Source organism: Lissotriton helveticus, chromosome 3_1 (assembly GCF_964261635.1).
Source record: "Lissotriton helveticus chromosome 3_1, aLisHel1.1, whole genome shotgun sequence".
In the NCBI taxonomy this organism is placed as follows: domain Eukaryota; kingdom Metazoa; phylum Chordata; class Amphibia; order Caudata; family Salamandridae; genus Lissotriton; species Lissotriton helveticus.
In genome coordinates, this window is record NC_136061.1 from 1,533,290,380 (window position 1) to 1,533,551,721 (window position 261,342).

Sequence of the window (261,342 nt, forward strand, 5' to 3'; positions counted from 1 at the left end):
CCGCGGCTGCCCCTACCTCCAGAAGGCAAAGAAGGAAGGCCAGCGCCAACCCCCACAACCACAAACGACTTCCCCACACTCGACAACGACGGGTCAGGGGCCAAGGAATACTCACAGACCCGCAATGGCACACAGGATCCCAAATGGAAATCCAACCAACAGCCATAGCAGCGCGCGTGTGGATGGAAGATCATACGCAGACACAACTAAACCCAAGCAGGACAGCCCAGCGCCACCTACCGCCCCAGCATCACCTACCGCCCCAGCATCAGCGACCACCCCAGCACCATCCTGTGAGTTAGGCTCAGCCATCAACTGGCAAGAACTCATCGCGAAGATTGCAAAAACAGTCGCAGACCTGAACATCCACCCAATGGTGACAATGGTGGCGAACCTTATCGCCGGACTTTTCCAGGGCGAAGAAAACACCAGCAATGGCAGCAAAATCTAAAAGAAACTCTCTCTTCGTGATGTGGAATGCTAATGGCATTCAGAAGAAAACTGCAGAACTCCTGCACCTGATGGAAACCATGGACATGGATATAGCGCTTATTTCCGAGACCCACCTCCAAGGAAGCCAGAAGCTCAACATAGCAAACCACAGGGTATACCGCACAGATCGCACCACCGGAGCCAAGGGCGGAGGAACAGCGGTGATAGTCAGCACAAAAGTGAAGCACCACGAGATCTCCCTACCACCAGTCGGGAGCATTGAAGCAACTGGCATACAGATCCAGACATCTGCAGGCCCGCTGCGGCTGATTGCTGCCTACTCACCCCCAGGCAAGCTAGCCCCAAAGGACCTGGATGCTTTATTGGACCCCAGCATCCCAACACTAATTGGAGGTGACCTCAATGCTAAGCACAAATGCTGGAACTCTCGGACGGGAAACAGCAAAGGACACGCCCTACTTGCCCACTCAAAGAAGGAGGACTTCGTAGTGGCCGGCCCAACTCAACCAACACACTATCCAGGATCTGCACTGCACAAACCGGATGTTCTGGACATTGTGGTCATGAAGAATCTCTCCCAGTCTATGGAGCTTGAAACCCTAACAGCGCTGACATCCGACCACAACCCAGTGTTGATCACAGTTGGAGACGTACTTGAAGACCAGCAACAGGGCACCAGGCACAACTTCAAGAAGGCGGACTGGTGCCTATACAAGAGATGCCTGGAGGAGACACTGGTCCCTGGTCCCCTACGCAGCATTGAAGACATTGACCAGGCAGTCCACCACCTCACAGCCTCAATCCACACAGCTATTGCGCGCAGCACTCCAGAGCAGAAACTCCAACGATGCTCTATCTACGATCTCCCAAAGGGCATCAAGCAGTCAATAGCTGAAAAGAACAGAGCCCGCAGAGAGTGGCAGAGGAACCGCACCCCCGACCTGCTGAAGAAGTATAATGAGCTGACAAGGCAGCTGAAGATACAAATAAGCCAGCACAGAGGTGAAAAATGGGAAGCAGCTACAGCTAACCTAAAGGACTCAGACAACTCTCTCTGGAGAATGACCCGACGCCTGACTGGGAAGAAGGAACCAAACCCACCGATCCAAGGGAAGACTCACCTGGCATGCAGCAACAGGGATAAGGCTGAGGTCTTCGCTGACACGCTGGAGGAATCCTTCAGGCCCAACCAGGCAAGCAAACTGGCAACAGAAGTTGAGCAAGAGGTCGCCATGCATCACCAGGAGCACCCACCGGAAACAGAAACTGCACACATTGAGGAATGCTCAATGGGCGAATTACTGGCCCTGGCAAAAACACTGAAAAACGGCAAGGCACCAGGGAAGGACGGAATAGTCAACCAAGCCATCAAGATGCTCCCAGATAACGCAGTGGATCACCTTGCTGAGATATTTAACGCGTGCATGCAGCACCAGTATTTCCCAAACGCCTGGAAAGAAGCAAGAGTCGTCGTATTCCCCAAGGCTGGGAAACCACTGCGAGACCCTGCAAACTACCGCCCCATAAGTCTGCTATCTGGCCTATCAAAACTCTTCGAAAAAGTTATCCTTGCCCGTCTCGTTGACTTCGCGACAAGCAACAACCTACTTGCCAAAGAACAGTTTGGGTTCCGGAAAGACCACTCAACAAATCACCAACTCCTCAGAGTGGTGGACATCATCAGCCACGGATTCAACATCAACAAGTCTACTGGAGTAGTCTTTCTGGATGTAGCCAAAGCATTTGACCGAGTATGGCATGAGGGCCTGCTCTACAAACTTATCAAGCTCAAGTTTCCCAGCTACCTGGTCAAGTTGCTGACCAGCTACCTGACAGAACGGACCTTTCACGTGGCGGTGCGAGAAGAATGTTCATCACCGCGCCCAATTCTAGCTGGAGTGCCTCAGGGGTCAATCCTAGGACCATTCCTCTTCAACATATTCACAAACGACATACCCACTGACCTAAAGAAGACTGATCTTGCCCTTTACGCGGATGATGTTGCAGTCATCTCCCAATCCTTCAGTGACAAAGAAGTGGCGAAGAACCTGGAGGCATCGCTTTGCAGACTCTCCGAATGGTACAGCGACTGGCAGATCACCCTGAACACAAGCAAAACCACAGCAACCTTATTTACCAGGAAGCTGAACAGGAAACACCCACAGATCCTCCTCAATGGGGATGAGGTCAAATGGGAAAACAGCAGCTCCTACCTGGGGGTGACTCTGGACTCTAAACTCAGCTGGAGAAACCACATAGAGAAGACCTGCCAGAAAGCAGCATCCAAACTGGCTGCATTATACCCACTCCTGAAGTCTAAGTCGATGCCCATGCAGAGCAAGGTGCGAGTAATCACCGCAATAATTCGACCAACTATGACATACGCTTCACCAGTTTGGAGTGGCTGCCGCCCACAGCTGCGGAAGGACCTACAAATACTTCAGAGCAAGGCCTTACGGATTGCAGCAGGTGCTCCCATGTTCACACGAACAGCAGACCTCCACAGAGACCTAGGCATCGAGATGCTGGACGACCATCTCCTCAAACTCAACAGGACATTCTACAAAGGACTGGATCAAAAAGAAAACCCACTGATCCGGAAACTTGCAGATATCGCTACAAACCCATTTGACCGCTATCCGCGTCCCATTGAAGCGCTAACCTTGCGAAGCTGAAACAGCAACGCAGCATCCAAAAACTCATTACTGCCTGAAGGCAAACGCCGGCAGATACGCAAAACTCACCGCTGCCCTGATGGCATAACAGCCTCGGCAAGCACCTAAAACCCGCTCACTGCCGGCTGGCATTAGCCGCGGCAGGCACCCAAACCTCAACACTAACAGAAGGATCTACACGGACAAAGACGAGACTCTCGAAGGAAACATGCTGACAATTCTGCAAACACTACTGACCGCTACCCGCGGCCCATCACTGAGCTGACCATGTGATGCAACCTCAACTGTGACAAAGCGTCACACACCAATAAGACAACCTAAACAGCGACTACAAAATTCCAAACGAATATGGAGTAATGAGGCTATTGCCTCGGTATCCAAAAACTCACCACTGTCAGAAGGTATCTGACAGGAGAAGACAAGAAACAGGCTGGTAAAAAAAAAAGCTCCATTTTCAGTCGGTTTCTTCAGTTTCGTAGCCTCGCCCCAGAATCGTCATCATGTCCGGACGCGGCAAGACCAGTGGCAAGGCCCGCGCCAAGTCCAAGACCCGCTCCTCCCGCGCTGGCCTGCAGTTTCCCGTTGGCCGTGTTCATCGCTTGCTCCGCAAGGGCAACTACGCCGAGCGCGTGGGCGCCGGCGCGCCCGTCTACCTGGCCGCCGTCCTCGAGTACCTAACGGCTGAGATCCTGGAGCTGGCCGGTAACGCGGCGCGCGACAACAAGAAAACCCGCATCATCCCCCGCCACCTGCAGCTGGCCGTGCGCAACGACGAGGAGCTCAACAAGCTGCTGGGCGGCGTCACCATCGCACAGGGCGGTGTACTGCCCAACATCCAGGCCGTGCTGCTGCCCAAGAAGACCGCAGCGGCGGCTGCACCCTCTCCGAGCAAGGGCAAAGGCAAGAAGAGCTCCCAGCAGAGCCAAGAGTACTAAAGACCCCGCGGAGAAAAACGGCTAAAACAAAGACCCAAAGGCCCTTTTAAGGGCCACCCAACTCTTCACGAAAGAGCTAACTTACTAGCGTGAGAGGAATTAAAAGTTACGAGAATATAGTGTCATTTAATGTGTCTTGTGTCCATGCGCTGCGACTTTTATGACATGTTTTTTAATATGCAATTTCCTAATGTATTGCTTAATTTTATCAGACACGCATTGTATGGTACACTATTTTCTATTGTAGCTCATTTTCGCTGCACCGCTTTGTCTCAATCGGTTTCTTTTCTACCACCATGTCTCGTTTGTCGCCTTTATATTCCATCACTTTTCACCAGATACCTTTGTGTTGTACCCTGACCATTCTGATTTTGTTTGCCTGTTTCACGTTCTGATTTTCTCTTGGGTCTGCCCAACGCTGCCGTATTATTTTTGGGGGCATCTTTCCTTATATCGCGTACTCTTCATAACCTACTATCGCGCCTTTATACATTTCACGCCCCCCTTCCCTCATGAGATAGTATTTGCTTCACTCTAAAAAGCACCTTAAATTGCTTTCTCGACATATCCTTTATTTCCGTTTCTGTACTCCTTTCTCTAATTTCTCCTCTTCGCCCGCACCCCCACCACCCCCTTTGGTTTAAGCGTGCTTCCCGCATTTCTGCTTTGGTCTCTTCTGTACTCTACTCACTCGGGTTGTTGTAGTTCCGATTACTGCATCGACTGGGCGTTTCTCTCCCACCAATCCTATTGCGCGTAACTTTCTCCGTGTTGCTGCAATCTACTGCCTCTTATCGCCACCCCCCAGTCTTGCTTTAGTGTTAGCTACACTGATTCGGCTTACTCGTGCTGCCCGTCACCATCTACACCCGGTTACGACTATGCATCTTATCCAATTGATGCCCTCCATACACTTTTCTTTCTTTTACTTTACCCTCTATCTGCAATTTTCTGTCCATCTGCATTGTGTATTCTGTATCGAGCTACATTTGGCATCCTGCCATTATTTGGAGAAAAAAAGGTACTAGTGTGTAAATAGCGCCGTCCTGCCATGCCTCAGGTCTGCGGGGTAGACACATTGGGGCTCTCTGTTCTATTTTGCGGTGGGTGAGGAATTGAGGGTTCAAAGCTTTTTTCCCCCCCCAAAACAAGTATTGGCAAAATCCATATGCAGTGCTCTGGTAAGCTTTACACTAGTAAATTATGTATATATTGCAAGCGAATGCTACAAAAAGGAAAGACCAAAACGAGTTTGCACGAAAAATATTAAACTCTAACATTCAAAGACGTGACCATTTCATTGCTTATTTTTTTTCTTTCTATCGCTGTATAAGCGGACACTCAAAATTGCAGACCACTATAGGTCAGGAAGGTGTCTGATGCAGACACTAACGAATTGCTTGTTCCTTATCCACAAGTAACAAGATACTGAAAGTTGAGGATGCAACTGGGTTTAGTACCACAACCCTGTTGGCACAAGAAAAAAGCATGATGGGGATATGCCACCCTCCTTCCCTACTTGTAGCACCTTTATTTTTCTCAACATCTGCAGCATACCGAGTAGAGTAGGATTCTGCTTAACTGGAAGAAGCGTGTTCGAACATGCCTTGGATTGGATCTATTCACACAAACTAGTCGCCCATCCATGACCATTCTCTCACAAATTCAGGACACACCACTTTACATTTAGAAGAATTGAAGCCACAATTTATTTCGCTGTTTATAACTCAAGACATCCTTGCCTTTTACCGACCTTTCCAAGCTTTGTCTTACCATACCACAACCGTACATTGAAGAGTTTGTTACGTTCTTCTCGCCATCTTTTCCACTATCTACGGGTAAGTGTCTGCTTGCAGCCCAGCTGGATGACCTTGCACCTCTGATGTAATCATTTAGGGGGAGATTTACGAAAAATTCACGCACCGCAGCCCCCGACATGGAGGAAGCAGGAGAGTGCCATGTTTTCAAAGAGATTGCTCTTTTCATCTTGCGCCACCCAGACACCTTAGCGCCAGGGTGAGTGATTGAAGCATAGATTTTGTACAGGAAGGGTATCCTTCTGTACAAAATTCAATGCCTAGACATGAGGGAAAGCTTTTCCGACTTGTATGCGTGCTGCACAGTGCAGCATGCATGCAACGTCGGAAAGAAAGGAGAAATGAAAGCATTTCTCCCGCTGAACCCAATCTACTGTGTTTAGTAAAGTGGGTTTAGCTTGAGAAACCTTGAGTGGTTGCATGGGAACGTTCGTGCACTGCCCTTGGCACGCACGCCCCCACCCCACCCATGGCGCAAAGTAACGCGAAGTAGTGAAATGCGCTGCTTCACGTTACTTTTCTGTTATGAAAGTAAATTAGGGTAAAATAGATTGTGCTGCTTTGAGTCACTTTAGTGATACAATCACGGCTCAAAAACGTAGTAAATAACCCCCTTAGTGTTTACATCTGGGAAAGCATTTGTTTCCAATAGCCCCAATCGAACCCTTCCTGTCGAATCACATCTGGAGCTTCCCACTCAAGAAATTAGGTAAGGCATACTTTGAACAATTTTCGCTCCCTCAATTTTACATGTAACATTGCCACACTTACAGTGCATAGACCTGTACAACACATGTAAGTATAAACCCTACATATACATAAGTAAAGGGTTTATATTTTCCTGTAAAAGTCATGTGATAAAAACATGCATGGTAAAGGCACATCCTTGCCAAAAAAAGTTCAGTACAAACACCTTTCTTGAATACATCTGTTTCAATATATGCATATATTTTGTTTATTTTCACACAAATATTTAGAAGTGTGTGTGTGTGTATATATATATATATATATATATATATATATATATATATATATTATAAATACACATCGCCTTCCTACGACCCCATACCGCCCCCTAATTTACCCATGCCACCCAGAAATCCATATGCACCCAAAACCCTAGAATTACCCTAAACCCTTTATAAAAATATTTTCTCTATTATATATTCGCTTACCTTTACAACACATATGGCTCTACTATTCATGCCTTTACAACAAAATTCATGGTAAAGGCATATGCACGGTAAAAGTTATGCATGGTAAGGGGCACATTGTAATGGCTGTTTCCCCATTCAGTGACCGTTCAGTATTTCTTGGTTTGTCGCTTGCTGCGGGCCTGTTCCCCTTCACCTTGTTTCCAGAAACTAACATGGATTGCCTTCCAAATCCCATATAATTACGCTGCATAAGGGACATGTCCCACACATGTACATTTAAAAACTTGTTAATGAGAATCCAATTGGTACCATGCACCAGCAATGCAAAATGGTGCAAGAGATACTTTTGGCATCGAATCCCAACTGCACTACTTGAGACATGGAACATACTTTAGGGTGGATCAAAGCGATTCAGCAATATGGGTGAAACTACCAGGATAAAAGGTTTTCGATGTGATAAAAAAAAAAAAAAAGCACACAACAGAAGATTAATGTGGGTGAGAATAGTAGCAAAATCATGGTTAGGAATGACAGGTGTGGAAGTTTGGGATACATACTAAATAGTGCAACATGCTTTGCTAACAACTGCAGGAAGTATGGTAAACAGCCATTATGTGATTCGGCATAGAAATGGATGAAGTGATTTAAGGTATGAATGACATTGGTTTTCAAGCCATTGAGGTGAAAGTCGATATGAAAAGGTTGTTTTGCCGGAGGGTGACGGTGGGGTGGAAAGTCGGGACTACCAACAGTTTCAAGAGCACCTTTATTGGCAATAAAATGAGGAGAACGATATTTGTGGATGAGGCAAACTACTGGAACTAGACATAATTCCAGGCAGCTAGGGTAATACCTAGATTGGCTTTAGATGGATAAAAACGATGTCCAAACGTTGATACAGTAGGTAAAGTAAGTGGCCAAAACATGCATCAATTTGTTGGGAGGGAGACATTATAGCACAATGCTTAATCCCAATGTTGCGCAGCAAGTAATACTGGTTCGCCATTAGGGGGTTGACGACGATAACACTAAGAAGTTTCCAGAGGGTGATTGAGGAGAGACTTGAAGTGCTGGAAAGCTTTTAACATCAGTACTGAAAACAAGCATTTACAATGCAATGGTTTCGCCTTTGGAAAAGTTAGAGCTATTGGCATTGTAAATGACAAAATTTGTATTTATGTGTTGGTTTTGAAAACAGATAAATAAATGGCATTGTCATTTACATTGCCATTAGGTTAATCTCGGCAGCCACTCTGCACTCCCTAGCATTCTGCAGTCACTCTGCACTCCCTAGCACTCCCTAGCAGTCTCTCTGCAGTCCCTAGCACTCACTAGTCACTCTGCATTCTCTAGCACTCCCTAGTCACTCTGCACTCTCTAGCACTCCCTAGTCACTCTGCACTCTCTAGCACTCACTAGCACTCACTAGCACTCACTAGTCACTCTGCACTCTCTAGCACTCCCTAGTCACTCTGCGCGCTCTAGCACTCCCTAGGCACTCTGCACTCTCTAGCACTCCCTAGGCACTCTCTAGCACTCCATAGCACTGCAGCCAGCCTTCCCGCCCCAGACTGATAGCCACTGAAGCGACGAGGAGGTCCGGGCACTCCCTGGGACGCTCCGTGCCAGGGGCTGAGGGTGGCGATTAGCGAACGTGCATTCCACCGGAAATCTTTGAAATAAATCCAGTTTAAAGAAAACGGAGGGTCGGTGGCAGTCAGAATAGAAATTCTATTAAAAAAATATATAACCTGCAACCCACGGGCTGGTCCAAGCTACGAGGGGAGATACGCAGCAGCGCGCGTCACCCGAAATAAACCCACGCAGAGAATAAAGTATCTAAGAGAAGAACTGGGCAAAAGCAAGACAAGCTGGTTAAATACAGTAAGACTTGTGGCAATCGGAGGTTTGAAGCCTGGCAACAATGTGATGCAGCCTAGATGAACAAGGCTTTGAGGCGCCTTCGGACCCGGGAGAGCAGGTGGGAAGCCGGGCACAGCGCTCGAGCCACATCCGGGGAGCCCGACTGGCAGGTCGGTGCCGGGGCTAAGGGGCGTGTGCACTGCCGCGGAGCCGGTGGGGCGGGCCAGAAGTCACCTTGAGGGTCCGCTCCGATAGAAGACAAGCGAAAGGACACCATGAAAACTTTCAGGGAGCCGAGCCTTCCAGCTGGCAGGACGAGCAATTCATTCCAACCTCCCCTGTCTGTCTCCCTCTCGTGGCCTCCTCCTCTCCCCTTCTTTCTGCCCTCCTCCTTCCTTCTTTCCCTCCCCTGCACTGCCCTGCCGCCCCCTTTCTGCCCTTTCTGAGCTATTGGCATTGTTAATGACAACATTTTTATTTGAGTTGGTTTTGAAAACAGATAAATAAATGGCATTTTGTCATTTACAATGCCAATAGCTTACTCTCGCAGCCTACACAATGGATACGCTCTACGTACATCCTCCAGATGTGTCTGCAATGCATGCCTTCACACCACCCAGTACCACCTTAATACCCAAATCAAATCAACAGGTGAGCAACACGCCATCCAGAACTCTCTGCAAAGCCTCCTCACACCATCTAAAGCCATGTGCACACCCTCCCCATCACCAGAGGAGGAGTACAGCCCCCCAGAAGCTTGTGTACAGCCCCTCACATCTTCCAGTACCCTGTGCACACCCTCTTACATACCCAACAAGGGATACAGCCTTCAAAACCCCATACGTGCCCAGTTCACAATAGCCAGTGCACTTTGCGCGCACACTAGACCTGGGGTACAGCCCTCATAACCCTTTCATTGACCTACTCCATCTAGTGACCTGCGCACACACACACCAGACGAGGGGCAAAGCCTCAAAAACTCACCATAGGGCACCCTGTGCACACCCTCTCACGCGCCAGATGAGGGATAGACGGTGCTAAATTTGTTAAATAAGTAAGTGCCAGGGCCTTCATCAGGAGGCCACTGCAGCTTGCACCTCCCATTGCCCCTGCCTGCTCTTTCAGTGACAGTACCAACGCAATTACTAACCACCACGCTCTTACAAGTGAGACAATTAGGACTATTCCGGGTCTCCACAACTGTAAGAGTGGCTTGGGTGGCAGGTATTAGTTATTTCTAAGGTCTGCTCTATTGAAATAAGAAACAACGTGTGCTCATCTCTAAATTAGACAATGAGCGCTGCCATGTTGCAGACTGTCAGATGTGCCGGTGTTGATAAATTAAGTGCCCATGTCAAGCACTGGAAACCACTGGATCAAATTAAGCACTGGGTATAGAGCCTCCAGAACCAGCTGCATGTCCTACTCACTCCAACCAGTGCTGTGTGAAACATCCTCTAATACATCAAATAAGTGATACAACCCCAACAACACTTTGCACGCTTCCTCACACCGTCTAGTGCCATGTGCACACCCTCTCACATAGCACACAACAGATGCAACCCTCATAACCCTTTGCACGTCCTACTCACACAGTCAGGTGCCATGTGCGCACCCTCACATATACACACACTAAACAAGGGACAATGCCACAAGTATCCATGCCATCCAATACCTTGTGCATAGCCTTCTCACACACGGGGTCACACACACACACACACACAAGTGCATCTACCAGACGTCCCTAAAGTAAACATTAAACGTGCCTACTCTGAATGGAGAACATATGACACCTTCCTGCAATGCACCAGCATGTTACACAAGGCGGGCAATGCACTAGTATTGCATTAAATTTGTTTGGGAAAGTAATAGCCAGAGCCATAAGAATACAGCGTGTGAAAACTAACACTGATGTGGCCCGTGAGAGGCGGTGAAAAAAGTTAGAATACAGGATCGATTCCATCTTAAATGGATTGTGTTTGTGGTAATTTTGTGTGAGGGACATAAGACTTAAACCTGAACCAAACAGCAGATTCCCATACATGCAAGTACAGCGATGCAAATGTTTCACAGTGCAGAGGATGCACAGACAGCAGTGACTTGCGAACTGAGACTGGTAACACCACCGCCACCCACACGCTCATCCTACAGCAACAACAGTGAATTGTAAATCTGTAGACTTAGTATACCCAAAAAAAGTGACTTAGTAAAGCGGCCGGAGCTACTAACAAAGAAATGGGTTGTGGACAAAAGGCAAGTATATCCACCAATCAATCTTCTGTTCCATGTTTGAGCAACAGCCTATGTTGTGCAAAATGAAATTGAGAAACCGTGTACTCCAGGAACACAAGCAAGTAACAAATATGGCCAGACCCCACTATTCAATGAACTTTATCAAGCAAACTGATACTTTGCAAATAACAATGTAGAAACATACAGAATGTTGAGATCTTAGTCTCCAGCTCTGCTGTGTCCTGTCACAGAGGCGCATATGGAAGGGGTTAGGTCCAAAGTGGGGAAAGAGAGCTGGTACTAGATGCCCCGGCACCTGACATTCCAGGGATTCCCAGGTATAATTTACACCGCAGCCTCCAGTCTCCAGACTGCAGGAGCTGCACGGAAAGAGAGTACCAGTACCTCAGTGCAATTGAGAGCTGAACCCACTCACCTTACTCTTCACCTCCACGGTGCTGTTACTCTCCAGGAAGCGCAGGTTCTGCGACCTGCTGAAGCTGCGGTTTATGGCCACTGCTGCTTCGGACGCCTTGGCTGCGCTGGCTGGGGATGCAGGTGCCCCTACCGGGCGCGGAAGGCTATATGCAACTGCTTGTATCCGGGGGCTGTGCGCACTCCGGTGGGTAAATTCACTACCTCTCCCTGGACGCTAAGGATACTCTCCCACACCTTGTTCCCGCAGTTGCTCCAGACTCCTGGGATTGCTCACTCCTTTAGGTAGGGGAGGGGCCGCTTGCTGCTCTGGGGCAGTTGCCACTTCCTGACTGGGTGCAGCTTGGGCACGGACCTGGAGCGGCCTGCACCCAGGGAGTAGGCCGGACTGAGGTCTCCGATCTGCATGTACCTTTAATGCAGCGCAGCTGGCTTCTAGCGTTCCTCCTTGCAGGCCGCATGCAGGACGCCACACCTGTGCCGGCGACACCGGTGGGGGAATATCAGCAGTGTTTTTTTCTGGGTTTTTTTATTTCCTTTTTTTATGCGTTTTTATATAGCGCGGACTTTACCCGAAGGTGTCCGAGCGCTTCACAATAGCAACAGTAGTGATACATGAGGAGAAAATTACAAGTGAACAAATTACAAAAGCAAACGTTGACTCCATCTCCTATCCCATCAGTGATCGCCGTGCAAAAGAGATGCAAAGTTTCACGTGTAAAGGCAACACCGCTCTGTTTCAGACCCTGTCGTGGCCTGCCACCTCGCCTCCTCCCACCCAAAAGACACAGGAAGCGGGGAGGCAATATCAAAGACCCGAACTGCCTCGGAGAACCAGGACTGACCGCTGGACCCTCATGGGGCCTCTTCTAGGGAGCCCGCCCGAGCCTGGCACCCGCACAATAAGGGAAGCACGAAATCTTGAAAACTGGCACAACATGCCCCTTTCTCGAGTTCCATTGGTCCGAGTGACCCCCCGCCACCAAACGGATCTAACGCACAGAGACGATCATTCTGGGCACACACTGAAGTCTCCTGGAAGTGGAACATCACTCCCTCCATCAAACAACTTAACAGCAGAAATGCTGCATTTTAGGAACATTCTGACCTCCCCAATCCATATATACCCCCCTAAGCCCGGATACAATTCCCCCAACAACAGATCTGTAAATAAGTGACTTGGGTGTCAGACACGTTGCTGCTCCTACCCCCTCCTCTAGGCTCTAAACACACTCTCAGCGCACTGAAGGCGGCCCCAAGCGATGTGCGCCCAGACATCGGTGTGAACTTCTGTGGCTGTCTCAGCTCGTATCTAACACCGAGCACATGATGCGGGGCACTTCTAGTGGAAACACAGGAACTCAGAGACCACAGGCTCTCTCCCCACACTCCATACCCCCCCCTTTACCGGGGGCACCCACTGCCTTTTCTACCCCCAGCCGGGCAGCGGGGACGTCGCCCAGACTCGAGCACAAAGCACAGCCCCGCACAAAAGATGGCAGAAGTTCAGGTCCTACCTTGAGACAGAGTGTCCGAGAGAGTCAAAATCCAGAAGAGCAAGATCAGCATGCTCCCTACTGCGGCCCCCAGGCGGCGGCTGAGTGTCGGGGGGCTTGACAAGGGGGGTGTCCGTTCCTTGGCGTCGCCGTCCTTTCTTCCTCCTCAATGTTCCTCCAGATAAATCATCCCCCACTGAAACGAGCTGCCAGACCGTCCGCCCCCTTGCCTCTCACACACTCTCGCGCACACAAAAAAGTCTTGTGTTAAGAGTCATGAAGTGAACACAGGCAGTGACGGCAGGTGGCTACACTGCTTCAGTCCCACTTGCAGTGCGAATTCGCTGCTCTCACCCTGCCTTGGCGCTTCAAGCCAATGTGCACCGGAACCAGCCAGGACTCTGAGCTGTACTGGGGGGGGCGGAAAGGCACAGGGAGAGGACACGGACGGCCGGAAACGGCCGGAAACATTGCCAGGACAGCGAGGGGGGGCGGAAAGGCACAGGGAGGGGGCGGGAGAGGACACGGACGGCCGGAAACGGCCGGAAACATTGCCAGGACAGCGAGGGGGGGCGGAAAGGCACAGGGAGGGGGCGGGAGAGGACACGGACGGCCGGAAACGGCCGGAAACATTGCCAGGACAGCGAGGGGGGGCGGAAAGGCACAGGGAGGAGGCGGGAGAGGACACGGACGGCCGGAAACGGCCGGAAACATTGCCAGGACAGCGAGGGGGGGCGGAAAGGCACAGGGAGGGGGCGGGAGAGGACACGGACGGCCGGAAACGGCCGGAAACATTGCCAGGACAGCGAGGGGGGGCGGAAAGGCACAGGGAGGGAGCGGGACGGACGGCGGGAGGGGGCGGGAGAGGACAGCGCTTCTGAATTCACTTTCAGTGAAAGGGGAGGGAACGGGAAAAAACGTAACTCCGCCCTGGGAAAAAATCTCCGGAACGCCCCCGAATCTGGTCCAGCCTTGATGGACAGATCCGGCACTCAATGGCTAGCCTCCATTTATGGAGCTAGCCAATGAGAGCCGGGGGACGTTCCAGGAGTCCTTATTGACGACATAGGATTTCACCTGCGCTGAAGAGCTGCGCAGAGCGCAGCCTTCGGCAGGCGAAACCCAAAAAGGGGCAAACATGGTGGTCCATAACTGTTCGACCTTAATGTTAGAACTATGAAATGAAGCGCTGGAAAGAGTGGAATAATCTCGAAGCTGCTCAAATCTGGGATAAAAGTACTAAGATGCGCGTGGATCTCCAGAACTGAAAATGTAGGTATACAGCCAAGTATATCAGACACAATGGCAGTTTGGGGTAAAGCACAGGGTCTTCCGTTTGATGGATTTTTTCACTGCATCAGTAAATTTTATTTCACAAATATTCCACTGACTGCCTTTGTGGCAGCTGCTAACCAATTCGTCAGGAGTACTTGATTAGTAAACCAATGCTTCCAAATTGAGGTCAGACAAAAAATTGAGACTCTGGACTACATCTGCAACCATGGGATACAAGTCTCGTTGTACACACCAGCTCATCCAAGCCATTCTATACCGCTTGACAGTGTTGTCTGCCCAGGCTTTGGACAAGAGGTTCTCAATGTATCTCAAAAGGACCGGGATGTGTCATTGTTGCCTGTAATCCGCCATGCCAACAGGCATTGGGAGCTGTCAGTCACCAACCGGTGAGGTGTGTGATTGGGGTCGAGAAGAAGCGATTGAAACCGGGGCAGAAGGATTGGAGAATACGAAGAACGTTCCATCAGAACTGAGGACCAAACTTGAGATCTCCAGAAAAGAGTGACCAGGACCACCTCAAATGAGTACCTGTAGGCAGGCATATGCCACAGCACGTTTAGGAAGAGCGATGATAAAAGTGCTGGAATAAGTTATTGTTAGTTATAGTATTATTCTTTGTTATTATTGTGAACCAAGATACCTAGTAAGAACATTGCTTGTTTAACGTAGTCCAGCACCTTTGTCATCGCTCTTCCTAAATGTGCTGTGGCATATACCTGCCCACAGGTACTCACTTGAGCTGAGACCCTGGTTATCATTGAAAACGGGAAACGCATAGCCCCTCAGGTGTCCAATCTTGAAGGAAGGTATCTGTTGAGAAAGCCATGGGGTCCAGTTGAAATGGTCCACACAGGAGTCCAACAGGCCCACTGAGAAGGGGCCATACCTGCCAGACAACCTGGAGAAGACCCCCCGGATCCAGCTTCTAGAGACTTGCATCAAGGAGATGACAGTAGTGCCAATCTGCCACCCAATGTGCTTTACAGGGAAGATACTAGACCAGAGGTCTTCAAACGTTTGTAGACTGAGCCTCCCCAGCTGATTTTTTTTAAATGTTGGCCCCCCGCCACCTGATGACACAAATTTCTGGAATCTCGTCCACCACATAACCGACCGCCACCGTCATATCCCGGGCACTATCCGGCAAATAATGTCCAACACAGTAAGTGTGTTAGGCTAATTGCAGGTTTGTGAGTGGGTGTGGTTGTATGACAGAGGCTTATTACACATCTCAAAACTCAATCTTCCAGCAGGTACATTAGTCGCCAGACCCTGGTGAACCACACCTGAATATTTGATGCCACTTTTATTGGTGCCTAAAGAATGCTGGATATATAAGGAACTTTGCAGTATCAGACCCCAGTAACAAACCTGCCCCCACCTTTCCAGCCTCTCAGAAAAACGCCTGATACTCGGTGCGGCCAGTCCGCCTTGCTACCACCCTCCAATGGTGCCCCTCATCTTCGCATAGACCGTCCCTCATGTGTATTTTATTTCTTTTATAGTGCTACTCATCTCAAGTATGTACGGCAGGGTGTTGGAGTGCTTTACATCTCACACATATATAAAGATAATGACTCATATAAATGTGAAAGTCAATGTTCTGAAGATAATGGGGCTACAAGGTGTAATCATTCTTTCATCCATCATTCAGTCTTTCACCATTCATTCATTTCACCATGTCCTTCCATCTGTTGGCCACACATATTCAACCATTTGCAAACCTATCCATCATATATCCTTCAATCCATCGTTTCACTCATCCATCCATCCCTCCATCCACCCTCTAACCCTATCCATCTGTATACTCATCCATCCTTCCAGCCATTTACCCTTTCACCCATCCAGCCATTCTTTCACTTACTCATCCATCCATCCAGTCGCTCACCCATTCACCCTTTTAGTCATCCATCCATCCTCCCTTTCTCTCTCCATCCCCCTTTCTCTTTGGCATCATCCACCCACCCAACCATCTACTCATCCACTCATGACCCTATCACTCATCCAGACTCTCTCATCCATCCACCCTTTCACTCCTTCACTCATCTACCCTCCCTTTCACTCACTCATCCATCCTTACGTCCACCCTTTCATTCGTCCATCCACCCTTTCACTCATCCATCATTTCACTCATCCATCATTTCACTCATCCATCCATCTATTTATCTTTTCTCTCCTCCATCCATCCTTTCTCTCATCCATCCATTCACCCTTTCAGTAAACCACTCTGACATCCACCCATCCCTTCACTTATCAATCAATCAATCATCGCATTTATATAGCGCACTACTTACCCAGTGGGTCTCAAGGCGCTGGGGGAGGGGGATCTGCTACTGCTCGAACAGCCAGGTCTTGAGTTGCTTCCTGAAGGCGAGGTGGTCCTGGGTCAGGCGGAGGTGGGTGGGGAGGGAGTTCCATGTCTTGGCGGCGAGGTAGGAGAAGGACTTACTCACTCACCATCGAAAACTGGGCAGCACTAAATGGCTCAGCAGTATATTAGGGTGAAATTCCATTACAAAAGCCCACTCCACTTACCTGTTGGTGATCTTCCAAGGCGCCAAGAGACCCGAAAACTTCTTTCCTGCGTGAAATGAAGTGCTTCTTGCCAAAATAAAGAAGATCCAGCGAAGCAGGTTTGAAGATAATTTGATGATTTATTTAAGTATAATGAAGTTACCACTGGAGTGCGTCATTCCTCCTTGAAGTCCAAACGGGATCTGTAAGTTGAGACCGTTCATACTTCAAGGAGGAGGTTGGAAGCACGAGAATGCTTTTTCAACAATTGCTTGTTTAAATAATAATTACACAGCATGCACATATAAAAACTATTGCGCACATGCCAATAACAGAATGAACACACAGAGCTCATGAAGATAAGGCAAGCTTAAACAATAACTAAGTACAGAAAGTGTGTACAATATATATTACACTGCGCTGCGGTAAAATCACGAAACAAACAGCAGGAATGAAGGAACAAGTTGGTGTATGAAGCAGTTACTTGCAAGCAAATTTCGAGGCACTTCCTGCCATCTATGCTGCTGCAGCCTTATTAGTGGAACGTCAGTGGTGACGTTCCTATGTGTTAATTGGGCTGCTGTTCCGGAGCAGGCCAACCTAAAATTACCATTTGAAATGGGTACCGAAATACCGGAAAGAAAACGACTTGCGACGTGGGAAACAATGGTAAGAGTTTAGGATGGTGTCGTGCCCCCCATGGGATGGCATCGCGCCCACCACATATTGAAGAACACTGTACTAGACTGTAACGGACACATGGTGGTACAGCAAGTGCTGCCAAACGTCTTTTGTCAGGTTTAACAGGGCTTTGGATCTGGTCACCCCCAAAATGGTTGATGTACCGCACTGCTGATACACTGTCCATCTTGGGTGAGACGCAAGACTGAATCCTGTCTTTGGTATTATTTTAAGCAATGGCACAAGGGGAAGTGGTTGGGTGTAGAGTAGCAAAAAAGATGTCCTGAAAGCTCTTAGTCATTATGTAACACACATAGTCTTCCTATCCCAGTCCCAAGTGTAAGGCATTCTCCCTGTGCCAATGTCACTGTAATCTTTGCACTATTGGTCAGGTCATCTTATAACTGTATTTGCATCTTCAGATTTTTTTTTTATCTTCCTATCCCTGTATTCTGGTTATCCAAGTATGTGTCAAGTTAGTGCTTGGAACCTGGATTTAGCAACTAACCATAGGTATACTCAGTGTTGGGGTCAGGGTCAGTATAGATGCATGGGCATGGTTTCAAGGGGAAGGCAAGCATAAGTAATGTGAATGAGACAAAGGAAGGAGTAGTTTCTTACCTGTAACTCTAGTTCTGTAGTAGGGGTATCTCTGTTATAGTCATAATCTAGTGAATAGTCCCGCCCATGTGCGTGGACCCCGGAGCAATCAAAAATGATCTCTTAAGCTGTCTTCTTTGCAGTCCTGCATAGACACTTAAGAGAAAATTAAGACAAACAATGCAGCCTAACATATACAAGGCTACAAAGGCCACCACTTCATCTAAACCATGAAAAAGGATAGCCTGCCATGTCCGTTTTTACATTATTTACCAAGTTTTCCTCACAGGGAAAACTCCCCTTCACCCAAAATCCTTGAAATGATAGAGAGGAAGGGTTGGACAGACAAGCCCCCATAGGCTGCCATTATGTGTCTTGAAAAGGGATACCGTGCCTTTAAGGAACTCTCCAGAGACCCTCGGTATCCCAGGATGCACAGCCAAAGTCCTTTCACTTTCAGTTCTTTTTGAAGGTGTATAAAGCAAGGCCTGTAGCATACAAAACAGTACCATTTTCTCCACCGGGGAGGAGGGCGGGCGCTTATGACTATAACAGAGATACCCCTACTACAGAACTGGAGTTACAAGTAAGAAACTACTCCTTCTGTAGTAGGGGATCTCTGTGTATAGTCATAATCTAGTGAATAGAATAGCAAGCCCATCCCAACAACCAATCCAGCGGCAGAGGAAAAAGACAACACCACTACGGTGCAAACAGATTTCTCAACGAAGCCTGCCCAACCTGAGCATCTGCTCTGGCATCAGAGTCCAGACAGTAATGCTTAGCAAAGATATGGACCGACTTCCAAGTGGCAGCCCTGCAGATCTCTGCAATGGGAACATTACAAAGCAAAGCTGTTGTAGCTGCTTTGCCTCTGGTAGAATGAGCCTTAGGCATACCCCCCAAGGTCTTGTTAGCCTTCTGGTAACATAACTGGATACAGGACACAATCCACCTAGAGATGGACTGTTTTAAGGTGGCAAGACCAGTCCTGACTGACCCATATTTGACAAACAATTGGTCTGACCTACGAATGTCCTTGGTCTTATCCAAGTAGAATTTCAACATCCTTCTGACATCCAGGGAATTGAGAGACCTTTCCGCTGGAGTGGAAGGATTCTGGAAAAAAGTAGGTAAAGTTATGGTCCTGTAGTGTAGTTCCTATTATCCCAATAGGCTCTGCGCATTGGAATAATACCTCCAATAGTATAGACCTAGACCAGACGTTAACTAGGTCTTCTACTGTCGATATTAGACTTAAAGTTTTGGGTTTGCCAGCTAGCTCAGAGTTCACTAGAAACTTTCTCGAATAGGCAAGGAGGAGTTGAACCTCCCTGGATAGACAAGAAGGGATTTAGTTTCTGACAACCATAGAACATGACAACTTTGCTCTCCCCTAATCAAGAGTGTATCTCTAGAGTCGTGTGAAAACAAAAGACAACTTATTTTACTCAGTCAGTACGTGCATTCTTAGTTTCACAAGATTGTAGAGAAAAGGAAGAGACGGGCGTGTTCAATAAAAGATGTTATTTATTGATCAGTCTCTTTTCTCGTACAAGAGAAATGAATCGATATTATTGCAATACTTATGGTTAAGTAAAGTGCATACAATAAAAGCAGAATTATGAAATAATACTGTAAAAGCATTGATATGGTTTCTAAGCCATATGCTATTTAAAATGGATAAAATATATACATACACATATACATTCGACTAATCGTACTCAACTGGTGCTTCTAACCACGCCTACCCCGGTGTACCTGACCTAAGCCTAATACGTGGGCTGGAGTAGAAAGTAGCAGTTTGAGTTAAGTTTGTTTTGCCAAGTGACTGACTCAAGAATTCTCTGCAAGGGGTTATTCAGTTCTGTACCTGAGATCTAGGATGGTTGAGGGATGGTATCTCTCGTCTGTGGTCTCGATATTCCAAGCTGCCTGCAAGGGCTGCTCGGAAGCGCCGGAGCTGGATTTCTCGGCAGGAGAAAGGCAGCGTCTCGTTCTCAGCGCGTCAGGAAGGCGGGGCAGCGCCAGTGGGCTTCGCTCTCTGCTGGGCTTCGGCAAGTCTCGCTGCTCCGATCTCGTCACCACCGCGTGTGTTTGCTTAAGGCAATGTCGGTAATATTTATACCTGTAAGGTGCCGAGATTGACGTAAGGATGGACATAGATACGTCAATAAGGATGTCATACGAGCTGGTCGTTAGCACATTCTTTTACTGAAGTTCTTTGAGAAATCAAAACAATGGCCGCAGGGATTTTCCCAGGTTGTCATAGGTTTGATTTGTTTTGAGAACTCCGTATGCCTTATCAGGGGCTGGAGGAATATTGCTTGCCTAATTAGATGGCAACCGTTATGACCTAATCAGATAACGCGCTCCTGTGCCGTGGTCTGGCTTAATCAGATAACGGTTTCTGCATCATGGGATGGCTGCTAGTTAGTTTGTTAACCAGAATAGGGTAAGGAATAGGGGGATCGATACAGAACCTATAGGAATACATCACACCCACTCCACGCTAACTATGGCCATATTTACGAATCTAGGCATAGTAAAACATACTGTAGAGTATCGTGTATACCTTACCACCCCAAAATACACATAATGCATTTTGAAATTATGTAACATACGGGAAAAAAATAGTCACATGTACTATATGCACTCAAGCAGTAGAATAATGTTAAAATAATCACGAATATGTATACATTATTAGTAATTGAATATGAGAATTACACATGAAATGGCTCTTAATACAGAAGAAAAGTTCGAGACCACTTCATCACAGTTCAAAAATATTTATGAACATACCAGCGGGCAGCTAATGTCTATGAAGTTTCTAAAAATAGAAATTAGTTCTCTAAGAATAGTTCTTACTTTAAGCAGAAGATAAGTGTCCCGAAAAAATTATAAAAATATTTTGGGGCTGCTAAAAAAATTGCTGTCCGTGAACTGGAGGAAAAAATTGTTCTTGCTACTTTATTATTAAAGTTGAAGGCCAAATTCAAGGTGTCGGGAACGCCGTGTGCTAGCTTGCTCAAGAGTCGTTATTTCTGCTCTGGTGAGAACATCATATCATTGAGACTGCCGAAAAAGCTGTCAACAGCTTCCTGTGAGAGTTCCACTAACTCGGAATAAGATGTAACCATGCATTCATGTGCATGATTGTCTCCATTGACGTTTTGATTAGTATTGTTGACAGAAGGTCGTACCTGATCGATGCTGCTTTCATCTTGAACTTCACTACCCCTCAATCGTAGTGGTAAAGTTTCCACGAATGCCGTCATCAGGATTGGCAGCCGTTGAGGGCAGCACAATGCATGAGCCGTTACCGGACCCAACAATGTTTCTGCATCCATTGGCGCATCCGATTGTAGCGTCAGACAGGTGTCCAACACGCATTCTTCTCCGCACAGCATGCACCTTAATACAGGTAAAACACACCTTTGCCATATCGGTCGAAATGAAAGAAACCAAGTCATGTTCAGGTCTCTAAGCCGGGTTAGTCCCAGGATTTTTTATATCCGGTCCCGGTATCCAATGGCTCGGATTGTTTCTTCCCTTGTCGCAGGTGTTTTGTCTGTGACATGGTTTGCCATAACGAAATATAAGGACCAAGAATAGGATTCCTGCAATTAGTCCCAAAATGAGGGGAACTCCTCCAAAAATCGAATGGACGAGGTCTGGAAAAATACCCAGTATGGCTTTGAATGGTGTTAATGCCCCTGAAAACAATGTCTTAAATACATTTGAGACTCCACTGGTATCAGAAATATTTAAGATTTCATTCAGGATTTCTGCGAAATGTATGGGGGAATTAGTTGATAACAATGAGTGAATCTCTGCAGTCGTCCTTGCGACTAGGAGATCATATGTTTCTTTTGATGACGTGAGCCTGGTCGGCGTCTGAAGAAGCACTGTTTTCATTCTGCTTAAAGTATCAATTCGAATAGAAGTAATTTTCAAGTTAGGCCATGTCCTTGCCTCCCTGTCTGGAAAGGAGCTGGGGAACAATAAGCGTCCACAGCACATGACCTTCGCAGTCGTACTTATGAGATAAGGAACCCCGGGCTGTAGACTACAACATCTGCGATCCACAATTAGGATGTAACTCCCGTTATAGAGTCTTTTAAAGAATGGTTCTATCTGTGATGCAGGTGTGCCTAGCTGGTGACATGAAAGGTTATTTGAGTTCCCTTCACAGGCTCCATGCAAATTAATTCCATTACACAGAAGTGTACCGCTTAGTGACATTGCACAATTATTGCCACTAAGAAACACTTTCTGCCCTTTTTTACTGACACATGCATGTGAATAGGGCAAGTTCCATGTTGACTTAATGTACCCTTTTCCTAATTTTTCGTACATGCCAGCCTGTATATATTTTTGGCAGTATTGAAACCTGAAAGCAGATATCGGAATATTAATTATCCCATGTATTATCCATTCAATGACAGGTCGTTCTGACATTGTCAATGGTAATCTCTCGAGTTTCTCAATGCTCAGGATTGTATAATCAGCACCCTTTTGTGCCATACTGATTTGTTTATCAGTAAGGTTAAAGATATTGAATAGTGACGTTGTGTTGATTAAACGCCACGGCACATAGCCTGAACGCAGATTTTGTAACGTCCATCCAAGCTGTACAATAGAACGCAATTGCGACTGGCCGTGTTGTAACAACAGTAAGTCTTGCCATATTATGTCGATTGCTGAAGACACAATGCTGTCCAATGAAAAAATTCTGGAGGACAGAGTCATTAACCCATTGTTCACTACAGAAAGCGATTTTTCCAAATTAATACGGTCAATTTCCCGTATACTTTCTGCTGTCTCAATTTGAGTTATCTTCCAGGCCTCGTTGTAAGCTGCATATATAGAGGCTGCTATGAAGCGTTTTTTGACGCTGTTTGCGCGGTCCCATAATGAAATCACGCAAGTCAGCACCATCAGTAAGTGAAGTTAGGTGTTGCTTAATTTCTGTCAGTGTGGAAGTTTGTAGCCATTGAAGGCAGAGTTTGCCCACACTGTAGGTGGTGATTATCCCTGGGTGTTGTCTTTGGGAATATCTAGGGTCTGGCCTGGTCAATGTGAACCCCTGTGTTTTGTTCAGGAATCTGTCTTGACAGTTATTAGTATCTGTGGGCCAGATTAACCATTGTTTCCAATCAGGATTTGTTCTGTTTTGGTTTAATACATAGTTTACGTCTATCTCTTCATCTGCAGAGCTATTGCTGTTCATTGTTGGTTTTGGAATAGACGGTTTATTTAAGTCTTTGATTTTGGCTAATCCAAGACAGGTAGTTTGTTGAATAGTGTCATTCAAGATTATAATTTGTTCTGAGATCATGCAGGCTCGAAACAATGATTCTACACCCTGAACTTGCCATTCTCTTGTACCCCAAACACTTTTCACTTCCACATTTTTGTCCCAATAATCAAAACCAAATGTATTCATTTGTTCAAAAAATGAGTCCGAATATATCAATTTTGTGTTTGTAAGCATGGTTTTTGTTCCTGTCTTATTTGACAATTTAAAATAAAATGTTTCAGCTTTACTTGTATTGAACCCTGAAAAATATGAATATTTGTCATAAAAGGTTCTTGAGCTTCCTTTTGGAGGGGTTGCACAATGTTCCCATTGATTATAATTTAAAACATTTCTAGGTTGTGCAGATTTATGGAGAAAATGGTTACCATAGTGGTTGTAGCAGTACATATTATCATAATTAGACGAACCCTGCAAATAACCATATTTGGTAAATTTAGCAGACATCACTAGGTCAGACATCATGTCATTAATATTTTCAAAGTCCCAATCATCAGCAAATGAGTTTGGTTTTACAAAGTCACTCAACGAGATCTTGATTTGGTGTGGATATTTGAGGATTTCAACCGGACCATAAATTTCATAGTCAGTATTGTCCCATGCTACCCCACCCGGTATAGGATTGGCTGTGAAGTTGACTGAAGAAAGTTCTCTTTTCTCGACGTGTGAAGACGTGTGTGGCTTGAGGATCAAGTTGATTTTCTGGCTTGCTGTGTCCATTTTTGCATATTTTCCCTCAATGAAGCGTCCCAAGCATAGTACCATGATGAGCCAAAGTATGAGGATAAATACACCAAAGGACACCCAAAATTCAATCCATGGAGAAATCAGATAGGTTTCTTTCAGTTGTTTCAAAAGTTCCTTAGCTTTGTCTTTAAGGGTTTTTGTTGATGGCTGTGTCTTTGATTCACTGAGGTCTTCAGAGGAATCATTGAAGTTTATGAAGTAGCCGGATGCTGTTCTATCAATTGTTCCAATTGTTTCAGGATTACTGTTTCTTGCATATTCATTTGTTACTTCATTGTAGGTTGGTGTGTCTCTACTAAACGTTTTTATTTGGGTTTTCAGAGGTGTGAGTTCCATTGCATTGTTGCATAGTCCTTGTTGTTGTTCTGTAGGCGTTTCGAATGTGATTAGCCTTTTAGTTAGCACCTCTGTACTTGTAGCAAACCTCGGTGTTCTACTACTTATCGGGAGTCCACTTGGCCTACTGTTTGTTATCGGCCACATGATTGTGGTTTTACCAGGTCTATGGATACAACTCGGTTCTCCTTTTTACCAGCAAGCGGCGGTAGTACAACTGATCTTGTCCCGTTGATGGACAAGACAGGAACTGCTTTTCTGTAAGAAGGCCCAAATTCCTTCTTTACCGCGATCTTTTCTCTGACTAGATCCCCGATTTTTGGAATCCAGACAGGTCTTGCTTGGACAGGTGGTGTTTCTTCAGTGGTTGTTGGCTGTTGTTTCAACTTTATGTTACTCAGGTCTTTTCTTGTTTCGATTAAGTCCTGCAAAATAGCCAAACGATCTTTGATATCAAAGCTTTTTTCTTTCACCACTGAAGTCTGACTGTCAAGATCTAAGACTAACATCCTAGTCCCAAACAATAATTCGTACGGACTGAATCCCTTCAGAGAATTTCTTGGCAGGTTGTTTAGACTACGTTGGACACTTATTAGATGTTTGACCCACCCAGCTCCCGAACCTAATACCTTTGCTGTTATAGATTGCTCTCTGCCTTTGGTTTTTTCTTTACACCATCCCGTATCCCTCAGGAAAGAAGTGAGAAGATTCCCGCAAATGCAATGCTCATTCTGGCCAAGCACTCCCCACAAACCCGAGAGGCAATGGAAAGATATTGGTCAGTACGTAGCATGCTTCTAGCGTATATGCCATTATAGACTTGCAAATCTTGATATAACAGTTCTGGCGTCAGCCGAAAGTTGGGGTCTACATTATAAGTGAAAACTAGTCTCTGTATGTTAATACGATGCATTTTTCATATTGGGATTATTTTTTATTGTTGATCCTTTCTGGTGTGAAACGCCAAGGTAATATACCGTTTCTTTCACCACTGCGATTTCTGTTACAGTTTGGGCAGTTTTTTACAAAAATGGTATGATGCAGGCCCATGCCTGGCCACCAGTACACTGATTGTAATTCTTCCAGAGAATCTTTTGATTTGAGGTGTCTGAGACCCTCGCCCATATGTGCGTCTGCTATTAACAAGCCTCTCCTGTCCATGTTTGGAATTACTCTATCCCCCACTCCAGGGATTCGAGCAAAAGGAACGGAGTTTGCATCGATTATGTATGTATATTTGAGTGGGTAACTGATCGGTAACGCTGAGCAGTCGCCTTTTGATGACGTTTTCACCGCCAGCATTGTTTCACCGTCAATGTATCTTACTGCACGCTTTTTTCTAGCTACGGAAGCCGATTCAGTTGCTACCGTTGTGGCTTTCTCAGCCAATGAATTCCCTGCAACGTGAACGCCATCACGCTGATGACTCAGTGTATGTATCACGTGAGTCTTTGGTAGTTCCTTTTGTAAAAGAACTACTTGTTCCCAAAGCATTTTATGCTTGATTGTGCCTCCTTTTGCATCCTTAAAACCATTCTGAAGCCAGATCTGTAAGTATTCATTGTAAGACTGAACGCAATAATACGAATCACACACTATGAGTGTGGGGAATTCCCGATCGGTATTTTCAAGCGCCATCTTGAATGCCAGTAGTTCTGCTCGCTGAGCTGTACAATCTCCTAGAGATTGTGTTTTAGTGACCGCTGGTTTGAATTTCCCATCGTGCCAGCGACCTTTTACAATCGCACATGCAGCACTGTAAGCTTGTTTACCCCCTACTGCGGGTTGTGCTGATCCGTCTGTATATATTATACAGCCGTAATGTTCTAGAGGCAGAATTTCGGTCGGCGGCGGACATTCGAATTCATATTGGAGAAACTCTTGTGTTTTTAAGTTAGGATCAAATTCGTATGCCACGTCTGTTGCAGCAAGAGAATTAGCCCATTGTATCCATCTCGGATGGAGCGTTTTAGCATTCGGTATGCTTGCTTTTGTTACAGCCTCTAGGGCTGGTATCGGTGTAACGATTATTATTCGTTTACCTTGTGACAGGGCTCGTTCTTTTGCTATAGCTGTCAGTGTTGTAGTAAGAATTTTTTCCGTTGGGCTAAATTTCATTTCAGCTTTAGTGTACAAGTGTGATTTGAATGCAATTGGTACCTTTTCTCCCTCGTTAGAGGTCAGGTAAGTGAATCCGCATCTTCCTGGGATGACTCGAATCACAAGGTTGCGTGTGTTATCACGTGTTTCTAATTTTGTTTTAATTAACATATCTGTTTGTAAGGATCTCAGAATTTCTGTGTGTATTTGAGTCCAATTGTTTTTTTAAAAATCTGGTTTTATTAGATCATAAAGGGGTTTGACCCTTTCTGCATAATTTGCAATGTATGTTCTTCCGAAATTTAGGAAGCCTAGAATTGACTGTAGGTTTTTTAGTGTTCTAGGTGCTTGGAGTACGGCACATTTCTCTAGGAAATTGTCAGCCAGGCTTTTGCCTTCACTTGATAATTCATATCCTAAGAACAGGACTGTTAGATGGGCAATTCTAGATTTTTTAAAGTTGAATTTGTAACCCTCTGCTGCGAACCCAAGTATTATGGTGTTCACTCTCTACAAGTGAGTATCCAAGTCATCATCTGTTAGGTATATGTCATCGACATAAGATAATGCTTCGTCATCATATGTTTGTAGTAACTCTGTTACTCTCGCTGAGAATAATCCTGGGCTGTTCTTGTACCCCTGGGGTAACCGACAGAATTCCTTTTGAGCGCCATTTATTGAGAACGCTGACAAGTATCTGCTCTCTGGTGCTATATTTTGACAAAAGAATCCATTAGAGATGTCTAATGTTGTTTTATATTTTTTGCGCACTATGTTATTCATTAGTGCAGCACTATGCGAGTTTTGCACTGCAAAAGTTTTGCAACATGAGTTAAGGTGTCTGTAATCTAAAACTAGACTATATGAATTGTCTGGTTTGGAGACAGGAAACAAAGGGTTGTTCATTTGTGAGGTGCAAGTTTCAATCACCCCCTGGTATTCTAGTTGATCTAGAATTTCTTTTACCTGTTTTTTAGCTTCTTGCTTGATCGGATACTGCCTTTGTGCAGTAGGTTGTGATTTTAACTGGATTTTGTGTGGAGGAGATTCCTCATCCCATCCCACATGATTTTTATATAAAGCAGGAGCTTGAGCTACTGCCCACTTTCTTGCAAGTGTATATTTTTTATGAATTGGAATATGATTTGAGAAGGCAGGCATAATTATTTCTTCGCCATGTGGGCACTCCCTGACAAACTCTGGTGGTCAATCTTTTTCAGCTAGAAGGATGTCATAGCCCTTGGAGAGATTATCCCAAAAAAGGCCCCTTATTTTTCTAGTCTTATCCCCTTCTATACGTAAAGTTATTTCATATATTTTGTGAGGTTTGCTAACTCTGGTGTCTGCAGTTTCCACTTGAATGTATTCATTCGTGTCCACTGTCCCCAGATGATTCATAAGGACTTTGCGTGCTATGCTCACTTCTGCTGCGCTGTCTAGCATTGTCTGAGCCCACTCTCCGTTTTTCAGCTGTGTCCTCAGTATTCTCGGCATTGTTGAATACTTTAATACTGGCTACCTTCTTCTTTGGAAACTGTAATTTTTTATTTGGATGAGCAGGTTCCTTGTCTTTGGACTTGACGTGCCCTTCCCTGGGTTCCGATCGTCCTCTTCTTTCCGATTTCTGCGAGGAAGTCTGAAAAGATTGAGAGGGACGTGTATCAAAATCTTGATATCTATCAGGTTTCTTTATGTTATCCCTATTTCTAAGGTTGTATCTTTTCACAGAGGGCTCCCTTTGGGGAGACTTGGGTCCTTGGTCCGGAGATCTTTCTCTCCGCCGAGGAGACCTTCCTCTGGACTGGAATCTTTTTTCTTTTGGATTGGATTGTTTGTTTCCATCCCAGTTCTTCTTTTGACTGTTTAGATTATTTTTAATAAATATTTTTTCAGGACTTTCAATTAGTTGGGGCTTCACTGGTATTCCACCCAAACTATCTCTACCTAGTTCTTCATAGGATTTTTCTATAATTCTGGCAATTTCAGCTGGTTGGTCTGCTATATCTGTCTCTTTTAACCTCTGGCGGATCGCCACATTCGCTGCTTCTCCTTTTATGTTGGCTAGTAATATTGCCGAGACCTGCTTGAAGTCTTTTAGTAATTTCATACCGAGAGTTAAAGCGGGTTCTGGACCGTATTCGTCTTGAATTTGTTTTAGCACATCTGGTATTACTGACATGGATGGAACTCCATGTGTTCTTGTGTAAATGGAAGCAAAGACTGTACCCCAAGTGTCACAGTCCTCCACGTGTGGTGCGATTCCCATTGGAAGACAGATAGTCAGAATCCTGTGTTTTTCTACCGGGGTGGTATCTGGAAATACCGCCTCTATTTGGGTGATTTTTTGTGCTAACCAGAATGGTATTTGTTCCCGTTTAGCTGGTACTTCACCTAGGCAGGACTGTATGTTCTGTGGTGTAATTTTATTTGTGTTCCCCTGATGAGGGGTCAGCTGTGGAATTTTAATTGCTGGTTGGATTGTTGAAGTCCGCATTACATATTGGACTAATTGTCTATATATTTTGATTAATTGTTTTAGTTGTACTAAAAGTTCTGGTGCAGGCATTTCTTCAATGTCTGGATGTGGTGTGTATCCGGCTAGGACCGGCCACGTTGCTCCTGGTCTACCTAGTGGACCGAGCCTGGTGATGTGTTTGTTGTGTTTTAGGGCGCCATTGAACAAGAGCAGGTGCTCTTGAAATTTTAGTGGTACTTCCACCTCCTCGAAAGGAGTGTACTCATTAGGAGGTTCCTCTATTTTATAATAGTGGAAGTCCTTTGTTACAGCATTTGCTGCTGGAAAGTTTATCCATGAATAGAATACCTCTGTCTGCCGATATTCGTGTGCCTCTATTACGAATATGACTGTACCACCTCTTGGTGTCAGTCCATTTTCTATAAGTTTTAACGTTATAGATCTTCTTATGTTGACCGGGATGAGTTTTATATCCGGGTCATTTTCCTGCAGAGTATTATCAGCTTCTATTAGTTCAGCTGCTAATCTAACCCTCTCTCTTTCATCATCACTTTCTGACATTTTACTGTCAGGAAGGTTATTCTGTTTGTTTGCAGATCAGGTTTCTTATGGAAACAAAGATTAGATGCACAATATTTTGGAACAGTGTATCCTTCAACGTTGATTGAACCAAGAACCATACATAGGAGTTCCCTCCTGCGAGGTTTGGCGGATTTTACCTCTCACCCACTCCAGACGTCTTTGGAGTATTATGGGAAAAAAGGGTCTGAGTGAAAGAGCACGACTGAGTTACTCTAAAGTCTTGCGTTAGTTTTATCGCCTTTCCAAACGTTGGGCGCCATGTAGTGTAGTTCCTATTATCCCAATAGGCTCTGCGCATTGGAATAATACCTCCAATAGTATAGACCTAGACCAGACGTTAACTAGGTCTTCTACTGTCGATATTAGACTTAAAGTTTTGGGTTTGCCAGCTAGCTCAGAGTTCACTAGAAACTTTCTCGAATAGGCAAGGAGGAGTTGAACCTCCCTGGATAGACAAGAAGGGATTTAGTTTCTGACAACCATAGAACATGACAACTTTGCTCTCCCCTAATCAAGAGTGTATCTCTAGAGTCGTGTGAAAACAAAAGACAACTTATTTTACTCAGTCAGTACGTGCATTCTTAGTTTCACCAGATTGTAGAGAAAAGGAAGAGACGGGCGTGTTCAATAAAAGATGTTATTTATTGATCAGTCTCTTTTCTCATACAAGAGAAATGAATCGATATTATTGCAATACTTATGGTTAAGTAAAGTGCATACAATAAAAGCAGAATTATGAAATAATACTGTAAAAGCATTGATATGGTTTCTAAGCCATATGCTATTTAAAATGGATAACATATATACATACACATATACATTCGACTAATTGTACTCAACTGGTGCTTCTAACCACGCCTGCCCCGGTGTACCTGACCTAAGCCTAATACGTGGGCTGGAGTAGAAAGTAGCAGTTTGAGTTAAGTTTGTTTTGCCAAGTGACTGACTCAAGAATTCTCTGCAAGGGGTTATTCAGTTCTGTACCTGAGATCTAGGATGGTTGAGGAATGGTATCTCTCGTCTGTGGTCTCGATATTCCAAGCTGCCTGCAAGGGCTGCTCGGAAGCGCCGGAGCTGGATTTCTCGGCAGGAGAAAGGCAGCGTCTCGTTCTCAGCGCGTCAGGAAGGCGGGGCAGCGCCAGTGGGCTTCGCTCTCTGCTGGGCTTCGGCAAGTCTCGCTGCTCCGATCTCGTCACCACCGCGTGTGTTTGCTTAAGGCAATGTCGGTAATATTTATACCTGTAAGGTGCCGAGATTGACGTAAGGATGGACATAGATACGTCAATAAGGATGTCATACGAGCTGGTCGTTAGCACATTCTTTTACTGAAGTTCTTTGAGAAATCAAAACAATGGCCGCAGGGATTTTCCCAGGTTGTCATAGGTTTGATTTGTTTTGAGAACTTCGTATGCCTTATCAGGGGCTGGAGGAATATTGCTTGCCTAATTAGATGGCAAGCGTTATGACCTAATCAGATAACGCGCTCCTGTGCCGTGGTCTGGCTTAATCAGATAACGGTTTCTGCATCATGGGATGGCTGCTAGTTAGTTTGTTAACCAGAATAGGGTCAGGAATAGGGGGATTGATACAGAACCTATAGGAATACATCACAGTCCGATTGACATGGAAATCAGAAATCACCTTAGGAAGGAACTTAGGGTGAGTACGCATCACAACCTTAGCAGCATGAAATTCAGTATAAGGTTCTTGGCAACACAACGCCTGAATTTCACTCACCCTGTGGGCCGATGTAATGGCCACAAGGAAGGCGGCCTTCCATGACAAGTGCTGCAGAGAAGCCTTATGGATGGGTTCAAAAGGCTCCTTCATCAACCTGGACAGCACCACATTCAGCTCCCATGATGGCGAAGGACGCCGGACAGGAGGAAACACTTTCTTCAATCCTTCCAAAAAATCTTTAATCACAGGGATCTGGAAGAAGGATGTCTGTGAAGGGCATTTCCTATACGCAGTCAATGCTGCTAGGTGAACGTTAATAGAATGAAAATTAAGGCCAGACTGAGCCAAATGCAAAAGGTATGGAAGGATGACATCTTCCTTGCAGGTTGTCGGATCATAATGCTTGAAGTGCACCAGATGCAGAACTTCTTCCACTTGTAGGCATAGGAAGTCCTGGTGGAGGGTCTCTTAGCTTCCTTAAGTATAGTCATGCAATCTTCAGGGAGATTCAAGTGTCCATATTGCAATATCTCAGGAGCCATGCCGCCAAACTCAACAATGAGAGGTTGGGGTGCACCATCTGCCCCCCCGAACTTCGTGAGAAGGTCCGGCCGACATGGCAGCCGCATGTGGGGTAGGAGAGACCGGTGAAGCAGGTCCGTGAACCACCACTGTTGGGGCCACTCCGGAGCAATGAGGATCATCCATGCTCTGGATTGAGACAGCTTGATGAGCACCGCCGGAATCACGGGAATGGGTGGAAAAGCGTACAGAAAGCTGTTCGACCAGCTGATCCATAGCGCGTTCCCCAGGGTCCCCGGTTGGCAATACCTGGAGGCAAAGTCTCGGCATTTTCTGGTTTCGGCGGTGGCGAACAGATCTACGTCCGGAGTGCCCCACCTGTCGAAGATATCTCCTAGCACTTCGTCGTTTAGAACCCACGCGTGGTTTTCTTGCACCAGCCTGCTGAGTGCATCCGCCTGAGCATTCTGCACACCTGGCAGATGGGTAGCCGTTATCGTCAGTCCTCTGGCTAGTAGCCAGTGCCAGATCGCCTGCGCTTCCTGTGACAGTGTGCGCGATCTCGAGCCCCCCTGCTTGTTGAGGTAATACATAGTGGTCGTATTGTCCGTCTGCACAAGCAAGGAGTTGGTCTGGAAGGACAGATGAAAGGCCTTCAGTGCCAAGTGCACAGATCTGAGTTCCAGGAAATTGATGCGATACATGGATTCCGCTGGGGACCACATTCCCTGGATCTGTAGATGGTCTGAATGCGCTCCCCAGCCGTGGAGAGAAGCATCCGTGACGACAGTCTGAATGGGAATGTCCTTGTGGAATGGAACCCCCTTGAGGAGATTCTCGGCGGAGCACCACCATCTCAGGGACTTTTGAGCATGGAGGGACAGCTTGATCCTGTCGTCCCAGCTCCCCCGCTTCTGGTCCCACTGATCCTCCAGACATTCCTGCAACGGCCTCATGTGTAGGCGTGCGTGTGGCGTGCGGAAGATGCAAGAGGCCATCGACCCCAGTAGAGAAGACACCGTCCTCACTGTTGTAGATGGAACAGCTATGAGAGCCTGAGCCTTCCGAAGGATCGATAAGCGCCTCTCCTCCGAAGGAGACACACTTGCTGACAGAGTATTGATGGAGGCTCCCAAGTACTGTAGGCACTGGACAGGCGTCGGAACAGACTTGGACATGTTTATGTGCAACCCCAGCGGGGTCAACAGAACGGCCGTCCTGTTGAAGTGCAGTTGCGCTTCCTGGAAGGTGGAGGCTTTGATCAACCAGTCGTCCAGGTACGGGTAGACAAACACCTTGTTCTTTCTCAGGTGCGCTGCCACCACTGCCATGCATTTTGAAAACGTCCTGGGTGCAGACTTCAGTCCAAACAGTAGTACGGTGTACTGATAGTGATTGGTGCCGATTAGAAATCGCAGGAACTTCCGGTGTTTCCGTGCAATGGGCACATGGAAGTACGCATCTTGCAGATCTATTACGCAAAGCCACTCTCCCCTTTGCAGTTGAGGATAAATCTGGTGCAAAGACAGCATGCAAAACTTTTCCCTGCGAATCCATTTGTTTGCTTGTCGCAAATCCAGAATGGGCCTGAACTTGTTCTTGTCCTTCTTGCGCACCAGAAAGAACCTTGAGTAAAGACCCTTTCCCCTTTGAGACAGAGGGACGTCTTCTATCTCCCTTTTTCTTAACAGGGTATCGGCCTCCACCTGAAGCTTGCGCAGTTGGAACTGCGAGCAAACCAGTGGAATCGCTGGAGGCGGGCTGACGAAACGAAGACTGTATCCATTGCAAACAATATTCAGCACCCACTTGTCCGGAGTAATTTTCCTCCACTCTACTAAGTAATTTTGTATGCTTCCCCCACCGGAGCGGGTAAAGGACGAGGAGGTAGTAAGCCCTCAGGGCCTAGACCCGGGCGGGCCTTTGGGCGTCGAGGAGGACTGTTGGCCGCCTCTGGCGCTTCTGGAAAGGCCGCCGCTGGTACTGCTGCTGCTGTTGGTGCTGCTGGCCAGCTTGACGACCTTGCCCTCTTCCCTGGGCACCAAAACGTCTCTGGAAGGGACAGAGGTCTTCTTCTGCTCTTTCGGCTTCTCTAACCCGACAGCCATCAGGGTTTCTGCCTCCGCCTTCATGCGGGTCATCTCCTCATCCGCATGTTTACCAAAGAGCGTCGACCCAGAGAACGGCAAGTTGGTGACTCTGCGCGCCTCTGGTTTCAGCGATGTCAGGCGCAACCAGGCATGGCGTCTCAGATTAATCCCATGGCAGTATCCATGAGCCGCCAAGAGAGAGGAATCTGCAGCTGAGCTGATAACCTGATTGGGTACCATCATGCCCTCATTGATGATTTCCTGGAAGACTTCCCTCTTGTCCCTAGGAAGGTGCTCCAGAAACTGCTGCAGGGACTCCCACAAAGACCGGTCATACCGACCCAAGAGAGCCGCGGCACTAGCGGCTTTCATGGAAGTAGCAGCCGTACCGCAGACTTTTCGTCCCGCTGAGTCCATCTGACAGCTCTCCTTATCCGGAGGCACCGTAGAAGACGGGGCAGTAGCGTGCTGCTTCCTGGCTGCAGTGACGATCACCGAATCCGGCACCGGGTCTGATGGAAGGAACGCTGGATCGGAGTCAGGGGGCCTGTACTTTTTCTGCAGCCGGGAAGGAGCGGATTTCGTTGACGCCGGAGTCAAGAAGAGCTCCATAGCCGGTTCCTCCAGCCCTGGTACCAAGGGCAACAAGGGTCGAGACAACTGCTGTTTGTGTAAGGTCTAGAAAATTACCGATGTAGAAGGTCTGGGTACCGTTAGAGTAATCCCCAGCTTCGCTGCCCCTCTCAATAACACCTCCTGAAACAATACGATGTCATCCACCGGTGACACTCTCGTATGGGGTGAATCCGATAAGGTGGGCGAATATCCCTGGGCACTGGAAAAGTCCGTATGACGGGACCTTGACCTGTCCCTCTGGTGACGATGCCGGGACCGTGTCGAAGACCGACGGTCACTCCTTGATCGGTGCCTCATTCTGGACCATGACCTAGACCTCCTAGGCCTCGGGCGATCCACTGGCCGTACAGGAGGCGGATTCTGCAGAGGCAGAACCGGAATCCTAAGCTGAGGAGGCCCCGTAGGCGGCAACGGAAAGCGCGGCAGAGATAGAGACCGTGGAGAAAGCCGCGGTGGATGGAGGAGGAGGAGGAGGAGGAAGATGAGGAGGAGGTGGAGGCAGAGGCAAAGGAGGAGGCTGAGGACGAGGAGGAGTAGGAGGATTCTCCTTACGTGATGGAGGAGGCGTAGGCGTCGTGGGCCTAGAAGGCGAATAGGTCTGAGAATATTCAGAGTCCGAAGACCTACCACTCTCCTCTTCTTCTTCTGCGCAGGCCTTGACAAGGATGTACTCGAGGCCGCCCTCCTTTCAGACGAGTGCCGGCGCCGTTGCGACCGGGGGCTCGTGGCTGCCGAAGACAGGCTGACCACAGAGGCAGAGGACACCGTCCTGGCCCTTGATCGCCTCGACGTCGATTTCTCCTTCCTCGACGTAGAACGTCTCGACGCCGATACATCCCTCGACGTCTACTTTCTTCTCCTCGACGTCTACTTTCTTCTCTGTGACATCTATACTCTTCTCCTCGACGTCAAGAGCGCCGGTGCCTCCTGGACTCATCCTGACATCGACGGTGTCTCAACGCCGATAAAGCCTTCGACGTCAGTCCCCTCGACGTCAAAAGGCGACGTCTCTTCAACCCAGTTCCCTGGGTCGACGGGGAGCAGATGGTGGACATCCCTCTCGACACAGACGTCGAGGCTATCGACGTCGACGGAGATCTGTGCCTTTTCCTGGCCTTATCTTGACTGGGGAGCCCCACAGAGGCCGAAGCACGGGCAGAGGACGAGGTTCCTCCATGCCCAGACCCACCTTGTTCCTGATGTTTCCTCGAATCTTCTCCCTATCACGCAGGGTCCTCCTGGAGAAAGATTGGCAGATCTCAGAGGCTTCTGGGTCATGGGAGGAAGGGAGACAGAGTATGCATACTCTGTGGGGGTCCGATTTGGCCTTCTTCCTGGCACACTCGGGGCACTTATCGAATAAAGCAGGCATATTCGACAGAAAGAATGTGCAAAACTGCCTAAAGCACAAGTTACTACTTGTGTAACGATATATCTGTAAGAGACATTAGTTAGTGATAGATTCCTTACCTTAGAATATCCCCAGGCGTCAGACTGGATCCAGAAATTTACCCTTGCACTTCGGTAGGCGTCGTCTGCGGCTCCGCGTCCGTCGTCAGCGCCGTGATGACGTCGTCGGAGTACTTAGACGCCGCCTCTGCGTGCCGACGTCAGTTCTTAGACACAGCTTTTCCGCGCCAGAAGCGCTGAGCCATGTTAAAAACCAACACTGGAGGGGCGTGTCTAAGATGGCGGCGTGATCGGACGCAGGTCTCCGGAGCTCCCTGCCCGATCCCGCCATTCCGCCGTTTATTGCTGCAGTCTCCCCCATATCTGCACTTGGGGGCGAGGAGAAATTGCCTGCTTTAGTGCCCCCGCCACGGCTTTGCGATTCCTAGGGGCGGCGGGGGCGGAATCGCCGAGGACTCCGTTTGGCGCCCAGCAACAGCGGCCGCGCCGGCAAGTGAGGGTCCCCTTGGCGCCTCCGGGCGGACTGTGGCCCACCCCCGGGGGGGTGTCTCAACACACCGGCGAACGCCCGGTTGCCTCCCGAAGCTGCCGACACCCCCACGAGGGCTCCCGGACACCGCCAGCATCTCCGGCGCTCTGCCCGGAACCGGGACACTCCGGACCGGCTGCGCTGCCACGCGAGGCCCCGGCTTCGAGCCTAGACCTGGACCATCGGCGCCCTCTCCAGCAGCCATCCGGCGCACTCGGCGGCAAGTCGGGTCCCCTCCCGCACTGCGGGGCATGCTGCGAGCCCCCCCCTTGCCGCCATACCCTCTGGGGAGAGTAGCAGTCGCCGCCCAAAGCCTCGGTAGCTGCCGGGGGACCTGGACCGGCGGAGAAGAAATCGAGGCCCCGGCTTGGGCCTATCACTCGTCCGGCCCGAGCTCACTTCGGAGGGGCCGGCCCGACCCGCCGGAAAGGTCCTGCATGCGGCGTGCTCCAGCACCGACCCCCCACGTCTGCTGGTGGTCCCCGACAGCCCGGACTTGATCCTGTGGCCCTCCTGCATCACTGGGCAGCCTTCCTGACGCCGGACCGGCCTGGTACACGGTGACTCTCATGCGCGCCCGGCTCTACAGGTGAGAAGAGCGAGAGGGGGAGCGGGGAGAACTCGGGGGGCACGATCGAGCCTCCGGTGTGGGGATAACTGTGTGTGCTCCTGCTGCCTGTTCTGGACCGACTCGGGGAGAGCCTCCCTAGCATCGGGGTGCAGCAGAACTCCTTGCGCCTGGGCTCCACACAGAACTGGGTGCCTGCAGACCTAGACGGGCGCCTTCCCTTTGCCCCCCTAGTCGAAGGGGGACTGAGCCCTAGCACCAGCCTTTGCCCACACGCCAGCCGGGGGACTGCCAAAGCGCTCTCACATTTGCCTCCCCATTCATCACTGCATTGTCCCTACCTACACGATTGCCCATCGGGCCCTCGCGCCCCCGCGCCATGGCAGGGCACCGCAGTAGGAAGGGGTCGCAAACTCTCCCGGAACTGTTAGCTAAATCGCAACCCAGAACTAGCAAAGACCCTCCATCCCCAGTGACGGGGAAGGCGCCACTTGCGGCTGTGGATGACCAGGTGCCTATCACCAAATCTTTTCTGGAGACATTATTCAACTCCCTCCGCGAAGACTTTAAGTCCCTGAAACAGGAGGTTGCAGGAGAAGTTAAGGAGCTCCGACGCGACGTAGAAGACCTAGGCGAACGGGTGGTCGCAGTTGAAGAGGCAGACCAAGCTAGAAGTGCCGAAATTGAACACCTCCAGCAAGAGGTCCTGCGGCTCACTGACCAGCAACTGGATCTCCAGGCCCACGCCGAGGACTTGGAAAACCGCTCCCGTCGCAACAACGTACGGGTCCGGGGGGTCCCTCAGAAAGACGAGGGGGCTGATGTCACTGCGTACCTGCAAGCCCTCTTCAGGAGCATTCTGGGGGAGGCAGAAGATTTCCACATCCGCATTGACAGGGCGCATCGCGTAGGACTGCCACGCAGAGCCCCAGCCCCACCGCCGGACATATTGGCCTTCCTTCCAGACTTCCCGCTCAAAGAGAGGATCCTCCGGGAAGCCCGGAGAGCTCAGCCCGTCCAGTTTCGCGGCCATCCCATTGCCCTGTACCAAGATCTTTCCGCCACGACTCTACAGAAAAGGAAGGACTTCAAGCCGGTCACGGACTTCCTGCGGGGTAAAGAAATCTCATATTCTTGGGGGCACCCCTTTCGAATCATATTCAAATGGAACGGACGGCTACAGCAGCTCCGATCTCTTAAGGATGCTTGTGGTCTCCTGGGTCTTGACCACGTGGATGATGAACCGGTTTTCAAGAGCTCGCAGGGCTCCTCCAGAGGGGGCTGGCAGACTGTAGGCCACAGACGATCCCCTCCTCGGCGCTTCAGGCCCGATGCCTCTGCCATCTCCCGGGAGCGTGAGACTGCGGTGGCGGAGGTGATCAGAGAGACTTCTCCCCCAGAGTGATACTACCTCTTGCTTTGGAGACTGTGTATCGCACCTGCTCAGCCCTGACGGCTGGCGGTTCGGGCGGGGAGCCCGGTGAAGCTGCCATCGGAGATGACCCCTTCATTGTTCTTAACCACGATCCTGTGTGCCTTGACAGGATTGGGACTACAATTTTTCCTTTTGTTGGGTTTGGGTGGGGGGGAACTGGGTTTGGGGTTTTGTTATTATGCCGCGGCCTACTACTGTCCTTATTTGCCTGTGCTGAGTTGCATACTTTGGTGGCTGCCGGCTGTTTCTGGGAGGGATGTTGGGTTAGGGAGGGATCCGGGGTGGGGACCAGTGTGCCTCGTTACTTCAGCTTTCGCGCGTAGAGGCCCCTCACCAGGGTGCATGTGCCGACTTGGAGTCTTCGCCCACACGTTCGGCTTATACCTAGCCACAAACAGGGACCATACCATACACTACTCACCGAGAACTGCCATGTGCTCCCTTGACGTGCCTATGGCCCCCTCAGCGCTGCATCACACACCCACTGCGCGATGACAGACAACTCCCTTAAGATTATAACGCTTAATGTGAAGGGGCTCAACAACCCGATCAAGAGGAGAGCTGTTCTCTCTTACTTGGAAAACTCTGAAGCCACTATTTGCCTGCTACAAGAGACGCGTCTCCTCCAAAAGGACTGGCACAGAATGCGCTCGCGAGCCTTCCCGCAACAATTCTTTTCCTCCCTCCCAACAAAGAATGCTGGGGTTGCGATCCTAATCTCTAGCTCATTTAGGGGGAGGGTGGGTAATAAGGTGGGGGAAATCAAAGGCCGCCTCCTTGCATACACTCTCACCGTGGGTGACACAACGCTCACGATCGGCACCCTTTACGCTCCAAACACAGGTCAAGAGGCCTTCTTAAAAGGCGCCATTTCCGAAGCCCTCCAGACACCACACACACCCCTACTCCTGGGTGGGGACTTTAACATTGTTATGGATACACATGCCGATCGATCTGGCCACCGCTATGGGGATGTTGGGGCCCTGTCACCTGCCGGGCATGCTTGGCTATCCGAAAGGGGCTTGGTAGACCTCTGGAGGACACGTCATCCGACGGCCTCACGATTCACGTTCTACTCGCATGTGCACCACACCTACGCCAGACTCGATCATTTCCTGGGTTCTTCAGATCTCCTTACGACCATTGAGGACATTGCCATCACACCCGCAGCCCTCAGTGACCATGACGCGGTGGAACTTTCCCTCGCTCTCCGAGCACCTCGACGCCCTCGAGGCCCATGGCGCCTCCGCGAACCCTTGCTACAGCGCCCTGATGTCACCAAACGTATTGGGGAATGCATAGACACTTACCTATCTACCAACGACACACCGGGCATCTCAGCGACAGCTCTTTGGGGGGCTCTGAAATCGGTCGTGCGGGGCGAGCTCATAGCTATCTCGGCTGCGGAGGCTAAAGACCGCAAAAGCAAGAGGGAGGAACTTACGGCGCGGGTGGCGGAGCTGGAACGGGTGCATAGCCGCACATGTGCCCCTCGGGTGTGGAAACAGCTGAAAGCTGCTCGGGCCCAACTTGCCAGTCTGGACACGGACAGGGCGGAGTTTGCGGCTCTTCGCCTACGGCATACTTATTATGTTGGAGGGAACAAAACTGGGCGACTACTGGCCAGTGCTCTACGGGCTAAGACCCAACGGGCTAAACTCACCTCTTTGGTTGGCACCAATGGTGAAGTGCTCACAGACGATGCCCAAGTGGCTGAGGCGTTTCGTTCCTACTACGCTTCCCTGTACGGGGGGGAGGATGTCTCGCCCGGGGATATTGAAGCGTACCTCAATACTGTGGCTATCACAAAGATCCCTGAGTCCACCGCGGAAGCTCTTGATGCCCCCATAAGCCAGGAAGAAATCTTAGCTGCCATCTCTCGACTGCGCCCCCTTAAATCCCCGGGCCCGGACGGCTTCTCGGCGGGCTTCTATAAGCTCTTCAATCGACGTTTGGCCCCGGTGCTCGCTCGCCTCTTCAACTCTTTCGAAGGGGCGGCTTCCATACCTCCGGACATGCTAGCCGCTGAAGTGGTAGTGCTTCCTAAACCCGGGAAGGAACCCACGCACTGCTCTGCGTTCCGCCCAATCTCGTTACTGAACCTGGACCTGAAACTTTTTACGGGCATCCTCGCTGCCCGCCTTGGTCCGTGCCTTCCTGGTCTTTTGGAACCGGACCAATCTGGCTTTGTTCCAGGCCGCCAGTGTGCAGACAATACCAAACGGGTGCTCCACCTTATTGACAAAACGCATTCTCGAGCTTCGGACTCTGCGCTTCTGGCCATCGACGCGGAGAAAGCGTTCGATCGCGTGAACTGGGATTATATGCAACTTGTACTCCGCCGGTTCGGTCTCAGTGACCGTTTTTGCTCGCGCATAGCGGGCTGCTATCATCATCCACAGGCCACGGTTCGCCTGGGGAGCCTGCGCTCGCCCCCGTTCGAGATCCAACGGGGTACCAGGCAGGGGTGCCCCCTCTCCCCCCTCCTATTCGCGATGTATATCGAGCCTCTAGCACAGAGAGTCCGCGACAATCCGAGGGTGGAGGGCATCGACTTCGGGCGCGAACCCCATCCTATCAGTTTATACGCGGACGATGTCATAGCCACTGTACATAGCCCTGCTACTTCGGTGCCTGCCTTCATGGAGGCACTTGACTCGTTTGGGGCTGTTTCAGGCTTCCGCATTAATGTCGCAAAATCCCTCATCTTACCTCTAGGTAAATATGCGCGCCCGCAGGCCCCGACATTGGGTCACCTCAGCGGCCTACTGGTGGTCGACCGGGTACCATACCTAGGCATCACCCTGACTCCCTCAACTGACCTCACGGTCTCCACTAATTACGCAGCTCTTGTCACCCGGATCCGCTCAGACCTGGCTAGATGGTCCAAACAACCTCTTTCTCTGCTGGGGAGAGTGGCGGCTATAAAAATGTCAGTCCTGCCGCGGATTTTATATTTATTTCAAACGATTCCCATTGTGCCTCCTGCGGGCACGTTGAAAACCTTACAAGAATTACTGTCTGGCTTTATTTGGGAGGGGAGGAGAGCCCGACTTCACAAATCGCTCGCATACAAGAGCATGGATGAGGGCGGTCTCGGAATCCCGGACTTGACGCGGTACTTCCAGGCATCCCAACTCCGATACCTGGTGGAGTGGTACAGGCCTGAATCAGAAAAGAGATGGCTTTTCCAAGATAGAGCTATGGCTCAGACGCCGCTGTGGCGGATTCCATTCCTGGCCAAACGCCACAGGCCCAGTTATATGTCACGGTCCCCGATCACTCGCACGACCCTGCAGGTGTGGAACCGGGTAGCGCTCAAATGCGGACTGACTACTTTCCCTTCCCCTTTCACTCCCCTTCTGGACAACCCTGACTTCCCCCCAGGTGAGGGCCCAGGTGCATTTTCTCAATGGCGGGGCTCGGCGTGCCGAGCTGCGGGACATCTTTTTGACATGAACGGATTCCTTTCTTTCGACGACATTAAACAAGGATACGGGATAGAACACCCCCACTTCTTCCAATACCTCCAGCTCCGACACTGGCTCACAGACCCGAACGTCATTGCCCTGGTGGGACGCCCCATGACGGACTTCGAGAGGTGGCTGCTTACTAAGTCCACAGATAAGCGCCTCGTCTCCGAACTCTATAAAATGCTTGCCCCTTCACCCTCTCAGGCTAAATCACCTGGTCAAAGGCGCTGGGAGGCTGAACTTGGGAGGACCTTGTCATCCAAAGAATGGGGATACATCTACCATAGAGCCTCACACACTACACGAAACACCAAAGCAAGGGACACTGCAGTCAAACTCGCCATATATTGGCACCTTACCCCGGTCCGATTACACCAGGGAAACCCGGGGCGCAGCGACCTTTGCTGGAGAGGGTGCGGGGAACGTGGTACCTTGACTCACATCCTCTGGGGGTGCCCCGAGCTGGGAGATTTTTGGAAACAGGTCCTAGATGACATAGACTCCACTTTCGAGACTGAAGTCCCGAGATTCCCAGCATACACCGTGTTGGGTCTGCCCAATGCTTTAATGTTTCCCCTCAAATCACTACGCGGCCGGCAGATGGGCGTTGCTATGCAGGCAGCCACACAGCACATCTTGTCACTATGGGGCACTACAACCAAACCTACGCACACGGGATGGCTCCACAAACTGTGGTTCACCCTTGGGATGGAGCGTATCCATGCCACTCTCACCAGCTCCACAGACGCCTTTCGCAAGACATGGCTCCCCTTGCTGACCCTCTTATCCAAGGAGTTCAATGAAATCACCTGCCCCAGGTATCTTAGGATTTTACGTCTCACTGACACCACCGGTGACTCCCGGTGACTCTACTAATTATGGCCTCGTCTTGCTCCCGCGACTCCATGCAGGTGTCACTGACCTTCGTGGGCACACTGGTCGGGGCGGGGGGAGGGGGGTTTTTGTGGGGGAGGGGGGGGGGGGGGGGTTTGGTTCGTGTTTTCTTCCTTATGTCGATCTTTTGTTCTTCCATGCGTGACATTGCATCGCTACTTGGGCGTACCTTCCTTGCTCCATCTGATACACAAGGGAAGACATGCTTGTCTGTCCCGCCCGCACTGTACGCTCTGAGTTTACTTCTCTCACAAGAACTGTCTTATTATATGCCTGTTACGAATTTCAATAAAAACACTTTTGAAACTAAAAACCAACACTGGTGCCATTGAAACTAGCGCCCTGAAAGGGGATGACCTTAACCCTAGATATCGGTTCGCAGAACGGGGAGGATGGGTGGGTCGGTAAGGAATCTATCACTAAATAATGTCTCTTACAGATATATCGTTACACAAGTAGTAACTTGTGCATCTGAAAGAGACCCGTTAGTGATACATTCCTTACCTAAGAATAGATACCCCAGCAATACCAACCCCGGTGGTGGGTCTGCGAACCAATAATCACACCAGAAAGTCCTGGAGGACGGAACGGCCAAAGAAGCCATCCCTCCGGACTTGACTGTCCAGGCAGTAATGTCTTGCAAACGTGTGCAGCGAGGCCCACGTAGCTGCCTGACAGATGTCTTGTAAGGGCACTCACCGGCCCAGGGCAGTTGTAGTCGCCGTGGTCAGAGTGGAATGAGCCCGCAATCCAACAGGGGGCTCCTTTCTAGCCAAGGAGTAACATGCCTGGATACACAAGATGATCCACCGAAGGATGGTCCGCTTGTGCACCGCTTTCCCCTTAGCGCCCACGTAACCAACAAAGAGTTGGTCATCCACCCGGAACTGGCGTGTGCGATCCAAGTAGAATGAGAGCGCACGTTTTGGGTCCAGACGGTGGAGCCGCTCTTCCTCCTTAGAAGGATGCAGTGGCGGAAAGAAGGTGGGCAAGGTGATAGACTGCCCGATGTGGAAGGCCGTGACAACCTTGGGCAGGAAAGATGGCTTAGTACGCAACACAACCTTGTCCGGATGGACAGAAAGGAAAGGAAGAGTACATGACAAAGCCTGGAGCTCACTCACTCTCCTGGCAGAGGTGATGGCAACCAGGAAAGCAGTCTTCAAAGTGAGAAGGCGGAGAGGACAGTTGTGAAGTGGCTCAAAGGGAGCACACATCAGAAATGTAAGAACAAGGTTCAAGTCCCACTGAGGCATCACAAACGGAACAGGGGGAAACGTGTGTGTGATGCCCTTCAGAAAACGATTTACAATAGGGGACTTGGAACAAAGAAGGTAGATCAGGCAGCCTTAGACAGGCTGAAAGAGCAGAGAGGTAGCCCTTGATAGTGCCCAGAGCAGAGCCCTGCTGGGCAAGAGAAAGAAGGAAGAGAAGAACCTTGAGGTTCCGAAAGAGGGGCAGACAGTGGATCCACAGCCTTTGCTGTGCACCATGCCACAAATCTGTTCCACCTGCAGGCGTATAGTGACTTTGTGGAGGGACGCCTGGCTGCCAGAATGACATTACAGACTTCAGGAGGTAAGTTAAATGGCCTCAACTGTCGCTGCTCAATCTCCAAGCATGGAGGGGGAGACTGACAGGTTCGGGTGGAGGACCGTCCCCTGCTGCTGCGACAGAAGGTCCTCCTGAAGAGGCAGACGAACCGGGGGATCGACTGACATACTGAGTAGCTCTGGATACCAGTACCTTCGTGCCCAGTCCGGAGCCACAAGGATGACTTGGGCCCGGTCGCGCTTGATCTTCTTCAGCACTCTGGGCAGAAGTGGTATAGGCGGAAAGGAGTACAATAGACCGCAAATCCACTCGCGACGAAAAGCTTCTCCGAGCGAGTGCCGCCTTGGAAATTCCAACGCGCAGAACAGATGACATTGCGCGTTCTCTTCTGTGGCGAACAGATCTAACCAAGGCTCTCCCCACTGCTGAAAGAGGCCTTGCGCCACGTCCGAGTTCAGACGCCATTCGTGATCCATCATGCACCGACGGCTGAGCTCGTCCGCCCTGGCGTTCAGAGAACCTGCCAGGTGTTGAGCCACCAGGGTCACGCCCTGATGTTCCAGCCACTGCCAGAGGTCCACGACCCCACCCCGCCCTGTTTGTTGCAGTACCACATGGCGGTGGTGTTGTCCGTGAACACCTGCACTACACTCCCCCGGACAGAGGGGAGGAATGCCTTCAGTGCTAGACGAATCGCCCGCAGCTCCAAAAGGTTGATATGGAGCTGGGACTCCGCCGGACACCAGAGGCCTCTGATCTCCGCCTCTCCCATGTGGCCTCCCCAGCCCTGGAGGGACGCGTCCGTCACAACTACGTGCTCCGGTTGGGGAAGGGAGAGGGATCTGCCGCTGACCCAATCGCGGTCCGTGAGCCACCACTGCAGCTGTCTCGCAGTGCCCTCCGAGATCAGGACATGGTCGGACAGGTTGCCCTGATGCTGGGCCCACTGAAACTTCAGGTCCCACTGCAGAGCCCGCATCCGCCACCTGGCGTGATGCACCAGAAGGATGCAGGAGGCCATCAGCTCCAGAAGCCGCAGCGTCAACCTGACCGAGACCCGGGAGAAAGGCTGAAAGAGTGGAATCAGAGCCTGAATATCCCGGACCCGCTGTTCGGGAGGATACACCCGAAACTGCGCCGAGTCGAGAACCGCTCCGATGAAGAGGAGGTTCTGAGAGGGACACAGGTGTGACTTCGGCACATTGATGGAAAACCCCAGCTGGTGCAGGAGGTCTTCCGTCGTCTGGAGGTGGTTGACTGCTGTCTGGGGCGAGCCCGCCTTCAACAACCAGTCGTCTAGGTAGGGGAAGACTGAAACCCCTAACCTGCGCAGATGAGCTGCGACCACCGCCATCACCTTCGTGAACACCCGTGGGGCGCTGGTAAGGCCGAAGGGGAGCACGGTAAACTGAAAGTGCTCCTGGCCTACCGTGAACCGCAGGTAGCGCCGGCAGGACGGGGATGTGAAAATAAGCGTCCTGCAAGTCCAACGCTACCATCCAGTCTCCAGGGTCCAGGGCAGCTAAGACCTGAGCCAGTGTCAGCATTTTGAACTTCTCCTTCCGGAGGAAGCCGTTGACGTTCCTTAGGTCCAAGATAGGGCGTAGGCCCCCTTTGCCCTTCTTGGGTACCAGAAAGTAGTGGGAGTAGCGACCACACCCTACTTCTGGCCCAGGAACGCGCTCAATGGCCCCCTTGGCCAAGAGGGCCATAACTTCCTCCGCCAGAAGTCGCAAATGATCCCCCGATACACGGTGGTTCTGCGGTGGCATGGCTGGAGGGGTCGCCTCGAAGGGGAGGGAGTAGCCCCTTCAGACGATTTGCAGCACCCACCTGTCCAACGTGACAGTGCGCCAGTGGAAGAGGTGATGGCGAACCCTGCCCCCCCACTGGAGTCACATAGGCCTGAAAGCACGGACTAGGAGGGTTTTGAGGCAGATACTTCAGGGGAAGGTGTGGATTGACCTCGCCGGTGTCCCCGACAGCCTCCACGGCGATTTCCACAGCCACCACCGCGTTGGATGTTAGTCTGCGGTGCGTGGCTTGCGGCACGTGTGGGGGCGCCCCTTCCTTGGCCACGAAAGGAGTGAAAGGCATCCGTTTGCTGGCGCGGGGCAGAGAGGCCCAAGGACCTGGCCGTAGCCCTGGAGTCCTTAAAGCGCATGGTCTGCCTTGTCGCCAAAGAGGCGACGGCCATCAAACGGCATGTCCATGAATGTGTTCTGGACATCGGCCGAAAAGTTGGCGGACCTCAACCAGGCGTGGCGACGAATCGCCACCGTCGTTGCCATCGCTCTGCCCAGAGAGTCGGTGGTGTCCAATCCACACCGGATAGAGTAATGTGCCGTATCCTGGCCCTCCACAAGGGCCTGGCCGAGTTTAGCCCGGACCTCCACCGGGCATTCTGGCAGCACGTCCGCGACCGTGTCCCACAGAGAGTGGGTGTAACGGCCCAAGAGGCACGCGGTGTAGGAAGACCGCAGTCCCAGACTTAGGGATGAGAATAACTTCTTGCTGTATTGCTCGTACCTCTTGGATTCCCTGTCAGGCGGAGCCGACGGGAATGCGGTCTGGGAATTGGAGGCCTGGATGACCAGGCTCTCAGGGGTGGGGTGGGTGGACAGGAAACAAGGGTCGCCCGGGGCCGGGCGGTGGTGTCTGGCCATGTTCCTATCTACAGGCGAACCGGTAGCGGGCCTGGACCAAGTGCCCAAAAAGAACGTCGGTCAAGGCCTCATTAAACGGCAGCAGAGGCTCAGCCGAGCTCGACTGCGGTTTAAGGACCTCAGTGAGGAGGTTAGTCCTCACGGCCGCGACGGGGAGCTCAAGGCTCAGGGCCTTGGCTGCCCTCGTCAACACCACACTCTAGGTTGCCCCCTCCTCCGTAGCCACGGTAGGAGGCGAGACAAAGCCAGTGTCGGGCGAAGTGTCCAGACCACTGGCATCCCCAAGTTCACCTGCCCAGTCCTCATGAGACTGGCATTCACGTGCCAGAGGGTCCTCAGACCCCTCCCAATACTCCTCATCACCCATATCCTGGTAGACAGGTTCAACCAAGGATGGGTTCGGTTCATGGAAAGTAAACTCTCCGAACTGCGTCATAAATCGGTGCCGGGCGGCGCCGCTTCGGCGCCGGGTCGAGGGAGGTATCGGGGACGGCGCCGCCCTAGGACGGCGCCGGCGGTGACACCAGAGGAGACGGCACCAGGGAGGTCGTCAAATCCACCGGTGGCGACCCGGATCAGGAACCGGATCCAGCAGGGCCCTGCGGCGCCGGGCCCGAAGAACCCGACAGCGTCGGGGCCGGAGCCGCCGACCCGCTAGGACCCCCAGACGGGACTGCTGGGCCCGAAGGCGCCGCGGAGCCCGTCGGAGGAGAGAGGGACCTCATGGCCATGAGGAACCGCTCGATCTCCTCCAGCGTCGCGTTAGGCCCAGGGACCGAAGGGTATGAAGCCGGACGCGGTGCCTGCGACTCTGACGGAGCCGCGTGGGCGGTGCCACCTGAACCCCCGGCCGCGTCGTGCGAGCGTCGGGGGGAGTCGGAAGAGTGATGACGTCTCTTCGACCTCCTATGCTTACCTGACGACTTCGACCCGGAGGAGTGATGTCTACTCCCGGAGCTCCCCTGGCTCCTCTCCCGCGACCGGTCCCTCGACCTCCGTCCGGACCGGGACCTTTCTCTGCGCGGGACCGACTGCCGGAGTTCGAGTCGCTTGCGGGACCGCTCCCGCCTAGCTTTCGAAGTCAGGGCCCGACAGTCGGAGCAGGTCTTGTCGTCGTGATCGACGCCGAGGCAGTGGAGACACGGACGGTGAGGGTCGGTGCGATACAAAAGGGGATGATGGACGGAGCGTTTGAGCAAATCAAAAACTCACCCCCACTCAACTGATCTGGGTTTAATCCATCACCATTCTTTAGCCCACTCAGCCACCCCATTTCAGACATGGCCATATGCAAATCAGTCTGACCCTTTGCCTCATGGGAAAAGTCCAGCCCGAACTGCCAAGCCATGTCTTCCATGGACCGGAAACAAGCATCCTGGGACCGGTTTCGGATTCATAATCCTCATCAGCCAGGCTATCTTGAATCCAGTGGCCAAGTGAGCAAGGGACTCACGTCTGAGCATACCCTGCCACACTTAGGGCGAACAAAGCGATACAAAAGGGGGATCATGGACGGAGCGTTTGAGCAAATCAAAAACTCACCCCCACTCAACTGATCTGGGTTTAATCCATCACCATTCTTTAGCCCACTCAGCCACCCCATTTCAGACATGGCCATATGCAAATCAGTCTGACCCTTTGCCTCATGGGAAAAGTCCAGCCCAAACTGCCAAGCCATGTCTTCCATGGACCGGAAACAAGCATCCTGGGACCGGTTTCGGATTCATAATCCTCATCAGCCAGGCTATCTTGAATCCAGTGGCCAAGTGAGCAAGGGACTCACGTCTGAGCATACCCTGCCACACTTAGGGCGAACAAAGCGATACAAAAGGGGGAGGGTCGGTGACCGACATCAGTCGGTCGCAATCCTCACAAGGCTTGAAACCTGGCATCCCTACCGGCACCGATTGGAGTCGAAGACTCGAAAAAGGATGATCAAAAGATAGTTAGTCAAAAAGTGACTAAGGTACCACTTTTTCCGGATCTGCGCTGCTGGCGCAAAAAAAAAAAAAAAAAAAAAAAAAAAAAAAAGAAGAACTGACGTCAGCACGCGGAGGCGGTGTCTAAGTACTCCGACGACGTCATCACGGCGCCCACGACGCCGACGACGGACGCGGAGCCGCAGACGACGCCTACCGACGCGCAAGGGTACTGCTACGCAAAAATTTCCGGATCCAGTCTGACGCCTGGGTATATTCTAAGGTAAGGAATCTAATACTAACGTGTCTCTTTCAGATACAGATATCGCCTACTACAGAAAGTGTGTAACAATCAAATGGACACTAAATCCAACAAAGCTGTGATATTACACAGAGCAACGTCACAGTCTAGTAGTGTCATATCAGGAATGTAAGCGTGAGATGTTCATGGATGCTTAGATCAAAACATTCTTACAACATGATTCAAAAATAGCAATCACTGGCGAGCACACCTTTGGTCCTGGAGCACCGGATCACCTTTCAGAAGCATTGCAGGCATTGCTAGCAAGGATAATTAATCTAAATCTTGGTACATACATACTGAGCATCCAATAATCATTCCTCAAAAATAGTAGCCATTGCACATTTGATGTGTACTAGTAACAGTGCCCCCACGCAATGACAACTCACACAACCATACAAGTTCAAAATATTTTAATTTGGCCACAGTATTGAGAGGTTAGATTGTAAAACGGCAGCGTACAGGAGGCAGTTGCAGCATATGTTGAAAACCTTTCACAGTATGTTTCCCCCCCTCCAGTGCTATGGGCGTACAACATCTAATGTCAACTCTTACAGTTGTTCTGGCAGTAACAAACCTCCCATGAGCACTGTGCATCTTCAATAAATCAACAAATGCCGAACAACATACCTAGGGCTCTACTAATCATGCCACATGTATAATGAACATACCAGTTATCAATGTACACTATTCTCCAATAGGTCAGGTGATTCTACTGTAATAGGCAAACAAGGTCAAGAGAGAGTACAGCCATGATCACCAGTTCCGCCACGCACAGGGACGAGCTATTAAACTGCCCGCCAAGGCAAGTATGTTTCCACTGGATAAATTCACAGGACATTTAGTGGTTTCAAAACGAACCTTCAATATTTTGACTGTTCACAATACATATATAATTAGGCATCTTTTTAAAAATATATAATTCTCCTATTAAATAATGTGTCTGCTGCCTTACCCTATCCCCCTTCCCCACCCAACCCCCAGCTTACACATGGTCCCCATTTGCCATCCATGAACAGACTTTCAGGGCTCTTCTTTTGGGAAGAATTGTTACAACAGCTCTTCCTTATGTTGACCATGCACCTCTATCCAGCAACATGGTCTTCCAGTGTTGAATTTTCAGACAGCAGGTTACCGGGAGTCATTCAGCTGTCTGGCGACAGTCAATATTTGCTTCGCTCCTTGGCTCAGAAGTAGATTGGCCAGATTCATGCCAAGGGCCTCTGCAGCAGCCAGTGCATTGTGAGGCACATTCTTAGCAGTGATGCCCACATGCTGTATGTCATCTTCTGGGCCATCTTCATCCTAAAAAAGAGACACCATGAGCGCACAATGTTTGCATGGAACTTACCCCAATAGTGGACATAGACTACAGTGAGACTGAGGGCCCCTTGGTTCCAGATACAAAACAGGCAGTCTCTATGTTACAATGGGGTTAATGTACATTAGTATGGCTTAAACTGCCGAAGCTTTTTGAGTTTTATAGCAATAACAATAACCCAGCATGGGTAAGAGCAAAGAAGGGTACAACATTTATTCAATCAACAAATTCATGCTGGAATCAGTTAGCTTTATCAAGGAAAGAGTAGAAAAATGGGTGCAGCTATTGAGCTCAAGTTCACAGATTGTACGCCTACCTGCTGCAGCTTCAGATCCACCCCTGTTTGCATGGTCTCCTTTAGGCTGTCTGAGCCATCAAGACTGTACACAGCTCCAGTTAGATAGAGCTGGGGAAAAAGGGAAAATATATAAGCCACAGACCAACTCTGATTCAGTCCAAGACTACATTTCCAATACAGTGCTTTTAGTAACAAACTGAACACATTCACTGACAAAGGCCTGTGACTGATGGATTTTTTTTAAAATATCATCTTTTGGAAGGGGGCAGTGGACTCTAAAACACTTGGTTCCGGAATGCATATGGCATTGTGACATACACATAATAATCAGAACGCCCTTATGTTGCATACACCAGAATTATGTTAGCACTACAGAATATATTATTTGGTAGAATTTGGTTATGTTCACCAATATGAAGGTTCGCCATTGAATGGCAGCAACTAACTGATCCGGTCTTGATACAGAGAGGTGTTGTTCACTGTAATGTATTTGTTCGACTTACTTTATGTGGTGTTTCACAATCTATTAACAAGTTTACTGCGGCGGACATGCCGCCGCAGTGCGGGCGTTCTAATGGGTGGGGTGGGCGGGGCTACGTCGGTCAACTGTCGTTCACAGCACCAGGGAGGAAGTGCTCCCGTCAGCCAAAGGATGGGTTGGGTGGGCGGGGCTGCATCGACCAACTGTCGTTCACAGCACCAGGGAGGAAGTGCTTCCGTCGGCCGTTGGCAGACGAGAGCATGCAACGGGTTAGTGGCCATGGGCCCGATTTAGATCTGGGTGGAGAGGAATACCCTGTCACAAATGTGACGGATATTCTGTCCGCCGTATTACTATCATATTATCTGCTATGGGGATTGGGATACGGCGGACGGGATATCAGTCACGTCTGTGACAGAGTATTCCCTCTGCCCAGTTCTAAATCAGGCCCCATGTCTTTTGGAACATTTTGCAATATTCCCCCCAAATCCATCCATGTTTTATTGTCCCAAAGCAGATTAACTACTGAGAATTGTTGGGCCACTAATAAGGCAAAAATTGGAGAATGATCATTGAACCTATGATAGCAAATGGAGGTGTTGCTCAGTGTTAGTATAGTGGCCTCAGTTAGTATTATGGTGAACTTATATGGACTGCTACAGGTCTTCTGAAAGAAAGGTATTCCATGCTCTGGGCTATACCATAAAATGTACCAGAATATCAGGTATATCAGAGAAGTTCATGAAAAGGAATAAATCATATAACTTATAGCATGTCTTGCTCCATCTTTTAAAGATGTTTATTGCTATTCAATCATCACGAAAGATTCATCTAGCTCTAATGTTGCAGTTTGTCATTGTATGAATTGTCACCAATCTGCAGCGAGCAGTCACTAAAGGTTCAACCTAGCGACATTAATACGGACTGATGTCTATAACTGTGTATGCTTGATCACTTATTTAGGGGACTGTTCAATGTTGAAGAAAAAAAAACGTTTTTCAACCGATTTAAAAAGTGCTTTTGAGAAGCATTTTGAGCAATCACTCCTTGGCTGGTCTACAGCATATATAAAGTGACAAGGCCTTTAAGTAGCGACATTTGGAGCTTTTGCTAATCGAATTTCAAAAGGTACAATCTGTAACCATGACTTTTGCTTATGCCTTGATTCTGAGGTACAATTCCTCAATAAATGACCTTGGCACACTGTGCAATTAGCAGATCACCACAAGGACACAAAAGCTACTTGCCTGTAACACTCTGCAGATTTGTGTCAGCTGTATATTCATTGCACTACACACGGGGGATTTCTATAGTGTGAAATTAGTTACAAAGCAATAGAGTTTTGTAGTTGTGAGAGGGCCATAAGCTGGTAGCAATGTGAGGGGGCTGGAATGTAAAAAGGGTACAGGGCTAAAGTGGTGGGTGGGAGATAATGGGCTGGCGCAATATAGAGAGGATGGAAGCAATGGTGTAAAGTGGCCAGTGTAGAGTTTATAACAGGGATACTGTTCAGTGCTAGGAAATAAAAATGGAACAGAGGAGTTGGCAAGGGGCAAGGAGAGTGAGTTGTGGGGTCAGCAAGAGGTAAGCAGGACCATAGAGATCAGTAGGTATAGAATTTGGGGGGCACCATTCAGGAGAGTATACAGGCTGAGACATTAACCAAGCAGAGAGGTTTTGCTTTAAGAATAGGGTATTACGTTTTTTTTTTTAAGTTTGAGGAATTAATAATTTTATTGTCAAGCAATTGGGACGGTAACTACCACTTGTTTAGGTCTCAACCCTTAGAGAGTTTTAGCAGCCTCTTGCGGAAGACCTACTGTCTACAATTAAATATACATAGTGTGGACTTTGGAGAAGTACCTTGCTCATGACTTGATAGCTTTGACGTCTATTTTTGAGGACTATTCTCACTATTCTTGCTTTTCTCGTCCCTGTACTTTTTGGTTGACTTATATCCTACAAATGAAGTGGGGGGGGGGGGCTACTAGGCCTTATATATCATACATCTTTTAGCTGTGTTTGCAAAAGCCTACTGTGGACCAAACAACATTGTTACAGTGAGCTTAGAGTCTGCCAATTACTTACCATTGATTGGCCTTTCTAGGAAATAACCGTCTTTTGCATAACGTACACACATAAGTTTGCCCCATCTATTTTTTGCTACCTGGGCAACACTGTGCCCTTTACCCCAGCTAAACAGTAGTAAGGTGCATGTGTTCTGCCGTATAAATATGATAGCATTAGCATAACCCTAATTGAAATATGAGGTTCCAGGGTCTGCAAGTTAAATGTCAGTAGTGCACGGCCGCACCTAATGTGCCATCCACTACAGTGGCAGTGCAAATATGGCTTTAGGCTTACCACTGCAGCCTGACTGTAGTGGTGTAAAAACGGCAAGTCACCTATATGTAGGTCTAGTAGCCCACAAGGAAGAGTGCATTATATTTAAAAGTAGGAAATGTCCTTACAGTGAATAGCACTCAAAAGCTCACTGTGGCAGGCCTAGCTGTCCTATGTAAAAAAAACGAGAAAAAAAAAAAACACAATACAGATTAAAAACCGTTATTAAAATATCCAATTCAGGGGGAGTGGCCAAGATGGCGCCTGCCATAAAGCTTTGTTTCTCGCCCTACCTGGTGCCCATCCACGCTGCCAACGGGGTACACGGGAATCCCCTGAATGTCCTGACTCCAGCGGTGCCACTCTCATGGTGCGGGCTGACAGCGACCCGCCTTCCTGCAGAGACGCGGCCTCAGAGTCCCCGGAGCCTGACCGGCCACGTGTGGAGCGGAGCGGGGGTCCCCTGAGAAGGAATGGTGCATCCCGGGCTGTGTGGCCAGACCTAGGGCGGACGAGTTGTGTGAGACGCGGCGGCGGGACCTGTGAGGATCCGGGCGCCCGCGCTGGGCTGAGTCCGGCTGCCAGAGGGCTTGATCCTGCCGGGGCGCTCCCGCTGTGGCAGTGGCGGTTGAGCGGCCCAGGCGCTAATAGCCGGAGCCCGCTGGTGGTGGTGACAGAGCAGCGGCCTACCAGCCTACGCAGCGGTCCGGCAGACGCAACGAGGCCTACACCTGCCCCTGCAGCGGTAAACAGTGAGCGCGGGCCCCCCCCTTGTGATGACAGCCGGCGGGGAGCAGCATCGGCCCGCGGCTCGGCGGGCGGCATTGTGGGCCCTCTGGAGAACTCTGCCCTTCCCCCAAATATTGCGGCTGCGACCTAGTCTGGGCCCGGTCTGGGCCCGTGAGCGGGCAGTGGTGTGGGGGCCCCTGCGTTTACTGGCAGAGGCGGGCCCCAGCGGCAACGTGGAGAGCGCCCCCCCCCCCCCCATCCCCTGGGGCCTTGGCTGCAGTGCTCGATTACCTGAGCCCGGACCCCGGGGGCACGTGATTTCGGCCCATAGGCCGGCGGGCACAAAGGGCGCCGGGGCACAGAGACACTTGTGAGGCCTGCTCCTCGGCTACTGCGGCAGCTCAGAGGGTTTTGCAACGTGAAGGCTCGGCATCGCCCCGCGCCTCGGCGGGCAGCGGTCCTGTGCAGCATTGAGGTGAGGAGAGTGGGGGCGACCTCCAGTGGGACACGGCGGCTCGGTCCGTGCTCCGGCGGACGTTGTAGGAGTGGCCTAGAGACGGGAGCGGCGGCCTTCGGGCCAGAGGCTGGGCCTGCGACATTGAAGCTCGGCCCCTCCGCCTGAGATAGGGTTGTGATTCCCTGCCTTGCCCCTGCACTTGCCGATCTGCTCCTTGCGGTGGGGACCGAGGCCGGTGCAGGGGCAGTTACCTGGCGGCGCTGGTGGGAGGTGGTGCGCCCCCCTTCTGAGTGGTCGTCTCCGGCCTTGCGCACGTGGAGCACAGCTGCCCTTAAGCCTCTCAGCCCCATATGGCATAGCCTACTGGGGCCACACATCCGGAGGAGACTGTGGGAAACTGCGTAAGATAGTATAATTTAAGCAAGATTAGTGCCTGCATAGGCCTGACTGTAGTTCCGTTGTCTGCGGCTGGGGCAGGATGGCGGAAAGCAGAAACAGGAAGGATAAGCCCCCGAAGGACACGCCTGCGTTGCTGGTGGGGCAAGCCACCCCGAAAACTGCTGAGAAGTCACCGCGGCCGGAGGACGGCGATGCGCCAGCTACCAAGGCCTTCATGGTGGAGTTGTTTACGGCCATTAAGGAGGACATTTCAGAGATACGCTCCCAGTTGGCCTCTAATTTGCGGGAAGTACGGCATGATGTGGATGCGATAGGGGAGAGAGTGGCTACGCTGGAGGAGCATGACTTGGAAACGGCGGGTGACATACATCGCCTCCAACAGGATGTGATTAGGCTGACTGAGCAGAATCTAGACCTCCAGACGCAAGCTGAGGACCTAGAGAACAGGTCACGAAGAAACAACATTCGGATTCGGGCAGTGCGTTGGAAAGGTGAGGGGTCCGACCTACGGGAGTATGTGGGAGCCCTCTTCAGACAGGTGCTGGATGAGGAAGACCTGCCGGACATCCAAATGGACAGAGTTCACCGGGTGGGCCTACCGAGGGGGCCTAAAGCCCCCCCTCCTGATATCTTGGTGTGCGTCCACGATTTCCAGCTCAAGGAGCGGATTCTACGGAAGGCTCGAGATCTTAGTCCCCTCCAATTCCGGGAGCACCGTCCGCTGCTCTTCCAGGACCTGGCGGCATCCACGTTGACCAAGCGAAGGGAGTTCAAGCCTGTCACTACTTACCTGAAGGAGCAAGGCATCCCCTACTTGTGGGTGCACCCGTTCAGGCTAATCTTCAAGCTTAACGGAAAGCTGATTCAGGTTCGCTCCCTGACGTCGGCCCTCGACCTTTTGGGACTGGAGCAGTCCACTCCCTCACCAGACGATGCGGGGTCTCCCGCCAGACGACGCAGGCGATCGACGGAATGGCAACGGGTCAGCAAAGCCAGACTTGTCCACGAGCCGCCTCGAGAGGGGAGCAGCGGTCGCGTCGGTGGCACTGGTGACAGAGGCGTCTGGGGGCTCCTGAGAGGAGAAATCTAGGACTGGCACTACTGGGGCTAGCTGATGGCGCCAGAGGGAACTGTCCACTGGTATTTGTTGTGGCTCTTCTTATGTCCTCTGTGAGAAGTTGGCCTGATATATGATGCTCACTAGTTCTAGTGATCACCTTGTATCAGTCCAAACAACCCTTATGGTGATTGGTTGTAAATCAACCTTATAGACCAGCTATCCTAATGGTAGCATGGACAAAGCAGTCTTAGGCTAAACTCTTTTGGCATGTGAAGCCAGCTGTTTTACCACATATAACCCCTTGAATACCAGATGAAAGGACACCACACAGGTTGTTATGAAAATAAACAATATATTTATAAATAACAAAACACCTCTAAACTCTTTATGAGGTCAGAGGGCTAAGCACATGACAATCTCTTAGGAAAAATACGATAAGTTGCACAAAATTACAATGGTGCCCTAGGGGCACGGCAAACCATATACTAAGTAAATGGTATAAGGAAATCGATAGAAGGAATGGAGCTGTCCAGAGGCTGTAGGATCGCTGGGACTACACTATCCTGACTTTAGGCAAGTAATAGGAGGCCCACGGGACGCGTGTGCAGAGTGTGAACTCACACGCGAGATGCGCAACAACGTCTCTGGACAGTACAGTTCAAGAAAAAGGTGAGTACGGACAATCCTGACTGGTTAGGACTAAAACGACTGTGAATCTGGACACTAGGAGAGTCAAGCTACCCTTGAGCACCGAAATGCTCTGGTTACCTCACCCACGGCCTGCGGGGGCATAGGTGCGAAGTCGTGTCGGGTTTGTGCGTTGAAGTCTATGGAGCCTGGAAGAAAAGATGCTGCAGGCGACCAGGAGGAAGATGTCCGGTGCGATCCAAGGGTGGATCGAGGAAGAAGAGGTCCTGAAAGCAGAGGGGACAATGTTCAAAGTCACTAGCTAGTGACCGGTGTGGAACCAGGAAGGAACCAGGTGCTGTCGTCGCGATCAGGTGAAGAGTGGACGCTTGTCTCTGCAGCCACGTGGACCAGGAGGTGTCTTCGACGACCAGGATGGAGGCACGAGCTGTCGCTGTCGGCAATGTTGGATCCTGATTTGGGGTCAACAGGCCTTGGCAAAGGCAACCCACGCGGTGAGTGGAAACGGCGTCTGGAGTGGACCAGGAGGGTCCAGGGTGCTCCTCTTTTGGAAGGGAGCAAGGGCCAGTCTGGAGCAACCAGACTAGCAGTGAAAATTTCAAAGTTCGTCGTCTAGGAGGGCACTAGCCAGCCGGCAAGGGACTAGACAACGCGTCGAGCAGCAAACAGGCAGAAGGGCCCCACGCAGATCTTGTGGAGGCTGGAGGGCTGATCTTCGGTGCAGGGGCTGCTCGGGGCTGGGGCTTCTCAATCCTCAAAGCACTTGGTCGAGTTTACCTCGGGAGTCGTGCTGGAAGCAAAGTGCAGTTTCTTTCAAGATGGCTGGTCCCACGTGTCTCGTCGCACCCACGATCTCAGCTGTGCTGCAGATGTGAGTTGAGGTCAGAGAGGTATGGGAATCCGGGTCTCGTCGGGCTCTGAAGTCTGGATCCTCGAGGGAAGACGACAAAGTGAAGCCGCTGGACGCTTGATGGTGCCTGCTTGTGCAGGGTGGACACTCCTTTCCCACAAGGGAGATTTCTTCAGTCTTCTGTGGAGCAGAACGTCGAAGTCCAGAGTTTCTTCTTCTAGAGTAGTTCAGGATTAATCTTATTTGGAATGGGACCAGCTCCTACCTTTATCCTGCTAAAGGGGGCTGTACTGGTGACTAGGTCCCTCCCCTGGGTGGGATCAGGAAGGGGGGTGGTTACACCCCCTATCCTTTGTCCGGTTTCGCGCCAGAGCTGGGGCTGGAGTGCCCCAGCAACTGGTTTGGACCGGTGTATGCACAGGGCACCTTGTGTGCCCCAGGCATGTCTCATTCCTTTCAGGCCTCCCTACCTCAATACACAAAATCCTGTCTGGGGTGGTGCTAGCACCTCCCAAGGCAGGAAACCCTTTGTCCAGGCCTCCCTCGCTGGAAGGACTCCCAGCAGCAGGAGGTCAGACTTGTGTCTGTGGTGGCAGCATGCATTTTGTGATGCTGAGGCTTCGTTTAACTTTAACCGGGGTTCACAGTTACATACATGTTGTGTCCCTCTAGAAGGGTGGAATGCTACCCCCGTCGCCAGAATTGGCGAGGGGGTAGTATTCCAATTCGTATGACACCTTACTCGACATGTTTTGATAATGCTATACCAAAGTTAGCATTCAACCGCGAGGATTATAATGCACTTAAGAGTATATGGTATAGCGTTATCATGGAACAGCTATAAGGACTTGGTTCCGCAAGCTGCAGACAGGCTCAGCTCAGGCCAGAGCACCACCTCACATAATTCCAAGCACTCTGCCTTCAGGATTGATAAGGCCTGCCATAGGAGTGACTGATAGGAGTATATGTGTCCATTTTGGGGTTAGATATAGATAAATATATATTCAGCAAAGGGTGATTACACCACCTTGCCCCAGCTGTCTTACCAGTCAGTTGTGTCTGTTTAGATGGCCATACAAAAACAAGAAAAGAGAGGTCAGATCAAACACTTGATCAGTCTAAGCGTAAACTACACAGACCACAATTCAAGGAGTCAACATAAGATTAGATTCTCACATCCGATTTGGGTGATAAAGAAAGCCCTCACACACTGACCTAGTCAGTGTCATGCTTCATCATCGGGCCCCACCGACAGAGGCCGAATGCCTCTGTGGTGTGCTACGACGCCAGAAAGACTGCGGAGCAGGTTTTTTGTGTGTGGAGGGCGTGCTCTTGTTTACAGTGAAATATTAAAAGTGCCTAAAGCAAGGGTATCGGAAAAAATATATTTAATAAATGATCCCTGAGGCACAAAAATAAGGAGTATTACGTGTCTGTATTTATATGCCAAGGTTCAAGGTTGGTGAAATACAGAATATACTCAGTTCATTCCAGTCAACATGTTTCAGCCATAAGGGTGGTATATTACCGTGGCATTCATCAGGACTATACCCCGGCGGTATGGGCTCTCTAATCACCCACCCTAACCTGGGGACGTGAAAGTGAAAAGTAAAGAGTGAAAAAAGTGCATAAAAATTGTGGAAGAGTAAAAATACTCAATTCCAAAAATACTCCGTAATTTTGGAGTGTAACTGCACCTGTAAAATAAGAAAAACACATAGACAGACAGAAGACAAACATAAACAATGTTAATATGAGCCTTCCTGGCTAGTCACAGTGCTCCATGAAGTGTGACTCAAGTGGTAAATCCCAAGGTAAACATAGATTTTATGCACCATCCAGATAGCCCCTAAGGATGATAGCAGATATCTCTGGGAAGTGATGTGCTAGAAAAGTGCTATTTACAAGAAAAACGATTAAAATGGGGGATTTAAAAACGCAATTGCGTGTACTCCTTATGAAGGGATAAATGGACCTAAAAGGTCTGTGCCCCTTCAAGTAGGTATTAAAAGGTTCGTGTCTCACTTTCAAAAGGGGCGCTACTCGCACCATGGGTCTCGGGAGGGGGTCGGAGCGACCTGGCACATCCTAAGGACAGACAAAAAATATATATACATATGGTACAATGGCGACGCCCAAACAAGTACTTAGCTCTGGTGACAGAAGGCGTAGCAGTATGTGTGTCATCGTAACTCACGCCCTCAGCGCTTCCGACCCGCTGATCAACCTAGTAGTGACCTCCAAACCGGACCACGAAGATAGACAACCGGGGCCGGTAGACTGGTTTTTAAGCACAGCGGTCGCGTGTGCGCCCTGTTTCCGGGAGGGCGTGTCAGGCCGAAAGAGAGGCTAGAAACGCACACGCCCACCTACGCTTTCCACGTCTCGCTCAAAGCGAGGCTTGGGACTCGGATGACAGTTCGAGGCTTGGTAGTCGGCTAGGTCCTAAAGGACCGGTCGCGTAGTAGCGCTAATGTTAATTATAATGCCTAACAGCACGTAGTGCATTATATGCGGACCTTTACTACAATGTACATAACTTTCAGAATGTACTTAACCCCTTTAGAGCTTGTAAATAAACCTCCCCAGTGCTGCGCTGTCCATTGGAACTAGTGCTGAATGGACGTCCAACGGTCGTGCGCAGCACTGGGGAGGTAGTGGCCGTGACGACCGTTGGCCGACGGCAGCAATTAAGGGGTTAAATTACCAGAAAAGGCAGTGAAAATTAGGCAATTGGCTGCACACCAGAGCCTTAGTGTATGAAAAAACCATTTTCACCCGTAGTGCATACACTGCCTAACAATCTTACTGCATAAATGAAAATGAATACATCTATGTTGGAGGCAATGCATTGTACATAGGAAAAAAATCCTATAGGTAGGGACTAATCTGTGTGTGCACAGATAGTCCATGGAGTGAATCATCATGGCTAATTACAAATATGCAAACAAAACCGGTTGGTTGAGGTAGATGTGTAGGGAATATTCTTATCAAGACAATACTGAGCTCCACGGAATGTCATCGTTGAGCCCATTGACATGGGTGCCCAGACGATACACCCAACGTTGCTCCTTTTCAAAAAGTCTACTGGTAATGTTCGTTGTGCCCTTCACTTCCTCGATTACCGTCCACCTCATGTCATTGGTAGTGTGGTTGCTGTCCAAAAAGTGGCGGCTCAGCTTGGTAGTTAGTTTTTTACATCGGACGTTGCTCCGATGTTCGCAGATGCGTTGTTTTATTCTGCGCGTTGTCATACCAACATACCGTAGCTGGCACGGGCACGTGATCAGATATACCACATTCATGGTGTTGCAATTAGTATGTTCCCTTTGGGTCCATACCTTGCCCGCTTCCAATGAAAGGGTTTTGGTTGCCTCTGTCAAATGACAGACACTACAATTAGAGCACGGAAAATGCCCTACAACTTTGGGCATCCCCCATGAGCTGGTGACTGTAGGTGTAGGTTCTGAGACTTTTTCTTTGGGACGGGTGTGCACAAGAGAGTCCTTGAGGCTACGACCCCTTTTGAAAGAAAATAGCGGTTTCTCCCAATTCTCTCTAAAAGAGGTCAGAATACTCCAATGTTTGTTGATGGTTTTCTTCATCAGGTTAGACAAACTGTTATATGTTGTAACACACGTGAGGGGTACTGTATTCTGGTTGATGACTTTCTCCTCTAAGAGTGCCTCCCTTGGTTGGTTCCTCGCTCTCTTGAAACCTTTGTTCAGGATTTGTGTTGGATACCCTCGGTCTTTTAATTTCTCAGTGAGGCTCAAGGACTGTTCTTTGAAGTCCGAGATGGAGGTGCAATTACGCCTCAATCTAAGAAATTGCCCATAGGGGAGGTTTTCCTTCAAGGGGCGTGGGTGGAAGCTACTGAACTCGAGGAGGTTGTTTTTTGCGGTAGGCTTGTGATGTGTCTTGGTCACAAGGCCTGTTCCTTGCACAGAAATCTCAACATCCAGGAAGACAATCTCCGACCTACTCTTGGTGTTTGTGAACCGTAGATTCCGGTCTAGAGTGTTGATCCAGTTGAGAAATAGATCGAGATCAGTGTCATTCCCAGTCCATAGTAACAGAATGTCATCTATGTAGCGCTTCCACAGAAGCATTGAAGATGAGAAGGGTTGGGAGGTGGGTAGGATGTGTCTAGCTTCAAAATCAGCTACATACAATCCCGCCACGCTTGGAGCAAAAATGCTGCCCATGCTGGTACCCGAGCATTGAAGGTAAAGTTTGTCTTTAAAGGAGAAATAATTCTCTTTCAGGGCAATTGTTGCACATTCAATGATGAAGGTTTTTGGAGTTTGGAAATCCCATTCCGTGGAGTCAAGTGATTCACCCAGGACTCTGATCGTATCGTCCTGGGGGATACTGGTATACAGGCTTTCGACGTCCAGTGTCACGAGAGTAACTGAGTTTTCAGGGAAAGTGACATCAGATAGTAGACGTAGGAGACTCTTTGTATCCTTCAGATAAGTTGGAGTCGACTGCACTAAGGGTTTTAGGAAGTAATCACAGAATCCGGATAAGGGTTCAAGGAGGGAACCGATACCAGAGACAATGGGGCGCCCAGGTGGTGGGAGCCTGTTTTTGTGCATTTTTGGTAGCGTGTAAAAATAAGGAATTACATGTTTAGAATTCGTCAAAAAAGCCGCCTCGTTTTTTGACACATGACCCTCCTCCTCTGCATGTTGGACAAGATTTTTGATCTTGCTTGAAAGGGGTGCGGTGGGGTCTGTTGTTAGTGGAGTATAGTTCCGGATGTCCCCCAGCAGTTCGTAGCATGTTTTCTCGTAGTCAGCTGTGTTTTGGATCACAATACCCCCACCTTTATCAGCCGGCTTGATGGTGATCGTACTGTCATTCTGCAGTTGTTGTAACGCTTGGTATTCAGCAGTGCTGAAGTTCCCAAAAATCACGGGATTTTCACAGGACTCTAGGTCTTTATACACAGCCTGTTCAAAAGTGGTAATCGCTGCGGGTGTGGTATGAGGAGGAGAGGTGAAGGTTGAACTTGGTCTCAAACCTGTATCCCCTTTTCTCATTGCTTCGTTCGGGTCATCCTTTCCTTCGAAAAAAGCTTTGAGTTTCAGTTTTCTGAAGAAACTAGCGAGTTCGCAGTGAAGCTTAAATTTATCAGGTCTGGCTTTAGGGACAAAACCCAGGCCTCTCTCAAGCACCTGCACTTCAGTGGGTGTCAGTACTCTGGTGGAGAGGTTGGTCACTAGGCTTACATCCCGCTTGTTCCTGGTTGTTGGTTGCTGCGGGTGTGACTCGCTACAGGGTCCTCTTCCTCCCAGGTTACTCGGCTGTTGCCTCTCCGCTTCCCTCTCCCTCTCCGGCCGCTCTCTAAAAAAGGCTGCCTCTGTTGGTTCTGGAAGTTAGGTGGGGGCATAAACCCTGGATTCCAGCCCATGAAAGGGAACTGTGGTTGGGGGAAAGCAAAAGGGTTATGGCCCATCATCATTTGGGGTGGTTGCCATTGCTGATGTTGGCCCTGGTATCCTTGTCTACCCCTTGCATTTCTGTTCCCACGATTCCCTCTCCCTCTCGTTTGCTTGAAGGAGCTATTACTTGATCCACTGCTGTTAGAGGATTCATCGTCCGATTGGTCAGTTTTGTTATTGTTACGAGTAGGAGGAGTGAAAGTTGGGGCTGAATAAGGATACACCTTTTCAAAATCAAATTTCTTTTGATCTTTCTGTAATTTGGTTGCTTTCGACTGCATCAAATTATCTTTGTACTCGTTCAATTCCTTATTAAGTTCATCCAGCCGTTTTTTAAAACCCGTGATTGTAGTTTTAAAGTTTCTTTCAGTTTCTGTAATCTCCACCATCAGTGCTTCAGAAAGATGTTTAGATGGCCAGCCAGGGGTGGCATAATACATGCTTCAGCCCCTGGTAGGCCTTGGGTTCACCTATGCCCTGGGTACCTAAGGTACACTGTACAGGGGCTGATAAGGTGTCCCAATACCAATTGGTAAATGCACCTGAAGTACATGGATGTCAATTTAGAGAGAGAACAGCTAGGCCGTGGGTCTGATTAGCAGGCCCACAGCCAGGGAAAGTCATAAACCAGTGAAGCAAAAAGCAAAAATCTGGGGTGACCATAGGCTTGCAGACCCCACTCTCCTACATCCTCGACGAGAGTTGAGTCCTGCATCAGGAACTGGTTCCTTGGATGGTTTGTGCCATGTTCCCCAGCTCTTGGGGCCTGTCTGACGAACTGTCGTTTGTTTTTCTTTGCTTTCTTTATTGCTGAAGTTGGACTGGATGGGGGATGTGTGAGTGAAGGGAGGGGATGGGGGGCTGGAGTTTGGGGGGATGGGGGGATGGGGGGATGGGGGGTCTCCGCGTCAGCTGGGGGGGAGGGGGTGGGGGGGGGAGGACGGGGAAGGTGTCCGGGGGGGGGGGGGTAGGGCAGGGAGGACCTTTAGGATCCACAGCGCTGGAAGGTGCACAGCGAGTTTACTCTACCTACCCGCATGCAATACAGGGAACTGAAAATAGTGAGCCTGAATGTCCGTGGCCTCAACAGCCCGATAAAACGGGCCGCCATTTTATCCCTTCTAGAGAGCTCGGAGGGGGCTATTTGTCTGTTACAGGAGACCCATCTCCTTTCTAAAGATACGCGGCGCTTGACAGATAAGCGCTTCCCGCTGCAGCTTTGGTCTTCAGGGCTTACCAAGAAGAATGGGGTGGCGATTCTCTTTAGCGCGCGTGCGCAGGTCAAAATTATATCCCAGGTGGTAGATATTAAAGGAAGACTCCTGGCTGTGCAAGTGCAATGGGGACACACACAGTTCACTATAGGGTCCATATATGTGCCGAACGCTTGTCAGGAGCCTTTTCTGCAGTCGGCGCTTGCGCAGGTTTTAGCTACTCCGGATGCCCAGATCCTGGTGGGAGGTGATTTAAACATTGTGATGGAGGCGGAGATTGATAGGAAAGAACAGCGGATGTACCAAACAGGGGCCTTATCCCAGGGAGGGAAACAGTGGCTGGTAGGCGGAGGATTGCATGATGTGTGGCGCGTTCACCATCCCCAGCAGTGCGATTACACCTATTACTCGGCGGCCCACAAGACCTTTGCACGCTTGGACCACTTTTGGGCCTCGACCTCCATCTTCCCTCACTTGGCAGAGTCAGACATTATGCCGTGTTCCTTGTCGGACCACGCACTTCTCAGTGACTTTCATTTCTAGTGGAGCTCGGCCGCCGTCGGCGGAATGGCGCCTTAGAGACTCCCTGCTCCACTCAGAGTCGGTGATTGCGAAGGTCAGAGAGATGATAGTCCATTACCTGGCCGAGAACAAGGTGGAGGGCACTCCCCTGGTGGCGGTATGGGAGGCCCTAAAATTAATGACGCGAGGCGAATTTATTGCTCTGGCTGCGACGCACTCCCGCCTGCGTAAGGAAAAATGAACGGAGTTAGAAAGGGACATTAGTGGCCTCGAGGCGATCCATAAGCGGACTGGGGCACCGAGGATTTGGCGGAAACTGGAGTCGAAGAGGCCCATGTTGAAACATTTGGATACGGACAGAGCTATGCATGCCCTCCTGCGTCTGCGACACAAGTTCTATCTCTGTGGAGATAAGGCGGGACGGATGTTGGCCCACAGGCTGCGGGCGCGTTCTCACATGCACACTATACAGGCAGTTCGAGACCGGGACGCAGCAGAACTACAGATGTCGCCATTTTTTACACCTTCCGGCGGTTCTATCAAGACTTATATCGAAAAGAGGGCACGCCTTCCAACGGGATAGCAGAGTATCTGGAGTCCTGTGGCATTACACCCCTCCTGCAGAGCTACTCGGAGACTCTCGACATGCCTATTCGCATCGAAGAAGTAATCTCGGCTATTTCATGGCTGAAAGTGGCCAAATCGTCGGGTCCGGATGGCTTTTCGGCAATTTTTTATAAAGCTTTCTGCAGGGAATTAGCTCCACTCCTGACTCGCCTTTTTAATTCTTTTTTGGACACCGGGGTTGTGGCGCCGTCTATGTCGGAGGCGGCCATCACGGTTATTCTCAAGCCCTGTAAGGAGCCCAAGGAGTGCAGATCATATAGACCGATCTCGCTACTCAACATCGATGCGAAGTTGTTTGCAGGGGTGCTCGCGGCTCGACTCAGCCCCTTGATGGACAGACTCATCGAGCCCGACCAAGCGGGAATCATTCCTACGCGGCAAGGAGGAGATAATACCAAACGCTTGCTCTACCTCATGGACTTGGTCCACCGCTCGCGGGCCTTCCTGCTCTCTATAGACGCAGAGAAGGCCTTTGACCGCGTAGATTGGGACTATTTGTTTGCCATGTTACGGAAGTTCGTCCTGGGGAAGAATTACATCCAGTGGATTCGGTGCCTCTATGCGGCCCCAAAGGCGGCGGGGCGTGTCAATGGCTGCAAGTCAGCTCTCTTCTCAATCGCAAGAGGAACGCGGCAGGGTTGCCCCCGGTCCCCGTTACTCTTCGCGCTCTATATGGGGCCTTTTGCTCAACAGGTCCGGTCCAATGTCAATATATCTGGGATCAAGTTTGGGGCGGACATGCATAAGATTAGTCTGTACGCAGCCGTGTCATCCTCTCACTCACTCACCCGCACTCTTCCCTGCGGGGCCTCTCCCAAGAACTAACGGGGTCCCAGAAAGTGGCGGAATTCAAGGTCAATTTCACTAAATCGCATATCCTCAACCTGTCTGTACCGGTGGAGGAAGTCCTGGATTTGAAGCAGGACTTTGAATTCCAATGGGCGCACACCGATATCCAGTATCTGGGAATTCGCTTAGCACCATCAATTACTAAAACTGTGTCCCTGAACTACAAGATCTTGGTTGAGCAGGTCAGTAAGGCCCTCTCTGACTGGTCCCGCCTCAAGCTGTCCTGGTTTGGGATATTGGCAGCCCTGAAGATGACTGTTCTCCCCCGCATACTGTATCTGTTTCAAATGCTGCCACGGACCCCACCGCCGAGCACTCTCGGAGACTGCAGGGGTCCCTTAACAAATTCCTATGGGACAATAAAAAGGCCGAGACAGGCGCTGTCCGTGGTGGCTGGAGGATTAGGCTTTCCCCTGCTCTCTGCCTATTTCCAGGCGTCCGTCCTGAGCTATATAGTGGAATGGAATAGACCCATGTCCAGTAAGCACTGGAATTTCATGGACCAGACAGTGGCGGGTTGCAACATTTGGCGGGAGCTTTGGTTGCCTCGCAAGCATAGGGCATGGGGCCTCTACTCGTCTCCGGTGACTACACCGACCCTCAAGGCATGGGACCAGCTGGCGTCCCAAAAGGGATGGACTACGTTCCCCTCACCGATGACACCCATTGTTGACAATCCAGACTCCCCCCCCCGGGCCGCGAGTCCCCAGTCTTCCATCGCTGGCGAGAGAAAGGCTGTAAGAGAGTGGGTTCCCTCTTCGACCTGGATGGACTGATTCAGTTTCCCCTGCTGCGAACGGAGTTCTTCCGACTGCCGGCGGCAGATGCTTTCTCCTACACACAGGTGGCACACTGGGTTACCCAACCCACTAACGTGGCTGCTATGTCGCGACCGTTGACCAAGTTCGAAAAATGTCTGGTCTGTAAGAAAGACGACAGGCGACTCATCTCGGAGTGGTATGCTATGATTCTAAGTCACCCCAAGAAGCAACGCACCCCCGCGCAGGTCCGGTGGGAGACGGAGCTGGGACGCCCGCTTTCGCAAAAAGAGTGGGAACATGTGTTTTACTGCGCAGGGTCCGAATCAGCATATAAGGTGGCGACCTATTGGTATTACACCCCGGCGCACGTCCGAGCCTGGGACGTCACTAAATCTGGTCTCTGCTGGAGGGGATGTGGACTAACCGGGACCTTGGCACACTGGTTATGGCACTGCCCGAAAGTGGGGAGGTACTGGCCCACGATTCTAGATGAGATAGATGAGGCGTTTCACATAACATTCCCCCATTTGCCGGAGCATACTTTATTGGGGCTTCCTCATTCCAAGTGCTTCCCTCTGCGCTCGCTGAAGGGTAAACAGATTGCGCTGGCGCAGTTGGCTGCAAGACAGGTATTACTGGCTAACTGGGGCTTGCAGATGGTGCTTGACCCTCGAGATTGGTTTCAGAGGTTATGGCATATTTTGGCGATGGAAAGGCTCTCGATGGGAATAGACGGGAAAGGCACAGAGTATGCTAAACTGTGGGGCCCGTTCTTGCATCTTCTGTCCAAAGACCTGCGAGAAGTAACTTGCCCGAAATACCTGCAGATTCTACAACTCATCCCCTTAGAATCAGTTGGAGCTGACCCTGTGGTTTGAACCTTCCCTTCGAGCTTTGGTAGTCTCAGCGATAACCCTGCAGTCAGCTGACGCGGAGGGGGGTGTGTTGGGGAGGGGGTTGGGCTTGGGTGTGGGTGTGTGCGTAGAGGCGGGGAGGGTGTTTGCTGTTGTTTCCTTTGTTCAGTTTTGGAAAAGGCGGTGGCCACTGCGTTGGCGGGGCGACAATTTTCGACTTATAACACTTCGCGGGCCGACCTCCGGGATGTGGGCCCAGGCGCTGTGTTGATGCTTTACGTTTACGCCCTGCCCGAAAGTTGATGTAGGCAGCTGGGTTGTGTACAGTATTTCTTCCCGCATAATAAACATGATGGATTCTAAAATATCCAATTCATTGGTGAAGTCTGATTTTAATAGATATTAACCCCTTCGATGCTGATGACGGCCCCCAGCCGTCATGCATCACGGGGCAAGTGTGCTGATGACGGCTGGGGGCTGTCATAAACCCGCCCACTCGCGATTCTGCCGCACAGGCGTAGAATCGCGGCCGCGCCCAAGGGGTTAAGGAAAGGTCACTTTTAGAAAGTTACCTCATCTCGGTCTGAACTTCTAATGGCTAATTTGCATTGGCTCGCCAGCTTCTCTCAACCAGTAGTTAGCCTTGAAAAGGCTGACCTGAATGGGCACAGAGGACTCCTTCGAACTTTGCAGAATATGCAGGGTGGGGGCTGTGAGCATCTTTTTTGATACTTCAGTATCAAATCCTGCTTGATAGGTATGCTGGGTTTTCATACAACTTTTGGGGCACATTTGAAAGGGGAGAGTACAGGATGCCAAGACAATTCTTGTGGATCCATTGTGCGATTGCTGTTTTTGTCCTACCAGATCTCTCTAGCTGGGTGTATTGAGAGTACAGTGGCTGCCTCTAACTGGATTTTAATGTTAGATGTGGGAGTACACCACACCACACTACACACAGACACGCAAACACTTCAGCCCTCAAAGCCCAAGTTTAGTGCAGTCAAACAGTTTGCCATCTTGAAAATGCCCAAAGTGGATAGGGTTGGCTCTGACAGCATTGGTTAGTGCATGCCCAGAAACAATTTCCACCCCCTAGCTAGTGCCAGGCATGAATGTTGCACCTCTAGGCACCCGCTTTAGAACAGATCCAGAACCTGCAGAAGATCATAAGCCGACTGGACCTGCTGTCTGTCACCTGAATGGATTCCTAAAGGACTAGGCCTATTCGCTTTTGTACACAGAACAAGGAAGTAGACTCCAAGGGTCATACGGTTGGCCTCCTGTTCAAGCTACAGGGATACAACAAGTTACAAGAGTCGTTTTCCTGGAAATACCCAGCTGACCAGTGGCAACTGGGACTGGACTGGACCCTGCTGCTGTTCTTTGCCCGACATCCTGTGAATCTCTAACTGCCTCCCCTGATGTTCTGGGGCCTTTAAAAGTGTACTCTTGTGATGGAGTGGTACTTCAAGAACTAAGTCAGAAGGTAAAATCTTTGACCTGAACATACCTGGTTGATGTATCCAACCCACAGTCCATCGCAATCCGCCTAAAATGGGGGACTAAATGACCATTGACTATCATTGGTGCTTTGTTGCTTTTTAGCACTATTTCTACTTAAAACTTAAACAAGTCATATCCATGAGTTTGTATTATCAGTTGGACCATTGGATGTAGTAATGGGAAGCTCATTGTGAAATGTATACTGAACAAGTGGGACTAACGCGCAGTTAAACAAGGTTATAAACTGTATTACACGTATTACTATGGGCAGATACATGAGAAATTGGCTAACTCAAATGTTACTAAAAATATATTAGAAAACAGTCATATCACGTTTCCTTAATTGAATTTGTAAATTTTTAATATCAAATTTTACTAATTTCGTTTGAGATTTTTAATGTTTTGCAGTTTGACTATTTTAGAATTTGACATTATTGTTTTGACACTTCATAACATTCCTTCATAATCTGCTTTCTTTAAATCATTGGCCACTTTTATTGCTCATTTTATTATTGTACAAAAGTGTGACAGTTTTAGTTGACTATACACTTTTGAAATAAATTAGAATAATTGGCTATTATTGTTTTGGTACTACATTAATATTTCACACATTCCCTTAAGCCTAAGGTATGCCTTCCTGCCCTGTGCCATAGCTAACTAGGGACTGAGTTCAGGTTAATTTATTGACTTTGAGGGTTGACACTGACCTGGGTTGTGACTGCTCTCTGAGGGAGGTAGACACCCACCCCAGATAACCCAATTTCTCACTGCATTACAGTTACTCTCATGTGATTGCTTCTCCTTCATTGGATTGCCTTCCCCTTCCTGTGTTCGTCCCTCCCCCTAGATCAACCTTTTGATTAGCTGCCTTGTGGTCTTCCACTGCTCACATTTAGGCAACCTATTTTTTCGTTTTTGTTAAGCACTTAATGATATGGACAGTAAGGAAATATGCACTCTTTCCTGTGCTGATTATCTCCTCAATTGTCCCTCCCTGCCCATTTGCATCGCTTTCACCCACCTGCTCATTCAATGCTTGCTACACCTCAGTCCTTGAAATACATAAATGCCATTTTTTTACAGGCCTGGCAGCTGCCATTTTCTACCAGGACCTAACAAATTCTTCTGCACATTTCTGTTGCACCTTCACCCTCCACCCGCTGCTCTTTGCTTAACCCCATACTCTCCCCAACTGCTGCTCTGTTGCTCCCCTCATCCAATATTATATATTTGACTAATATAAAAAAAAGTGTAAAGTAAAAATACTAAGTATGCTTGTGATATCTGAAATATTTATATACACTTTTTTTTTGCCGGGTGGGGTGGCCCTTGCTGAGGGGTCCTGATAGATATATATAGATTATATTTATTGATATCTATGGACATAGCCGCTCTATATATGAGTATAAGCCACAGGGATGGTATGAGGGCAATTGAACACTACTTGGGACAAAGACCAACTGTGCATAAACATCACAGTAAAATGATCATGGACATGATTGATTTCTGTTTAAATAACATTTTTTTTTATTTCAACATGTACTATACCAGCAGTTACGGGGTGTTGCTATGGGGGCCAGTTTCTCCCCCTGTTATGCCTGTCTTCACATGGGCTGGTGGGGGGGAACTGGTCCTCCATAGAGACGTTGCTAACACCCTTAACCAACATGTGAAATGCTGGTGGCGTTACATAGAAGATCGGATTCTAATTTGGCATGGTTTCGAAATCTGAGGCATCAGATTTTATTCATCAGTTAAACCGAAATTACATAAACCTGCAATTCACTTCTGAAATCAGTGTGGAGCGTGTCCTCTTCTTGGACGTAGAAGTCTATATAGAGGAAGGGAAGATTGAAACCAAAATGCATAGAAAACCTAGTGCAGTCAATGCAGTATTACATACGCAGAGTAATCATCCAAAGCATTTGGTTCAAAGCATTCCCTATGGGGAAATGCTGCGTATAAAACAGATTTGCAGCACTGAAAGTGAATTACTGAAAGCCCAATCTGAATGAAAAAAGAGATTTTTGGCCCGAGGGTACAATGCAAAATGCATAGATGTCGCGATTTAAAAAAGTCAAAAAGCAGACAGAATAAACTTCTAAAACTATCAGGCCCGGACACTAATGCTGATGTGAACGTTGCTGTACAAACAACAGAAACCATATATCAACCTACAAAAGAATTTAGGATGATTGTAGGCTACAGCAAGCAGCACAAGGAGATCAATCGCATAATACAGAGAAACTGGCCATTAGTTAAAACTGATTCTGTCTTAGGACCTACTTTACCATCTAGACCATCTGTCACGATTAGACGGGCCCCCAATATGAGAGATAAACTGATAGTTAACAATCCAATTGAGTAATCCATATCAAACTGGCTAAGCCAAAGGAAGGGCTTTTTCAGGTGTAAAACCTACAAAGCAAGCCTAAATGGAGTTAACACCACTAGCATTCGAAATGCATTTGGAGAAGGGGACCACAAAATTACAAAATCTGTCATGCAAATCAGAATATGTTGTTTATGTTCTCGAGTGCTCCTGCGGGTTTAGGTACGTGGGAAGTACCAAGCTGCAGGGGCATAAGAGAATCTTATAACATATTAGAGCAATCAAAAATCGTGATCCAGTGTACCCTGTTGCCCGCCATTTTAATGACACTCACCAAGCAGACCCCAAGTTTGTAAAATACTATATTATTGACAGTGTACCTTTTAACAAGAGAGGGGGCAACAGAGAGGGAAACCTGCGCAATCTAGAAACCAGATACATTTTAGAACTGGATTCTAAATACCCAAATGGCCTCAACATTACAGAGGACTTATACACTTGTCTATAAACATTAACTAAATCTAAACAAGATAAGATCAGGTTTTACTCAAGGTGAGTTCCTTATTGGTTAAAAATTCAATATTGAAATGTCAAAATAACAGGGTTACCAACAACATGTCAAGTGAAAATGTTGCGATTTCAAAACATGAAAATTAAACTAGATGCAAATATTAGAACTTACTTATATTTTTGGATAAGATCTTAGTAACTAATTGAATGTTAAATGGCTTTTATCGTGTGTTTATATAGATTTTTTTTTTTAACGCACTAACTTTCAATTCACGTAAAATGCACATAACTGAGTATAGAGGTTTCTGCCGCTCAGCAATCTTTATTGCATGAATAGAAGGCCATGAACAACCAATATCCTTGACTACAGGGACCTTACACAACCATACCCAATATGCAGTAATATGAGGGGAAAGGCACTATACAAACTAATACAGTTGAATTGAACTAACATATGAGGCGGATGGACTCTCAGGACCAAATGGATAGTAGTGTCCCAAATAGCAGTAGAAAAGAAGTCCATAACGACGTATAAAATAATTTTAAATAGAATTTTATATATGAATTTTGTATGGACTGTAATTTTCCAATAAGGGTATTTACACCCAATATTGCACAGCTCTGAAACATTTGAGGTTCGATTTATGAGAAATGTGTAAATAGATATTAAAAACAAATTTTTTAGATTTATGTATTTATATTTTTATCTGCAAAACGGTATGTATATACATAGGTCGTACTGTGTTGCACTTTGTTGAACATTGCGTAATTTTCACAAGTATTGGTTGTAGACACATAATATCAATGAGCCAATTGGTATTTATACAGTGACTGTTAAAGAAATCATACGGCTAAAAGTTGCAATTTGGTAAAGATCAAATGTATTATTCATGCAACAACATATAGAATCACAAAATGCACTGTCACTTTAAATGGTGTAAAAAAATCACTGAAAGAAAAAAAGTGTGGGTATAAAAGAAGTCAGGTGACTGACTCACGTGTCATGTGATCAAGGCACTTCGGTGCTGAAACGCGTAATGGCTGACAGAGCACAATCCAAATAAAGGAGATTCTGTGCACTTAATGGTGGTCCGTGCTCTTACTTTGTGTGATTTGCAAAAGCCGGCTGGCAGTGGAGTTTCCAATATGGAATATGCTACTTACCAGTAAGCATCTGTTCTTGGCATGTAGAGCTGCAGAGTTGTACACTTAGCAATAGATCGCCACCTGGTGTTGGGCTCGCATGATTGCAGGTTGTTGTCTTCTTGGAAGAAGTCTTTCTAGTCACGAGATAGGTGACTCCTCCCTTGGACAATACTGCGCATGGTCATTGACTCCATCCTCAGATTGGTTTTCGCCATGATGGGAAATGTTGGAGTTACTAGAAGTAACGAGAAAGGATGTCCATGCGTGTGCATCTAAGTAAGAGGAGTACTGGAACGGATACAAGTCCCGGGGAGGCGGGAGGGCGTGTACAACTCTTCAGCTCTACATGCCAAGAACAGATGCATACTGGTAAGTAGCATATTCCGTTCGAGGCATATGAGCTGCAGATTGTACACTTAGCAACGATTGTGCAGCAGTGTCTCCCCTAGCGGTGGCTGCTTATATCCGTTGCAGCATACTTAAATAGTGTTTTAAGGACAGCTTGGCCTACTGCAGCTTGCTGCTTGGCTTGCACATCAACACAATAGTGTTTAGTGAAGGTGTGTATTGTAGACCATGTTGCTGCCTTGCATACGTCCTCTAGTGGTATGTTTCCTAAGAAAGCCATAGAGGCTCCTAGTTTGTGAGTGGAGTGCGCTCTAGGAGGAACCGTTAGTGTACGTTTAGCTTTTTGATAGCATATCTGAATACACTTTACAATCCATCTGGCAATTCCTCCTTTAGAGATGGGATTGCCTTTGTGTGGGGGAGAGAAAGATACAAATAATTGTTTTGTCTTTCTGAAGGATTTAGTTCTGTCTGTGTAGTATAATAGAGCTCTTCTAACATCTAAGGTGTGTAAAGCCCTTTCTGCAACAGAGTCCGGTTTTTGAAAAAACACTGGTAACTCTACTGATTGGTTAAGGTGAAAAGGATGTCTACTCAATTGGAGTCTCAGGGGGAAAGAAAAGGGTTACAGGCCGCCCCCCACTCAAATCATAATACACAACTGAAGGCCTGTCACCACAAGACACTCTTAGTTTAATTTAAATATAAAGCTGGTCAAGTGATATGAAAAAATTCTTATTCATCACCGGCCAAGTAATCTTTGGCTATTCATAACCATACGAGTGTCAAAGATAATATGGTACTCACGTAACAAGACAGTCGCTCTACCATCACCCATCAACAAGTGTTCATAGGAAAAAAGTGTGGAAAAGAGAGTGAGCCCCTCACGGAAGAACCGCCAATCGGGTTTACCTGACTAGCAATTGTCAGTAATCCCAATTATCATCATCGGTGACTCACTCTCGTAACAGTGGGAAAAGGAAACGAACAACAGAAAAAGACCAACAACATGTAACAGTGCTTTTTCTCAACATCAGCCCCACAATCTGCTGATTGTTGTTGTAGCCACGGGTTGACGTTTTTACCTTCGCTCCGCTCATGTGCACAATTAACACAGAAACAACACACACCCCCAGTGAGAACAAAAAACGTGAATCTCGCACAGTTAAAAACGGAAGGATTCACTGGCCACTCTGAATTTATTCTGGGCTGTGTATACTGCCAAGTTAAAAATGACTCACACCATATGCAATCTCAGGTGGGTCATCACTGCCAACATGTTTCGTTGCCAATACTTTCTGCAACTTCTTCAGGGCAGGGGGTTGCCCACTGTATATTAACAATTTTTACACACACCTAAGATGATAGAAACGACATACATTTAAGATGAGCCCAGGGTTAATAGCCCCAATTATTCACACATGCCAACTATAATCCATGGTAGTGGTATTCAAAACAAAACAAAACACATAATCACCTGGGGTTAGCGACTTTCTCGCATACCTGCTACCCCTTTAAATGCCAGTATATTTGTGTCCAACAGGATCACGTAATTAATTCTGGAAACCCGCTGTCGTCAGGTTTTCTGCACAGAGAGGCAAGAACAAGAACAATGCCCAAGTTCAGTTAATATACTGAGGTCGGTAAAATGCAGCAACTGCTGTTTCCACTTAAGACGTCTCGCAGCACTTTCAGCAACGTGGTGCGGTTGTGGCCCGCCTATAACTCAGAAAGCGCCCCAGCAGGATCCCCTTGGCGGGCGCCCAGTTATAAAAGCTGATTTCCCCAATTACCAGAGGGACCCCGACTAAACCGAAAATCAGAGCGCTTACCCGTATACCATCACCGGCACTGCGTGACTTCAACCGCGTCTGACTGAGCCCGGAAAGCCGGATATCAGTGGGCGCGTCAGATCGCACAGGGCATTGCAAAACACGTGACCGCGGGCGTCCCACATGGCGGCCATCTTACAGTGTGTTGTGTTAGTCACACATGTTGCATAGTACTGCTGTAATGACACCCTCTTTATATATACACAACAGATATTCTCACATATAGATATTCATTTGTTAGTACATATTCAATGAGAACTCTAAACAAGCATTTACAATGCAATGGTTTCGCCTTTGGAAAAGTTTGAGCTATTGGCATTGCTCATGAAATTCCTTTTTTTTTTTACTTATAAATAAATGGCATTGTTATTTACATTGCCAACAGCTCTGAGAGAGAAACATTGAACATAGGGGGGGGGTGGAAATTTTGTGGGGATCACACTCGGGACAGAAGAAAAGAGCTGATAAACCTATGCACTCTCACGGAGTACAATCCGAGACAAAAAAAAGTCATCGAATAAGAAGCAAATAAATGAGATTGACAAAAAACACAACCAATGGTAAGCAATGGACAGGTTGTAGGCACACAGTAGGCCTTTTGCAATCAGACGCCTTCTCTTCCTTCCTTCTTTTCTCGCTCCACTTTCCTCTTTCTATCTGCCCATCATTTGTCTCATCCATACATTTCTTTTTAACCTCTCTCATGCTCACTCCCCTCCTCCCTCCCCCCACCCCCCTAGTGTGACCCTCTGTTCCACCATTCATCCTCTCTCATTCTCTGTTCCTTTGCTGTGCTCGCCAGCCCCCCTCCCACCCCCTCTCTCGTGAGCTTCCCTCACATTGTTATTTGTAACATTGCGTCTGCAGCCAGAAGAGGCCCAGCAGCAACACCTAATCCATGGTATAGCGGGAGGTCACCTCTCCATATCTTCGGGCCAGTGTCACCGCTGAAGTGGGGGGATCAATGTTTGAATCAACCGTGAACATAGCTGTCATATAAAAAGTGTATTATTTGAAGAAGTGGTAAACGTCTGGGGGAAAATAATATGAAGCCCAAAGGGAACTTTTTGGCAAAATGAATGTAGAACACAGACAAAAAAATATATATAGTTTCAAGGTGTTATGTAAATAGTGCGAGGCGATGCACAACTTGTTGTGAACGAATGATGGGTGAAAAACAAATGAACAAAAACAACACTGGGGGTCTGGCTGTTTAGACATGAAATACTTCAGACAGCACAACAAATTATATTGTCTACTCTCTGGAAAAATCCAATTATGGAAAATCAGCCCAAAACAAATATTACATTGATGTTTCGACCCCTTGGGGCAATGTACACAGGTTCTTCCTCAGGACAAGAGTCAGTCGGACGCTTAGCAGTACCACCATATGCCAATTTATATTAAAGTGTATGAAATCCCTGGATTAGTCAATGGCTAGTCTGAATTAAAGTAGAAAAGAGCCGTACAAGGTGTCACTGCCGAAGCAGGCACAATGATACCCCAAGATGGCGCTCAGTGCTGCAGCTGCCAACACCTCAGTCAGTGGATTTGTGTGGGCCACACGCACACCTCAAGGGCACGTGTGCCTTCGGTCGAACTTCACATCCTTCCTTTGCTTTTGAACAGTCTGTGCGTTAAAACCACTCCAGAAGCTGTTGGCGCACTACGCATAACACAGCACAACCCAGCATAACATAACATGTGGCTGGAAGGTAGTTTCTGCAACATATTTTTCTATTTTAAGTTCAGGAGCTTTGGGTAACTCAGTGGGTGATATAGAGGGACACATCTATAGGTTTGGTAGCTCGGTAGGTTAATGCACTGGTTGTACGGATCTTTTCTTTGTTAATAACAGCAGGTATTTAAAACACCAGTACATAGCTGCGGTGCCAGATAAATTGTAAAGTTTGCGTAATGTTTTTGCAGAATTGTAACGGCCTGTCTGTCCAGTGTGAGTGCGCTCACTGACTGCTTGACCCCTGACCCTTCTCGCCCTGTGACCTGCCTTCACTCTGTCCGGACTCTGAGTTTCTAGTAATATAAACGTGCTGTGTGCATAGCGCTCGCTGTCACCATCGAGCAACTTCTTGGCGCTATCAACAAAGGTGTATTATCGACCTCAGCTTCTAGTGTCTATTTCCAAGTGTATAAAAGTCAAAGCCAATGTCGGTTTCTGGGATTCAGTTGCGCACACACCTCGGCTGGCCGTGCACCAGCCCACCGGCCCTTTCTAGTGCTATCCTCCTCTCTGCTGGGCAGACATCCCTCGGATGCTTGACCTCTGGGTTCAGCTGGCCCAGGAGCATCACTCTTGTCGCATCACAGCGCCGACTTTGAGACTATAAGAACTTTGCCCACTAGTTTCCAACTTGCCGCACCGTGTGATTTCGCGCAAATCGCTATAACACCTGCGACAAACCAAGCCCCCGCGCCCATCCCATACATAGCCCCTTGAGACAGTACGGGCTGAAGGAAACCGGCAAGAGAAACCCGAGGAGGAGGCGAGGCTTCACTTAAAAAAAACACATCTCATAACAGAAAAGACTTCAGAGGCTAGGCTACCATGTAAGCAAATAATAATTCAGTTTTAAAATTAATCACTAGAACTGTGTGTGCGAGAGAGAGAGAGAGAAAGAGAGCGAGGGGGAGGGGTGTCCTTGTAGCTGGTTGGAAGGCAGGGAGTTTTCAGAGGTCTTTCAGGCTTGCTTACCTTGCACATTAAAACAACTCACACCCCCAGATAGCTCTAGCCAGGAGACGAGACCCCTGGGCACCAGCATTTTCATAGGTAATGTTTTATAGTCGGTGCTTGATGCAGGAAACGAACTGGGAGCGCTAAAACTTAACAGTTTGGACCGTGTACAGGCAGAAGGGTCTCTGCCAGGAGACGGTGTGTTATCTGCAAATCGCTGACATTCCAAAGGGGAAACGTTAGAAATGTGTTTGCTTTGTTTTTTTCAAAAAAGGCGAGTACGGGAAACAGCAGTTGGCTCTCCGAGCCCACGGAAAGGGTAATTCACAGAGGGTGGCGAGCACAGGTCTGCCGGGAGAGGAAGCAGGAAAAAAATAAAGCGCCCCCGGGAGGGGGAGGGAGTCACGGGGAGAAGGGAGGTGGGGAAAGAGCCAACCGACGACGGCAGCGAAACCACCGCCAACCCAACCACCCTCCCCATGGGTGGGCGAAAAACTTTCAAACCGCTCCCCACACGCACACACAGACGCACAACCGACAAAACCGCATCGGACACGCTGCGAACGGCGGCTGAGAAGGGCCGGAAAACCGACGGAAACAAAACACACACGCAGCACAAACGGAGAGCCCAGGATGGCGGGAGGGGAGTAGAAAGGAAACACAGATGCAGGAAGATGCACGCGTTTTTCTCAAGACTCCCCACTCCTGTCCCACCCCCCATCGCTTAAAGTCCACAAATATCCGTACACGGTTTAAGAGACTTCACCAAAACAGGGCCTCTTGAAACATTGCTTGTTATCATTTTTGCGGCTCACCTCAGCTGCTGGGGGAGGCTTCCCCTTCCTCTCCTACGGACACCGAAGTGAACGCGGCTGTAAATGTGTCAGGCTCTCTCGGGCCGCACGAACATAAAGGGAACAAGCACCTACGAGGACACAGGGGGCGGGAGAGGACACGGACGGCGGGAGGGGGCGGGAGAGGACACGGACGGCGGGAGGGGGCGGGAGAGGACACGGACGGCGGGAGAGGACACGGACGGCGGGAAACGTGCACAGGACAGCGAGGGGGGGGCGGAAAGGCACACGGAGGGGGCGGGAATGGACAGACTTTCAGTGAAAGGGGAGGGAACGCGAAAAAACGTAACTCCGCCCTGGGAAAAAATCTCGGGAACGCCCCCGAATCTGGTCCGGCCTTGACGGACAGATCCGGCACTCAATGGCTAGCCTCCATTTATGGAGCTAGCCAATGAGAGCCGGGGGACGTTCCCGAAGTCCTTATGGTCAACATAGGATTTCACCTGCGCCGAAAAGCTGCGCAGAGCGCAGCCTTCGGCAGGCGAAACCCAAAAACGGGGAATTTTTAAAAAACGGGGAATTTTTAAAAAAACAGACAGTGTTTCAAGTACAGACTCATAGTCCCGTGGTCCCACGTAAATATAGATATGCTGGTGTGTATTGTCAGTGTAATCGCCAAAGATACGTGGTCAATCCGTATCCCGAACAATATTAACCCTTCAGAGTCAGTGTATTAAAATTCTCTCCAGACCTGTCGGGGCAGTAATGGGTGTCGTCTAATGGGGATCCATTGATTCAAAAAGAAAGAGAGTACCCTAATAGTCTACACCCACAGGAACAGGGTAATAAATGCGAAAAAGAGAAGAATGTTCCCTGGGTTCTTGGTTCTAGCGGGGGAAGTTAAATCATTCACTCATTCTCACTTGTTTACTCTCATACTTTTCACCACTGAATACTATAATGGAACCACAAAAGTAGGATCTATTTTCTGTGCAAAAACATCAACATTTTATTTTAAAATTATTTCCTTAAAAAGGTTGTTCAATACATAAAAAACATGAATTCATTGTTCAAAGGTTAAAAGCAATATCCATCACATCAGTGGTATTTCAGTTTCAACGCTTTTTTGATCAAATCACTGAGTGCTAAAATACACAAATCAACATACTAATGAAAACATCAGTTGTAGTGATACATAATTATAAAATTATACACAAACATCCCCCACGGGGTAGTCGACGCGTTTCGGTGGCTTTTGGCAATGTGCCCCACCTTCCTCAGGACAATTTTGGTATACACACTTATCTTAAAATTTATCCCTTGTAACTTGGGATATTTGCTTGAAGAACTTCTGGGCGGCTAGTTATAGTCTCGCTCTTATGTTATTCAGCGTTATCTTTGTTCTTTTCACACTTATTCTGGCAATTTTTTATCAATTTCTTATCAATTTCACTCTTATTTCGGATAATCTGCTCTTTGCATCGGTGTAAATTCCACTGTGATGATCGCAGCGTTTTCAAAATAACGATTAATCTTATTTGTTTTCAGGTATATTCAGTTCCAGCTAGTAGCTCCACTTTCAGGGTTTCTTTCAAATTTACCTTTTAGTTCTGATTTCCAGGGGTTGATAAATCCTGGTAGCTCCCGTGATAATAAGGCGCTTCCTTCGCTCGTCGTTCTGAGCTCAGGGTTCTATTTGGCGGTCGTTTGGCTCCTTCACCGATGCAGTTCCAAATTCCGAGTGTGGGAAGCCACAAATTTGAAGGACAAATTGGTCCATACTCGGACCTCCCAATCTGTGTATACAGATAAATTACCACCAGGCCATCACCCTTGTACTAGCTGCTCAGTGTGTAATCTAACAAAATCCACGAAGTCAGTTATTTTGAGAGATGGCAGAGTCTGGCACCTCACCAGATTTAGTAATTGCAACACTGTAAATGTAATCTACAGACTGACGTGTAAATGTGGGCTTCACTACATTGGACTCACGTCCAGGAAGGTGAAAGTCCGCATTCAAGAACATCTTAGCACCTTGAGAGCAAGAAAATTGACCACGAAATTGGTACAACACTTCAATGAAATGGGACATGATCCCAAGGATCTGGAGTGGGTGGTTCTTGAGAGGGTGATGTGTGAGAGTCACAATGTGGAAAACATTCTGGCAAAAAAGGAAGCCCGTTGGATATATCAGGAACATGCAGACCGCGAGGGGCTGAACGATTTTATCGAGTGGAATAAAATCACCAAACGTTGAGTGGCCATCTGGATGGAAATCTCCGGACTGCAGTTAATTGTTGTGTCCCTACTAATACATGGCACAGAGCGTAGAACTTCTGTAGCACATGAATACACTTAGGCAATCCCATTTATATCTATAGTATGGTGCCGATCCCCATTAGACGACACCCATTACTGCCCCGACAGGTCTGGAGAGAATTTTAATACACTGACTCTGAAGGGTTAATATTGTTCGGGATACGGATTGACCACGTATCTTTGGCGATTACACTGACAATACACACCAGCATATCTATATTTACGTGGGACCACGGGACTATGAGTCTGTACTTGAAACACTGTCTGGTTTTTTAAAAATTCCCCGTTTTTTAAAAATTCCCCGTTTTTTAGAGTTCTCATTGAATATGTACTAACAATTGAATATCTATATGTGAGAATATCTGTTGTGTATATATAAAGAGGGTGTCATTACAGCAGTACTATGCAACATGTGTGACTAACACAACACACTGTAAGATGGCCGCCATGTGGGACGCCCGCGGTCACGTGTTTTGCAATGCCCTGTGCGCTCTGACGCGCCCACTGATATCCGGCTTTCCGGGCTCAGTCAGACGCGGTTGAAGTCACGCAGTGCCGGTGATGGTATACGGGTAAGCGCTCTGATTTTCGGTTTAGTCGGGGTCCCTCTGGTAATTGGGGAAATCAGCTTTTATAACTGGGCGCCCGCCAAGGGGATCCTGCTGGGGCGCTTTCTGAGTTATAGGCGGGCCACAACCGCACCACGTTGCTGAAAGTGCTGCGAGACGTCTTAAGTGGAAACAGCAGTTGCTGCATTTTACCGACCTCAGTATATTAACTGAACTTGGGCATTGTTCTTGTTCTTGCCTCTCTGTGCAGAAAACCTGACGACAGCGGGTTTCCAGAATTAATTACGTGATCCTGTTGGACACAAATATTCTGGCATTTAAAGGGGTAGCAGGTATGCGAGAAAGTCGCTAACCCCAGGTGATTATGTGTTTTGTTTTGTTTTGAATACCACTACCATGGATTATAGTTGGCATGTGTGAATAATTGGGGCTGTTAACCCTGGGCTCATCTTAAATGTATGTCGTTTCTATCATCTTAGGTGTGTGTAAAAATTGTTAATATACAGTGGGCAACCCCCTGCCCTGAAGAAGTTGCAGAAAGTATTGGCAACGAAACATGTTGGCAGTGATGACCCACCTGAGATTGCATATGGTGTGAGTCATTTTTAACTTGGCAGGATACACAGCCCAGAATAAATTCAGAGTGGCCAGTGAATCCTTCTGTTTTTAACTGTGTGAGATTCACGTTTTTTGTTCTCACTGGGGGTGTGTGTTGTTTCTGTGTTAATTGTGCACATGAGCGGAGCGAAGGTAAAAACGTCAACCCGTGGCTACAACAACAATCAGCAGATTGTGGGGCTGATGTTGAGAAAAAGCACTGTTACATGTTGTTGGTCTTTTTCTGTTGTTCGTTTCCTTTTCCCACTGTTACGAGAGTGAGTCACCGATGATGATAATTGGGATTACTGACAATTGCTAGTCAGGTAAACCCGATTGGCGGTTCTTCCGTGAGGGGCTCACTCTCTTTTCCACACTTTTTTCCTATGAACACTTGTTGATGGGTGATGGTAGAGCGACTGTCTTGTTACGTGAGTACCATATTATCTTTGACACTCGTATGGTTATGAATAGCCAAAGATTACTTGGCCGGTGATGAATAAGAATTTTTTCATATCACTTGACCAGCTTTATATTTAAATTAAACTAAGAGTGTCTTGTGGTGACAGGCCTTCAGTTGTGTATTAAGGTGAAAAGGAGTAATAACTTTTGGCAGGAATTTTGGATTGGGTCTAAGAACCACTTTGTTAGGGTGTATTGAAAAAATGGTTCTTCTATTGTGAATGCTTGTATTTCACTAACTCTTCTGAGAGAGGTGATGGCAACAAGGAAGGCAGTTTTCCATGTTAGGAATTGCAGTTCACACTTATGTAAAGGCTCAAAAGGGGGACCCATAATTCTTGTAAGGACCACGTTTAGGTTCCATACTGGTGCAGGTGGTAACCTAGGTGGGATTATTCGTTTTAATCCTTCCATAAATGCTTTTAATGCAGGTACTCTAAAGAGAGATAGATGCTGTCTATTTTGTAAATAGGCTGCTATTGCTGCTAGATGCAGGCGTATGGAAGAATAAGCCAAATTGGACCTTTGTAGGTGTAGAAGGTAGCAAATAATATTTTGGATGGAAACATCCAGTGGATCAATGTGATTGTTGTTACAGTATATTGCAAATCTTTTCCACTTAGCAGCATAACATGCTCTGGTAGTGGGTCTTCTAGCTTCTTTAATTATGTTCATACAGTCTGGTGGTAAGTTTAAGTAGCCAGACTCTAAGACCTCAGGAGCCAGATCGGCAAATTCAATTGGTTTGGTTCTGGGTGCCTTATTTCTCCATGGTTCTGTGTTAACAGGGATGGCGTGAGCCGTAATTTCTGATGTGGAACCAGTGAGAGATTTAGTAGCGTGGTGAACCACGGCTGACGTGCCCATGTGGGGGCCACTAGTATTAGTTCGAGAGACTGTTGTCTGAGCTTGCGTACTACTAGTGGAATGAGTGGGAGAGGGGGAAAAGCGTACGCAAATCGGCCTGACCAGTTCATCCATATCGCATTCCCCTCCGACCGTGGGTGTGGAAACCTGGCGGCGAAGGTTGGACATTTTGCATTTTCGTGGGTGGCAAACAGATCTATCTGTGGATGCCCCCACTTTTGGAAGAATGGTTGGAGAACTTGTGGGTGCAGCTCCCATTCGTGAATCTGTTGTGACTGACGACTCAACAGATCCGCTATCTGATTGTGAATTCCTTGAAGGTGTTCTACTGTCAGTTGTATGTTTTGAGGGATGGCCCATCTCCAAATGTTCTGTGCAAGCTGGGACAGTTGCAGAGAGTGTGTCCCCCCCCTGTTTTTGTATATAATACATGGCTGTCATATTGTCCGTCCGGATTAGAACAGCTTTGTTTTGTACTTGAAAAGTCTTGAGTGCTAGGAAAATTGCTAGCAACTCTAAATGGTTGATGTGGAACTGTTTCTGTTGGTTGTTCCATTGGCCTTGTGTGGTATAATGCAAGAGATGGGCTCCCCATCCTGTGAGGGATGCATCTATCGTGAGCACTATTTGTGGAACAGGGTCTAGGAACGGCCGTCCCTTTGTCAAGTTTTTGGTGTTCCACCATTGCCGAGAGCGATATGTACAGCTGTCTACCAACACCAGGTCTGTGAGCTGACCTTGAGCTGATTCCACTGTTGTGCTAGACATTCTTGTAGTGGGCACATTTGCAGTCTTGCGTGAGGAACTATGAAGATGCAAGACGCCATCATGCCTATTAGTTTCATGAACACCCTGGTTTGAAGAGAGTGTTGGCATTGAAAAAGGGAGACGAAGTTCTGAATGCTTTGAATCCTGGCTTGACTGGGATACGCTAGAGCTGCCGATGTGTCTATGGTAGCGCCTAGATATTGAGGAGCGTGCGAAGGCTCTAGGTGCGACTTGGTGTAGTTTATTGTAAACCCTAAGCCGTGTAATGTTTGAATCGTTTGTTTTGTGTGTTGTACACACTGGTTGAACGATCTTGCTTTTATGAGCCAGTCGTCGAGGTAAGGGAAGACATGTATCTGTTGTCTTCTGAGATGTGCTGCTACTACTGCTAAGCACTTTGTAAACACTTGTGGTGCTGTTGTGAACCCGAATGGAAGGACTTTGAACTGATCGTGTTGTCCTTGTATGACAAACCTTAGATACTTCCTGTGCGCAGGATGTATAGGAACATGAAAATAGGCGTCCTTTAGGTCTAGTGTCAAAAGAAATTCTCCCTGTTGTAGTAATAGGAGTACTTGTTGTAAAGTGATCATGTGAAAATGATCTGATTGTATGTAGTGGTTGAGGGGCCTGAGGTCGAGAATTGGTCTTAATGTCCCGTCCTTCTTGGGGATTAGGAAGTACAGGGAGTAAACTCCTGTTCCTTGTTCCTGTAAAGGGACCACTTGAATAGCATCTTTTTCTAGAAGTGCTAGAACTTCCTGTTGAAGCAGAGTTATGTGTTCTGCGGACATTGGACGCTGCCTGGGTGGTATGTTTGGGGGGGTTGCTGTGAATTCTAGGCAGTAGCCATGTTGGATAATCTGTCTTACCCACTTGTCTGTTGTGATGGAATTCCAGACAGGTAGGAACTGTGATAGTCTGCCCCCCACAGGAGTTGAATGCTGTAGGGGAGGCAGAGGAAAGTCACTGTTTGGGAGGGAGTAGAAGAGGAGCGGTTATTATTACCTCTACCTCTTCCCTTATTGTTGTTGCCTCTGTATCCTCCTCTAAAGTAGCCTTTATTAGAGGAGGTTTGTGTGTTTGTCTTAAAAGATGATGTGGCATCTGTGCCGGTCTGCTTGGAGCCTCCTCTATAAAAGGAGCGGCGAAAAGAACTTCTAGTCTGGGTGGATTGTAATGCACTCATAGACTTAGCAGTGTCCGTGTCTTTCTTCATCTTCTCTAGTGTGTTGTCTACTTCCGGCCCGAACAACTGGTTCTGATTGAAGGGCTGGTTCAGGATGGTAGTTTGTACTTCTGGTTTGAAACCTGAAATGCGTAACCATGCAGGACGTCTGAGAAGAACACTAGTATTAACTGCTCTGGATGCAGTGTCAGCTACATCTAGTGCGCATTTAATTGAGGCATTAGATATTAATTTGCCTTCTTGTAAGAGCTCTGCTGCCTGATCTTTGTATGGATCTGGTAGGTCTTCCATTAATTTTTCTAGTTGGTCGTAGTGAGCCCTATTGTAGCGTGAGAGTAAGGCTTGTGTGTTTGCTATGCGCCATATGTTTTTTGCTTGCGCCGCAATCCGTTTCCCTGACGCATCAATAATTTTAGATTCTTGGTCAGGCAGGTGTGAGTCACCAGAAGTTTGGGAATTGGCTCTTTTACGTGCATTTGACACTACCAAAGAGTCTAGTGGCAGATGTCCCTTAATGTAGACTGGATCAGCTGGTGCTGGTCTATACTTTTTTTCTATTCTGGGATTTAGCACCCTACATTGTACTGGATCTTTAAAAATGTCTGGAGCATGTTTAATGACTCCTTTGATCATGGGTAATAGTTGAGTAGACCTTTGTGACTGCTCAAATGTGTCTAATAAGAAATCCTCCTCAATGGCATCAGAGTGCATTGAAACTCCATGGTAAAGGGCAGCTCTGTTTAATAGATGATTAAACCCAATACTATCCTCTGGAGGGGAAGGTTTTGTTGGGTAGTACAGAGGATCAGGGATGTCTGACACATTGTTTGGTGGAAAATTATATGCATCGTCATCTTTGGGATATTCTGGATTGACATCCTCATCTAAAGGGTATGTATGTGGCTCTAGTACGTCATCCCCCCACCTAAATCATACTCCTCGTCAGTGTGGTGTGATGATGCAGGAGATTGAACAGGAGAAGTTATAGGTTCAATATAAGGAGGGATAGGAGAGGAAGAAGGTGAAAGAGAGGAAGGGTGCATTGGAGAAGTTGCACAATCCTTTTTGGCAGGAACTACAGGTGGAAGTGGTGTGTCTGCTGGTCTTTTCTTATACGGAATTGCTTCCACATGTCCAGTTTTTGGATTAATATGGACTTTTTTCTGTCTATGATCTGGTCTAAACAGTTCTTCCTCTTCTATAATCTTCTTCGGCGTCTATTTTTTCGGTGCCGATAGGGGTTGCTTAGTGTTCTTTGCCTTAGGAGGAGTGATTGAGTCCTGTGGCAATTTTTTCGGTGCCGGAGGTGGTTTAGGCTTGGTAGGCTTGTCAGAGGGTTTAGGCGTGTCTGTATCAGGCATTGGAGTCTTTGGTACCGATATTGGAGATTTTGGCGTGGAGACAGGTTTTGTTGGGCCTGCGGCGCCGGAATCTAGCTTCCCTTCCTTATTTTTGGAACCAGAGGGTTTCGGAGTCGAAGCTTTCGGGTCCGGTACGGTTCCTGGCTTCGGCACCGTTGTCTTTCGGTTCGGGTGCCGAAGGGTGTTTTGGCTTCGGTGTCGAAGAGTCCTTCGGTGTCGAAGGATGTTTCGGTGCCAATGGAGGAGGTGGAATTGGCACATGTGGTTTTTTCGGCGCCGAGGCACCAGAAGGCGTAGTCTTTTTCCTCGGAGCCGATCCCGAAGGCGGGGCGTCGGAGGGTAAATTTCGGTCTTGACTGGGCCCCATGGGCGGAGTGCTGACCGTTGCCTCTTGTTTGGGTAGTGTCTGTTGTGCAGGGGCAGAGGTACTCACGGGTTGTCGAGATGGAATCAAATCGTCCGTGTCCTCTGCTCCCGATATGATCTGGAGATCAGGCGAGTCTTCCTCAGCGACGAGTGGAGCCTCGTCCTCGGAGATATCTTCGAGTGGGTTCTCGTCCTCGGAGACGTCTTCTTCGACGATCTCCTCCTCAAAGATGGCCTCCGGTGCTGGCGCTGATCTTATCTCGTGTCGACGGGCCCTCCGATCCCGAATGGTCTTCTTCGATCGGAAGGAGGCACAGGCTGTGCAGGTCGACTCGTCGTGTTCTGGCGAGAGACAGAGGTTGCAAACCTCGTGATGGTCGCTATGAGGGAATTTTGCTCGACATACCGGGCATCTCTTGAATGGAGTTCTGTCCATGAGGAGTAGGCCGTACGGCGCCGATATGCCGAACGGCCCGCGTCGACGTACCGGGATGTAGCTGGTGATGTCGAAAAGTCTATTCGATGTTGAAAAAAGTAGTTTCACGCTTTGAAAATGCAGAAAAAGTATTTTCTAGCCGGAGCGGCAAACTTTCATCCGAACCCAGTGGCGGAAAAAAAACAATCTAGGATGGAGTCGATGACCATGCGCAGTATTGTCCAAGGGAGGAGTCACCTATCTCGTGACTACAAAGACTTCTTCCAAGAAGACAACAACCTGCAATCATCCGAGCCCAACACCAGGTGGCGATCTATTGCTAAGTGTACAATCTGCTGCTCATATGCCTCGAATATATATACACATTATATATATATATATATATATATATATATATATATATATATATATATATATATATATATATATATATATATATATTGCAAACCACAACTCCGGTGTCTGGCCAGTACCGGCTCGCGAGCGGGTCGTCGTTAGGGTCCCGGCGGCCCAAATATCCAAAAGAGATTTCCCATATGCAAGGAAACGTTACGACAACACTCCAGAAGTTGCTGTGCTTGAAAATTTATTGGCAGCAAAACAAACAACGCGTTTCACCAAACAGGCTTGATCAAGCCTGTTTGGAGAAACGCGTTGTTTGTTTTGCTGCCAATAAATTTTCAAGCACAGCAACTTCTGGAGTGTTGTCGTAACGTTTCCTTGCATATGGGAAATCTCTTTTGGATATATATATATATATATATATATATATATATATATATATATATATATATTTTTTTTTATACTGATCTAAGGAGGTGTTTGCCATCTTATATTGATAATTAAAAATAAAATGGCACTGCATTATTATGTAGGATCACACATACGTGATGAAACATTCATGTACCTACAGAATGGCATGGCCGGAAACAGCAGCAGTCATTGCGCCTTTTTTTCCCCGGTTGTTGCACTGCATCGGAAAAATACACTGGCATAGCCAAAAGGTCAGCAAAGAGACCTACTGGCTTTGGCAGTGTGTGTTTTATTTAGCTGTCAGAACTCCATGGGACTTTCTCACTTTCCTGACTTGCTTTAAGGGCCCGCACAATTATTAGAAAGGTTATTTTTCCTTCTCAGCATAGGCTCGACAGATGTATACGGCTAAAAGGCCGCTCACCTTTGGATGAATGCTTAACGTCCACTCCCCACGCATACCCGGACACACACATTTCTAATACCATCACTTTTACTGCCTGTAGGGTCTTAGGCCCTAGGCTCACATGAAGACAACTTAGGGACACAGACACATAGTTGGGGTACTGTAACTAGCCCAGGGCACATGCACCCGGCCACTTTTAGTGACAGGGTTATCTGACCGGTGACACCTGTGATGGATGGGTGTGGGGTGAGTACGACAGGTCAGCCCACGGGGAGTGCCTGGCAAACCAGAATAATGCCAAACACTAAAACGTGTCCAGAAGGGCATTACATCACTCCCAAACTTTATTGAAAAAGAAACAAACAAGTCCAACGTGTCAGGCCACTGGATGTGAATCACTTACTCTGCCAGTTGCAAGGCCAATGCACCGCCACTAGGTGGTACTTCAGGCACTACAGGAGGCCACGGCAGCTTCATGTCAGTTGCACTCAGGGCTGGTGCGGCCTCGGGTCCTGCCGTGCACTTCACACCTGAAGGGATGCCACGTCTAAATGCAGGCATCAGGATCACACCGCCGTATGTCTCTCGCCAGCCTACAGCCCTTCTTCGAGGCGGCAGACGACTCCGATCCTAGGTGCACGACATTGTGGACAGGGAAACATTTGCAGCAGCACTGCAACTTTGCATTCTCTCTACCCTCAGAATGCTCACATGGGTGGTACTGTTCTGGGCCTCCTGCCCACAACAAACTAGAAAACTGCTGCCAGCTTAGACACAGAGTCAGATCCACTCTTCGCCATTGTATGGTCTTGGGCTCTAGGCCCATATGCAGAAAAATTAGGGACAAAGACACATAGTTGGGATGCCGTTAATTGGCCTAGGGCACGTGTGCCCGGCCGCTTTTATGGACAGGGTCACCTGACCGGTGATGAATGGGTGTGGAAAGAGAAGGAGAGGCCAGCCCTCGAGAAGTGGCTGGCAAACCAGTATAATGCCAAACACTAGAACGTCCCCAGCAGGACACTGCACTGCCCATGCCTTCTACCAACTGGTCTTTTTCTTACTTTATTTTTTTGTTACAGAAGTCGGGCATCAGCACCCTCCTGATGGCCGCTTGTCATCTTGGTAGAGTAAACTAAGATGGACACTGCAAAAAAAAACTTCCAAGAGGGGCTGGAACATCTGTGGGGCCCCGATGAAGCCATGGGTTCAGCACTTCAAAATCGGGCCTTTCATCGAAATAATACTCACCACACCCTGAACATTGGGACAGTTGTGTCGTCTCCCCACGCACTGCCTCTACCAGCATAAAGAACTACGGGAACTGTAGGCGATATTTTTAAACTACAGGAGGCGTGCACTCGATACCTGTGGGGTAGAGCTCTCCGTCCAATAGGAGGGCAGCAGGAGCAGTAAAATGTGGAGATGAAATTGTGCAGCGTTTTTGGACAGGCATCTGTTGGAAGGCGAAAGGGTCGCCGAAATGCATATGCCCGTTGTCCTCAATAAAAGCTTCAAAAGGATTCCCCTGTGTGGCTTCTTTCTTCCCGGTGTGGAAGAGTTGCTGGATATTTTGCACCCTGGCCAGTAGCGTGTTTAAAGGGGCCCGTTCCGTCAAGTGGCCGGAGTGTATGCTGGTGCAGCTGCTGCTGAAATCTTCATACCAAGGGATTGGTGAACTCCGGCCCGCCTCAGCTTGTGGGGAAAAGGGACAGGGCTGCTACCAGGAGCAGCTCGCCACTGTGCGAGGAGAAGGGAATCATTTATCCCGACTCGCGGCCCGCCTGGCTCTTCCAAGAGGGGCTGGAACGTCATTGGGGACCCGATGAAGCAAAGGGTTAAGCACTTCAAAATCGGGCCTTTCATCGAAATAATACTCACCTCACCCTGAACATTGGGACATTTGTGTCATCTCCCCACGCACTGCCTCTACCAGCATAAAGAACTATGGGAACTATAGGTGATATTTTTAAACTACAGGAGGCGTGCTCTTGATACCTGTGGGGTAGAGCTCTCCGTCCAATAGGATGGCAACAGGAGCATATAAGGTGGAGATGAAATTGTGCTGAGTTTTTGGACAGGCATCGGAGGAAGGCGAAAGGGTCACCAAATGCATTATGCCCGTTGTCCTCAATAAAAGCTTCAAAAGGATTCCCCTGTGTGGCTTCTTTCTTCCCGGTGTGGAAGAGTTGCTGGATATTTTGCACCCTGGCCAGTAGCGTGTTTAAAGGGGCCCGTTCCGTCAAGTGGCCGGAGTGTATGCTGGTGCAGCTGCTGCTGAAATCTTCATACCAAGGGATTGGTGAACTCCGGCCCGCCTCAGCTTGTGGGGAAAAGGGACAGGGCTGCTACCAGGAGCAGCTCGCCACTGTGCGAGGAGAAGGGAATCATTTATCCCGACTCGCGGCCCGCCTGGCTCTTCCAAGAGGGGCTGGAACGTCATTGGGGACCCGATGAAGCAAAGGGTTAAGCACTTCAAAATCGGGCCTTTCATCGAAATAATACTCACCTCACCCTGAACATTGGGACATTTGTGTCATCTCCCCACGCACTGCCTCTACCAGCATAAAGAACTATGGGAACTGTAGGTGATATTTTTAAACTACAGGAGGCGTGCTCTTGATACCTGTGGGTTAGAGCTCTCCGTCCAATAGGATGGCAACAGGAGCATATAAGGTGGAGATGAAATTGTGCTGAGTTTTTGGACAGGCATCGGAGGAAGGCGAAAGGGTCACCAAATGCATTATGCCTGTTGTCCTCAATAAAAGCTTCAAAAGGATTCCCTTGTGTGGCCTCTTTCTTCCCGGTGTGGAGGAGTTGCTGGATTCTATATCTTTAGGAAGGTTGCTGTATAGTTATGACTTGTTGGACCCGGCCTCATGGCGTGGTCCTACCCCTCCCGCATGGCGGGCCCCGGACGACATCGGCCCTCCACCGAGCCCCGGGCGGCCCCTTCCGCCCGATCCTGCACGCACCAACACTATCGGTCCGGTTACCACCACGGGCCACCACACCGGCCTGACTCCATCATGGGCCCATCACGTCCTGAGCACGAGGCCTCGCCCGACTCCATCTTGGGACCACCACGTCACGAACACGCGGCCCTGGCCCAGGCCCAGCGAAGCCCAGACATCGAGGCGCCCAGATCTACCCAGGTGGTCGAGTGGCCACTCGACAGATCCCGGAGGAGGGGAGTTTCGATGGCCCTCCAACCGTCCCCGGACGCCTGGTATCGATCGCCTCCGGCATCCCTGGGTGCTGGCCCCACCCCCCTGCTGGGTGTCTGGACACCATCTTCCCGGCCCCTCTGACACCCAGGCGCGAGGGTCCGGACATCAAAGGACTCCAGTCCTATATCTGGGCCAGCCCCGGAGTAGGACGGCAGTTGTATCCTGGACTGGAAGCCCTGCTGACGCTGTCACGGCCGACACCAGAAGAACTCACTTGCCTGTAACCTGAAGCTACCCTGGGAGCCTGCTGGCGCTGCCGCAGCCCACCTTTGCTGAACCATCTTGGGAGCCTGCTGGCGCTGCCGCGGCCCACCTTTGCCGAACCCTCTTGAGAGCCTGCTGGCGCTGCCGCGGCCCACCTTTGCTGAACCATCTTGGGAGCCTGCTGGCGCTGCCGCGGCCCACCTTTGCTGAACCCTCTTGGGAGCCTGCTGGCGCTGCCGCGGCCCACCTTTGCCGAACCATCTTGAGAGCCTGCTGGCGCTGCCGCGGCTCCACCTCTCGGAACCCCCGGCTCGAGGATTGAGAGCTGTGCGCAGGGTATCCCTTCATACACCCTAACCGAGACTGTCCCGCTACCCTGACCCCCTTGTTCGAGACTTTACAGACCCCCTCGGTCTACTTGTACATATCGCTGGGAACCAGCGGCCTTTATTTCCTGATAAAGCTTACGAACTCAACCTCTGGTGTGGTGTCCGTTTGTAGTGTGTGGTTCCTCTGCTGTACGATCCTAGGAGAGGGCCCTCACCCAGGAGGCCTCTCAGTAACACTCGGCTACTTCTTGACGGAGAGGTGGACCTAGGGGTGGTTAGTCAGACATCTTCTGCCGCCCCCGGGGTCGCCTTTCCAACATTGGTGGCAGCGGTGGGATCCGAGCCGACGCAGATCGTACAGAGAGTAATTCGCTCACTACCGAGAAAAACACACCGCGACCATGACTACTCAGGAAACCAGACCGACGGCGGAATTCCAGAAAGAAAAGATGGAAGATTACAGCCACAAGGAATTAAAACAATTCTGCAAGGACCTAGGCATCGCTACCACGGGCCTCAACACCAAAGAGGACTTTAAATCAGCCCTGCAAGCCTGGGCGGACGCCGATAACGCGCCGCCCCAGAATGAAGATAACCCGGGCCCACACGGGCGCCCGGAGACCGACGCGAACCCAGCGGGGGAAAGACCCACCAACCTGGACACGGGCCTCCCCCACGGAGACGCCCGAGAACAAGAGAAGAACCGGCTCCACGAGTTGGAGCTCGCCCGACTCCGACAAGAAGGAGAGATACAGCTGGCAGAAAGGAAATTAGCCCTCGAGCAACTACGGCTAGAAGGAGACCTAGAGGAAAGGCGAAGACAACGAGACCTCGAAGAAAAGAAACTCATGCTCGAGCATGAGTGCGGCCTCAAAGAACTGGAAATCAAGGCCAAGACAACAGAAACCGGCACCGCCGGGGGTAAGACCTCATCCCCGCCGGTGGACACGAAGGTGCACATACCCAAGGAGGTCGTCAAAGAATACTATAAGAACGACGACATCCAACAGTGGTTCAAAGCCTACGAGGTCGCCATGACCGCTCATCGAGTACCCCTCAAAGACTGGGGCGCCGGCTTATGGGGAAAGTTCATCAACGAGGGGAGAGACGCCCTGCTAGAGCTCCCCGACGCCGAGATGACCTCGTACGAACACATGAAGACCGCCCTCCTCACTCGCTACGGACTCACCCCCGAAATGTACCGGCAGCGATTTCGAGACTGTAAAAAAATCCCCGGTACCACTTGGGTGGAGTACGTGAACTTTTACAGCAGAGCCTTCGAAGGGTGGATCAGAGGCTGCCAGGTCACCACCTACCAGCAGTTGGTCGACCTCATCCTATGGGAGCACCTTTCCAATAATTGCTTCGTCGAACTCCGGCAGCACCTCCTCGACAGCAAATTGACAGAGCCACGAAAACTCGCTGTCGAGGCGGATAGATGGGTGAGCAACCGAGTTCCCCGGAGTCCGATGGGAGACTACGGCCGGGGATCCCTGGGGAACCACCGACCACGGGGCGGCGGAGGAGGCCAGAGCAGGGGCCGAGACACCCCCACAGGGCCATCCCCTACCTCCCCGTCGCCATCCATGGGTTGGAGGGGGGGCCCCCCAGCAAGACCCGGGCCCCGCCCGAATGTTACGTGCCACAGATGCCAGCGACAGGGCCATTATGCGAACGACCCTCTCTGCCCGATGAACCAGCGACCCGGCACCACCGGTCCCCCGAGCCGCCAGATCGCGGCCGCCGCCTTGAGCGCAGAGGGAGGCGAAGAAGAGGGCGACGACACCGAGCAGGCCGAGTGGGAGCCCGCAGCCATGATCTTAGCCTGCCTGGGTGATCGAGACATGATCCCCCGAGACCCGATACCAGGTAACACCCAGAAATACCGCCAATGGGTCACCATCAATGGACGCCGGGCCGAAGCCCTCCGGGATACTGGAGCCAGCGTGACGGCGGTCCGCTGCCACTTGGTGACCCCCGAACAAATTCTCCCCAACGTCTTGTGCCCTGTGCGGTCGGCGGACAACTCTGAAAGTTTGTGCCAGATGGCCCGCATCCCCTTCGAGTGGGGAGGGGTGTCGGGCATGCTGAAAGTGACTGTCCGAGATGATGCCCCCGTGGACTGCCTCCTCGGGAACGACCTGGAAAGTTCCCTCTGGGCCGGCGTAGAGCGGAGAGAGCATCTGGGGATGCTAGGCCTTCCCGAGTGGGTTTGTGCGACCACCCGCTCCATGTCCGCCCGGGCCTCCCCCCCAACGGAGGAAGCCCCGATCGAGGAGCCAGAGTGGCCCGCACCTCCACCGCCCGCCGTCCCCGAGGACACCGACCCTGAACCCGGCCCCCAGGGGCCCAGCCATGAAGAAATCACCGAGCTCGGCCACCTTCCAGAACTAGCTCAGTGGCGCCAAGAAGGTGGCCCCACCCGCGAACAATTCCGACAAGAACAGAGCACCTGTCCCTCCCTCGAGGGACTTCGACGACAAGCCGCCACTCAAGCCGCTGGAGACCCTGCGGGGTCCCACTGGGTCTATTGGGACAACGACCTTCTTTACAGTGAACAGAAGATTGCCGAACTAGGGGCCAGCCGGGTGCTGGTTGTTCCCCTCCGATTTCGAGACTTCCTCTTGAACTTAGCACATGATGTGCCCCTCGCCGGGCACCTGGGGCAGGACAAAACTTACAGCCGCCTGGTGACTCATTTCTACTGGCCGAAAATGCGCAACGATGTGCACAATCACTGCAGATCCTGCCCGACCTGTCAAGCCAGCGGGAAGAGCGGGTAGAAAGTCAAAGCCCCGCTCCAGCCGTTTCCAATGGTCACCACCCCCTTCGAGCGAGTGGGGATAGACATTGTGGGGCCCCTGGACCTCCGCACCTCTCAAGGGCACCGCTTCATCCTCGTGCTGGTGGACCATGCCACCCGCTATCCGGAAGCCATCCCCCTCCGAACCATCACGGCCCCAGTAGTAGGCCGAGCCCTAATGGGGATCTTCTCCAGAGTCGGCTTCCCCCGAGAAGTCGTGAGTGATCGGGGCACAAACTTTATTTCCAAATATATGCGATCCCTGTGGCAACAGTGCGGGGTCACATATAAGTTCACCACCCCGTATCACCCCCAAGGGAATGGACTTGTGAAGCGGTTTAACCGAACACTGAAAGGGATGATCAAGGGCCTAGAGGAGCCGCTACGACGCAAATGGGATGTTCTGCTGCCTTGCCTCCTGTTTGCATATCGCGAAGTACCCCAGAAGTCCCTGGGGTTCAGCCCCTTCGAACTATTGTATGGGCACCCGGTCCGAGGCCCCCTCAGCCTGGTCAAAGAAGGCTGGGAGACGGCTGTCCGAGGTGCTCCACCAGATGTCTACCAGTACCTCCTGACCCTCCGCAACCAGACTCGGAAGTTCCGGGAACTTGCCGAAGCCAACCTTGAAGCCAGTCAGGAGGAGATGAAACGCTGGTATGACCAGAACGCCTCGTCCATCGAATTTGAACCGGGCCAGCAGGTCTGGGTCATGTCCCCGGTTGAACCTTGTGCCCTCCAAGACAAGTGGACGGGGCCCTTCAAAGTGGTGGAGCGCAAGAGCCCCGTCACCTATCTGGTGGACATGGAGTCCCCCAGGAACCCCCTCCGAGGTTCTACACGCTAACCGGCTCAAGCCGCACTTTGCCCGCACTGAACTAAGTCTGCTATTAGCGACCGATGACGGAGCGGAAGACGACTCCGAACCCTTGCCAGATCTCATGAGCACCACTGATAAGGACGGCTCCATCGAAGGGGTCATGCTCTCCTCCACCCTGACCCCGGAGCAGCACCATGACTGCCGGCAGCTGCTGGGGCAGTTTGCAGATCTGTTTTCCCTCACCCCCGGAATCACCCGGTGGTGTGTCCACGATGTAGACACCGGAGACAGCCCGCCTGTAAGACACCGAGCTTTCCGAGTGCCCGACCGAGTGCGGGCCTGCATCCAGTCCGAGGTGGCCAAGATGCTAGCGCTGGGGGTAGTCGAACCCTCCGACAGTCCGTGGGCCAGCCCCGTTGTCCTGGTCCCTAAAGCCGCCGCCCACGGCACGCCCCCGGAGCTCTGGTTCTGTGTTGACTACCGGGGGCTGAATGCCGTCACCAGGACCGACGCCCATCCCATCCCCCGGGCGGATTAACTGATCGATCGCCTGGGGGCTGCAAAGTATCTCAGCACCTTCGATCTCACGGCCGGGTATTGGCAGATCGGCCTCACACCTGGAGCGCAAGAGCGATCAGCCTTCTCGACCCCTGATGGCCACTACCATTTCAAGGTGATGCCCTTCGGCATGAAAAACGCCCCGGCCACCTTCCAGAGACTCGTGAATAGAGTGCTGGCCGGGCTAGAAGAGTTCAGCGCCGCCTACCTAGACGACATTGCGGTGTACAGCCTCCGCTGGGATGCACACCTGACCCACCTCCGGGAGGTCCTGTCGGCCCTCCGACGGGCCGGACTAACAATAAAGGCCAGCAAGTGCCAGATCGGCCAAGGGTCCGTGACTTATCTGGGACACCAGGTGGGGAGCGGCCTGGTGGCTCCCCTCCAGCCACAGATTGACGCCATCCGGGCCTGGGAGCCCCCAATCACCCAAACAGCCGTCCGAGCCTTCCTGGGGCTCACAGGATACTATCGGCGCTTCATCAAAGACTATGGAAGCATTGTGGGACCCCTCACAGAACTGACCTCCAAGAAGCTACCCCAGAAGGTGTGCTGGACCCCAGAGTGCCAAGCAGCCTTCGAGACCCTAAAGACTGCCATGTGCACCGCCCCTGTGCTCCAGGCCCCCGACTACAGCCGAGAGTTTGTGGTCCAAACCGACGCCTCGGAACACGGCATTGGGGCGGTCCATTCCCAAGTGAACTCTGAGGGAATCGACCTTCCCGTTGCCTTCATCAGCCGGCGGCTGCTCGCCAGAGAACAGCGCTGGAGCCCCATCGAGAGGGAAGCCTTCGCCGTCGTGTGGGCTCTAAAGAAGCTCCGGCCCTACCTCTTCGGCACCCACTTCCGGGTCCAGACCGACCACCGGCCCCTGCGGTGGTTGATGCAGATGCGGGGAGAAAACCCGAAACTGTTGCGATGGTCCATCTCCCTCCAAGGGATGGACTTCACTGTGGAGCATCGCCCCGGCAACGACCACGCCAATGCTGACGGCCTCTCCAGATTCTTCCGCCTCGGCGAGGAGAATCCCCAAGAAGATGGGTGACTCTCCCCTGTCTTCAGCTGGGGGGGGACGCGTGTTGGACCCGGCCTCATGGCGTGGTCCTACCCCTCCCGCATGGCGGGCCCCGGACGACATCGGCCCTCCACCGAGCCCCGGGCGGCCCCTTTCGCCCGATCCTGCACGCACCAACACTATCGGTCCGGTTACCACCACGGGCCACCACACCGGCCTGACTCCATCATGGGCCCATCACGTCCTGAGCACGAGGCCTCGCCCGACTCCATCTTGGGACCACCACGTCACGAACACGCGGCCCCGGCCCAGGCCCAGCGAAGCCCAGACATCGAGGCGCCCAGATCTACCCAGGTGGTCGAGTGGCCACTCGACAGATCCCGGAGGAGGGGAGTTTCGATGGCCCTCCAACCGTCCCCGGACGCCTGGTATCGATCGCCCCCGGCATCCCTGGGTGCTGGCCCCACCCCCCTGCTGGGTGTCTGGACACCTTCTTCCCGGCCCCTCTGACCCCTAGGCGCGAGGGTCCGGACATCAAAGGACTCCAGTCCTATATCTGGGCCAGCCCCGGAGTAGGACGGCAGTTGTATCCTGGACTGGAAGCCCTGCTGACGCTGTCACGGCCGACACCAGAAGAACTCACTTGCCTGTAACCTGAAGCTACCCTGGGAGCCTGCTGGCGCTGCCGCGGCCCACCTTTGCTGAACCATCTTGGGAGCCTGCTGGCGCTGCCGCGGCCCACCTTTGCCGAACCCTCTTGAGAGCCTGCTGGCGCTGCCGCGGCCCACCTTTGCTGAACCCTCTTGGGAGCCTGCTGGCGCTGCCGCGGCCCACCTTTGCCGAACCATCTTGAGAGCCTGCTGGCGCTGCCGCGGCTCCACCTCTCGGAACCCCCGGCTCGAGGATTGAGAGCTGTGCGCAGGGTATCCCTTCATACACCCTAACCGAGACTGTCCCGCTACCCTGACCCCCCTTGTTCGAGACTTTACAGACCCCCTCGGTCTACTTGTACATATCGCTGGGAACCAGCGGCCTTTATTTCCTGATAAAGCTTACGAACTCAACCTCTGGTGTGGTGTCCGTTTGTAGTGTGTGGTTCCTCTGCTGTACGATCCTAGGAGAGGGCCCTCACCCAGGAGGCCTCTCAGTAACGCTCGGCTACTTCTTGACGGAGAGGTGGACCTAGGGGTGGTTAGTCAGACATCTTCTGCCGCCCCTGGGGTCGCCTTTCCAACATGACTTTTCTTAAAGAAAAATCATTCAGAGATGGTTACCACTTGTGCACAAGAATAAGCACCAACCATGTCTGAATGACTTTCACACCAGCTATCTATAGGGGAAAAAAGCATTGGCAAAGACAACAGGCTTCATGGGCAAAACCTATTGTCTTTGCCAATGCTTATTTTCATAAAGTGTTGGAGTGTTGACCAAGCCAATGTGCAAAATCAGAAATTTTGCAGCCCACGTGTCAGTCTATTGTTCTATATTATTGTTTGAAAAATTGCCATGTCAACAAATAAGAGGGGGAACCAGGAGCTTGTTCAGGTCCAGTGTCCGTGCTCCACAAATGACCATTAAATCATAAGGGACACTATTCCACGTTGAGTGTGCAATGTGTCACCCAGTCAATAAAAAGAAAGATTGAGAGTAGAAAAGAAGAGGAGAGGAGGAGGAAAAAGAGAGAAGCAAAAGATCATGCTTCATCATTGGGCTTTTGCGAAAGCCTGATGAAGCATGACATCCTTCGGGGTGTGTGAGGGCAACTAAGAGGCCAAACTTGGCCCTCCCCTTCGGGATAAGATCCTGGATGCTGGGGATGAATTTTTTCCTCTCACTTTTTCCTCCTCCTCTCCTCTGCTTTTCTACTCTCAATCTTTCCTTTTATTGGCTGGGTGACGCATTGCACCCTCAACGTTAAAAATTGCCATTCCCTTTATTTGTTTATACCAATTTTCTTAGGGTTGGCCAATAAAGGGATTCAGTACGTTGGGCGCCAGAATTCACCTTTACAAAGACTTTAATCAAGTCATAATAATAATACTGAGATTTATTAAGCGCGACAGCTACCCCCAACACAGGGGTGTCCCGGCACTATCTGTGATTAATCACCCTATGTCGAAGTGGGCTTAGTACTGGGTGTAAACAAAGAGAAGCACTATACCTGGGAGTCGTTCAATGTGGAGTTCACTGCTACCGGTACGCTACAGCCACCTTCCTATAAGAGATAAAGATTTTGGTGAGCAGTGAGGTTAGCCAAGACAGCAATATCTACCTCTATTTACACAAGTCAGTGGCGATTCATTCAACCATGGAAAGTTACAGGTGATGTTCCCCGGTAAAGGAGACGATAGATCGAGAAAGAAATAAGAAGAGGCTGGGTGTACTCTTCGACTATTCGAGTAAATCTCGGGCTTCATCCATCAGCTGCAGGGGTCCCTACACCCAACCTACTTAGTCTAGACTCTTGGGGGTAACTAGAAGAGCCGTTAGCAGGCAAGTATGGCTGAAGTGGAATAAACTGCATCCCTGGGTACGCAACATACTCAACCACAACAGTACAAGCCTGTGAACGAGTTCACATTTCCCAGGAAGCAGCAAGCCTCTAGTTGTGTCTGAAGGGAGCTTGAGCTTTCCAGTTCTAAGCATTCAATTCTTCAAACCATCATAGTTTGGTATTGTGGGACTACTGATTCTATTGACGTCAAACAAAAACATGTCTCCCAGAAAGTATTAGGCTATTAAACAAAGCCTAGGAATAGAATCATGGAATAAATCAATCTTCTTTATTCGACTTGAAGAAATAAAATCATAAAAGTAAAACGCAAAACAATACATTTCACTAAAAATATAAATCATAAAATACCAGTAGGTTGACTTTAATATGCCAGAAAGATGGCGAGATAAAAAATAGCACACTGAGGGAGTGGTTAAGAACTGAAGAAACAGTAAAGCAGGTCTCACTTAGTTAAAATTCATTGTCTTCAAGAGTGGAAGTATATAATTAAAACGCAAATAGTTGCGTTTCAAGCAGCCCACAACTATGTGCAAGGTATCATTAATGGAAACATTGTCGCAATCACACACACAGAGAGCCTAGAGTCATTAAAAGGCACAAGCTGCGGGAATAGATTAAGCCTAGAAAAAAAAAGAAAACATCAGCAGCATTTACTGGTGAGGTGGAATGTCCAAGAGTAATTCAGTACACCCACATATGTTGTGTAGCAGGGGCATGACAGAGCAATTGGTTACCTACCAGCTGTTTCATGAAAGCTCTCTCTGCGATGCACTGCAGGACAGTCTCTGGATCATGAAGAGCAGATGCCATGTTCAGGATGTCTTGGTCATTGACCCTCACCTCAACTGCCAACGCGCCCTGAGGGACGAGGGATAGGACACAGGCTCAGTGAGATCTTACATTGCAGGATGCATAAAAACGGTGACATATCATTTCCAGCGCACCAATGTTGCTGACTAAAATGAGGTGGACACACTTTAACCTTAGCTCTCAATACCTTGTAAGAGACTTGCAGAAAACCGAAGACTACAGGAACTGTAACCACAACATGAGAATGGGGGACCCTGCAGGACTCATGGGCTATTTCTGTCCAGACATCCTCTACTACAGATTACACATTAGTTTCCATCAGACATGAAGATGGTTGTTTCACAGCAATGCCCTCCCCACTTTAGCAGATAACCTTTAGGGCGAAGATACTGAAGGTAAATGGACAACCAGGGCTGCCATGTCCTTGGACCTCTCCTTACACTCTAGCTCGGCTCACGTTCCTTATTGATCTCACACCACGATTGCTCTAAATCATTTGCTACAGAATAAAAAAAGGCTTTGAACACATTTTGCCCTTGCTAGCCTTGATTTAACGAAGGTTCATACAGTTGACACTCTTTCTATGAAAGAAACTTGTTTAGGTGAAACCAGGCAAAAATGATCATAAGCTCTTGTTTTAAAAACAACCAGCTTGGCGCCGAAATAGTACTTTAATGCCCCTCTCCTATCTTCCTTCTCTCAACTCGCCATGATATACCAAAGAAGGCTGTCAAACAAGCAGGGACGAGTGCAGCCCAACCATTAGCTGCCAAATTGTGAGAACATTCATGCTTAAAAAGAAGTAAAACCACATTCAACTCCTCCTGCCCTTTGCCACCAAGACACAGTTCTACATACCTGTCCCACGGCATACATGCAGTCTTCAGGGTGCAATACCTGCAGAAAACACAAAATTAATCTACTTACTTACAGTGACAATGCCAGGTACGCATAAGTGTCCACGTACCTGCCACCACGATCAACCTATTCCTCGAATTCCAACACAACTGGCAGTATTTGGGGGCCTGAGGAAGAGCTAAACCTAGAAATGTGTTGGGCAGACTATTGGTAACAGAAAGAAAAAGTAATCAGACCTATAATAACTATGCTAGTAGAACAAAGTAAAAAGTGATACCCGTTTGTGAAAAACAGTTACCCGATCATTCTCAGTGTGTTGAAATACTGCAACCTAGTGCAACACGCGGTGTGCTCTGTGCCCCCAGTGTGCGCAGTGCATCTTTCCAATGCCTCCCTGGCAGAGATCACAAGTTATTAGGCTGTCAGAATCCAAAGCAATGTAAACTATAAACCTAGGACTAGACATGCATTTCACACTTAACATGGGACAACTTGATAACTTTGCCCTGGATTCTGCTGTCGTATTGACCAAGTCGTTTAGGTCCTTCCATTCTACCTATCAGATACGTTGAGCACTCTTCCACTAGCTCTCTTTATTTCTGCAGGTACCAAGACTTTTTACTGACCCACCAGCCGCTCTTGGCTCAGCTGCATAGATACAAGAGCAGCTGAGGAGCTGGGATATGGACATATCAAAGAGAACCCTACTGAATTATACCTTTTCAAACTGCCAATTGCTGTGCTAAGACCATGGTTGGTTTTGGAGAGTGGGTGCGGAAGAAGACACCACCCCTTGCCACAGCTACCGCTCATAAGTAACAATTCCCTTAGACTTCCTCTTGCCTTCCCATTGCCTCACAATATCTTACCGTCTGCACCTACGTTCCATCTCATGGCTGTGTCCCACAACTATTTACCTGCCCGATGCGGCTTTCCCACCCCATCCTCCGGAGCCCAGCGGCAGCCAGGATGATGGCACTGAACTCATTGTTTTCATCGAGTTTCCTCAGCCGCGTATTCAAGTTGCCTCGCTGAAGGGTCGCGTCAAGGGTCAATCAGCAACATTGGAAATACACCAGATCATATTAAAAAGGCAATATGGCAGCTAACCCCCACCCAGCTCGAACAATTTAATAAAGGATACAATGTCCCTGAATTCGAGGTGAGAGAACTTCTTTTTGAGCTGGGCGGCACGGCGTAGGGAACTGGTCCCAATCACACTAGGGAAAGAAGTAGTGTCAGTGATGAGACGATTGACAAGTGTGATACACCCCAAAGCGCACATGGGCAGAAGCTTGCACCCTTTCCCCAAGGTTATTACTTTACCTCTTCTCCGGAAGAGAGCTTAGCGTCCTTCCAGCATTGCTTGGGTGAAAAACAACAGCATCGTGAGGGTTTTCACGTCTACAATGAAGAGTAATATGGCATGATAAATAATTAAAATATGTGAACACTCATTCCACTTACCCAGAACTTCCAAACCAGCAACATTAGCAACATGCAGAATACATGTATACCCACTCATAAGTGAAATATTCATAAATCATATGCAGACATCAACTTGACTGTAACAATGGTTCTTTAACATTGGGCCACTTCTCAGATTAACATACTTTGAATCTTTCCCATGGCTAATAAGGGCCCCCTCACCTGCAGAGTGTAGTTAAAGAATGAGGTCTAAGAAGGATCCCACATTAAACATATGCAAGTTACTTGCTTTTGCCAAGAATTCTTCAGTATAGCTTTACTAGAATTCCCATATTCTTTAGCATGGAATAATCCCAGCGATTGGGTTGAATCTTGGTTTGACTTCAACAATGAATAACACTTAAAGTGTGAGAGTCCCTAAAAGATACGCAGGCTGGAAATTTGACCTTTACTTATGTATAGAAATAGCTTGATAGCACAGTATCTCCAAACTCGAGCTTTGAATATTTGTCGCTGCTTAGGGCCAAGAACTTCTCATACTTGAGGCTGATAGGGTGCCCATGCTAGAGAAGTAGTTACAAAAGTGTAGCAAGACGTAGTTATCAAGTTGTTTTAGTAAATTTGACATCTAATTTAATTTGTTATTGCGGTCATAAAAAAACAAAAAGGTATGGATAAATTCTATGCAAACCAGAACGTGAAGTGTCCGGATTTCAACAACCAAAAACATGCTGCCATGAAGACTACATAAACATTGAGTGTCTTAAAAAGGTTTTATAGCAAACTGTGTCTTAAAGTAGTTTGACTCGTGCGAGTTGGATCTTACAGTGCATCTGTTGCCTGAATAAGGGTTGTGGATAGGCACACCGTGGCTTCTGCCTGTTTTTTTTTTTAGTTAAGAAAGTATCAAAATAGGACATCAGCCTATACAACTTATTAACAATACTTTGAAATACTACAAGCTCCAGCATACGTTCTGAACCAACAAACAAATACTAAAAGTAAGCTACCCTTGTCATACATATAGGAACATAACTAAATTATGAAGTCAATAAACAATTAAATAAATTACTTACAATACCAATCATCAATTACTAGATCATATCCTGATAGCCAGGAGTGTGTACGGTCAGTCATTCATGAAGAGGTGCCCAGATTTTTCTAAACTTTCTATATCTTAGATTATTGCTAATAATCGCTATTTTTAAAGCCATAAAAAAAATCAGCTCCTCCCAACATACGTTACAATCCGGAGTTTTCCTTTGAAGCCATAAGCATGCAACATCCAGTCTAGCAACAGTGACAGCAAAAAATATAATCCTTAAAGATGGGATAGTCTACCAGTAGCATATCCCAAAATAATAGCTATGGAATCTAGACGAATACTATTTTAAACACTCTTAACAAGTTGCTCAGAACATTTCATCCAAGACACTACTACAACTAGACAGGAATAAAAAATGTGTAGTATCTGCGGCAACAGTTCAAAGTCTTCCTCAAGCCCCATTTGTGCAGACTATACAGTGTATTATAAAAATTATACAGGGTTTTAAAAAAAAAAAGTGAACCTTAAGTTTTGAGACATCAAGGGGCGGATTACGATGTTGTGCGGTTTCTGCCCAACACCATCTTGGATTCGGGACCGACCGATTACGATGCGACCGAACACGGTTCAGTCGGAGTCCCATTGTTTCCTATGGGAGCCTGTGTTCGACCGACAACACAGGCTCCTATGGGGAAATGGTGTGTGTGTGTATGGCAAACCCTGCACCCTGTTGCGGACACCCTATGGGGCCTGCCACACAGTGCAGGGTTTTATGGGGGGGTCCCTTAGGCACCCCCTCGGCCCACAACCGGAGGCCTCAGGATGAAGGAAAGCCTGCTAGGGGCCCCAAAGTCTCTTTCCGACAGCCTTTCCGTGTTGGACAGGCCAACTCGGAAAGGCTATTGGAAATCGGCATCGTAATTGCACGGTCAGAAATGCTGTCCATAGAGGTGTATGATGCGTTTCCAACCAACACAAAACCTTCGAGAGCCAGTCGGAAACGATTCGGAATGATTGGGCGGTTTATATTCCGACCGAGAACATCATACATTGGTTGGGCGGATTGTAAACCGACCGAGTCGGGAGGAGGCTTTCCACCCGACATCATAATGAGCCCCTAAGTGTAGCTAGTGCTAGCATATAAAAAAATACGAACAGAGCCACGACTAGGTGTCTTAACAAAATTCTAAAAAGGAATTTTGATCCACCACTACCACCTCCATCCGTTGGTGTTGAAAAAAAGCCCCTTAATTGTAGGTATCTAGACATACCACAAGTGTTACATAATTCATATTATGCTTTCATTATTCCATGCCTTCTATTTCCGTTTCACGGGTTAGTGTACGAAGCCACGCAGCCCTGGCCAAGTTTTCTAGCAAGAGCAGTTTATTTAAGGTGGACTTGCTACGAGCTGGGTCTGATTTATGTAGGCAGGATTTCCAACAGTGAACTATTATGCACACAAATCTAGAGAAGGAAGGCTGGCTTCTTATGAAGAGTCAGGACTTCTAGAGTTTACACCAAAGCAGGAGCTTAGCACAGGCTCCTGCGGCACAGAGGGGCTCACAATCCTTAAGGGGTCCCTAACCATTGAAGTGGTGCCCCATTTAGCCCAAGGCAAATTAATATCAGCGAGATATGGTGGCCCCTCAACACATTCTGCAAGGATTTCCATCTTTTGCCTTACACCACTTCACCAGAGATTACAAAAGATACATTTAGCCTTGTCCAAAATACACAAGGGATCCCTTGGACGCAAACTAAAAAAAGATCAAGTTGGTAGATCTGCCTCCTCAATCTACTGTGCTCTTCCCAGCTCTCTCAAGGTTCACACTAAAGTGCACTTACTTGCAGATGGCTCCAATGGTAAACCCGAGAGGGAGGGTTGTTGGCAAATCCTTCAAGGAGTGAACAACCAGGTCAACCCTGAAGATGTGAAAGGAAAAAAGGTCAGAGGGAGGGAACACAAGCCATATACAGAGGGAACAATGGATCAGCAGATGGAGGGAATAAAGGAGAACGAAGAGGAATAAAGTGCTAGAGAGAGAACAGGAGAGAGAAAGAAAGAATGAACCAACCAGTGAGTAGAGTTAGCGAGAACTACAGATCACAGAGAGTGGTCACGGGGCAGATGCAAAATGCCCGGGTTAGAAGGAGGATCTGTGAAAGAGAGGTGACAGTTTGCATCTGCATGGGAGGTGCCTCATTGAACAGGCAATGAGCAGGAGAAATTAGGTTGTTGTATAGGAAATGTGTGTTCCTCCTGTATAGTTGAATCCTGGGAGTTTGATCTGTTACACAGTCAGACGCTGTCTGTTTGGTATGGTCTTTTACTCTGGTGCAGTGCCTAGGTCGGCCATTTTGTGGGTGATGAGCAATGGCTGTGCTTGTGTATGCATCTTAATTCACAAGAATGAAAGTGTGGCGCACATGCCATCTCCAACCACACCCTACACTGTTCAGAAACTTATTGGCAAGGACATCCTACTGTAACGCATTTACTGTTCAAATGAGCTCTGTGTCGTTGTGGGACATGTAATATAAGCTGTTCTTCACTTTTCTAAAGCTCCACGCATAATTTTGTACTAAACACTCTTAATCAACTAATAAAAGACTACGGTGACCAGGATAGTCATGTTCATTCATTATTTTTAGTAACCAAGCTACAGGGACTACTTTGTTTTAATTTTTGTTGATCTCAAAGTACCGATGACCGATGGCTAAAGCTGCATTGTTACGCGTCTGGAGAGAGGAACCCACTCACAGAGATATCGGAAGATTGTTTGTGAACTTGGGCTACTTGCGGCCAGTCATAATATAGGTAAACTGTAGGGAAAACCGGTAATCCAGAGATCTGACGCTCAGGGAGAAAATATGGAGCAGTAAATGTTAGCCCACAAATTTGTTTATACTAGAGAAGGTTGCCCTCGTAAATTTATCAAGATCTGGAGGCAAATGTGCAGCTGTTATGGGCAAGAATGAGTCCGTGAAAAACAACCTTGGCTCATAAGACATTTATTGTTTAACAATGCAGTTATGTTGGTGATCTTCCTATATTTTTGTTATTCAGCGATGCAACAATAAGGTTAAACATTTGTTTTCTCAATGTTGTCTTGGACTCCAATAACACAAAGTGGTGTACTCCATGAACTGCTCTGAAAGTTACTTGACTGCTGATGCCGCTTTGTTTACACTTTTTCAGTTTCAGCTCAAAACAATCAAAATTGTCAAATTTTTAACTCCTTTCTTACAAAAGCCAGGGAAGCCCGGCACTGAATGACCATGGTTGTTAAACTTATTTGAGGTTTACGTTTAAGTATTGGAAGGTTTTGAAAGTGAACCACAGGGAAATGTTAGTTTCTTGAACTACATTTGGCCGCAAAAGGTATAGAGGAGTTCAAACGTTTAACTCCATTTTATTAACAGCACTGGGATTTCGATACGTATGCTGTCCAACAAATGCAAGGCAGACATGGTTTAAAAAAATAATAAAAAATAATAAAATACATCAATTCCCTTTTAGAACAAAGACATTTTTTTATCCCACAGCAAAGAAGAGGAAGAAAGTATACATAAATGTGTTGCCATTCTAAGAATGTTGGCTGTGTCCTCTAACTTAAAAAAAATAACATATAAACAAAGTTATTAGACATCAAATTCTAATGAAGACTAAGTAAAAAAATGTTGAGAGGTGTGAACTGATTTTAGCAAGTTATTTTAAATATGGCTTGAAGAAATAGAACAAGATAAAATTACTAACTGGCAGGAGGTATTGAAGGAAGAAAGTTTGCCATCACTGTGGTATTCAATCCAATTAGTCAAAAGCTACAGATTTTTTTCATGTGATTGATAAGTTATTTAAGAAGTGTGGGCGTGAAGGCCATTTTGGCACTTTATAAAGATCCTTGTGTCACGAAACTGGTGCTCATGTAAAGCGCACCGATACCCTATATATTTGGGTCTAGTTTGTGCTATATAAAACTCTAAAAAATAAAATAAAATAAATAAAATCCTAATACAATGAGCGTCAGTTCCATTTCAGGGTTAACTGACAAGGACAATGCTGATTGTTCGACTACAATATGGTTTATGCGTCGCAGGTATGAGAAATTCCAGAAGACTTTTACCATAATGAAATATTAGGATTGGTTTGCACTGAAGTGAATGCTGTGGTTGTACACAATCATAGAAACATAGTTAATATATGTTGCATCGTGTTGACATAAAGCACTGAATCTAATTTGATACTTAAAGTAAATATATCAGTTCAGAAAAGAAGGACAAGAAGGAGGAAATCCTATGTTGTACAGAAAGGAGAAGCAGTGTTGGGATGGCCTCCACAGAAGAGATGGGAAGTGCATTACACAAATGAATCCTACAATGAAAAGTGTGTGTTGAGTGCGGACACTGGTCATAAGTTGAGCCACAAGGAAGTGTATAGGTTAAGTACAAAATATAAAGATGTTTTCAGTGAGAGACTGAGGCAATCTGAAATGTTTCATCATCATAAAGTATTAATGAAAAATGGTGGCTAGCTCTAGGTGTGAAGTCTCTCAAATCATGAGAAGATTTAGACGTTCCATTCTTTTGTTACGCTTAAATGAGCATGTATGGATGGCTAGCCAGCGCCTGCCTAATATCAATGAATTAGCATAACTACAAAGAAGACCTTATTCTACATTAGATTTAACTTCTTCGTACCACCAAATGGAAATGGAGGAAAAAGTCAGGAATTTTCATGACACCTAAAGGATCATAAAAGTTTGAACACCTCCAAATTAGTTTAACCAGTACTGCATCGGCCCTACAGACAATTATCTACACATCATTTAACGCTCATGATGTGGCACGAGCTCTCGCAGATCATACTGGAATGGAAAGGCCTTGCCCTGAAATTGAAAATGTGTAAACTAAGTTTAAAGTCTGTTGAGAATTTGGGTCATACCATTTTATCTGAAGGTACTGAACCAAAGAACAGTCTAGTAGATGCCAATGTTAGAGCACTGGATCCAGTCTCCGAAGAACAAGTGGATGGGTAGAATCCGAAGGAACCAAAGTGGAACCGTTCAGACGAAGATGCAAGAAAAGAGCATGGTATTGTTGGGGAGTAGAGCAGAAAAAGACATATGATATCTTCTAAATGAAACTGTAAATGCTCAGACTCTTAAAGTGATACATTGTTGATGAAATGCATTGAGTCAGCTGATGCCAGCAACTATGGTTTGGGTGTAGTGTGGTATCAAAAAACAAGGGGACAAAAATTGGGAGGTGGCACGGGATTGGAAAAGACTGAATGCATATGAAGGATACTATTCTGTATTAGAGAAAGAATTGTTAACTTGCTACAAGCTTGCTGAATGTTTAGATACATTTTTATGAAGTACCAAGTACACTATGCCGACTACAAAACATCGTTCAATAGGCTGTCTCAAGAAGGAAGGGCATTCATTGCTAAGCTTGTACTGCAGGCACCCTAAATTTAAGACTTCTGATTTTGGAAAAAAATATACAGAATCGGATTTTAAATCACACCTTCTGCAGGTTTCTTGTTAGAGCATCAGTCTGAAATTGCGGACAGGAGATTGGGATGTGATAAGACCGGTGTTAATCAATTGCGTTCTAAAATGAAGCTGAAATATTTCTGCACGATAACAAGGCTGTTTCGCCTTGCAATTTATGCAAAATTATTAAGGACTAAGGGAATGAAGAAGTTGTGGTGAATGTCAAGTAGCTAACGTAGAACAAGGCAATATGGCCTCGTTTGGATGCTGAAGTTGATAAGAGTAATAAGAGAATGCAGTAATTTTCTAAACGTTTTAAGTCCCATGGAGTCTTGCAAGATTATAACATCAACTATAGAATTTACACAGGGTTATTGTACCAAATGGTCTGAAAATTCTAGGGACAGTTGCAGCTTCAAATCAAAAGGACCTTATGTGTTATGCTTAGTTGCCTACTACTCAGAATGGCCGGAAGTTCAGGTGGCAAGAAGTGCGACTCCTTGCATGGTCAGTGCTTATTTTGGGAAAGAAAGAGTGCTGGTGCCCAAAGCTCTAATCAGGAGCTCACAGCTTGTGTAATTAAAGGTTGCCGAATTGAATACCAAAGTTGCATAGTCCGGAATTCACTTTAGGCCTCTTTAATCCAGTATTTGACACTGCTGCCACATTATCTCGCCCTTGCCGGTCCCTGCTTTCTCCCTTTGTGTTCATTTGGTCGTCTTCATCTTCCCCTTCATTGCCGTTTGGTGTTTTTCCCTCTCTTGCAGGTGGTCATTATCTGAGGAGTAAAAATAATGCTGGTCCTCAAAACTAAATGCCAGTGGGCCACGCCAGCTCATATAAAACTCTGCACATTGCAATTTTAATTTGCAAATAAATACAGAAAGTGAAAAAATATAATTAAAAGGAAAAAAACGAACTTTTAATTTAATGTGAGTGTTGAAGCTTTTCTAAATGTGTTTTTTTAATTCTAAAAGACAAAACACTATACTAAACTCTAGCATATCACTGTCTTTTTTTGTGCTCTGAATGCATGCTCTCCATTTGTCGGTGCTTCAATGAGGCCCCTCACTATACATTTTATATTCGGTTTACTATACAGGAGCTGCTCCCACAAATCCAGCTAAGCATTTTCCAAAACAGTCGAGGGCCTCCTGACTAGGAGTCCACTGATCACATGTTAAGAACAACTGCTCTAGGGGAACTGATGATTCGAGTTGTTAAAGAAGTTATTCCACGAGCCATTAATCCACACTGTGTTGGCACAAGTCACTCCAGTCTTCTTGTGTCAGCAGACAACCAAACCCCAATTCTCTAACAAGGAAATGACATGGGGGGGGGGGGTCGTTTGGCAGCTACAATATTATGTTTAAGATGGTCGTCTGACACGAGCCGCACAAGATTTTTATTCGAGAACAAGGAGATATTGTTCAAATGAAAAATAAACGAGTACGTGAATTGTAGAAAGAGAGAAGATGATAGGGAAAGAAGTCAATAAAGATAAAGGAGAGACACAGAGTGTGCATGTCACAGAACAAGAATGAGAAAACAAGAGAGCCTTCAAGCAGAGAGAGGTGCCAAGGGATTGCGGTAGATAATCGATAGACCAAGACAGGGAGATAGTTATGGTCACAGGGTACAAAACATGAGTAGCGGAAGAGGACCACGGGTCAGAGAGTAAGGCCAGTAGAGATTAGAGAAGAAACAGTTCAGTGAGGGAGGAACCACGCACCACAGCAACCCCACAGATCTCATGGAAGGATGATGGGCCAGAGAACCCACAGCGGCATACATGGTCACCTGAACCAGGGGCAGGAGTTGTAGGCACAGGAGTAGCAGGGCATGATAGATTTTAGGACACCCGTATAAAATAAATGCCCATGAAATTAATCTAAAAGGAAGGGATTTACAGGACGTTTATTATTTCAATCTGGCATGGTTAAGCCCTGATGGACCTCTCGCATCATCTGCCCTTCAGCAGCACAGCCGAGCATCACATCGAAGCAACATCTTACTCATTCTTCTCCAGGGCAGTCTCCAGCTCCTTCGTGAACAGGCTCTTCTCTCCAATCTGAATACACAGACAAGCAGAGTTACTACAGGACATCTGCAGAATGCATATTAAAAATGGAATAGTAATTGCACTATTAACACCACAACATGACTAATGGAAACTGTAGGTGAACATATTCCACAGCAGGAGCACAAACCCACTAAGCTATGTTAATCAGATCGGTATTTGGGCCTGCAGGTCGCATACGGATATCTGAATGAGGCTTGTTAGAGTAATGAGCTATCTTGGACTGGAACCTGTATAATATATATATATATATATATATATATATATATATATATATATATATATACACACACACACACACATACATATATACATATATATACACACATATACATACACACACACACACACACATACTGCACACAGGTCTGTGCAACAGGCACATCAACACACACCGCTACCTAAATGGTACTGGAATCTAGCGCCTGGTTACAATTGAAGGATTGCGACATCTGTATGACCCACTCAGTCACCCTAATGTGAGTGTACGGCCCTTCAACTGGCCACAAGTCAAGAGGGTGGCTTTCTATCAGCACTAAGCTTGCTGCAACCTGCAGGCCCATACTTATGGCTGAAAGAACAGAAACCATGAATACAGAATACTCAGTGCACTTGGGTGGGAATCCAGGACTGACTCTCATAGCTGTCCGTTTCCTTTCATAAGAGTGAAAGGCCCCCGGGACATAGGTGTCCCACCAATATGCCACAGGTGTATAAGCCCCATGAGCTATCGAACTGGGACTGGATGCAGTGATCTCTAGGTAACTCTAGTGTTGTAGATGCTGGAACAACGCCTCATTTTCACTGCCTGAACGGATTATAATAGGACACACCCCCTCACAGACTGCATTAAGCTGCTGAAGTCTATCTCTCTCTCTCTTACACACACACACACACACACACACACACGCACGCACGCACACACGCACGCACACGCACACGCACACACACGCACACGCACACACACACACCTGGTTACCTTGGACAGGGCTGTATCCAGGATCTTGTCTCCTGTGGTGGACATGGCGACTGTTGAGAGAAGAGAGAGTCAAGAGGGTGAAATACTATAACTTCCGGGGTGCATTTCTGCCCACCAGTTATCTGCCGCGATGTAGCCCACCCTCGGGCCCAGACATCACACTCACCGATCTCAAACTTCGCTTCAGGGAACCGCTGGCTGAGCATTTCCACCACGCTGTCCGTCTGGATCCGCGCCAGCTGCAGTAGGAAAGAACAAACCATTTAAACACAGCATCCACGAGGTGAGTGAAGATCATCTGATGACGGCCAGCAATAGACACGACCCGCCGCAACAGCTTGACCAAGATGCAGAGTGTGAGAGCAGAGCAAGGACTCGGAGACCACTTACCTTATCAAACGGACACAACTACCCAGGAACTGACTGCGGCCACATCGCACAGTGATCTTGGGTGGAACAGAAGTTTGCACCTACATTTTCGTGCCTGGGGCCACTTCGGTATTACAGAAGGGGATGCTTAGTCCACTCATTCTGCAATATGGATGGCCTCAATGCACAAGTTTGCGCTGGCGCAATCCCTATAGGGCATTTCCATATATGCACGCAGACTCTAACCCATGAAAATGAAGGAAGGCCTCCGCCAATGCACCGGTGGCTTATTGTAAAGGGCGCTCAAGTACAAACAAGCATTGAAAATGCAATAGGTCTCGCCTTTGATTAAGTTAAAGCCATTTGCTTTGCTAACGGTATTGTATAGCAAAGCAAATGGCTTTAAGTTAATGAAAGGCGAGTGAGAAGGATAGCGGAGGGATAAAAGGGGAAGGAAGGTTTGCATTCATATAGCACTTGTTACCCCTGATGGATGTTGAAGCGCTTTTCTGGCGAGTAGCACAGTACTCCGGAACTCAAAGGATTAGTGTTGAAAATTAGTATAGTAAAATATGAAGTAATTTGAGTAGTGGATATGTTATTCAGTTATTTGGGTAGAGAAGGGTAGGTGGCGGCATAGTGAAGGGAAAGAGGTTTGTATTTATATAGCGCTTGCTACCCCTGACGGGGTTTTAAAGCGCAAGTAGCACGCTACTCTGGAACCCATCAGGATTAGTGTTGAATTAATATGGTGAAACATGAAAGTAATTTTAGTGGTGGATACGGTAGTCAGTTATTTGAATTGAGAAGGGTTGGGGAGGGGTAGAAAAGAGGGAAGAGTTTAGAAAGGTTTGTTTGGGGATCGGTATAGTAAAAGATGTGTAAGATGATGCAAGGAGGGGTAGAGTAGGAGAGAGTCTAGAAAGGGTTCTTTTGGGGCTCATAGTAGTGGTATGGGGTTAAATGAGAGAGCGGATGTAGAAGATATATTGAGCAAAGTATAGGCTGAGAAGTAGGGAAGTGCATTGGAAATGCTAAATTAGAAGAAAGTGATAAATAAATAGATCCATAAGTACATTGAAAGTATACAGATGCATAATGGAGGTATGTATATTGAGCAGCATTTCTGGCCCTGGCCCTGGTCAGTCTCGAACAGGTTCAAACAGGCAACTGCCCTTATCCTCCCCGCCCTTAACAGGCAACTGCCCTTGTCCTCCCCGCCCTTAACAGGCTCAAACAGGCAACTGCCCTTGTCCTCTCCGCCCTTAGCCTTGACGCCCACAGCTGAAATCAGTCACTATTGTCTTATTGCTAACTCCAGTCTCCAGAGAAAGTCACAGAGTGAAGTATCTGAGCGGGCTGCAGCATCTGCCTTACATTTAAGCCAGAACCTATTGTGTATATTCCATAACATGCGTTGTTCCCAAGTGAGTCTGAAATTAGTAAAACATGCACTGCATCACATGGAAAGTAGTTAGAAAATGACATTACTGTTTACATAGTTTTCCTTTATAATCTTTTGACTACATTCATACACACCTCCCGGGCTCAATTGCTTCATAGTTCTTTAAATGTCTGCAATAGGATAATTCACGAGAATCCCTTCCGTTCCTCATTCCGACATTCGTATCAATGGCCGATTCATTAAAAAAAAAAATTAAAAAACGAAAGCATGGTCTTCTTTCAAAGGCCCTAATGTTTGTTAATCTTCGACAGTCTACATTATCACGATTGGACCGGCGACAATATCAGCGCACATTTCCCCGCTGACAGACAGATGTCCTGATAAAAATAAACAGATTTTGGAATACCCATTAGAGTTTGAAAGGATTGAAAATTGTACAACGGGTTTCTTCTTGCCCTGAGTTGCAGGCTGGTCTGGTCTGTGGGCAGGGCCGCAGACATTCTTTGTAGGGGAAGCAGCCAGTCGAACAATGCCCGCGTGCCACTGATTTTATTAGCGGAGACAGACGCGTGTGAGCTCTGAGGGTCAGAAACACGCCAAGGGACGCTTAGGAAGGGGCTCATCTGCTCTTTCACCAGCAGGTGGTGTTGGAGGGTGGGGGCTATTCTTCTGGGGAAATGCAGCCTGTTATACAAATACACATTTTGTCTTCTTTTATCCGCAGCGAAAGCTTTCCAGGGTTATGTTATGTGTTTGTGTAAAGACGACACAGAGAAACCTCTTCCCCTGCACTAACATGAAATTTGGTGTGCACCATTACCCTTCCCCACCTAGAAAGGAAACTACTCCAGCCCTTTACTGGAGTAAATCCCTGACCACTTGCAGTGTAAGAAAAGGGATCGTGAGAGGAGCTTGCAAACACCAACAAATTACCGAGCTTGTGGGTGTTCACAAACTCTCACGGTAAACCACATAGTGATGCTCTAACTATCCACCCCTTCCATGGTGTTTACTACTAAGTATGCAATTGTGGCGTATAATTACGCAATAGTAAATACATTGATGCCACGCAGGTGATTTTTTTGTGGATGGCGGTCAGCCGTAAATGGTGCACTGCTTGTGAATCGGGTTCATAGGCCGTCTGCAGGTCTCGGTGTGATCCTTGGAGTACGATTGTTATATGTTGAGACGCCAGAGCTCCCTGCGTCAAAGCCTGAACCCAAAAGGTTTTCAATCTTCAGTACTGCCTACGGATTCAGTGGGACAGAAGATGTGCAGCGGGGACTGGCTTTACGGGCAGCGAGAAAAAAAAGTCCACAGAGTATCACGCCGCCAGTAAAGGGGCCAATACCCGCGTGCCAATCTTTTGCTTCGTTTGTCTCCTCGCGTGCACGCTGGAATCGTATCGATTCCAAAAGTCCTCTGCATGGCAGAGCAGCGCATGCGCTGCTTTTTGCCTGGCTGAGACCTAAAAATAGGTTGGGAAGCATACGGATTGTAACAAAAGAGGTGATGCACAATCTGTGCGGCCCCACCCCTGCTGCGGCCAATCCCTGTAGTTATGAGCAGCGTCTGCCCGTCATACAGCTCTGCCTTTAAAACTGAAAGCCAGGCTGGCGGTTTCAAACCACCGGGCTGCCTTTTAATGCTAGCTCTCTGCAGTGCGGGCACCAGTTCACACCAATACTGGGGACAGTAGGGTGCTTGTAATATGGCATACTACATGTGTGAGGCACATTCTCGTGAAGGTGCACCAGGCACGGACTAGGCCAAATGCATACTTTTAAGGAATGAATCCACGTGAGCGAATGAGCTGCAGGCGCACAGCTCAGTAGCAGCTTTGTTTCCAAGCTGTGACACCTGCAGCTCACGCACTTTAGAAGCTGCATTTGCATAAAGGCTGGCACACTGCTGTGCCATGCAGAGCATGCATGTCCAGGACAGGACCCCCGGTGTACAAAAATGCCAGGGTCTCTAGTACTGCTCCAATTCAGGGGAGGTCTGGCCTGTTTATCTCCTAAAATTTATCTAATACTCCTACCAAATATATTAGGGAGAAACAATACTCTCAACAAACAAAATAGTCTTCGAATGCTTCCTCTCACAAGGACCTGCTGATGCCACCATGTGGCGCCCTGTCTAACTTCAAAAGACCTTAAGCGGTAAAACGCTGTGTGCTTGTTTGAAATGTTAAACTACGAAGAAATCAGGGATTATAATTAAATTACAGAGTTTAAAAATACATCCTTATCCGCTTTAAGAGATTGCCACAGGACATTAAAGTTACCTCTTCACTCATCGAAATAGGATTTTACTCCAAAGTTCCGAATGTAGGGGGTAAAATGGCGTTCATTCAGAATGTAATCAGCAATATATATGGTTTGACTATGCCTTTCGTGTTTAGTGCGTGTATTATAAAGCTCAGTAAAAGGCCAGGCTTGCAGATACGATTTTTTGTAACATCCACGTCTAGTTCTCCTGCAGTGTGTGCCTAGGTGGATAGCTGCTTATCACAGAAGAAAGACCTTCACCTACCTAGACCCATCAAGGCCAACCTTACCTGTCCACTCCCCTTCGCCCGCGTTACTGCATGTGGGATGCCTCGCTGATACATTCTCACAACAGGGTCTCTTCCATGCTGCGCCTAAGGCCTGGCATGGAGTTGTAAATGGTGGACAGTGAAGGGTCTTAATTTTAGACACCTTTTGCACGTCAATGTGATCAAATCTTCAATATCATATTGTCAAAATGAAAAGTCACACAAAGACAGGTCTCAGGACTGTAGGGGTCCATGTGGGCATCAGTACAAGTACACGAAAGGGCACCGTGGACCAGAATTAAGACACACAAGTGGGGCTTCGGTCTCAGCACTGAACTAATGTGAGGCACCATTAGCCGGGAAGGAGGTACACTGGCCGCACTGTTTCAGGACGGGACCAGTGCATGGGTACTACCAATCAGAACCGGTGTGCATTGGCATGGTGTACACTATACATTTTGTGAGTATCAGAAATGGAACAATACAATTAAGACTGGTGGCATTTGTTGAGCTGTGTGTTGGTCTTAGCTGTCAGCCAGTACAGAGGTACATTGGCCGAGCTGTGTGTGGGACTCAGTACTAGAATAGAAGGCCTGCTTCTGGGAGCTGTAGTATGTGGCTCTTAAAAGTGGAATATTAAGAGGAGTTTACAGAATGAATTGAGGTGCACTGTGAGAGCCGTATGCTGATCTCGGTATAGGAACAGTACAGGCCAATGAAGTATGGGTTGAGGTGCATTGGCAGAGCTCTTACGGCTAGAGTAGCACAGCGCAGAGAGTTCTGCCAGTCAGGACTGCCGTAGAGATGACAAAACCAAGAGGAGAGAGTGAGACCCGGAGGGGCGAAGGGAGACAAAGTAAAGGATGGTGATAGATTTGTGAATGGGTAAATTGGAGGCAGAACGCCAGATATGTGGGTGTGTCTATAGGCAGAGGCGCTGAAGGACACCCCACCCATGAATGAAAGAACAAATATGTGTAATTATACAGCGCCCACCGTGTTGCTGACCGGCTCTGAGGAGTCCCACTAGACTGATGGACTCTAGGACACCCTAGCACTGAGATCACCCACCCAGAGACTGTGTTTGTTCCCTAAATCCAAACAAATAAGCAATAATATACAGAGACTGACACATAAAGCACTCCATCTAATGGGGGTGGGGGGTCAGGTGGCCTTTGGATTCCAGTACAGGGCTTGTTTTTTAGAAACCACTGTAATAATGTTCTTTGCTCATTTTGGTTCATCCAAAGTGATCCAGGACTATAATTTCCAGAATGTATTAGATTGTTAAAAAAAAGTCCAGAAGAAGACAGACGATAACCCTGGGGTTGGAGTCAGTGGGTAACTGTTAAAAAAATTGTCATTTTGCAGTAAAGGTTACAGGGCATCAGGGAGATTCAGTCACTCTACAGAGCTCCATAAATCGAGCTACCAAAAATGGCACTCTCTGACTGGACTAAACACCCAGCTAAAAGGAGGTAACATTATCAATTTACGCACACCTGGAGTAGGTGACAGGGACTAGGGTTTTCTGCTTTGTGTTCTGGTCCTTGTAACATAAAGGGGGGGGGGGGGGTGCACACTGCCTCTCATCCCAGCACAGTTCATCCCATTGCCTTCCGGTAAACGAAGTACGCTTACTTCAAAGTTGCTGTAGTTTCTCACCAAATTTGATGCAGGTAGTGCTATTATCTCTAGACACATGTTTCTGGGTTTAGTCCTTCATTAGTAAAGAGCAGAAATACTAGAGAACAGAGAAAAGTAATCTGGGGTTGTTGAAATGTTGCCCAAGTTTTCACAGGTCACAGTACCACTCCACAGGCACACAGGTGCACCCCAGGCATTTGTCAACTTAAGGGACCCTCTTAAACACGGGGGGGAGGTTTACATACCTCAGGTTACCCCAACAAGGGTGAAAAAGTAAAGACTACTACTGAAGCAAGTGTTAACATGCACTGCATTTACCATGAGGCACTGGGGCACATCGAGTGCTGGGGTGATAGGCACTGAGCTCCCACCCTGTTTGAAAAGGCCCCCTTGAGGAACTGAGCCGACGAGCTTGTGTTGATGCGCCTGCGCCCAGCGAGTGGTACAAAGACCAGAAAAGACTTTGTGCAGCATTTTCAGCACCCCAAAACGACTTGCTGCTGTCTACTGATAAAGGAATTAACCCAGAAACATGTGTATAATTACACAGCACAGTTTGCACCAACAAGGGTGAAAAAGTAAAGACTACTACGGAAGTAAGTGTTAACATGCACTGCATTTACCGTGATGCATTGGGGCAAATGGAGTACTGGGCTGCGAGGCAGTGTGCTCCTACCCTCTTTCTGTTTCCTCACATAAACTGTTCATTCGTATAGCATTTTACGCTACTCAAAGGTCGTCTCAAAGTGGTGAAAGCAAACATTGAAAACAAGGAGTAGGATAGAAGAACGGCGCAAAGGAGATAGGAGAGGGAATGATCACTGTGGGAGTGAGCTTCCTCAAAAGCGAATTTCTCACAGGAAGGAGTGAAAGAGCTTTGTGGGTGAGAAGCAGGGCCTCAGAATTATGAGCAACCGGGATACAGAAAGATTATGGGGCAGGTAGGAAACCAAGATTATGAGTGAAAGTATCAGTAACCAAGGAGCTGATCACAGTCTAAAGCTTGAGAGCTCAGGCGGGTGAAAAAGTCGAAAAAAGCAAGAGATGGAGGGGCAGATCGAAAGAGGGAGTGAAAGTGTGAGTAGACAGAAAGGGTGTCAGAGTTCAACAGAGGGAGAGGACGAAAAAAAGTGACAGGTCGAGAGAGCGTGGGATAGATAAAAATCGAAGAGAGGAAGAGGGGAATCGGCGATGAGATACAAACAGAATAGGGATGGACAGAGAAAAATGTCGGATATGGGGAGAGAAAGCTAAAAAGAAAGGCTTGGAGGTGGGTTAACAGAGCAAACGAAATCAATGGGAAAAGAAAGGAGACGAGCAAAAAGGAACCACAGAGTGAGATTTGCTTGTGAAATGAGTTTTGGCTCATTATAAATGGTCGACCAACCTCCAGTCACCCCAACCCCACTTGCAGTCAGACACCCACTTTACAGGTAATTTAGGTGTGAATGTCAACGCAAAACATTAGGGGTGATGAACTAACCTATTGGCGGATGGTATATACTCGATTTGCATCCGCCTGGATATGGTCTGCTGAGACTAAGCACCTGGAAAGCCTATATTACTCGCAGGGAGTGTTCCACGACTGTTGCAAAGCTATTGGCTGACAGCAGTAAAACCAGAAAAGTGGGTGTTAGTCACCGAACATCATCCTGATTGCAGCTGGAAACATGTTTTCAGATATAACCAATAATTAAACGCAGCCGACATTACTTCATTTTAGCCACCTCTCTGAAAGCCAAATAACATGATCTGGGGCGGCCCTCAATTGTTCGCCGTTCATTTCTTCCCCGTGTTTACAATCCCCAGTCACCACTGGTGCTGGTGTGGAGGCTATAAAAATGATTTAAGGCACAGAGCTCACCTGAAATATGTATTTAACTTAAACAAATGTCAGACAACGCGGATCGGCATGGCACAATAACCCAAAAACTCACCTGGCTCTTCCTGGTCCCCACGCGGATAATGCGATTTTGGGAGACTGCGGCATCCTGCAAAGATAGAAACCAGGGGTTAGCAAACTGAATAGCAAGTACTGAATCCCACCCGCCAAGCCACCACACCAGACCACGCCCAAGTATCCTGGGCGGGAAAATATTGAGGGCCCCTCTTCCTCCAAATAAGTTTCTTCATTTTTTGGGGATAGCCAGTGTAGGCTGAAATATACCCGGGCCAAGTTCCAGGTCTACTGCGCATGAGAAATATTGTAACTTCTCACAAAGTGAAGCAAACCCCTCACTTTACCTGGCCGTTCCTTAGCGGTTGCTCCTCCATCTGTAAACGCGGAAATCCGACCTATGTGGGGCAAAAGTGAGCGTGAAAAGCTCCGGCCGCCTCGGATGGAAGACAGGCTGGTGTGTGGAAGAGCTGAGCGCGAGGAGCGGGCAGGCAGCGACTTGAACCCTCCTCTGCCGCTCATCGAACAGACCATGCGCTTTGAAGCCCCATCTCCCAGAGCCACAGCCCTTCCTGGCTAAGGTGGGCAGAGCGATAAGAGGCCGCGGGAGCCGGGCCGGGAGGGCTGTGCCGGGAGATTGCACAGGGTGTAGCCGGCAGCAGGCTCCATGGCGGGAAACCGCAGAGTGGCGCAGCAGGTGTGGGCCGCAGACCTTCGAATCCGCAGACGCGACATCAAGGCGGGCTTTAATGCCCGGTTAGGGCCTTAGGATGGCGTGCCTGACTGCAGCGCCAGACGCAGGGCCGCGGCCCCTCCAAGACAGTGCACGTGCGAGAGGTTGGATACTTCAGGCTTTACCGCAGGGTAACGAGGGGCACGCACGACTCCCGTGGGCCACAGTTCATTTATGTATTTATTTATTTATTATTTATTTAATGCGATTTTCTACAGCACGAACATTACCCGAAGGTGCCAGAGCGCTTTACCAAAGAACCAGTTGCGATACATAAGGACTTAGGATTACATGAGTTACATAAAATATACAAGCAGGAAAAAAAATGCAAATGTACAAGTTGTGAAGTCACAGAGGGAAGAGATACAAATAGAAACAAGCATTTGCAATGCAATAGGTCTCGCATTAGGAAAGTTTGAGCTATTGGTATTGTAAATGGCAAAGTTTTTATTTATGTTTTTTTTTTTAAATAGCTAAATTAATAGCTTCGTCATTTACAATGCCAATAGTTATAACTTTCGCAAATGTGATACCTATAGCATTTGTAATGCAATATGTTTTGTATTTACAAACCGCGAGAGGACAAAAAAAAGCTCCGGACCACCGCCTCCTCCCAGGCCTTCAAAAGGGACCTCAAAGTTCTCCTCCTCCAGAGAAACCTCCAAAAGTAATTCACGTCCTCTTGCTATTTGTGAGGAAGACTTCCCACTACTGATAATTTCTACTTTCCATGACCATGGAAGTGCCTTCCCAGTGTATGCCTGTGATTGGAGGGTCTGCCTTTTTGCAGTATTTTCCATGTACTGGTGTTCGGTGCCCTTTTGTAACATGCACACACCACTCTGCCCTTGCAACACACGGCTACTACCTCTCACATGTCTTTACCTTTGATACTTGCACAAGTGCCACCTTGCCCATGTAACGCTTGTTCCTGAGCCTGAGTGTCTAGCACTTATTGCAGGACTATACCTCTAATTATACTCTGTTTTCTCTTATAACTGCACACTTGTCACTTTCATTTCCTCTTGTGCACTTTTGACTACCTCATGTATTTTGGTTGCTCACAATTTTTACTCAAGTATTTTGTTTGCTCACGATTGTCACTATTAGCTTTACTACCTCATGTACTTTGGTTGCTCACAATTTTTAGTCAAGTATTTTGTTTGCTCACGATTGTCACTATTACCTTTACTACCTCATGTATTTTTGGTTGTTCATAGTTTTTACTACCTCATGTATTTTGTTTGCTCACAATTGTCACTATTACCTTATGTAAGTAACGTATGTTTTTGCAACCTGTTCTTTTGTAATGTTTCACATTATGTTTCATTTCTGTTCCTAATGTGAAGCGCTCTGACGCCTTCGGGTAAAGTCCGCGCTATATAAAAATGCATAAATACAAAAATAAATAAATACCGCCTTCGGGTAAAGTCCGCGCTATATAAAAATGCATAAATACATAAATAAATAAATACCGCCTTCGGGTAAAGTCCGCGCTATATAAAAATGCATAAATAAATAAATACCGCAAATCAAACATCCTCGTCACTCTGCCGCCCTGCGACCAGGAAGTCAGGCAGGCCGGCGCGACAACCGGAAACAGGAAGTAGGAGGGCGGGAGCCTACCCCGCCTCCCACGGAAGAGCCGCGATTGGAGCCGTGTTTGGAGCACCGGATCAGGCAGGAGCCTACCCTGCGCCCCGGTGCCGAAGGAGGGAAGAAGAGTCCAACTGCCGGGCCCTGCAGCTGAGGAGAGCCGCCGCACGAAGGAAGCCGGTGAGTGGGTTGCTGAGCTGCGGGGGGAGCATGTGTGTGTGCGCGCGCGGGGGGGGGCGGGCATGTGTGTGTGCGTGCGTGTGTATGTGTATGTGTCTTGGAGTGCGTGTGTCTGACTGTGGGGGAGGGGGTGTGTGTGTGAGCGAGTGTCTGTATGTGCGTGCGTGCATGCAGAGGGGTGCAGTAAGAGAGGGGGGGGGTCTGTTGGGCGATGGCAGCTGAAAGCAGGAGCGAAGCGGAAGGAAAAAAATGAATATTGCTATGAAAAGGAAATTTGTAGCGATTAGGTGCGGTAGCTGGGGGAGGAGGGAGGGTACAGACGGGAGAGAGCTAGGCGATAGCATGTTAAAGGAGAGAGCGAGTTAGTTGGAAGCAAAGAAGGAAAAGCATGAAAAGTTGTATATAATCATGTGCTTGTAAATATGGGCAGGACAGCGTTAGTCATAGATATGCGCAGTTGGCATTTAGAAATGCGAGGTAAAGTAAAGAGATGCGTGTTTGTTATGTTGAAATATGGAGCATAGAAAAGAAAAGAAGTGTAAGAAACACACTGCACAACTGAGAGGGGAGGGGGACTAAGCGATGGGCACTGTAATCATAGAGCGAAGCGCAAGAAAAGAAGGATATAATCGTATGCAAGTAATTTTAACAGCGGATAGGAGAAAGGGCTCTTTTATTGAAGATATAGTATCTATTTGTGTAAATAGAAGCAAAAGCATCGGGGAGTTTAAAAAAAGCATAAAAAAGCATCGCGCACAGAGCTAATTTATTTATTAAGGAAGCGCGGCAACTGAAAAATATTGTTTTTTCGAAGCAGTGCAATAAGTAACAGTTGGTATATATAAGAGGTCAAGTAACATGTGTTTTGCATGAGAACAAGGTTTCTGTTTAAGTACCTTGTTTACCATGAGATAGGAAAGTTTGGTGTAATAAAATGCCACGTGAGCAGAGGAACGAAATGCATTGTGTTAGTGTGAAAATGGCCACAAGGGTTAAAAGAACTTGTCTGGTAAGCGTCAATGTCAAGGAAAGGTTAAAGGTGGCCTATAAAATGTAAGGAGTTTCGTTTCTTTAAAGTCTTCCCAGTTACTGGGTAAAAAAGGTGGCCTATAAAATGTAAGGAGTTTCGTTTCTTTAAAATCTACCCTGTTACTGGGGAAATTTAGGCACATTTCTTGAAAATCGAAACAAAGAGTGTTTTTTTGATGTTTGCGACATGTCCCTTTAGAATAATTTTATTTTAGTGTTTAAAAGCATACCAATTTCACTTTGTAATTCTAAATGACATGCACCAAAAGTATTGCGTGAAAACGACTTGTATTTAAACTTTAATGAGAAAAGGTTGAAGGCAAGCTCCTAAATAAAGTATTTTCCTTTCTTACAATGTACGCAATTACTGCGAAATGTACACACGTTTAAGAGAAATAAAACGTAACGTTTGTAATTGTAAAAACATGCACTTAATATATTTAACGTGTCATATTTAGAAGAAGATATATTTTACTGGCTGCCTATAGTTGTAGTTGCGGGATGTTAGTTTCTACAAAGCAATAATTTGCATGATGCCACATTTTGCTTTGAAATCGAAAACAGCAGACAAGACGGCGGCAAGTTAACTTATCGTTTAGCACCAGTTAGACATCACGCTGTTCTAAGCCTACTGCAAAGTTTCCCACTATAGTGGAAATTGCTCCTAAAGCACACCTTTTTAAGATGGCAGCACTATTTAAAGCAGTCACTGTGATGCTCTTAATACGAAATAAAATATATTAAATGTGACTTTACTGTAAAAGCCTAGCAGCCTACTTCATAATGATAACCACACGCAGTGCACGCAAATGGGGATAACATTATTTAAATGAGTGGCTCCAATTAAGTATAAGAAAAGATTATCGGACTAGCAAGTGCGAAATAAAAAACGTTAAATGTGCCTTTACTGTAAAAGCCTACCAGCGTACTTCAAAATGATAACACACACTGCACGCAAAAAGGGATAACATTATTTAAATGAGTTGCGCCAACTGAGTCTAACAAAAGATTACGTTAAATGTGCCTTTACTGTAAAAGCCTACCACCCTACTTCATAAGAATAGCACACACGCACTGCACGCAAACGGGAATAACATCATTTAAATGAGTGGCGCCAAAGGAGTATAACAAAAGATTATCCGACTTGCAAGTCCTTAGGACGCAAAGGCATTGCACAGAAAGAGGCATGACATTATTTAAAATAGTCACTGTCATGCTCTTAATACGGAATAAAAAAACGCTAAATGTGCCTTTACTGTAAAGGATACCCGCCTACTTCCTAATGAAAACACACACGCAGTGCACGCAAACATGGACAACATTATTTAAATGTAAGCATTGCATTGACAGCTAACGCTGCCGTCACAGCAAGCCTGCAAAGTTTACCACTATAGTGGAAATTGCTCCTAAAGCACACCTTTTTAAGATGGCAGCACTATTTTTTTTAAAGAAACCAATCTCTGCATTTGCATGGCGCCTACTACATCAAATACACAAACGGCAAAGAAAAGAAAGTAACACCTCTTAGAGAGCTACATCCAAAGTGCTCGATATTTGCATGGCGCCATAACAAAAGATTACCCGACTAGCAAGTGCTAAAGACGCATACGCATTGCTAGTAGAGGCATGACATTATTTAAAGCAGTCACTGTGATGCTCTTAATACGAAATAAAATATATTAAATGTGACTTTACTGTAAAAGCCTAGCAGCCTACTTCATAATGATAACCACACGCAGTGCACGCAAATGGGGATAACATTATTTAAATGAGTGGCTCCAATTAAGTATAAGAAAAGATTATCGGACTAGCAAGTGCGAAATAAAAAACGTTAAATGTGCCTTTACTGTAAAAGCCTACCAGCGTACTTCAAAATGATAACACACACTGCACGCAAAAAGGGATAACATTATTTAAATGAGTTGCGCCAACTGAGTCTAACAAAAGATTACGTTAAATGTGCCTTTACTGTAAAAGCCTACCACCCTACTTCATAAGAATAGCACACACGCACTGCACGCAAACGGGAATAACATCATTTAAATGAGTGGCGCCAAAGGAGTATAACAAAAGATTATCCGACTTGCAAGTCCTTAGGACGCAAAGGCATTGCACAGAAAGAGGCATGACATTATTTAAAATAGTCACTGTCATGCTCTTAATACGGAATAAAAAAACGCTAAATGTGCCTTTACTGTAAAGGATACCTGCCTACTTCCTAATGAAAACACACACGCAGTGCACGCAAACATGGACAACATTATTTAAATGTAAGCATTGCATTGACAGCTAACGCTGCCGTCACAGCAAGCCTGCTCATTCCAAGGTAGCCTCGGAGAAACACAAGCCTGCTCATTCCAAGGTAGCCTCGGAGAAACGAACAGCAAAAAATATGACGCCAAAATAATAAATAAATAAACCAGCAGCTTGACCCATTTATTCACTGTGATGCTTCCGATAATTAAAAATGTGCCTTTACAAAGAAGTGTTTTAAAAAGAATACCAGCGTGCATGTTCATTACAAGACTAATTACTCATGATATTCAAAGCAAGCCTGTTCATTTCAAGCTACCCTCAGCCAGCCTCGGAAAAAACGAAAGTAATACAAAAGCGAAACTGACACTGCCACTGCAGACAATGCTGCGCGCTCCCGAGGTGAAATCCGGCTCTGAAAACGCTCGTAACACTTTGGTGTCCACTCTCCTAAAAACGGATCACATTAGTTGTCGAGCTGACAGCATTCATGCTTCGCATGAATGCTAACGTCAGCTCGACCTAAAAATGCAAATGTACACGTTGTAAAGTCACTCAAGGAAGCGATACAAATGGATAAACTCTTAGAATCACATAGGAATGGTAGTGAGTACAAAGATCTCCCCCATTACACAAAGACTCTGGCATCTCGCAAGCATGTTCTCTCACAGTCTGCGGCGTTTTCCATAAAGACTATACCCCGCCGCAGCACTACACACACGGTTGTAGCATCACACTCTCCCTCTCGAGTTCGATGGACAGGCAGCGGCAACCAACAGCATTCAGTGTGTACAGAAGCCAACTATCTGGAGCACGTCTCACTCTCAAACAAAACCGCAAATGCTACTGCTGTAGCATCATACACAGACGCCTCACAGTTGCATTATCACACAAGGTCAAAGGCACAGACACACACGCAGAAGGTCCCATCGGCATTGCAAAGTACACCGTATAACATGGGGCATCAAACACAGCGCTCGCACTCGGACGAACACATGCGGCATCTGGCACTAAGTCCATTGCATATCTCTCGCTCTACTCACTCACATAGTCCTTGTGTGTTATCATACCAGATCATAGAAAACTCAATGACAATTGACGCACAGGCTGTGGAATGAGACACCCTTCAGCGCCCATCTCAGTGCCACTGCCAAGCAGTGTGCAGTGTTACAAAATGTGCTGCATCACATGCAATCCAAGACACTAGACAACCAGTCTAAGGCATGACACACATACACTCAAGCAATATCTGCCGCATCTCATGCATGCAATATCATACAGTATGTGTAGAGTCACACCATTTCTCAGATGTGGATCAACAAGTGCACACAAGAGTTTAGATGTAGCCAACAGAACTGAGAACATTATGGCATGTGGCGGAGTCTCCTCAGCTCTGCTGGTCTTTAAAGGCACAGGCCTGCTTTCCCGTTTGACTCAATTTATAAGCTAAAGGGGGCTCAATTGGCAATCAACGGGCCTAAAACTGGTATAAATAAAGAAGCATAGAATGTGGAAGGAACCCCCAAACACGTGCAGTGTGTAGAAAAAGCCCAAACACTGTGTGAGTGTGCTAGGCCTAGCATGACTGTCTGTACGCTAGATGTCGTTGCTAAGCACCTATTCATGTAGACTGTAGCTTTGCTCGCCAATGTCTGCACATTGTACATGGCCTCCGCTCTGGACATCAGCCTGCACGGAGTATATGAATTTTCGCCTATGCATGCACAGGGTCTAACTACTGGTCAGCGAAGCTTGCACAGTAAAAAATTATCACCTATGCAAGGCCGTTTTATTTATTCACGATTTGGATCACAAACTAGGTCCACAGTAAATGTCCGCAATTTTCCATCACAAAATAGGAACAATTTACAAATAACTTATTTATGGGAAAAAAATACATTTCATAACAGATCTAGAGTAACAATTACCATCCAAGCGATATGACCGTTAAAACTGCTGGTTTCAAAAAGTCCTGTACTTAAAGTGGAAAGCAGTGCAGGAACGAGACAGCAAAATGTAATAAGCACAATTCCAATTAAACACAATGGAATGTTTCCAGGGGATTCCTTCATCAATAGCTTGTGATTCCTAGGTTTTACAGCTTAGTAATTAATTAGGGGACTAGGCCTATAGAAACTCATACCAGCAATTTACCAACAATAAAATATTTGAGACCTTCTAAAATATCTTTAACAAACATTTAAAAAAAATGTTTATTCCATCTAAAACATTTTCATTTACTGGCGTGGTGATCAGAGTGCACACTTCCACTAACAAACGAACATTATGCTTACAAAAAAAAAAAAAAAAAAAAAAAGGAAGGTCTCACCTATGCCTGTAAATAGTCACTGTTTAGGTGTTCAGCACCTCTACCACCTCCCTGTAGGTTTGCTCTGCATCTTCACTTCTTACCCCCGACAAGGCACTGAAGCACTTTGCGGACAGATAACACGCTATTCAGTGAGAATGCCTTGCACACAAGCATGTGGCATATATGATGACCAGTTAGGTGTCTCGCGTAAGGACCAGAGTTGTTCTCTTATTTCAATTATGGTGCTACATCTATGCATGAACCTGAAGCAAAAAAGTGTGAGGCACAAGATGCTAAGGCATAAAATATGTTATCACGCAAGTAGTCCCAGAAGTAGTAAGCCAAGCAAATACCTACTATTTGATATTATAATGTAGGATCAGTGATAACGGTAAATGCTATAAACCGCCAAGAAAAGTTACAGAGTCAGCACTGGGGCAACACAAACTCAACCCATGGAGACACTGCTAAGCAACCAAGGGATACTATATGGAGTCAGCCCTGCCCCTTCCTCCTGGAACACAGCCATTGGAAAATGTACCCTTAAAGAGACCCAGTAACAGATGGCAACCCCCTGAAGACAACTGTTAAGCCAAATGGATATGCTATATGGAGTTATTCCATGTGTGACAGAAAGGTTAACCCCCTGAAGAGAGAGTAAAACAACGAGGGAAACTGTACGGCGCGCTCCCCAAATCTCTGAGCGACAGAAATCGCCTCAGTCTTCTTCCTTCTGGGACCAATCCCTTTTCCAACTCTAAACTCCATCACATCCATGTATTCAGGCCCCCAGCATCCATCCTGTAATATCCACCCATCCGGCTAGCCCTTCACCATGCATCCATTCCTCTCCCGATTCAGCCAACTATTCAAAACCCGTCCTTCACTCACATTCAGTCACACATCTAACGAACTGTTCTCCACCTATCCCTCAACCATCAATCAATATAAAAATCCCTCCAAGACCCGTCTCCTCCACCATACGTTCCACCACATCTCTCCCATCCACCCCTGTGCATCAATCCATTCCTCTCCCGCGATCTACAATACTAAAACACTGCCACTTCACACTAAAATGATCACTTTGAGATCTCAAACTACCAGACTGTGCCCTATCATTCTCTAGTACCCACATCTCCTGATTTAAAAACTAATTTTGCATCTAAACCTGTACCTGCACTGAACCCGCTCCTAAAATGTAATTAAGACAATGAGCTTCCTCTCCTCAACATTTGACTTCACAACTGGAAGTCAGAAACCATACCGTAGATACAGACACTGAGCTTACATTTCCCGGATCTCATCAACGCACCCAAACAGTCATTACCAAAGTCGCAACCAGGTCTTCTCACTCAATAATACCACTTAATTTAAACTACTACTATGAACGATCGCTACCTTTGGTTCTCATGACAATCAAGATCTTTCTTTGCGTAGTTCTACAGGACAGCCAACCATCATATTAGGAACACAAAATGTCATGCACCAAACTCAGCTCAGAAAAATTACTAGCCAGTGCCTGCCAGGGGCACCCAGTACAAAATCATCCTCCAGCAAAACACATTAGATAGAAATCTGTACAGATAGCATTGAGTCACCACAGACTTATGTAACGCATATACACCTTAAGGATTTTGGGGGCCCCTGTTCAGAACAGCTTTAAGATTATGATCTAATTTCGGCTTTTTCATGTCCTCTTTGGCCAGGTCACAGACAGTGCCAAGGAGCACTTGTCCACATTCTAAATGTGTCATCTAATATTCAGGAACAGTGATGAGTTTTTAATATTGTAACACAGCAGCAGCTCACTACTAGGACTGGAAATATTCTCTGTGATAGCCCCCTGTTTCTATATGTAAGGTCCTGTGCTGATCCAAAAGAAACTTATTTTTTATGGCTGTTGCATGAAACAAACATTTCTCTGCAAAATGCCTGTAACAGACTCTCACACATCACCCACATTAAAAATAAAAGAAAACAGTATTTAAAACAATCCGTTTAAGAATTATTCAAAGTCATCACTGCACAGTTCCAGAGTACCAAATAGGCAAAGTAAGTACCGGCCTATGGGCCCCACTCCTTTTAGGGGCCCTACATTGACAGATCAAAACACAACTTAAAGTACATAAACCAGAAACATCAGATTCACATAACAGTTTGTCTCTTAAAAGCTCATCTTCTGGCAACTTTAATAAAAAAAAAAAAAAAAAAAAAAAAAAAAAAAAAAAGAATTAGCTGTATTGGGTATTGGGAGATAATTTGCGAGGGGCCCCAAAATTTCGACAGAGTTTAATCCTGCACGGTCAGGGCTAGACTCTCTGCAGAACAGATCTGCCTCTATCAGGGGGCGCCTGAAAGACTGGGGCCCTGGGCCAGAGCCCACTTTGCCCATGCCTTAAAATATCTCTGATGTAACGTTGTACTCATAAGACTACTTACAGCTAAAGCGCACACACAAAACATCCAGGACAACATATTATACAAAACAACGTACGCACAGGGCTGGACTAGCTGTAGCGGGCACCGGGCATTTCCCCGGTGAGCCGGGTTTGTGCCTGTGGGGGCCGGTTTTGTGACTGGGGCTGGTTTTGCAGCAGCGCTGCAATATCGGTCCCCTGTAGCAAAACTTCAGTTAAAATACAATGTCCAAACTGAGCTCGTAACAACCAGCCAACACAATGCAGCTAAACTAGCAGAAATTATATGTGTTCAGCAACACAACCCACTACCTCGAGTTAATGCACTATCGAGAGAGTGCGGCTGGAAAACCAACCAGGCAAAGCTATTACTTGCGAGCTACCACCCCTCAACGAGATCTGTCAGCAAAAGCCCAATAGCAGTACCCTCCATCGGCACTCAGTTGTCAGGAGTACAGACTGAGGAACACAGTAGAAGATATGGTGCAGCAACATTCTTCAACAGAACACGGTTACAGTTGATCGGAATGATTGAACTAGATAGAGACACACATTTATATTCACTGAAGACAGCAAAAGGTTAAAGTGATGTTATAATTAGCTGTACATGTCAGTTAAAATGGAATGTTTGAGACCCAGAAAACCACTGAAATTCACCAGATATCATTAACTGAAGAAACTACAACTCGCGCCTCCACCATGCAGTGTTATCAATGAGGTCATTGCAGATGTCATCAGTATTATCAATGATTTCATAGAACGTGTCATGAGTGAAGTAATTTGTGAGGTCATAAGCAGTGCAAATAGATATGCTTTAAAGAATGAAGCAGCACTGCAACTGCAGCAACCCCGCTCCCTTTTATTGTGCAGACCAGTAACAACGCCATTCGCAAGTTAAAAACAAAGAAAAATATATATTCACACCTTCATTTTCATAGAAGAATTACATACATATATATTTAAATGATATATATTCTCATAGAGCTGTTGGATGTAAACATTTGCAACAGGCAACGCATCACTGCAGAAGAGAGTCTCGTAATAATCACAGAATTTCAATTCAGATTGAAATTTCATCACACACAAATTATTGAACATTAAATAATTACTATCATCTTTCGAGCCTCTCCATTCCATTCTTAAAGAAACCTGCTCAACATTTTAAACCTTGCAATTGAAACTTAGTAGTGTGGTAAAACAGATAAGACAATGTTAAACATTGTTAAGAAAGTACAATCACCTAGACCTGTAATTGTGAAATAATGCAAGAAAGAAAATATAAGTACATACACAACACAATAGAACTTATGTGACCAACATAACTCCATGCTAGTAGATGTCCCTATATATAGTGTGCTATCATTTGGTTAATTCGGGAGAGTGTCCTAATTTACCACTGCCCAAAATTGCACAGTAATTTACATATGCTGTGGTGCACCGAAAGTTGGTTCATTCCGGTTTCATGCTGGCAGGTTCCCCTACAGTGTACTGTCAAATAGTCCAACTGGGCCAGTGTCTTAATCAATCATGCACATATCAGGACAGTAAACCAACTATGTGGGTTTTACTGGTCTGCACAATAAACTGGTATGCTGCAGTTAGAGAGCTTCTTCCTTCTTTAAAATATTTCTATTTTCATTATTGGCGGGCGACATATCCCGCTGATATGTGGATCTAATCGACATAGCTGTGGCAGAAAAATATATAGCCACACAAACAAATATATACATTTATATACTACAATTGATTTAAGGTGGCATTTTTATTTATCTAGTGTTTACTGAATATAGTGCACACATTTTTCTCAGGTAAGTACTGAGCATTGGTTGTTAAATGGAAGATCGAAACTCAGAAGCCGAAAACTCAATTTGTAACCCAGAAACTTGTGCTCAATATTGATCTTCCTCACCTGACCTAAGTGGGTGATCCTAAGCAAATCTTTTTAGATCACAGACCTTGGTAGCACCTTTTCTGATAATAAAATCATACTATTTTGTAATTTGTACAGATGTTAACCTTTTCTGGGCATAGATTTCACTTCTTTGGTGCCAATATTACAGCTAAATATAGCAATAAGCAGCAGAAAGGTGACTAGTCAACCTTTACAAAGGGACTTCAGCAATGCAGCAACACGTTGATGGGTTTTTAGTATCTTTTAACTGTTTGAGCTAGAAAGAAAATCTTTTTTTGTTAAAATCTGGAGATTATAAAGCACATGATGAATGGTGTGGCAAATGAGCAAAACCATAATTATGTGAAAAGCACTGCAGCCCCACAATCACATATTTCCAGTGGCACGGTTGATAAGACAGGAAGCACAGGCTTATAAGAAGCTGGGATAGAACTGGGGATGCTGCCCCTGCTGCACTTTGTGGCTTTTCATTGGCTTCAGGTGCGCACTTATGTGCGCCCTGACTACCCCATTTTAGCAGGTATACTGTGCTGCTTGAGGCATGTGCTGTAGTATCAACAAAAGGGGATAGCCCTATTACTCTGCATGCATCTGGGCATATATAAACTTATAAAAAGGTAATGCATCGGAATCAATACTTTAGCCGCCGTTCTGATTAGAGATCGCCCCTTCTTATCTTTGGAAAGTACATCAATGGACAACAATTCATGAGTCCTTCTTAACTTATTAGTACTTGTCACACATTTTTTTATGCATATTTGAATTTATATAGGGCTTCTCCAGAAAAGGTTGACGCGTTTCAGCCCGACATTTCTTGGACCTCATCAGGACTGGGGTGAAAAAACAGGACACCTGATTAATGATCCTCGCTGTGCCTGGTACGGTGTAGTCAAAATAGTGTCCATTGATGTACTTTCCAAAGATAAGAAGGTGCGATCTCTAATCAGAATGCTTTTGAGTACATATGAGTAGCATCTGTAGTAGTGAGTAGGGTAATAAGGGATGTTTTTTTAGTTGAAATTATGTATAGAGGATGTACCTTTTCTAATTATATGTGTATATAAAACAAGCATTTGCAATGCAATAGGTCTCGCATTAGAAAAGTGTGAGCTATTGGTATTGTAAATTACACATTTTTAGGTCGAGGACCGGAAATGCTGGCTTGCCAGCTTCCGGTCGTAGATTTAATAATTTTGAGTACGGGGCTTGAACCTGCCTCTGTACTCCACCTCTCCTCCATTGGCTGGCTTCCTAAACGGAGGCCAGCCATTGGAGGAGAAGGGAGTCACTCGAAACAAGCCCCGTTTCTTTCGGATTCGGGGGCGTGTTTTGGGCGTTCTTTCGCCCTGTGATGTCAGCCGTCACTCAGAACGCCTAAACACGCCCCCGAAAATTTCAGAAGCTTGTGGCGGCCATTTTTTTTTTGTGAGGAACAGCTTCGAGGGCTCGCGGGATTCGGCTCACAGACATGGGCTAAATGACCTTGGATATCGGTGAAAGATTGAAGACCCCAAGTGCCAACCAAGGCTTCAAATCCCCCAAGAACCAATTGGTATAATAGTTAGTCGCTGTGTCTCCCTGTGCCTCGCTGCCGTTATCTGCAGATGTGTTTACAAACAGGCATAGCTAACCGGAACCGGACGTGCACACTGCTCAGCCTTCAGAGGTCGGAATGAGGTGAAAGGCAGAGGAGACGACCTGCCCTATTGAAGGCATAACGTGTGCTCCGGAGAGGCCGTGTCAACTCTCTTTCCCATGTGTGTCTGTCATCTGTTGCACCCACTGTCGGTGCCCTTCCGCTGCCTCAGAGTCTTCGCCAGACAAGCCCCGCTGAGGAGGGCTCCCAAGAGCAGCACACGCACCAGGAACAGCGCCGGAAAAGGGGAGTCCCCGCAACAGTCCGTTCCCGCAGTACTCCGTTGATCAGCGGAGAAGGAGCGACTGTTTGCACCCCTGGGGAAGTAAGGGGAGCTCCGCAACATGCCTGCAGATCAGAAGGTGTCTCCACAGCTGAGGAGAGGCTGGACCGGTCAATGTTCACTGTCGGTGCCCTTCCGCTGCCTCAGATTCTTTGCCAGAGAAGCCCCGCTGAGGAGGGCTCCCACGAGCAGCACACGCACCAGGAGCAGCGCCGGAAAAGGGGAGTCCCCGCAACAGTCCGTTCCCGCAGTGCTCCGTGGATCAGCTGAGAAGGAGCGACTGTTTGCACCCCATGGGAAGTAAGGGGAGCTCCGCGACATGCCTGCTGATCAGAAGGTGTCTCCACAGCTAAGGAGAGGCGGGACCGGTGAGGATCGTCTTTTTTTTGGTTTGAGAATGACTGCTTTGAAATGGGTGTCAAGGACGCTGGCTAGATCGCTTTAGTGGGAATGTACGGATCATTGCAGCAGACTTTTAAGATCTGCATTTGGGATCAGTGATGTAGGCCCTACTTCCTGATTCTAGCACGTAGTCAGGCGGAGTTATACAATGTAGATTTTGGAGGAAGTGAATATGAATGCTGTAAGCAAGTGAAATCTAAAACCAGTGAGATACATTCATTGAATTTGAAAGTTTGTCAGCAATGACGTGATGGTGTTTAGTGAAAGATGAGCAGTGGATGATGTAGAAGATAAACTGCCTTTACTCGGTCAGTCTTCTTGGATCAACACAGGAAAGACATGTTGCATTGATTTGGAAAATGTCTAGACCTCAGATTCTCATTGGTGCAGTTAGTGGATCTCGTCTCATATTGGTGGGCTGGTGGTAGGCCAGAGTCCGTGTTTGTCTTAGGGGTTTGTTAATCTGAACGGTTCTTACTCTGTAATCTTTTGAGCAGACCGGAAGTAAAGCTGGGATTTTAAAAAGCATGTGCACCACACTTTTGACTCATGTTAGTTATTCACTACTATCCGAGGCCCGGAAAGTCAAACAGTTTAAACATGTCGGTGGTTTGACTCTTTACCTTCTTTTAGCCCCCTATCGACTTGCACATCTCCGCGTGTAATTTTGTTGTACTACTGTATGTATCAGTGATGCTCCAAGTCTTAATGTGTACGTTTGGATGCTTGAGAATTGGAGCGGAGTGATCAAACTAGACCTTGGCGATTAGGCAGTGTACTGCACTTTCTGCCTCACATGGGCTCGTTAGGCTGTTATAAAATACTTAATTCAGAAAGTTTTCTCCTTCCTCGCCAATTTGCAAAGCAGGAGCCCGGCCTTGGCTGCCAGCTGACTGGCGTTGGCAGTTTTTTTTTTATTGGAAAAAAAGGTTTGTAAACCTTTTTTGCCAAAATATCAATTATGAATGCCCATATACACTCAGTCATTGATTTCATAATGAAGGTGTGCAGAAACATTACAAGTTTGCCATCTGAACATGCACCTGCATATTCGCCGGCAGTCCTGTTTGAATGTTGCACTGCCAGCCATTTTGGAATGGGTTTCATGCTCTTTCAGAAATGAATAGCACTTGCGCTGCACTGCAGTCTACGGTAGAGACCCGGAAAGCAGCCATGCATTCAGAGGGGGGGTCCTTTTATAATCGCCACGGTTCACTTCTCCTGGATTCCTGGTAGGACCTCTTTGGCATCAGGCACTCACTCCTTAGTTCACACAGTCACTCGTATGGGGAGCTTATTAGTGCCTCATAGACGGACCCATTTGTCCACGCTGTTTGCTGAGGTGGGTGAATGCAAAACGTGAATGACACTGCAGTAGACCAATGGGTGAAGATGGCTGTTTAAAAACCCCTTCAAGTATATTGAATATATACGTTTTTATCAAACCATATTGGTTGGCTGGCTTTAAACCTAGAAACAGGTCGACAGCGATGCCTGTAGTATCAGCTGTCTTCCTTTGGCAGTGTGTGGCTACCAAAAGTACTGTCCCATCTTTCAGTAGTATTGAAGTATTTTCCCCCACTAGGCTTCACTTTTGCTTTTGTTAATTCTTTTCCAGTTATGCCTCTATCTTTTTGTACATTTCCCTGCTACCTTATTCTTCCTCTATTTCTCAGGTTTGTGCTAAAATGTGCATAAAGTTGCAAATGCTAACATATGCACACATTTCTTCCCATTCGGCTTAAAACTTGTTTTAAATTGATCACGGCAGTTTCCTATTCCATTCCTGCCTTTCGGCAAATACATAGCTTGCAGTTTATCCTGAAAACGTTACATAGACCTGCCCTACGTTGGACACCGCTATTGTGATTTTTTTTAGGATGCTAGATTAAATTTGGCCGCTGACGCTTTTTAATTCACTAGCATCATATATATGTTACAGGCCTCATTTCTGTGTGTTTTGGGAATCGAATGATGCAAGACTGTTTATTAGATGCAAGTGTCCCTTTGTTTTCATATCTGGGTATCTGAGATGTAGGCGTCTGACCTTCCTACTACAAACCGTTTGTGGGCGTGAAAGCATGAACTGGCTCTGCTGATGGAGCTCCCTCATAAATATGAGTATCTAGGTAGATATTGGAGAATTATCTCTGGCAGGATATTTTGCAGAGTTACCGCGGTGGGGTTGGTTGGGTGTAGTCCTCTTAGATGCGCCGCAATGGAAAACTAATTCATGTGCAGCCAGCGCATTTCAAGCGTAGACCATTGAAACATTGCCCCCTTTCAGCCACCGAAGAATCTGGCAAATGTCGGATTTTGGCACCTTCGGCGCGTCTTTTGTTAAAGCTGGAGTCTTGGTTACGGTTTGATGTTTTGTGGCATGCTAAGGCCTACATGTGAACGAATCTGCTGGGTTGAATGCAATGCCTTCTCTCGGTAATGCTTTGGACCTTGGCAAATCTCCCTGTACCCCTATCCCGAGTGGTACTTTGATTTTGTGAAGTTGTGTTTGAAGTCGCCGCCTGGCCTTTTCTCGTTAAACTGGATGTGCTAGACGCCAAGGAGAATTCATTATGAAATACGGTCGTTACCCACCCTTTCCTGCAGCGTTTTTAGGTCGAGGACCGAGAAGGCTGCGCAGTCTCCGGGAGGAGATTTAATGTCCTTTAGTACGATGTTTGACCCGCCTCTCTCCTCCGTCTCTCTTCTATTGGCTGGCTTCCTAAACGGAGGCCAGCCATTGAAGGAGAGGGGCGTCACTCTAATAAAGCCCCGTCTCTTTCGGATTCGGGGGCGTACGTTTTGCTGTTCTTTCGACAGTGACGTCATCCGTCACTCAGAACGCCAAAACACGCCCCCGAATCCGAAAATCTTCAGAGTTGCGGCCGCCATTTTTTTTTTATTTTTTTTTTGCATCGTGGATCCTGCTGCCGCTCCAGAGTCTCTGCGTCTGTGCCGTTTTTCTTGACTCTGCCACCCTGTTTGTGCATCCAGATCTCTTGCCCCCCTTCCGCCCGCAGCTCTCCTTCCTCCCGCTCTCGCCTCCCCCCCCCCTTCGAGGCTTAATGAGGAGGGCCTAGCCATATGGTCATTACATATATCTATCAGTGATGGCATTATGCCTTTTAGTTAGCAGAAGCTTGGATCATGTGTGGCGCTGTCTGTGCGTGGCGCTGTCTGTGCGTGGCGCTGTCTGTGTGTGTGTGTGGCTCTGTGTGGATAGCTTTTTTGTAGGTGGCTCTATGTGTGGGTGGCTCGGTCTATGTGAGGGTGGCTGTGTAGGTGGCTCTATGTGAATGACTCTGTGTGGGTGGCTCTTTATGCGTGTGTGGGTGGCTTTGTGCGTGTGGGTGTAAATGCAATAGGTCATGCATTTGCGAGCAATTAAGCTATTGGCATTGTAAATGACAATGCCATTTATTTATGATTAAAAAAAAAATCATGAGCAATGCCAATAGCTCTACCTTTAATAATGCCAAGACCATTGCATTTTAAAATGCTTGTTTCTTTATGTGTTGGTTTTGAAAATAGCTAAATTAATAGCTTGGTCATTTACAATGCAATAGTTTTAACTTTCGTAAATGTGACACCTATAGCATTAGTAATGCAATATGTGTTTTATTTATGTGACTTAGATGTATTGATATTACAAATAACAATGGCTTTTTTTATAATTAATACTTAAATAAAAACTATTGTAATTTATAATGGCAATAGCTTAAAAACTTTTGTAAATAACTTTTGTTAAGATTATGTTCAGTGTATTTTATTGTGACGAAAATCCAAGAACAGAAGTGAAATATTAACATCTGTTTGTGACATTTGTAATAAAGCTTGAAACATTGAGAGAACATATTTGAACCAGTTGTTGTTAAATGGTTGCATAGATTGATGCTGTGGTGGCGCCGAGTGATGTGGTGGCGACGAGTGATGCTGTGGTGTTCAGTGATGCTGTGGTAGCGCATAGTGATGTTGTAGTGCCCCTGAGTGATGCTGTGGTGGTGCCGAGTGATGCGATAGATAGAAGAGTGAGGGTTTTAGATAGAAGAGTGAGGGCGATAGATAGATAGAGTGAGGGCGATAGATAGATAGAGTGAGGGCGATAGATAGATAGAGTGAGGGCGATAGATAGATAGAGTGAGGGCGATAGATAGATAGAGTGAGGGCGATAGATAGATAGAGTGAGGGCGATAGATAGATAGAGTGAGGGCGATAGATAGATAGAGTGAGGGCGATAGATAGATAGAGTGAGGGCGATAGATAGATAGAGTGAGGGCGATAGATAGATAGAGTGAGGGCGATAGATAGATAGAGTGAGGGCGATAGATAGATGGTGGTGGTGGTGGACTTGGTGGTGGTGGAGGACTTGGTGGTGGAGGACTTGGTGGTGGAGGACTTGGTGGTGGTTGTGGAGGACGTGGTGGCGGTTGTGGAGGACGTGGTGGAAGTGGTGGTGGTGGTAGTGGACATGAGGGTGGTGGTGGTGGAGGTGGACATGAGGGTGGACATGGTGGTGGATGTGGACGTGGTGGTGGTGGACTTGGTGGTGGAGGACTTGGTGGTGGTTGTGGAGGACTTGGTGGTGGATGTGGTGGAAGTGGTGGTGGTGGTAGTGGACATGAGGGTGGTGGTGGAGGTGGACATGAGGGTGGACATGGTGGTGGTGGTGGACGTGGACGTGGTGGTGGTGGACTTGGTGGTGGTGGAGGACTTGGTGGTGGTGGTGGAGGACTTGGTGGTGGTGGTGGTGGTGGATGTGATGGACATGGTGGTGGTGGACGTGGTGGACATGGTGGTGGTGGGTGTGGTGTTGGTGGTAGTGGACATGAGGGTGGTGGACGTGGTGATGGAGGAAGGTGTGGTGGTGGACTTGGTGGTGGACGTGGTGGTGGAGGAAGTGGAAGTGGTGGGTGTGGTGTATGTGGTGGTGGTGGTAGTGGACATGTGGGTGGTGGTGGTGGAGGTGGAGGTGGATGTAGTGGTGGAGGTGGACATGGTGGTGGACATGGTGGTGGTGGACGACGACTTGGTGGTGGACGTGGTGGTGGATGTGATGGACATGGTGGATGTGGGTGTGGTGTTGGTGGATGTGGTGGTGGTGGTGGTAGTGGACATGAGGGTGGTGGTGGTGGACGTGGTGATGGAGGTGGGTGTGGTGGTGGTGGACTTGGTGGTGGTGGTGGATGTGGTGGACGTGGTGGTGGAGGAAGTGGTGGTGGTGGGTGTGGTGTATGTGGTGGTGGTGGTAGTGGACATGAGGGTGGTGGTGGTGGAGGTGGGTGTGGTGCTGGTGGATGTAGTGGTGGTGGATGTAGTGGTGGTGGATGTAGTGGTGGAGGTGGATGTAGTGGTGGAGGTGGACATGGTGGTGGACGACGACTTGGTGGAGGACTTGGTGGTGGACGTGGTGGTGGATGTGATGGACATGGTGGTGGTGGAAGTGGTGGTGGTGGGTGTGGTGTTGGTGGATGTGGATGTGGAGGTGGTGGTGGTGGTAGTGGATGTAGTGGTGGTGGATGTAGTGATTGTGGACGTGGTGGTGTTGGACGTTGCTTTTCTGCTCAGACCCACTCTTTCCTTCCCATTGCTAAAGTGTAGTTTAACTTTTATTGCATTGCCCATAGGTAGTTAACTAGACCTCATCACTGTTCATCCTGCCCTATGTCTCTCTTGACCCTCTCTTCACATGTCGCTGCCTTCTCTTCCATTCCTAGTCATCCTCCATTTTTCTCAACATGCCCCTTTCCACCCCATACATTTCACTTTTGCCTTATTCCATAAGTAACATGGTCTCCTTGGCACATCCTGATCATCCCTGCTCTTTCTAAATGTCCTGATTACAAATGAAGACCAAAAGAGCATACTAAAATGACGTAAAAGCAATGAACATCAAGAAGATGTTCACAACAAATTTCACTCTGGGAATGAGGAGAGTGTGAGATAGAGAGGGGATAAGAAAAAAGGATAAATAGAGATTAGCACCATGTGTCCAAACTCTTGCAGCGCAAAGTCAATACACTAAATTAAAAAAAACAACCATTCAAAATGGTGAAGTATGCTCGCTATCAAGGATCTCATTTCAGTGCCTATTGTAATAAAGAGAGGTAGTTTGTTGTTCTTCTGGAGATGGGCTGAACACTTAGAAGACACACATTCCACAGAGAAAAGTAGGTTTTTGTGCATACAGAGTGGTGCTCTGCCACAAACATAATGTATCATCTTGTAGAGCTGAACTCCCTCCTGTGCAGATAGAGCTGCGCTCCAGCACAGTTGCAGCTATACTCCTGCATACATAGTGCTGAAACCAATGCACAGACAGAGCATAGACTGTGTACCCAAAAGTAATTTCTTCCATTGAGCTTGAGCCGAGTTCCTGCTTACATATTACTGCGAACCTGGGTAGACAGAGCTGAGCGCTTCCAAGTATGCAGCTGAGCTCCACTGCAGACAGTGGTGAGCCACTGTGCAGACAGTTTGTGGTGAGCCAGTTCACAGCCAGAGTTGAGCTCTTTCAGCATTCATTCCTAGAATGTAAAACCAGAGGTTCTGTGGGAATTGAGAAAGCAGGCCCAGCTAATATTTTCTGTCAGTATCACACATCTCTCATCCAGGTTAATCTTCCTGATAGGAAGTGAGGAGAAGATGGTTGGGGGGGGTGGGGGGGAGGGAGAGAAAGAAAGCGAGAGAGAAAGCGAGAGAGAAAGCGAGAGAGAAAGCGAAAGAGGGAGAGAGAAAGAGGGAGAGAGAAAGAGGGAGAGAGAGAGAGAAAAAAGAGAGAAAAAAAATGAATATAGTAGTGAACGAATGTGCAAATATGGACAAAGGTGAGAAAGAAAGGAGAACGTGACAGAGATGGAAAAAAAACAGATGGTGTGTGAAACAAGAGACATCAGATTGAGATAAGTATGCACAACATGGATGGAGGAGTAAAGCATAAAGATTGTGAGGGCAGATCAGCTTCAGAGATGCAATAAGGATTTCTTGCAGGAGCCTGTTAATGCAGCTGCACTAATCGTTAATGTATGGCTTGGTGGTACCAAAAACAATGGGAAGGATTCCAATCATGGTGCCTTCAAATCATGGTCCCCTCAGTGGATACAAACTCTGTATACTCCCCTATTCTCATATCTGTACTTTCCATGTGCTCTGCTCTGACTGAGAGGGCTGGCTTTGTGCACTGGCTGGAGCTACTGGGACCCTTTGAGAGCTGTGCAGCAGGGTTATGGGCACACACACACACACTTTCCTACACGCACGTATCTACTCCCAGGTCTCCTTCTGGCTATCTCAATGTAATCATGCAAAAGTGCCTGATGCTGTCGATGCTCACCGTAACAAGAATGAATGTAATTTTTACTTGAATTCAGCTCCTTTACTAATAAGGCTGCCAACACTACTTGACATGATTAATTTTTATTGCAGCATGCACATATTTAAATCTGTGCATCTTTATTTAACCTTATATCATTTGGAGAGAAAGAAACAGTGAATGAGTGCAAGTTGGGCTTAGGTGTAAGTGTGTATTTCACTAAATTAATTTAGAAGTAACAAATTGGGAACTGCCTGTATAGTAGTAATTTACAATATAGCCTTATTGCTCTCAAAGCAGTGTTTAGCCATTTAAAAAAAGAATTGCAGGGCCAACAACTGAAAAAAGATTCATCAACCCTTTGAACACTACCTTAGATGACAGAAAATACCACATTAAAAAAAAAAGATACCTCATTCTCACCACAATCTTTGTTCACACTGATGGGTACAATGGAGATTATTGAGAAGCCATTAAATCTTCGAATAAAAATGCCTGTATTACATGTTTTGGAGTGCAAAAAGCAGTGGTGTTAAACCCAGATATTTCGAAGGAACCATGAAATATGGAAAATATTTCAAGGTTATGTGTGAAATACAGATTTTGTTGCCACTGTGCAAAGTTTTTACATTTTCCAGGATACAAGTATTATGCAGCTTGGAGGACCAAGGTTATTGAAATTATGCAACAAAAATGGCAAATAATGGGGCACTTTGTCTGGTGGTATTATTTTCATCTGTTTGAGCAGGAAACAACAGTGTGGGTGAAATCTGCATATTCAACAAATCCATATTTATGCTATAAACTCAGCAGCTACAGAATCACATAGATCCACTGAGCTCACCATTGTCTATTGTTTTATCAAGAATGTATTAATGATAGGTAACCAATACCTCAACATTTTAACTCCAGTTAATAGCCATTGTTGGCTGTACTTTCAATAAAACTGCTTGTGATATCAAAAACATGAGTGCCTTGTCATTGCCACCTCAGACTTCTGGTGACATTTACAAACTAAAAGGCCAAAGATATCACCATAACCCCTCAATGGTAATATTGGGCCAGATTACACAGTAAACGATTATGCATGATCTGCATGTACTTAGCTTTAAACCATTGTGTATATGCAATATATAAACCTCAACCTTAAAGAAGAGACAACTCATTCAGATGTTAACCATGTATAAAACATAAATACCAAAATAATTTGCAATCGGTCAACTCACTAGACAGCATGAGGAATGAGGCTTAATGGCTACGTGAAACCATCAACAGAATAGGAGTGTTCAAAAGGAATGATGAAATTGAATGTTTGAAGCTTTTTTTTTTTTTTTTTACAAAGTCCCAGTCATCAACCAAGGAAGAAAATATGATCGAGTGGCTAAGCTGTCGATCGGAGGACCTCAATTTGAATCCAGCTTGGCATGGACTGAAAATTGGGATATCACTTAGTCACAATGTACCTGAAATTTAAATGTGTGAGATTCTAGTGGAAGTGTTTGTTCAAGAAGATATAAGCTACTACTTTATGAACACAATCTTGTATAATTTTCCATCACCTCCCACAACGGGCATCCCTCTGTTGCCCTCAGATTAGGTCCAGGCTATAGAAATGCCAACAAATGCATGAGTTTACATTGTGAATAGGTACCCTGCTTATTATTATCTGTGGGTACCCCCTTCCTTTTAAACTGCTGGTCAGCCCACCTCATTTTGTGACAGCTAGAAAGAAGCTCCCATGATTTACTTTATTCCAGTTTTTTTCTTCACATCTCAAGTTTACTTCTCAATGTCTGTGAAAGCACTTTATTGGGCACATTGGGAGATTCACCTACACACATCATCTTGTTCCCTGGAAGCATGTTAACATCATGCATTTCATGCTACTTTTAATCAGAAAATACACTTCTCCAGTAAGACTTCAGTGCTTTCATTTCTGACATGCACAGTTCTTACCCAACTAGACCAGGCAAAGAACAGACCTAGAGAACTCTACAACATTATAAAAAGTCAAACAAACGTCACACCCCCACAAGAAATAATAGCCACCAAGGATCGATGCGAAGAAATCGCCAGCTTCTTCACAGATAAAGTAAAAAAAAAAAAGCAATCCTTCATCCAAACCCCAAAGCCTCCCTCCCCCGCAACCTGCCCCTTTTTAACCACTCCCGACCAAACAGATCAAAATTATACCACGGACAACGAGGCCTGCTTCCAACTGAAGAATGGCGCTAATTGGTTGAACTTCGAACTCATGTCTGAAATCGAAGTCTTCAATATAACTGCCAGCTTAAAGCTCAATTCCCACACTTCGGACCCCCTCCCATCCACAATAGTAAAAAATCTCAAACACATCATTGCCCCTTTCTCGAAAAAAATCATCAACACCTCTATTGCATCAGGTTGCGTCCCAGACTCCCTACAACTAGGCCAAATCACCCCTATACTCTTGAAACCAGGGGCCGACCCCAACAAGCGTAACAACCCCAGACCTATCTCCAACTTTCCGTTCCTAGCTAAAAAACATTAGAGAAATTTGTTCTCCAACAACTCAACAAACCTATTGACGACTTCAACCTGCTGGACACCTTTCAATCGGGTTTCAGGAAAGGTTGTAGCACAAACAGCGATGCTCAATATCTCAGATGATATCCACAGACCCTTAGTTGAAGGTGAGGCCCGTCTCCTCATCCTTATTGACTTATTAGCGGCATTGGACACAATAAACCATCCAGCTTTACTTGTGACTCTGAAGAGGCGCTCCAGCATTAATGGCACAGTACTAGAATGGTTCACTTCCTTCAGCACCGTTCACAACAAATTAAAATCAACTCCTGCCTCTCTGCACCAACACGTGTCAAACTTGGAGTCCTGCAAGGATCGATCCTCTCACCATCCCTCTTCAATCTCCTCATGGAACCCCTTGCAATTATTCTGAAGCAAGCAGGGGGTTCAATACCACCTCTATGCAGAGGACACTCAGATATACCACACAATCAAATCACCCAAGGATGTCCAACACCTCAATGCCACACTAACCAAGATCCAAACCTGGTTTAACGCAAACCATTTAAAGCTGATCCCAGACAAAAGGAAATTAATGCTGTTCTCTCCGAAAAATAATCACCGACCTATCCAAGGCTGGCTCAAGAATCTTGATGCTCTAAACTGCCCCCTTGTCCTATCTGACTCTGTAAAATCACTAGGCATTACCCTTGATAAGAACCTGTCAATGAAAGACCACATCAAGAACTCTGCAAAAGGTGCACTTTACTCTTTAAAACACCTCATGAAAATTAAACCTTTAATTCCCCAGGATGATTTTAAGACAATTGTACAATCCCTAGTCCTTTCTAAACTGGACTACGGGAAAGCCATCCTAACAGGTGCACCAAAAGCTCACCCTTGCCCCACTAAGGTCAGTCCTTAATATGGCGGCTCAACTCATAACTGGTGGAAAAAGATTTGAACACATCACACCTAACCTCAAATCACTCAACTGTCTTCCCATGGAAGGCACATGTATTTACAAACTGGCCTGCATTACACACAAGGTCCACCACGCCCGATTCCCCAATTACCTGAACAACAAACTGGTTAAAGCATGAAAATCAAGAACTCTGAGAAGCACCAACTCACTTCTTCTCATCCCCCCCCGAAATTGAAAAGGAAAGCAACCCAAAGCTGATCCTTCTCTGGTAATGTTCCCAGGATATGGAACACACTTCCTACTGACCTCAGATGCAACCCTCCTTGTCTTGCTTAAAAAAGGACCTGAAACTACTGCTCCTCAACCAATACTTCTCTGACCCAGTCAACCAACCTAGGCATCAATAGACTAACGGTCTCCCCTCTCACTCTGACTTTCAAGGATGGGGATTATCTGACTGTTTCAACCACCTGCGTTTTTCACTCCTTCAATGTATACTTAAGTGTAATATCCTTGCTTATATATTTTATGCATCCATATATCCTACGATGTAGTGCAACTTTTTATTTTCCTTTGTGTATGTAAAGCGCTCTAATACCCCCGGGTCTAGCTAGTGCTATATAAAACTTTATAAATAAATAAAATCTTGCAGACATCCGATGCTTGAAGGTCTGGTGGACGCTCTCTGAGCTCCAGCAGTACTCAGTGTCTAAGGGGAATGCATTGGTGAAGACAAAAGATCTGGCTTTAACGTGCTAGAGCAGAAAGAACAGCAATGGACATGTCATGTCCCCTGTAGGGGTAAGCTCTCAGAAAAAGGCACATGGAGGCAGATTGGTGGGTGTCACGCTTCTTTATTCCTTGGTGCAGGTGCTTCTTTATTCCTTAATGCAGGTATCGGCAGCGAGAGCACTTGTTTGTCCTTCCTCAGCATTTGTGTATGCTGCAATGCTTGCAGGTTTCCTGCTCCTCCTTCCCGCTGCCCAGAAGTGGTAGTCATTTGTCCACTGCGAGAGGACATATGTCTTTTCCATGCTTTAGCGCACAGCTTTCCAAACTGTGTGGCGCGACACATTACTGTGTCGCGCCCCATATGTAGGTGTGTTGCGCGATGAGCGGACGTCTGCCGGCAATCGGCAGAGTCGAGCTGCAGGGGCTCTTAAAAGGGGTGAAACAACAAAGCCCTATTAACATGCACAAGATCTTTTAAAGACCTGTGAAGTGCTCGGGTGCGACTGTGAGCAGTCCCGGGCTGCCACACACACGACAGGGGAGGGACTGAAGCCCTTTGATGCCAATGGGTGTTGCGCGCCTGATACAGTGTATCAACTATAACGTAACGCGAAAGCAGCTGGTCTGACAGACTTTTTCATGCCGTGGTTTCATCCTTACTTGCTATTTCAGATGTTTTAACCCCTGATGGACTGCAGGGAATAAAAGATTCCTTAAAAGAGGCTGATGAGGGGTGGTCCTCAAGGAGTAATTCTAAGAAAGCAATTATGTTGATAAATAATGGTAGAAAACATCCTTTACGCTTTACCATGCAGCTTTTGCCAAACTTTTTTTGTTGCGCAAACTAGAGCCAAAAGGTATCTGAGCGCTTTACATGAGCACCAGTTGTGTTACAGACGGACACTTGCATTTTTGTGTGTGTGGAGGGTTGTGTGTGTGTGTGTGTGTGTGTGTGGGGGGTGGTGTGTGTGGGGTGTTGTGTGGGTGGGTTGTGTGGGTGTGGGTGGGTTGGGTGGGGGGGTTCGGGCTCCCTCGCTGCGCTTCCTCGCGTTACCGTGTCCCTGAAATTTTTTTCACAAAAAGGTGTGTCACCAACATGAAAAGTTTGGAAAGCTGTGCTTTAGCGCATTAAATTTGAACCTATTGGCCTTCCAAGCGTGTATTCTAAGGTCATCTCGGTTCCCAGTGTGCAAAATGGTAGCCCCACCAACACTGTTTAGTTGCGCCACGGCACCCAGAACTGAACCCTGGCTCCCCAGTTCCATAGTCAGCAGCTCCAACCGAAGTCTACATAGGTCTGCATTGTGTATGTCCGGGGCGGGGGTGTCAAAGAAAATTGTGATAGATTTAAATAATAACTTTTACCCTATGTCACAAAGGCTCATCTCCAGATCAGAGTAGTTGAGAGTTGCAGTTTTACTAAGTCACATTCACTTAACTTGATTAAAAACGAATGAATTAAGATGCGCAAGCCAAGTACTATCGTCACGTGGCCCTATGTAGGCATCCCTATGGAGTGGGCTCCGTACCTGAACTAAAAGGATGGAACTCAACTGGGGTGCAGAACTTAAGAGGCCTACAACCAACCCCAAAAGTTCTCCTCTAAACCACCCTTTTCAGACAGAAACTTGCAGCTGCCAAGGCACCGCCCCTCTGTTGACAGACAACTACTTTTGAGCAATAGAGTTCTATGTGAGCCATCAATTGCCCAATCAGGAATCAGAAGGTGGGCCCAATCACAGAGTGGGGGTTGGTGGCTTTGCGCAATCGCGTGTGACGCGTATGACCTTGCCTGGGAGTGGGCGGGGCTTGAGATGCAACTAACCTCGCAGCCGTCTGCGTTGCTCCCGGGCATGGCGACTAATACCCTCAAAGGTTCCCGTGATCTGGGGTCATTCGGCATCCTTCGGTGGCACCTGTGGGCTCAGGCAAATCCCGTTTCTCCTCCCGCTCTGCACAGCACGTGAAGCGCACTGCTTCCGGCTCCATTTCCTGGTGCCCGGAGTCGTATTTCCTCACTTCCGCCGGGTGCGTCTTAAAAAGACAGTGGTTATTAAAAAAAAAAAAAAAACTTTCAATTTCTCTACTCGAAGGCCACGATTCTTCTGTGACCAGGAGAGATTAACGTAGTATAGACGTTTCAAGGAAAGGCACCAGTTGGAATCCTTCAATAATATTCTGACAATCGATCCGCAGGTCTTATGTGGCCAGAAAGCCAGTCAGTGGCGCCCATGACTGACTAGGATGTCGATGAGTGACTCTAACCCTAGGCAAGATGGTCATCAACCAAACTTCGGCCGCCGAGCCAGATCAAGCTATCGTATTGACCCAAAACAAACCGTATTCTCACTGACCGACCCTGAACAGGACTTCAATTCACTGACTGACACCGAGCTTGAGGACCCTGATTGATGTAGAGCAAGGCTGGAACTTAGTTTATTGTGCAGGCTCACACATAGCTGTCAAGGTTTCTGGTTCCATGTTTGACGGTTCTTCTTTGCGACATTTCATCGTCTTTTTATTTCAAACTTTGTGTGACACTTCCTAGTAAGTAGGAACCAGAGAAACACTCCTCATGTGGACTGCAATGATCTGGAAAACTGCCTTAAACGGTTGCAATACTTCTGCAGTGGTTATGCTATGGTACATAATGTTCTATCCACTGTGTTCCCCTGGGCCCAGTGTTGGTAGAAAATTTAGGACCAGGAATCCTAGTGTCAGTTGTATCCAGTCACAAATAAACACGGGCATCCTTTGCAGATGATGACCGGAATTAGCACTTTTATTGTCTTGTGCTTTGAGTACCTCCAGCTCCACGCACTTCCAGAGGCCATCCGTGGAAAAGAAGGGTCTTGTTTTGCCTTTGGCAGTGGGCAGGATTAGGACCTGATTTAGAGCTGAAGAACAACAGAAAAACTTGAGGAGGTGCTAAAACCAATGGAGAATCCACACATGGCATTCGCCTCACCATAGTATCCTTAAGATGAAGGACATTGTGACCAGTGTGCCCCCCTTCCACCAAATAAGCTCTCCCTCCAGGAGGTAGAGGATCACCCACCTCCAAACCAGATCTAGCCTTCTGGAGCTCTAGGGACCTCAGATACTACTCTGATGTGAGCATGTGACCAAGGTGGCATCTCAGCACTATATAAAACTTAGTAGAAATATATTAACAAAATTGTGCTGGCAAAGTCCTAGCCAGCCTTTGCTTGTTGTTACAGATCAGGTAACTCATGACACCCTCTTGCCCTCCTTTGCCTTTTCAACCTTTTACTTTACCATACACTCCTTCTCATCCTTTTTTATCTCTCAGTAAAGAAAAAATGGGAAATGATGTGGCCAACATTGATCACGTTGTATTGCTTTTTTCTTGACTTTAAGCAATGTTGCACAGCAGCACATTTAGTTAGTCAAAAAAATAACTCATTTGGCCACAAAATAATATGAAAAAATATGGTTTAGTCATCTTTCATACTAGTTATTGAAACTTTAAAAAAGCACTGCGCTAACCTTGAATGTTGCTTGTTAAGTATATGAATAAAATTGGCCAAACCTGTCTTTTGTGCACAGAATGGTGGTGCTGGTTACTGTTGCAGCACAAGTCATTTTTCAGAAAATGCAACATTGTGCTCTGACCAGGGTTGGATTGGGATTAAAAATCGGCCCGGGCGTGGCTGAAAAAAGTGGCCCACATTTGCATATTGCTTTCCGCAAAACAGTGCTTCGGCGAAGTTTTATAAAAAAAAGAAGGGGGGGGGCAGGTGTCTCTGACAGAAACATGTTTTCATAATTTTACTTAGATTAAAAAAAATGAATTTATTAGTTCACACTGGTGAAACACACCTGAAAACAAGTGAGGCCACTTCTGCTCAGGTCCCCTGGCCCCGCTCACTATGCATATATTAATGGGCCGGCCCAGCGAGAGAAAGGGAATGACACCTCTGCCCATTGATAAAAGGGAGGTAATGGACGCCCTTCTCCCTCCAGAAAGGCCACTCAGGCACCCACTGGGCCGCTGGTGACATCTGAATAACAGACACCGCCCAAATCAGCCCCCCAGGCTGCCCAAAACAGCCCACAGCTGGAACTCGGATACTGGCCACTCTGCCACTGGCCGAGTGCCCGCCTTACCAACATTGGCAGCTCGCACAAGTAACGGTGAGGGGAGGGGGCGGGCTGGGTGGGGGGTAGTGGATTGTGACATACGACGGGAAAGTCACAATCCACTACCCAGCCCCGCCCCACAACGTTACCTGTGCGATCCGCCACTGCTTACCAATCCGACCCTGGCTGTAAATATCCTGCTTTGTTTTTCTTACTTTTACCACTGGCAAAGTTTGGGTGAGGAGTTATCTAGGGCAAGCAATCTCAGTTTCCATGTAATAGCTCCACTTTCTCCAAACAGTGTACAGCCTGCACAATAAAGCACTGCTTACCCTCATGATACCTTAAATTATTTCTGACCAGCTCAGTCATGATTTCAACAAACTGGTGTATCCATGCAATATCACCCCTTCTCGACCCAAGCTTCTGCCTGGGCATTTGGAAGCAGCAGACCTGCAACTAGTTCAGGTAATCAATACACACAACTGCACTGAGCACGTCGAGCAATAGTAATGGAGACGTAACATGGAGTGCTAATTGCATTTCTGTGCAGTGAAATCCATTTATTTAATCATGATGCATGGTACTTGACAGGGTTGCTCACAGATGTAAGCACACAGATTGACCTTGGACCCGACCAGAGCTGACTCGTACTATGCTAGAATTAAACTCACAAACCAAGAGAAAGACCTGAGTTTACTGAATGATACTGATAACCACTAGATGTGACAGGTACTGTGGGCGAGATCTCCGCTCACTTGACGACTAGGAGTCAGACCAGAGCTCTCTGATCAACACTGCAAAAGGCCTGAGTTTACCAAATGACCCTGACCTATGACTACTTACTGATCTTAAGGTCCTCAGGATACCAGCTCATTCAGAGCCAGAGGGAACTGAGCACTAGCCATAGTGCTAGCACCGAATGAGGCACTGTCATTGGTGACTGCTTTGCCTACTCTTGCCTTTTTAATCACACCGTGTTGCATTATGGGAGTTGCAGTTTCACTTTCAACATTGAAAATATTGGAGGGAGGGGGTCCCAGCAGGCAGACTACTGTAGGCCTAGAATGGAATAAATGTGTCACACATGATATGGGTGTCATGTGACCGGACTGAGCTAACTACTTGACCATAACCATACCAACTAAGCAAATTGACTGACCAAAGGTAAACCCTGAGTTTAGTGACTAACCACGAGCCAGACCTCAAATCACCGATGGGCTCGTACCAGAGCTCACTGACTGAACCTACGATGCAATATCTACCTTACTACCTAGGAAAGAAACAGAGAGATTTTAGGGGGTTGAGCACTTTCTCCAAGTTATACATTCCAATTCCTGGAAGGTAACTCAGATGGTTAATGAACCCTCTGAAGAGATCTGTACCTGGATTACAAATCATCGGAGTAAATACTGACAGTGACAACTAAGACTTTCCTCTTGGCAGGCTTTATGAAACAAGAGTTGACTAAATCGACTGCTATTTTAGCAGAAGTGTCATGTAGTCTTATCTCAAATGAGACTAGTTCAACCATTATGCTACTTTTAGGGGGTGCTTAATAAATTATAAAGCCAATCTGTGAGTGCGAAAATTCAATGAAAAAATTAGACCTGACATGGAACGGTTTGAGCTTTAGCAAAACCAAGACTGGATGTGCTGGCCACACCTGACAGAGGTCAGCTTTCGATCTAGGGCAGCTGTGACTGCAGGAGGCCTCGGTTAACGTTCAGCTCAATCTCCCAGGAATCCATGGGACTGCAGTTTCTGTTCCCTGAGCACACAGCGGGTAAAGTTTGGAGAGATGTTTTTGCGTTTCCACAACCGGGCTACTTTCGAGAAACTTCACTTACGGTTTGGACTCGAAGACTGGGACATGGAGGAGGAATTGAAACTGACTGCCACTACTGACCAGTACTTCCCAGGTTAGATTCTCGAATTTTTAAACAGAATTTTTATATTAGCGTTATCTCTATTCAGATTGTTTCCCCTCTATTGGAAATTAATTGAGAAACTAAAAAGCCCCCCCCCCCTCCACCCCCGATTTCCTTTGTTTAACTCCGCCAAACATTTCTCTTAACTATTCCTAAATGTAGGCATGTACAGGTTATGAGACATAGAGATATCTCGGTGATCTATGTCGTTGTGAGTAGTTGACTCAGCCTTATTTATCTCTTCATTTTGATGTTTGCCGTTTTGTTTTGTTATCGTAAGTGCAGGATTCCGATGTCCCAAAATGCAAAGACAAATGTGATTTAGACTGAGCTATTAGCCTGACGTTTAATAAATTGTAACAGAAACATTGACTGTGGGGGGCATATCACATGCAACACCTTGTAACGCTCGTGGTTTTTCAACAACTGCACCGGGAGTGCTTGGAATTTTTAGATAAAACGCTCAGTGTTAAAGGCAAAACTCCAATTGGTAGTGATTCTTGAACCAAACGTGTAAAAACCCAAGTCCCAGAATGCAACATTCCGGAGACTACAGAAAAAGACAGATAGGACACTTGGGGCCACTTAACAGGTTTGGTTTCCAAAATGCAACATGTAATTTATTAAAAAGCAAGACTGGGCTTAAGATAACATCCATGTGCACTGGGATTCTTGGCTACTGTACCAAGCTTCATACAAACTGCTCTTCAATTTCATTCCCTTTGTGCCAGTCCTGCTGCTGTCTCCTGTCCTTTAGGTCTCAACTTTTCCCATGTCCTTTGTGATTAGCTCATCCTACACTACATTTTTTTTTCCTGTGATAATTTCAGTTTCTCTTTGATGTTATAATTATAGGATAGCAACGACCCGACTGCTAAAAAAAAAAAAACACAACTCGCACGTAGCTGCTGTAGGAAGAGAGTAGTTTCTTATATACTCCACATATCTCTGCTCTTTCAGTACTATTTTGTTTGGGGAATACTGGCCTTTCTTTGGTGACATGCCCAAATGGTGGTCTCCAAAGTAAGGTGGCAGGACAACCCTCCATTGTGCTTTTTCGTAAAGCATTAAAAACGTGGTTTTTCGTAGAGGCTTACCGGTAACTATGCACTAGGAGAATTGCAGACTGTATGACCTGTTTGGCGCCTTGATGCCCTTGGGCTAAGTTGCGCGGTATAAGTTTCCCTTCATTCATTCATTCATTCAGGTGAAAACTTGTTCTGGTATCAAAGATGTTAAAAATAATACATTTGGTAAAATGTATGAATTGGGTGAATAAACATCAGTGAATCATGCAGATTTAGGTTCCAAGCGACCTGAATGTAATAACAAGGGGAAGAACCTAGGTGACAGGTGCCTGTGAAAATTGAGACCATGCAGCCTGCCACCATCATATACACCCCCCACTCTACATGTGCCCCTTTCTTTCAAGTTAGCTTTTATGCCCTTCAACATATCATTCGTTTGTGTCAAAACTTTATAAACCACTAATTTTATTTCAAAACTCCTGCCGTAGTCCATAATTGTGGTGTGTGTTGGGGGCGGGGGAGTAGTGCATGTTGTGTGTTGCATTTATAGACAGTCCTGGCATTTGAGCCAGCAGAGCACTGCAGTTGGAAATAGCAATATCCTCTACTCTCCTCAGTAAAATCTAAAAACACCAGCACCCAAAATGCTGTAGACTAAAAGACTAGGACTGGTGGAAAATATCACACGTGACATGGGCCCTCTTGGCATCTATGTAGTCCGTACTCAAGGAATGTCATGAATCCTTCACTCTTTACAAACTTCAACGTGTATATGGCTTCACGATTATAATAAAACAGTAGACAGATTTTTATCAATAATGAGGCACTTTTTGAAAACCACCAACGATGAATAGGCTTGGAAAAGCAGATGAAGCTTCTAATTATTTTCTGTTTCTCATTCATTGTCATCAGGACCCGGATCTGACTTCAGATTAATTTTAAGTAAATGTCTTCTGAAGAGCTGGCATGGCGCCAATCCTTGTGGAACCATGTTGCCAAGCGTGCAAATCCGGACGCTTCACTTGTCCAGCTCGACTTCCTGGGCAGCGGCAATTTTTCCCACCTGCCCCTTGATTCATTCTCCTCTACTTTGGATAGCGTCACTCCAGCACCCAAGTCCATCCTGCCTCCTGAAATCAAATGAACACCACCAGGACTACTGCAATCCACGTATTCAGGCCCTGTTACCTGGATATTTACAACCTCCGAACATCATTCCCCCCCCCCGTCGGAGTGCTCACAGTTGCCCCAATTTGCCTGATTCTCACGGCCTTCACCCTTGTTGTCTGGATCACTGCAGCATTATCCTTCCAGCACTATATGTGATTTAGTAACCATCGTCCTGAAGATGACTTGGAATTGAACAGGTAAAAACGCCGTCGACTACTCGGCGCAAACCGTGGCGTCTGTGGGGGTCAATCAATTCAGTCTAAATCATAAACTTGACTTATGTTGATCTGTCTTGTATCATTGACCTCATAACTACTTGTTTTTACAGTTTTTTTCGCTGTTCACAAACACTAGCACGTTCAGTGAACACTCGGTTGTTATGGTTACTTTAAGTAAAATTGTACTGTAGTGCTGATACAACTACTTACAAATAACACCTTGTATTGCACGAAACTTGCTGGTCTCCCTTTCTTTTCTTCTCCTCCCGCAAGTGATTTATACACTTTTTTAATTGCCCTTGCAAACGACTACCTGTTGAGACACTGTTCTTTTTGTTATATACTCCACCGGACTCAACTGGGTTAACAGGTTTACTCCTGTACTTTGTATTCTTGGGATCACGTGATGTCAGCATGAAGGGACTCGGTCACCATTTAATATCAGTACCTATGGGCCCAAATCCAGACTAACTCATAGTCCTTTAACTGCCCTCCTAACCTTCCATCGAGACAAACAAATTAGCAACGCAGAACACAAAACAGAACTCTCTGAGGAGTCGTGGTAACAGGTCATGACCTTTTCGTTCTCTCACTCACACATGTCCACAACAAAAAGAAAGGGACACATAGCAAGTTTACAATATTTGTTGAAACTAATTTGCTCTGTCATGAAGAAACTGTGCTGTAATTAGGAGACAGATACAAATCAATAATGCTATTAGCACAGTTAATAAACTGTACACAATGAAAGGGCCTGTCATACAGAATGACAAATCAACCTAAGGTTTGTGTTCAACAAGAAGTGTATCTCACTGGATGTCCTTGCAACGTGTAATTCAAAAGTTTCTCGAGCAGATGTTAGTGGTACTTCTTTTTGAAACAATAGTGTGTTGAGTCTGCTTAGCTTGTTGAAATATGCCTTCAAAATTGGAATGGAAGACCAGAACGAGCTCACCAGCACCCCTGGCGTGAGGGAGAGGGGGGGAGGGGGAGTAGGACATTATTACAACAGGTGATGAGTTGGGAAACTGATAAAATGTAAGGGATCCCAGCTCATATTCTGCAACAGTCCTGATCACTAAGCCTTAAATAACTTCCATTTGAGAGGACTGTAACAAGTGGGAGTATTGCAGGGGCTGGTTTTCTGTTTAGATAGCAGCTCAAATTCGCTACTCATCCTTTACATGCGCCGTGAATGGTCACATGTTTGCATACAAGGGACTGTCAGATAGAAGAGTCTTATTTCTTTCCAGTAAGGAAGGCCTCCTCTTTGGCACGTTCACAATGACACGAAAATAGAAGTGACCATAATTCATGAATGAAGCTGCCTCCTAGGGGTTTATATCTTCTGACTGGGAAATGTTTTTTGTTTTTTTATATATATATATATATATAGTTTTTTTATTCAAGCTTGAATATGTATCCACAGAATAACAGACAAAATAATTTGTGGCGCCCGATTATACATTAAAGACAGTTCACAACTCAAATCATAAGAGCAAAGAAGAAGGGGAGTAAGAGGGGAACATATGAGATCTTAAGAGGTCAAAATAATCACAATTAAAACATAAGGGATTATAAAGCAAAACCAAAAAGCATAAACAGATCCTGCACAGCATACCCGACCCAGACACTGCACGGCAGAGGAGAAGCAGAGCCCTCGCTATCTAGTGCCTAAGCCACTCCACCACGGGAGCCCAAATCTTCTGACCCAGCTCCGCCTCCGTCTTCCCCACCTAAGAAAAACGGCTGACCCTAGATTATGGAGGGCCAGGATCCTTGCTCTCCAGTTTACAAAAGTTGGGGCACATGGACTGATCCATTCGGAAGTGATGCAAAGCCGCACTAGGGACATAGCAATAAACAGGAGGGCGGAAGCAGGTCTTGATCGCTCCAACAAACCGTTGCTTTCACATCCAAATATGACAACCTCTGGTGATAGAACAACAGGAATATTAAGCCTAGAATTGATAAATAGCTCAACATCTTGAAGAAACAGTGCAAGTTTGGGGCAGCCAAAAAACATATGTACATTGTTGGCGGCTAAGAGACCACATCTCAGACAACAGTGACCACCTCTACTGCCCCATTTGAAGATTTTGGCCGGGGTATAAAGATCGAATAAGGCCATGTAGCTTTGAGAATGCAAACTACCTGATACCAAAACACTGCTTGCTAATTTGAGAGCCTGGGAAATGTCCAACCCTGTCGTGCTCAACTTAGCCTCCCACTTAGCGTTTTGGAAAGAGAGATCATATGGAAGACCAGAAAGCAAATACTGGTATACTACCCCAATTATTGACCTCCACAAGATCAGTTCCCAAAAGCATGTTCCTATTAAACAAAGTGGCAACGTGATCCTTCATTTTATCTACATAACTTCGTAGCTGTAAATATTTTTAAAAACTCATGCGTATTAAGGTGGAACTTATCCTTTAAAAAAAAAAGGAGGCCATTTTCCCTTCATACCCTAAATCCCCCAGAGATCCTAACCCCTGTGATACCCACCTAAATGTGGTCTTGTGAATCTTGAAAGATGGAGGGTAGTAGTCTGGCTGCGGTAAAGGGTGTATAATAGTTAATATTAGGGATCAACCATTTGCGCCGGATCTTGCGCCAGACTGAAAACAACGATACAATGAACTTAAACTTGGTCTTCTTATAATAACTGGGTTCTAAAACCCGCAGCAGGATCCCCTTCGCATCCTCTCCTAACCCTATTTAAAAAATTGAGGGTCTACAGGACGGTGGCAACACCGCCTTGTCGCCAAACAATGGTAAAGCAAAGTGTTGAAGGAGTGCTGACCAGCGATAGAGCACCAGATTCGGCACCGACCAGCCCCCTCGGTCCCTCGGGAGGTGCATCCACTTAGCTGCCCTTCGAGGGTGATGGTACCCCCACAGAAATCAGTTGCAACTCCTTTCAGTTCGAGCGAGGCTTGATTGTGTAAATTCAAGTGGGATGGTTCTGAATAGATATATAAACTTTGGTAAAACCAACATTTTAAGGACATTGCCCCTACCATACAGAGAAAGATGTAAATTATCTAATCCAACTAAAGTGGAATTGACTGAATCGATAAACTGGAATTGACTGAATCAACAATCGGCCAAATATTTAGGTCTGGAATGTTCTCAACTAGGGCAGTGATTTTGACTCCTAGGTATGTTGCGATTTGAACCACGGGTGCTCCGGAAGGGCCCATGGTGGCTGACTGAACCACCTGAGTTTTGGAGACATTGAGTTTGTAACCAGAGAGCTGCCCAAACTGTTCTGCTAGGTTTTTAATTGCCGGAAAAGCTGATGCTGCATCGATGGTCAAAACTATAATGTCGTCCGCGTAGGCCAACAGCTTATACCCTGGGGCATTGACCCTAACCGAGAGAATATTTGAAGATCCCTCGATTTTGCTTAAAAAGGGGTCAATATAGAGGGCAAACAACAGGGGCGAGCAGGGGCAACCCAGCCTGGTGCCCCTGCTGATGCCGAACGAGCTTGATACAAGACCAGAGACATTGAGAGTAGCCTCTGGAGCAATGTAGAGTGATTGCACCGCCTGAATAAACTCAGAGCTAAACCCCTTCCACCGAAGGACTGCCCAGAGGAACCCCCAGGCGACCCTGTTGAACGCCTTCTCAGCATCCAACAGGATCACTCCGAGGGGGGATTTAGTAACCTGGGCCCAATCCAGACGTGCGATGACGCGGCGGACATGTTCAGCCGTGTCCCTACCTGGAATAAAGCCGTGCTGGCGTAATGAAACTAGTGGAGAAATCGCCGCGGCCAGTCTAGTAGATAACATTTTTTTAATATATTTTACTATCTGTATTGATTAAGGATATCGGGCGATATGAGGCAGTATCAAATTCCGGTTTATCTTTCTTTTTAAAAAGAATTATGGTTGTTTGGCGGCAAGAATCGGGTATACAACCAAGCTGTGCCCCTCTAAAAGTTATAACAAGGTTCACCCGGATCGCTCATCGAAACACACTATAGAATTCCAGGGGAATGGCGTCTCGGCCAGCAGCTTTACCATTAGCTAGTGAGTTGATTGCTTGCTCGACCTCATCCCATTCTATAGGGGCAGAAAGAACTTCGTTCTGTTGGGCCGTTACTTGGAGGGTATTGAGATCCTGTAAAAAGGACCCGGCCTCAGATTCTAAATTCAGCCCGTTTACTTCCTCTGTATATAGTGAACAATAAAACTGCCATTACGCCCTCCGATGTATCCTGAACATGGCCTTGGGAATCCTGAATCCTAGTGATACGATTGGCTAGACCCCTCTGCTGGAGTCGCTTGGCCAGGACCCTGACAGATTTTTCACCAAACTCAAACATCACAGTGCGGAACTGTAAGAACTTCGCGGCGAGGTCATCGCCAAAGTACTCCAGTAGGGAGGCCCTGATTTTGGCAACCAATAACTGACTTTGAGCTGTGTCCCGGCCCTCCTTGATGGCACATATTAATTGGACCTCTGCACCCTCAGATCCTCAATACGTCTATTAGTTTGATCTTTAATTGTCCTCTGCCGAAAGGCCGAAAAGCTCTTTGTTTCCCCCCGGACTGCAGCTTTTAGCGTATCCCAAACAGTAGAGCAGGTGGCAGTCCCTCTATTAATATCTAGAAATTCCGATATCCAATTCGTCATATGTTCTACGTACGAATGTTCTAATAATAACTTTCTTTCAAATGTCCACGCTCTTGGACTACTGGGCCTGCTGGTGAGGACACACTCAATAATCAAAGGGTTATGGTCTGACATGCTTTTCGAGGGGACAGAGATGGAAGTAGACTCAGCAAGCTGATCAGACATAAAGAAATAATCTAATCGAGCCATTTTATTGTGGGGAGCAGAGAAATATGTGTAGCCATCATGATGTTTATTATGATGAAACCAAAGATCAATCAGACAGTGCTCTTGAACCAGAGCTTGAAGTGCCCGAAAGACTCTAGGTTTCTTACCTACATATCTTTTACCCCCAGCTAAATTAAAATCGGCGGACAGATTAATATTCATATCCCAACAGAACCCAATAGGATGAGACCAAAGAGCCAATTGTACGTTCAATTGATGCAGGACTACTGGGTCGTCCAGGTTTCAACAATAAACAGTACACATAGTTAAAGGACTACCTTTGATTACCAGCTCGGTATTTACCCATCTCCCACTACTATCTTGAGTGGTTTTTCTACATGTCCCTAACCCCCGTCTTAGTAAGACTGCCACCCCTCTAATCATGGAGGTTTGGCGGGAACACCCAATTAGGTCAAACCCAGGGATTTTCAAATAGTTGCGTTTACTCCAGGGGACATGGGTTTCTTGCAAGCACAATACATCTATACGCATGGCCTGGACAACTCTCGAAAACAAGGCCCTTTTCTTGCCATCATTCAGCCCACATATATTCCAAGATCCTATCCGAAGTTTACCCTGCGCCTATTTCTTTCAGAAAACAAGAAGCCTATGCTGGCTAATAGAAATAAAGCAGTTTTGAACCACACGTCACAAAATAAACATATCCTAAAACTACCTAAGTTGGTCAGAGTGCCACAATTGTGGTGTGAACAATTCTCAAAAATAAGTTAATCAAAGCACCACGATTATACAGTAAATTCAAGCTTTTTTTAATTTTTGAACTCCCCAACCTTGAGCCCACCCACCTGCGACCGCCTTATCCCACCACCCCCCCATGCAAGGCAACAGGACCTAGGTCCTTGTGATCGAAGAGCTGGTTTGACGCAAGCACCCCCGGTGTCATCACCCTACCAATAATACCAATGGGGGATACGCCCATGGAGAAAGAAACAAAACAGAAAGCCAATAAAAACATATGACATTTCCCCAACAAAAGAGCAGTACCCCCCTTGAGGGAAAAAAGGGGTTCCCGAAGAAAAAAATCAACATCAGAGAGCAAAGCTCGAGAGCCTAAAGTGAATCCAAAAATGCTTTAGCCTGGACTTCAGAGACAAAAAAACTGGTCTGGCCCTGAAAAATAATTTTAAGTTTAGAAGGGAAAAGCAAAAATACTTGAGCTCCCTTCGATTGAAAGGGTGCTATTAACTGCCGGAGCTGCCACCTCCGTTCGACAGTTGCTGGGCAAAAGTCGGGCCTTTGCCGGCCCGTCTCCTATCTGGCCTAGCTGAATCATATAGCTTTTCCCTGGCTAAAAAGCTACTCGGACATATTAAAATGGCACGAGGCCTATCATCCATTTGACCAGACCGCTGCTTCTGCTTAAACGGAAATCGATGAGCTCGCTAAATTTCAAGTTGCCAGTCCCACTGTTTGATGTCCAGGAAGGCTTCCGTGAACAATTCGGCCACAAACTGCCTGACGTCCAACCCTTCAATCCCTTCCGGAACTCCCAGGATTCTCAGATTGTTCCTCCGTGCCCTGTTTTCAAGAACGGTTAGTTTCCACTGGATATTGTCCCTTTGAGATTTGTTAAGATCTGTGACACCTCTTTGAGTAGCCATGTCATCTTCTAGGGTGGAAATCCTTTCTTCTGCCTCCCCATTTCTGGAAGCAATGTCCGCACATGATTTAGCTACTCTTCGAATAGAGTTTTGCACCCTGCGGCATGCTCCCTGGGTTCGGGCACTCTCCTGCCGGGTTTCTTCGCGATGTGCCATAATTGTCTGATTACCGCAAGAGTCATCTCACCTGGGGGTGGATGGGAGGAATTTACCCCGTTCCCACTCCCTGGATCAGTAGTGTTGCCATCTAGACCAGACTGCGTGGAAAATGAGTAGTCCCAGACTAGAGAGCCAGTATTCGAACCGGATGCTGAGGGCCCCTGATCTTTAGGTGCCTTACAAACTGTACAAAGTTCGTTAGATAGTGCATCTGAGTTAAGTCCCTCGCTAATTCGCCAATCGCCCAGCTCGCTGTCTTCATCACCAGTCCATTCCTTATCCACTTATCCACCCCACCATCATCCTCGGAGGACCCAGTATGATCTGATAAAAAATAAAATGTATCGCCTTCTGTGTCACCATTGGAGTTCACCAAGACATCCTGTAAAGCAGCTTGAAGTGTATCGCCATGGATAGTCATATTTTGCTGTGAGGTCTCCGTAACCTTTTGAGCAGGGGGGGTAACTGAAATTTCTGTAATTCCTGTAGTTTCCGTAGAGCCAGTCGGGACTACAACTCCCAGCAGGCCACTGGGATGAGCCTTATTGTCTGACTGGCCTACACTGTTAACGGAGGCTCCAGATTTAGTGTTACAGCTGACCCCCCCCCCCCGACGTCCAGCTCATCAGCCTTGCCTACTAAGCCCCCCCTTGCTAGCATCCACAACTGGTGGCCCCAGAGAAGATAAAGAAACATCTGCATCCGCCTTACCAGCAAGAGAGAGTGTCAGAGCTTTAGTAGAAACAATTGCAGGTTGGCCCCGTTTATTTTTAATAACCTGTTGTGGTGTCTTGGGTACTTGTGGAGTCTTGTTCTTATCCGCCTGGGATTTGAACATCGCCGGTAGAGTCTGCCTGGCCTTTACCATTGATGGAGCCGATGTCTCGTGGGCGTCTGTAGGCTCACCTCCGCGCTCTCGCTGGCTCCAGGTCCCGCTCCCAATGTCAAAGCTGCAGGGGATTGCACCGCCGCACCGGGCTTCACAGATCCAGCACCCCGGGGCGCCGTGACACGTCCAGTAGATACTGTATTCTTCCCCTGTCCTATCGGCGGCATTGCTGGACGTGAAAGTTAAGCTGCTGAGACGCCAATAAACACCCGGAGCAGCAGGCAGCCGAGCGCGTCCTCGGAGACAAAATCCAGCAGGTAAGTCGGCTTCTGTACGCAAGGTGCCAACACAGCATTACGTGTTTTTTTTCAATTCTAAAAGTATAGCTGCTGACGACTGAAAGGCATGAACTAATGGAATCCCATCACTTTTTTTTCGGAAACCATGAAACAACAGGGTTTGGCGAGTCGACCAGGGGAGAATGCTCTGACCAGCTCACTCGGCCGAGTGACCGGCCGCCATCTTGCCAGGGAAATGTTTCATGCAAGCTGTTAATTGAAATGTTGATCTTAGTAATGATTTTACGCCTTGTTTTAACCAGACAGCAGAAGGAGTTTCTGCTGTTGTAAATGGGAGCTGTTTTAACTTCTGTAAGTGCAACATTGTGTACATGGCATCATTTTCCCCCATCAATTATTGTGTGTAAACTTAAAGGGCAAAAATAGGTGACTGGAATTTTGGTAACGCCAGGCTACGTGCCCATTTGTGAGGGTTGGTAGTGTCCAGCTGAACTGCATAATACATCTAAGCTGACGTTGCCCATGATTAGGGCTCCCGGTTTTATGGTAATTTTTTTTTGTTGCCATTTCCGTCTGTATTTATCCATCTTTATTTTTTGGGCATTTTTTCTGTATTTATCCACATTTATTTTTGTCACAAGCAAAAGACAATGCTACAGCTAGTATTTTTCCACATTTATTTAAATTGTGAATGCACACATGCGCTCGGTTGTTATTCGTCAACACTATACATAAATACCAACAAAGGAGTGACTAAATGGAAATAAAAATGGTGCTACAAAAATTAAATTGTGATGTCTGTTTTTTCTCCGTACTATGAATGTGGTCATTACACCCACATGCACATGTACAAGGTATTTTCTATCTATCTCCCTGTGAGTACCCAACAGGCTCCCCTCTTAGGAGGATACCTCCTGTGTGCAATTATACCTCTAGACTATCATAAGGGGAAGGGGAAGATCATTTCTTTTATTGAAGGACCCTCACTCACCACTAGTTGGTGACATGCTTCATCATTGGGTCCCCGCTGGGGTGACCGAATGTCCCCCCAGCGTGCTACAACGCCTGGTTACAGCGGAGCGGGTTGTGGTGAGTGTAACAGTGCCCACATTAGAAAGTGACTATAAATGAGTGTGCAAGTATATTAAAAAATGCAGAAGTTGGGACCTTTACAAAAATCTTTAATAATGGCCAACCTGCATTGGGTTAAAAACAAAGTGGACGGACTGCACTAGGTTCTGAGTTAAGGAACCGGAGTCCTGTTAGATATCAAAAATGGTCAACATGTTTCTGCTGCTTTGGTTGCAATTTGCTCAGCATTCGTCAGGACCTACCAAAAAGTCCTCCGGTGGTGTGCGCGCAATAAGGCGTACCCTCCCGTGAGGCTTTACGTGTAAAAAATTGTTTTTCTAATGTGGTAATTCACCAGTCAGTTTCCGTAGTTATCCACTACCATTTGTAGGAATAAACCAAAAACTTAACAAGAGGCATAAACACGCCCCTTCGATGAGGACAGCGTGGGTTCCCTTCACGCGGTGTCTATTTTGGCTCCCCGTGGTATACCTGCTCTCTCGGCTGCTGTCTCCCGGAAGACAGCAGCCGAGAGAGCAGGTATACCATTTTTGATATCTAACAGGACTCCGGTTCCTTAACTCAGAACCTAGTGCAGTCCGTCCACTTTGTTTTTAACCCAATGCAGGTTGGCCATTATTAAAGATTTTTGTAAAGGTCACAACTTCTGCATTTTTTAATACACTTGCACACTCATTTATAGTCACTTTCTAATTTGGGCACTGTTACACTCACCACATCCCGCTCCGCTGTAACCAGGCGTTGTAGCACGCTGGGGGGACATTAGGTCACCCCAGCGGGGACCCAATGATGAAGCATGTCACCAACTAGTGGTGAGTGAGGGTCCTTCAATAAAAGAAATGATCTTCCCCTTCCCCTTATGATAGTCTAGAGGTATAATTGCACACGGGAGGTATCCTCCTAAGAGGGGAGCCTGTTGGGTACTCACAGGGAGATAGATAGAAAATACCTTGTACATGTGCATGTGGGTGTAATGACCACATTCATAGTACGGAGAAAAACAGACTTCACTTTGTAGCACCATTTTTATTTCCATTTAGTCACTCTGTTGGTATTTATGAATCTGATTGGGGCACAGGAGTGTCAACTCATGCCCTCTCTCTTTTGTTGGTATTGACATTCGTCAACACTATACATTTATCTGAAAACGTTGCCATTTGCAGAATGTCCAAAATATGCTTAAAAGTGCTATCACAAGCCATTTGTCTCAGAGCCTAGCAGTTTCTGCCATCAGCAGAGTGCCACATCCTCTTCCCCACTGAACACCTTACTGCCCCACTGAGAGAAACTCACACTGCCTTCAGCTGCAACCCAATTGTGCCCCGCTATAAATACCTGAAAGCAATTCAATTCAAATTTCCTCTGAAAGAGTCCTTAAAGTCCATCTCTTCAGATTTAAAAGCTTTAAATGTGGGAACCCCTGAGCCAGCATCCCTCCTTGCATAGCTGGGTATTGTGGAGTGTAAAGGTGCAGGGGAGAGACTAGAGCAATTTAAACTGGCTCACTTGAGCTTGTCAAAAATATAATTTCAGCCAAACTCAAGAAGCCTTAACCAAGCAGAGTGCAAAGGACTTTGTGTAAAGTCGACGCTTTAATATTGTAATAAAGTATTTATTTAGATCAGCACAGTACAACCAGTACGCTGGGTCCCACGTTCCCGGCCGCAGCATGGAGGGGCACCTCTTTTGTAGCCCAAAAGGGGTGAAAAGCCCCCTCCCCCCAGGAATGCAGGGGATTAAGAGAAGTTTTAGATTAAAAAAAAAAACCCGAGAAACAAACAGAGAGCTTTATTGTGCGTGCGCTGAGAAATGAGACAAGAGGTTGAAGCACCACAATGAAATGGACCCAAAAAAAGAAGAAAGACTTTTATTGCATATGTGTTTGTGGCTGTGTTCCAACTTTTTCGACAAACAGGATACGAGGCATGCTGTTCCCGCCAGGGCTCCATATAGTCGTTGTGGTGATTGCAAGGCACTGCCTTACTGTTTCTCCCTCGTTATACACCACAATCCTCACAATTCCTAATTATACAGAATCCTACACACATTTGAAAGTTAGGTGCAAACCGGGCACTCCAACACAGAATCTGCTCTTGTAAAACCCAGTCTGCGAGGAAAGGACGGGTGCTGGAGCAATCGACAGAGTGAAGAGGCAGGGGCTGAGGGGTGAACAATAAAGCCTCATTAATGGTTTTTCAAAGACCTGTGAAGTACTTGGGTGCGGCTGTGTGTGCGAGCGCCGGGAAGCTGTCTCAACCGGGCTGACACCTCTTAACCCTCTAAGGAGGGGGAGACACCAGATGGTTGGGGTGTGATTCTTTTGAAGTCAATGAAAAAATATACTAGTATTTTCCCGTTTTTATATATAAATACAGATAAAGGAAAACTTGTTTTCCGTCTGTATTTATATGTAAAAATCCGTTTAAACGGAAAACCGGGAGCCCTACCCATGATACAATGTCGGCATGTCACTTTGCATTATAACAAGGAGGACACAATGTTATTCAAATTATAAATATGAGAAGACTGCTTGTTAATACTGTTAACAACAGCAAGCACTTTATCCAAATTATCTTAATCAGTTTATCTTAAATGTGCAGCAGCTTCCTTTTGTTACAATTTCCAAATTTCATTATATGTAGCATAAATAAATATTTTAGAACGTGGAGGCTTAGGGCCTAATAAAAAAAATCAGATACAATCCATATCTTCAGACAGCAGAGAGAGAAAACTGCACACAGTGTGGAATGTTCCAGCCATTGTTAACACAATTTCCCCAAATAATCGGTTGTAACCATACCTGAATTTTGGAATAGGAGTAAGGGGGGTCTGGCCTGCTTGCCTTAAACCCTGGTGTAGAATTCAGAAAATGAGCATGACAAGCATTTGTGTCCACTGGCCACAATAATCGCCCTTGAGCATTTGTAAGTGAGGAATTAAATGTACCATTCTGCAACATACTGTTCAGTTGTTCTTCAGTGAAATTTGTAATGATTTTGCCAATTTTCAAAGCAGGCAATTGAGGTAACATTTGGGGCATTCATGTCTTTAATTTTAGCTAGTCCCAGACATGTAGTTTGTTGAACAGTATCATTCAGGAAGATCATTTGTGTTGGAATTAAACATGCTCATAACAATGTTTGCGTCCTCTGAACTTGCCATGGTTTGGTACCCCCAAATCAATTTCATGTCATTCATACCTTTCCAATAATCATAAACCCGTAACAGCGAATTGTGTGACAATCAAAGCAGTATATATGAGCATGGTTTGTGTAAGCATATATTTGTTTGGAGCAGTAGGGACTAACTTAAAGTAATATGAAGTTGGATCTGATGCATCATATCCTAAAAAATATGTACATTTGCCCATGTGTGTTTTAGAACTCCCTTGCGGGGGAGTGTGGCAGTTTAATTACAAATGGTGCGCTGGACAGTAGCGCGATGCAGATACTGATGTCTAAAATGTATGAAAAAATAAAAATTCTCGATAATTCGCAGAATTCATGTACAAATCCTCTGACTCAAAAACAGTATAATATTCCAGCTGCAAGAGCATGGAGTTTACAGTTTCAACATCCCAGTCATCAGAATGTAACCCAGGTACTATTCATCACCCATAGAAACCCTAAACACACGTGGTATCCATAAGACCGAATATATCAAAGGGAACTTTATCCCAAACAACTGAAATGTTTATGAGGGGCAAGTCTCTTTTTAGTTTATGTGAAGAATGTGGGGCCAGCGCCCTATCAACCAGTTCTGTAGCAGAGCATTCTGTAAGATAGTTGCCCTTAATTAATAAAAAACAAATCACAAATCCAATCCAAAAAAATAGTAAAACCAAGGAAAGTGTAATCCAAACATTTTATCCAAGGTCGAACCAGGTAAGTGCGATTCAGCCTTGAAATAAAAATACAGATCTGTAAAAGAGGAGTGTCTAAAACAGAACAACTGTCAGAATAAAAATTAACTTGATTCATATAATATCCAGAAACCGTTAGTTGAAAAACTGGTGGAGCAGGTGCTGCATCTGGACTAGAAGAATCTGGAAGGAATTAATCCAAATAATGTGGATCTGTATACACAAAATCGCTGCAGAACACTTTGCAGCTATGGCAGTACTCCTTTGTCACATCTCTGGATGCGGATGCATAGATTAATTGTAGTGCATGATTCACCCCCCAGCTAGCGGGGAAACGGTTTCAGTGTTAGTCATTTGCTGCAGAGGAATTTCCTGCATGGTAGCCAGAATAGAGTGGGAACTACCAAGGGCTCCTCATGGCCATATGGCATAGTTTGATATGATCAAGGGAGACCAATCAATTGTCTTTAGAACCAGGAAGTGGTGGCAAGATAACTGTTCTTATACCTTGAACGCCAAGGACTGACACTGGTGCTCGGTATGAAGGGCCAAACTCCTTCTCCACCGCCACCTTCTCTAGCCCGAGATCATCTTCAATTTTCAGAATCCAACCAGAAGGTCCAGGTTTCTCCTAGATACTTTTAGAGACCGAAGCTTTCAACTGCTCGTTGGATTGGGTGTTACGGAATTCTTGTAGATCCTGTAAGGTAGCACAACGATTATCTACGTCAGAGGGTGTGGCTGCCGCCCCAATATCTGGAATTTCAAGGTCTGAAATTTACATTTTGAGGCTAAAAAGGACTTTGTTTGGGGTTCAAACACCGAGAGATCTTTCCAGGAGGTTATTTAATGCCCTTTGAACCCCATAAACATGATGGCTTCAACTACACCCAGTGCCTAATACTCTAGCTGTTAAGGACTGATTTAAGTCATGGTTCATCCTTTCCACAGCAGAATTGCCCTCGAGCCGGTATGGAGAAGCATAATGCATCTGTACACGCAGGGTAGCCATAGAATATCAATAAGCTTTAGAAGCATAGGCATGGCCATTGCCAGAGTGGAGTGTACTGCATGCATTTGTCCAGATAAAGGCTTGCATGTCTTTAATACCAGTTTGACCGTCAGTCGAGCGATGTCGCCAAACCCAGAGAAACTTGGAGCAAGAGCCAACTGCAACTAAAATACATTTTAATGCAGTATCTGAAATTAGTGGACCACAATTCTCCAGGTAAACAGCATGGCTTATTAGAGATTAACAGGTGAGTCTGTAGTGGACGAGCCACTGAGGAAGCCTTAATTTGTTGAAAAATGTCACAACACAGTACATATTTGTTTAGCCTGTTGGTATAAACCATGCCACTAGTAATGTTGCTGTAGCAGTAAAATAGTGGCTGCCACACCAACATGTGCAGAAAAAACAGTTATGCACACCGATCACTAAATCAAGCCTGCTGTCTTGGTTTGGTATCAAACTATCGCCATCCTTTGGAATAGTTACAAAGGGAATATTGTGTTCACTTAAGTGGTGGGTATATTTAGAAGGAAACCCTTTAAGTAAAGGTGTGCCATCTTTATTTGCGTTCGCGGCAGCCAAGATATCACCATCTATCCTCGTTTTTAGAATGAATAATTGCTGCAACAGTAGCAGTTGAAACTGCAGATTTGGCAGCTTCATCTGCCAGAGAATTCACTACAACGTGTGTTCCCACACGCTGATGACTCAAAGTATATATAACATGAGTCTTTGGCAACCTGTCTTTGTGTTCTGCCACTTTAACCCAAAGCGTTTTATGGTTGATTGTGTTGCCTTCTAGAATCTTTGAATCCATTCTGCCACCAGAAATGTAAATTATCATTAAAGGACTACGCCCAGTAATTCCAATCACACACAATAAGTGTGGGGTATTTATGATCTGTATGTTCAGTGCAAGAATCAAAGCTTTAAGTTCAGCCAACTGCGCAGTGCAGTCCTCCAGGGACTGCATGCAAGTTTTTTGTGGTTGGATGTTTCCGTCCAACATCACTCCAACAACAGTGGTGCATGATGCTGAGTATTGCTATTTAGAACCTATAGCAAGTAACCATCCGTGTAAACAACATATTTATACTGTTCAAGCTGTAGGAGAGAATTGGGCATGGGGTAGACATTCTCATACTGGAGTAATTCTTGTGTCGGTAAAGACGGAAAGAAGATGCAGTCTACATCAACAGCTTTTAAGGATGTTGCCCACTATATCTATCTAGGTTGCAGGACTTTAGGGTTAGAAACACTTGCTTTTGTTATAGCCTCTGAGGCTGGCATAGGAGTGACAACAATAATGCGTTTACCTTGTGCAGGAGGCCGTTCTTTAAGGATATCCATCTGCACTGCAATCAGTATTTTTTCAGTGGAAGTTAAATGCATTTCCGCACTGGAATATAAATGCAATTTATATACCATCGGCACTATTTCACCTTCTTTAAAAGTGACCTAAATAAATTAAAGTGCACCTGGATTACTAGGTTTGTCGTATTTACATGTGTATGTAAGGGACGTGTGGCAAGTAAGTCGGATTGTAAGGATCTTCCTGTGTTAGGATGTTCTGATGTCCAAAGTGAATTGGAAAAATCTGGATAAATTAATTCATTGCGATTTTACTCGTTGTGCATAATCCGGAATGTATGTTCTGCCAAAATTAAGAAATTCTAATAAAGATTGTAATTTCTTTAATGTATTTGGAGGTTGCGGTTGTGCACACTTCTCCAAGAAAAGAGGCGCAACACTCTTTCCCTTCATGTGTAAGTTCATATCCTAGAAAAAGAACACTTAGAAAAGCTATATTAGATTTCTTAAATATGAACTTATAGCCTAGTGTAGCAAATCCCAATGTAATGCGATCCACTTTTGGCAAATGTGGGTTCAAGTCGTTGTAAGGTAGAGGTCATCTACATAGGACAATGCATCTGGGTCCATGTTGTGTAGAACTGACATTATGCATGCAGCAAATAGTCCAGCGCTATTCTTATTGCCCATAGGGAGTCTTGCATATCTCATTTGAAAGCCAAGTGCTGAGAAGGCTGCCCAATCTTTGCTTTCAAGCGCTAAATTGTGACTGGAAAAAAACATTGGAAATATTGCTTTAATGGTGCACTGTATGTCGCCCTCAATTTGGATATCTAGATCATATCTATTAGGAGGGCCTACGCTCCTGTCTGGGGGTCCCAATTGGAATAAAAGTATCGGTTGCTCTGGCTTCCAGAAACTCCTGGATATTCTGGTACACTATGGTGACTTCTGCTGCACTGTCAAGGCGAGTCACCGCCTCACTCCTGTTCAGAAGGAGGGTTCTCAGTGTCTGTGGCATATTTAATGGCTATGGCCAGTACTTTCTTTTGTTTGAAAAGGGGCTTTATATTGAGGAGGTCTTTCCTCCTTCTCTTTTTATTTTCTTGTCGGACAAGCGTTGTCTGCTTTCGGTCTCACGTACTCTTCTTGTCTGCGTTCAGATCGTTCTCCTCTGTCATACTGCTTGTCAGACGATTCTTTAAAGGAATCAAGGAGAATGTGTATCTGGAACCTGATACACATTCTCCTTGATTCCTTTAAACCTGATACCTGTTCGGAATCTTGAGCTTAGAGCTACTGCTTGACTTCCTTGTCAGTACTAGGTTTTCAAAAAAGGTGGTTTTACCAGATTGTTGAATCCTACGGATGTATACACATGAGCAATAATGATAGGCAGCTCGCGTTCACGGTCGACTCATGCAACCACTGTGAGCGCTAGACGTTTAGCCAGAGATGCTGCTTCACCTTTAATGTTGTACAGAATCATTGCAGCAACTACAAGAATGTTTCTCATTAGTTTCATCCCCAAATCCAAGGCAACAGCTGCCCCGTGTTCGCTCTGATTTTGTTTTCATACGTCTGGCAAGACTGACATTGAGGGAGTGTTGTGACTGATCATATAGACAGTGGTGAACACTGTCTCCCAAGTGTTGCAGTCTCCTATAGTGGGAATCATCCAATGGGATAAGCACCTAGTTAAGATTCTGTGCTCCTCATGTGTTCCCATAAGGGGAAACGCAGCTTCAATCTGGTCAGCTTTATGGGCGATCCAAAATGGAATTTACTCCTGATTAGTGGGAGCTTTGTCCATAACAGAATGAACAATTACAAGACTAATTGTAGACACTGGTAGCACCTGGGCATGCCCTGGCAGGCCAATTTGTGCTAGCTGCGCCAACAAGGTGCACTACACGGATTGAGTCCAGCGTCTAAATAGTGTTACTAGAGCAATGTGCAATGCTTGTGTTTGTATAAGATTTTGATTGGCTAGATCGGGATACAGTGTATATCCAACTAAGACTGGCTAGGCCACCCCATCATTACTGAGGGGACCCATGCGTACAGGTGTAGCGACGTGTGGGAGGGCACCGAGGAACCAAGTATGGTGTTCCCAATAAGACAGAGGTATTTCCAGAAGCACAGACGGTCTATGTACATTTGGCACTGTTATAGTATTCCCATCCACAGCTGGAAAATCGACCCAAGAATAAAAGGCTTCAAAGCAGAAATCATCATCTGCTTCCAACTACAAAGATAAATGCACAACCCACATTAGTATGTTCATATCGCATTACGTGTGCATGGACAGCAGGTCTGCAATTTACAGGAATAACAGGCTGTGACACAGCCATAATACAGTAGTATGGAAAACAAAGTGCAATACAAAAATAGGTCTAGTCCTTTTAAACGTTCGAGCTGGAGAAAAACCAACAGAATTAGGTGCTTCCTCAACACTTTGGGGGATTAATCCCAAACACCACAGACATCTCCGTTAAGAGGTGTAAGGGTATTGTGGACAAGCACTACGTAGGAGACCCGTGAATAAGTACCAGACCAAATGTTGGTGTTGGCATGTTGCAGGAATTCTGCTCAGAAACAGAACTATGCCTGGGATCACGGGACTCAGTCACCATACTACATCAGTTCCTAGAGGCCCAAATCCAGACTAACTTGTAGTGCTTTACCTGCCCTCCTTCCAGAGAGCCAGATAAGTTAGCACCCTAAACACAACACTCTGAACTCTCTCCGGAGTGCCGGTAACAGGTCATCAACTTACGTTCTCTCGCTCACACTTGTTCACAATAAAAGCAAAGAGACGCAAAAAAGGTTTACAATATTTTTGTAAACTAATGTGCTCTGTCATGAAGAAAATGTCCTGCAATTAGGAGACGTATCAAGTCAATAATGTGAGGAGCACAATTAATAAACTGTATACGATGAAAGCCCTGTCATAGCAAATGACAAATCAACCTAGGCCTACCCTTACTATGAAAGCACAGTTAAGGTCTCTGGGATTAGTGCCGGACCCCATACCTGAGAGTCCTAATCAGTTGATCTACATCTCTGGTGCGCAGCTCTTTCGTCTTGGACTTTTTCTCTGAAAGCCTCGTTTCTTTCTGTTTTTGGAAATGCCAAGTCTCTGCTTATATGATAATACTTGTTCTATTTGAACAACAGTATCAGGATCTCTCTGTTATGTCTAGGTGTTAATGTCCGCCACAGAGAAAAACAAACCACAATGTTGTTTGGCCTTGTACGATGTACAGACAAATCTCAGCAGAAAAACTAAATAACAAAACATGTGCAACCTATTTAGAAAATACATGTGGCAAAAACGAGCTTCTTGCTGTGTAACGTATGCAAAGCAAAAACTGCCTATTATATGTGTAGTTAGGCTAACATAGGGGAGAACTACAGTGGGCCCTATAGGGGACTCAAAACACTTAAATCCAGAGTTAGATGTCTTTGACTCCTTACTTTCACTGAAAGAATAGATATGAGAACAAGCATTTGCAATGCAATATGTTTCGCATTTACGAAACTTTAAGCTATTGGCATTGTAAATGACAATGCCTTTTATTTACGTTTTAAAAACCAAAACAAAAAAGGCATGGTCATTTACAATGCGAATAGCTGAAACTCACGTAAATGCGAGACCTATTGCATTGTACAAAAAGCATTTCCAGGGCTCGAAAAATCATAAAAATTATACTAGACCTGCAGGTCTAATAATTTTAATAATCTACTCGACCTAACTGTAATGTACTTGACCCGTGATCTGGTCTCAAATTGTGTAATCCTAGGCAAATATTTTGTCTTATGGAGCTGCCTTTTTCTTTATTATCACATAAGATAGCACCTTCAAATATGCAAGTTCATTATATCTGCTGTACAAAAAAATTATTTTTATTTACTAGACTAAATGTTTGTTCCATGTATAACAAGAATCAAGCCCATATATAGGGTACACATGATTCCTGGCTTGCCTCTTAGTTCACTAATAGCCTTACCATCTGGGCACCAGCAGTAAGAATTCCCAGTTCCTGTTTGAAAACTCACTTTTCATAAATAGATTACCAAAGAATGATGTGGTAGTGCCCTGTCTATTACAGTTAGCATATTCTCCATTGAAATGGCCACAAAACTGTCCCACTAACCTGTAGTTTTACTGTTAATAGCGCATAAACATTTTTGGGAAATTTGGTTCCAGCAGAAATATGTAAAATATGCACATCACCAGGTAAAGTGTTCTAATTTGTTTTGATCCTATAAAAATATTTTTTCACCACAGATTTACAAAAATAGGTCTTCATAACTAGTGAAATATATTTGAAATGTTTGAACAGTTCACTTAGCTATTTTAGTGTTGTGTTAGAAAAAAGCCTGACATCTTACAGCCTTTCATTTAACATGCTTTGCACAGTTCATTTGTCACACAGTTTACTTTACAAACTCCTCGATCTTAAGTCACAGAAAGAAAAATTCATGTAATAAAATAAGCTGTCTTTTGACCTCTGTCTCTGAAAGCCAGAAAATGTGACAAAATTGCAAGATTTAATAGCATTGTTATTGCTCTTTCACTTTGTGAGCAATAAAGATGCCTTTAAGTCTTGTTATCTTGTCACATTTGCTCTGCTTTGAGAGACAGAGGTCAAAAGTCAGTTTGTGTTCCCTGAAGTTAGTGGGGTTTCAACTTGCCAGAAAGGGTGAGTAGTCACTAAAAATAGCTTGTCCTGAATAAATCTTGCTTGACAGTGCGAGTGGGCAAGTGGATTTTCCAGCCCTGATTTCTACTTACCCATAGAAGTGAAATCTGACTCTGAACGTGACTGCTTGCAGCTGCTGGTTGCCAGGGAGGTGCCTTCTTCTGGTTTTGACGGCTATTGGGGGCCTGGGGGTTGTTGTTGAAAAAAAGGTGTGGGCCGTCATTGGCTGTTTCTCCAGGGGAAAATAAGGTGCGCGGCTACTACTATAATAAAAATGTGCTGTGCTTGCAAAATAAATAAGTAAATAATACATATAAGAAGGGGCAAGTTCAAAAGAATATTAAGGCGCGTGGCTGCCTGAAAGAGGACCGCGCCGTAAATTAAATAAAGAAGCGGAGCCACTATAGTTGAAGCAGACCACACTTTAAAATAAATACATTCATAACATAAAAGTGGGCGGGTGCTGTGATGTCATGGGTGGAATAGGGAAAGAGCATTAAAGAAAATAGTGCTCAACAACTTATAGAGCAGACCGTGTAACACTACCACTGTAAGATCCAATTGTTATGGGTGGTAACAAATGCAGACAAGGCGGTACCAAGGAGGGACTAACAAGCCTGTTTGCGAATCAGAAACTAGCATTTTCGTAGGACAATGACACAAGCCAACAACAAATATGGGTGGAGAGTGGGCTGGGCTTCCAGTACATACTCTTATTCAGCATGCCTTGCAGAGTGGGCAGTGCATGCGTGCTGCCGCTAGCCTCGACCTAAAAATGGTCGAACCAGTTAGCTTTCGGAAAAGTGGTGGCCTAACTAGACATGGTATCCTCCGTCAGGAAGTGATGATTTGCACCTCTCCAGAATGCTGCAGGGTCATAAAAAATGCTAGTGCATACTAATTGATCCCAAATGTCGACCATAAGGGAGTCTTTCCTCTCCTTCAATACCAACTTATAGTTTGGTCTAGCACTCTGTATCTCCGACGTGACTCTTGGACAGCGCTTAAGAGCTATTTTCAGTATGCAGTCTGCTTTTGAGCATGCCTTGTTAAACCACCGAGGTCTAGTAAAGACAGGATGGCCACGACTAGGAGCAGCAAGGGCAGGCATAACCCCAGAGCAAAGTGCTGAAAATGCAATGAGAACATTCCTGGGACAGAGATCCGGATCAAACAACATTCAACCTTTTGGCTAAAAAGAGTCCCACCGAGTTCCTCTGGGTTGAATTTAGACCACCTTAAACTTCTACCTTGGTCGTTAGGGGACAAGTGTTGCAAACAAGGAGTAGGTGAGGAAAACCCCTGATTCTGGTATTTTAGCACCAGACTCAAAGGGCTATGATTGCTCCACCCTGTCCATTTGATCTGGTAGTTCCCCAGTGAACAAGAGAGTGACAATGAGATCATGATATGATCTACAATTGATTCAGCCCCTCTGCCAACATACGTGAGAGCTGCCTGGACTCTGGGGATAATCAGGTTCTGAGAGTTGTTTAGACAGTGTAACTGCTCTCCTTGAGAAGAGTTTTCAAAATGGGGGAGTAGAGACTCTTCAGCCAAAGGGTCCTGATATTCAAAGCAAGGCCATGAGCAGGGATGGATATTAAAGTCACCTGTGACCATTATCAACATCATTCTCGCCAAAGCAGCTCCACAAGGGGCCAAAGACTTCTTACATTTCTCTAGAACCATACCGGTCTTAGGAATAGCTTCAGAATGAGGGGAATGACCATAAGCATTGTAAACCTTCACAATTGGCACCAGTGACTTGTCAGGAAAAGTAAGTAAGGCGGCACCTGCATAGGGGCTGTCCGTCTCCACCTTGGTAGCCTCACGGGTTAATGCTAGAAAGACTAAAATGCACAACCCGGCCTTGGCTCGCCCAGAGGGAGAAGGTATCGCTGACCAAAGGAAGTGAACAAAACTATCTTAAAAAATGAGCGGTATTAAGGGACCATGTTTATTGAATAGCTAAGATTTGGTAGGATACAATAAAATGTAGCCAATTTGGGTCCCTAATCTTAGCATCTAACACTGCTCTGTTCCACGATGGGAATACCAGCTGGTCACTCCTGAGAAACTGATGGGCTGCTTCCCACCTCTGTTTCCATTGATTTTTCTCGTCCACCCTGCGTGTAATACTAGGTAGTCAATCTGCCCCCTCCAGGGTTTCAAATCTGTTAGAGACAGGAAGTGAGCAAGATTCTCCGTAAGATGAGAGAGGACAAAGAGGTGACTCAGGGTGTTGGTAACGATTTGCCCCTGAAGCAGAAAAAGCAGGGCAAGCGTGTTGCCCCCAAAAAGGTCTGCATGGATCAGTGAAAAGGATGCCTGTATTGAAGGCAAAGGAAATTTGTGAACTCAGTTTTTCATGCTACCCTATGACTTTATTCGTTCACTGGCTGGACTTACTGAGCGTGGCTGGGAAGTTCTGGGGCACCCGGGCAAAGTGGGGGGGGGGGGATTCTTTACAGGGTCTGGCTTGTAAAAAAAATTTAGCAGATGCACCCCAATACCCGAGCCCTCTAAGTACTGATAGAAGGACAGGATACTGGCGCAGCCTGCCTATTGTTGAAATTTACGACCACGCAGTCCCCTTTACTCCACTTAGGGCCACTTACTTTGATCTCACCCTACTCTACATACCATGTTTATCTGGGTATGAAAACCATTGTCAGCCCCTTCCTTCATGGACAACCAGTGGGACACCTTATTCTTAAGTTGAAAAAAACCCTCTGGGGTACTAGGAGTAATTGGAGGCACATCCACTAGGGTTATTATATAAGAAGTTCAATCGGGTGGGGAATCTAAAGAATCACTCCTACTAAGAGGAACCCCAGGGACATTCTCCGTTGGGGAGGGGGGCGCGGGTGAGGCAGAAGGAACCTCAGAATAAGCCCCTGGGTGGGAAGCTCTAATGGTACCACGTCCTGAAGCTACTGTATGAGGGGCCCTGGAATCAGTAGAAATACCTGTATGAGCATTATCATGGCTGGGGTTTAAGCTTTGTTGGAGGGCCTCTTGTCTTACTGAGGTTGGGCGGAAACAGGACCCATAGCAGCTGTAGAAACTGCACAGATAAGGGGAATGAAGAGGCAGGCAGTACCCGTTTGTGGAGGCTGCCATCATAACCACACTAGCACCAGGAGGAGACATTATGTGGGGGGAGATGTATTAGCTCTTGTGGGGTTTATACAGGGATCCCTATCCATAAGTTTTGCTAGTAAACCATTGTTAATGCTCCTTAGGTGTGTAACCCCATTGAACTGAAGGCAACAGCAGCACCTTTAACAAACTTAAGTTCAGATCTAAGTAGCACAACCAGGCTTTTAAAACCCTCTGGACAAACCTAGTCCTCTACGGGAGGGACTAACTCTACATCCTGCTGCCTAGTGTTACTAATTGCACTACATCAATGGGACATGAGCTGATAAAGATAATGGCACTGCCTGAGGGTCATGAGTGGGTGATGCCTCAGTGGGCAGGGGACCCAGGCCAGTGGTAGACGGAGAAGGTGGGAAGGTCATAGCTCCATCCGTCGAACCTACCTCTAACACCAAATTAAACCCAGAATCAGCAAGGACTTTATCCCAAGAGCAGTTGGTTGAAACAGTATCTTTCCATTTATAAAACTGGGTGATCTTAGATTTTGCTTTCTGGGGGCAGGCATAATGGGGACAGTACTACCGCCACTAATCATGCCATCAACTTCCACAATCGATTCCTCAATTACTTGAAAGATGCAGTTCGCAGCTGCATGGCGCCTTGCCGATTTGGCGATTTCTCAGCTCCCAAGAAATTGCCTTGCACTTTTTGTTTAGCAAGGCAGGTGGTGTTTGAGACTAGTGTGAATATCTGGGCATTGAGAGGAAAGGCTTACCAAACAAAAGATAACCAGTATCACCAAAATCAGGACCAAGCAGGGGGGCCCTGCCCTGCCTGTTCCCGGCGCTGATGGGTGCAGGACGGGCCTGCCGGGCCCATTCTGTGCTGCCGGAGTACAGGGAGCGCTTTTTAGTGCGTAGCTGGCCCTGCCCCCTTTCAGCGGCACACAGCAGCAACGCCTCCTGGCTTGTTTCAAAGTGGGGGATGGATTACCCATCCACAGGTAAGGTCCTAGGAGGTTGGATGCTCCCTTACTATGGTCCAAAAAGTCTAGCGCTGCACGAGTGCTTTTCAGCATGTGGCTGGCCCCGCCCCCTTTCTGCGACACACAGCAGCAGCACCTCCTGGCGTATTTCAGAGTGGGGGGTTGAGTCCCCTTGCACAGGTGAGATCCCTGGAGGTTGAATACCCTTCACTATAGCCCCAAAAGTCCTGCGCTGTGGGACTGCTTTTCAGCGTGTAGCTGCCCCCGCCCCCTTTCAGCGGAGCACAGCAGCAGTGCTATCTTGCGCATTTCAAACTGGGGGATGGAGTCCATCCCATTGCACAGGTGAGGTCTCAGGAAATTGGAAACCCCCTCACTATGGCCCCAAAGAGTCCTGCATGGAGTAGTGAAAGGGATGCCTGTATTTAAGACAAAGGAAATGTGTGAATGCAGCTTTTCAATAGGCCTGGGCATAATTTGCAAAGTTTTGCTACGTGGAACTCCGCGAAGTTCCAAAAAAAGTCCACGAAGTTCCGCGAGTGGCGGAGTGCAGTGCAAATTGCTGTTTGTGCTAGTATTCCTGCCGCTCGGGTAGAAACTCTACCCGAGCAGCAGCTCGCGCTCGGGAACTTACCGCTCGCGATCGCAAACTTACCGTTTGCGATCGCGAGCGGGGAAAAAACTCCACTGCACATCGCGAAGTGGAGATTTCTGCGCTCCGCGGAGTGCAGAAAACTCTTCGAATGGAGTTAAGTTCACTGCCCAGCCTTCTTGTCACGCTGCCATATCACTTTATTTGTTCACTAGTCATAGACTCCAAGTAAAATCCATGAACTGCTTTGACTACCCAGGAATCTGCATGTTTCTACAATAGGCATTCTAAATTGGGCGTTCTTCAGCACTTTCTAGGGCTGTTTAAGTACAGCCTTAACATGGCAGGTCAGTGGGTGCTGCACTGTTGATTTTTTTTAAGACTCCAATTGCAAATAATTAATGGAAGAACAGAACAGTCAAGCTCCTTCTGCAGAAATTCGCTTCAGAAATGGCTTTTGCCTTCTGGAGATATCTGCTCATCACCTGCCAACAGATAGGTTGGAGCACTAAAGAGGAGATGTTCCGAGCAGAGAGGGAAATGGTATAACTCTTGCCCTTCTCCATTGTATGCAGGTTGCGATGAGAAGCTGGAGTGGTCCATGCTACGAAGGCAAAACCATTCACTTCATGCGCCATGGATTTCAGCTCACAGCGGTGAGGCTCAAAAGTCACCAGGCGCTGGTTACCTTGGTATGTACCTGGCAAAGGGTGGGATGAAGACCGTAAGTATGAGTGAGACCTCCTAAAAATGTAGAAGGCTAGTGAAGGTGATTGAATGGTACTTAGTTGAACTCTATGTGGAAAGTGGTGGGTAATAGGAGAGGCTCCTTTGATCTGAGCAATGCTAACAAAGTTATTGAAATGTAGTACCAGACTCCAGAAGTTGGACAATGAAGTGGGCATAAAGCAAGCCATGTGGTGTAACCCCTGCTGTGTAAAGTAAAGGCCTGCTTCAAAAGAAAGAAATTCAGTTGATTCTATGATTAGGTGACTCATAGGAATCATCCTCCCCCTTGGATTTTTAACTTCCTTTTCTGTTGCTGCTAGAATCACTTCTCTGCCTAGATAAAGTCCCCAATGTCTCTGCACTTGGGTTAGCCTTCCAATGCCCTTTGTTCTTGTACCCCAGGAAGATGCAAATAATTTTCATTCCTAGAATATATATGCACTCGATGAGATAGCACCCATAGCAATTAATCATTCTTAGGGTTGTTGTGGATGACTTCTGCGTGATGTTGGATAAGGATCATACTACCAACATCTGACATTGCCTCTGGCCCAAGACTTATCTTCTACGTTTGACAATGTCTGTCACTCTGCCCTTCTTTAATGCCTTTTTGAGAGGAGGTAGGGGTGGGAGCCAGTTTCCTAGGCTGGTTAGACTTTTTTTCTGACCGGTCGCACACTAGAGTCCTCCAACTTTCGTTTTATATCTTCCTCCAGACGATTTGTGTGGAGCACCTGAGGGATCCTCATTTGTCCCAACCCTTTTAGATCTGGCTAGATACACCTTTCACTGGTTGCTAATCATGCAAACCAATAGTAGTATTGATGGAAGCACCTTACCTTCACCCCTTTGTTGCTCTTCTTTACAGGCATTTGGTTGTGGAGCAGTTGTGCTAGCTCGCTTATGAAGTAGTTCCATTGCTCATAATTGATAGATGTTTTTAACACACCCCCTTTGTTAAATACAGTAGGAAGGGGTTTTACATTATGAACTCTGACAAACACAATAGGAAAGGTTTTTACTTTAGTGGGGAAAGCTTCTTGCACAGATGTGGGCAGTAATTGTATTTATCTATGAAGTAGTTCCAATTGCTCATAACACAGCAACAATATTAAAACAGGCCCTGTGTCAAATACAGTATGAGGGTACTTTGCATTGTGTAAGCCTTTCATTAATGAACTCTGACAAATCCAGTGGAAAGAGTTTTACATTGTGAGCTTTAGACAAATGCAAGAGACATAGGCTTAACAATGTGAACCACATGACACAATAGGAAGGCAGTTTATGTTCAGACTTCTGCGACAAACCCTACAGGAAAGGGCTTTGCATTGTTTCACACAGAGACCTTTTTACACAGATCTCTAATTCATGAAGGGATAGAGAGGTCTGGTTTCCATTTGTACAGTTATAATTTTATGTTTAGATTTATTTGTGTTTCAAATAAAGTACGATTCCCTTTTAAAATAAAAAATCTGTGGCTGGACATCAATATATTATGTTATTGTAGGCTTTGCAGACTTTGAGTTTCTAACAGCACCTCCTTGAGTAAGCCTTGGACTGCTTGTTACACTGAAGGTCAAGTGGTAAGGGGGTGTAGTTATGTCATGTTCATCTAGTAGCAAGGTGGCACCAAGGCTTTGGCTCTGCCGCTTTGGTATTCTTTTTCAAGGTCATTTAGTTGGGCAGTAGTTGTGTTAGCCACCTATGAAATATTTTCTTATGGAGACTGCAATTATTAAAGACCTCTGTTAAATACAGTAGGAAAGGGCTTTCCATGGTGTAACTCTGTGATAAGTACTGTAGTATGAGGTCTTAATTTGTGAACTCTGGCATATACAATAGGGAAGGAGCTTTACACTGTTCACTTTATACAAACTCCATGGGAAGAGGCTTCGCACTGTTACCATGGAAATACATTCTTAAACCAGTCTGGCAAGCAGTTGTTGACACGCCTTTGCTCTATTTATCATAAATGAAATGGACATTGTTAACACAGACTCTGTCAAGTACAGTACAAAGAGGCTTTTGCATGGCGTAACTAGGCCTTGGCGTAATGCGCAGCATTTTACTCCCCGGAACTCCCCTAAGTGGCGGAAAACTCAGCCGCGCTCTGCGGAGCTCTGCCAGCGGCAGAGTCTGTTAAGTCCCGCTGCTCGCACTTATTTTTAGCACCAGGACTTTGTCCCATGCTGTAAAATCAGCACAAACAGCACTACGCATCGCATCAGAGGGCACTGCTGATTTCTGCCACTCAAGTAGATATTCTACTGAAGTACCAGCTTCCTCAACGTGAGCATCAAATTTCTCATTGTGAGCACTCGCGTCAAGAAATCTCTCAGGGGGCTGGTCTAGCGCATCATTTTTTTTCTAGCTAGTGCTAGCCAACTTAACACTGGCGGACGGCTTCAGAAAAAAACCTCTGCTCCGCGTCACTTCACAGAGTTTTTTTGCGCCCCACGCGGAGTGTGCAAAACTCTGCAAACTCCGCTGGCGGAACAAAATTCTTCACCCATCCCTTGGCGTGACCCCATATCAAATACAGAAGGAAGGGTTTTCTGTGTTAACTCTGAATACAATGGGAAGGGAATTTACATTGTGAAACTTGTTGATAATTCAGTAGGAAGCAGCTCTGCATTGTTTGACATTGAGATACTTTCTTTCACAGTTCTCTAGTTCAGGAGTGTCCAGGGAGCACTCGTTTTCATCGTGTATGTTTGTAATTTTATGTGTGTGAATTCTAGTACTTCTTGGGTCTAGTTGAAGGCCGCTCCAGGTGTCTCACACAGCTCATGTAATCATCAAAAGGGGCTTTAAGAAGCAGTATTACAATAGGGTTTTTGACTCCCCTCTTGCGTTGATATTTTCTAAAGCATCTGATTAGTTGTCAGTTATGTTATTCTGCTTCTTAAATGCTTGTTTCTAACTTTTGTGTTCTCTTAGATCACCATGTCTCTTTTTATAATTTTGCCAGAACTGTTACCACTTAGCGGTGGGTGCAAGCCCTGCTTCTTCGAAATCTGTTCAGTAAAGCATACCTGGTGGCATTGTGCATGCTGAGCCAGTTCTGCCCGTATTCAGTTCTTTTCAGTATCTTGTCACTACTGGTAGTGTAGACTTCAAAGGCACTTAGCGCAGGCCATGTGTGTTGTCTACAGAGAACTACAGGAGTCTAATACGCCCAAATCAGTGGTTTATGTGAATTGGTCCATTCTAGGCGAACATGCTTACTAAAGTCACTGCCATTCTGTGGAATTTGCTAGAACTGCCATGTTTTTTGTGTGTGTGTTTGTGTGTGCTTTGTATTGACTTCTTAAAACAGTTATTTGTTACATTCGATACACACATGGTCAATGCAACATACTGTAAAAAACATTTGCCAAAAATGTTTTGAGAGATTGTACACATGTGTCAGGCTCCCCCCTGGATCCATTGCCTTGCAAAAACTGGTAGGAATTCGGGGCAGAACTTTTCCCACTGCTGTGTAAGATCTGTAACCAGTCTCTTGCAGAAGGGGCGGTTCCCAGTCAGTGGAAGCAGGCGCTTGTAACGCCACTGCTTAAAAAAGCCTCCTTTGATCCAGAATGTCTGAAGAATTTTAGACCAATATCTCTTCTCCCCTTTCCAGCCAAAGTAGTGGAACGGGTAGTGAGTGGCACACTGTCCGCGCACCTGGAACGGGCCAAACAACTGGAGGAGGAGCTGTTCAGTTTTAGACCGGCCCATGGTACGGAGACAGCACTGGTGACCGTAATGGATGAGCTTCGGAGGCGGGCAGACAGGGGCCAGGCAGCAGTGTTGATTCTGCTGGACCTGTCTGCCGCCTTCGATACGGTCAACCATAACATCTTGTTAAAACGGTTGAGTGAGGTGGGAGTTACGGGGGTGGCCCTTAGATGGTTTCACTCCTTTCTCTCAGGGAGACAGCAAGCAGTATCCCTTCCTCCTTACCAATCTGCCTTTACTCCTGTCTCACATTGGGGTGCCTCAGGGCTCGGCCATCAGCCCCATTCTTTTTAATGTCTATTTGAGACCCCTGCTGACGATCATCAAGCGCCATAACATCAAAGTCATCAATTACGCTGATGATACGCAACTTATTCTCTGAGCGGTCCTTCTCAGCAGAAGGGTTTCATAGATGTTTAGGAGATATGTCACAATGGCTGAAGGAGAATTCCCTACAGTTTAACATTGCTAAAACTGAACTGATGCACTTCGAAACGCATAGGAACAGGGAAGGGACGCCCATGAATCTTTGGCCCCCAGAGTTCCCCAACCCCGGCCAGCCGGTTAAAATAGTCCGTAACCTAGGGGTCACATTTGACTGTAACCTCTCCCTGGAGGTGCATGTGGGGAAGGTGGTGAGCTGCTGTCTGGGGATTATTCGCTCTCTGAGGAAGATCTTTCCTCTTTTACCCCATCAAGCCCGCGCCCTGATAGCACGAAGCACGATACTTAGTCGGGTAGACTATTGTAGCGCTCTGCTCCTCGGGTCCCCTAAATCTCTGCTAGACAGGCTACAGCGGGTACAATCTGCCGCTGCTAAATTGGTATTCGGCTGGTCAAGGTGGTCCTCTGCCTCTGGAGCACTGACGGAGCTGCACTGGCTGTCCGTGACACAGAGAGTTACATTTAAATCTCTGTGTCTAGTATTTAAAGCCTTGCATGGAAAAGGACCAACCTCTTTTGAGCAAATGTTTGAGTGGTACGTTCCGGGCAGAGCGCTCCGTTCTTCGAGTGGAATGTCAATAAAAGTACCACGCTTTAACAAAGTTAGAGCAGGGGGCAGAACATTTGGGGTGGCTGCAGCCAGGCTGTGGAACACTTTACCTCTTGAACTGCGGCAAAACAAGGAACTTCTCGCGTTCAGAAAGAACCTTAAAACTTGGCTATTCCCTAAGAACTAGGCCTGTGCATTAACCCCCTCCTGTGTTGATATGGTCTCTGAGTTACTAGCGCCAAGATGCCTGTCAGGTGGTAGCGCGCTTTAGAAATTGTATAAATAATAATAATAATGTTGCAAAGCATCCAGGTGAGACAATGTCACTCTGTCATAAAGAAGCTGTTGCAAATCGGAAAACAATAATAATTTGCCCTAAAAGTGACACAGCCCCACTTTGAAAAAAAGTGCCAAAAAGCAACAGTGCAAAACTTAGTATGCATAGACCAGGCCGCAGGTTCAAATTGAGCGTACCCGGGCATCTGGAAGCCATTCTAGAACATTCCACTCGGTGGAACTGTGGTGATTATGTGAGAAGTACACTAGTGGAAGATGCAACATGCATAGGAGTTATAGGTGTAATTAACAGCTTTTAAGTAAAGTTGTTCCTAGTTCCACCAGGACCAGGGTTGTTTTATCCCTTGTACCTGGGATCATTGTTAACTTAAACTTTCCTAAAAATGTGCAAAGGAAAGACACTTCTTTTTCTTTAGTCCTGTCCCGAGATATGAAGTTAAAACTGTTTGTTCATCATCTAAATCTTGATTTAAAAAAAAAAAAAGTCAAATTGTTCTTAGTAAAACATACGGGAATTGCAGAAAAGATTTAAAAAAATGGACATTCATGTCAAGCATTGTAAATAAATAACATTTACACATGCACTGCCATGCTGAGATAATGTATATTTACAATGGCTCCAAAAGAGTTTTCTGTATGATGACAATAGATACACCACTACACACAACACATATCTTTGATGTGTGTACTTGTTGATCTTCACAGATCTCCAAGAATTAACAAAAAATTAACCCATTGGCACATGAGTGGGTGGAGATGCCATTTGAAAAAGAGTTACCATTTTGCTATTTGTACATAAAATAGCATCCAAAACCTCTAATTGTTTTTCTTACGCAAATCAACATCAACCTTCGAAATTCCGTGAAAGAAGTCCCCGGTGAAAGGCCAACAGGCTACAGCATGTTAAAGACTGTTCCAAAGATTAGCAGACTGCATGTAATATTGAGGGGGTAACTGCAGACTTAAAGAAATATGGGGGCCTTCCTGTAATCCGTACTCACTACAGACTTGGTAGGTGGTGCTTATCACCAACTATGGCTTGGATAGGTTGGTTAGAATAGATAAAAATAGCAGAGGTGGTTTCTGTCTTTGTAAGGATGGGGTCACCGACCACTTCTTTGTTCTATTTTTAAGAGGAAAGATTCGATTACAGAATTTTAGAAACATTTACTTGGTCTAAAGCTCTTCATGCCCTAACCAATAGACTGTTTCAGCAAAACACTGCAGTTTCAGTTTATGCTTCTGAATCATCTGGGCCCTATACCAGTGGGCATACGGGCCTTTAACTACTACAATCCTAATACTATTTATTGATCCATGATCAGACGAGAGCCTTTTCATGTCTAAGTTGGTTAGCATTGTTCTCACACAAAAAGAATTGTTAATAGAGGTTTTTACCGTCTTTCATAAGTTTGTAAAGAGCTGACATATCTTTTTGCAGTAATGCTTCAAACCTTTACCCAATAAATCAAAAGTTTGAGACTATAGTTATTCAATTCAAATACTTTATTTCGGCAAGGATGCAATACAAGTTTTCCACATTCACAGTTTATGTACATTATATGAATCTACAAAAGTAAGCTATTGATGGACATCAACATGGCTTTATAAAAAGACAAATGTAGAAATGGATAAAATACATATATACACTAGTATTGCTGTTAACATTTCTAAATATAAATACAAGAGCGCCAAACACCCAGAGGATCTCTTATTTGCAGCGATTCTACCTAATACTCATTAATACCTCTATGAGTAACATAGCTCTATTATCAATACTCAGTAAAACTGTACGAGGGAGATATCCAAGTACAAATTGCATTAGCCCCGTCATAGTTCCCCGGTCCACAGACCATATAAAATGCAAATTCATACAGTACAAAGGAATTAAGGTGCTTACAATAACACATTAAAGTTCTATTGAATAAATAAGCTGTGAGAGATTAAAACTAGGCGATAATTTGAAAAGTTAAAACAGAAAGCTCTTTATACATCCACCAGAGATAATCAATTAGCAATTTTCAGCAAAGATCTTCTGATAGTTCTCATCTTGCCTAGGAACTTGGTAACTGCGCAAACTATCAGCAACCTAGTGTCAGATTTTAAGATGTGCAGAGACACTTACAAAGAGGGGCTAATCATCTCGATCGTGGGGCTCTATAAAGAGGACAAGCAAAAAGTGTGTGGGCTATCGACTCAACAGCTAAAAGACATCCTGGACAAAACCCCAGTTGAGTGGGAGACTTTCGCCAGGAGGCTGTGAGCGAGTTCACCAGAATTGAGCCAAATCTAAATTGCATGTAGAGCTTTCTCTCCAGCTGAACTGTAATGGCCTCTCAAGTATTTCTCAAATTTTCTTGTCAGTTTGAACTCCAGAAAATAAATCCGATGTAAGACTGCCCCATTTGTGGTAACTTAAAGAGGACTGGACCACCCACTCCCAGTATTGTTTCTTAATTAGAGCCTTACTGGGACGTAGTGCAGGATCCCTAACATACCATAACCCTCTAGCCCTATTGCGGTACGCTCACTTTTCAGTTTGTTAAACCAACCAATTTTCTTAAACTTAGACTAATGTTATAAATAATCAATTCGCAACCTAAGTCCTTATTAGGAGGAAAGTTGGAGGCACTCTTAGCTAACCTGGGAAGACTTTCCCCCCCCCAAAAAAAGTCTCGGGTAGCCAGTGCATCTCCTTTTTGTATCTCCCAAAGTTGTGCTCAATATATTACTGCCTTTGCATGAAAGAGACTAATAGTTGTTGCTTAAGCCCTAACTCCTTGCCCTTTTATAATTCCTCTCAAGGCACCATCTCTAGGGCACAGTAATGCCCAAGCTAATGGCCCCATTTCCTGTCCTTTCTCTTAGTCGCCTAAATATTCATAATTAGATACCCGGTCAAAAGTTGTGAAATCTAGGTGGATGCTGTACATGTGGGTTTAAAATCCTATCTTTAAAATATATATATATATTACTAGCCCTCTACCACTGCAAAACATATGAAACGTGCTTAAGAGACATGTCAGACCTATTGGTGTTCCAGCTGTTATGGTGGCATCACCCAAATGTAATCACCCCACATCAGAAACAGGAGATCTGGCTGCGCCTTTCTAAGCAGCGAAGAATACTGCCATCCTCTCGGCGATGCAGTACTAGGGAGCTAAGTAACTGTGTGCAAGCGTGCGAGGCCCAGCGTTCACCTCAGAGGTCCCGCGGCGACCAGGCTGCAGGTGAGCCTGAGGACTAGCCTATCGAGCCTTGCTGTGCCTCCACTCGTAATTGACGACAACTAGTGCGTCCTTGCTGCCTCGGGCTACCAGCTGAGCTCCTCTGGGATACGCGCAGGCCCCTGAGGCCTATGCCCGATGACAGCTCAGTGGCCTGAGTGTGACACTTCACCAATACTGGCGGTGGTCCCTGTGGCGACGGTGCACTTCCCCTCCAGGCAGCATATCTGCCTACTGGTAAGTTGTGTATTGTGGTGGCTGCAGGCTCCGCAGGGGGCCTCTTGGTGTTACGGGGGCCTCCTCAACCTGGTCGGATCGGCGGCAGGGATTGGGCAGCGGTAATTGGCTGCTATGACTGCCTATCATTGAAGCGTGTGGCCACAATTCCCCTCTTGCCTCCGCTACACTTGGCCCCATTATTTCCTTTAAATGCCAATGCTGCTGAAGACTGATGAATGTCGCCTGGGGGAGGGGGGTCTTTCGACCTTTGGCATGCCCTCTGCACTCTCCTGTGCTGTCAGCCCGGCTGCTGCTCTCCTTTCTCATCAAAAGCTATCTCAACTAATCAGCAGGTCCTGGGCATGGGTACAGAAGATACATATCCCAGCTGCTTAATATACGAGATCAATGGGTGGGGAGGGAAGGAATCTGTGATCCATTCAATTCCCTTGGGTCAATACCATATAATCATATGAGAAGGATCACTTGTCCTGCATAACATCGGGTATGCGGTATTCGTTATTTCTAGTCCCAATAAAAAACCCTCATGCACGTGTTTTTTGGTGGTAATGTCAAGCGGTATATCTTGATTCTCCGCTAGCCCTCGCACGTGTCTGCATAATCATAGGGTTTCGTTTTTATGCAGCCTCCACCAGGAGGTAATACCCTTTGTTAGGATCAGTAGTGATCAGGAATAGTGATTGTGATAGGGTGTAGTGAAGGTGATTAAAAGTCTCTCTTTACCAGAAATGTGTTTTAATAGTTCTGGTTCTAGGAGGCAATAAAAACAATGTAGGTGATTGAGAGTGATTATGACTCTCTCACTCTTCAGTTGTGATTTAGGTCGACATGTTTCAGCCCTTCTGCGCCAGTCTGTCGGGTGGGCTTTTCTTCAGGACCAGAGGGTGTAGTGTATAGAGACCGTTATTGTTTCCATGGGTGAAGGGTACATAAAGGCATTTCCTAATGTGCCCACAGTGAATGGAATGAAACTATGTCATGTTCCTAAAGGTCAATTTGTGCCTGTGAAAATAAAATAAGACACACTAGACAATGGGAAAGGGTAGGGGGGTTATTTTAACACAAGACTAGGCGACTGGTTTCCAAATACCAGGAACTTATAGAACGCTCATTGGCGTAGCAACTAAAAAATAGCAATACTTCTACTGTCCTCCCTAACTCATGGTCAGGGTCGACTTTCTCAATTATGGCAATTCTATTTTACACTGAAATGGCAAGTTGTCCCTACTCACAGAGGAGGTGTTGTCACTCGTTTTAAGTGACTGCTTTAATAATTAACAGTATTCAATAGTGCTTCTATTGCTTCTTATCGCACCGATTTATTTTTAAAATTGTCATATTCTTCATGTTGATCTAATCATGCACCAAACGGTTAATCTTAGTTCCTCTTTTAAACAATTTGTATCCATGGCCCACCTATTAGTTTATATTCCGCCTCAGTATGACTTTGGTTTCAATAACGGTCTTTGTCAGGATCATGGAAATCACGGAATCTACAGACATAGGGCACCCGGATCAGTCTGTAGAACGTCTCTGTGCGGAACTCTTTGACCGCCAAAGATACAAACACATTTGTGATGGCAAGAACCCATAGAACTTTAGGCTCCAGCCCACCACCAGGGCACCTCTTGTCCCATTGTTGCAAGCTTACTAAACTACAGAGATAGGGACACAACGCAGCGCTTGCCCTGTGAATGCAGCCCAATGCAATATCTGGGAGCCACCCTCTCCTTCTATCCTGATTTCACCTCAGTGGTGCAAGAGGCACGGCACAGGTTTCAAGATGCTAAAGTCCTAGTCTGCGAGCAAGACTGAAATACTGCATGTTGTACCCCGCCAGATTGTGTGTGGATGCAAATGGGAAGGCCCAGTCCTTCAACTCCCCAGCAGAGGTGATTACCTTCTGTAAACAAATTGGAACGGGCAGGTCCACATCCCCGCGAACCACACTGGAGCACATTCCTCCGATCTGCATGCCTCACGTACACCGATCTTTTCCCTCCTGACTGAGCTGATCTTCCATTAGTCTACCTGTGTTTTCTGCTCTGTACACATGCCCCTGGGCAGTATCTCCCTTTCAAACATACAGCATTGTTCTTGTGTTGGAATGATCCTCCTGTAACCTGTGCTTTTCTGTTATGCATCAGGTAGCTCTCATCACATGGGCTCTGTTTGCCATAGCCTTGCCTACCTCCCAAGGTATATAGCGCACTTTTTAAAAAAAAAACATTTTTTTATTTCACTGGGATTCGCTGGGCAATTTGGTGCCTGGTTTGGGTGGAGGGAGGTAAGGGACTGTTCATATGAGTATTGTAATTTTGTTTTTACTATGACACCTGTTTGGAAGGGGACAGTCCTCACCATGCAGACAATACCAGACTCACTTTTCCGACCATGACTATGACGCAAGGGGGACGGCATCACCTGGCTGAACTCACATTTTTGACATAGAACATCCGAGGCCTAAACAACCCCCGTAAAGGCAGACCAGTACCATTATATCTCAATAAACATGGAGTGAAAGTTGCTTTCTTACAGGAGACACACCTCCCCCTTCCCCAGGACATGCCAACTTTCGTGACTACATGGGGCTCACATAGATATTTCTCTAATTACAGCACAGATTTACGGGCAGTATGCACACTCCTTCATAAAAGAATCCCTTGCATCCATACTGCAAGTTTTATTGACACAAAGGGACGCTACATGATCCTTGTGGGCAAGCTGGCTGGACAGCGCCTTCTACTGATTAATGTTTATGCTCCCAAAGTGCATGCTTCTACCTTTTTTTTTCAAGAACTTTAATCCATCATGGGATGCATTGACTCTGACACTGTACTATATTGAGATACCCACCCAATATGACTGAATCCAACAATAGACTCCATTGGCGTCAATACAGTCGAAAAACCACAAGCCTCAAGTTTTATCCATGATATAAGCAACACTTGCATCCTCAAGGGCGCTTGGTGCCACAAACACGATAACATGCCTGAGTACATGTTCTACCCGGCACCCCATGCGGTGTGGGCACGCATAGACTACTGGTTCAAATCGGCACATGCTACCCTGTGGCTAGATGATATCCGTTATCTACTGCATACCTTATTGAATCATTCTCAGTGAGGATGGTGTTGAAGGTACCATATGGAGAGCGGGCTGGAGAGGAGGTGGTGTTTTCCTGGCGCTGCTCTCCTGGACACAGTATTCCGCTCCAAACTGCACGACTCCATATGTGAATATTTTGAGCTAAATAAGGCTCCGTTATGCGTCAGTCTACCTTGTGGCATACACACGGGGAGTGTGCGTCTCCAAACACACTGGTGTCCTGGGATGCAAGTTGGCCCGCCTACTGCACCTTACCTGTGGCACAGAATACATCTCCGAGCTCCACCTGGATGCGGGTGGGCTGGTCACTGCTAACAACAACATTATCTGCAAGCTACTTCAATATTATAAACCAAGGTAATCCTCCAGACTTTACGGGGAGGCGGATGCAAAGGCACAGTATCTGGTGGAAATTGCGCTGGTATGGATAACTGATGCAAAATGATAATTCCGGAGCGAGCCTATCTTAGCTGAGAACATCATCCAGGCAATTGATTCCTTAGAGGGCTCAAAGTCCCCTGGCCTGGATGGCCTTACAGGTGTTTTCTATTAGGCATTCAAACATATCCTTGCCCCGCATCCATTGGACATGTGCGCTGAGGCCCTCCTGGAAGGAGTCTTACCACGCTCGCTGCGAGAAGCAGTTATCACATTACTGGTGAAGCCAGGTAAGGACCCTCACCTCTGTACTTCTTACAGATCTCTCTTGTTACTAAACTTTACAAACAAAATCCTGGCTAAGGCGAAAGCCACCCAGTTGTTCTTGTTGTTGGATCAGTTACTTTCTTCAATCCAGACAGGATTTGTCCCCATAGATCCACATCCTTCAAACTTCGTACTATGTTTGTGGTGCTCAACAGGGTCTCCCCATATGTACCAGCCGCTGTCGCCTTGATCCATGCAGAGAAGGCCTTTGATTCCTTTGAGTGGCCCTTCCTTCATGTGATGCTACAGAAGCTGGGGCTACCCTGTGGCTTCACTGCTTTATGATGCTTCTGTCCTCCAATTCAATGGTCTGGTTAAGGGTGAATGGCTCGGTCACTGAGCCATTTGCCATAACCAGGGGTATGCGCCAGGGATGCCCCTTGTCACCATTTGTTTTTATAATTGCTATGGGCCTGCTGGTTCATCAACTTCATCCTCTGGGGTCTGTTGCTGCACCTTTATTTGGGCTGGCAGTAGGCCTTGGATGTGGTAGGATACACTTGTACTTCCCTACGACAGAGGTGGGTGCTGGTCTCAAACTTTCAAATCTACTATCTAGCAGCGCAGTGCCAATGTATGTCTCATTGGTTTCATGCAGATGCTAGTTTACCATGTGCCATACCAGAATGTGACCAGGTGGAGGACATTCCCCTGGTGTCTCTATTGCCACGGTGTCTTAAATTTGACCCATCTGACATACAGACCTTGTCCAGCATAAGTTGGGCATGGAGGAAGCTCTGCCGACTCCTGGGGAGAAGGCCCTCTGTACTTGCATGCGCTACCGTTAGCAAACCAGCCGTGGCTACAATTGACCCAGGAGAAAGTGGTACACCACACATTGACTCATCATGATTTGCACACCATAGGGGATCTCTTCCCGGATGGCCATGCCACCTCACATACTGACATTAGATTTGCAAATGCCACACATATGGACCATTTCATTCTGCGGCACTTGCATGACCCTCTGCATGCCCACATTCCCTCTTACACATTAGCTCCTGATGATTTTCCTCCTTTGATGTTATTAATCTCTAATACTCGGGGGGTGGGGTAAGGGGGGGAGAGACTGATCTCTAAGCTCTATCGGGCCTGCGCGACCATAACAGCAACACACGATGGAAAGATTATGCAGAAATGGGGATGAGATTTAGGCTGCCAACTAACTGACAAAGAGTGGTACTGCTGCTGGTCGCAGTCGAAGTTAGTCTCCCAACCGCAGGCATGAACGCCTTTTGCAAATCTTACATGAGACCTATGTCACCCCTTTACCCCGGTACCGTGGCAGACTTCGGCATTCCATTACCTGGGAGTCAGAACCTATCGCCAAGTGAAATACCTTCTGGAAGGCAACACTGTATGGGCCGTAACAGCAGTGAGATTGCAGATCTCCCTATGGCGCGCCCTTCCACTAGCCACCATGAGCTGCATTGCACTACTGTAGATGGTGGTGCTCCCACGGCTACTTTACTACTTTACAGACCTGCCAATATATATATCAAGCCCTCGTTTTTCACGCTTTCGAACAAGGCCTGAGGCAATTCATTTAGCTTGGCACCCGCAGCTGAGTGGTGCTAACAAAGCTTTATTTGCCCGTTGATCGTGGTGGATTAGCCGTCCCCAACATGGAGCACTATTATTTGGCTTCGCAACTCCAATGGGTGGATCGTTAGATCAGTGGCATGCAGTTGGCGGACATTGCGATGCAGCAACCGGGCTGCACGCAGCCTCAAATGACAGCTTTATTCCACCCGGGCAGGCGGGGTGTATCCCCGATCCAGCTCCCGATGGCCGTTGCATATAAATGCTTTCGTCGGAGCCTAAAGCTCACAAAATGGACTATTCCGTATGCCTACTCCCTGCCCATACGTGGCACGCCATGCCACTGGGGTGCAGTCTCGGCTGGTAAGCTTGCCCCCTGGGAAATGGCGGGGCTGTAGACCCTGGGAGATCTGTATTGAAATATTCTTCCAAATGGAGATCGGACCTTTGCACTCCTGAGGTGTTGTGTGTCACTTAGGTAAACCAGAGTTCAGTGTGTTCGTTAGTGCTGGTTGGTGAATCTTCCTGAGTGTGAGGATAGGATCAATTGAAATAACTAGCGCTGTTCCCCGTTGGGGAAGCGTCTCCAAGTCACACTCTGTTTTAAATTTTCAATGAAGTTCAACTTATGGGAATAATCAAGTGTTTTATTCTTCTCAATTCTTGTACTTTTTTTGTTTGTTCTTAAAATACTACTTTCTTCAGTAATATTACTGAAAAAAGTAGTATTTCATGAATAAACAAAAAAAGTACAAGAATAAAAAACACTTGAATATTCTCATGAGTTGAACTTTATTGAAGATCTGTATCAAGACCAGCTACTAGTGCCATTCCACGCGGTAGCAGGAGACAGCGGCCTGCCGCAGGGCCAATTCCTGTTATATGCACACTAATGGGGGCACCAAGAGTCCTGTGGGGCAACATGGCTTGTGAGCCCACGACTCATCTCACCGTTCAATATCTTCATGAGTTGGGCACTGGCAGACACCTTACCAAATGGTTTGCTGAGTCCCTGTGGACGCACTCTGCACAATCATTGACACCACTTAGACAGCGCTGGGATGCGGACCTGCAGAGACAGTGCACTGATCGCGAGTGGCCAGGCATTTTGGAAGGGCCTTCATATACCCAGAGGAACGCCCAATTCCATTTAATATAATACTACATCCTTCAAAGGGCGTACATGACGCCAGCCAAGATCAACAGAAAGTTTAACTGAATGGATGCCGGGTGCCCGAGATGTAAACTGATAGATGCCAATCTGTTGCACATGTCGTGGGCCTGCGCAACCCTTATCAGAGAGCGGTCATAACGCACTTAGTGGACTGCAGGGGTCGTGCGATAGAGCACTCATGGGAGGTGTGCCTACTGGGCCTATTCCGTAGAACTAAAGTATAAAGTTACGTCCCGATTCATAGACCTCAGCCTGATTGTAGCCAAGGGTCTAATCACTAGGCGCTGGAAATCTCCGGAGCCGCCAAATATAAAATCCTGGCAACATTCATTGACATGCTGGGTGGAGAGCGTGGCGTTGCGCCGGGAGGACGCACTGAGATTGCGGATGCTCCCACTGGCAGAGGCGTGGGGCGTGATACTGCTAGATTTCAGGAACTCGTGGCAAGATGACCTGGAGTCTTCTGAGACCTCTCTATAGAAGGGACGGCTGGTAAGGCCCGGGGTCACGCATGCTATGTCAAGCGCTGCTCGGCACCTCACAGAACAAGGAGGCGGCCTGCCCCACTGGCTATGCACCTCACGTACACAACCAGGCACATCATATTTACTCACTCAGGCGCGTACAGTATATCGAGCCCATAGTAGGCAGGTGAGACACTGCTAAAACTACAGCGCGCGTTGCAGGGGAAACATAGGAACATCGAGCAGGATTGGCACTACCTCATGGGCCCAAGTGGTGCAACGCAACTCTATTCAAGTTCATACATTCCCTGTTTCTTGAAACATAAGCACGCACTATATATCTTGCGTGACGTGCGAACAAGCAGCGCATATAAGCTAATAATGGGTAGATTGCTTATGCTATCTGACTATTTGTATTCTATGTGTAAATATGTGACTTGTGCAGACATTTGTTAAAATAACATCAAAAATGTTGTAATTTTTATTCCTCAAACAAAAAAAAGACATATGTCACACCAAGCACCCTAGCCAGCTTGACCACACCACACCACACCACGTCCTCCCAATGCCCTAAATGCAATACGGCAGATACAGACTTGTACATTTGAACTGGACATGTCCACATATAGGTACATACTGGGGCAAGGTGTTTTGGTGCATTTCTTTGATGATGGAGCTCCAACTAGACCCCCTCATGGCACTCCTGGTCTATGTGGCAGACGTGCTAAAAGAGTGTTTGCCAATTTTCTGCCATATTGTTACTGTTGGCTAAAAAGTGAGATAGGGGCGCAGTGGTATTCGTCCTAGGGGAAAAGCTTGGCTAGCTGGTATGATGTACTGTGATGCAACAAGTGTATGCGTCACTGCAACCACCTTCTTCCAGGCCGGAGGACATTTGGTAAGCTCTTTGAAACTACTCGTTACGTCTCTACTCGGTTGCCCTTAACTGATAAACTGACTGTGTGCTCCTGGATGACTTCTACATCCTGTGCTCTGTTGCCCCATTGTTTACAATTGGCCTCAACGGTACTACTCTATAAACTTGCCTTATTCCCATCTGATGTGACTTGAACCATGTATCCTGCTGATATTTGACTGTTAATGCCCCTTCTGGAAATTCGTCTAACTCACCTTGTGGGATTTGTTGTCTGCTTCTTATTGTTCAGAAAATTAATAAACGAATATATATATTTTTTTAAGTGGCATCCTCTACAAATAAGTGTGGTTACTCGTGCTTCAGCATCCATGAACTCTATAGTCTACTCTAGAAGGAAAGGCAAATCGTTTATATATAAAGACAAAACAGTTTTCTGCAAATGACTGAATTTGTATTCTTGGTGTAAGAGTGTAAGCGCATGCAGATTTCTTCTCATAGAAATGTCTTTAACGAACCTTTCTACATCTCCTTGGCACAGGGTGCAGCTTTCAGCCCAGCCTCTGGCTACTGGTGAGCCCCAGCAAGGTCTGCACATGGCCGTACTCTAAGCTGGAGGTGCCAGAACTCATTGTGCCAGTGAGGCCTGTCTCAAGAGTGCCAGCCACACCCATCTCAACCACTGCACAGGACTCTTCACCCACCATGGAAGAGGCTTGTGGCGAGGAGTCTGAGGAGATGCCGTCATCCTCCAGTGAGGGATCAGTAAGTTAATGAAGCCCATTGGTTCAAGCATCCATTGTATACCCAGCAGGACCACAGAAGAACACATGGCTCCCCTTTGAAAATGTAACCACAAGGAGAGCACACTTTTTCAAGAACTCAGGATATGACCTGTCAGTGTACACATGTTCCATGGAAAGGAGTTCCTTAAGGGGCTGGTAACTGGATCAAAGAGCTGTTAATGGGAAACTCCTTAAATCTAAATGTTAACATTTGGAAGATTAATTGACCACAAATTTCAATTCAACTTCAGTGATTAGGTTAAACCACAGCAACCCGACGAATGGAAGGTGGGAAGACTGAGCCACTCCTGGTTTTACATTTTAGTTGAAGGAAAATTGGGCAATTCTAGATCTGGTATAAGCCCCCACCTAAGTTGTACCACACGCAGGCTAAGTACAGATAGATCTAATATTGTGACATGAATGGACTGATGCCCCTCCCCGCTAACAGCAGTAGCATGTACCCTTTAAAATGTAGGGGAAAACTAAACAGCCCAGAGGAAGTCTACATGAAAGCCTCTTGAGCTGGGCAAGAAGAGCCTAAGCATGACCAGTTGTAAACAATGAGAAAGGGAGGAGGTGACTCATGATTTTGTCATCCGCTGTAGTCTCTGCCCATAATCTAAACATGCAGCATGGATTCGATGGTACATTTTATCAAAGGCAGCACTCATTCATTTATTTGCATCGGTACTGCAGAGTCGATCACTAGCCCTCCACCTCTTCTCTTTAATATAAATTAGAGTTGAATTACTGCCATGTTGTGATCCAAAGCAAGACTTGACCAGGTCAGGAGGGTAGGTTCATCCAAGAATGACTGTCTGCGTAACCCCCTATAAGCAGTTATTGCTGCAAGCAGGAGCTTGTTATTGGCTGATGAATGAGTAATTGTAGAGATTGGAGCACTTGAGAATGTAATTCCAGGGAAGGAAACCAGTATGGTCATAATATCAGTAGCTGGAACTCCAAATGTCCAGCAGTTTCCCATTTCTTCTTATCCCTTTTGCTTTCCTGGAACTTCTGCCTTGCAATTCTCTCTAAGGGAAGTATGTGTGTGGGGGCGGGGGAGGGCAAATTGAAATGGATGATCTCTCCAAGGTTTGAGAAAATGAATTTCCTGAATTGTGAGAGTCCCTAAATACTATGCTCCCATGAAAGAGAAAGGTATATGAGCTTTGAGTTTGTCCATACTTTGGATGTGAGGCCTGCTGTGCCTGGGGCTGTCAACATGTTGAGCATGTGGGACAAGTTGGTCAGCAGTAGCCTGAAGTTCAGCTGGTGCTTAGCACCACCCCATTAGTTTTCCACCTCTTTGCCGTTTCTCTTTCTTCACATTTCCTTTCACCTCCTTTTTGCTTGTAGGTGATTGAAGATGACTTCTCCTCATCCTCGTTGGACTTCCCACTGCCCCAAGAACTTGACATGTTCCTTCCCCCGCTCGGGGTACCAAAGAGGATGCCAACCCATAGCAAGAACCTCCGGCTCCGGAGGAGAGCTGATATGAGTAACAAGTGGCCTCGACCACCAATCAACTACTGCATCCTCATCTCCGTGGCACTACGAAGTTCTCATGGCAGCCTCAACGTACAGCAGATTTACAACTTTGTTAGGTAACTTTGTTTCTATTCCAGGGATGTACCACCAGTCCTATTCCCCCGGTCTGTCATACAATTGAACCTGATTCACAGTGATCTATGCAGAGTATTAGTCGGTGAGCTGCAGTTAATAGTACTTGTTTGAGAGGGGATGATGTTGGGGGAAGAAGGTTGTCTGTGTATATTTCGTTAGATGGTGGAAATAGCACAATTGGCTACTTTGATTTGTAATTTCAAACCCCACCTAGCTCAACATGATGAAGAGAGAAGTTGCTTTCAGAAAACTGATGTCTACGTTGGGATTTGATAAAGGAGCATGTGTTGGTTCCCGACTTTTTGTACTGTGCAGCAAATTGGGCAGCAGAGGCAGGCTGGGCTGTTGGTAATGCTTAATGACTCCAGCCACCCTGATAGGGTATGCACAGCTCAGTCAGAACAGATATCCTTATAATCCACTAGGGCCCATGTGAGGGCATGTTTGTGCCAAATTCGCATTTTGATCTTGTTCTGCCTTTATATAATAAGGAATTTTATAATGTTTGCCACCAGGGTGACCTATTAGTGCTGAAAATACTAAAGATGAGGTGTGGTCTGGTTGTGGGGCCAATGTTCTGTAGATGGATGGATAGCTAAAATGCTTGAGATGGAGATTAATAAATGGTCTGAATTTGTTTTATCGCTTCGTTTACAGAGAGCACTTTCCTTTCTTTCGAACGGCTCCAGAAGGCTGGAAGAACACTGTCCGCCACAACCTGTGCTTCAGTAGCAGCTTCCAGAAAATCACAAACCTAGCTTGTGGTGGGAGCAAGCGCAAGTCTTGCCTGTGGAAGCTGACCCAAGAGGGCCGCCGGAAGTTCCAGGAGGAGATGCAGACCCTGCCTGAGGAGCTGGTGGTCCTCCTGAGGGACAGCATGTACAAGCCAGGTGGGCACAAGTGACCTTTTCGTGCTGGGCAGCAGGTACAAGGCATACATGTCCTCCTACTGGGACTCAGAAACCTTTCAGTTGCCCAGTGCGCATTTTGGGGGTTTTAAAGCGGTCATCTGTGTTATACATGGAAGGAATACAAAATGTCGGATGGATAAGCTTGAAAGGTGCTAACTGTGGTGTCAAGGGTCTGACCCGCTGCTGACAAGAGGAAGCCATGCAGCTCAGTTGATTGGCTCTCGCCCATAGCTCAGAACAGTCAAAAGAGGCACAGTTCTGTGCCCTGGGCATGGATCTTTATGATGCAGTGCCTGCTGGATTGTGGGCCTGCAGAATCATGTGGAGGAACTATCCTCACCCCTAACTAGCCTCCGTCTGCAGGGGTGAAATGAGCTGCATCTGTTTATCTTTAAGGTTGTCCGGGCACAAGGAAGGTAGCTGAGAGTGCAGTGGGACGGGGAGGAATTTGGTCTGGGAGCTACAGAATTTACTCCAAAACCAATACCAGTGACCTCTTGACCTTTTAACTGGGTTCTAGAATAGTCTTGCTTTTTGGCTACCTGTTTCACCCCTTGAGGGTGACCCCTCCCCTGGTTTTGCTGCCAGACCTAGCTGTTTGAGTCCTGCCTGTAGACATCCTTCACTGATGGGAGAGATGCATCTTTTGTTTATTGGAGAGAAAGTTCTAGTTTAGCATTGGAGTTTCCTTGACTGCTGGCAGCAGGGGACCAACACGACCTGTTGATTTGGCTGTGGCTAGTCCAAAAGAACAACTTACCAGAAACTGCACGCATCCAGGTGCCACCGCATTGAATATTGTTTTTCATCTAGTACCTTTTTATGTGTTTTGGGTGCAAGAAACACAGATTTAATTGTGGGGTGAGCAGCTCGAGCCCAGGGCATATCCACAAGTCAGGTCTGCTGCTGCCCGTGTCCAGATAGACTGCAGTACCAGGCCTTGTAATTTTTGGGCAAACTGTGTAAGAAAGGGATTACAGAGAAGAAGCGAGGCTTTAAGACCTGGTTTCTCATAAGGGAACTTGTTGGGTCTGTTTAGGCTTACAAGAGCTATGCTCTGTGACTGAGAAAATCCTACAATGTTTTCCTGTGTCACCCATTTGTTCTTAGTTACATGTCTGTATTGAATATGGCTTTTAAGGAGTAACCAATATCACATGTTCTCACCTCAAGCATGCCTCTCTGCCGCGTCACTAAATATACCTTTCCCAGGTGACTGTTATAGGACAAAATGATTCATAGAAACATCAGAAGAGTGTCTCTTAAGCTATACTATTAGAGTACAGAGGCGTGCAGGCTCAAATCCGTTCTACAGGAATGGGGAAGGTAGAAGAACTTCATGTCATCCGGTCTGACATGCCACAGTGAAAATGAACAAATAAACTGGCAAGCCAAGGCTTGTGTCTCTGGGGATGGGTGGCAGGATAAGCCGGGTGGTGTAGATCAAGAAATGTCAAGTGGGATGACCGGAAGAAACAAGTGTTTGTTTGTTTGGCATAGAACGTACGGCAGTGTATGTGTTGCTAGAGAAACATGGTGGGCAATAGTAGTCAAATCAAACGGGTCTGTGAGTGTTGTAAAGAAAAATAAGGTACTTACCTTTGGTAATGTTTCTGGTGGATACATACTCTTCTGGCATATTCCTTACTTTAAGAAAGGATCCTTTGTAGCTTCAGTCTAGGCCCAAAAACGGTTCTCTAACAGTGCCTTTCAGGTGCTGGCAGGTTTCTTCTTGTGGCTTGAGCTGCAACTCCGCAGCCAGATGTGATGACACCTACATACATTAGGCACCAAACAGCACTCTGGTGTCATTTCCTGAAAAGTTTCCACACCCCATTAAGGCATGCGGAGAGAAGCTGAGACAGTGGAAACGACCGTGACAAAAACAGTGCATAATGTTACCATAATCTAGAAACTTACTAAACTCTGCACTAATTCACAGGTGAGAGGTCTTCAAGAAGATTATGCATCCACCTGAAATTACTTTACGTATGTAAGTAATATTTTCTTCTGATGGATACTTCTTCCTGCAGATTTATCACCTGTATGAATTAGTCCCAAAGCAATGCTTCCCTGGGAGGGAGTAGCACCCGCTAACTAAGAAATCCATGCAACAGTGTGGGGAAAAACCCCATCACTGTGTGTCTGAGACATTTGTTTGCCAGAACTACGTAAAGATGACCCTGCAGCCACCTAGCAGATGTCGGCAACCGAAATGCCTCTGGAAAGATCTGTTGAAGCAGCCATTGACCTCGTGGAGTGCTTATGAATGCCCTCCAGAGGGTCTTTCTTGGCCAAGCCATAGCAGATCTTCATGCAGAAGGTGACCTAGTGCAAAATGGCGTGTTCAGTTACAGCCTTGCCAGTTTAGTTTTTTTTGCAGTATCAAACTCTGGGAAGAGCGGATTATTGACTGTCCTAGTACATATAATCAGTGTACTAGGACCCACCAGATCTGGGCTCCAGCCTATGCAGACACTCCTCCTTTGTTGGAAGTGGTGGAGGGAAGAAAAAAGTAAGGGTGACAGACTGGCCCATGTGAAGTGGAGATACCATGGAGGTTGAAAAAAAACTGTGTAAGGTTAATGAGCTGAGAGAGCCTGAGTTTCTCCAACATAAGCTTGAATGGAAATTCAATTAAGAAGGCTAACACAAGGTTCAGATCACACTAGGAAACGATAAACTGAATGGGAGGAAATAAGAAAATCTAGAGTGTCAGAAAATGTGCCACCAAAGGCAATCAAAACAAGGAAGGTTGATCAGGAAGACACATGGATGGAGACAGCACAGCCATACATCTTTAACAATTGACAATTCAAGCTTCAGTGTAATTTCAAGACCGCAGAAAAGCAAGCTTTAAGGGACTTGCTTGCAGATCTCAATTTCCATGGGTGGAACTTCAGCATTTGAGGACTGGGTGGAGGACCTGAGCATCCCGCTTCAAGAGCGATCCACTATTTGCGGGAGAGGAAGAGGTGGCTGAATGCAGAGTGTCAACGAATTCCGAGTATCAGATCATAGTTGGCCATTTTGGGACAATTGGGAACCACGGTACTTGATCCCCCTCGCACCTTCTGCACTACTTCTGATAGAGGCAGATTGGGAGGTAATGCAGACATCAGGCCCTGAGACCTGCTGAACCTAAAGGCATCCCACATAGACCCATGTATGCCACAAACCTATGGTCACTTCCTTTTCTGGGTTGTGGCGTGGCGGTCCACTTAGGGAACCCTAATCTGAAGAAGATTGCTTTGGTCACTCTGTTGTGTAGTTCCCAATCATGGTCCTCCAGTGATCAGCAGCATTGAGGAAACCTACAAATTGAACCACTACCTGGAAAATCCCCCATCGCTGCACCCACTGCCACAGGTAAATTACCTCTGACACAGGGTTCATGACTCTTTACAACTCTGTTGATGAAATGGACAGTGTTGAGGTGGTGTGAGACAGTCTGACCAGGATTCCTCGAGATAGAAGATAGAAACCCCTTTGCAGCTAAATCGGACACATCTGTTCCAGAGCATTTATGAGCAGGTGCTGGCATGATGCAGACCAAATGTTTCTTTGTTTCCCAGGTAAGCACCCCAGCACAGTAAGGAGGTGTCTGTCACCACAGTAGCTTGCACATGTAGAGGGATACAGGTAGGGCCCATAAAACGTTTCGAGAGATCTATCTACCAGTGCAGATCTGATTTAGCAGACGGGAAGATCTGTGACAGAGAAATGGGGATTCACTGATTCTAAGGCCACCATCTCTCCAGGCACCACTAATACACTCTTATATGCCACCTGGAATGTTGCACCAACAAGACGCAGAGGGCCTTGAGACCAAGCAGGCAGAAGTTCTGCAGAACCATGATTTGAGCTAGTCAGAAACTTAAGAATCACTTTTTTTTCTAATAGCCGCAATCCTCTGAGAAGGTGAAAGGTCTTCATACTGCTCGTATCTAGAATTGCCCCTTTGACAGTAAACCTCTCATGTGGCAAGAGGCTACACTTTTGGGTGATGAGGGTAAAGCCCAATTCATGGAAGAGAGCTCCCTTCTGCTGAAGGTGATACTTGAACTCCATTTTCAAGATCCAGTAATACAGCTATGGAAATAAATGGAATCCTGATTGTTGCGCTAAGGCTCACAACCACCAGTGTTGCAAAGATGCATGGAGCGGTCATCAATCCAACAGTAGAACTATGAAATGATAATGCTGAGATCCCACTGTAAACCTCGGGTAACGTTTGTAGGGGGGTAGGTTTGGGAGGTGGAAATGGTCATTTGAGTGGTCCAGGGATGCCAACTATTCCACCAGGTTTAGGGCCCACAAAACATGGCTTATTAACAAAATCTTGTGTGTGTTTTGCTGAAAGAACACGAGATCCAGGATGGTGCTTAAACTTCCACCCTTCTTGAGGACCAATAAGTAGAGTAAGTAGAATCCTGTGTCCCTTTCTTCTAGACGCTCTGCCTCTGTTGCCCCTTTGTTCTGGAGGGTGAAGACCGCTGCCTTGAAAATCTGTGTGCAAAATCTCTGGTCAAATGACGAAATGGACTCTGCCCTATGCAGAGGCGCAGTCTAAGACTTCAGATTATTGTACAGCAGTGATAAATGAAGAAATCTTCTCTGAGGGAGACCCAGATTGCAAAATAATGTCCCTTTCCAGTAATGTGTCTGAACCACTCGGATTCTGTAAGTCCAGACACAGACCTGCATTAGTGTTATCGTGTGGGAATAGGTTATCAGCCTCTGAATTATCTTATGTTCAGCCTTAATTCTATTACTGGACATAGCTTCCAACTCTTACTTCCAGGCAAATCTCTGAGCCCTAGGATGGGGCTCTGCCAAGAGAACATCATTGCTGATTGCCTAGCTTTCTCTTTGAGGCACAGAAAAACTGGAACTGATGCTGGCATACTGGTTGGCTCCTACCAAACACCAATGTCATCACATCCTTCAGTGGAGTTGTGGCTAAAGCTGCATGGTGCCACTTAGTAGAACTGGCGAGCAACTACTAGGGAACAGGTTACAGAGTCAGTCTGAAGCCTGAATGGATATTTAATAAGGTGAGGAATCTGCAGGAGGATGTATCCTGATGAATCTGGAGACTAAATGAGGAATTGAAAGCAAGAGAAGGGATGCATGCGTGGCTGCTGGCAGTTGCTCTTTTCATTAGGGGGCAATGAGGCTTCTATGCCCCCCAATATGAGATTCCTGGTGTGCCTAGGTAGTAATACCACACCCGGCATTACAAATATTGGCCATTGGTTTGACGAGTGTCCGATTTAGTGGCGATAACAAGTTCATCTCCCATTGGCAGATAACCTGCAGCTCATGATAATACTGCCACGATTTTAACACAAACACAATTTCGGGCCATTTACAGAGGGGAAAAACCACCCAAATATGACCTGGAGGATTTGTTCCTGGTAAACTATGTAGTATTAGTACCTACTGGATGTGGAGATTTGTAATCCCATTTTGACTGAAAACTTCAATTTCTGAGCAGACCTTAATACTGACCATTGATAACGAGGGCGTTTGAGCTTTATCTTGTTAATTAATACTGTCATCTTCTCTTCATTCTTCCTCCCTCTGTCACAGCCTTGATGGGGATTATGTTTGATGTCTGAGACCTTCACAGCAGTTCTCCATGCACCTCACAGGGGCACTTTCACAGCTGCAGAATGGCGGTCTGCAGCCAGGGTGATTCGGCTGCATCTTCACAGCTCAAGAGAGGCCTGAGCTTGGCCCACTGAAAAGCTCCTTCGCAGATGGAGATCTTCAGCTTCACTCAAAGGAGCACTTTCAGAGCTACAGGAAAGAAAACTTGCAGCCTTGGTGATGGCAGCACCTTCACATCTCAAGCAGCCTATGTCTTTAATCGCAACAGCAACTTCGCATAAGCAGAGATGGGACCTGCAGCCAGAGCGAGAACAACCAAAACAGACAGAACCATCCTGCAGTCCGCCTCTGAAGCACCATCACAGATGGAAAAAAGACTACAGCTAGATGCAGAAGCTTGTACTGGGGTCCCAGGAGCACCTTCGCCGCTGCGAACAGACCTGCAGCCAGATTGGCACCCGCACTTTGGCAACAAAGGATTTCCTTCGTTGAATATTTCGAGGGAGTGGGCATCAAAACGTCTATGTTAGACAGTGTTTGTGTAGTTCAATGCAAATACGAATCACAGCCTAGCACCCTCAAAAGGTGACCATTTTGGGTGCTGAGTTTTCTCCAAGGGGTGGGGCCAGGAGCACTGGCTTCTCATGACTTGGGATGTCCATGTGTTAATGTGAGTTAAATGCCACACCTTTATTTTTGTGATTTAGATTGATGACCATATGTTTGGCATTGTTTGGGTATGAATTTTGGTGGTTGTTAAAAATAAAGATTTTGGTGTTGCAAAAATGTTCTCTGTGGTGATTGGAGTCTGTTCCAGAAGGTGGCTGGTATGGTGACATTTCCCTTTTCTAAGCAACAATACTGTCTGTGGGATTAGTGAACAATTGTCAACCAGAACCTGAGGCCCATCCTAAACTCTAGAGAAGAGCTGTGTGCCACAAGGGTCAAGTGGGCACAATAATAGTCTTGGACCTCTGTCGCATTTGACAGCATTGGTTATGAAACCCTACTTGGTAATCTGATCTCGCATGCTGTTGTTATTGGGTTTCAGTTGACAAGAATTAAGTTAATCCCAACCCACTAAGTTTGGTCCTTTATTTGCATGTAATGGGAGTGGGTACAAAGTCAACAAGGTTTGCTTTCAACTGTAGACTTTTAATATTTATATGGCCCCATTAGTGCAAAATCCGGATGATCACAATGTCGGCTATCACATGTGTGCCACTGGTATGCATATATTCATGAAAGTGGACCACCAGGTAGGAACCGGCCCAAACGTGGATGCACATTTTTTGCTTTGCTTAAGCTGTTAAAATTGTGAAATCTTGGTAGTGGGCACAGTAGTCCCTTCACCTCTCCCTTTCTCTGGGCCAGACTCCATGGAATCACGTCCAACACAATTTCTGAGGTTAACAACCTTGGTTTTTCAGGGCATTCTCTCTTTCCTTCAGTTTTCCCAAAAGACGTGTGCCTAGTCCTTGCCATGGTGTTTTTCTCAAGGATTCCTGTAATGACATCTCCCACAGCATTTGCTGAACAAAATCCAGCAGCATGGCTCAATTGTGACCTGAGGCACAGAGCTCATATGACCCCACCATTAGATCACCACGTTGTTTACCTATCGACAAGATATTTCACTTTCAAATGGTGTGTATTGTACACAAGTTTGTTCATGGCCATGCACCCGATTGTCTGCCCAGGCTCTTTCACCCCTACCATCCACGAATTCCTCCAACAGAGTCCTCTGCAACCCTCCTTGCCATTTAGATGCCAAAGCTTACGAGAATTTAGGGTAAATCTCTTCAGGTTCAGGTGTCCCTGAGGAACACTATTCCCCAGCTATTGACAATGGGAAAAGTCTTCCTAAAATTGATGCAGTGCCTAAAGACACATCTGCTCTGCTCATCCTATAGCCTAGACTCTGTAGTCATATGCCAGCCTCCCGCTTTACTTGCCTTATACACATTTTACATCTACTTTCATGTCTAGGTGGCTACGGCTTGCATGGTAATTATATAGACCTTCCCACTTCAAGTCTTTTTCACCTTTAGAGGCATTTTGAAGACTTTGCGTGTCGGAGTTGCTACTGATCGTTTTTGATTATCGCCTATTGTAGGTAGTGATCTCAATCTATACTTTATCAAAAGGCTAAATATTTGCAGCAATAAATGTTGCAGCTGAATATCATACAGTAAACGTAAAAACTAAAAGTATCTTTCTATTCCCAAGCAGACCTGAGCAAAGTGGATTCTTGGTCAATCGTGTTTCCTGGACTCCACGAAGATATCATGATTGCTCTTCACCTGCCATTTGTATTTGAATTTGTACCATTTTTTTATTTTTAGACCTTTCAAGTTCAGCTCTATGCATTGCAGTGCTGCAAGCCAAGCGTGACTGCCCAGTTGCCAGACCTCTTAGCCTTCAACAATGCCATTCTAGCCTCCTAGAAAAGTGTGTTGGACCCACTGGTGGACTCTGATGTCCATCGTGCTTGGATCGGTTGCCTCTCCTTGGCGGTCAGATTAGTGTGTTCATGATGATCCAATATGAAAAACTGCCGTCATTGCCACCGAAAGGCAAAATAAGTTGCTTCTAAAAAGAAATATATACATATTCTTATTTGCAGGTGTATAACTCTTCTCCAGTGGTAACCAATGCAATGAAGCCTTTGGGTACACCAGTGCTTTACAGGAAATAAGCAAATAAAAAAAAATAGATAATATCAATCAACTCCACTTCGGTTTAAAAATCCATGTTGTAAACATAGGTAACTGATCAGCTTCAGTGTGGTGAACAGGTCCTTAAAATACATTATTTTTTGTAAAAAGTGAATTGCAGTGTGGCCTGCATTCATAACTTCACACTGTGCTCTTGTGATCTAACATATAGTTAAGAACCAAGCCAAAGCATTTAATCTATCGAATGAACTAACAGAAATTACACACACACACACACATCTATACATATATATATATATATATATATATATATATATATATATATATGAGTAAACATAATATCTGAAGCTTCATGTGGGAGCTCTGATCTTCAGATTAAGTTGGGTCTGGGGTGCAGTTAATCCAGAGAGCAATTAAGAACCATCTGCTCCTTGCACCGTGGACTAGATTGTACAAAACACATCCACATGATTTTACAATCAAATTTCCTACTACTTCATAAACCACCAACGTGCACACTGTTTCCATCGAGTAAAATATATTTTTTATAACAATTTATAGTATTTTTATTTTATGTAACAGTACATCCAGAGAGGGTTTACTTGATTGATTGCGCACAATGCAATTATGAAGTCGGCAAATACCTTTATCATAGTCCTACCCTATTCCCCAGGTCAAAGCTGCTGTTACAGGATCAGTTCTAATATGGCTACAATTGTGTACCATTCGACAGTAGGTTGTTGTAGGTTGTTGCCTAGTAGTTTGATGCATGTGGAGTGGTTTTGATCATCGATAACTTAGACTTATTATATGATCGTAGCATTGTAACATAATGCCATGACTGTGAGATGGGACATCTCTGACCTCCATGCTATCAACCATTCCTTCACACTAACACCGAACCAATAACCACTACAAGTCCTAGGTGATCTACTTTTGTCCGTTTAGTGTGGTTTGATCTATTCGTCCTGTCCTTCATTTGTGAGCCACCAAGTTGGCGGGAGCAGCGAGAGAGAGGAGTGTGCAGGGGGTACCCATAGGTTGGAGAGTCATGATAAGCTTGCTCTATATGTGTGCTTACCGGGTAGGCTTGCAAGTAAACTTCTGCCTTAACCCCAAGGGCGTTACTTATTGCGTCTTGGGGGGGCAGGGAGGGGGGGGGGGGGTTCATATATTCTCCTAATGAATAAAAGGCACGATCATCAAGACATTGTTCGACACTTATGCGACACCGTAACTGCTGAGCTTGTAGCTATTTTTTTTTCAGACTTCTTGTATAGCTACTTCCGGCTTCTAAAACAGACATTATTTTGCACTTGTATCTTGCATAGTTTTTCTGCATACCCTGAAGGAATTTTTACACTAGTGATGAATTATTTACTCTCCAGTAAGGGGATGGCCTCACATCTGATGGCTCCCTTACCTTGCAAAGCATGCACCATACATTCCCTTATCCTGCAATTTTGAACTCAATAGTACATCAATACTTGTAGAATGAAGATATTTCAGCATAAACCCACCCTTTGTTACTCCCTGTAGACCGTGAAAGAAAAATCTATTATATGCTTTCTCAGGCCAGTCGTTGTCTGTTTGGACTTGGTCCTTACTGGTTGTTTTCATTAAATTCAGGTAAGTGGGAAACATGCAAAGCCTTAAACTGTAGTAGCCTAAGCATGCAGGAGTAAAATGGACCCCAGAAGCAAAGAATAGTTCTCCACTTCTGAATTTGGAACATAACCTCGTGAACCGTCGTTCTTTGGAGTTGGGTCTGAATGTTTTGCCTGAAGCACTTGCCCAGTGAAAAACCAGGAAGCCTACATTCATTGCATTTGATTCATTCAGTGCAGCTTGATCTTATGTGGACATCTTGAAAATCCGGCATTGATCAAGACCTGTGTAGAAAATGTGTAGCTCAAACCTATCTTGAAATTCAAACAAAGGTTGATTCATGCCTCCTCAATGGATACCCGATATTGCTAGTGTTTGTAACTCAGCAGGAATGCTCACTCTTGAAAAGACTCCTCAGTGGAGTATGATCTAGGGAATTCAACTGCCAGCCTATTGAAGGTCATACTTTTGATATGGGCTGTAACAAATCAGAGGCAGCCTTCAAAAGAAGTACCCATAAAGGTTTTCAAAGTATGAAGAAGAAAACAAGAAAACATGAAGGAAAAAAAAGTGAGACCCGAACCGACTGCATTTTCTTGGCTTATGCAGGGAAGAAAATGCTCCAAGCTGAACAAAGCTCGTTTTGTCTCCAATACCGTCATGCTTTGTATTTTACTTTCTTTCCTTTAAGGAGGATACTCTTGGGTTACACGAGTCTTTGTATACTCCCAAAACTGCCGCACAAAAAAAGGCATTTAAGCAATAAAGCGTTTACGCAGTTCTTGGTGATTAATTTTCACAAACGTGTCTAGTGACTCCAGGTATTTTGAAAAAAAGTTGCAGGGACCGCCCCCTAACTAGCACAGCCCATAAATGTCTCCAGCACACCACTACTGCAAACTCTCCTCCAGTTCAGGAGGCTCCCTCTGGTTTCAGGCCTCTCAACTCCAAGTACAAGGTTTCACAGCAGTTTGTACTTAAACAAGCCTCCTCAATCCTTAGCAGTTTTAAAAAAACATCTCTTCCACAATTCTTACGGCAAGTCTCTGTCTAGGAAGAGACTAGAGCACTCACAACAGTTTTCCTCCAGTGAAGCAAGATAGCAAAGTAGTCAGCTAGGCATGGATTCTTAAAGGGGTAAGTAACTCTTACGTCATTGCAAGTCTCCCATGCCAATCCTGACCAAAGTGTATTCACTCTCCACAGCCGGACGTATTTACTCTGGGAGAGAAGCACGGTCACAGAGGAAACTCCCCGCATTCAAATCTTTTTTCCAGGTAAAATAAGTAGAGTAAGGTACTCTCCAAGTAGGACATCCACTCTGATTACCAGGATAGTGCCTCTTCACAACAACAGGGTTCAACACCTTCCAGTGACTGCAGACCGCGATTCTAGGAAGGACTCAAAACCGAACATAGGGTGGTGCTGAAAATCCAGTCACTATTTTAGTAACGGGGTGAGCTTCGCCCAGGGCTTTCCTCACCTAACTTCGGGTCTGCCTTAAAAGGGAACTAAAAACTTTTGAAGTCGAGGCGTAGATGGTTACAGATATCTTTACGTAAGGTAAAAAGATACCGGTCCAGCTAAAATCCATCCATTCATAAATGTACCCTAGCTCCACAAAACGCAAAACAAGGTTTCATATCTAAAATGGAGAAATAATGGAATTTGATTTTCTGATTTGTGCATTTCGATGCAAAGCCCATCACTAGTCCAGAAAACAACTTTACAGCTGCCACGACTCCTTTTTAAGCCATTGAGTCAGAAAACCTCATAACCGCCGAAGCCCAGACAAACAAAAATATTATTTGGGTACACCTGTGTACAGATGGATTTATTCACAGACCTTCTGCAAGGCTGCAGCAAGAAATTGGAGCACCGGATAGCGGCAAAGTGTCAACCGTGGTTGTGAAATAATTGGCGAAACGTTAGTGTTTCTGTAGACCCACATCAGCATTGCCAAGTTGCAAAGGAGGTAACACCTCGCCAGCACCAAGTATGTTCGGGCAACAATAATGGTGCAGATCCATAACAAGGCAAAGGGTGGTCAATTGTGAGCCCATTCTGAATACAAGATAGAAGTCTGAAAAACTCCTGGGTTTCCCTTTCCCACTCTGTCAATGTTAATCGTTGGGTGACGGGATCACGCCGTGGCAGCCAACTCTTTGTGCCCTCACCTCTGTTGCCATTTTCTTATTGCTCACTGGCCACACACTCCAATCCTTTTTACCATTAATCTTCAAGCTCATAAAAGTTGCATACGCTTAAATAACGTACATGGCCAGAGTCCCCCACCAATGAAATACTAACTTAATAAGGATAATGGTGGTTATATCCAATGTCGTCACCTATTAAGAAATGTTCTCTATTTCACAGCTTACATTGTCGATTTCAAATATTAATAGGAGAAAGTCCACCTCTGAGAGGGAAAAGTCTCATTGGCTGGATCTAAGAAGCCAGAGTACTTGTACTGTCTTCGAATTTAATTGTGCATGACGTTTAGCAGTGTTGAAGATGTTACTTACCATTCAACCCTCTTTCCGGTGGATACACATTCCTCACCTTTAGCATATTCTTCCCTGGCGCCATGTTGGATCTGGAGATTTTTTTTAGGAATGCTTACTGCGGGGCAGTATGTGGTGCCATATGACTCCACAATGACATCGTACTATCCCAGAAGGGATGGACCGGAACCACATACAAGCGCCACACCTGCATGCTGATGAGCATTTCTTAATCTTTCTCTTTCCGCACCCTCAGACTCTGAGCACTTAAAACAAAATGTACATGACAGTGTGCCAAAATCGAACTTTGGACCTTTATAAAATATTCAAGAGGCCACTTCACAGAACGGAGAGATGGGAGGGCAATTATGAATCAGCAGTTAGAGGATCCACCGGAAAGAGCGTTACTGAAGGCATGTCACTTGTTGTTCTGAAGTATACTTTTAAGTATTGATGTCTCACCTTTAGAAAAAAAATCACCTCAGCAGTATCTTCCACAGATTAGGAAGTCTTGAGGAGTGAGTGAGTAAATTGGCCCCTCATATCGTACTTGTCGAGTAGTGGTTTGTGAATGTTTGCATGGATGTCCATAATCGGCGCTTCTCTTGTCTGTTCCATTCTGTTGGCCCAGGCGGGGCCTTCTGGGAGTTCCTTTTTAACGTAGAGGACTATCCACCTTCATAGAGTCCTCCTCTGCACTGCCTTTCCTTTCTTGGTCTTCGCGAACCCCACAAAGAGATGAGCGTCCTTGCAACAGTCTCTCGTGGGTCAGTGTAGAAGATCTAAGCCTTTCACGTCTGTGGGTCTTCTCCTCTTTCAGTGGGTGTGGCAGACTGACAAACGTCAGTACTCTATTGACTGACACAGAAGCGTGATACCATCTTTGGCAGGAAGGCAGCCAGAGTCCTCAGCACCAACTTGCCTGGGAAGAAAATGGTGTAGGCAGGGTGCACAGAAGTGATTGCAATAGAGGCTGTATTGGTAGTCAGAAGCCATAGCCAGCAGCTGCGCATAGGCTTGAATGGCATGCAGATAAGAACAGTCCGGACTAGGTTTAAATTCCACTGAGGGATGGCAAATGGTTTTGGATGGACAACATGAGTCAAGACCTTCAGAAAAAACATCACAATCAGCGATTTAAAGAGAGGGGCCTGATCAGGCAAACATAACAAGGTGGATAAGTAGCCTTTAACGGTGCCCATTGCTAGGCCATACTGGGCCAACAACACAACAAATACATCCGACAGTTTGGCCTGCCACGGGTCTAGATGACGTACTTCACACCAGGCAACAAACTTTCCCCAGTGTCGGACATAAATGGCCTCTGCAGACAAGTGTCTGTCTGCAAGAAGGACAACAATCACCCAGACACTTAAGAAGGCAAGTCAAAAGATTCTAATTGATGCTGCTCAATCTCCACGCATAGAGGTACAGGCTGCAGAGATTCAGGGTGCCAGACCCTACACTGTTGCAGAGACAGGAGGTCCTCCCCAAGGGGTAACCAGAGCGGAGGTTAAATGCTATGGGTATCACGGTCTCTTGTCTGTCTGGGCTTTTGCGATGACTTGGGCATTGTCTGCCCTGACGTCCTCAAAACTTGAGGCAGTGGTTGTAACTTGTACACAAGATGTGTGTCACATCGTATATGGAATGCGTCTCCCAACTACCTTTTTGGAGGAAACTCCTATGCATAGAAGCTGTAACACTGCATGTTCTTGACTGTAGCAAACATCTATCCAGAGCATGCATTACTAAATGAAGATGTGCCACCACAGGATGGACATGCTATTTGTGGTCCACCACCAAACACATACTCTCCTTGCCTGCCCTAGCATTCAGGGGCCGCACCAAGCGGTTGGCACCCAAAAAGATATCCTGTTAGTCCAGACACGCTAAGATATTTCGAGCCTCTAGGAACAGAATGCAGGACCCACCCCCCCTGGTGCAGTACCACATGAAAGATGTGTTCTCAATTAGAACCTACACCAGCCTTCCCTTGATGGTTGATTGGGTGGCTTTCATGGCTGGGCCATCTGAGGCTCCAAAAGGATGGTGTGTAATTTTCCCCACACTTCAAACTATAGCTGGATGTATCTGGCTGGGGGAAAAGAAGCCCAAGGATCGAGCTGTGGTGAAACTATCTTCGAATTGTTCGCGTATCAAGCCCACCTCTCTGAACAGCCTGGAGCTGTAAAAGTTTATCTCCAAAGGGGATGTTTCCAGGCATGCCTTCTAAGTACTACACTGATGCAAATAGTACATCCTATGCAGTGGATCGTGTTAAGGCCTGCCCATAACACAGATTCTGCTGCATAATGGCCATTTTGTCTTGTTTGGGCAGCTCCTAAGGACCACCAGAACTGCCGGTTCGATCTTATTGACCATGTCCCCGAGGCATTAGTGTACTTGGCCTGAAGACATCATACATTTGAACAGTGTAAAGCCAGGCTACCTGAGTAAAACATAGTTTTCGCCAAAGGTACTGATATGTTTCAACTTCCAATCAGGGAGGCTAAAAAGAAGAATGTTTAGGTTCACTTTTCTTGTCAGAATCTGCACTCAAGACGTTCAGGTGTTGGGTATCTTGTCACAAATTTAGCTTTGCCAAGAGCTGGTCTCTGCCATCTGGCCACAGGTTAGCTGATGCTCAGCAAAGCCTTTGGCAATGAGTGTCCGTAAAGAACTATTAAATGGTAACAGTGGCTCAAATTAAGTTGGATATGGTTGAAACATTTTAGTCAATAAATTAGCTTTAGTTTCCAGAGTAGACAATTGCAAATTTAGCACTTCTGCTGCTCTTCGAACTACAGCGCAATAACAGGCGACTTCTCTACTGTGGCTGTTTTCTAATCGTGATTTGAACTTATAAGTCACTTGATTTGTTTCCTTCACCCAGCCACTCATTGTATGATATTTTCAACTTATAAGTCACTTGATTTGTTTCCTTCACCCAGCCACTCATTGTATGATATTTTCACCTATGTCCACATTGCGCCGCTCACGCTGTCCACCTTGTCACTTGCGTTGCCACTGTTCACTTGTACACCTCTGAGCACCAAGTGCACATCTGGTTGTCATATGATTTGTCTAATACAGTGCTGCTATAACTGTATAAATATGACACTGCATAACAATTTTTCTCAAATGCAACATGAATAACAACAAAAGACCAATTGAGTAACAGTCTCCTTCATTTTCGATCTTGTAATGCTTTCAGCATACATACGTAACTGTCTACAAAGTATTACCTGTTGGGATATTGTTATTTGTCTTACCTGCTCTTCGAACTACTGCAGTAAAAATGGACTCTTTTTCATGTGGACAAGGAGGCGAGTCAAGCTCTTTCTCTGGTTTTGGAAGTCTAAGTATAGCCCTCTATTAGTGTGATGAAGAAGGGGAGCTGATTATCCACCTCCGTGTTCCCTTCTGTGTCACGAGGAACATTAGGTGGGTCTTCAACCACAGAGTTGAAGATAGCCTCTATCCTTGAATAGTGCTGATGTCGAGGGAGAAACTAAGGCTGAAGGTCCGGCTGCATAACCTCTGGTCATGTTTTAGTTATTTCGTAGAGTGACAAAGGATTGGCACAGTACAATGTCTGGGGTCTGTGACCAGCATCAAAATTGGATCACAAACCGAAGGGGGTGGACTCTGCATGGAAGAAGGTGGCATGAATCCTGGGGCCAGATTAAAAATCTGGGCCAGCTTCCGTATTGGCCTGGGGGGCGGGGGGAGGGGGCAGTGGCAGGCATATGACCAACTGGAGGGCCCCTTTGGTTCCAAGGGGCTCAAAAGCATGCCAGGGGGCTCAGGAAGCATGAGGTAATTTTGCAGTAAGGCCAACTAGATGGTTGCTATTTACTGCAGTCAACGACGGGCTGGGAAATTTGAAGCAAGCCAGGACCAAATGTGGGCCTGGCTTGTAGTCCTGAGATGTTGGATCCTGCAAGTGAAGCCCTTGAGATGTCTTGCCAGGCTTCTGGTATAAGAAGGGGACAAGTCCAGCTTCGCTTACTTATGCTTCTGGTGAGTTTTCAACTTAACCGTAAGATTTCAAATGGGAACAATAATTTGCGCAGGATCAACCTCAAGACCGCAGCCAAGAAAGACCCTGTGACTTGGAATGGGATCTCTGTTTTAAAGCGACCTGTTATGCGTGGCACCGTAAACCTTTGCTACATGATTTTTTTCAGGTGCACTGATGGCACAACTGAGTTATGGCCGAGGCCAGGAGTGTTTTGTGGGTCCATGACAGACCTCTTTATCCTTCAGTTATGTGGAACAGCTTGAATCTGGGTGTTTTAGGGGAAATATTGTTCCTGGCAGTCTGTAAAAATACTGGAATCCTAAAACCAGCAAAGTTGGGGAAAAAAGAGCTTTGATCATCCTAAAGGGAGTGGAAAGAAAGGAACTAAAGTGAGCGTGCAGGGGTGGAGTTTTGCGGGGGATGATAAATTATATAGTACCAACTACCAGCATGCAGTGAGCATTGATGAAAAAAATCTTATAACCGTAAAGGTGAGGAATATGCGGTTGGAACCGTCCTTCAGAAAGAGATTATTTTATTGCTTGTATGTATGTAAAATATTTGTATTAATTTTTGACGCAGATCTGAGGCAACAGGATCTCCAGAGTATACATTTTCACTTCGACAACTTGAATATTTGCCCAAAGGTTGTACTACCAAACAATTCTATGACAGTCTATTATGAAATTAAACTATAACTGCTTGCACACCACAAATCCCATTGTAAACGGTTTCAAACTGGTTCACAGAATGCAGTGAAAAAGAGTCCCCTTTAAACCTCCAGGCAGCTGGTCCCCATTGGAATGGTTGGATCGCAGAGCACAAGTAGGACCAAGAGCAGCTTTAAACCCATCAAGCAGATCCGAAACCCAGGTGGTGCATACCCCGCGGATAGTACACCTCCCTGTTGGAGGTTCCCAGATCCTTCATTTAGGCCTTACATACTCAACAAGGGTAAATTTTTTTTAACATACCATTCGTAACAGTAGTAAATGGACCTTCACATGCACAGAAGAGCACTCAGCCTAAAGTGACCCTCTTGTGCCTGCTCTAGCCACAAATTTGACTTCACAAGGAGTGCGGTACACACCGCAAAATGGTTGCCACTATTTAAAAAAAAAATCAATATGGATTAAAGAGCATAAGGAGGGAAGACTCGAATAGGGAAACGGAGGGTAAGTGAGTAACCCTTTGCCCTCACCAGCTATGTATACCAAAACAGGAGTTTCCGAGGGTATCCACCCCGAGACGCACCCACGGACCCTTCACCTGCTGCACCTGCAAGTTCACCTGCCTCCGAACCTGCCCCGCACCCGCCAAGACAAACACCAGCAGCAACCACCTCAAGTGCATCCTGATCAACACCCGCTCCGTCCACAGACACGCCGTGGAACTCTGGAACCTCCTCGACGCTACATCACCGGACGTCGCCTTCCTCACGGAAACCTGGATGAACGCCTCCTCTGCACCCGACATCGCCATCGCCATCCCGGACGGGTACAAGATCATCAGGAGGGACCTTATCAACCAGACCGGAGGTGGCATCGCCATCGTCCACAGGAACACCATCCGCATCACGACCGACGCCAACGACTCCTTCGCCGCAGCCGAACATCTCCACTTCCAGATTCACACCGACCCTAAGACGACCCTCAGAGGCACCCTCGTCTACAGACCCCCAGGACCACGCACACAATTCAGCGAAGACTTCACAGACTTCATCAGCCCGCACGCCCTCCCCTCCACTGACTACATCCTCCTCGGGGACCTCAACTTCCACCTGGAGAACAACAACGACCGCAACACCACCGCCCTGCTGGAAAACCTCACCAACCTCGGACTCAAGCAACTGGTCAACACCCCCACCCACTACGCCGGCCACACGCTTGATCCCGTCTTCTCTTCCAGCAAGTACATCACCTTCAGCCACGCCACCGGACTCCACTGGACCGACCACAGCTGCGTCCACTGCAGCTTCAAAAGATCCACGACCCACCACCACCCGCAACAGGTACCTCACAGGAATTGGAGCAAGATCACCACCTCCCTCAGCCAGAGCCCACCCGCCAACACAACGGACCCCAACGAAGCAGCCCGCAATTTCACACAGTGGCTGACCGCCTGCGCCGACGACCTCGCGCCACTAAAGAACCCTCCCAGCAGACCCAGAAGCAAGAAGGCATCCTGGTTCACCGACGACCTCAAGGACTCCAAGAAGACCTTCCGCACCCTCGAGAAAGCCTGGCTCCTCGACCGGACCACCGACAACATGACCGCCCTCAAACACGCTACCCGCAAGCACCACCAGCTCATCCGCACCACCAAGAAGAAATCCCTGAAGGAACGACTGGACAACAACGCCCACGACAGCAAAGAGCTCTTCACTATCGTCAAGGAGTTCTCCAACCCCAGCACCAACAAAATCACTCCGTCACAAGACCTCTGCGACTCCCTCGCCTCGTTCTTCCACCGCAAGATCGCCGACATCCACAACAGCTTCGGTGCCCCACCCACGCACCCAACCGTCGAACCAACGCCTCCCACCGCCACCCTTCGCACCTGGACCACGGTGACCACCGAAGACACAGCCCGCACGATGAACACCATCCACTCCGGATCACCGACCGACCCCTGCCCACACCACGTCTTCAACAAGGCCGACTCCACCATCGCACCCCACTCCGGAACATCATCAACGCCTCCTTCAACACCGCCACCTTCCCGGAGAGCTGGAAGCACGCCGAGATCAGCACCCTCCTGAAGAAACCTACAGCGGACCCCACCGATCTCAAAAACTTCCGCCCCATCTCGCTCCTCCCTTTTCCTGCTAAAGTCATCGAGAAGATCGTCAACAGACAGCTGACCGCCTTCCTCGAGACTAACGGATCCCTCGACCCCTCGCAGTCCGGCTTCAGAGCCAACCACAGCACCGAGACCGCCCTCATCGCAGCCACCGACGACATCCAGACCCTGCTCGACAAGGGGGAAACAGTGGCCCTCATCCTCCTGGACCTCTCCGCTGCGTTCGACACGGTCTGCCACCGCACCCTAGTCCAGCGCCTCAGCAACATCGGTATCCAAGAGAAGGCACTGGAGTGGAACATCTCATTCCTCGCCGGAAGAACACAAAGAGTCCGCCTCCCCCCGTTTCGCTCCGAGGCCACCGAAGTCATCTGCGGCGTCCCGCAAGGATCTTCACTCAGCCCCACCCTCTTCAACATCTACATGAAACTTCTCGCAGCCATCGCACGCCAGCACAACCTCAACATCATCTCTTACGCCGACGACACCCAGCTGATCCTCTCCCTCACCAGAGACCCTGACACCGCCAGAACCTGCCTACACGAAGGGATGAAAGACGTCGCCGAGTGGATGAAGGACAGCCGCCTGAAACTGAACTCGGACAAGACGGAAGTCCTCATCCTGGGATCTTCGCCCTCCGCCTGGGACGAATCCTGGTGGCCCCCAGCCCTGGGCACCGCACCCAAGCCAACCAACCACACACGCAACCTGGGCTTCATCCTGGATCCCTCCCTCTCGATGACCAGACAAGTCAACGCCGTCTCCTCATCGTGCTTCAACACCCTGCGTATGCTTTGCAAGATCTTCCGCTGGATCCCGACCGAGACCAGGAAGACTGTCACCCAGGCACTCGTCACCAGCCGACTGGACTACGGAAACGCCCTCTATGCCGGAACCACAGCCAAGCTACAGAAAAGACTCCAGCGCATCCAGAACGCCTCTGCCCGACTCATCCTGGATGTCCCCCGACGCAGCCACATCTCCAGCCACCTGAGGAACCTGCACTGGCTCCCCGTCGACAAGAGGATCACGTTCCGGCTCCTCACCCACGCACACAAGTCTCTCCACGACCTGGGCCCCAAGTACCTCAACGACCGCCTGACCTTCTACACGCCCACCCGCCAGCTACGGTCCACCAGCCTCGCCCTCGCAGCCATACCACGCATCCGTACCACGCATCCGAAGAGCCGCCGGAGGAAGATCCTTCTCTTACCTGGCTGCCAAGACTTGGAACTCCCTCCCCATCCACCTTCGGCTGACCCAGGACCATCTCGCCTTCAGGAAACAACTCAAGACCTGGCTGTTCGAGCAGTAGCATACCCCTCCCCCCAAGCGCCTTTGAGACCCTCCCGGGTGAGTAGTGCGCTATACAAATGGCATGATTGATTGATTTTATGCGTCTACGACACAGTGGGCTGTGTATTTCATGACAGACCCACACAATCATCACAACTTAAGTTATACAGGCTGCCATTTAGCTCATTCCTTCTCAATAGAGATGTTAATACACCCTGTTCTGAACAACTGGTTGAAACAAAGTGTTCTGCAGTCCATGTATATTCAAGCATTGGTAAAGCCAATAGGTCATGCCTATGCAAGAGCTATTGGCTTTGCCAATGTCTTTTAGTCGTGTTGTGCAGCAGCATGAATATTATTCAGCATGGCTCCAAGTTAGTGGTATAGAGTGAGTGTCGAACATTAGAGTGGTGTGGAGTAGGGGAGTGGCATAAAGTGGAGTGGCGTAGAGTATGGTGGCACTGTGTGGAGTAGAGTGGCATAGTTATGGGTGTATGTAACTTTAAACAAGGAACCAAACTTAAAATCAACACAAAGTCATGAAGCATAAAGGGGATGAATTATAGAAAGTCAACGAATAGTCGTTTAGCAGCAAGCATCATGAAGGTGTAAACGTGTTGTTAGTGTGGCATTTATATATTTAAACTGCTTAATCCAAACCATGTAAAATGTAAGTTTGTTTTAGTTATATGAGTAAGCCAAAAGATGAAGGCATAGATGACCAATGTCCAAAAATGCATTTGAAATCATAATGAATGGAGAGAGCAGCGAAAGAACTGCAAACTGGAAGTGCCCTGTAACATATACCTCAATAACTAGGCGATCAGCGGACAAACACTAGTTACGTTGAATCAATCTGTGCTTGGTCCATGCTCCACCGAAAGAAAAGGAAGTGACACCCAGCACGCAGAAGAAAAGCGTGATAACAAAGCCAACGAATGATAAGCAATGGAAAGGCTCCAAGCCCATTATTGTAAACAATACCCCTCCCAAGCGAGAGCGTATGCAGTGTTGCCGGCGAGACCTAAAAAGCACATCACATACCTCTTCGACACCGTAAAGCCAGATGTGCATGAGCCCCTCCCACCAAGGCAACCACAGAGAGGTCAGGATATAGACAATCCTTTCAGACGTTATGCAAGACCACCTACTCAAGACAATAAGTTACAGACATCACTAAGGCAGAGGACAACGGGGGGCAGCAAAAAACATAATTGTTGCTCCATTAGGGTTTATCATCCTAGATATACAAATCTGTAGTAGAAAGGGCTAGTGTGTGTATTTCAGCAAGTGAGAAGATGACACATGGTTGTCTTTGATGTATACAATAATCCACATTCTTGTCGGCTTTACTATCCCATTCTGGGAACTGTTCTGGGTATTCATTAAACAGGAGCGAGGCTCGGGTCAAAAGGGCAGGAAGGGGGCAATGTAAACTGATTTGGAAAGCTTGTAAGGATGAGCCACTGAAGGTGCAAGTCGCTACAGCTTATACACCCCCACTTCCATTTACGGGTGTAGATGTTCACATACTTGGATAGTAAAAAGATCACAACTCCATTTCAGCCGCATTTTCTAAGGAAGATTCTCCAGAGTACCTTTTTTGTGGTTGCCTCAGCCATTCATTTAGAGGACGAGCGATTCCTCTCTTGCCCCCGAAAGACGTATGGCACACTACGCTAGAAGTGATTGGTGCATATAATTTCCTCTACCATACACCTATTATCCCTCTCACTCCATTGGCCACTCCGATAGGACAGATCTCTTTGCAAGCTTGGTTGTCTGGTTTATAGTCATTCATCTCGATTGCGTAGAATACATTGATTTATGTAAAGTTCACCCCCAATCACTGGTTTATGCTAGGCCAACACTCTTACACAACTCCCAGCAACAAAATGTCAAGACAATCAACACAATCGTTTTCTTTGATAGTCAGTTACTTTTCATCACTTTCCATGCCAGAAATGCAGAGCCATGAAGAGTCCTGACATTGGTGTATTTTTAAGAAACTAGGGCTCTGAAGAAACAACCCTGACCATAGAAACTTGTCTTCAGAGAGGATCGGTGAGTCTGTAAAGAATCTGCGGCTAGATCAAGTATCCACCAGACAAGACGTTACTGAATGGAAGTAACTTGTCCATTTGATAGAGACACCAAGCCGTAGATTCCTTACCTTTGAATAAATACACACACAATGGCATCACCGGAGGAGGGACTGCAGACAAATTTACACTAGTAAATTCTGCAAGATTGAGCGGCCAAAAGGCTGTCCCTGCAGACTTGGCTATCCAGGCAGTAATACTTAGTGAACGTGTACAGGAACACACGTTTTACTAAACAATGTGAGCAGCCTTAGCTCTGGTGGAATGAGCCCTTACGCCATCAGGAGGCTGCTGCTTGGCCAGAGCATAGCAAATTTTGATGGAGAGGACGACTCACCCAGAGATGGCCCTCTCCTGCACCACACAACATTTCTTCGTGCCAAATCACCCCACGAAGAGTTAGTCATCCTTCCGGAACTCTTTTTGTGTATTCAATGTAGAACGACAATGCTATTTTTGGTTCCAGGCGGTGGAGTTGCTTCTATTTTTTAGAGGGATATGGAGGAGCATAGAAAGTGGGCAATGTGACAGATTGCCCCACATGAAATAGAGTTACCACTTTCGGAAGGAAAAAGGTCCTAGTGCGAAGCACCAATTTGTCAGGGAATATCATCAGAAAGTGGGGCTTGGACGATAAAGCCTGCAGCTCACTCACCCGCATGGCAGATGCAATTGCCACTGAGAAAGCGGTTTTTATGGTGAGGGGTCATTTATGCGGGGGCTCGAAAGGAGCACACATTAGGAAAGGGAGAATAAAATTAAGGTCCCACTGCAACATTATGAAAAGGGCAGAAACATGGTCAATAGACTTTTTTTGTACAATATATTACAAATTTGTTCCACCAGCACACTTTATAATGTCTTAGTGAAGGGACGCCTGGGTGCCAGAATAACATTGTGGACTTCGGGAGGAAAGTCGAAAGCTATCTACTGCCACTGCTCAATCTCCACGCAAGAAGGCATAGTTGACAGGTCCGGGTAGAGGACACTCCCCTGCTGCTGAGATAGAAGATTCTCCCGAAGGGGCAGACCCCTTCGGAGGATCGATGCTCATTTGCAGTTTGAGATACCAAACTCTCCATGCCCACTCCGGAGCTACAAGGGCGACTTGGGCCTGGTCGTTCCTGATCTTCTTGAGAACTCTGGACAGGAGTGGTATGAGCGGAAAGGCATACAGGAGGCTTGAGCTTCTCTCGCCTTCAAGTGAGAGCTGCCTTGGAAATTCCAGCATGCTGAACTGCTGACATTGCATATTCTCTGGAGAGGCGAACAGATCTAGTCAAGGCTCTTCCCACTGGTGAAAGAGACCTTGCACCACTCGTGAGCCGCTAGGCATTGACGGCTGAGTTTGTCTGCCCTGGCATTCAGGGAACCTGCCAGGTGTTTAACCACCAGGGATATGCTCTGCTGTTCCAGCCATGTCCAGAGACGCAGGGCCTCTTGAAAAAGTGTCCACGATCCCACTCCGGCCAGTTTGTTGCAGTACCACATGGCAGTTGTCTGTGAATACTTGAACTAGCCTTCCTTTGATGGAGGGTAGAAAGACTTTCAATGCCAATTGGATCGCTCTGAGTTCCAGCATGTTGATGTGGAGTCTGGATTCTGCCGGAGACCAGAGGCCTCTGATCTCCACCTCTCCCAGAAGGCCTCCCCATCCCAGAAGTGACGCATCTGTCACTACTGTGACATCTGGTTGGGTAAAGAAGAGGGGTCTGCCTGTTAGCCACCACTGCAAGTCTCATACAGTTCCCTCCAAGATGTGGACCATGTCGGAGAGATTCCCCTGATTCTGTGTCGATTGGAACTTCATGCCATCTGGCATGTGTCACTAGCAGGATACAGGAGGTCATGAGGCCCTGCAGCCTCCGAGTCATTCTCACTGAAATCCAGGATAGAGGCTAAAGCATAGGTATCATAGGCTGAATATCCTGGACTTGCCATTCAGGAGGATAAGCCCGAAACTGCACTGAATCCAGAAAGACTCAAATGAAAGGGAACATCTGAGAGGGTGTGACTTTGGCACGTTGATTGAGAACCCCAATGAATGCAGGAGGTTAACCATATTCTGGAGGTGGGAGATGACATATCAATAACAACTAGAGTGGAACAGGAACCTAATTAAAGGCCCAGAACCTTTGCTCCCAAGAATAAGTACGGATTTACTGGTAGGGTTACGGTTTCTATGGAGGGTATTTTCAGGGTGAAAAAAACGATTATTATTTTAGTTACTATACACTCCTCCATTTTTTCAATCTTTGATGCCCTAATTCACGTAACAGTTTGCATTAATTCTAGATCACACTCAATCCGGTATACACTTAAATGTTTTTAATCACCATCAGACTCTGACGGAGCACTCTACAGGACTCTGCAATGCTTCTGCCTTGTGACACGCCCCTGTCGCCATTCTCTCCCATTCACAGGTAAGAAACTAACTCAATACTCCTGAACGTGAATCACACGATCCCGTTGGAGTTAATTCAATTCTGTAATACCTCCTCTGCCCCTTTTTTGCAGGACTCAGCGCGTCAGGATGATTATCTATTGCACACATTCCCTCACTGGGAGTTCAACCACCCATTATGACCTCCACCTACCCTCCATTGATGGGCAAGTAAACTTTAGTCCTTCAATCCTTTTCTTTTTAAATTCCCTACTTCCCCCTAATGCGCTACTATTGAAATTCACAGGGTCAAAGGCAGCCAGCGGATATCCAGGCGTCCATCAAATGTTAACATTGGTCGTCCAGTTGACTCATTGAAAGCACCAGACCACCCAATCAGACCACCAGTATGTACCATCCATTTGCTACACTTCTTTTTATGAACAATCTGATTCGAGATCAGTAATGTGTACAATTCTCATTAGCTCCCTAGGTTCATCTCTGTCCTAATGAGACCCTGATATCTTGTGTGAATGAACACAGGGATTTTACCCGCAGTGTTAGAAAATATTATATATATATATATATATATATATATATGTAATGTATTTTGGCTGTCTCTGAAAGTAATAACCAATATGCCATGTATGTTTATTCACATTGTCACTTTTTACTTTGATGGTTTTGATTCTTAGCACTTGGGGTTCTTACATAAAATCTCCACACTACTCACTTTAATTGTTGTTTGACTCGGTATCTGTGAATCGTGAAATAATTAACTTCGATTCGGCTGAATCAAATTTATTCTAAAATACTGGTTATTTTCTTCTTTAGGATTAACCAGAACAGAAATTACTTTCTGCAGAAACATTATTATTTTGTTACAAGATTAAGTCTTTTCAGGATTCCCTGTAATATCATATCTTTGGTCAAGAAAATGAGTTCCATGTGAACACGTGTTCTAAGTTACGCATCTTTCCCATCTGACACTGCCTGAAAAAGGATAGCCTGGGCCTCCATCAGGACCTGTGGCTGCACTGGTGCAACAGTTTCCCAAAGAGTGTGGGAATAATGGGCCAATAAGCATGCAGTGTTCACCGAATGCAATGGTGGTAGAAAACATTTTCTTGCCCCAACTCTCCAGCCTCTTGGATTCTCTATCCATGGGAGTGGAAGGGAATGCATCCTGGGACATAGATACCTGGACTACCAAGCTCTCTGGGGTAGGATGAGTAGTGAGGACATTTGAGTTGCCCGGAGCAGGGTGGTGGTGCTGTGCAATTGTCCTATTCACAGGAGCCCCTGTGCTGGGCTTGGACCAGATTCCCAGTGGGAAGTCTGTGAGGGTTTAAGAGTTCTGAGGAAGACATTTCCAGGTGTAGCAACTCTGCCACAATGTTAGTCTTGACCGCCACTGAAGGAAGCTGAAATCCCAGGACCCCAGTCGCCTTTCCTACCACCATAGCATGAGACCATCGTGGCTATGGTAGGGGGGAGAAAGCATGCCAGTATCTGGAAAAGCATCCAGTCATCTGGCTCCACCTAATTCCTCATACTAGTCTATTTTCTTATCAGGCTGGTCTTCTAAAGGTTCCAGCGACTCCTCCCACTCCTTTAGAATAAGGCTCAGGAAATAACATAGAAAGGGGGGAGGTGTCGACAAGATGTCAAAATCCTTCTAAAAAGTGGCACGAGGTTGCGCTCAGAGCTCAACTGTCGCTGATAGAAAAGAACTGAGGTCATCATGCTGGGTTGGTGCCTATATAGGTGACGAGGACGTCGCCAACTAAGTCGCTTGGAGCCAACTGACGCCACCTACCAGCGCATAGGGGTATTGCTGGAAGAAAAATCTTCTGAATCCAGTCTGATGCCTGGGAAATTCAAAGGTAAGGAGTCTACGGGTAGATGTGTCTATTGGATAGGACACCCCAACATTAACTTAATGCTGTAAGTCTACTTATGATGTCTTAGTTATGAAAAACCCTATCTCATACTAAAGGGTTTCCTCACCTTCCTTTTTGTGGCTAATGACTGGATCTTCAAAGGCACATATCTGTGCTCCGGCATATACTGTTTATACGACTGAACTCTGGGCAATAGGTGAGGGACACCCTACCCATTTAATATACAGTGGCAAATTTCCCATTGATTTGCCCCCCCCCCGGCTGCATTTAAACGAATTGGATGGATGGCCCAATAAGAAAAACGGCCTATTTAACTGTGGATGGGTACGGGTCTCCTGGTGATTGCCTCTCTTCGGGCTCGGTTAGTCCGAGCCTCTCCCTCCTGGGAGTCGTGGTATCCTTAGAGACAATGAAGTCCTTTTCTGTTCTAAGGGGAAGTTAACTTCAGTTGTAGCTGCAACTACAACGTAGACATGCTATAACGCCACATCTGGCCAAAGCTGAGGAAATACCGAATTTTAATCTCCTGAAAACCAGAATAACAATATTACAACTACCACAAAAATGCAAAATAACATGAGTCTATAAAACTAATAACGAATATGACTTCTAATAGGGAATCTTTGGAAAATAACATATGGTCCATTAAAGGATTAGTATTAAAGCTTTGTGCTAATGGCCGTCGCGAGGTGGAGATCTCTAGCAGATTTTAACTCCTACAGTTTAAAAATATTCATAAAAAATACCTCACTCCTAAAAGGGTAAAGTGTATGCAGTGTAGGCCACAACCCACATTTATTTAGTGTCAGGCAGACAAGCAATTTCCTTCATACAATATGGTCCTGTGTAAATATCAGACCATTTTGAGACAGGATATCCTATACATATCAAGCAGTATTAGGTCATCCAACAAAACGAAACCCCAAAATTGCTTTGCTGACTATCCTGGAGGACAAGGGAATGAGTTCAAAAGAACCGGCTTCAACTTTGACTAGTCCTGGGCTAATGTGATATATCCCAATATTAAAGTTGGTTGACACCCCTCTCCCCTCCACCCAAACCCCCTCCAGTGTGACCAGGTGGAAAAGGGATCTTGACTGTTGTGTCCTTAAGCTCAAGATATACACACCTAGTGGGTGCCATCAGAAGCAAAGTAAGGTTTTGGATAAGTGAACCAGCTATCGGGAATGGAAGAGGAACGGTAATGGGCTAACAAACAAGTTACTTACCTTTGGTAACGATATATCTGTAAGAGACATATATTCGTTTTGGATTCCTTACCTTGGAATTACCCCTGCGCGTCGGTAGACTGCGTTCATCGTTGGTGTCGTCTTCGCCAGAATGATGTCGCAGTATCTACTTAGACGCCGCCCCTGCTCGCTGATGTCTGTTCTTTACACAACATTACACGCCAGAAGCGCAGAGCCATGCAAGACACTGACAACTGGTGCTCAAAACTAGGGCCCTGAAAGGGAGTCCCTTACTCAAGAAGTCAGTTAGCAGAATGTGGAGCATGGGTGGGGCGGTAAGGAATCCATAACTAATATATATGTCTCTTACAGCTATATCGTTACTGAAGGTAACTTGTTCATCTGAAAGAGACTATTAGTATTGCTGGGGTATCTATTCTAAGGTAAGGAATCCATAACTAACAGTAGTGGTTAGTGAACGTGTGCAATGAAGCCCACGTGGCTGACTGGCAGATGTCATGAAGGGGGACTCCACATCCCAAAGCAGTTGTGGCTGCCATCGCCCTGGTGGAATGAACATGCTAACCAACTGGAGGATCCTTTTTTGCCAATGAATAACAAACTTTAATGCAAGGAACGACCCATCAAGAGATGGTTCTTTTTTGTACAGCCCGACCTAGCTTGGCACCCACATAGCCAACAAAGAGCTGATCATCCACCCGGAATAGTTTTGTGCGATCCAGATAAAAGGATAGTGCATGTTTTGGATCCAGATGGTGGAGCCTCTCCTCTTTAGAAGGATGCGGGGAGAAGGTGGGCAAAGTGGTGGTCTTTCCTATGTGGAAAGAGGTAACCACTTTGGGAAGAAAAGAAGGTCTAGTTCGAAAGACAACATTGTCAGGATGAACAGCACGGAAAGGAGGTTTAGAAGAAAGAGCCTGAAGCTCACTCACCCTGCGAGCAGAAGTGATGGCCACCAGAAAAGCTCTCTTTAGGGTCAAGAGTCTGAGAGAACAATTATGTAGCATCTCAAAAGGAGCGCACATAAGGTAAGTCAGAACAAGGTTCAAGGCCCACTGGGGCAGTACGAAAGGAATAGGAGGAAACAGGTGAGTAATGCCCTTAAGCACACGATTTGCAATAGGGGACTTGAAAAGAGAAGGCTGATCAAGAAGGCGAAGAAAGGCCGAAATAGCCGAAAGATGGCCCTTGAGGGTGCCCAGAGCAGAGCCGTGCTGGGCCAAAGAAAGCAGGAAGAGGAGAACCTCAGAAAGGGGATCCACAGCCTTTGCTGCGCACCATGCCACAAATTTGTTCCATCTACAGGAATTTACTGTTTTAGTAGAGGGACACCTGGCTGCCAAGATAACATAACAGACTTCAGGAGGAAGGCCGAAGGCTGTTAACCGTCGCTGCTCAGTCTCCAACCAAGAAGGTGGAGGCTGGACTGGTTCGGGTGCAGGATCGTCCCCTGCTGCTGTGACAGAAGATCTTACCAAAGGGGCAGTCTGATAGGAGGATCGATGGCCATGTTCAAGAGCTCAGGATACCAGACTCTTTGTGCCCAGTCCGGAGCCACAATAATTACTGGAGCCTGTTTGCGCTTGATCTTCTTCAGCACTCTGGGCAGACGTGGTATAGGCAGAAAGGTGTATAAAAGACTGCAACTCCACTTGCGACGAAAAGTGTCGCCCAGCAAGTGCTGCCTTGGAAATCTAATGCGCAGAACTGCTGACATTGTGCGTTCTCTTTGGTATGTTAATAGATCTAACCAAGGCTCTCCCCACAGCTGAAAGAGGCCTTGCACCACCTCCGAGTGAAGACGCCATTCGTGATCCATCAAGCACCGGCGGCTAAGTTTGTCTGCGCTGGCGTTCAGTGAATCTGCCAGGTGTTGAAACACCAGGGACATCCCTGATGTTCCAGCCACTTGCAGAGGCGAAGGGCCTCCTGACAGAGGGTCCACGTCCTCTCTCTGCCCTGTTTGTTGCAATACCACATGGCATGTTGTCTGAGAACATCTGCACTACTCTTCCTTTGACAGAAGGAAGGAATGCCTTCAGTGCTAGACGAATCGCCCGGACCTGCAGAAGGTTGATGTGGAGCCCGGACTCTGCCAGAGACCAGAGGCCTCTGATCTCCGCCTATCCCATGTGGTCGCCCCATCCCATGAGTGACGCATCTGTCACCACTGTGAAATCTGGCTGGGGAAGGGAGAGGGATCTGATGTTGACCCAATCCTGGTTCGTGAGCCACCAATGCAACTGGTGTGCAGTCCCCGCCGAGATCAGGACGACATCAGACAGATTCCCTTGGTGCTGCGCCCACTGGAACTTCAGGTCCCACTGCAGAGCCCATATAGGCCACCTGGCATGATCCACCAGCAGGATGCCCGAGACCCAGCAGCTTCAGGGTCATTCTCACCGAAATCCGGGATAGAGGCTGGAACGTCAGTATCATAACCCGAATATGGGGGCGTGGCCAAGATGGCTGCCATGGCAGACGCACTCTGCTGAGGCCCGTGCACGAGCTGTCACCTCGCTCATTCTCGCTGCGCCCAGTTGGTACCTGTACACACCAACCGACACCCGAATGCGAGGGGCACTCGGTGCAGACCCCAGCCGTGGCATTGTGGGCTGGCAGAGCCAGAACGCAGCCCTGCAAAGAAGAGAAGTGGCACAGAAAGCAAGATGGCACCCACCCCTCCTGCGGGCTCCCATCTCTCCGCTTGACTCCGATGCAGCCCTGAAGCCCTCTTAGGCGGACTCTCGGCACCCTGCAGTTCCATCAGGCGGGAGGTCAACGATAGGAGGAGGCAGCCAGGAGAGCACAATCCCAGTACAAAAACGCTGTGACTCCGGGGACTGGGGACAAGCATCGGGGAAACCAGCCCCTCCCCCTTGTCTGCAGCACAGAGGCCCGATGCTGGCGACAAACAGTGATTCCTTACCAGACCCTCGATGGAACCATAGACACACCCAAAGGCACTGGTAATGTTCCGGTGGACTGGGATTGCCGAGACGCGTCAGCGCCCATGCAATTGACCTCGCGGATCTCCCTGAAGGCTGGAATCAGACGGGGCACCCTACGCGGCAGTGTCCGGAAAATATTGCCAATGGCTCACATCGGCAAGTGAGACCTAGTGGATTCCCTGCTGTATTCGTGAGTGCAGAGAGGGCCTTGCCTGTGCCTGGGTTCTCGAAAGAAAAAAAGAGCGGCTGGCCTGACCCCAAGAGGGCACCTCTGTGCTGCTCCTGAGCCCCAGTGGCACAACGATCGACTGCTCCCCAGTGCTCGTGGCCTGGACTCCCCCCCCCCCCCCTGCTTGCCGACTACTAGATTTGGCCCCATCTCTGCAGCACAGAACCGAAGGAGCCCACAACATTGCCCGTAGCCCGCCAGGACTGCTTATATGGTCTGCCTGACCTCAACATGGCGCCCAAAACACATGCTTCCTGAATACTACCAAGATACACACCGAGTGATGCCCTGAAGCAGAGGTGCCCTGAGCGAGAGGGGACCCTCGCAGGCTTGCGTTGATACTGGGGTGGAGATGGCCCCCTCCGGCTCTGACAAAGGGAAAGCGCCTACAGCGGGGGGCAGCAACAATACAGCAGCGTGGTGGGTACGGGGACAGTGGAAGATACTGGGAAAGACCACCCAGAATAGGTGCATCGGTCCCACAGGAACGGCCAATTAAGGCTGCACACGGCCTGCCCAACGGGATTCCCCAGCTATGCGGGCCTGAAGACTCCTCCTTCCTGGGACTTAGCCTCCTTTGCCCCATCCACTCCCTCTTGCTGGGGGCACAAGATAGCGCACAGCCACACCACGTGGAGGTGTAACCCCCGCAGAGACAATAGCGCTCACCTAGCGCCACCACGACACCGCAGCTGACATGGGGAAAGCCAGGGCGCCGGCAGTGACCCAGGGGGCTACCTCAGACGCTTCCACCAGCAATCAGCCCGCCACCTCCAAAGACACTACAGCGGTGACGGATAACTCCCTCTCATACAAGCTGGACAGAGTGCTACCGGCCATAGAACACTCTAGGGGGTCAATGGAGCAACAGCTGGGCACCCTAACGACGGACATTAGCCTCCTTCGCGATGACCACCGCAAACTGGCTGAAAAGGTTTCGGATAACGAGAAAACGGTTTCCTCCATGCATCCTGAAGTGCAGGCACACCAGGACTCGCTACAAACTTTGATTGGCAGCGTGTCCACCATGGAAGAGCGCATTGACGACCTGGAGGGACGGTCGAGACTCTAACATACGCGTTCTTGGCCTGCCCGAAGGAATCGAAGTGACTGACGCAGTGGGATACATGGAGGCCAGGACAAAACCATTTACCCCTAATGCAGAACGGACAGCGTTTTTCTCCATAGAAAGGGCTCAACGCATTCTGGCGCGCCGGCCCTCGCCAGGTGCTCCGCCGCGTCCAATGCTGGCGAAATTTCTTCACTTTCGAGACCAGTCCTGAGAGCGGCCCGTCAGGCTGGCCCGCTCTGTGTTGAGAACAAAGTTATTATGCTCTTCCCAGACTACTCTTGGGCCGTCCAAAGACAAAGGTCATCCTTCCTAGCAGTGAAGCGACGTCTGTGAACAAACAACATTCAGTACTCTCTGTTGTTCCCTACTCGCCTTAAAGTCATACACAACGGCACTACTCACTTCTTTACGTCTGCAGAGGAGGCGCACAACTGGGCAGACCAGAACTGTACCATAGGCTGCAATGCTGAGAACGCCCAGGACCAACACACGAAGGCATTGTGCCCCAGAAGACGCCACTCGCAACGTTGCAACCAACAGGGAGGCACCAAATCACTCTCGCGCACTCTGGGATCGCCCGACTTGGAACAAATTGTTCAAGAGCGACAAAGAGCTCTGAAGGCAGCAGCGAGCCTCTGGCCCACCTCCCCTACGACAGACATTGAACGGGTGCCACACCTTTTTTTCTTTGGAGGAGGAAGAGGACAGTGAGGAGGCACAATCCGGTGCGGATTCAGTGACCCTAGCAGCGGTTACCCCGCGATCTGCTGATGATCTGGTTTAACTGAACTTATGACATACTCTGGAGGTAACGGGAGGGGGGTTGCTTCTTCCCCTTAGCGGAACATGCGGTTTCTTTTACACTAGAGCCCACGCGTAATATTGGTACTATTTTGCCTTCACAGACTCGCATATGCCAACGGGCGACCATAGATAGCATGTATAGACCACACGCTGAGTTACCTCGTGGGCACGCACTGACACCCCCACAAAATGTTCATGCTCTCAAACCAAACAAGCTAGTTTGAACGTATCACCATTGACAATAGGTCCCTGGCATTGGGGCTGTTATTTCCCCACCCGTGATTCTCCCCTTCCACCGCACACACCCACACTGCACTGTGTCCTCGCTACCGCACTGCCGAATTATTGCACAGGCGTCCAAGCTGCGCAGGCACCCAAGGGACACATCGGGACTCGAGGCTTACAGGACAGTCCAAGTGCCCCTTTATCCCCCCCTTGCCCCACATACATATTAATGGCACATAAAGGCACCGCCACTATCCTCACACTGAACGTGCGAGGCATGCATGCCGCGCGCAAGTGATACTCAGCGTACGCTTACCTTAAGCACCACCATGCGCAGATCGCATTTTTGCAGGAGACACACCTCACCTCAGGGGAAGTAGCGAAGCTGCGCAAGCAATGGCGAGGAATCCTCTCCACCACCACCTATTCCGCTTATGCCCGAGGGACCCTTATATGGATACGGCCTGGCGTCCCATTCCAAGAACAATCCTTAACCATCGACCCCGATGGACGCTACGCCCTTCTACAGGGGTTACTAGACGGTCAGCCAGTGCTGTTTGGAAGTATATACGGGCCCAACGCAGACCAAAGTAAATTTTGGGACACGCTATCCCTCCCTCTAAGTACATATACACAAGCCCCCTGGATTTTGGGAGGGGACTACAATTGCGTACAAAACACAGCACTGGATAGATCCTATCCTCCCCAACCAGCATCCCCCATTACAGTGCAGGCGAAATGATTCGCAACATGGGCAGCGCATTGGTCCCTAACGGATGTCTGGCACTTGCGGAACCCCACCCCCAGACTTTACTCATTTCACTCGGTGCCCCATGTCCTCAAAGTACACTTGGACAGTTTCCTCAGTTCTCCCACTCTCCTGCCCATCATCTCTGACTCCGACTACCTAGGTAGGACCCTGTTGGACCATGACGCCCACACAATCGTGCTCCAGTGGCGCCCGCCCCGCCCCCCTGTCCCCACATGGTACCCCCGAAGGACTGCCTAGAGGACCCGGTTTTTACAAAGACTCAGGCGGATCACATACGCAACTACTTCCAAGAGAACACTGGTACGGTCACCACACGCGCAAGGGAAAGGGACGCCTTTAAAGTTGTCATATGGGGTACATGCAATCAACACATCACAGGGGTCCGTCAAGTCCTAGAACGTGAAATCCAAAATACAGAGCAAACTCTGGCCGCACTTACGAGGGAGACAAACCCAGACAAGGCCACGCCGGCTCAAATCGCTGATGCCAAGACTGCATACAAGGAGGCGCTGGCGAGCTTGCGCCGATATAACTTTGCGGCGTATGCTGCCCAGGTGCACAAAGGAGGAGACCGGGCGGGCATGCTGTTAGCATGGCTCGTCAAACAAGATTCAACCCTCCCGCCAATCACGACCATCCGCAATGGCCCAGACACTTTCCTCCACTCGCAGGCCTCCATTTTAGAGGCCTTCCAAAGGCATTATGCACTGCTATATACAAGCCCGCTCCGATACATGCAGAAGTCCTTACCCAATTCCTGAGTCGACACCAGCTGCCTTGTATAGATCACAACGACCAACAGGACCTTGACGAGCCCATTGGTGCGACTGAAATCAGGCAGGCGATGAGGCCGTTAGCCACCTGTAGGGCCCCCGGTTTGGACGGCCTTCCACTGGAGTTCTATCGCACCTTTGCGCCCCAACTAGTACCTCATCTGGTGACTCCATTTCAAGCAGCCCTCGATGACTGTGCGTTACTCCAGTCCATGTGCGAGTCGATTATTGTGTCCCTTCTCAAACCGGAGAGGGACCCCCCCACCAACTGGGCTCCTATCGGCCCATAGCTCTGTTGCCCGCGGACTATAAAATCTATGGGAAGATTCTGGCGGATAGATATGCCACGGTCCTCCCAAAACTGATCCACCCGGATCAGAATGGGTTTGTGCCGGGCAGGAACACCTCCTACAATATACGGCTACTGTTCCATGTACAGGACCAGATACAGGATCGCTTCCCCCAAGCGGCGTGCCTGGTTTTGGACCTGGAAAAAGCATTTGATACCCTCTCATGGCCATATTTGCTTCAGGTCCTGCGATGCATGGGGGTAGGGCCTTGTCTCCAGGCATACACCAAGCTTATATACTCTACCCCCACCTAGAGTGCGGCTGGGACCCCTTATTTCCGCGCCGTTCCTTGACCGTTGAGGCACCCGGCAGGGATGCCCACTCTCCCCCCAACTCTTCGCCATGGCGATGGAACCTCTGGCGATCCACCTTCGCGCCGCAAGTGAAGGGTGGGGAATCAAAATTGCCGACTCCACTCATGTGGTATCGATGTAGGCAGACGACGTGTTCATCTATGTCAGCGATATTGCGGTGAACCTCTCCCCTATATTGTGCATATTGCAGGATTTTGAGGAAGTAGCGTGACTCAAAATCAATTGGACCCAATCTACCATATATCCCCTGGTGCAGGCCATGCCCCAGAGTCCTCTGAGGCTTGGTAACGTCAACATCTCCTGGAGCCCCCAAGCGGTCCGAAACCTGGGAGTCCAACTATATCACACACCTCAGGACATCTACGAGGGTAACTAGAGCCGAGCTATGGCTGGCATCAGATCCTCCATACACTTTTGGAAAGATCTCCCACTGGCTGTCACAGGGAAAATAGCAGTCGCTAAGATGATCCTCGTTCAGCGACTACTATAACCTTCCGGTAGTCCCTTTACCCTCCTTTTTTAGGGAGCTCGGGACCCTCATATGGGGGATCTGGTCGCAGGCGCTTTGCACTTGCCAAGCAGCAGCAGCCCCTCGATCAGGGGGGGGGGGGGGGGGACTAGCTGCCCCATCCTTTGAGGCTTGCTTTTTGGCCACCCAGCTGCAATGGGTATCCAGCTGGACAGCGGGCCAGGCACAAGGGGAACTGCTCACAGCAGCCAGGCGAATCCAGATTCCAATTATCAACCAAATGCTATTGCCAGGGTTGGCGCCGCCTCAGACCAGGCCCCTCCAGGTGATGACAGCCCATGCCTGTCTGTCGCACATCCATAGAATGGACCGTGCGGCACCCCCATATTCCCCCCTCCTGCTGCTGGTGGGGTTTCCCAAGGGTCGCTAAATGGAGCGAATGCTGCACACATGGTCTGAACGCTCATTGACGGACGTAGGCTCACTATACCTCAACGAACAACTTCAGATCTTGGAGAAGCTCATGGAAGACTTCGACCTCCCATGGGGATGGTTTCTTCTATATAGGCAGCTCATGGAAGACTGCCGCCAACTGTGGCAAATAATGGATACAGAACCCTCTACGCACCCGGTAATTCATGCAGTGCTACAGATGGGCCCCGGGCGACACTTAGTTACATGGATATGTAAAGCCATACAGACCCTTAAGCAACCCACCCTTGCACCCCTTCGGGAGCAATGGGAAACAGACTTCCGTAGGTCACTTCACGAGAGGGAATGGACTCGTGCATTGGAATTTACTAAAAAAGTGTCCCGGAACTATCGCTTTAGAAACATACAACTGCATATATTATAGGGGGCATACCTCACTCCAGAAAAGGTACAGAAGTACCTTCCCGGAAGCTCCTTCACCTGTCCCAGATGCCTGGAGCCTAATGCCTCATTCCAGCACATGCTGTGGGATTGCCCAACACTCCACAGCTACCGGGACACAGTCCACACCACACTTAGGAGGGTCACGGGACTCCCAGACCTGTACACACAGGAGGCTAGCGCCCTTGGAGTCTGCAAACGCCGCAAAAACATGAAAGTTGAAATGTGCTTTGCTAAGCGATGCATCACTATGCATTGGAAAGCACCAGGAGGCCCTCCTCTAGCGGCATGGGTGGGTGCTGTCAAGAAGTGGGGCGCAGCAGCAGAGGGAATACGCCGCACAGAAGAGGTTAAGACAATTCGTAAACATCCCATTACTATGCCATGGGCCATGTTACTCCACTCCTTCACACAAGAAACACTGACTATGCCGGGATCCCAGACTACCGGTTCTCCAGGGGCACTTGCGGCCCCTGCTGCTGCCCGGGGTGACTCGCAGAGGGCCAGGTCACCCGGCGGGTCGCAACTGGCAGCCACGAGCGGACCATAACTGCATCTCCATTAGGGTGACCTCCAACACTCTTCCCTCCTCTCACCTGCACATGCCTAGTTTGCCACCCTGCCACAATGCATCATCCAGGCGATTACCCCCAAATGGTAGCAATATAAGACACAGTGTACCCCAGTTCTATATCCCAGGTTTGTTCAAGTTTATATTACTGCTGGCATACCACCACCCCTATGATATAGTGCTAGCAGCATACAACAAAGACTGCCTCGCATGGGTGCTGACACTACCCCACCACTTGTCCCTTAGAACCATCATCGACTCCGAGGCTACGCGTCTCAAGATGTTACTTAACCTCATACCAAGGTGTAAAGTGTCTGTGAGATATCGCGTGTAGATCAATGCCATTGTTACTGCTGTGATGTACGTAATTACAGAAAATGGCAATAAACATATTTTTTAAAAATCATAACCCGAATATCCCAGACTCGCTGTTTGGGGGGATAGGCCCAAAAATGCACTGTGTCCAGAACCGCTCCAATGAGAAGGAGCTTCTGAGAAAGGTTCAGGTTCGACTTCGGCACATTGACTGTGAACCCCAGCGAATGCAGGAGGTCCACTGAAGTCTGGAGGTGTCCGACGACAGCCTGGGGCAAGCTCGACCTTTAAACAACTAGTCGTCAAGATAGGGGAAGACTGGAACCCCTGATCAGTGTAGATGAGCTGCGACCACCACCACCACCATCATTTTCATGAACACCTGAGGGGTGCTGGTAAGGCCAAAGGGGAGCACGGTAAACTGAAAATGCTCGTGGCCTACTGTGACCCATAGGAAATGCCTGTGTGCCTGCAGGACGGGGATGTGAAAATAAACGTCCTGCAAGTCCAATGCTACAATCCAGTCTCCAGGGACGAGGGTAGACTGAACCTGAGCCAATGTCAACATTTTGAACTTCTCCTTACAGAGGAAGCGGTTGACGTCCCTTAGGTCTAAGATAGGACGTAGGCCTTTGTCCTTCTTGGGCACCAGAAAGTAGTCGGAGAGGCAGCCACAACCTACTTCTGGCAAAGGGACTCGCTCAATAGCTCCCTTGGACAAGAGAGACGCAACTTCCTGACTAAGAAGGGCCAAGTGATCATCCGACATGCGATGGTGTGTTGGTGGCATAGAGGGAGGGGTAGTCTCGAAATGGAGGGAGTAGCCCCTTTAAACTACCTGCAAAACCCACCTGTCCGACGAAATGTTGTGCCAGTGGGGGAGGTGATGGTGGATCCTGCCCCCACTAGCAACTGGTGGCCTTGAAAGGTCAGACTAAGAAGGTTTGGAGGCTGCTGCAGAGGGGGCACTGTTGGACTGGCCTTCACACCCACGGCAGTGAGTCCCACATCCCCACAGAGGCTGGGCAGCCTGCGCAGGCCTGTGGTTCTTGGCTGAACGTGATAGGGCACCCCTTCCGTAGCCACGAAGGGGGGTGAAAAGCAGACTGCGCAGGGCAAGAGGTGATAGCGAGGCCCAAGGATTTGGCCATAGCCCTTCTTGGCTGAATGTGATAGGGCACCCCTTCCATAGCCACGAAGGGGGTGAAAAGCAGACTGCGCAGGGCAAGAGGTGATAGCGAGGCCCAAGGATTTGGCCATAGCCCTACATTCCTTGAAGCGCTCGAGCGCATTGTTGCCAAACAAGCAACGTCCTCAAAGAGCATGTCCATAAGAATCAATTGGACATCGCCCGAAAAGCCAGTGGACCTCAGCCAGGCCCAGCGTCTCAGGGTTACCAATGTTGAAATCGTCCTGCCTAGCAAGTTGGTGGTGTCCAGCCCACAGCGAATGGTGAACTTTGCTGCATCCCTCCCCTCTGCGACCGCATGGGAAAGTACAGCCCGGTCCTCCTCTGGGCACTGTGGCAGCACCTGCGCAACTGTATCCCACACAGAATGGGTGTGTCCCAAGAGAAATGCGGTGTTCATCGACTGCAATCCTAAGCTAGCAAAAGAAAATATCTTCCCAAGATAATCCAGCTTCTTGGGTTCCCTATCTGGAGGAGCAGTAGGGGAACGTGCCTTTGGACGTCGAGGCTTGGACCACCAAGCTCTCAGGGGTAGGATGTTGGGAGAGGAAAATGGGGTTACCCAGGGCTGGGTGGTGGTGTCAGGCAATCATCCTATCCACAGGAGCCCCGGTGCTGGGCTTGGACCAAATGCCCAGAAGGATGTCTGTGAGGGCCTTCTTTAATTGGCAGCTGGGACTCCGATGAGGGTGCTGCCAGTTGAAGCACCTCAGTCAGGAGGTTAGTCCTGACTGCCACTGTAGGTAGCTCAAGGGCCAAGGCCTCAGCTGCCCTACGCAACACCACAGCGTAGGAGGCTCCCTCGTCCGTAGCCACAGTAGGGAGAAAAAGCATACCAAGGTCTGGGGATGTATTCAGACCTCTGGCCTCACCCAGTTCCTCTCTCCAGTCTGGCTCTTCAAGCTGGTCAATAGACCCTCCCAGCCCTACTCACCCTCTTCTGGCTGCCACTCAGGGCGATAAGGAACGCCAGGTTAGAACAAAAGTACTGGTCGGCGCCAGTCCCGTTCTGCTCCGTGTCCCGGTTGAGGGGGAGGCCAGGGTCGACGCCGGCTGGGGACACAACTGGTGTCAGAGGTGTCATTAATGGAATCTTTGCCGGAGGTGTTGTAGTAAGGTTGACCGGCACCATTCCAGATCCAGGCCTGGATCCATGCGGCACCGGGGCTGGAGCCATCGACATCGAAGGCCTAGAACCCCAAGCAGAGTCCACGGGGCCCGAAGGTTCGCTGGCGGAGTCGGGCTGCCCAAAGATTGAGTGGAGGGCTTCGTAAAAATTAGGAAGTTGGACAGGGGACTCTTCGGCTCCCGGGAAGGGAGGGAAGCTCGGAGCTGACCCAACAGGCTCTGTGGGCAGAGCCGAAGTCCGACGACCTTCCACATCCCATGTTGCGTCGATCGACAGACGGGGAGAAGGCGAAGACCGACTGTGCTTCTTCGCCTTCTTGTGCTTCAACTTACCCGAAGACATCGAAGAGGAGTGATGGTGGTGACTCCGCGACCTCCCTCTTGACTAGGACCTCTAGCGGCGCAGAGCTGACTGCTGGGCCTTGAGAAGCTTTCGGGACCCTCCCGCAAATACTTCGAGTTCATGGCCCAACAGTCGGAGCACTTCAGGTCATGCTCCAGACACCAAAGCACACAAGATGTGGGTCCGTAACCAACATCAACTTGTGACAGGAGTCACAAGGTTTGAAGCCGGTCCATCAATGTGACATCCCTCAGTGCACCAGGAGTTAAACGACACGGAAAAAGAAGTCAACAGAAGTCGAACAAACACTAGTAAAAAAATGATAGGGTACCGCTCTTTCAGGATCTGCGCTGGATGGCGCGGAAAAAGAAAGAACTGACGTCAGCATGCAGGGGCGGCGTCTAAGTAGATAACGCGTTATCATTCCGGCGATCACAGCGACAAACGCAGAGTCGACCAACGCCACCTACCGAAGCGCAGGGGTGCTGCTGAAGAAAAAGTTCTCCGGATCCAGTCTGATGCCTGGGGGTAATTCTAAGGTAAGAAATCCATAATGAATAGTCTGTTTCAGATTTGATAGACATACAGTCCTGGAAGCACCAACAGTGAAATTGAAGAAAGAGCTGGGACTGGGGTGGGTGATAAAAGAGATCTTATTACTCTATTTAATTTGTTTATCATGATCTTGCTAAAGGTGAATGCTGGTTGACAATTGTTATATGTTTGATTTTTGTTGTTTTGTAAATAAACATTATCGTCTTTTATAGATTTATACAGCGGATGGCAAAATCCTCTGGAAAGTAAGTCAGAAGATAAAATGCCAGAGTAGTACAGACTACTTCCAACAAAAACGCATCTGCAGACTGCAGGGACAGCGGTCTGTAACAACCACTAAGCAATGTTTTTTCTGAATGTTCACTTTTTCCAGGATGCAACTGGGGCACATACCACCAGACCAAGCAGGGTTCTGTCTGGGAACCACACACCATACTAAGAAGCTGCAACAAAAATATCTTTAGCAGGGAAGCGTAGCCTGTCCTTGCTCCACGTGGGCCTTTAAGCTACATTCCGCTTGTCCCGCTGTTCCCATCTCAGTTCTACTCACCTACCCTGAGATGGCTGGGGGGTTCTCTGTTTTGGCACCGGGGGACCCAGCTTTTGACAGCTGTAGTGATCGGCTTTACTCTCTGGGTCCAGGAGCGGACACCAATTTCAGCTGCAGATTGAGGAGCCGGCAGAGCTTCCCTGCAATACTCGCCCACACACCGGCCCCAGTGCGGCAGCCAGGAGGGCTAAGAGGGCCCCCACTCCTGGGGGAAGAGAACGGCAGGGAGCTGCAAAACTCTGGCTGCAGCCTTCTGATAATTCAAGATTCCCAAAGCCGCAATTTCCCCAATCAGATCACAGCTTGTGGCTAGTGTAATGCTGTAACGGTCTAGCTGATGCACGCACACGCATCCACACATCCGCAGGCCAGGCGTGGCCTGTGGGGCTAAATAAAAGGAGGACGGGCGCTCGTGCACGTCACTTCCGACCGTGACACGGTGTGTGCCTGAGTGCTATCGCGGCAGCGCGACCTGCCCCTGCGCAAGAGATCCTGGCAAAAGGGGGCCCAGCACACCCCCCCACAACATTGGCGACGAGCGGAGGGGGCCCAACGCTCGCCCGTACACGGACAGCCTGCCCGGAGCGGTCTGCTCCTCTCCGCGGTGCATACCGCGTGTCTCCCGGCCGCGGCGCCTGCCTTCGCTGGGCCAGCCTACCTGTCCCGGTCTTCCTCGCCTGGGCCCTCAGTGCTGCTGGGTGGCTAAATAAAAAAAAAAAGAAGAAAAGAAAAAGAAAGGAAAACTAGCAACGGAACAGAAGACGGCACTGCTGCTGCTCCGGCAGACCTGAAAACGCGACCGGCTGCCGAACACCACGCATCCCGCGTGAGTCACAGGCCGGTGCGACACCCTGCCAATGCTCACGCATTGCGCGTGAGCCGCAGAAACGCCCTGTCATCCCCCACGCATTGCGCGTGTGCCGGGTTGTCGACAAAAGGAGACCCTGCCGCGCCCTGGAGGGATACTACTGGCGACCTGGTGTCTGCAGGAAGGCCCCAGAAGGAATCACGACGCCCTCAAGCCACGGGAGGCTTACTACACCCGCGACGGAACCGAGGTGGGCCGCGCAGCTACCACGTGGCATCGCAGAGCCGCACTGTTGAGAAACGTTTTCTGCAGCAGTCCATCTACCTACAGCGACACTTTCGCCATGGGGGACGGAGATCCACCTGCACCCACCATCAACATCCCATTTCAGCACGCCGCTGCGGGGGTACTACCGCCCTTCAGTGAGGCAGCGGACCCGTCTACAGCCTCGCCGCGATGGAAAATCTGGCTCGAGAGACTGGAAAACGACTTTGTGGTCACGAGAGAAACGGACAATGCGGTAAAAAGATCACTATTACTTCACTATGCGGGGGATGAGATTTTCAAGCTCTTTAAACATTTACCCAATACGGGTGCCGCAGATAGCTATGACGCGGCTGTTGCGGCCCTCAATGGCCACTTTGATCCCCAATTGAATGTAGACTTCGAAGTATTCAAATTGGGCCAGGCACGTCAGCGGGAGGGTGAGTCGATGGACTAATTCCATACCCGTGTCAGGTAACTAGCCAGCTCCACTGATGAGGACCAACCAAGAGCCATAAGACGACAGATTATTCAAGGGTGTAGAGACAAGACACTGAGAGGATTGATTCTGCGCAAACCAGGAATCTCACTGGAAGATATCTTAATCCTGGCCAGGTCCCACAAACTCTCAAGCGTCAGAGCCACTGCCATGGAACAGGCCCTACACAAAACCTCAGTCAAGTCCGAACCCATTAAGGTGGAACACGCAGATGCCGTGCGGCCGCGACCACGTGGACCACCACCGAGAGGATACCGGAGAGATCCACCCCAAGCCCGGTGTGGATATTGCAGCCATGAGCCCCACGCGGCCAAAGACTGCCCAGCTCAGGGGCAAACATGTGCGAGTTGTGGGATTCCAAACCACTTCGCATCGGTCTGTCGCAGAAAGAACCAATCCAAGAATTTCAAGGGACCACGGACGCCTACCAAGGCCGTTCGTCAACTGTCGCTAACCGACCCACCCCTGGCGAAAGCAGAAAGACACCTACCCACAGTGTATGATGACTCGGAGTCGGAGGATGAAGAGGCGTACGTCATTTCGTTTGCACGGGAGCTCAAACAACGACGAAGACCACAACCAACATGTATTGTTCAGATGGGGAACAACGAGGTCAAGGCCATCATTGACACTGGCGCCACGGTCAATGTAATGAGCCTGCAACAGTTCAACAAGCTACGCCCACGGCCTGAGGTACTACTATCCAAGACAAGAATCTTCGCCTACGGAGCAGACACACCACTGCCCCTCAAGGGCAAAATCATAATACCCATCCAGGCTGACGAGTCAGAGGTAATGGCGACCGTTCACATCATCAACCGAGAGGCTGACACTTTGCTAAGTAGTCACACGGCGGAGGACCTGAAACTAATAGCATTCGCCAACCGCATCAGAGCACACCAAGTGGATGAGCTGTTGGGACGATTCCCGGAACTCTTCAGAGGACTGGGATGCATAAAATGTGAACCTATCAAACTCCACATTGATAAATCTGTCACTCCCACCACGCTACGCCACCGACGGATACCCTTTCACCTTCGCCCGCTGGTGGAAAAGGAGCTCGAGAAACTAGATGGCCTGGGCGTCATCGAAAAAGTCACGGGGCCCACCCCGTGGGTCTCGCCCATGGTCATTGTAGAGAAACCAAAGCAACCGGGCGAAATCCGCCTATGCATCGACATGCGGTTACCGAATACAGCTATCCGACGAGAAAGACATCTGACCCCTACTATGGACGACATAGTGGCCGACGTCAACGGGTCAAAGTGGTTTTCAAAAATTGACCTCAATGCGGGATACCACCAACTACCACTAGCAGAGGAAAGCCGTTTCATCACCACTTTTAGCACCCATCTGGGTCTCCGGCGCTACAAGCGGTTACATTTTGGCATCTCATCAGCGGCAGAGGTGTTCCAGAACACATCAGAGAACTCCTATCTGGACTACCCGGGGTGATAAATGTCAGCGACGACATTCTGATACACTCTGCCACCACGTCTGAACACCACAAGCACCTTCGGGATGTCCTAAAGAGACTGAGCACCTATGGAGCGACACTCCACAGAGAAAAGTGTCAGTTCTTTTAACCCTCAATTGAGTTCTTTGGCTATGTCTTTAACCAGGAGGGGATCCAGATTGACCAGAGGAAGTCCAAAGCCATAAAGGACGCCCCAGCGCCGAAGTCCCCGACGGAGGTGAGGAGTTTTCTGGGGATGGCCACGTACTGTGGCCGGTTCATACCGGGCCTGGCTACTCGAAGCGAGCTGCTGCGAGCACTGACCAAGGCGGATGCCGCGTGGCAGTGGGGCCTGAAGGAAGACGAAGCTTTTCAGGGTATCAAGGATGCCCTCTTGGAGAAAGCCACCCTCTCCTACTTCGACCCCGCCAAACCCACGGAGGTGATAGTCGATGCCAGTCCGGTGGGCCTTGGCGCTGTCCTGACCCAAGAACATGAACCCGGCCAATGGACAGCGTTAGCAAGGCTCTAACCCCAACTGAAACCAGGTACGCACAAATCGAGAGAGAGGCTCTCGCCATCAAATGGGCCTGTAGCCATTTTCATTTGTACCTACAAGGACATTCTTTCGTCATGGTCACTGACCACCAACCCTTAGTGCCCATTTTAAAGAGATCTGCACCTCACCCACCACCTCGCATTGAACGCTGGGTGATTCAACTTCAATCGTACGAAATGGAGGTGGTGTATCGCCCAGGGGCCAAAAATCCTGCAGACTATCTGTCGCGTCACCCCACACAACAGGAACCGGAACCTGTGGATGATGACTGCGAGGAATACGCACAGTGGGTGGCACTCACCTCATGCCCACAGTGCATGTCGATAGAAGATATCAAGGAAGCGGCCGCCGCCGACAATATTTACATGAGGTCGCTTCAGGCAGTTCGAGAAGGCTTGTGGGCTGACTACCTATGCCCACCCAACTCCTGGACTGCAGAAGATAAAGAGGCACTCACGAAGATCTGGCGTGTCCGGCACGAGCTAAGTGCCACAGAAGACGGAGTGTTACTAAGAGGGTCACGGCTGGTGATCCCACAAAGTCTAAGGCACCGGGCAACACAACTCGCCCACGGAGGCCAACAAGGCGCGACGAAGATGAAGGCACGCATGCGGGAAAAGGTGTGGTTCCCGGAGCTTGAAACCACAGTGGAAGAGTACGTGAAAAACTGCATGTCATGTCAACTGACCAGCGACCCCGAGAGACCTGCACCAGTAATTACGGAAGAAGCCTGCACATCACCCTGGACCAAGGTTAGCATAGACTTTGGCAGCTTCCCGGGGGAAGGACACATGCTTGTGGCCATTGACTCCTACTTAAAATACCCATTAGTGGAAAGGGTTGTCTCCACTGCGTTCACACGTCGGGCCGGCACTAGAAAAAATATTCTCCATGTTTGGATATCCTACCGAAATACGGAGCGATAATGGACCGCCATTCCAGGGAGCTGAGTTTGCCACATTCCTTAAGTCCAGAGGCATCCTACATCGTCGCATCACGCCTCAATGGCCCCAAGCCAATGGGGACGTTGAGAGGTTTATGCGAACACTCAATAAGGTGTTCCGGATAGCTGTGGTGGAACAAGCGGACCCCGAGCAGAGACTGCACGAATTACTACGGGAATATCGGGGAACCCCTCACTGCACCACGCAAAGGAGCCCCTGGACCCTCATGTTCCAAGGCCAACGACGAGACCTTCTTCCCAGTGTCCCGGGGTGGGCGCCGGACTTGGCCCACACTGGAGATTCTCAAGAACGGAGACGACTAGGGAACCAGCGAGCGAGCCGACGCCGGAGAGCGAACCCAAGACTCCTAAGGCAGGGGACCCGAGTGATCATACGAAACAGACGTCCGGGAGGAAAATTCCAAACACGATACGAGCCGGGCACTTGGACCATAACATCCACCAAAGGCACCATGATCACTGCAAGAAAAGGTGAAGAGGAAATATCTAGGAACGTTTCCTGGTTCAAGGCGATCCCGCCAGCGTCGAGACAATGCTCGGAAGACATGGGAGAAGACCATGGATCGCAGGTGGCAGCAATGCCGGAGGAAGAAGGTAGTTCACCCTCAGGGAGCCAGACGGAGAGATCTGAGCTGGAGTCGATATCCGCGACTCCGTCGGATACCGTCATGGACAGTCACCAAAGCATAGAAGTTGGCGGGGCAACACTCAGAGGTACAACCTGCGGCCCAATCCACCACCGAGTCAAAAATTAAAGGACTATGCCTGTCCGCTGAGGCCCTGAAGCTGACGTCAAGGGACACGCAAGTACAGGAGCATTTTGTTGGGAACCCGTACTTAGATGGAACCAATGATTAGACATTGTGGAAAAGTTTATAGAGTTGGATAGGGATGTAATGCTGTGACGGTCTAGCTGATGCACGCACACGCAGGCCAGGTGTGGCCTGCTGGGCTAAATAAAAGGAGGACAGGCGCTCGTGCACGTCACTTCCGACCGTGACACGTGTGTGCCTGAGTGCTATCGCAGCAGCGCGACCTGCCCCTGCGCAAGCGATCCTGGCAAAAAGGGGGCCCAGCACACACCCCCACAACAGCTAGGGCCTCGGTCACGCTCGCTCCTGAACACAAGGGTAGCATGCTGCACTGCTGCTTCCTGAACAGCCAGGCGACCCCCTTGTGGGGCTTAAATTTATGACTGGTGCTTCAGGCCCGGAAGGAACTGGAGAGGTGGCAGCGTGACTCCGCAACCTACGATGTTCCTGAGGCTGCGACGTGGGGAGACCGGAACATCCTGTTTGAGGGCCTGTCTACTTGGGCATCAATGGACACCCAGACTCCCCCTGCAAAAATCCCACTTGTTTGACCTCTTCACAATAATATGCCAGGGGGCAAGCCCTCCAGAGAGAACCCTCTCATGTCCCTATATCCTAAGCCTTCCTCAGCAAATAGGTCTACTAAATAGAAAACACTGACACAAGCCCCAGGGGCTTTACGGCCCTTCCAATCACCTAGGACTATATGGACAAATTCTTAAATTGCATTAAGCAGGATACTGGCTCCCTTAAAGCGGATTTCAAAAGCTGCGTGCAGGACCTCTGCAGAGGCATCACAGGAGTGGGCACATGGGTGAACCAAGAAATGCTCTGGCGCCGCAAAGCTGCTCTGGAAGACCAACAAATCAAACTTCAGGCCAAGCAGGAGGATTTGGAAAACACAACTGCAGGACTAACATGCGCATCTTGGAAATTCCTCAAGATGTGTGGAGAGGGTAGACATTAACGCCTTCACAAAAGACTTACCCCAGACCATGCAGGGGTATGGAGAAACAACCCCTGATTCTGGATATGGCCCACCACATTACAGCTATTGCAGGACGCCTGGATACTACCCCCAACATCCTAACCAGAGTTGACTTTTTTCAGGGGATAGAGGCTATCCTGAGAGCGGCTAAGGTGGACCTACCCTACAAATCTTCCAGGAAGTCTCTCGTAACACTTAAGCGAGGGACTTCAAATCAGTCAGGGAGAAACTGCAGGAACAGGGGCTCAAATATCAATGGACCCACCCCCATGGTCTCCTCTTCTAGTGGAAAGGCAAACAGCGGCTGGAGCACTCCCAGACCAAAGTCAAATGCATGCTGGTCTGGCTTGAAGGATACCCAGACCGGGAGTCATCCCTCCCTGCTCCGGAGGAGAGGGACAGATGGGTGCCCAGCTTGGAGCACGGTTGTCAGGTGCGGTCATGACCGCCTTGGGAAATTGAAGGCCTACGGGCTGCCAAACATTACATTATATCCCACTTGCAGAACATGACGCAGGAATCTGCTCAGCCCTCAGTGTGATGCTTGACTGCCTTTGGTGCTGTTTGCAAAGGATTTCCACCTTCGGTTGGTACTCATTGCCATGCTGATCTTAAATTTCTTTTTGCAGGACCTGCGATCTTGGGCCGGATTCGCGAGTTTCTGCTTTTGTTGACATCTGGTGTGTGTAATTGATTGGGTTGCGTAGGCATACACCACAGTATGTAGCACTTACACCTCCTGGCCCAGTCCCGCCACCCTGGTCCCATTTGGGGCAGCTATTCTCCACTTGAGGAAACACCTCTTTGGATTTGGATGGTGTTTCTCAGCTGATGGAGAGCCTTGCAATGCTGAGCCCTGTTGATCCGCTGGTTTTGGGTCGCTTAGCACATTTTTCTATATATTCGCCTAAGGAGCGTGGCACTAGACCAGAGTTTTTGCTCTCTTTGTACCTGCCTGCATACTCCGGTGGCATTGGTACCACTGCCGCCTTGTCACACTTCCACTCGGTTGGATACGGAGACCCTCGCTCAAACCAAACTTTTCTCCCTAAATGTGAAGAGGCTCATTTCCCAGGAAGCAGAAGCAGATATGGTGCTACCACCTCCAACAGGACCCGGACATAACTTTTCTTTACAGGAGACCCATATACTCCGGGAGGATTCTCACCGCATGTCACATCTGAGATGCCCATCTCAATACTGGGCATATATAGAGACTAAAATGTTGGGTGTAGCAGTCCTTTTAAAGAGGGGTTCTTTACTAAATTGACACGTGTAGTTATAGACCCAGGAAGGCATTTCTTGATGGTGATAATAGAGCGGTCACTCTGCCCTGACCTTCTTCAATCTGTATGCGCCGAACCAGCCCTAGGACTCCTTCCTTCGTAAAGTACTCAAAGATCAACTATCACAGGGTAAGGTGATGCTGGCAGGAGACTTCAACTTTGTCTGGGAGCCTGCACTTCATAGGAACATTTCCCATTTCCAGAGTATGTCGGTCATGTCAGGTCAGTTCAAGAGGGAGCTCACTGATGCCAGCTAAGTGGATGCTTGCCGCCACCTCCACCCCAATACGCAGGATTATTCTCATGTCCACCTGTCCTATTTCCATGTAGACTACGTGTTCTTTACACACGCACTCCTGCGCAACCTGGAGTTGGCGCAGATATCAGACATCTCCATCTCTGACCAGGCACACATCAAACTGACTTGGTCCCCCCAGGAAGGCTCCCCGCATTGGCGACTCAGCCCCCCGCAGCATGACCCTGTAGATAGCGTTGGTATTCAGGATGCAATCCGAGAGTATTTGGAACTTCATGCTGTACCGGATACTCCTCCCATATTCCTTGGGATGACTTCAACGCAACAATAAGTGGCATTATCGCCTCTATTGAGATAGCCAGATTACACGAAGCATGCCTATTTGAAACTAAACTCACCAAAGAGATTCGGAGGGCATTGATAAGCGTAATCCCTCAGGTCGTAATAAACTGCAGCTCGTGCTGCTGTTCCGACCACATTGGGTTAACAAAGCAGAACAATTCCTCTTGACACTTAAGCTAAAATACTATGGTGGGGGAGATACAGTGGGCACATTACTGGTCTGTAGACTTCGCCACCAGTATGCTTGCTCCCACATTGCCAAACTACACATCAAAGCCTCTGGCTATGCGGTTAGCGAATTGGACAAGCGGGAAGACTACACTTGCGGGGAAGATCAGGTGGCTATTCACTCTTATCTTCAGGACTGCCCTTGGCCCCCTCTTAGACCCACTGCTCGGATCCTGGGGCCAGATGGATTACCGGTCTCCTTTTATAAGATTTTTTTACCCCTACTTGAAGGACCACTTGCTAGGGTTATCCAACTCCTTCACCCATAGTACGGGCCTAACACCCACGAGTTGGATGCAAAAATGTTGTTCAAACTTAAACCTGGCAAAGACCACATGCACTGCTCTTTCTACAGGCCCACTTCGTTGTTAAATACTGAATCTAATATCTATACTAAAATGGTGGCCAATCACTTGAAACCTCTCTTACCTGGTCTGATAGACCCTGATAAAGTGGGCTTTATACAGCACAGGCAGGGCCCAGACAACACCAGACGCCTCGCCCACTTGATGGGAAAGTCTCATATGCAGAATATCCCTGCCCTTCTCCTGTCCGGATTTTAAGGGTATGCCATTGAGAGAGAGTATACGGTTCTACTCTATGCAGATGACCTTCTGTCTACTGTGACGGAACCCGTCACCACCCTTCCGGCAGTGGTACAGAAGTTATAACAATTTGACCTAGCCTTGGGTCGCAAGATGAATATGACCAAATCACAAGCATTTAATCTTATAGCCTTGCCACAACATCCTCCGGGACTGCAAACACTGGCTTCCTTTCAATAGGCTACTCATTCTATTCAGTACCTGAGTTTTACCATCACTAGCTCATTGCAGACCTGGGCCCGAGCTAATTGGCTACGCTATCGCAAGGCCACATTAGAAGACCTGTGCCGGTGGAAGCAGTTAAACATTTGGTGTTGGGGCCGGGTAAATGTGGTTAAGATGAATATTTTACCCCACTTGCTTTGCCTAGGTCCTCTCAACGTCCATCCAAGCAGAGAACATCCACCGAATGCAGATGCACAAGTTACTACTTGTGTAACGATTTATCTGTAAGAGACATTAGTTAGTGATAGATTCCTTACCTTAGAATATCCCCAGGCGTCAGACTGGATTCGGAAAATTTTGCGTAGCAATACCCCTGCGTGCCGGCAGGCGTCGTCTGTGGCTCCGCGTCAGTCGTCGGCATCGTTAGCGCCTGAATGACGTTGTCTGAGTACTTAGACGCCGCCCTCGCGCGCTAACGTCAGTTCTGATACACAGCTTTTCCGCGCCAGATACGCAGAGCCATGATAGAACCAACACTGGTGCCATGAAACTAGGGCCCTGAAAGGGGATGACCTTAACCCTAGATATTGGTTCGCAGAACGGGGAGGATGGGTGGGTTGGTAAGGAATCTAGCACTAACTAATCTCTCTTACAGATATATCGTTACACAAGTAGTAACTTGTGCATCTGAAAGAGACACATTCGTGATAGATTCCTTACCTTAGAATAGATACCCCAGCAATACCAACCCCGGTGGTGGGTCTGCAAACCAATAATCACACCAGAAAGTCCTGGAGGACGGAACGGCTTAAGAAGCCATCCCTCCGGACTTGGCTGTCCAAACAATAGTGCCGCGCAAACGTGTGCAGCGAGGCCCACGTGACAGCTTGACAAATGTCCTGCAAGGGTACCCCTCGGCCCAGGGCAGTAGTGGTCGCCGTGGCCCGAGTGGAATGAGGAGGTTCCTTCTTAGCCAAGGAGTAACACGCCTGGATGCACAAGATGATCCACCGAGAGATGGTCCTCTTATGCACCGCCCGTTCCTTCTTTGCACCCACGTAACCAACATAAGAGTTGGTCATCCACACGGAACTGGCGTGTTCGATCTAAATAGAACGACAGCGCACGTTTTGGGTCCAGAAGGTGGCGCCGCTCTTCCTTCTTAGAGGAATGGGGAGGCGGAAAGAAGGTGGGCAAGGTGATGGACTGCCCGATGTGGAAGGCTGAGACTACCTTGGGCAGGAAAGAGGGTCTCGTTCGCAACACAACCTTGTCCGGATGGACAGAGAGGAAAGGAGGTGTGGAAGAAAGAGCCTGGAGCTCACTCGCCCTCCTGGCAGAGGTGATGGTAACCAGGAAATCAGTCTTCAAAGTAAGAAGGCGGAGAGGACAGTTATGGAGCGGCTCAAAGGGAGCACACGTTAGGTAAGTAAGAACAAGGTTCAAGTCCCACTGAGGCATCACGAAAGGAACAGGAGGGAACATGTGTTTGGTGCCCTTCAAAACCCGATTTACAATAGGGGACTTTAACAAAGATGGCTGATCAGGAAGCCTTAATAAGGCACAAAGGGCAGAAAGGTAGCCCTTGATAGTGCCCAGAGCAGAGCCCTGCTGGGCAAGAGAAAGAAGGAAGAGGAGAACCTCAGAAAGGGGTACAGAGAGAGGATCCACAGCCTTTGCTGTGCACCATGCCACAAATCTGTTCCACCTGCATGCGTGTACCGACTTAATGGAGGGCCGCCTGGCTGCCAGAATTACATTACAGACTTCGGGAGGCAAGTCAAATGGCCTCAACTGTCGCCGCTCAATCTCCAAGCATAGAGGTGGAGACTGGACAGGTTCGGGCGGAGGACCGCCCCCTGCTGCTGCGACAGAAGGTCCTCCCAAAGAGGCAGACGAATCGGGGATCGACAGACATGCTGAGTTGCTCTGGATACCAAAATCTTCGTGCCCAGTCCGGAGCCACCAGGATAACCTGGGCCCGGTCGCGCCTGATTTTCAGCACTCTGGGCAGAAGTGGTATAGGCGGAAAGGCGTACAATAGACCTCAACTCCACTCGCGACGAAAAGCGTCTCCGAGCGAGTGCCGCCTTAGAAATTCCAACGCGCAGAACTGATGACATTGCGCGTTCTCTTCTGTGGCGAATAGATCTAACCAAGGCTCTCCCCACTGCTGAAAGAGGCCTTGCGCCACGTCCGGGTTCAGACGCCATTCGTGATCCATCATTCACCGACGGTTGAGTTCGTCCGCCCTGGCGTTCAGAGAGCCCGCCAGGTGTTGAACCACCAGGGTCACGCCCTGATGTTCCAGCCACTGCCAGAGCCGCAGAGTCTCTTGGCAGAGGGTCCACGACCCCACCCCACCCTGTTTGTTGCAGTACCACATGGCGGTGGTGTTGTCCGTGAACACCTGCACTACACTCCCCCGAACAGAGGGGAGGAATGCCTTCAGTGCAAGACGAATCGCCCGCAGCTCCAGAAAGTTGATATGGAGCCGGGACTCCGCCGGAGACCAGAGGCCTCTGATCTCCGCCTCTCCCATGTGGCCCCCCAGCACTGGAGGGACGCATCCATCACAACTACGTGCTCCGGCTGGGGTAGGGAGAGGGCTCTGCTGCTGACCCACTCGGGGTCCGTGAGCCACCACTGCAACTGCCTTGCAGTGCCCTCCGAGATCAAGACATGGTCGGACAAGTTCCCCTGATGCTGGGCCCACTGAAACTTCAGGTCCCACTGCAGAGCCCGCATCCACCACCGGGCGTGATGCACCAGAATGATGCATGAGGCCATCAGCCCCAGAAGCCGCAGCATCAACCTGACGAGACCTGGGATAAAGGCTGAAAGATCGGAATCAGAGCCTGAATATCCCGTACCCACTGTTCGGGAGGATAAAACCGAAACTGTGCCGAGTCTAGAACCGCTCCGAAGAAGAGGAGCTTCTGAGAGGGACACAGGTGTGACTTCGGCACATTGATGGAGAACCCCAGCTGGTGCAGGAGGTCGGCCGTAGTCTGGAGGTGGCTGACTACTGTCTGGGGCGAGCCCGCCTTCAACAACCATGATTCAGAAAAGGGGGTGGTAATGAACAGAGTGCCTGAATTAAGCAGACCACTCTTACCCAGTCCAAAGATCAGGGCTTGATCCATCATCGTTTTTTAGCTCACTGCACCATCCCAGCTCAGAACTTGGCTATATGCAAATTAGTCTGTTCCTGTCCCAGTGCATGATGGGAACAGGGCAAACCAAACTACCAAGCCAATTCTTATACTGGGAAGGAAACAAGCTTCCGGGGACCGGTTTCTGCCATTTCAGGCGTCGTCGGCCCGGCTTGCTTGAATCCTGATGGTGCAATGAGCAAAGGACTCACATCTGAGTATACCCTTCCACGCTTATGGTGGACAAAATGATTCAGAAAAGGGGGTGGTGATGAACAGAGTGCCTGAATTAAGCAGACCACTCTTACCCAGTCCAAAGATCAGGGCTTGATCCATCACCGTTTTTTAGCTCACTGCACCATCCCAGCTCAGAACTTGGCTATATGCAAATTAGTCTGTTCCTATCCCAGTGCATGATGGGAACAGGGCAAACCAAACTACCAAGCCAATTCTTATACTGGGAAGGAAACAAGCTTCCGGGGACCGGTTTCTGCCATTTCAGGCGTCGTCGGCCCGGCTTGCTTGAATCCTGATGGTGCAATGAGCAAGGGACTCACATCTGAGTATACCCTTCCACGCTTATGGTGGACAAAATGATTCAGAAAAGGGGGTGGTGATGAACAGAGTGCCTGAATTAAGCAGACAACTCTTACCCAGTCCAAAGATCAGGGCTTGATCCATCACCGTTTTTTAGCTCACTGCACCATCCCAGCTCAGAACTTGGCTATATGCAAATTAGTCTGTTCCTGTCCCAGTGCCTGATGGGAACAGGGCAAACCAAACTACCAAGCCAATTCTTATACTGGGAAGGAAACAAGCTTCCGGGGACCGGTTTCTGCCATTTCAGGCGTCGTCGGCCCGGCTTGCTTGAATCCTGATGGTGCAATGAGCAAGGGACTCACATCTGAGTATACCCTTCCACGCTTATGGTGGACAAAATGATTCAGAAAAGGGGGTGGTGATGAACAGAGTGCCTGAATTAAGCAGACCACTCCTACCCAGTCCAAAGATCAGGGCTTGATCCATCACCATTTTTTAGCTCACTGCACCATCCCAGCTCAGAACTTGGCTATATGCAAATTAGTCTGTTCCTGTGCCAGTGCATGATGGGAACAGGGCAAACCAAACTACCAAGCCAATTCTTATACTGGGAAGGAAACAAGCTTCCGGGGACCGGTTTCTGCCATTTAAGGCGTCGTCGGCCCGGCTTGCTTGAATCCTGATGGTGCAATGAGCAAGGGACTCACATCTGAGTATACCCTTCCACGCTTATGGTGGACAAAATGATTCAGAAAAGGGGGTGGTGATGAACAGAGTGCCTGAATTAAGCAGACCACTCTTACCCAGTCCAAAGATCAGGGCTTGATCCATCACCGTTTTTTAGCTCACTGCACCATCCCAGCTCAGAACTTGGCTATATGCAAATTAGTCTGTTCCTGTCCCAGTGCATGATGGGAACAGGGCAAACCAAACTACCAAGCCAATTCTTATACTGGGAAGGAAACAAGCTTCCGGGGACCGGTTTCTGCCATTTCAGGCGTCGTCGGCCCGGCTTGCTTGAATCCTGATGGTGCAATGAGCAAGGGACTCACATCTGAGTATACCCTTCCACGCTTATGGTGGACAAAATGATTCAGAAAAGGAGGTGGCTTGTATCCTTTCTGGTGAAGAATTGGCTTGGTAGTTTGGTCTGCCCTGTTCCCATGATGCACTGGGCCAGGGACAGACTAATTTGCATATAGCCAGGTTCTGAGCAGGGATGGGGCAGTGAGCTAAATAACGGTGATGGATCAACCCCTGATCTTTGGACTGGGTAAGAGTGGTCTGCTTAATTCAGACACTCTGTTCGTCACCACCCCCTTTTCTGAATCGTTTTTGGCCACTATAGGTGTGGCAGGGTATACTCAGACATGAGTCCCTTGCTCACTGCTCCATCAGGATTCAAGCAAGCCGGGCCGACGAGGCTGAAATGCCAGAAACCGGTCCCCGGTAGCTTGTATCCTTTCTGGTGAAGAATTGGCTTGGTAGTTTGATCTGCCCTGTTCCCATGATGCACTGGGCCAGGGACAGACTAATTTGCATATAGCCAGGTTCTGAGCTGGGATGGGGCAGTGAGCTAAATAACGGTGATGGATCAAGCCCTGATCTTTGGACTGGGTAAGAGTGGTCTGCTTAATTCAGACACTCTGTTCATCACCACCCCCTTTTCTGAATCGCCTTCAACAACCAGTCGTCTAGATAGGGGAAGACTGAAACCCCTAACCTGCGCAGATGAGCTGCGACCACCGCCATCACTTTCGTGAACACCCGTGGGGCACTGGTAAGGCCGAAGGGGAGCACGGTAAACTGAAAGTGCTCGTGGCCTACCGTGAACCGCAGGTAGGGCCGGTGGGCCGGCAGGACGGGGATGTGGAAATACGCGTCCTGCAAGTCCAACGCTACCATCCAGTCTCCTGGGTCCAGGGCAGCTAGGACCTGGGCAATGTCAGCATCTTGAACTTCTCCTTCCGGAGGAAGCCGTTGACGTTCCGTAGGTCCAAGATAGGGCGTAGGCCCCCTTTGCCCTTCTTGGGTACCAGAAAGTAGTGGGAGTAGCACCCACACCCTACTTCCGGCCCAGGAACGCGCTCAATGGCCCCCCTTTGCTAAGAGGGCCGTGACTTCCTCTTGCAGAAGTTGCAAGTGATCCCCCGACACGCGTGGTACTGCGGTGGCATGGCTGGAGGGGTCGCCTCGAAGGGGAGGGAGTAGCCCCTTCAGACGATTTGCAGCACCCACCTGTCCGACGTGACAGTGCGCCAGTGGAAGGTGATGGCGAACCCTGCCTCCCACAGGCGTCACATGGGCCTGAAAACTCGGAAGGTTTTGAGGCGGCCGCTGCAGGGGAAGGTGTGGCCTGGCCTTGCCGCTGTCCCTGGCCGCCACCATGGCGGTGTCCACGGCTGCCACCGCGCTGTGTAGCAGTCTGCGGTGCGTGGCTGGCAGCACGTGTGGGAGCGCCCCTTCCTTGGCCACGAAAGGAGCAAAAGGCACCAGTTTGCTGACGTGGGGCCGAGAGGCTCAAGGACTTGGCCGTAGCCCTGGAGTCCTTAAAATGCTCAAGCGCATGGTCTGCCTTGTCGCCAAAGAGGCGACGGCCATCAAACAGCATGTCCACAAGCGTGGCCTGGACATTGGCCGAAAAGTTGGCAGACCTCAACCAGGTGTGGCGTCGAACCGCCATCGTCGTTGCCATCGCTCTGCCCAGTGAGTCCGTGGTATCCAGCCCACACCGGATGGAATATCGCACTGCATCTCGACCCTCCACAAGGGCTTGGGCGAGCTTAGTCCGGACCTCCTCCGGACACTGGGGCAGCACGTCCGTGACCGTGTCCCACAGAGTGTGGGTGTAACGGCCCAAGAGGCACGCGGTATTGACTGACCGCAGTCCCAAGCTCAGGGACGAGAACACCTTCTTCCCGAACTGTTCGTACCTCTTGGATTCCCCATCGGGCAGGGCCGTCGGGAATGCGGTCTGGGAAGTGGAGGCCTGGATGACCAGGCTCTCGGGGGTAGGTGGGTGGACAAAAAGCAAGGGTCGCCCGGAGCCGGGCGGTAGCGTCTGGCCACGTTCCTGTCCACAGGCTGACCTGTAGCGGGCTTGGACCAGGTGCCCAAAAAAAAAATCACACAAGGCCTCATTAAACGGTAGCAGAGGATCAGTGGAGCATGCCTGCGGCTTAAGGACCTCAGTGAGGAGGTTAGTCCTCACGGCCGAGACGGGGAGTGTCAGGCCCAAGGCCTTGGCCGCCCGCGTCAACACTACACTGTAGGCAGCCCCCTCCTCCGTAGCCACGGTGGGAGGGGAGACAAAGCCAGTGTCTGGCGAAGTGTCAATGCCACTGGCCTCCCCAAGCTCATATGTCCAGTCCTGTTGAGACTGGCACTCCTGTGCCAGAGGGTCCATAGACCCCTCCCAATCACCCTAGTCACCCATCTCCTGAAATTCAGAGTCAACGGATGGGGCCGGTTTGTGGAAATAGAAATCTCCAAACGACGTCGAGAGCGGCGCCGCTCCGGCGCCGGAACCGAATCGAGGGAAGGATTGGGGACGGCGCCGACAGGTGCTGCCGGGGGTGACACCCGCTGGGCCGGTGCAGGCGAGGTCGACCGGTGACGACCCGGATCCGGAAGTGGATCCAGTGAGGGCCTGCGGCGCCGGGACCAAAGTCGCCGGCGGCGCCGGGGCCAAAGCACCCAACGGCGTCGGAGCCGAAGCACCAGACCCACCAGGCCCTCCAGCCGGGACCGTTGGGCTCGAAGGCGCCACGTGACCCGGCTGAGGAGGGAGGGACCTCATGGCCATGAGGTACGGCTCGATCTCCTTTGGCGTCGCATCGTGCCCAGGGACCTGCAGGTATGGGGCAGGATGCGGCGCCTGCGGTTCCGTTGGAACCGCGTGGGTGGTGTCACCCAAACCCACTGCCGCGTCGTGCGAGCGTCGGGGTGGCTCAGAGGAACGATGACGTCGCTCCGTCCTCTCATGCCTCTTACCTGAGGAAGATCCAGACGACCGACTCCCGGAGCTACGAGGACTCCGACCCCACGACCGGTCCTTCGACCTCCTGTGGGACCGCTCCGGCCTAGCCTTCGACGTCAGGGCCCGGCAGTCAGGGCAGGCGCGGTCGTGGTGGTCGAGGCCTAGACACTGAAGGCATCGGCGATGGAGGTCGGTAACCGACATCAGTCAGTCGCACCTGGAGCAAGGTTTGAAACCGGGCATCCCTACCGGCACCGTAGGAGTCGAGAGACTTGAGAAAGAGACGATCAAAAAGATCAAAAAGTTTGGTCAAAAAGTGACTAAGGGGTAGAGCTTCTCCGGATCTGCGCTAGCTGGCGCGGAAAAAAGAAGAACTGACGTCAGCGCGCGAGGGCTGCGTCTAAGTACTCCAACGTCATTCCGGCGCTAACGACGCCGACGACGGACGCGGAGCAGCGGACGCCTGCCAGCGCACAGGGGTATTGCTACGCAAAATTTATCGGATCCAGTCTGACGCCTGGGGATATTCTAAGGTAAGGAATCTATCACTAACGTGTCTCTTTCAGATAAATCGGTTTCTTCATCTAGAATGGGAAGCAACCCCCAAGCTTCCCAGAAATTACATCAGCCTGGCCTGCCCCAATCTTCTAGACTACTATTGAGCAGTTCATGTTCGCTTTATTTCTGAATGGGTGGTTAGGGAGAGCGAAAAAACATTGGTTCCGTGTGGACCGAGGAGGGGCCTGCAGACTACTCTAGGACTTGGCCTGGCTTCTGAAGTCCCATCGCCCCATAGTGCCTACGTTATTACCCCTACCTGGAAAGTGCAGGAGATATGGAACAAGGTGGCAGTTGAGGGTGGCATGACCTGATTTCATTCTCTGAATACCCCTATTGGACGCAATCCTGACTTTACGCCCGGGCTCTGCTCTGGGTCTTTTCCTGATAGGGAAAGGGGCAAATGTAGAATACTGCATTGCCTCTTTCAGGGTTATGGCAAGCCATTTGCGCAATGCAGATCTGACTTTGGTATCCCCGACAGACTCAGACAACATTATTTCCATCTATGCCACTGGGCTCTCTACTTCCTCCCCCACACCCCCACCGGCTGCGACTCGACCTCTAAAGACATTAGTTTGTAACTCTTCTTAGAAATCAGACCTCTTGAACCTTCAATGTCTTTCTGCAGTCTCGCCTCCTCCCACGACCCCATATCAGTTGAAATGGGAATCAGATAGTGAGACAGGCATCACACAGAAACAGTAGGAACTTCTGTGGCGTAAGCTCCCCACAACACATGGGTATCTTACAGCAGGCATCTGCCTACAAGCTGATGTTCCAGTGGTACAATACCCCGGTTTGTCTGTGCACCATGTTCCCTAAAGCTTCGGCTGCTTGTAGGGTGCAAGAGGGGAATTTTCAACATATTTGGTGATCATGCCCTCATCTCTTCTGGAAGGACATTCTGGGACACATTAAAACACTTTGAAGTTTCCGATTCCAGTGGACTATTACATGATTATCTTAGGCATTTATCCTACCACACTTGAGGCATTTACACACGTTGATTGGTACCTGATCCACCATTTGACCAGCACAGCCACACAGCTCATAGCCTTGGCATGGAAGGCTCACACTCCACCCTCCAATTGCATTCTGGTTCACACGGCTACGGTAAGCCATATTAATGAAAGATTTATCACAAAAGCTTTCTCTCAGACAGGAAATTCATGCAACTATGGCAACACCCTACTTGATTATATATCCAGGAT

At 47.6% G+C, this 261,342-nt stretch overlaps 3 protein-coding genes across 6 annotated transcripts; 2 read left to right on the top strand and 1 right to left on the bottom strand.

Moving 5' to 3' along the window:
* Positions 1 to 3,591: 3,591 nt before the first annotated feature.
* LOC144823575 (histone H2A) lies at positions 3,592 to 5,332 on the top strand. The gene has a single exon (XM_078682194.1). It carries the CDS (start codon positions 3,629 to 3,631, stop codon positions 4,061 to 4,063), a length of 435 nt encoding a protein of 144 aa, XP_078538320.1. The 5' UTR covers positions 3,592 to 3,628; the 3' UTR covers positions 4,064 to 5,332.
* Positions 5,333 to 49,790: 44,458 nt separating this feature from the next.
* Positions 49,791 to 149,725, bottom strand: HMBS (hydroxymethylbilane synthase). 2 transcript variants are annotated; one of them, XM_078682196.1, is made up of 14 exons: positions 149,589 to 149,725; positions 121,581 to 121,634; positions 113,850 to 113,922; positions 113,684 to 113,733; positions 112,640 to 112,695; positions 106,972 to 107,049; positions 103,977 to 104,054; positions 103,795 to 103,870; positions 103,568 to 103,681; positions 102,651 to 102,689; positions 101,721 to 101,840; positions 100,629 to 100,682; positions 51,030 to 51,119; positions 49,791 to 50,697 (listed from the first exon to the last, which is right to left on the bottom strand). In XM_078682196.1, the coding sequence occupies exons 1-14, from the start codon at positions 149,664 to 149,666 to the stop codon at positions 50,524 to 50,526; spliced, it is 1,134 nt and encodes a 377-aa protein (XP_078538322.1). In that variant the 5' UTR covers positions 149,667 to 149,725; the 3' UTR covers positions 49,791 to 50,523. The 2 variants fall into 2 exon arrangements, with proteins under 2 accessions (XP_078538322.1, XP_078538323.1); XM_078682197.1 differs by lacking the exon at positions 149,589 to 149,725 and adding an exon at positions 121,888 to 122,054 and having other exon boundaries at positions 50,381 to 50,697.
* Positions 149,726 to 149,801: 76 nt separating this feature from the next.
* FOXR1 (forkhead box R1) lies at positions 149,802 to 207,452 on the top strand. 3 transcript variants are annotated; one of them, XM_078682198.1, is made up of 6 exons: positions 149,802 to 153,789; positions 181,224 to 181,340; positions 198,267 to 198,490; positions 199,873 to 200,120; positions 200,797 to 201,029; positions 206,646 to 207,452. In XM_078682198.1, the coding sequence occupies exons 1-6, from the start codon at positions 153,669 to 153,671 to the stop codon at positions 206,672 to 206,674; spliced, it is 972 nt and encodes a 323-aa protein (XP_078538324.1). In that variant the 5' UTR covers positions 149,802 to 153,668; the 3' UTR covers positions 206,675 to 207,452. The 3 variants fall into 3 exon arrangements, with proteins under 3 accessions (XP_078538324.1, XP_078538326.1, XP_078538325.1); XM_078682199.1 differs by lacking the exon at positions 149,802 to 153,789 and adding an exon at positions 156,069 to 156,193 and having other exon boundaries at positions 206,646 to 206,815; XM_078682200.1 differs by lacking the exon at positions 181,224 to 181,340.
* Positions 207,453 to 261,342: the final 53,890 nt, after the last annotated feature.

What these genes read in the sequence shown, in the direction of transcription:
- LOC144823575 (XM_078682194.1), top strand. Translation starts at nt 3,629, where the DNA reads ATGTCCGGACGCGGCAAGACCAGTGGCAAGGCCCGCGCCAAGTCCAAG.
- HMBS (XM_078682196.1), bottom strand. Translation starts at nt 149,666, where the DNA reads ATGCCGAATGACCCCAGATCACGGGAACCTTTGAGGGTATTAGTCGCC. An exon ending in GCAACGCAGACGGCTGCGAG is followed by an intron (nt 121,635 to 149,588) that starts GTTAGTTGCATC and finishes CTATCTTTGCAG; the next exon opens with GATGCCGCAGTCTCCCAAAA. An exon ending in TGGGGACCAGGAAGAGCCAG is followed by an intron (nt 113,923 to 121,580) that starts GTGAGTTTTTGG and finishes TTCCTACTGCAG; the next exon opens with CTGGCGCGGATCCAGACGGA.
- FOXR1 (XM_078682198.1), top strand. Translation starts at nt 153,669, where the DNA reads ATGTTTTTGCGTTTCCACAACCGGGCTACTTTCGAGAAACTTCACTTA. An exon ending in ACCAGGCGCTGGTTACCTTG is followed by an intron (nt 181,341 to 198,266) that starts GTATGTACCTGG and finishes TCCTTGGCACAG; the next exon opens with GGTGCAGCTTTCAGCCCAGC. An exon ending in CATCCTCCAGTGAGGGATCA is followed by an intron (nt 198,491 to 199,872) that starts GTAAGTTAATGA and finishes TTTTGCTTGTAG; the next exon opens with GTGATTGAAGATGACTTCTC.